Below are 250,396 nucleotides of genomic sequence, written 5' to 3' on the forward strand. Positions count from 1 at the left end.
AGAGTCATTTTGGAGTTTTTGAAAGTGAGCATCCTTTATCAGGCCTGGGGCTTTTTTACAAGGGCCTGTAGTGATAGGAGCAGGGGGGTGGCTTTAAATTGGAAGGGAGAAGATCTTCACTAGACATTAGGAAGAAATTCTTCACAATGAGGGTGGGGAGGCCCTGGCCCAGGTTGCCCAGAGCAGTGGTGGCTGCCCCATCCCTGGAGGGGTTCCAGGCCAGGTTGGATGAGGCTTGGAGCCCCTGATCCAGTGGGAGGTGTCCGTGCCCATCGCAGGGGGTGGAACTGGATGGGCTTTGAGATCCCTTCCAACCCAAATCGTTCTATGATTCTATGATTCTCTGATATCCATCAGTCCTGAGTAGCCAGACAAGAGCTGGTTAGAGAATATATTTCCCCCTTAAATGCATGTGAATAAATTTTCAAAGATATCTTATACATATTCTATTACTTTCCAAGGACTAATTTCAATGTTATTATAGAATCATAGAAATGCTGGGTTTTAAAAAAACTTTGAGATCATTGAACTGAACCCTACCTGTCCACTACTAAATTACTGGGCTGCTGCTGAATCCTGTTTTCATGTTTGGAGTAAAATCTTGCCTCCTACTATAAATACATGGACAAGAAGTGAGTCTTCTGTGACAGGCATGGTGTGGTTGGAGCTCAGCAGTGGGGAACCAGCCAGGCTGTTCCCCTCTCCTGACCTGGGCTGGTGTGAGGTGGTGGCAGCTCCTCGAGCAGGCTGGCTCCATACCTCAGACCTGTGGCCAACTGCTGGGGCAATGCAAGGGTGCCTGCACTGGGCCTCAGCTTCAGAGATTCAGAGAATGGCTTGCTTGGAAAAGACCCTCGAGATCATCCAATGGTATCTGTACACTACTAAACCAGATCACTGAGCATTTCACCAACCCATCTTTTAAAAAACTTCCAGGGATGCGGACTCAACCACCTCACTGGGCAGCCTCTTTCAGTGCCACTTTCAGCACTGGAAGCTGCTCTAAGGTCTCCCTGGAGCCTTCTCTTCAGGCTGAACAACCTCAACTCTCTCAGCCTGTCCTCATTGTAAGACATTAGGATCTGATGTGTTATAACTCCTGAAAAACCCTAGTAGAGTTTTATCCTTTGCTTACAGGTGCAGTTTCACACTTTCCCATTGACTGATTTGTTTACTTCTTAAACATATTAATTTATTTCATTACTTAATTTATTTACTTATAAATCATCTCTATGGCCTCCTCTGGACTTGCTCCAGCAGATCCATGTCCTTGCTGTGCTGGGGACTACAGAACTTTCCTCTCCCCGACTAAACCATTCCCCTTCCCCACAGAGCAGTGGCTGTGGATGAACTGCACCCCTCGGGGCCATGACCACCCTGGGAGCAGTAGTTCCCGCAGTGCCTTCTCCATGTTAGAGAGACAGTGGGGCTGGGCAGCGAGGACCTGGGCTTCCAGGTGGTTTTAGGAGAGATTTAGCGCCTGAACTCGATGCCTGGCTAGGATATTGTCTCTCCTTCTGGCCAGGAGAGAACCATGCAGGAGAGCAGGAGGAAAGTGCTGTGCTGGGCATGTCCTGACATGCACAAAGCAGACTTTCCAAGGGCTTCGCTGGGTGAGATTCCCCCAAAGTGAGAGATTTGTGGGGAGAAGCAAGGGAATTGTGGCTTCAGGTATAAGAAGTTGCTTCAGGTCTCATTTATTGTTTTCCCAGGGGTCCTCATAGATGAGAAGCTCCACATGAGCCAGCAATGTGTGCTCACAGCCCAGAAAACCAACCATGTCCTGGGCTGCATCTGAAGCCGTGGGACCAGCAGGGTGAGGGAGCAGATTCTGCTCTGCTCTGTTGAGACCCCACTTGGAACCCTGTGTCCAGTTCTGGAGTCCTCAGCACAGGGAGGACATGGAACTGTTGGAGCGAGTCCAGAGGAGGCCACAGAGATGATCAAAGGTGTGGAACACCTCCCCTGTGACGAGAGAATTGGTGTTGTTCAGGCTGGAGGAGAGAAGACTCCAAGGACACCCTATTGCAGCCTTTCAGTACTTAAAGAGAGCTGATAAGAAAAATGGAGGAAAACTTTTTAGCAGGGCCTGTGGCAACAGGACAAGGGGTAGTGGTTTTAAACTGTAAGAGGAGAGATTTAGGCTAGATATCAGGAAGACATTTTTTATGCTGAGGGTGGTAAGGCCGTGGCCCAGGCTGCCCAGAGAAGTCGTGAATTCCCATCCCTGGAAACATTCAAGATCAGGTTGGATGGGGCTCTGAGCAACCAGAGAGCGTTGAAGATGTCCCTGCTCACTGCAGTGGGAAAGACTAGATGATCTCATGGTCCCTTCCAACCCAAATCATTCTATGATTCTATGATTATCTCAGGCATTAGAGCTTGAACAGGGCTGAATCCAGCTGAGATCTGGCTGTGTGGATCACATCCAGGGCTGCCTGGGGTGATGGGTGTCTCCGCTGCCTTTTCCAGGTGCCACACCAACAGAACATGAAACCCAGCCAGCCAGAGCTTGTGGAGAAGTGAGGCCTCACCTCTGACACCCTCCAAAACCCTGGGGGAATACAGGTCATGGCTGCAGACTGGAAGGTGCTGAACACCCCAGGCATGACAGGGGACCTTCAGGAGGAATGCAGAGGCTTTCACTGTCGATGCCATTTTTTAAGCCCAGCCTTGCATAACCACCCATACCTTTCTTCAGCCAGCACAAGCATGGCTTATTTGAGCTGATAAAACTGCTCTGTGATAAACTCAGCTCTGCTGGGTTCATCAGCCTATGCCGCACGTTGGCCAAACACGTGCATGGCACTTGGTGTGGACCCCCTGCCTGAGCACCCCCTGAACGGCTGCGGCGTGGATCCTGTGCAACAAGTAGCTCCTGTTAGAGAGGTCTGGCTGCCCCTAGGCTCTTCACTGGAACAGGAATATCAGCAGGTTCTTCTGGTGAGCATCCTTAATGAAGATGCAGCTCATTATGCCAAGAATTCTGTGCTGCCCTATTGCAAGGAAACAGCCTCGGTGGTGCAGTCAACCTGTCAGGAGCACGCTTGTGCAGTGAGCTTGGAACCATTCTCTACCTTTGGCTGTCAAAGCTCTAAACCTGGCTCTGCAGTGCCATGGTGGACCATGCAACAGCCCCAAAATGCCGCTGCCGTGAGCAAGGCCAACCTCTTGGCATGGAGGAGATGTGAATCGTGAAACTATGTCATATTGGCACAGGTGCAAATAAATCAGTCCAGGCGCCCTTCTCCTTTGGCCGCATTCTGCAACATCTCCTGAACATCCCTAGATGATACAGGTCATCAGCATTGACTCTCGGGTGGTGAATGTTTGGACTGAGAAGCACGAACGGTCAGGAGCTCTTTTCTACACAGTGTCTTCGCTGCAGAGCCTGGTCGAAGGACGGCTGGCAGGTCCCTACCTGCTTCTGCTGGCCAGCTTTTGGGGTTCTGTGGTTGCAAACTGACAATCTCAGCACCCCACCTTGCTGGTGGGGCTGCCTGTCCCTGAGCTATCATGCTGGTGGTAGCACAGAGGCCCCGAGCAACACTGACCCTCTGCTGCGAGCCAGAGATAACAGCTACGCCACACAGGTTGCACACACCCAGGCTGCTTGCTGACACTAGAAACATGGTTTCTGTTAATTATACCTGGGATAATTATAGTTATACCAGTATAATGAGAGGGGGAGGGATGGAGTCCTCCTGTGGATGAAGTACTAGTGGTTAAAACCCGTTTATGCCAGTTAGTTAGTTTATTCAGTTTAGAAAGAAAGGCACAGAGAAGCGGCACGTGGGGACAAGCAGCCTGGGGGTTGTGGGACTGAGTCAGAGTCCAGAGACTTCGTAGCCATGGAGGGCAGGCAGAGCAGGATGAAGAGGCAGTGTGGGCAGTGAAATAATTTCCACCTCCATGGGAAAAAACTTCTGGACATGGAAATGTCCTTTTGATCTTTGTCTCACCACCGGCCATCAAGGGCAGCCCCGGCTCCCTGGCCCTGGCTCACCTTGTACCAGCCCTGGCAAGAGCTATCCTGGGCTTTGTGTTCGGCCTACAAAGAGACAAAGGTGCCTTCAGAAGGTGGTTGGTGTCGTCCTAACCTCCAAATGACTCGCTAGAAGTGCCTTTCTTGGTCTGTTGACTATAAAAGGGGCCGCAGTCCAAAGCCAAATGCCCAAATCTAGACCCTCCACCCATGCTCTGCCCAGAGTCTGTTCCTGGTGGCATGATGCCCAACACAACTGTACATTCTCTTTGAAGAAGACTTCTAGTCTAAAATCAAATAAGTTCAGCACTGCTGTGATTCATCCTTCATGGAGCAAAGCTCCCCACAGCTCAATGGGGAAGGCAGGTACATAGGATGGGGGATTCAGCTGGAAAAAAGATAGATGAAGTGACTCCATAAATCGTACGTGAGCGGCTTCTGTAGTGTTCCCAGAGAGACCTGGCCATCCCCAGCCTTGGGGAAGCGTAGGGAGGTCCAGCACTTTTATTTAAATGATAACATGGTCTCTGAAATGAAAAACCAGTTGGGAACAGAGTGTTTTCCCCCTCAGTGCCAAGTTCTTCATGGGGGCAGCAAAATTTTCTTGGCCACCAGAAAAAATCATTCACTGGATTACTTGATTTTTTCTAAACCAAGCCAAACCTACTGAGACTGTCATGCAGGACATTTTCAAAATGTGCTGGCTTGATCAAGAAGCTTTGAGAGCCAGCTGCATCATTCAGCTTCATCACTGGGACAGTGTTGCATCAAACATTGCCTTGAGACAAAAAGGAATGACCATCCAGGCAGCTTTAGCACTTGTTCATGAACATGGGGTGCGTGCCCTCAGTCACTCCATCAGCTGCTTTGCAAAGGTGGTCAGAAACTTCAAATCATGGATCTTCCCCATGGGTCTTTGCCTGTAAGAGCCCACTCCCACATGTACAAGGATTCTGGGCTGGTCTTGTCGTCATCAGCAGACCTAGACAGGAAACATCCTTTCATTTCTGCAGCAGCTTTCAGCGATCAGATAAAACCGTGTTTTTTTGCCGACACTTTTCGCCTACAGGTTTCCACGTTCTTGTTGAGAAACCCAAAGCAAATGTTTTCAGGAGTCAGCAGCCAAGTGTCTAAAAGCGGCTGGTGAAGTATTGTGGTTACAGCAAGCTGAAGGAAGTTCTGGCTGCAGACCCACCTGGCAGCAATGAAGTCTGAAAGTTTCTTTTTGGCTGGAAAGTCACTTTTTCTTGCAAAAAATACACCCCCCTAAAATCAAAGTTTCTAAGCAACCATTGGCAGAGCTGAGGGTTATAATGAGCCTGATGTGGAGTCCCTGATCCTGCGTGCAGGGACAACAAACGAACAGCTCTGGGTGATGTCTTGAGGGTCATCAACAGCAGATCCTGCTATTTCTTGTCTGGGCAAGGGAAGGCAGCTGGCAAAGTCATTCCACACGTCCTATGGACAGAAAGAGCCATGACAATGCCTTCCTCTTCATCGCAGTGATGTCCTCTTCTGTCCTCCCTCTGGTTTGCCTTGACACTGCAGAAGAAGACAGCCAGAGGCACGCAGTGAAAAATGCCCTGGAGCTGTGGAGATAAATCCAAGATGGATTTGTGGGATCCACAGTGGGTTCAATCCAGGATGAGAAGAGACACATGGGATTTCTTCTCACTTTTATGGGGTCAAGAAGGTATTTTCCCCAGGGACCAGGCAGCGAGATGTGTTTTTGGCAGGGTCACACAAGGCTGAGTGTCGTTGGGAAGGGCCCTTGGGTGCCCTGCTCTGCCACCCGAATGTTAACGGAAAGGTAATTAAGAAATCTACAGAAACAGCAGCCACACAAACAACTGACAGTGGCTATAAACCAGGAAAAAGGAAATTCTGGTCTGTTTTTCAAAGTGTGTGGGTTTTCCCCCTGGATTTTGCTGCTGAGACATGTCACGGCAGTGAGGAGCTGGGCTGAGCCCGGTTCTGTGTTCCTACCCTTTCATCAGCTTTTTTAACCAGCTACCAAACCCCGTAGGAGCCCAAACACCAGAGCTGGAGAGGAAACAAAGAGCTCTCATGGATGCTAATGGACAAAATTAATGAGCACTTTGAGGTATGAAGAGCCTTGCCCTCCCAAGAGCCTTGCCCTCCCAAGAGTCTTGCGGACAGGTAGGACTGCACTACAGGGGGACAGCAGTTGGGTTGAGCATAGCCTCGGAAGGATCAGCTCAACAAAAATCCTACAGCTCAACAAAGCAGCTGTGGGCAGGAGAGTTAAGGTGGTGGCAGTGTCCCTGCTGAGCACAGGCTGCTGGACAGGGCTTGGTTGATAGCAAAGAAGCTAGCAGGCTCCAGATCTGCTCTTGGACAATGCTTGCCAAGTTGTGGTGGAGACTTGTCCCTGTTCAGGGTGTCCCATTCACCATGTCCCAGGCCAGCCACAGCCTGGGGAGTCAAGGGATTGTACCTAGATATGTTGTAGATAGATCACGCCAAATTCCAAGCTAGGTCATTACACCTACCCACCTCCCTGCTTCATAACGACTGGGAATGCGTAGACACTCACCAGGAGCAAGGGGGTTGGACACTGGGTCATTCCACTACCACTGCCTCATCATCTGGGAATCTCTGCCTGAGGACATTTAATGTCCACTAGTGACATGTTGTCTGCATGTGCTGTCATTAGAGTGATATAATTTCCTTGGTGAGTGCTCGAGAGGCTCCCCTTCTTGGAGATCATCCCCCACACCATGTCTCATCCTGATTTCTAACTATTCGAGCTCCAAAGCAGGAGGCTGATTAAGCTTTCCAGTTTGTTTGTTATCATTAAATACATCAACACAGGATTTTTCTTGACAAGCAATTACATGACTAAGCCCTTTGGAAGCTTGTTGCCTTCTCAGTCCACATGACTTCTCCTTGCAGTCCTGTAGCCTGATTGTGTTTTGCAGGGAGTGATTTCCCTCTACTAGCTCTGCGTTTGCCATTTGCATTGCGTCAGCTCTTCCTTAGTGCTAGAAAAGGAACAAGAGAGATGCTCTGACATCCTCCTGCCTCCCTAACATCTCCAGAGCTCAGGTGGACTGGAGCATGGCATTGAGACCAGCAGATCCTTCCCCTGGAAGGCTTTTCTGAGATCTCCCCACAGCCTTCTCTTCTCCAGGCTGAACAACCCCAATGCTCTCAGCCTGTCTTCATATGGGTGGTGCTCCTGCCCTTGAATCATCTCTGTGGCCTCCTCTGGAATCAACAGCTCCATATCGTCCCTGTGCTGAGGACTCTCAGAACTGGACACAGGGCTGCAGGTGGGGTCTCACCAGAGCGGAGCAGAGGGGCAGAATCCCCTCGCCCTGCTGGTCCCATTGCTTTGAATGCAGCCCAGGACACGGTTGGTTTCCGGGCTGTGAGCACACACTGGCAGCTCATGTGGAGCTTCTCACCCACCACCACCCCAAGCCCTTTTCTTCAGGCTGCTCTCCATCCTTTCTCCACACAGGCTGCAATTGTGCTCGAGATTGAAGGTTGTCCAATTTGCTCTTATCCTTGTCCCCCTGGACAGGGTGACAACGTGCTGCTGCTACCATCTGGTTGTGGTGGCCTCCCAGGGCCCTCCCCAGGGCACAGCTACCTCCCTGCCGCACCTTCAAGATGTGTTTCCTGTTATGTTACCAGATCAGAAAAAAAACAACAACCCAACAAATTGTCACCTTTAGAAGAATATCATCCCAGCTGCAGACTCATACGCTCAAGTCTAGGAAATACCAGCATTACATTTGCCTGCACAACCTTAATTCAGCCCCCTTAGGCACATGCTTTGTGATCCAGTCATTAATTACAGGATCACAGGCGAGTTTTTTCCTGTGGCACCCATGGCCCACATCGGGCTGACTCTGCCCTGGGGCAGAGCGATGGGGAAGCTGGGGCAGAGCGATGGGGAAGCTGTGGATGTGGGATCCCCATGTCCCCTCCAGCCCAAGCTGGAAGGAGCACGCAGTGCAAAGGTCTGATGCTTGAAATGCTTTCGCATTTCCTCGCTCGTAACCCAAGTGATGTTGCTAAAATCCAGGGTGCTGCAGGAGGATTTGCTGAGCAAGACAGGATGAAGGGTGAAGCTGGAACCTCCCCAGTCCCAGCTCCAACCCCACTTCCACTTGCATCTCCCCAGATCCCCTTGCCACCACCCCCCCAAGCTGCCCAGGGCTCCCTGGCTGCCTCCTCCCTCCCCTCCTCTTGCACAGTCAGACCTTCTGTCAAGCGGAGCTCCACGCCATCCCTCTGCCCACGCACAGCTTTGATTTGGACACTGAGATGTGCCTGAGAGCAGGGTGGAGGCTGCTTTTATTCCATCTTCCTCCTCGCAGAAGGCAGCTTGGCGGCTCTTACACCTCTGCCTACTGCAGTCCAGCCCAGCTTGAGGGACAGCCCAGCAAGCTGGGCGCCTCCTGCCTCTGCTTGCATGTCCCCACGTGCCACGAAGCTCCATGAACTGCTCAGCGCAAAGGCAAGGGTGCTTAGCACGGTGGGGAGCTGGCTGGGAAGCAATTTGTGCCTGAGAGCTTTGCCAATGAAACATCCCAGCGTGGCTCTGGAGGCTCGGGGTTTGCTGAGGGACCAGAAACAATGTTTCCCACGTGTTTCCTAAACCTACCCCACAGATGCTTGCCCGAGCAGCAACTGATTCCCCTGTTCTCCATACATCAGAGCTTGCAGGGCTGACACCGTGCTTCCCAGTCACCCAGCTCCTCCCCAGTGCTCCTGGTTTAATCCTCACTGCACAGGCAGAGGCTCGGATACACCTTGGACACACCTGGCGTAGAAACCTAATTGCTCTCGGCATAATTTGGAAGCAGTGAGCCCATGCTTGGAAGGGCAGAGTCACCCTCTGTACCCACCCCTGGTGCTTCTGTGAGACTGGGGGGAGTCAAGGGCAGCAGAGCAGCACCCAACGGAGGTGCCTTATGCAGGTGACCGGAGGATTCAGAGTAGTGGTGGTCCCTTACTCAAGGTGCCTGTTTGAAAACCAGAATTTGCCTGAGCAAAGCTGTAATGGGTGTTGGCGGGAGCTGAGTTTGCATATGCAGAGGGACGATGTGTTGCAGAGACCTGGTTTAGAGGGTCCTGAAGGCTGGCTGCACATTCAGCCAACACTAGATGGTCATTTGCCCTTTACTCCCTGTTCTTGCACCCATCCTAACTGTAGCTGTGTGGATTTACACCAGATCACACCCAGATGTGGTGCTTGACATGCATCCTTCTGCCAGACCTGGAGCCACCAACCCTGAGACCTTTCCTATGCACTTTCCCTGCATGGGAAGCGGTGCATGGTGGTCATGGCTGGTTGCATCTCCATTGTTTTCATATGCAAAGACTTGCCCTTCTGGTCAAGCAGCTCTGGTCTGAGCCCAGAAGGGTGAGCAGGATCTGCAGGGGAACTTTGGGAGAGCTGCCCCACCACATGCATGGAGAAGGCCCTGGAGACGCAACCAAACCACCTGGAGCAAGAGGCACTGGTGCCAGTAACAACCTAAGAAGTCCCATGGCAACAGGGCAGGGAGACAAATTCAGACAATGGTGTAACACGGCTGGCACCCACCCTGCTTGCAGGAGCAAAACAGAGCTTTCCTTGCCCCGCCAGCTGCCCACGCTGGCTCCCACATTCCCTCTGCACCTGGATGTGTCCCCTGTCCTGCCCACTGTGACACTGCTGGTGGGGCAGGAGTCCTGGCACCAAATCCCTTGCCAACTCCACGCTCATTGGCCCACCCATGCCTTGGCTTTCCCCTCTGTGCTCCAGCACTGGCTCCCAGGCACACTCCAGCCCATCCTCGAGCTATTCCTGATGTTCTGGAGCTCAAAGCCAGCTGCTTTGGAGCTGTCTCTGTTGCAGAACCAGAGCACGATGTTGCAAAGGCATCTTAGCTTCTCTCCTGGGCAGTGATAGGTCCAGTGGTTCCTATATTTTATATATGTGTGTGTGTGTGTGTGTGTGTGTGCAGCATCTTTCAGGAGCAGCCAGTTCCTGGTGCAAGCAGGCAGACAGCAGGGAACCCGTCACGCGCTTTAGTCTGTGCCCAGGATGAGCCATGTGTTGCACATCCTGAGCCAAAAACTGTGCATATGCCTGGAGATGCTCTTCAGCCAGCAGAGAAAGCCCAGGAGCTCCTGCCAAGGCAGCCTTTGTGTCCCTCCGACGTTCCTCTGGGTGAACACCCCTCCACGGGTCACCTTCTAGCTAGGACCAGAGGTGATGAGGGAACCTAAAGGGCATCCCTTTAGGGATGTGAGGCTGGGAATTCAGGGGCCTCCCACCTGTACCACAGCACAGGGCGGCTGGGCGATGCGATGCCAGGAGGAGGGTGTCATTTGGAGATGCCACTGCACCTCCCACTTGACAGGGACCAGTGGAGAACCACCCATGCTCGCTAAGGAATCAAGGGGGGGAAAATAAGGCCCAGAATTTGTTTCTTAATCAATTTACCAGCAAAAGCAAGCAATGAGCTTCCCTCCAAGCATGAAAATATTGTTCCCATTCACCCACAGCATCCTCCTGGCCTCACTCCCCCCCCCATTTCCCTGGAATCAGCTGTATTTAACTCTGCACACCTAGGACCATGGCAGCTGGATCTACAGATCTCCTTGAGCCCCTGAAAAGCATCTCTATGCCTTTGTTTGGGGTTGTGAAAGCGGCTTTTCTGCTCCTTAACATCTGTGACTCGCCAGGGTCCTGCGGCTGCGGGAGGGAGCTGGCGTTTCTGCAAGGGGTAAATTAATCCTTTGTTGCTCCTCAGCCATTTCTTTGCTCGCATTGGGATGGAAGAAAAGCAACTGGCTTTTCTTCCTGCCCTTCCTGTTTACAGTGACACAGGGTTTCCTCACATGATAACGACAAGAGATGCTTGGACTCTGTAATTACAACCCAGCCATGGCCAAGCAGGGGACACTGGCTGAAAAGAGGGAGCAGCTCAGTCCAGGGTGCAAGAGGTTCAAAGCAAAGCCCCCCCAAGCTTCCCCGTGACTGTGAGAAGTGGTGAAATGCCTACACTCATGTGCTTTTTACGTTTGGGGTGCCCTCGTAGGTTTTTGGGCAGTGAGAGCATCTCTGCTGGGGATGCTGGACCCGTATCCCAGCTCCAGACTGGGTGGGAGCAGGAGTGGGGATATCTCCTACCAGGGTGCCATTTCGGAGAGCATTCATATCATTTTTCTTGTGAAAAATGACCCCCACTGCTCTGAAAATCAACTTATGGCTGTAAAACCTTAGGAAGCTGGTGCGAGTGAGGAAATCTTCATCAGCTAGGACCTGGGGAAAGGCACCTGCCCACGTTCTGAGCACCCTTCCTGCTTGGCAAAGGATGCACCGGCTATAAATCAGGAGAAGGAAGGAGTCAGGCATTCCTAGGGAAGGCAGAAAGGCAGGAGATGCTTTAATATCCATTTCCCAAGAGATATAAGTGATTTGGGAATGTAAGATGTCCAAATAATGGAGTAGATGCAGTGACCCAATCTGTGTCAGATAATGGAAAACAAGTTTTATGACCACAAACACTGAAATAAACTGAAGATACCCCACAAAATTAAATATTTTAATTGATAAGCACTCTAAGAACCCTATTTCAGCCTCCAGTTTGGTGCTTACCTCCCCTTTACCAGCCCCCTCCAAGGTATAGGAGGCAGAACACAGGGCATGGTGAGGCTGAAGGCTACAGTGCAGTTATTGTCGGAGGGTTTCCCGGCATGCCCAGGCAGGCTGCCTGAGCTGGGACTGGGCTGGGCAGCAGGAGGTTGTTTTGCAAGAGTAAGATTGATGGGTGTGGGCGGAGAAACAGGTTTCCTTCTTCCTCTCCAGCTGTGAAGGAGGAGTACGGTGGATGCCCAGGCAGTATGGTCACAGGATGCCCAGGTGGCATGGTGTCGGGATGCTTGGGCAGTGCAGCCAGAGGATGCTCTGACACCACGACCACGGATCATCGGGGTGCTCTGGCAGTGTGGCCATGGATGCTCCAGCAACGAAAATATGCGATGCTCCAACAACAGGGTCACAAATGCTCCGACAGCACAGTCATGGGATGCTTAGCCATGGGATGCTCAGGCTGTGGGATGCTCCAGCAAGACCATGAGGATGCTGACCCCCTTCCTCCCTGGCCCACAGCCATGGGCTACAGCTGGCCTCACTGTTGTCATAGAAACAGGCTTCCATCCCTGCTCACTCCCCTCCGAAAAAGCCCTCCCCCCTTTACGGGTACCCACAAGGCACGAGGCAGCTCTTGTTTGATCAGGCTTCATGCAAACACACATCATTACTTACAGAGGTGGTGGCAGTGCTGTCCCCACCCACCCAGTGGCTGCACCCACCCCAGGGGCTCCTTTGGGTCCCTTCAGTGAGGACTCTCTCAAGACTGAGATCTGCTTGTCTCACCCCTGTGTGCAGGGAAACCCTTGTGCCCTCTCAGAGCCACCTTCACCCCAGCACCCACTGCTCTGGGACAAGACCCACCTGTCCCCATGGTGCTGGGATACTCCAGCGTCCCCATGGCCAGGACAAGCCATGGGGCTCCTGCATCCCTGGACACCTCCCTAAAATCATTGATTTCTAGGTATGGAAACCTGCTTTTAGTCTTTTCTATTAAAGACCAGACCCCAGGGATGGATCCCGCAGCAGAGCTGAGCCAGCAGGACCTGTGGGTGATGTAACGACACCGTCTTGGGGCCACCACCATGGCCCAGGGACACCCAGGGATGCTGGGGGTGGCACCGCTGCCCTCCAGCCTGTCGCCACACTGGCTCATGGCTGGGGACAGGAGGACCTCCCTCCCTGGAGGGGAGATTGAGATGAGATCTTAGGGAGAAATGTTTTCCTGTGAGGGTGTAGAGGTCAGGGATGAAGGCTCATTGCCTGCAGGGACAGAGATCTGGGAACGAGTTGGGCAGCGTGTCCCCAACAAGCCAGTGACAAAACACTGTGGCAGGAAGTTGCTGAGCAGAAGCATGATGGGGAGCTCAGCCCAGGAGGGAAGGGGCATCCAGCTGCTCTGGTGCCCAGTGTCACCGCAGACACTGGATTTGCTGCCCCACATTTCAATTTTGATTTGAAAAAATAATGTTTAATTCAATGTCATCAACTCCATCCTTGTACTGAGTTCAGTTCTGGAGTCCTCAGCGCAGGAAGGACATGGAGCTGCTGGAGCAAGCCCAGAGGAGGCCACGGAGATGATACGAGGGCTGAAGAACCCCCTGTACAAGGCCAGGCTGAGAGTTTGGCTTGTTCAGAACAGAAGGCTCTGAGGAGACCTTAGAGCAGCTTCCAGTACTGAAAGGGGCTCCAGGAAAGTTGGGGAGGGGCTCTTGATCAGGGAGTGCAGGGACAGGACGAGGGGGAACGGGTTTGAGCTGAAAGAGGGGAGATTGAGATGAGATATTTTGCTGCGAGGGTGGGGAGGCCCTGGCCCAGGGTGCCCAGAGCAGTGGTGGCTGCCCCATCCCTGGAGGGGTTCAAGGCCAGGTTGGATGAGGCTTGGAGCCCCTGATCCAGTGGGAGGTGTCCCTGCCCATGGCAGGGGTGGGACTGGATGGGCTTTGAGGTCCCTTCCAACCCAAACCAGTCTGTGATTCTACTCCATGGTTCCATGAAAAGCCAAAGGCAGAGGGTGGGAACAGAAGGCAATTGCCTCCCATTTGGAATCAGTGAAAATCGGAGCAAGCGAAATGGCTGTGGACACTTCAAACGCAACCACATGCGAAGCCATCATCCCTCCCAAAGGGATGGCACCGACCTGTATCCAATCTGCTGCTTTGGGGATGGTAATTGTGAAGATTTGAGGAGAAAAGGCGACTTTTCTCATGGGGCTGTGCCTGTGACCCGGCATCTCCCTGCGAGGAATCCCTATCCTTGCTTCTGGCAGGGCTGGAAAACTTTAATTTCAGGAACTCAAAACACCCTGGGGCGAGGTTCTTAATCTTTTCCTTTGGGTTTTATTAATGCTTCTTTGGGGGGTTGTAACTATTTCTGTAGGGGAAGGGAGGCTGCAGACCCACCTCGCCACCACCATGCATAGGAATGGGACCCACTCGCAACCAAGAGGATGCTGCTTTTCTGCATTTTTGCTATTTTTTCTGCTTTTTTAAAATGTTTTTTTTTGCTCCCAGGGAGAAAACCACCCATGGGGGCAGCTAGGGAGGGGGCAGAGCCTTCCTGGGGGATCATTAAAATGAAGCTCTGGGTTATAAGGTAGCGGAAAGCTGGGCAATGCAGAACCCGTGGGAGCGAGTTGGCAGCATTAAAGAGGGGGGAAAGGAAGCAAAATAAAACCCCCACCACTTTTTAATCGATTCAACTGCACAAGGAAGGGAAATGCCCCAAAACCAGACCAACCATCGGGTGAAACTTTCCTTCAACTTTTATAATTACAGAATAGAAAAGAAATCCTCGGTTCACGTTACAAATACAGTCTCATATAAAAACAAGCCAACGGAAAAGAAAAAACAAAGGTCGCAGAGCGCCTGTGCCTGGCTCCTGCCGAGCTCAGGAGGGAGGGAAGCTCTTTCAGCTGAGTTTTAAATGATGGCAAGCTTTTCCTTCTGCTTCCTGCTGGGTTGGAAAAGGGCTTCGAGCAGGCAGGCGCCTGCCCAGCCCATCCCACCACGGGCCAGCGAGAGCGTCCTTCATCCTGGACGGGAAAAGCAACCCTGGAGATGCTGCTGTCCCCGGGCTGGGCAGAGTCTGGGGATGTGTTTTTGGGGACTGGGGAGGAGTCGTTGCTTGAAAAATGCAATTTTCCTTGGAAAAAAAAGGAGGGAGAAAGAGTGGAAAAATTATTGCCTGTAGAGTTCACAGCTTGGCTGGAGGCAGCGGAGGGGCTGGTGGGGGATGCAGCCCATCCTCTGCCCAGGGTTTTGGAGGCTTTGGTTGTTGGCACTTCACGGCTGCTTGTGGGTAGGACAAAAATCACTCCAGAGGGCAAAAAAATTCCCCGAATAACCCCCAGGACTGGAGGAAAAACACCTGGGAGGGAAAATTCCCACCCTGCTCGCAGATGCAAAGGGTGGGCTTGGGGCCAGATCCAGGAGAAACCCCATCCCACCTCTGGGAGAAAAAGGAGACCAAGGAGGTCGGACGCTTCATGAAGCAACTTTTTTCCTTCCAGCTTCTTCCAAGGCTTCTCATTCTCAGCTTGTCTTCATTTTGCTGCCCAACCCTTGCACATCCCCCCCCCACCCCAAAATAACCACTCCCCACTTGCCGACGTCTCCCCTCTTCTGCCACCAAACCCAACGGATGGATTTGCCACCGAGACCCCCAAAGGATGGAGGGGTTGGCTATGCCCCGAGCTGACCCTGGAAGAGGGGCTGGGGCAGCTGGGGTGGGGTGCAGAGCGATGCTAAAGGCACGGTGTCAGCCTTGGGGGAGATCGGGCTCAGCCAGAGTCTAAACAGGCACTTTAAATTAAAAAAAAAGAATCCGATAATTAAAAAGAAACCAACCTAAAACATTCATTAGATTCGTTAAAACAGCCGGAAAGAGGCTGTGTCAAAAGCAGTGTCAGTATTGCCAAATTTGAGCAAGGCCCCCCCACACCCGAAACCTGGGAGACGGGGACTTTGCAGAGGGCTTTTGGGGTGCTGTGTGTCCCCCCGTGTCCCCAGATTTGGGGGGGGTCGAGGCAAGATGCTCACAGCCGGATCCAGTGCCTTGAGGCAAGGGGAGCATCCCAGACTGAGCCCCTTTGATGCCGTTTCATCCAACCAAGGGCACCTGGAAAATTCCCGTGGGGAGCAAAATCCCTATTTTTGGGAGCAATCCCGCTATTTTTTAGGAGCAAACCCTCCATTCTTGTGAGCAAACCCCCTGTTTTTGGGGTCAACCCTACTCCAAACCAGACGCTTTGGGAAGTTGTCCCAAACCCATGGAGGATGAAGCTGCTCTCTGTGCCCCGCTGTCCCCAAAGCGGTGTTTATCCCCTGCCACTGGTCTCAATTTGCTCCAAACCGGCTGATTTTTGCCCCAATCCCTCTCCAGGCCCCCCTCCTGCCTGGGGCCCCACTGCTTCTAGGAAAATACAGGCTGCGAGAAACAGAAGAAAACAGTGTCCAGTGAGCAATGCCACCTCCCCACATGTCCCCATGTCCCCATCCCGGCGAGGGTTTGGGAGCCCGGGGTGGGGGGCAGCACGGCTCAGGGGAGGGCCCTCAGATCCAGCCGCCCCAGTCCTGCTGCAGATGGGTGGTCTGGGATCGCAGGCATCCAGGCTGGGATGGATGTGCAGCTCCTGGCTCCGTTTTGGGGGGTCTTGCAAGGAGGCAGGAGGAGACCAGGTGGCTCAGTGTTGTCCCCCACACCTCGCCAGCGTTGTGACATAGGGTGTGGGACAGTTGGCTCTAGCCAGGTCCTGTCGCCTCGAGCTCCCACGGCAGACCAGGCTGGATCCAGGGCAGGAGGAGGTTACCCGGAGCTGGGGAGAGAAGGGGAGAGGAAGCGTTAGGGGTGAGAAGTCATCCCCACCACATGTCCCACATGGGGACGAGGAGACAGGGACCTGTTGGGGTAACCCAGGGGGGCATTCACTTCACCACTGCCCTCTTTTCACCCCCATCAAAATGTAAGAGGGCAACGGGGCAGGCTGGGAAGCCCCAGTGGGTTGATGTCCCCCTCCGTGGTGCCACAGGGCTGACCCACTCACCCATTCCCACCTCCTTGCGGCCACCGAGGGGACACGGAGGAGTCTCGGATCCCCGACCACAGAGGGGCACACGCTGCCCATGGCCCGAGGTTGCCGCCAGCCCTCTCTGCTGGCTTTCTGGGGAGCCCCAGGCTCTGGTGGGTGCTGCACACACCTGCAGGGCAGCTGCTCCCTGTGCCCGTGTGCAGGCGTGTGCATATCTGTGAGTGCACAAGTGTGTGCAAGCATGTGCAGGCATGTTTGTGTGCATGCAGATGTGAGCATGCGTGCACAGGCATGTGCACCACACATGTGGAAGTGTGTGCAGGCATGTGCAGACATGTGCACGTGTGTGTAGTCACGAGCAAGTGTGTGCACATGAATGTACGTGTGTTTGGTGCAGCCAAGTGCAAGCCTGTGAGTGCATAAGTGTGCGTATGTGCGTGAAAGTGTGTGCGTGTGCAGGCGTGTGTGGTCATGAGCAAGTGTGTGTGCATAAACATGCATGTGCAGCCACGTGAGCTCATAAGTGTGCACGTGTGTGCAGGCATGTGCAAGTGTGTGCACATATGCCTGGGTGTGCAGGCACATGTGAGCGTATGTGGGCAGAAGGGCGTGTGCAGGCAGGTCTGTGCGTGCAGGGCAGGCGTTGCTGTGCAGCCCCTGGGCACATGTGCACGTTTAAAGGAGCAGAGCCCCTTCTGCCCCGGCCACACAGTGCAGGGGGCCACATCCTGACCCCAGGCACACCAACCCACCGCACACCGCACAGAGCTCCTCACTCCAGAAAGAGAAACAACCCCTGTGTTCTCAGGACAAGACTCCTGCGTGTCCCCACCCCTGTCACAACTGCCCAGGTCTCAGCTCCAGGCACCCAGCCCACAGCTCCCACCTCCCCAGTGCGCAGAGAGGGATGGGGGTCAGACCCCCCGTCCCAGGGTGGGGGACAGTGTGGGTGCATGGGTGTGACATGGCAGGGGGACCCGGTGCCACCCAGGCCAGGCAGGAGGGACCACGGGGACAGGGACATTTCTGTGCCCCAGTGGTGCCATCTTCACCTCCTGGTTTGGGGCAACATCCGCCTGTCCCCATGGTGCTGGCACACCCCAATGTCCCCATGGCCAGGGCAAGCCATGGGGCTGCTCCTCCATCCCTGGACACCTCCCTTAAAATCCTTGATTTTTAGGTCTGGAAACCTGCTTTTAGTCTTTTCTATTAAAGACCAGACCCCAGGGATGGATCCCGCAGCAGAGCTGAGCCAGCAGGACCTGTGGGTGATGTAACGACACCGTCTTGGGGCCACCACCACGGCCCAGGGACACCCAGGGATGCTGGGGGTAGCACTGCTGCCCTCCAGCCTGTTGCCACACTGGCTCATGGCTGGGGACAGGAGGACCTTTTGGATTTGGGGACAGGAGGACTCTCATGGGGTTCCACAGAGACAGAGATCTGGGAACAAGTGGGAGCCAGATGAGTTGGGCAGTGTGTCCCTAATAACCCAGTGACAAAATAGAGCCCCTGCGTGTCCCCACCCCTGTCACAACTGCCTGGTCTCAGCTCCAGGCCTCCAGCCTATGTTCCCCATCTCCCCGATGTGCTGCAAGGGGTTGTTGGAGGTCAGAGCCCCCGTCCCAGGGAGGGGACAGCGTGAGTGCCCGTGTGTCACACCACAGTGGGACCTGGTGCCACCCTGGCTGGGCAGGAGGGACCACAGCGGCGAGGAGCAGGTGCTGGCATGGCACATCCTCCTCCTTCCGCTGGGTGGAAACCCTCCCCCGCTCCTGCCATTAATCCAATTACAGCTAATTGAGAACTGCAGAATAAGCTTTAATTTCCCAGGCTAGGATGGCAGCCCTGCGTCCCTCCTGCCCAGATGGGGACACAAATGACCAGATCCACTCCACAGCCCCTTGCATGTCCCCTCACTGGGGTGGCAGTGAGACCCCTGGTGTCCACCCTTTCCCCTCTGGGGGTCCCCCGGTGTCACCTGTTCCCCAGTGTCTCCCACCTTGGGGACAGGGTGCCTCCCCCTCGCCGCTGTGATCCCCATCTGTGACCACTGTCGGGGTGATGGAGATGTCCTGATATTAACTATAGCTGCATTAATTAGGCAGCGGGTTATTAATGAGCTGATGGAGTGTGATGTAGGCAGGGGGGAGCTGGCAGTGCGGTGGCAAGGTCCCAGTTGTGACCCCAGATCCTCTGCCTGCAGAAAGGCCACAAGGCTGCAGGCAGCCTGACCGAGCTTGATTAATTAGGAAGCAATGTAATTACAAGGAGGGCACATGATGCCCACCAAGGGCTCTGGGGCTCGTCCGTGGGGTCTCTGCAGGCAGGGAGCAAGGCAAGAGGCTGGATCCATGCCGGGATGCCAGACAGCACCATCCCCAGCATCACCTTGGGATGGGATGCTCTGGTACCCCGGTGGCTTCACTGTGCCACCTCACCACCCTGTCACCCCAAAATGGGTTTTGAGGAGTACACAGGGCTGGGTTTAACACCTCCCAGAAATGGAAGAGAGGGATTTTCCCAGCACCTCTGCACCCTGCTGAGGTCTCCCCATCCTGGTATCTCAGTGCTGAGCTTCTCTGCCATCAGCTTTTGAGTCCCCTGTGTACCTAAAACTGATATTCCCCCTCCTAAAACAGGCTTTCCGTCTGGCTTTGTCACAGTGGTTTTGCACCGAGGCAGGTCTGAAGGGGTTCCCTGAGGGCCACCATACATGGGACATGTCCCATCCACGGCACAATGCTTTCCTGGCTCCCTCCAGGTTTAGTATGGATTAGTAGCGGACAGATACGGTTTGACTCAATGATCTCAGAAGTCTTTTCCAACCAAATGATTCCATGATTCTATGATTTCAAGGGTGAGCACCCAGCTGGGAGAGAGCAGGACCCCCACGTTGATCCCAGGATGTGGATGCTGGCATCTCTCTCACCCTAGGGTGACACCAGGGGGAAACTCAGTGCCACCACCCATGTCTCCATCCCCATCCCAGGAAGCTCCCATCCCACCACGCCCTGCCCACACCCGCAGGGCTGGGGGGCTCCCAGGGAAGGACCAGCTCGACGCACAGCACCCATGGGTGCTCACCCACACCCATGCACCGGGGCAGACCCATGGCAGACTGCCTGTGCCCAAACACCCAGGGAGGGCTATGCAACATCACAAATACATTTGTTCCGCCCCAGCCCTCTCTTTGCATCTCTAATTGTGTGGCGTGCCCTTGAATTTGCATACAAGGCTTAAAATATAATTAATTTTTGGCACCCGGCAAAGCTTACATGAGGCTAATCTCTTTAGATTTTGCAGCCTTATCTCATTTCAGCGTTTATCTAGTTAAGCTTAACGGGTAAGAGAGAGGGAAAAAAAGTCAGCTGCACTTATCTGAAGAGCTGCTGCTCTCCCCCGGGCAGCCCCGGCGTGCTGGGGGTCAGGAAACAAAAAGCAGCAAACAGCAAAACAAGGGCACAACACCTCTAAAAGTGCCCAGTTCCAGCCCCAACGGAGCTTCTGCACTTTATATTCATAGAATCATAGAATGGTTGGGTTGGAAAAGACCTTTAATACCATTTAGTCCAACTGTACCCATCCACTATTAAACCATCCCTGAACACCTCGTCTCCCCATGTTTTAAATCCCTCCAGGGATGGGGACTCCACCACCTCCCTGGGCAGCTGTTCCAGTGCCTGAGAACCCTTTCAGTGAAGAAATTTTTCCTGGTGTCCAGCCTGAACCTGCCCTGGCGCAACGTGAGGCCACTCCCTCTCGTCCTATCACCTTGGGGAGAAAAGCCCAGCACTCTCCTCACTAGAACCTCCTTTCAGGCAGTTGTAGACAGTGATGAGGCTCCCCTCAGCCTCCTTTTCTCCAGGCTAAACAACCCCAGGTCCCTCAGCTGCCTCTCCTAAGGCTTGTGCTCCAGCCCCTTCCCTTCTCTGGACATGCTCCAGCCCCTCAATGTCCTTCTTGTTTTCAGGGGCCCAAAACTGAATCCAGGATTCAAAGTGCAATATTAAGGCTGAGTGGACTCACAGACCCAAATCTTTTGGGTTACAATGGTGCGATGAGGCACCTTTGAGGGGCTCCTGCATCCCTGAGCATCCCCAAGGCTTTGCCCAGCCTGGCACGGACTCACGTGTAGAGCGGCTGTAGCTGTAGGTGTGACGTCTTCTGCGGCGCCTGGTAGCCGTAGGAGTCAAACCCACCGATGAAGTCGACTGGGGAGAGGGGGGAAGAGCAGCGAGGTGAGCTGGGGAGGGCAGCAGGGCAGTTTCCCTGCCTCCCCCTGCCCTGGCAGCACCCTTGGGTCATGCAGCATCCTGGGATGCAGCAGCATCTTGGGGAGGTGCAGCATCCCCAGTGGGTGCCACATCCCAGGTTGCAGCAGCATCGCAGGGAAGTGCAGCATCAGTTTGTAGCTGCATCCCAGGAAGCACAGCACCCTGGATCACCACAGCATCCCAGGGAACTGCCACATCCCAGTATGCAGCAGCATCCTGAGGATATGCAGCATCCCAGCTGCCCACATCATCGCAGGTCCCAGCACCATCCCAGGAACCTGCAGCATCCTAGGTCACCGCACCATCCCAGGTCACTGCACCATCCCGGGTCATCACAGCACCATCCTGCGCCACCAAGAATGCTGGAAATTGCAACATCCCAGGCTGTAGCAGCATCTCAGTTCATGGCAGCATCCCAGGGAAGCACAGCACCCCAGGGAAGTCTCAGTGAGGAACGGAGGAGAGAAGACTGAATCACAGCGAGCCCTGTGACTCTGTTCTCCCCACAACAGCCCTTGTGTTGCCGGCTGGACAAAGTGGATAAAATTACGCTGTTATTGTCTCCGGAGTGGGCATTTAAGGAGAATTATGGGAGTATTACATCTCGTTTAAAGCGTGTCATTTAGGGAAATTGCAGACACCAATATATCAGTTTTCACGGCTGTGATTTCCAGCCTCGCAGTTCATCCTCCTCCACTGGTGGAGCCCATCGCCCTCCCAACAAGCCCCTCATTGGAAGAACAATGAGGACAGAGCCCAGCTCAGTGCAGCAGGAGTGTCCGGTGGCTGAGGGCACTCCCAACTTCTCCCACGCCCATCCTGCATGCCCCCAGACCCGACCCCTCCACCGGCTGCTTGGCCAGTACAGGAACGGGCACCACGCGCAGCCAAGCCCCGGTTTCCAAACCACTACGGAGCTGTGGCGTGACCCATCTTCCCAAAATGAACACATTAATCCCCACGGAGCCGTGATCCGGGTGGGTTCACACACAGATGTCCAAGAAACAGCACCAAGCCCAAGAGGGGGAGCCCAGTTCTCCCAGCGTATTTATCTTCCCGACTTAATATTCAGCCAGCTCTCAATTTTGACGCCATCCATCCATTTCCAAATCTAATAAGATATTCCATTAAAAAAGATGCATTTGAATCTTGGGCTCCAGCAGCATTAATATTAAAAGTGTATTGAATGCAGGAGTTTGTTTGAATGCAAACACGCTTCAAAGCCAGCGGCGGTAGATAAACCCCTTTGCCAGGTCCCCGGGTACAGAAACAAGTTATTACCGCAGGCAGTGTCCAATTTCACACGGAGATTTTCCTTTTCCGCTACACTGGTTCCCAGCGGTGGGGGAAAACATGAGGATGCTGAACCCCAGCATCTCCTGGCCCGGGCTGGGACCATTTGTGGGTCCCCGGCACCAGCAGAGCTGCCGAGCCCGATACCGCAGGGAAGGAGCCCGATGCCGAGTGCATCTCGGGGGCTTTGGCCAGGCTGGCGGTTATGGCACATCCCAGCCTGCGGTTGGATACCGGGAGCTGCCAGCTGGCACAAATTAATTAATGGCAGATGAGCATTTAATGCGGTTGGATAGCTACAGCCTTAACTGCCTGGTTAATTGGGGCTGGGGTGCTCAGCGCTTCCAGAGGCGCGTTTGCAGGGATCTTTGTCAGATCGGAAAGCGCAATACAGATTGTATAAAAATTAGCCCCTAACCGCTTAAATTGCTGGTTTTCTCCCTGCTCTGGGGTTGAAAAACCACGAGGTGGGGAGGAAGGCTCTGCTGCCGCCCTGTCTGTCGGGATGCTGGCTGAGGGGGATGTAGTAATTGCCATTTCATCGTCCCCAAACCCCAGGATGAAAAGGGGAGGCAGGTGATGGTTGGCTCTGGGAGATGTGAGCATGGAGGACAGCTCTCCTGCAGCCCCCATGGCCTTGGGTTCACACCAGCAGGAGCGTTCACCATGAATTTATCGGGGCGTGGAGGTGGCTTTGTACAGTGAGGGTAATTCTCCTCACCGCCATGCCGGACCAGGGACTGGGGGAGATGCTCTGGCCTGGAGGAGATACTCTGAATTGTGGTCAGCAAGAGCAATGCCAGCCCCAGATGTACCCCTGAGCACCTGTGCACAGAGATGAGCATCCCAGCTTCAATGGGAGCTGGATGTGGTACAGTGTGGGGACCAGGACCATCACAGCCTCTTCGTGGGCTGGTGCAGGGATGCCGCCTGACCCCACGTGTTGGATGAAACTGGTCCCATTCCTGCACCCGAAGGCTGCGATTGCTGCAGTCCCCTTACAGCTCAGGGCCCCCTGTGCCCGTCCCCCTCCTCTCTCAGCCCTGGCCACGGTGCAGCACCATCCCTGAGGTGAGCGATGGGTGGCACATCACACCATCTGCCTCATCGAGGGTGGAAAAATGGGACAAAAACCCAATGAAAGGGATCCTTTCAACTGCCCGTGACCCAGGCATCGCTCCCTGCTCCCCGGCTGGCAGCTGCTGCCCCGGCGAGGCGCTGGGCGGCATTAGCCAAGCCCATTTTGCAGCGCTGCAGCTCTCCCCTATGACTGATAGCAAAAGCACTCACAGCTGTCTTCTTCCTCCAGGAACACTTTGCTGACATAGCAGGCGTAGACGAAGCCAAAGAGCTGCGAAACAAAAGCAGGCAGAGAGAATTTGGTTATGGGCACTGTGGCCGGCACAGTGTTGGTGGGGGATGGAGGTGGGTGCTGTGAGGTGGATGTCTGGGAGCATCCTGGGGGACCCTCAGCAGGATCAGGGCTGCCGTGGTGCTGGAGCCCATCTCCACTGGGTCCAGTGTTGGTTTGGGATGCAGCAAGGTCTGATGGTTTCAGTTGAACTGGGGGAATGAGGGCGGTGGCCCTAGGGGGGACAAGCTGGCACTGCACTGGGACGGCAGTGCAGAGGGTGCTGAGCCCCACGTAGCACGGGAGCCCCCTTTGAGGGGCATGTGGCAGCTGCTCAGCACCTCAGCTCCCCTTAAAGCTTTATTTTCTTGTAGCCACCCAAGGCTTCCCAGGAGCTGTGCATCCCTTCCCACCTCCCCACGGGGTGCAGCAGCCACCAGGGAGGGGTGGACCCTCCTTTTCCAGCTAGCGGGACATCCCACCAGCTCACACTCCAGCAACTTGACACTAAGACCCCCCCCACTCCTGCAGCCCCCGGCCCAAGGCCAGGTTTGGAGCGGGCAGCACCCCTGGGTGCTGGCATGGGCTCTGTCTCTTCCCACCCTTGAGCCAACACCACTCTTGATGCTATGAAATAGATGCACGATGGTGGGACACCTCCAGCGGGGACACGGTGGCTTAGTCCACCCCAGCCCTGCCATCCTTCTCCCTCTCTCGCTTCACAGTTAGGGATAAGGGATGAGGAGGAAAAGTGCCGGCAGCTGCCCTTACCGCCAGGAATATCTGCGTGGCGCTGCTCACTACCTCGATGTACTGGTAGTCAAGCAGGCAGCCGCTGACGGTGATGACGTGATGGTCCTCAGGTGCCAGGTTGGAGTTCATCACCGGTGTCACCAGGCAGCCCGGCCCATTCTCCATCCACCACGAGCGATGCAGTGAGGTATTGAAGGTCATGATGAAGTCTCGGTCCTGCAGGAGGGGAACAGAGGAATCATAGAATCATAGAATATTTAGGGTTGGTTGGAAGGAACATTAAAGATCATCCAGTTCCAAACCCCCTGCAACGGGCAGGGACATCCCACTGGCTCAGGCTGCCCAAGGCCCATCCAACCTGGCCTTGAACACCTCCAGGGATGGGGCAGCCACAGTTGCCCCGGGTAACCTCTGCTAGTGTCTCACCACTCTCATGGTGAAGAAATTCTTCCTAATGTCCAGTCTAAATCTGCCCGTCTACAGTTTATACCCGTTCCTCCTCATCCTATCACCAAAAGCCTCTGTGAATAGCCCATCTCCAAGGAGGAGGCACAGACCTTGGAGATGGGTCTCTTTGTGGAGTGAGTGGGCAGAAAATGGGCTTTTCCAACCCAAGGATGCTCCAGAAGCATTGCATGCAGCCTGACGTCATTAATGCAGTGCGGTCAATGAATGTCCCCATCTCCCTAACCCATAGCTGATGTTCCCAGGGTTTGTGGCTTCCTCCCATGTTGCTGTTATGGATCATTATGGACAGGCTGAGAGGGTTGACGCTGTTCAACCTGGAGAAGAGAAGGCTCTGGGGAGACCTTAGAGCAGCTTCCAGTATGGAAAGGGGCTCCAGGAAAGCTGAGGAAGGGCTTTTTACAAAGGTCCAGGGTCACGGGACAAGAGGGAATGGCTTTAAATTGGAAGGGGGAAGATTTAGATTAGACATTAGGAAGAAACTCTTCGTGATGAGGGTGGGGAGGCCCTGGCCCAGGCTGCCCAGAGCAGTGGTGGCTGCCCCATCCCTGGAGGGGTTCCAGGCCAGGTTGGATGGGGCTTGGAGCCCCTGATCCAGTGGGAGGTGTCCCTGCCCATGGCAGGGGTGGAACTGGATGGGCTTTGAGGGCCCATCCAACCCAAACCATTCTATGATTCTACAATTAGGTTAAGCAGCTCTCCAGGTGCACTGTGATACCCAGGTGACACCATGGATGTTACGGAGTGGTCACCAGCGTGGCAACTTGGCCATGAGGCAGGGAAGCAGCCTTTTGTGATATTGTGAGCTGCATCCAGACATCCCAAAGACGGGACCACGGCATCACCTCACCACCACAATCCAGGGATGCAGGGCAACCCCCTCTGCTTCCCCCGGGGTTTTGGGTGCCAGCCTTCCCATCCCCATCCTGTGGAGTCTTGCAGGACCCTCGCTTATGCACATCTCTTCCTTGTAAGCCCATCATCAGGCTTTGGGGCTCACTGCGTTTGATCTCCACCAGCTTTTAGGTGCAGCAGGCAGCAGCCTCCCCACTGCAAGGCTCGGCTGTGGGCTGTCACTGGGATCGGATAAGACACAGGGCTAATCCCCCAACCTCAGCCTGCACCCTCCCCATGACAAGCTCCGGTGAGGCTAAACTGGAATTTAATCAAAGCAGCAGGACGAGGTCTGGGCTTGATCCCAGGAGGCACCTTGGCACGGTTGATATTGATGCTCCTGCCCACAAATCTGGCTGGGAGATGGGGGCTGCGCACATTGGGATGCAGCCCTGGTGCAGGGCTCTGGCAGCAGCAACGCAGCCGGGTGAGCACCCACTGCGCTGTGGGGTCCTCCTGGCACGGCTGGGTGAGCACCCACCCCATGGAGGGTCCTCCTGGCATGGCTGGGTGAGCACCCACCCCATGGAGGGTCCTCCTGGCATGGCTGGGTGAGCACCCACCCCATGGAGGGTCCTCCTGGCATGGCTGGGTGAGCCTCCACCCCATGGAGGGTCCTCCCAGCCTCACCAGCCCCCCAGTCTGCAGAGGGTGGGAAAGTCGCTGAGCATCCTTTGTAGGAAATCACCCGTCTGGGATTAAAAAATTTTTATTTGTGGAGGTGGGAAAAAAAATAGAAAGAAAGTGGGTTTTGGTTTCTAAACCCAAAGGATGTGGGTTTAGGTGATGAGAAGCACAAAGAGGGGTAGTTCTGGCATTGCAGCATCACTGAGGGATTGGGGATTTCCACCCAAAACACTCAGTGGGAGTGAATCCTCCTCTACTGCATCCTCCGTGCCTGCTGCATGTAGCTGGCATTTCAGCTTCTTAGAACAGTCTCAGATGGCCTGTAGCAACATGGGAAGATGGTTTCATGCATCAAGCCCCCAAGAAGCCCTTTTCCCTGCTTCAGGCAGCCACAGAGCGAGTCAGAGCCTGTTCTCCCAAGCCCTCTGTGATGCCCTGAGCATCCTCAGAGCCAGGAGTGAGATGCCAGAGCAGTCCACACAGGTACCAACCATGGGGCTGAGGATGCTCAAACCACCCAGTGATTTTTTGTTTTCATTTTGTTTTCGTGTCCGAGCTATAATTGAATAGCCCAGGGTGGGATGGAGAGACACGGAGAAGCACAGCCCTGCCCACATCCTCACCCCCATCACCAAGTGACTTTTCTCAGCCATTAATGTCCAGCCACTCTCCTGCTGCTGACGGGTTCTCCAGGGCTGCGCAGCGCTTGCAGAACCCCAGGAGACTCTGGAAAATTGGGCAGCAGCAGCAGCAGTGTGGGGGGGGTCTCCTGCTCCTCATCCTGCTGCCCTGCCTGCCCCTGCCTGTCCCATGAGCCGAGCTGCTGGAGGCCCTGCCCCAAGCCTTCCCATCACCATTTGTCCCCAGTTCCCATGTCCCTTCATTGCTTTATCTCCTCACCGTCACAGCAGGGGCAGCACTGTCCAGATTCTGCACCCCATAAACCCACATGTGCCCCAGTGATTAATGAGGGTCCTGCAATTCTCAGCTCATCAGCCTCTCTCCTTTGGCACCGCTCATTCTAAGCAGCCCCCGCCCCACCACTTTAGAATCATAGAATCATAGAATACTTTGGGTTGGAAGGGACCTTAAAGATCATCCAGCTCCACCCCCGCCATGGGCAGGGACACCTCCCACTGGCTCAGGGGCTCCAAGCCCCATCCAACCTGGCCTGGAACCCCTCCAGGGATGGGGCAGCCACCACTGCTCTGGGCAACCTGGGCCAGGGCCTCCCCACCCTCATGGTGAAGAAATTCTTCCTAATGTCCAGTCTAAATCTGCCCCTCTCCAGTTTGTACCCATTCGCCCTCATCCTATCCCCACAAGACTTTATGAACAGCCCCTCTCCAGCTTTCCTGTAGCCCCTTCAGGTACTGGAAGATCACTATAAGATCTCCTCTGAGCCTTCTCTTCTCCAGGCTGAACAACCCCAACTCTCTCAGCCTGTCTCATAGGGAAGGTTCTCCAGCCCTTGCATCATCCTTGCAGCCTCCTCTGGACCTGTTCCAACAGCTCCATCTCCTTCTTATGTTGAGGATTCCAAAACTGGAGACAGTATTCCAGATGAGGTCTCACAAGAGAGGAACAGAGGGGCAGAATCCCCTCCCTCCCTGCTGCCCACGCTGCTTTGGATGCAGCCCAGGACACGGTTGGCCTTCTGGGCTGCAAGCACACATTGCCGGCTCATGTCGAGCTTCTCATCTTTGGCCTGAACTGTCCATCTGCCCATCCCCAACACACCTGGGCGCTCAGTGCTGCAGCCGGGAGCCCCTGGGAAGGGCCCCCCAGCACCCAGGTGGGGGCAACCGCAGGCTCTGGGTCTGTTTTGGGGGGGCAGAGGTGTGGGACAGGGGAGGGAGGAGGAGGACGGCAAGTGGCAGAAGAGCAGGAGGAGGAAAGGAGGTTGGAGAGAGGGAGGGAAGGAAGATGGAGGGAGGGAGGATGGAGAGAGGAAGGTTAGAAGGAGGGAGGGAGGGAAGGTGGGATAATGAAGAAAAGAAGGGGAGAGAGAGAAAGATGGAGGGAGGGAAGGAAGGTGGATGGAGGGAGGAAGAGAAGAGGTGTAGGGTTGTTACCTGCGACAAGCGTCCGACCTCCAGGTAGAAGCAGATGATGAAGGTGTTCCAGCCGACCCACAGCACCAGCCACACCGCGTACTGCCGAGAAGAGAGCCGGTCAGGGCGCTATAGAGAACAGACATGTTCCGATCCACTCCCCCTCTCCCAGTGAATCCACAGGGATTTGGGTTTGAATACAGGAGGGGATGTGGGGCTGAGCCATCCCCAGGGGTGATGCTGCTGCACTGGGTGCGAGTGCCTCCGCCGCGGTACTTACCATCATGAGGTATTTGGATCTGTACTGGATGGTCCCAAAAATACCCAAAATAACGGCCATGATGTGCAAAAAATTAGCCAGGATGGGTGCCCACTGGTAGCCCAGGAAATCAAAGATCTGCCTCTCCAGCGCCGCTACCTGCAACGGAGCACAGGAGAGGTTGCAGGTATTAAAGCAGGGCAGTGGTCACCCCCACAGCTCCCAGGATGCTAAAGGCAAAGAGCAGATGGTAATCAATGGGAAATCCCATGGATAATTAGTTGCAATAGGCTGAAATGTCTGTGTGATGCATCGGCTGGTGGTGGGTGAATGCATCGTTATTAGGAGCTGAGAAGAGGGAGCAGGGAGGTATCAGCTTGTTGCTCCATCAGCACACTCTGTGCCTCAGTTTCCCTGTTGGTCAGATCTCAGGCACTGCTGAACATCACCCTCCAGGCTAGATTTATCCCTGAACTCCGTTAATCCAGGGAAAACCTGCTGCTCAGGTGGGGTATGGGGTCCCCCAGCATTTTGCAAGTGATGCTTGTGCCTGCCCTGGCCAGCTTGTTGCGCGCTTTCCTGTTTAATGCCATTAGGTTTTGATCATCGTTAGCTTTTGTGGACGTGATGCAGCTGAATAAATTGCATGGCACGCGAAATTAGGGACAGTAGCTGGTGTGATTGCCTGGTATCCCAGCACATAAATCCTATGGCTCTATTTGCCCTTGGCTTGGGGTCTCTTACTCTTAATTACAGGATTAGCTTAAAGGAAGGTGGGAGCAAAGGGAAGGTGGGAGCACTGGAGCATTTACCAATGGTTTTAAGTTAAAAAATGATGATTCGATGGGGACGTAGGCTTTTAGGGAACATCAGGGTGTGTCGGATGCCACAGTCCCCAAGGGTGCAGGGACAGGGCTGCAGCGACATGTGTGTCTCCAGCAACCTTGCAAACCAAAACAAACTCTACATTTATCTTTTTGACAGCTCAGCTCTGTCTCATCACTCTTGGAGATGCCTCAGCTTCACTCAACAAACCCTGTCAGCGCCAGGGCCTCAAGTCCTCCCCACAGCACCGTGCCTCAGTTTCTCCTCCCAGTGCAATGAGTCTCATCCTGACCGAGAAGTAGGAATGTATCCTGCAAAGAGCAGGAGAAAATGGGCTTTATATCCCCTCTCCACTCATCAGCAGCTGGCTCTGGTGATCTGGATTTCGGGGAGCTCCATCCTGGTGCTCTGGGAAGCTCCCAGGGGTGGGTTATGGCTGCAGGGCTGCCCCAGGGCCCTGCAGCATCCCTGCCCACCCAGCCCGACTTCATGTGTCTGAATTACAGGAGGGAAATAAAGGTGGTGGCAAAAGTCCACCCCTAAGTGTTTCCTGAGGATGAGCAACGGGTACCACATCCCGCCCTGCCCAGCCACCAATGTGTGTGCGGCCACCAGCCATGCCTCAGTTTCCCCAACCAGAAAGCATCACGCATTCATTGAACTGGCCTAGCGAGTTCTCTTATTAATACCTTTTTTAGCATAGCTCCATCCTGCCAGCACATGGGAAGCCAAAGGCAGAGCCAAGGACCACGGTATCCCATCTCCTACCCTACCCCTGGGATGGGATCTACCGGATCCATGTCAGCAGGACCCTGGTTTCAATTAACGGTGATGCAAATCATGAAGCCCGAGCAGCCTGGGGATCCGCGGGGCCAGGACCGGGGCTGTTTGCATTGAGGTTTAATTCACTTCCACGCTATTTAAACTCTCCGAGGAAACAGCCTTTGGAAATACTTACAACTGGGCCGTAAATCTTCTAAATTGAGGAATGTAAATAATAAATGATACAAGGAGAGCGGTGCTCGGGGTTTTATAGCCATCCATCGATCTGGGGGCTGTTGACAGAGCTGCTTAGCGGGAGATGGAGGCGAAGGCTGCGAGTTTTGGGCACTGGTGAGTCTCCAAGTTGAGGGACGGAGCTGGGAAGAGCCTCCAAGAGCACCGCATGGAGGGGTTCCACCCATGGGCTGTGACACTGCACAGCCTCTTAATTCCAGCCCATCAAGCTGAGAGGCTGGAGGAGAAGGAGCTGGGAAAAGCCTGGTAAAACCGCATCTCTCCTTATCCCAGGGAGAGGCAAAATTAGAGACAAACACCATGTCCCCATCATGTTTCCCCTCAAGCTCACCTGAGGAACACCAAAGTCCCCCCCAGGTCGCTTTTTAGCTAGGTTAAGAAACAGAAATCTAATTGCACCAAAAAGCTTTGCCAGAGATATCCCAGCAGACAAAACACTGCTCTGCGTGCGCCATTATTCGAGCTTATTCCCTCTATGCAATAACCAAATCTTGCGTTTTTCAGCCTCATCAGATCCTGCATAAGGTTAAGGAAAATACCGAGACACAGCACAAACGCGTCGAGGCTGCAGCAGCAGCTCCCCAACACTCAAAGCTCCAAGGGCATCCCAAGGGCAGGGCAGCAACCTTGGGGAAACTGAGGCACGGCCACGCTCCATGGGATGGGTGGCACAGGTTGGGCAGTCCTCACATGGAGCATGGCGGGGCTGAGCAAGTCTTCAGCTCAGAGTGATGCTCCTGGCTTGCTCCGAGTGCTTCTTGCTGCTCACCAGGCTGGTCCAGCACCCAGAGCATCTTCACCTGATCCTTTGGGCATGATGTTCTCCAGCAGTGAACTTCAAGACACACAGGCTTTTCACAGAATCATAGAATAATAGATTCTATTTGGTGGAAGGGACCTCAAAGCCCATCCAGTTCCACTCCTGCCATGGGCAGGGACACCTCCCACTGGATCAGGGGCTCCAAGCCCCATCCAACCTGGCCTGGAACCCCTCCAGGGATGGGGCAGCCACCACTGCTCTGGGCAGCCTGGGCCAGGGCCTCCCTACCCTCGTCATAAAGAATTTCTTCCTGCAGTCCCTGCCAGCCATTCATCACCAGTGGCTCGGAACAAAGCAAGAGCAGCGAGCACCCACCTTGGCCATGGGGCTTGGCATCTCCTGCCAGCATGGCGAGGAGCTCTGCATCCAAGCAGCATCTAAATCCCCTAGGAGACTTGCGGAGCTCCAAGCATCCTCCCCCAGCTGTCTTCCTTCTGTAAGGGGTGTTTTCCGTGCTAATCACAGCCCTGTTAAAGAGACCCCCCCCCCTCATTAACGCCCTGCTCTCCTTTATCGCTGCTTCACCATCGACGCTGATGCTCCCGGGATGTGAGGCTGGGAATCACACACCGTCCTGCTGCTAACTATGATAAACCTGCAGCCGATCAATGCAGCGAGTTTTAGGGCTCCCTCTTAATTAAACACTCTCTAGTTTATCGATTGGCCCCAAAAGTTCCCTTTGCAGCAAATCATATCAATTAGTCGGGGGCAGATGCGTGCCACAGTCTTGCTAATTGAAACGCGCTGCCTGCAATGATTTTATTTTAATCAAGAAATCGAAGTGGGCGAGACAGGGAGACGGGGGTCCTGTGGTGCGTGGCGGTCCCCAGGGAAGACCACGGCAGGAGGGGACACGTGTGCAGCTCCTTGGGGACAGGGAGCTGCCAGGGCTCAGCCAAGGGGGTCTCAGCAGGCAGAACCGGTGAGGCAGAGGTGGAGGAAAGTGGGATTTTTTTAGGAGCGATGACACCAAATTCCAGTGGGAGGAATCTCACCTGTCCCCAAATAACCCCTTGGTTAGGAGTTCTAACCCCTAACTTAGCCCTAAACCTGTTGGAAGGAGCTCTTTCACCTTCCTTGGACCCATCCTGTTACTCGGTGGGGTCTTCCCAGTCCTCTTCAATTCCCATGATAAGGACGGGAGAGACAAACCCCACTCTGGCTGTGCCAGGAGGATCGCACAGACACAAAGGAGCACCTTCCTCTATGTCCCATTCCCACCAGATTTGATATTTTGTGGTTGGAAATCCCTCCTGCTACCCAGCTGGGCAGTGTGGGGCCCTGGGAAGAGCACCCCCGCCCCAGCACACTCTGACCTACTGCAGCATTAAACCAGGAACGTCCTTGCCCAGCAGCTGCCGTTAATGCTCTCTCGGAATTAGAGAATCACAAGGTGGGTTTGGGTGGAGGTACCTTCAAAGACCATTCAGTCCAACACCCACCATGGGTAGGGACATCTTCCACTAGATAAGAAGGACTCTTAAGGGACACCACTTGTTACCCATCTCTACTCGGATGTCAAGCCGCTGACTGCAACTCTTTGGATGTGGCCATCCAGCAAATTCCTTATCCTTCTAACAATCCAATCAACCCCACATCTTCCCGATTCAGAGACAAGGATGTCAGGGAGGGGACCTCTTATTGAATCCTGCCCTGTACTGCTGAGACAAAGCCAATCCTGCCTCACTCGGTCAGACAGCAGTGGACACCCTGCCTGTGGGGACTAAGACCTTCCATTAGGTCTCCGTGCCACCAGGGCCATCCCTCATCCAGCTGTCCCCGCGGAGGACAGGATGGAGCCACCACAGCTGCCCAGCCCATCACTCTGCATAGGACTTAGGGAAACAGGATTTGGCAGTAAACCCTCCCTGTGTATCAGTCACACCTGATGGCTCTGAGACACTTGCCCAAAACCCACTTAATTCACACCAAAACTGAAGGGACACAAGGACACGGCCACCTGTGGACACAAATGACCCTGGGGCACATGTGTCCAGGCGTCCACTGGTCCTGATAATCGCAACGATGATTTATGCCCCTCCTCCTCCCACAGTTCCCAAGTGAAGTGATGCTTGTGTCACCAGGACCAGGGCGAGGACACTGGCCCAGCTGCAGCCCCTGGTCCCCCTGGGCTCTGTGGAGGAGGTGGCACTGCCCTCCCTCCATCCTCTCACCTCAGCTGCGATGGCGATGACATGTTTGCTGACACAGATGCATAAATATATTATTGCATCCCTAAAGCCTCAATAATTAAAGGGTGGAGAGAAACGGGAGCCCACTCTGGTGCTGGGGGGGTGTGTCACCTCCCAGGGGAGCTGGGGAGGAGGACAATCCCTCCATCCTGCTCACTTGCTCGCATCTGTGTGGGACCAGTCCCTCCCATCTTGCCCTGAGCCCCTCCAAAGCTGCCAAGCCCCACGGTTTGGTGCTGGGCAATGCTCTGGGACTTTGCCGTGGCTCACTACCCCCTCACCCAGCCCAAAGCCCCTCAAGCATCACTCCAGGGTGCAGCAGGAAGGGAGTCACATCTGGGGACACGGGGCAGTGAATCCCCATCCCTCCACCTGCATCTCAAGCGGTGCCACTCCCCTCATACCCACGCAGTGATTTTTTCCAGGTATACAATTATGTATTTCATAGAACCATAGAATGGTTTGGGTTGGAAGGGACCTCCAGGCCCATCCAGTTCCACCCCTGCCATGGGCAGGGACACCTCCCACTGGATCAGGGGCTCCAAGCCCCATCCAACCTGGCCTGGAACCCCTCCAGGGATGGGGCAGCCACCACTGCTCTGGGCAGCCTGGGCCAGGGCCTCCCCACCCTCATCATAAAGAATTTCTTCCTAATGTCTAATCTAAGCCTTTCCCCTTCCAATTAAAAGCCATTCCCACTCATCCGTTACTCCATGTCCTTGTAAAAAGCCCCTCCCCAGCTTTCCTGGAGCCCCTTTCAGCACTGGAAGCTGCTGTGAGGTCTCCCCAGAGCCTTCTCTTCTCCAGGCTGAACAACCCCAACTCTCTCAGCCTGTCCTCGCAGGGAGGTGCTCCAGCCCTCGGATCATCTTTGTAGCCTCCTCTGGACCTGTTCCAACAGCTCCATCTCCTTCTTATGCTGAGGATTCCAGAACTGGACACAGGGCTCCAGGTGGGGTCTGACAAGAGCCGAGCAGAAGGGCAGAATCTCCCCTCCATCACCCTGCTGACCACTTCATTGTTTTTACATAACCCCCCCTGTCCCCGATGTCCCCAAGGAGAGACCCACGGGGCAGTGCTGACACGGGAGGGGATCACGGTGACACTGGGGTCCAGCCCCATGAATTCACACAGGGTGATATTGGTCACCTCTTCCCTCCACCCATGAGGACAGTCCGGCCAGGCCACCACATGCCCTTCCCCATCCCAGGCAAATCCCACTTGCTGCTGCACCAGCTCGGCTCTTTGGGGGCAGAATAAGGGGTTTGCACCCTTTTGAGCAAAAACACTTTTAGGGAGAATGATGCACACATTCCCTTTTTTTTTCTAGGATGGAAACTTCAAATTTAATTTTTTTTTCCCCTTTTCTAGGACAAATCAGGGGTAAATGTCCCTGATGGGATGTATGGGCATAAAATGGCCCTGAATGGGTGGGAGAAGCTGTGTGTGAAACCCTCAAAACCTGGGATCAGACCAGACACGGATGCTGGGGGCATGGTGGGTTTTTTCCCCATCACCAAAAGTGCAGAAAAAGAAAGGAAATGGGAAGAGGTTCCATCCCAGAAAGAAAGAGGATGGGAAGAGGTTCCATCCCAGAAAGAAAGGAGATGGGAAGAGGTTCCATCCCAGAAAGAAAGAGGATGGGAAGAGGTTCCATCCCAGAAAGAAAGAGGATGGGAAGAGGTTCCATCCCAGAAAGAAAGGAGATGGGAAGAGGTTCCATCGAGAAAGAAAGGAGATGGGAAGAGGTTCTATCCCAGAAAAAAGAAATGGGAAGAGGTTCCATCCCAGAGAGAAAGGGGATGTTCCCACCTCCCTGCCCACCCCAATAAATTCTCCCTAAAGACTGAAATAAAAGGCATGTTCCTGCTGGAAAATATTCTCCCTAAAGACTGAAAAGCCCTGACAATCCAGCTGCATCTTTTCCCGGTGTCGGATGCTCCTCCCGGCGGCCTGCTGCCCTTGATCCCAGCAGCAGCATCTGCGCGTTGGGCTGAAATAACCCCCCTGCCCTCCCCTCCGTGCTGCGGCGTGGCAGGAGCTGAGCGGGGCTTTGGTCCCCCCTGATGGGTTATTATCCTTCAGCCGGGTGATTTCCTCCCGCACACCATATGCCTGAGGCTCGCCGGGGATTTAACTTTTCATTTCGCTGCATTTTGAAGAGATTTTGGTTTCGTTGTGGTTTTTTTTTTCTTTTTTTTTATTCTCCCTCCTTTGTGCTGTGTCCGAAGATGCTGCAAGAGCATCGCTCCCCTCTGCTAAGCCCATCCTGGTTGCTTGGGGTGGAAATGCCCCGTTTTTAGGAGATTTGGCCCAAAACATGTTGGGGCTTAGGGAGAAAATACCCTTTGGGCAGAGCTGCAGCCCACAAGTGGGATGCTAATGGCTTTTAATTGGAAGGGGAGAGATTTAGATTAGATCTTACAAAGAAATTCTTCATGATGAGGTTGGGGGGACACCAGCCCACATTGCCCAGAGCAGTGGTGGCTGCCCCATCCCTGGAGGGGTTCCAGGCCAGGTTGGATGGGGCTTGGAGCCCCTGATCCAGTGGGAGGTGTTCCTGCCCATGGCAGGGGGTGGGACTGGATGGGCTTTGAGGTCCCTTCCAACCCAAACCATTCCATGATTCTATGCTCGATGCAGTCGATCCCCATGAGGGATGTTTCCTGCCCAAAGCTGAGAAGCACCCAAAGCATCCTTGGGGCTGACGAAGCACACGGAGCTGGGGGAGACCAGCCGGATCCTGCTCTCACCCCCAGGAGGGCAGGCAAAGCCCACTCCCAGCCCCCTTCAAACCAAAGGATGCCACACCCCATCCTCAGCGCCGCAGAACCCTTGCAAAGCTCACCCAGCCTCCACAACCCCTCTTTCTGAGGCAGTTTAAGGCATTTTAGTGATTTTCACTCTTCGCTCTGCTCCTGGGGAGCCCGAGGTGCTGTCAGAGACATTTTCATCGTGTGGTACCCACGAGCTGCCCGTCCCCACTTAGGGAAATCGGCTGCTATTTAAATGAACGGCAAGCGAGCGAATTGACTATTAAGAAGGTGCAAATACCGCTGTGAACCCAGGGACTTCATTTAATGACTTGGAAACAAGTTCTTGACCTACTTCCAACTTGCAAACTCCTTTGTGGAAGCGCAAAGGAAGAGAAATTAAAGGCGCCGGAGCCTTGAGAGTGCTCTGGTATTGGTTAGTGATGAACAGGATGCGGTCCCCGGCTGACAAGATGCTCTAGGACCAAGTAGCCCCATTGTAGAACATGGCAGGAGCAAAAAGCAGGGTGAAAGAGGCACAAATTGGGTCCTTCCTCAGCTGTTGTATTGATGCCAGTGGCGTTTGGGGGGCTCCTGGCCTCTGCACAGCCCCTTTCTGCCCCCTCCCCCCCCAGTGCTGGCATTGATGGATTTAGGAGCTCCTGGCACATGGCTCAAGCATCCCAGATAACTGAGACACGTCTGAGGATGCTGGGGGCACAGACAGAGACATGGGGTGCATGGAGTCCTTTGCCACAGCTCCCCACCACCAACCTGATGGGCTTTTCTTCCTCTCACCTATTCCACCCCTGCCCCCCCATAGCTGGTTATTTATTTCATTTCGCCGCATCCAGCAGCGTTGCCATGGGAACGCGGCAGCAGCCCCGGCTGGATGCACTTGTCTAGACGCTGCATCCCTGGAGCCAGCTGCCGGCAATCCAACCTGCTCCATGGGCAGGATACGGCCCCGCAGCAGGCTGCACCCCTGGATGCAAGGTCACCCACTGCACCCAATGCCAGGAGACCCCAGCATCCAGAGGGCTGCGTCCCCTCCAAGCCCTGCACCCCAGGCCGATGCTCCTCGCTCCATCCAGCCTTGGGAGGTACCTCTACTGTACAAGAAGCACTGGGAAATGCAGCCTCAGGGCAGCTAATGGCAATAATAATAATAATATTAACAATAGTAGTAGGAGTAATATTAATAATAACAATAATATCCCCCAAAAGTAGCCCAAAGGTTGCAAAGTGCCTTCTACAAAAGGCATATCAGTGCCAGCCCCTTCCTATTTTGACCCTATTGTAGGGAAGGTAAACTGAGGTACAGCATGGGGACACACCCTCAAACCTCTGCTCTGAGATGCTGGGACTACCAAAACCCGGGGCAGTAAGGGTTCCCACGTGGAAAGGGATGCTCCAACCCGCAGGCTCCTCCTGATTTACACCTGCTGAAACAAAGTCCTGAGGCTCCACCGGTCCCGTGGGCTCCCCAAACTGCAGGTTTTGGGTGAATTTGTGTCTCGTCAGTGCCAGTGTTCTCAGCAAGGACCTGTGATGGGTCATTACCCCCAAAGGGATTTCAATACGGTGGGTTTTTTCCCAGCAAATATCACAAATTTCAAATTTCCCCACAAGTGTGTGCATTTAGCTCTAACTCAATATTACATCTATTTAATACAATATTGCATCTATTTAACTTTAATACATGGAGCTGTTGGAGCGAGCTCAGAGGAGGCCATGGAGATGATCTGAGGGCTGGAGCACCTCCTGTACAAGGACAGGCTGAGAGGGTTGGGGTTGTTCAGCCTGGAGAAGAGAAGGTTCCGGGGAGATCTCAGAGCAGATTTCAGTGCTGAAAGGGGATCCAGGAAAGCTGGGGAGGGGCTCTGGATCAGGGAGTGCAGGGACAGGATGAGGGGAACAGTTTTGAGCTGCAAGAGGGGAGATTGAGATGAGATCTTAGGCAGAAATGTTTTGCTGTGAGGGTGGGGAGGCCCTGGCCCAGGTTGCCCAGAGCAGTGGTGGCTGCCCCACCCCTGGAGGGGTTCCAGGCCAGGTTGGATGGGGCTTGGAGCCCCTGATCCAGTGGGAGGTGTCCCTGCCCATGGCAGGGGGTGGGACTGGATGGGCTTTCAGGTCCCTTCCAACCCAAACCATTCCATGACTCTATGATTTTATGAATACAGTCTCACCTCTACTATTTGCACCATCCTACAAATGCTGAGATGAGACTTTCCTTTCCCTCACCTCCCAGCAAGGAAATATTGTGATGCTGAGGGAAAGCTGAGGAGGTCAAAGTGGCTCATCCCGATCTCCCCTGTCAGAGTGAGGTTGGCTCTGGTGTGATGCTGTCCCGCACGACACGCTTTATTGTCATGACGAACTGCTCCATACCTTCAGGAACAGCTCAGAATCCACAAACTGTTAAGTGTCCCCGCAGAAGGGAGCAAGAGGGATCCCTCTAACCCAGAGCTTGTGCTGCTCTGCACCCACCTAGCCTGACCTTGCAAATGACCTTGAAACAAGCCAGGACGCCGGGTCCCCTCGGTGGGGAGCACACGGGGTGGTGGCACCGATGGGATAAGGAAGGGGGTAATGTGCACTAAGGACAGCAGCAGTGACGAGGAGGCACTCGTTGTGGGATGGAAACAGAAGCACAGGGCTGCCACCCCTACAGGACGCAGCCACTCATCCCTGTGATGCTGCGGTGCTTTCACACCCGCACGGCTGAAGCACCAAGGCCACCGGTCGCGGCCAGGGAAGGGCTGATCCTGCACCATGCGGGTGCTGTGCACTGCTTTGCTGTGCCTCAGTCTATCTGGAAAATAGGTTGTCTTACCTGGCCCTGATCAGCACCACCCTGCGTGGGTCAGGGTGACCAGCTCCATCAGAGGAGGTCTAATGGGGAAACTGAGGCACAGAGGGTTGGTGGAGAAAACACCTCAGAATTACAGCCTTTAGCCTAAGTTATGCCATAAAGAGAAATCAAGAGGAGATGAGATGTGGGCAAAGGCCAGCAGGACAGGGCTGCAGGAGGAATGGGCACAGGAGGGCAATGGGACCCAGCAGCAGAGCCTGGCCAAGCTGCCTTGGGCAGCCACAAATAGAGGAGTTAGGCTGTGGGTTGGAGCAAATCTATCTGGAAGCAGAAAGGGAAGTGAAGGGGCCATACAGCCCCAAGCCATGCCCGAATAACCCAGCTGTGTAGCTGGGATGGAACATGAACTGGGGGGCCTGCTGTCCCATCAGTCCTATGCATTTCACCACATCCCATTGAGTATCCATCCATCCATCCATCCATCCATCCATCCATCCATCCATCCCTCCCATGCATCCCACCCACCAATCCCATCCATCCATCTTATGTACCGGACGCATTCCATCCATGCCATGCCATGCTGTCCTATCCATCCCATCCATATTATCCATCCTATCCATCAATCCCATCCCATCCATCCAATGTATCCCAACCATTCCGTCCCACCCCATCCCATTCCATTCCTCCTATGTATGTAATCCATTTTATCCCATCTCATCCCATCCCATCCCACCCCCCATCCACCATTCCCAACCCATCCATCCTATGCATTCCACGCATCCTCTCCATTTTATCTGTCCCATCCATCCTATCCATCAATCCCATCCACCCTATGCATCCCATCCATCTCATCCTACCCCATCCAACTCTCCACTCACTCTATCCCACCCCACAGCAGACAAACCCTGCACTCAGGTCCAACAGAGATCCCTGATCCCCAGCTCAGCTCCAGAGGCGCTCACTGTCTCCAAACCATCCCCATGCAAGCAGCCTTTCGGACAAAGAAAACTAGGATTAATCAAGCACCTCAATTAGCCACAATGAGCTGCAGCTTGTCATCATGCCGGAGACTCCCAGCAGAAAGCACATTAGCAGCACGGCCACCAAGAGGCTGAGAATTGATTAAAATGAAACAAAAGAACCCTAAAAAACAACCCCTGAGCAAGTGGGGAATTGCCCAGAGGTGGGGGATCCCCCCTGTGAGGCTGGAGGTGCCGAGCAGAACCCCATCCCCAGAAGAGCATCTCCTGGCTGGCATCTCCTCTGGTCCTGGCTTGTCCATGGGACACGGGGACAGAGGGAATATCTCCACCACCTGGGAGACCCCATCGCTGTCCCACAGAGCGAGGAAGAGCGACGCTCAGCTGGGAAGGAGGCACCTATGCACCAGGGGGAGGACGGATCCTGCCCCGCTGTGGCTGGGGTATAAATCTGGGGAATGTGGGCTTAAGTCTGCAGATTTGGGGCTTTAATCTAGGGAATTTTGGCTTAAATCTCAGGATCTTTGTCTTAAATCTAGGGAATCAGGTGTTAAATCTGGGGAATTAAGGCTAAAATCTAGGGATCTTGGGCTAAAATCTAGAGAAATTTGGCTTAAATCTGGGGTATTTGGGCTTAAATCTGGGAATTCCTCTCTGACACAGGTTGCCCAGAGCAGTGGTGGCTGCCCCATCCCTGGAGGGGTTCCAGGCCAGGTTGGATGGGGCTTGGAGCCCCTGATCCAGTGGGAGGGGTCCCTGCCCATGGCAGGGGGTGGAACTGGATGGGCTTTGAGGTCCCTTCCAACCCAAACCATCCCATGATTCTATGAATTTGGGGTTAAATCTAGGGCAGATGGGACTTAAGCTTGGGAGATGTTGGGCTCAAATCTGGGGTATCTTGGGCCGAAATTTTGTGGACCTTGGGCTTAGACTTGGGGTATCTTCGATGATCTTTAAGTTCCCTCCCAACCCATTCTATGATTTACGCGGCTTAATTTTAGGAGGCACACAGGAACAGCAAACAAGATGGGGAGCCTGGAGAGATCCAGGGAGCCCAACTCCCTAAAAACAAATCCTAGGGAGGAAACAGAGACAAATCTTGGGGTTGGATCGGGATGGGGAGCGAGCTGGAGCCACTCACTTCAGGAAAAGCACCTTTGGGCCATTGGAAAGAAGAGGAGCAGGACAACTCAGTCTCCAAAATCCCCACCAGACACTGTGCTGGGTGGGATAGGATGGATCTTGGCCGAGATGTCCCTGTGGTGGCTGAGCCCGTTTGGACAAGGATTAAGCCGCAGGCAATTTCGATGCTAATTTTCCTGGTTAAGTTCTTTAGCCCGACATCTGCGAGAAGCAAGAGGTATTTTCCCCTGGATCTGAAACGGCGCCTCAAAGACGCCGTTAATATAATCCGATAGAGGGGAGGAAAAAAATGTATATATAAAAAAAAAATCCAATTTACTGACTTATTTAGTGACACCTTTCGTAATCAATTCTCCCAGGAAAGAAATACTGATTAAAGCCAAGCGCATCGCTATGGAAACCAGCAGTCCCTCCTCCCACGACCCACAGGCTGGGAAGGAGAAAATCGGGTGAGGAAATCTGCCTGGTAACAACCCCATTAATGAGCCAGGGAGCAAAAATAATCCCTTGGAGCGATGCTGCTGCGAAAGGAGCAGCCGGCAGCAGTCGGCGGGGAGATGAAACCACGCGTGACTCCCAAAATATTTATTTTTATGGGAGGGTGAAGCTGCTTCAGAGGAGGAGGGGATGCTCCTGCATCCTGGAGGGATAAGGGGGCAGCTGGAGGTGGTACCCAGGGGTGACTGGGTGCTCCCACCAAGCCTGGCGGCTGTGGGTGTTTCTTCCAGCCCTTATCCAATTTTTTAGCCTTAAAATACAAGATAAAACCACCCTGACTCATAGGTTTAAAAGATTCAGCCGCCCAGCATCCCACAAGGCGGTAGCTGCCAGCACAAAAGGGATTTATATGATAAACCCAGCAGGTTTCCCTCTCCTCGAGGTGATTCCCCAGCCCACGGGTGGCCACGACGCCAGGTGAGGGACATCACCGCCTGCTGCAGGGTGAGCAAAACCCCCGTGGACCAGAGTTTCTTGGAGAATTAGGGTTTATTCCTATTTCTACATTGAATAACAGCCCTGAGCTCCTGGAAGGCTTGGGGAGTCTCCTCCCAGCTGGATGTGTCTCTCATCCCAGCGCTCTGCAGGGAAAAGCTACCCTGGGCACCCATGGGTGCTGTCAAGGCAAGGATAAATCTTCCCATGTGCTGAATACAAAAGCATCCGAGCGGTGGGAAGTAGCAGCAAGCAGCATGGAAGGGACCTGGCTGTTCTCCAAGCACCTGTGATGGTTTTTGAGGTGCTTTAAGGAGCAAAAGTCTTAACGGGACCTCATTAGTGCCACTCGTTATTTCTTGAGGGATTTAATAAAAAAAACACCCAGTATTTTCTTTCAACTCCCCCTTATCACCATCACTGTCACCACAACCAGGGATGGGACTGGAGCCCCACTGCTCGGGGACCGTGGTCCAGCCCCAGACCAGAGCATCCGACCACTGTCACCACCAAACCCATGACTGGGAACCGGAGAGTCGGAGCTGGAAAGGCATCCAAAGGGAAGCACTGTTCTAATAAAATCAGAAACCTGAATATTTTGAACAATTCCTTTATCGATGCCGTTAAACCCGCCGGTACCTTTTTCCCATTCATCGTGGAAAGGATTTAATAAGGCGCCTTAGCAGAGCGTGCCGTGACCACCAGCACATTGTTAAACGCTGCGATTAGCAGCTGCCGCGGATGGGAGCTCATTAGAGACTTCTGAAACATCCATAAAAATTGCTTTTATTAATTGGTTCGTCCTCTTTTTAGACCCACCACGTTCGGGAGGAGGGGTTTGGGGTTGCTTTTTATGAACCCCTTTGTTGTGCGGTGGTGGATGGGGAGCTGCCCGCGCTGGATCCACCACAGCACCCGCCTCGGGGCCACCCCACCCCGCTCAGCGCATCCTTTAACGACAAAGCATGACACTGAGATGTCACCACGGGTGACAACGCCACGGCTGAGGAGGGAAGGATGCTGTCCCAAGCATCCCAAACCCCATCAGTCTCCTGCATCCAACAAGGATGTGAGCCCATCCCCCTGACATCGGGGCCAGCCCCACATCAGGGTATCCAGGATTTTCCCTAAAACCCTGTTTCTCCCCCCATAACCACATGAGATGGATTTGCCAGCTGGGAGATCGGTGCTGCCCCAAGGTCCCCTTTTTAGATGCAGGGATGAGGAATTCCATACCAAAATTTAGAGGTAAAAATGAGCCTGACAGCACCCACGGCCTGGACACAGGACTGGGGGGACTCCTGAGATCCCCCCATGGGGAATGGGGCTCCAGGGCTTCCCCCTGCCTTCCACCTGCATCCCCTCCTCTGCTATGGGGTGGGCACCAACCCCACCACAAACTCTGCTAACGAGGGCGCTGCTAATTGCAGGGCAGGCGCTGAGCTTGTGCCCCATGTATAATTCAAGCCCCGTGGTTAGGGCTGGGTTTGCTTTGTCTGGCAGTGCCGTCTCCCCACGGCCCTCCCGACCCATCGCCTTCCTTCAGGGGGGGCTTGATTAAAAATAATTAGGGCCTGGGGCTGCTGCGAGGCAGGAGGCAGTGTCGTTAGCGGGGTCAGGGTCGTTAGCAGGGTTGGGGTCCCCCTGCACAGGAGGAGGTGGAGCAGGGAGACACAGGAGGAGTCGTGGAGCCCCATTTCCCACGGGGGACCCCAAGAATTCCCCCCCCAGTCTGATAGTCAGGCTATGGATGCTGCTGTGTCCACTTTCCCCCCCCAGTTTTGAGATGGAGATCCTCATCCCTCCTGTGGGTGCACCCGAAGGGGGTGGTTTGGGGCAGCAGCACCCAGGGAGTGCCAAATCTGGGGGCAGCACCCATCTCCTGGTGGGGTGGGAGTACTTGTGGGGCGATGGGGAGCACCTGCACCCACAGAGGTGTAAACCAGCCTCAAAATGGGAGAGTGTCCCTAAATGAAGCCCCTGATGTCCCCGGAGCCTCAGGTACACCCCAAATCAACCGCAGCATCGCTCACCTGCGCTTTCCGGAGCAGCTGACACCAGCGCCAGCCGTGGCATCCCCAGCACCGTGCCCAGCACCAGCCCTGCGCTCAGCCCCGCAGCCTGGGGCTGAATCCAGGATGGGCGCGTGGGGCAGCAGCCCTGCCTTCCAACCCACTGAGACGCAGCTGGAGGAAAACTGGTGGCTCCAGGGATGGGACGAGGATGTGCCAACCCCCAGAGCTGGATGGGACCGTGGGGACCAGCCCAGCCTCCGCTTCTCGTCACCCAAACAGCTATTGAGCTTCAGGGGGTAAAAAAGAAACGACCCCCCCCAAAGCCTTTAATAATCAATTGGTGTTTATCGAGTGGGTTGTAACGAAACCAGCCTGCTGCTGCCAAATTAAATCCTTGTTTGGAGTCACCGAGTCAGAGACGTGATGAGAATTCCCAGGAGGGAATAAAACCAGCTCTTGATGCTGATCCTGCATGTGCTTCCCCACGTTCTCCCCAGGGGAAGGGGCTGAGATCCTGGATGGCCCCAGTGGCAAAGGGAGAAGGGACAGCACCTCATCCAGGGCTGTGGCGAGAGTTGGAGGAGATGCAGGAGTGGTGAGGCTGGGCATTTGGACCCCCCAGCCCCTGGGGAGCAGCCCCACTCCCTGCGAGCTCTGGTCTCAGCCCCACAGCATCATCCCCACCAAAGCCTGGCTGTGGTACCCATGGGGCTCACAGTGCCATGCTGGGGGGATGTCACCACTGAGACACACGTGTCACTCTCCACCAAGTTCCCGGTGCCATCTCCAGCTCTGGAGAGCAACCAGGCACCCCCAGATCCCTCAAACCTCGCTGCACTTTGACCACCCCACCAGCTGCCGCATCAGTGGTCCCCACACTGCTGCGGTGCCAGCTCTGTGCCACCCCAGTGGTGTCACACGGCTCTTGCTGTGTCCCCTCCTCCCAGAGTCAAGGAAAAAAGGCACCAGATGCTACAAAAAGGTCCAGGAAAGGACGTTTTTGCTCAAGAGTCCCAGCAGCTGCCAAAGGGAATTGGCAACCAGCCGATGATGGGCTGGAAGCGGCGGACAGGAGCTGGGGAAGTCCCGGAGGCACAGATGGGGATGCTGTGCCGTCAGAGTAGGGAATGGAGACAAGACTTGTTCTTCAGCCAAAATAAAGGGAAAAAAAGAGAAAATACAAATTGGAGCCTGCAAAGGGTTTGTGCGAAGCTGCTCACCCTCGTGCCTGGCTGCTGCACCAGCACGGTGAGTGCTGGGTCCCTTCTCGGGGCTTGGTGACACAGCTCAAGGCACTGGGGACCCAGACTGAACCCCACAGCCGAGCCTCCCACCACTCCTGGCCATTTGGTGGAGTAGAGTAGGAGGAGAGGGGGGGTGGCAGGAGAGAGGCCCTGGGGATTGCTGAGGACAGGGACAAGGACTCTCAGCTTGACATTTACAGGCAAGAGTTGAGGACCACCATTAATCTGAGCCATTATGGCACAGGAGGAGAGAACAGACAGGTTTTCCTGTGAGATCTTGTTAGCCTCAGCATCCCTCACTGCACTGCCCACATCCTCCACTCCCACTTGAGCATCCTCCATGATGACCCCAAGCATCCTTCACTCCCACTCGAGCATCCTCCACTCCCACCCCAAGCACCCTCTACTCCCACCCCAAACATCCTCCACTCCCACTCCAACCACCCTCCACACCGACTGGAATATCCACCGCTCCCACCTCCAACCACCCTCTACTCCCATCCCAAGCATCCTCCGAACCAACTGGAGCATCCTCCACTCCCACTCCAACCACCCTCCACTCCCGCCCCAAAGCATCCTTCACACCAACTGGAGCATCATCTGCTCCCACTCAAAGCTCCTCCAGTCCCACCCCAGGCTCCCTCCATGCTCAGCCCAAGCTCCCCCCATCTCCCGCAGAGCATCCTCCTCTTCCCGGCCATTCCTCCGCTGGTTCTTTGTACCCAGGTACCGCTGCAGGATGGCACGAGTGCAGCTGGGATGAGGTGACAGGCACAAACACGCCACTCCAGCACCAGCATGAGGTGCCCATAGCCCCCTGCAGCCCCCGAGCCCCAAACTGGGACAGTCTCAAGAGAGAGACAGGCCACCTCCAGCCCTTTGGCTTCCCAGATTCCTTCCACCCAAGGTCTTCACGTTTTCCCTCCCCAGCAAGAGACCAAAGGAAGCAAACACACCCTCCCCGGCTCCTCTCCGGCTCCGCGGAGCCACACTCCCGTTGTCCCCTGGTCACTGGCTCTGCCCTGTGCACCTGCAGTGGGAAAGGGCTGCACTATCGATCAGGTTAGGGGAAGAGACCACAGTGACCCAAAGCTCTAATTAGCCCTAATCAAGGTAATTAGCCTGAGAACCAAGCGGCAAAGCCAGCTCTCAGAGCTCTCTCCCTGCTCTGCCTTGGCTTGTGTCCCCTGCGTGACTGCCACGCTGGACCAGACACGGTGGCAGTGTCACCTGCTGGGGTGACACCCAGTTTGGGCAGTGAGGATGATGAGGGTGGCCAGACACAGCCAGGCCGGGAGCCTGACAGCTCAGCGAGTGCCGGTGGCTTTGCAGTGCCGTTATCGTCACCGCCAGCGCCCGGGGTGCCTGAGGGATGCTCAGCGCAGGGCGCCCCACTCTGCATCCCCCCATGGGGACAGGTGTCTGTTGCCGGCTCGGAGCGACGATGCGGCAGTGCTTGTGCACCGCGAGCACCCTGCGCACACGCGTGTGACAAAGGGCTGCGTGGAGCATCCCCTGTTTGGGCGATTCCCAATCTATCCGTGCTGCAGCCTGCAAACAGCTCCCCACCCATCTCGGGGGTCTCGCCAGCACCAGGGGATGCAGTCGGATTCGCCGCAGCCCCCTAAATACCTGCTTCTGAGCATCTGAGTAGCTCTGAGATGCACCTCTGAAACCCACCCTGGCCCTCCTGCACCCCTCCCTCGAGGTCCTGATGGGGAGAGAAGGAAGGGAGGAAGGAAGGAAGGGAGGGAGGAAGGAAGGAAGGAAGGAAGGAAGGAAGGAAGGAAGGAAGGAAGGAAGGAAGGAAGGAAGGAAGGAAGGAAGGAAGGAAGGAAGAGCGGTGGGGAGGATTATTTGTGGGGCGAATAGCCCCTGGAAAACCCTGTTCCCCATGGGCCAATCTCTGGGGAGTACAAGGATGAGATGTTTGACTGGGGACAGGTCTCGGCTCAATCCTGCACCCCCTTACCCAGCCCCAGCCCCTGGAGGGGTGGCAGCAGGCGGCCTCCACCCGACACAGGACTGAGCCACCATGGGTGCTCCAAGGGGTCTCCATTGGTCCCCGAGGGGCTCGTGGGACACCCCCTTCCCCAGCCCACCCCGCGGTTCCCTCAGGGCTCATAAAACAGCATCGGGTGGGTTTTCTTGATTCGTGGCCTCAAGCCACGAAGCGATGGAGGCCACGTGGGACCCCACGGGGACACGAGTGACAGGGGCAGGAACTGACCCCAGCATCTCTGCACGGGGTTCTCCCTCCAATGAGGTCCCCCCACAGACCCACAAATACTTGTACACACTTCTGGGCATCAGAGCAGCCCAAATGCACCCGCTGAAACCCACACTTGCCCTCCTGCATCCCTCTCCAGAAGCTCCTGCTCCCTACACCCCCATCATTGCCGGGATGTGCTGAGCCCCCCCGACTCCCTGCAGGCTCCCCAAACGTCACCCCAACGTGGCTCCCCGTGGGCCCCAGTGTGGGGGCAAATGGATGTAAAAATCATTATTAAATAATAAGGCAAATTTTGCCGTGTATGACTGCACTGGGGTGGGACTGGGGGGACGAGGGGTGGGACACATCCTTATCTGCCGCTCCCACCTGGTGCAGGTGAAGCAGCACTGGGGTAACTGTTTTTTTCTCAACAACATCTCCTTCTGGCGCAGAGCAAAAACCAAAGATGGGTGAAATTTCCCAGCCACGCACTTGGGAGCCATTATTAATCTTATTAATAAACCACTCGGGGTTTAATGTCCTGTTTAACTACGACAGGGGCTGCTCTCTGCCAGCTTTGTCTTCTCAGTTTTCCAGGCTGTTACGTCCATACTTTGAAAACTGAAATAAAGAGACTGCTTTCAAAACTGAAATAAAGAGACTGCTTTCAAATGGGGGGAAGGAAAAGGGACACCAAGAGGCCCACCCCAAGCCCCTCTGCCCCTCCGAGCATCCCACCGGATGCAGGCAGGATATGTTCTCCCCACTTGACCCCCAAAGTTCCAGCACTTCCAGCCAAAACCTGTCACCAGCTCCACACTGCGATGAGGACAAGGACATTTCGGGCCATCTCGGGAGGATGAGGGATGGGGATACAGCCTGGAAGACTGGTATGAGAGGGCTCTGAATCCGCCCGTGTCTGCAGCTTGGCTTGGCCAGGCGCCACAGCCATCAATATATAACCTGCATCGCACCGGCCGGCGCTGGAGGAGCGGTTAAGACGTACGGCTGGCATGGATGGGGATGTTAGGGTTTGCGTGTCAGCCCTTCAGGGCCATTTTCTCCCCTTTCCATAAGGATAACCCGAAGTCTCCATGCTCAGTGACAGCTGCAGCATCCCAAGGTGTTCCCAGTCCCATGGAGGAAGGTGATGCCAAGCTGTTTCTGGCTCATCCTCTACCTTTCTCTACGACCCAGCCCTCTGAGACATTTATTCTCCTGCCCCCGTGGGGTCCCACGTGGCCTCCATCGCTTCGTGGCTTGAGGCCATGAATCAAGAAAACCCACCCGATGCTGTTTTGTGAGCCCTGAGGGAACCGCAGGGTGGGCTGGGGAAGGAGGTGTCCCACGAGCCCCTCGGGGACCAATGGAGACCCCTTGGAGCACCCATGGTGGCTCAGTCCTGTGTCAGGTGGGGGCCACCCGCTGCCACCCCTCCAGGGGCTGGGGCTAGGTAAGGGGGTGCAGGATCGAGCTGAGACCCCTCCCCAGTCAAACATCTCATCCTTGTACTCCCCAGAGGTCGGATGGGCCACTGGGAGCACTTGTGGAGCTGGGGGGCTCGGCATGGGTGTTGGGGAGGCTCAGCACATCCCAAGGGGGTGTCCCATAAGCTCCTCAGGGACCCATGAGGTCCCTTGGAGCACCCACGGCGGCTCAATCGTGCGTCAGCTGGGGGCCACCCGCTGCCACCCCTCCGGGGCTGGGGCTGCAAAGGGGTGCAGGACTGGCAATGCCTCCCCAGGGCTGTGTGCACCAGCTGCCGCGTTCCAGAGCCCTTTTCCAGCTCTTTTCCACAAGGCTGGGAGGATGCTGGTACCCCAGTGCCCACACCCAGCATTGTCCCAACAGCCGTAACTCACCACTGTATTGACATTTGTAAGTGAAGCAGGATGAGTGCAGGGCTGGCAGCGCCGCGGGCTCCGCACCGGGTCTGAGTCCCAGAAAGGGATGTGGGTTTCCCATCAGGAATTTAATTTCTCTACCGTCTGTTTTGAACCATTTGAGCCCCGAATCCTTCTCCCTGCTGAGTTGTTCAGCCCCTCCAGGTCCTCCCTGTGCTTACGCCTCAGAGAAACCATCGGGAGAGGATCCAACAGCTCCATTGCAGGGGGAAAAAGTGGTGGGAGCCATTGATGCCTGTGGGCTCGGAGACAGCATTCCCCGGGGCTCGGAGTCTGCAAACAAATAAAGCCGTGAGGAGCTCGGCCAGGACGTTCATCAATCCACAAGCAGCGAGCTCCTGCAGCAAAACCAACTGTTTCACTGCCGAGACACAAACCAGAGCGCTCGGCACCTCCAAAATGTGTCCACTTGTCACCCCTGCGACGTCCCCATGGTCCCCAGCACTCACTGCGGTTGCTCAGCGGCACCCGCTGGCATTGATCCCAGGGCAAGCGTTGGCCAAAGGTGGTGGGGAAAAGCCGTTATACCCAGAGGTAATTTCTGGCTGCAGTTAATCACATTCAGGGATAAAAAGATGCTTTTTTTCCCCAAACCCACCCTCTTTGCCCTATTTCTCCTGCATTAAGGACTGTCAGTATCATCTCTTCCACTTCCCGGTCTTCCCTCGGACCAGCCACAGAGACTGAGCTTCTCAAGGAGTTGCTTTGCTGCATCTTCCAACCTTAGAGCTCTCTTTATCATCCCCTCTTGATGTCTTGGTGATGTATTTTGGGATGGGCAACCCGGCTGCCCCACGGACTGGCAGGGATGTGGTCCAGGAGTCTCATCCCCAGCTCACCCCATGCTAGGTGATGCTTTCCACTGTCCCATCAGTCCATGTCTTTCCTTCAGCAGTGATTTTATTCCCTTCTTTCTGTTACTGGAACGAGCATCATTGATTTTTCATAGCGCTAATTTTTTCCCCTAACAGAAAGCCACCCAGAATTAAATCAAATTGCTTATCAGCATCTAAACACTATTATGGCAGCTCAGGCCCTTTCAACCGCCAAACTTGTGAGCTCAATAAGAAACAAGATCAAGTTTGGCTGGACAAGACTCATTTTCCCAGACATCAATTAGGCCATTGGCTTTTAGGCTTTGCCGATCACGTTGTGCATCAACCTTTCCTTCCTCCAGGCTTCAGCGTCGGCCCAAGCTGTTTTCTGGCTCATCCTATCTTCTCTACAACCCAGCCCTCCAAGACATTTATTTTCCAGTCCCCACTGCTCCCAGCTCCATTTCAAACCGGCATGAATGATTTAGAGAGATCTTTAACCAGTCTCATTAATACTCTTGGGTGCACATTAGCTGGTCCTGCAAATTTAGACGTACTGCGCTTTAATCGTGGTTTTAATTGCGAGCTGTAACGCTCTGCCTTCCCAAACGCGTGCCAATAAACCTTTATAGCAGCCTGTCAAGCAAAGCTCTGCCTGTGAATAATGCTGAAGCGCTGGAGGACGCGCGGCCACACGGAGGTCTCACCAGGCTAGGATGCTTCTCCCCAGCCACCCGCGGTCCCTCTTGTGGGTGGTCACCAAGGGAGGTGGCAATGTGGGCTGGGGGTTTTCATGCCTCTAACACACACGTCTCCTACCCTGGGGTCTCTATGGATCCTCAGTGCTGCTCATTTCTGGAGTATCCCCATCCCTCCATGCCAACACCCACAACCCCGCAGCACCCCAAGACACAGAAGCATCATAGAATCACCAGGTTGGAGAAGACTTCTTGAACCATCGAGTCCAAATCACCCATCCCGCAGAGATGGGGTGCGGGGAAACGAGGGGCTCACCATCCACCGGTGCCTCTGTCAGCCCCCCATTTCCATGGCAACCATGCAAATGTGAAAGCTTTCCATAATCATTAGGGAGCGGAGCCGAGCAGTATAAACAGTGACTGCAGTAGATTACATGCCTATTATGAACAGTCGCGCCTTCTGAGCGGTGGTAATTATACCTAATTGTGCATTTAATTGTGTAATTGAAAACCCCCATCCAGAGTTCAGCCCCGGCGCCTTTCCCCCATGCCCACTGGTGGGAAGGTGGCCAGGGGCAGCTCCGGCCCCTCTGTCCTCGTGCTGTCCCTGCGCTGCGGATCAGGCACGATGGGAACCACGCGAGGACAAAAGATGCCGGCAGATGTTGGAGGTGGCTAACTCTCACCGGTGTCAGAACCGGAGGGCTGGTGGCCAAAAGTGGGCAAAGAAGGGCAGGAGGGCTGATGGGGAGAGCAGGGGATGAAGCCCACTGGGGACGGATGTCACCTAGGGCTGGCACGTGGGTAAGAGACACAGGGGATGGAGCCATCCTCTCCCTTCACCCACTCCGTTAGCTCCTTCTCCATGGTCAGTGATGGGGAGTCACATCTTGGAGGCTCTCAGTGCCCCATGAGAACCCCACGGCTTGGTCAAAGAGGATGAGATGGAGCTGTGCTGCACCCGATGCTGGGAGGCTGCGGAAGGAAGGACGCTGGTGCCGGCACAGCGTGGCACAGCATGGCATGGTATGGCACTGCATGCCGCCAGCCCGGCAGGCTCCGGCAAGCTCAGCCAGGCGGGAGGTGCCAACTGAGCTTTGCTTTTCCAGCCAATTAAAGGAGAAAGAGAGAGACAAAGAAGGAAATAAAAACCCAGGTTCAGAGCGACACCGAGCTCTTCCAGGCGGAGGTGGGAGCACTGAGCATCTCCTGTCCCCACCCAGCTCTGGATCTGAAGCTGCATCCCACCCCCTGAGAGCCCCATGCCGCAGGGGGAGGCAACAGAGTCACCACTTTGGGATGGAGAAGGAGCCAGCTTGAGTGAGCCTGCCCTGCGCCAGCGCCTGAGCACGGCCCCAGGGTCCAGAGTGGGACAGCCAGCCACGAGGCGAGGACAGCAGCTGGCCTGATCCAGGCAGAGCTCAGCCTCCAGCAGTCCACATCCTGATATCCTGCATTACTGCCTCCAGGGCTGGATACACCTCCCTGCAGCAGCACAGATGTCCCAGTCTGCACCTGACACCATTAGGCTTCAGAGTTAACAAGAGTCGCAGCTCGCGGCACTGACACCCCTGTGCCCATGCTGGCAGTGGCGACTGGGTGGTATCACCTCGGGGCTGGTTTTCCATCCAAACCACCTCAGCAGCTCCCACCTTCACTCGGAGAAAAGGGAAATCCTCCCAACAACAACAGGCATCCCAGAGAATCATGGAATGGTTTGGGTTGGAAGACACCTCAAAGCCCATCCAGTCCCACCCCCTGCCATGGGCAGGGACACCTCCCACTGGATCAAGGTATTTGGGAGACCAAATACCTGGTGGGGGGTCACAGTGGCTTAGTAAACCTTTCCTCCCTGGTGATCCAAGTTATTTGGTCTCCCAAATAAAGGGGAGGACCAGTAAAAAACGGAGAGTTTTGATTTCATACCTACCTCATCAGCATAAACACCTCTCAGTAGCCCCTCTGGAGGCAGGGCACGGCTGGTGGGGGTCTGGAAAGTGTTTTATTTCGAGAGAGAAAACACAAATGGGAGTAAAATCTGGCGGGTGCTGCTGGTCCCCTGGGAATGGAGTCATCCAGCATTCCCAGCACCTCCTTGCCAAGCAGCAGAGGAGCAGCAGAGGACCATGTAGGATATTTGCATGCTCCAAATTGGCTGCCTGGGCTCCCCACTGTGCCATGGCCTGAAAACCAGTTTCCCAATCTGGGAAGAAGAGGCAGGGGTCTGCCTGCAGCAGGCAGGGCGTGTGGCCTTCCCTGGACCTAGCACGGGGCATCTTCCACACGGAGGCGGTGCCCAGTAGGTGCCAGCAGCACCTCTGCACCCTGCAGCCCTGGAGCATCCTCTGCCACCAGGAGCATCCTCCATGTCCAGGGGACTGAGGGACCAGAGACACATCCCCTGGGGTTGCAAATATTGAGGAAACCAATGGGGACGTGAGAAGGTGCTCGTGGGGTCGTGATGGCACCCGTGCAACCACAGAAACGTGCCACCAAGAAGGTGGCCTGGCAGTGAGGACCAGCTGGAGGTGATGGCGTCACCCCAAGGCAGGCTGTCTCTCACCCACACTGCTTAGTTTAAGGGAAACTGAGGTGTGAGCCAGCCAGCCATGAGGTTTGGCAAACCAGACTGCTCCTGAGGCTCGCTGTTGGCACAGCCGACCCCGCAGCAGTGGGGCACGGCTCCCCAGGCAGCACCAGCACACACCAGTCCAAGTCCAGTCCCAGCAGCTGGGAGCACTGGGAGCACGGCTGCCCCCCACCACTGTACAGAGGGGTAAGGACGGACATCAGGGCTACCTGGACAGGGGGACACAAGCCCTGCGGTGCCGTCCCCATGTTGGGGGTGGCACAGAGCAGCTAAAGCAGAGGAGACGAACAGAGCCAGGGTCAAGCATCACCCCAAATCCTCACCGTGTCTCCCCCAGCCATGCCACCCCCAGGATGAATATTGGCCTTGATCACCCAAAGGGACACCCCGATGGTACCTGCCAACTCCACCACCCTGGGGCTGTGGGTGGGCACCCAGAGCTCCCCACCCTGGGCAGGGCACCCAGCGACACCCTTTCCCCATGGGGAGGGTGGGTGCCACCACTGCGGGATGGGGTCCTGGGAGTGGGGAGCATCTCCCCACGGCTGGGGCAAGCTGCTGCCTACGGAGCCGAGAAGGAGCTTGGGAGAGCATCCCGCAGGCTGAGAGGGGATGAGCTGGCGTACAGGGTGAGCCTGGGCTGGAAAAGCTACTGGCAAAGTACAGTTTGGGAGCCAAGCCTTTGGCGATGCCAGCAGCACCAGGACACACGTGGCAAGGGATGGAGAGGAAAGCCTGACGCCAGTCTGCGGCACAAAGTTTCTCCGGGTGTGAGCAGGAGCTGCTCTCCCAGCCCAGGAGCTCGTGCCGATTCAGTTCTTCTCTTAAAATAAAGAAATTAAAATCTCTCGGATCTTGGATGTCCCCAGGAATAAACACCAATGAACATTTTTAGGAGCCTAGTGGTAAAAAAGAAGTGACTGAAAGGCAGGAAAACTCCTGCGCACCCAGAAATCATCCACCAGATTTATCCTGAATAAGAGGGAAGGTGAGCAAAGCACAAAGCAAGACTTTACAGATCGAACCAGGGGGACAACTTGGGACACGAGAGGCCATTCCTGCTGGGAACGCCGTGACTTCAGCCTGGGGTTAAGCCCACCACGGCCCAGCTCTCCTGCGGTCGAGGACTGGCTTTGAAGCTGGGTCCCCCTCTACCCAAAGGTGAGGACCCCTCCACACTCACCACCATCCAAAGGACGGAGAATGAACAAGAGCAATGCTGGGAAGACAGCGCTCATCAGCAAGATGCCTCCACCACCTCCAGAGCCCGTTTCCATCGCTGTCTCCATCCACCCCATCACCCCTCCAGACCCCGGGGACACCACGGGCTGACAGCCACGCGTTTTGCCATCTCCTCGTCATTCTCCTGGCCACCAAGAGCCCCGATGGCTCCGGGGGCAAGCTGTAGGATGCCGATTCTCTGTTCACCCAGCCGGGATAATTAATCCAACCTCATCAGTGCTGGTTTGAGCCGAAACCCCTCCGAATCCCCCCCAGTCGCTTCGCCTGCTCCTCTGTCAGCAGCCTGATGAAGATGGATCTGCGGGCGGCGGCGAGCGCGGCACCTAACTGTGGCAAAGACCGACAATCCTATTAAAATTAAAGCTTTCCCTTCTCTCTGCCCCAGCCCGGCGGCGGCTGCGGGAGACGGAGCGAGCGGCGGAGTTTACAAAGTGCTGGCGGCAAGTTTCCCTCTTGCTCCGAGCCGGGGGACCGGCACCCCGCGAGCACCACCGCGACGGGAGAGGAGGCAGAGGGAAGAGCTCGCGGCTGGAACAAAGCTCCCACCTGCGGGAGAGGCAGCCCCGGGCAGCGCCGGCAACGCTTGGCATCCACCTGCGAAGCCTCAGCTCCAGCCGGCGCTGCGTGGGGGCGAGGGACGAGGGTGGCGTCTCGCTCCGTTCTGGGTTCGGGTGGCAGGAGGCTCCCCAAGGCAAGGTCACCGCCGAGCAGCGGGGACACCGGCGTTTGCACAAAGCACAACCCGGCATGCTGATGAGCCTTACCAGCTGCAGGCAGCAGAATCCGACCAGCGTGCATCGCCCATTGCATCTCCCCATGGCTTCGGAGCCTCGGGTCGCCCCCACCGTGGCCTCGCGTCGCTCCTCACCAGCAGCGCCCGGCGAGCATCAGGGGGGCACCAGCAACATGTCCCAGCCTCCGGGCAGCCCCAGGACTCGGCTTCACAGCAGCCCTGGCGCCTCCCGCATCCCGCCAGGTTAGCACAGAGGCGGGCTGCGCTCAGAAAGGGGCATCGCCCCCCTTCTCCCTGGCGCCGGTCACAGCCCCGTCCCCCGGCGCAGGCACCCCGGGGCCGCGCGCACCTCGCCATCCATCCCCGGCCCCTCTATTGTCTCTCCCGCACAGCCGGGGGCGGGCGGGGAGGAGGCGGCGGGGTGGGGTCGGGGGCGCGGCGGGCAGGGCGGGACGAGGCTGCCGGAACAACGGCGCGAGGCGCGGGCAGCGGGGCCGGGCGCGCGTGGCCGCCGGGCGGGGCGGAGGGGCGCCGGGCACAGCCGCGCCGCCACGAGCCCTTCGCGGCTTCCGGGGGCGCCGGGCAGCGCCGTCCTTGCGCCGCAGCGGCCGCCGGGCGCGGCTGAGGACCCGCCCGCCTTTCCTTAGCGGCGGCGTTTGTCTCTTTAAAGCACGGATTGGGTTTTTTTTGGGTTTTTTTTGGTTTTTTTTCTATTATCCCCTCCGGAGCCCGGGTTAAATCCCGGCGATTTGCACATGAAAAGGGGCCGGTGAGCTGCTGCCCTTCCTCGGGCGCCGCAGCCCTTGGGTGGTGTCTGGACCCGCGGCACGGGGACCCCGCAGCACCAGGGCTGTGCAGCAGAGGGACCCACAGCACTGGGATCCCGAGCACTGAGACCCCACAGGACAGGGACCCCGCAGCACAGAGACCCCTCAGCACAGGGACCCCACAGCGCAGAGACCCCTCGGCACAGAGACCCCGAGCAAGGAAATCCTGCAGCACAGGGACCCCACAGCACCAGGACTGTGCCGCAGAGGGACCCACAGCACTGGGATCCCAGGCACAGAGACCCCACAGGACAGGGACCCCGCAGCACAGAGACCCCACAGTGCAGACACCCCACAGCACAGAGACCCCACAGTGCAGAGACCCCACAGTGCAGAGACCCCACAGCACAGGGACCCCACTGCGCAGAGACCCCACAGTGCAGACACCCCACAGTGCAGAGACCCCACAGCGCAGATCCCACAGTGCAGAGACCCCACAGCACAGAGACCCCACAGTGCAGAGACCCCACAGCACAGGGACCCTGAGCGCAGAGACCCCGAGCAAGGAGACCCCGCAGCACACGGACCTGCAGCACAGGGACCCCTCAGAACAAGGACCCCCAGCACAGGGACCCCACGGCACCAGGACTGTACAGCAGAGGGACCCTGCCGCATGGACATCCCAAGCACGGGCGCCCCAATTACAGGGACCCGGCAGCACAAGGACTCCGCAGCTCAGGGATCCCGTAGCACAGTGACACAGTAGCAGAGAGACTCCACAGCACAGGGACCGCGAGCAAGGAAACCCCACAGCACAGGGACCCCACAGCACAGGGACCCCACAGCACTGAGAGCCCAAGCACAGAGACCCCACAACACAGGTAACCCAAGCACTGGGACCTAGCAGGACAAGGACCTCACAGCTCAGTGCACAGTGACCCCTGTAGCACAGTGAAGCAGTAGCAGAGGGACCCCCACAGCACAGGGACCCCAAGCACAGGGAGCTGGCAGCAAGTGGACCCCACAGCTCAGAGACCCCACAGCATGGAGACCCCGAGCAAGGAGACCCCATAGCACATGGACCCCACGGCACAGAGACCCCACAGGATGGAGACCCCACAGCACAGGGACATGGCAGCACATGGAACCTCACAGGCACCTCCCCTGGAGGCTCCCTGGGGTGGCTCCTGCAGGAGGACAGTTGGCCCATCCCTGGGAGGAAAAGTCTCATGATCCTCCTCCCAAACCCTGCTCTGCTTGCAGCTCCAAAGCCAGGAACGATCGCTAGCCAGCAGCAAGGCAGCACCCAGCCCCCGGCTTTGGGTCTCTGCTGCAGAGGGCTCGCGGGCTCAAATCCAGCAGGTCCAGGCTGGTGCAGACAGGGTATGGCCCCAAACCACCCTGCATCTGTCTCGCCTTTATTCTTTTTTCACAGCACACCTTGAGGGGGTTTGGATGGTGCACACCTGCCAAGGAATAACCAAGATGCTGCTTTAGAAACCGCCTTCTGAAATGCCACCCAGCAGAAGGACGTGGAAACAGCTCACCGCCTTTCAGTTCCATGATTTCTTCTTAATCCTCAGCTCTGATTTTTATAAGGAAGCATCTCAAGCAGCCCCGCATGCTGTTAGGAGTCAGAGCAGCTCTGCACGGGATCCGAGAGGCTGCAATCTTACAGATGAATTTGTGTGCAAGTGTCGATCTGCCCATCGTCAGTTCTGGACCATCCAAGCTTGCAGGAGTGCAGCCAGCCCATACATCTCTGTGGGACCAGTTTTCAGCACCTGCCACACCTGGAGCTTTATCATCATCTTCCGTGGTGGGAATTTCTCTCCCTCACAGCTGTTCTGTGCTCCCAGGAGTGTTTTGGGAGGCTCACGCATGGCTGGAGGACTGTGCAGAAAACACTTGGCTTCCATGGATGCAAAAATCATGCCACAAAAGCGCAGTGGGTTCACCAAGTGATGCTTCTAACGAGGGGCCCTGGGAGAGGTGGTTGAACCCAGACTGAGCCAGAGGGCAGTTGGGAAACAGGGAGGTCTGAGCTGCAGCCTCCACCAGCCCTGCGCACACCCATGTTGCCTTGCAGGCTGCCAAGGATCCCACCGTGGACATCCACAGTGATACGCCCACTGTGGGCTTGACTCCATCACCCCCAGGTCCTCACCGTGGGCCTGAGAGAGCTCCTGTCACCCTCATCCCATGATGACAGGTGTCCCTGGCTCCTTTCTGGCTCCTCCCTGCCTAAGTGGAAGTGTTGGAAGTGCTCCATCTTCAGCATCAAGCTTGTGGTTTCCTCTTCTATTTAAGCACAGAAGGGCTGGTTTCACCCCATGGGTCAAAAAAAACCCGTGAGGACTCAACAACCCCACAGCATCTCCTTGGCAAGGACTGGGCAAATCCACTCCGCTCAACCCTTCCCATCAGCTCCAAAAAACACCAAAGAAAAGCAAAATCAGGAAACCCAACACAATGGCACCGAGATCCTACCTGACTCTTCTTCCCTAGAAGGCAAGGAGATAACTTCATTTGTGAGCGGGTGGGAAACGAGCCCAAGACTGTGTCTTTTACTGTGCTTGTAACTCGTGACCCTCATACCCCACAACCCTCGGCTGTTGGATTTTAGCAAGAAAAAAATACAGATAACTAAAATTATGGAGGAAATTAAATTAGAGACATGTTATTTGTTGATGGGGATGGGAGCAAACCGTAAAGATACAACCTTTGAGATACACCCAGAGCTGCCACCAAGCCCTGGTGGGTCTCCGTTTCCCCAGCACCCATCAGGTTGGCAATGCCGGAGCCTCCTCCCAAATCTCCAGGAGCCTGGAAATGGCTTCAACCCCATCTGGGCTGTTGGGATGGAGATGGGAGAGGAGCCATCTCCCTTAGGGCTGAGCTTCTGCTTTGCTGACACCACATATCCCTGGGGGATCACAGATGTCCCTGATTGCCAATGGTGGATGATTTCTCTGCTCACCCCGGGGCTCTGGCAGTCCCTCGGGACATTGTGGTTCTGCCCTGGCACTGGGCTTGAGCTTTTCCCTTCTTTTTACTTTCTGGGGTCTTGCAGTTGATTTTGGCAACGTGCGCTCGCAGCCCAGAAAGTCAAGCGGACCCTGGGCTGCATCCAAAGCTGTGGGACCAGCAGGTGAGGGAGAGGATTCTGCCCCTCTGCTCCACTCCGGTGAGACCCCATCTGGAGCCCTGTGTCCAGTTCTGGAGTCCTCAGCGTAAGAAGATGGAGCTGTTGGAACAGGTCCAGAGGAGGCCACAGAGATGATCGGAGGGCTGGAACACCTCCTGTATGAGAGCAGGCTGAGAGAGTTGGGGTTGCTCAGCTTGGAGAAGAGAAGGCTCTGAGGAGACCTTAGAGCAGCTGCCAGTGCTGAAAGGGGCTCCAGGAAAGCTGGGGAGGGGCTTTTTACAAGGACATGGAGTGACAGGACGAGGGGGAATGGCATTAAACTGGAAGAGGAAAGGTTTAGATTAGACTTTAGGAAGAAATTCTTCACAATGAGAGTGGGAAGGCCCTGGCCCAGGTTGCCCAGAGCAGTGGTGGCTGCCCCATCCCTGGAGGGGTTCCAGGCCAGGTTGGATGGGGCTTGGAGCCCCTGATCCAGTGGGAGGTGTCCCTGCCCATGGCAGGTGTGGAACTGGATGGGCTTTAAGAACTGAATGGGCTTTAAGGTCCCTTCCAACTCAAACCATTCTGTGATTTTATCATTTTTTTTTTCTTCTTTTGGGCTGAAACCATTTTCTGGGCTCGGGGATGATTCGCAGTCTGAATTTTGGGCATGTATTTATTTCAAAGCACCAAATCTCAGCTCAGGGATGTCCTGGGAGGAGCTGGCAGGGATGTGCCAGCCTGTGGGAGCTGCCGTGGAGACAAAGCCAAAGGGACTCACTAGCGTCTTTCACCCACTCAGGCAGTAATTAATGACACTCAGTTGTCAGAACAAGACAGAGTGATGATTTTTGGCATGTTTATTGACAAAGAAATCTTCGAAGGGGCCCCATCTATCTGGGTTATGGTGACGAGGAAAAGGTATTTATTCTGATGCATCATCTAAATCAGTGCGGGGTAAACACATGCAAATCATTGGCACAGGTCACGCATAATTAAGCAGGTTGGGTAATTCCCCTTAATGGGGAGCAGGGATGGAGTTTGTGTTTCGCTCGGGTTCAATGCTCCAGAGGCCGCTGGGTGGCTGGAGTTGGGCTGAAGAGCCGTGATCCGCGCTCCCCTGCTGCTTGAGGGATGAAGGTCTCTGGGATTCATGCTAATGAGCCCCTAATTAACCGGTGGCTGGAGTGGCAGAACAGCCCCAGGAGAAGGGGTTGAGGTGCAGCCCAGCACCTTCCAATGGGATAAGCTGGAGCAGGTGGTGGGGATGGACACAGCTCCTCCGGGCTGTGCTGGGACAGAGCAGCCTCGGGACAGGAATGTCCCAGCATCAAGGTCAGAGGTGTTTCGGCTCTAGGGTCAGTGGTATCCCAACCCTGGGGTAAGGGAAACTTGATCCCTGGGTCCAAGGATGCCCCAGTCCCGGGGTCGGAGGTGCCCCAACTTGAGGTCAGGAGTGCTCCATCCCTGGAGTCACGGATATGCAGGTCCTGGGGTCAGGACTGCTCCATCCCTACGGTCACGGATGCTCCAGTCCTGACGTTAAGGTCACCCCACCCCTGAGGTCAGCCCTGGGGTCAGAGACACGCCAGCTCTGGGTCTAGGTTTGCCCTGGTCTTGGGGTCAGGATGGCTGTGTCCCTGGGGTCAAGGTCACCCCAGCCCTGGGGTCAGGAGTGCTCCATACCTGGGGTCATGGATGCGCAGGTCTTGGAGTTCAGGATGCTTCAGACCAGAGGTCAAGGATGCTCCATCCCTGGGGTCAAGGATGCTTCAGACCTGGGGTGAGGAATACTTCATCCCTGGGGTCATGGATGCCCCAGTCCTAGGGTTAAGGCTGCCCCAGCCCTGAGGTCAGCCCTGGGGTCAAGGATGCTCCAGCTCTGGGTCCAGGGATGGCCTGGGGTCAGGATGGCTGCATCCTTGGGGTGAAGGTTGCCCCAGCCCCGGGGTCAGGACTGCTCCATACCTTGGGTCATGGATGCGCAGGTCTTGGAGTTAAGGATGCTCCAGCCTTGGGGTCGGGAGTGCTCCATCCCTGGGGTCAAGGATGCTCCAGCTCTGGGTCCCGGGATACCCTGGTCCTGGGGTCAGGAATGCTTCATCCCTGGGGTCAAGGGTGCCCCATCCCCAGGGTCAAGGTCACCTCAGCCCTGAAGTGAGGGGCACTCCATGCCTGGTTGAGGAACGCTTTCCGTGATGGGGAGACCAAATCTGGGCATCAGGTCTGTGCTGGGGGTACCGGACACCAGCCCAGCCCCAGCACCTCTGCTGCTGGCCTTGACCCTGACCCATCCCTTCTCTCTTCGCCCGGGAACAGCCTCAAACCCCATCGACTTGCAGCCCCGACGGACACCTTGTATCACCCACACAGCTCAGCCAATGCCTGCCCAACCCCGCAGGGACCACAGGAAGGGCCACAGTGGAGCCAACCAAACCAAAGCGACTTCCTCGCCACCTCTGTCGATAAGCACAGGTCTATTTAACCAACCTTTCCCCAGTTTTAACATAATTAGCTGCCAGCCTGCCAATCAACGTCAGCTCCCGCAGATCACCCTTAATGGATCGCTGTTCAGCCGAGTGTTATTGAATCAATATAGAAATTAAAATGCATTCATACCGTTCTTTCTCAGTTGTCATCTTATCTCGGCGTCTAGCGACGAGCACAGCAGATTAGAGAATCCATCATCATTTAGCCTTTGTAGCTCGCAAAATTCATAATTAACAAAAAATTCCTACTCACTTGCTCATGTAATTTAATTAGTTTTCCATTAAATAGAGACTAAATATCCTCTAATCCCCCAACAGAGCAAATAATTGTTTTCCATTCTTTTAGAAATTATCACTTGCTTATTGTAACTATCAAAATTCATTAGAGGCCTTGGAGCAGTGGTGGGAAAAGGTGGAAGAAGTGCCGGAGGAAGGACAGGAGGTAGTTGGAGGGGGTGACAGGGGCAGGGTGGGAGCTGGGACTTCCCGGTCATGCCCAGCGTAGGGATCATAGAATCATGGATTGTTAAAGTTGGAAAAGACCTCCAAGCTCCTCCAGTCCAACCGTCAGCTCAACCTCACTGTGCCTGATAAACCATGTCGCCAAAGCGCCACATCTACGCGGTTTCTGACCCCCTCCAGGGATGGGGGCTGCCCCACCTCCCTGCTCAGCCTCTGCCAGGGCTTCACCACTCTGTCAGTGAAGAAATTTTTTCTAATCTCCAATCTAAACCTCTCCTGACACAACTTGAGGCCATTTCCTCTCATCCCATCACTTGTTACTGGGGAGAAGAGCCCAGCACCCACCTCACCAGAACCTCCTTTCTGGGAGCTGCAGAGAGCGATGATCTCTCCCCTCACCCTTCCCAGGTCTCTCACTGCTCCTCATCAGACCAGTGCTCCAGACCCTTCCCCAGCCTCGTTGCCCTCCTCAGCAGCAATGACCAGCACCCAGCGCAGGATCTGGCCCGCCGCAAGCTGCTGGGGTGCTCTGGGTACCACCTTCACCTTTTGCTGGGATCGCTTGCTGATGCTGGTGTTGCTGAAGGGTCAAGGACTGGGATACAGGGATAAGGATGGGGACGGGGTGGGGACAGCCATGCAGGGCCATGGGAGAGAGGCACTGCTGGTGCCACAGCCCCCCTGGAAAGGCCGGGAAGCAGCTGGCAGCCCCTCACCAGAGCAGCTCTGTTGCGCTGTAGCCGTTTATCTGGATCCCGGGACAGATTTAATTTATAGTGGAAACCTCTCAAGCAAATACCTCCCTTGGAGGAACAAACCTATTTAAGAAAACAATTTTCTCTGCACTTGGATTATGCCTTCAATGGTTTGCTGCTGCGATGCCTTGGAGCTGGCGCGGCTCCGGTGTGGGATGGGAGCCAAGAAGGGTCTGCACTCACTTAGGTTCATGCGGCAGCGGCACTGGCACACGCGCGCGTGGGGGTGGGGTTGTTTGCACCTGTGTGTGTGTGTTTAATAGATGTGTGCATGCATGTACATACATGGGCAGAGGCATGCGTACACATGCTTATGTGTGCATGCATGTGTGTGCATGTATGTATGTGCAGGGCACAGCTCTGCAGCAAACACTTTGCATAGCAAGGATTTGCCATGGTCCCGTGCCAGCCCTGCCATGCGTGCCAGCCCCTCATGGTTGGGGTCCGGCAGCGAGCCCAGAGGAAGGCTGAGCCCAGGGGAAGGCTGAGCCCAGGGGAAGGCTGAGCTCAGAGGAAGGCTGAGCTCAGAGGAAGGCTGAGCCCAGGGGAAGGCTGAGCCCAGGGGAAGGCTGAGCCCAAGGTCTGCTGGTTTCACCTGTGCCCAGGCTGGGCTCTGCAGAGCATCAAACCTTCTGCGCTCCGTGTACCACAAATTACATGGTGGAAAAGGCCCTGGGATGCTGGTCAACAGCGGCTGAACATGAGCCAGCAGTGGCCCAGGTGGCCAAGAAGGCCAAGAGCATCCTGGCTCGGATCAGCCATGGGGTGGCCAGCAGGAGCAGGGAAGGGATCGTCCCACTGGGCTCAGTGCTGGTGAGGCCACACCTCGAATCCTGGGTTCAGATTTGGGCTCCTCACTACAAGAAGGACATTGAGGTCTTACACCGTGTCTAGAGAAGGGAGTGGAGCTGGGAAGGGTCTGGAGCCCAGGGGTTCTGGGAGCAACTAAGGGACCTGGGGTTGTTCAGTCTGGAGAAGAGGAGGCTCTGCAGCTCCTGAAAGGAGGTTGGGGAGAGGTGGGTGCTGGGCTCTTCTGCCAAGTGCCAAGTGATGAGAGGAAATGGCCTCAAGTTGTGCCTGGAGAGGCTCAGGTTGGATATTACGAGAATTGTTTTTTGGAAGGAGTGGTGAAGCCCTGGCGGAGGCTGCCCAGGGCAGTGGGGGAGTCTCCATCCCTGGAGGGCATCAATAACATGCAGATGTCGCTTTGGGACATGGTTTAGCCGGCACGGTGGAGTTGAGCTGATGGTTGGACTGGGTGAGCTTCGAGGTCTTTTCCAACATCAATGATTCCATGATTCTATGATCCTACACTAAATCCATAAATTGTCTTGACGGGACTGTAATTACCATCCAGTGAACACATCCTGTTGGGAGCAGGCTGGTGTTTCTCCCACCCCACCTCTCAGGTCTCCGCAGGGACACATGGTCCGAGCTGTCACGGGCACAGGGGTTGAGCATCGATCCGGCCCTGATTGCGGACGCTAATTGGCAGCCGTAACTCAGAGCTGCCCACCCACGTCTGCCTCCTCACCCTCCATTGCTGTTGGAGGCTTCTTTGATCTGGAAATTCCCTGGCGCTGAGGAACACAGTTCCCTCTCGCAGTGCTGGGACAGTGCGAGGACCTTCCAGGGAAGCTGGGCTGAGCACTCACTGCTGCGACAAGTTTCCCAGTGCTCATGACACAGCGTTGCCCGTGCTGGGGAGATGCCCTCGAAGCAAACTGGCTGCCTGCCCCAGCAGTGGGCTCGCTCTGCCCGGCTGCTCCCTCAGGGCCAGGGGATTTAGTGTTAATCCGGATCATTTCCCCAATCTGGGTCACTGTCTTTGGACACTGGAGCTGACATGATGGAGGGGTGGCCGGGGGCAGAGGGGTGGTACCCGCTCGCCCCTGGGTGGGTGTGGATCCATGCAGCCCCCTGCCCGACGGGAGCTGCTGAGCATCCAGCATGGGACCCCCCGGCTCTGCGGGACCACTGGGTGCAGCAACCGCTGCTCGACAAAAACCACCACGAGTCATGGCAGGAGGAGTGCCATGCTGCTCCCGTGTTCCCCTGCAGGTTCCTGGGCTGGGTGTCAGGAAAAAAAGAAATCAACCCTTCTATTTCTTCTTTTAATTCAGCAACCAGCAGGGTTCCCAGCCTGGCACCGCTGGCTTCGGCCCCAAGAGTCTCTCTTGCCTCTGACACTTGGGCACACGTCCAAATAAAATCATAAAACCTTGAGGATTATAACAGGCTCTAATTAAACCCTAAATCCATGTGCCTGCACCCTCCTTGCCCCGCAGCCCTGGGTGAGTGGCCAGAGGGTCCTCAGGAGAAGGGCTCCTGTCTTGGTGGCTCCGGAGAGGTCCATCCCAAATCCCAGTGCTCCCAGCTGGAGTCCCAGTTCTCATTTATATGCATTTCAGGGCACGTTATTTAATACTCTGCAGAGTTAAAAATAAATCTCCCCCCTGCCTCCAGCTCTCTCCGCCTGCCTCTTCAGCTGGAGGGTGATTTGTTTGCGTTCAAATACATTCATCCACCGTGATCTGGTGATGGGTCTTCCCGCGTCAGCTCCATCGCCTTCCCAACTCCTGGCTCCAGCCATTCACGGTTCCCCCAGTGGGGACAAACAGCTGTGGGGGACAGCAGGAGCTTCGGAAGGACAATCGGGATTGCAGCAGCTAGTCCTGTGGGCTCCTACCTGCCATTCCCATTTGGAATTGGGGGAATGACAGGAGGTGGATGTCGGCAGCGGACCAGGACCAGACTCACGCTGGTGAAGCTGATCTTCCATGGATTTGAACCTGGAGATCTGCTGAGCCTGAGTATTCAGACCTGATGCTCAAATCCATCAACCCATGGATGAAGAGGGTCAGGGAAGGAGGCGGAGTTGGAGTTGATGGTTTCCCAACAGCTAAACCCATTTCTGCTCTCCAGCTGCCCACCCCTGTCTGCACCCAAAATCACTTTGCCTGTGACCATTTAAGATATAAGATGATTCAAGGTCTTCAAAACACTGTGGAGAGCCAGGTCCCACATTCCCAGGTCCCACATTCCCAAGGGATGGGACATGGGACTGGAACAGGAACCACCCCAGGTGATGGGGAGCAGGGGCTGTGCCACACACCCCTCCCGGCAAACACAGCCACATTTCCCTGCCTCCTTCAAAGCCACTGGGTCTGCTTTGGCCCCCAGTGTGTCATCCTCCCGCTTTCCTCTGCTGCCCACAGCAAGGACAAGAAGCACTCCCAAGGGAGCCCTGCTCTTCTTCCCTTTACACCACACAAATTGCACCAGCTTTCCAGCTCTTAAATCCCCAGTGGCTGCAGCAGACTCCTCCTGGTCTAACTCTGGCCCTGACTGTGCAGGACAGCCCTACGGCACTGTCAGGGAGGAAGCATTGCGTGTCCACGCTCCATCGTCCCATCGAACCGCAGCCTTTGGGAAGCCTCCTCTGGGATGGGGCAGAATGGCAGCGAGAGGTGAGAAACGCCTGATATAGCCTGAGCCACGGCAGCAAATGGGGAGAAAATGGGGGAAAAGAAGGATAAAAGCCAAGGTGGACACATGCAGGAGAGAATGCAGCATGAATTCTTCATACTAAGTTAAAATTAACAACAGACAACAACCTGCAGCCTGGGGAACCCCCTTGTGTGTTCTCACAGAGACTCGGTGCCAGGGCAAGCTCAGATTAGCCATCAGGAAAAATTTCTTCACCAAAAGAGCTCTCAGGCTCTGGCAGAGGCTGCGCAGGGAGGTGGTGCAGTCCCCATCCCTGGAGGGGTTTAAAGGATGAGTTGACAAGGTGCTCAGGGATCTGGTTTGGCAGTGGACAGGTGTGGCTGGACTTGGTAATCTCAAAGGTCTTTTCCAAGCAAGCGATTCCGATTCTGCGAAGCTCAGGCCTGATGCAGCCACCCTTGCATCGTCCCAGCGGCTGGCCACAGGTCTGAGGTACAGAGCCAGCCTGCTCGAGAAGCTGCCACCACCTCGGACCAGCCTCCTGCCAGCCCGAGTTGGGAGAGGGGAACAGCCCGGCTGAGCTCCAACTACACTGTACCTGTCACAAAAAACTTGCTTGTCGTCCATGTATTTATAGCGGGAGGCTGGATTTTACTCAAAACATGAAAACAGGACTCAGCAGCAGCCCAATAATTATTTCAAGTGTGGTCATTTTTATTGCCATGAATAAAAAATAAAGCTGCTCTTCTGAAGTTCACGCCTGTGGTTTTCCCTGGTTATATATGAGTGAGGGCCGTGACTTAGCATCGCACAATGGAAAAGGGAACCAGAACAATAAATCCCATCCACACAGCTCTTGTACAAAGCTACCTATTTCAGGTTTGACCATATAAAAAAAAACAACGAGAAATTTGACAGGGAATATACAAAGCAACATAGGGAATTTAAACAGATTTTCCCGATTTCAGATGGTCTGGGTAAAGGTTTAACAGCCAAAATGAAAATTTTTTCAATTCCAAATTGAAAAGGGGATGGAAAAAACGCTGTACAGGGAGATGCCCACAGCCCGTGAGAGGGCAGCTGGGCTCATCGGGCTGCTCCAGTGTTTTCCCACTGCCACGAGTGTGAGGAGGGCTGGCACCGTTGAGAAGAAAGTCCACCCGACTTCTGTAAACCAAGGATTGCGAGGGCAGGAATCCCTTCAGCTCCTTGTCGGCTTCACTGGATCTCCCCCATGTACAGTCTTTTGTCGCTGGATGCAGAGAGTACTGTGGGAGAGTGAGGGGAAAGAGAGGAAAAATGAAAATGAATGTTTCATAAAAATGAAACACAGCAGTTGGAGACCTCACTCACAACGCTCCATTTGGATTGAACTACTCATTTCACTTGCTGGAAGTGATCTAGAAAGCTAAATTTTATTTACTCCGCGAAAACGTCATGGAATTACTGCTCAGACACCCAAGGGCTCGGTACCCGGGCCAGTTCTGTTTAATATCTTTATCAATGACACGGATGAGGGAATCCAGTGCACCCTCACTAAGTCTGCAGATGATACTAAGTTGGGTGGGAGCGTTGAGCTGCCAGAGGGTAGGCAGGCTCTAGTGGGACCTGGACAGGTTGGATCCATGGGCCGAGGCCAACTGCATGAGGTTCAACAAGGCCAAGTGCTGGGTCCTGCACTTGGGTCACAACGAACCCATGCAGTGCCTAGAGAGGAGTGGTGGGAAAGCTGCCTGGAGGAGAAAGCCCTGGGGGTGTTGACTGATTGTTGGCTAAACATAAGCCAGCAGTGGCCCAGGTAGACATGAAGGCCAACAGCACGTTGGCTTGGATGAAGGATAGTGTGGCCAGCAGGAGCAGGGAAGGGATCGTCCCCCTGTGCTCGGCACTGGTGAGGCTGCACCTCAAGCCCTGGGTTTGGTTTTGGGCCCCTCAGTACGTGAAAGACATTGAGGGGCTGGAGCGCGTTCGGAGAAGGTCAACAAATCTGGTTAAGGGCTTAGAGCACAAGCTTTACGAGAAGCTGCTGAGGGAGCTGGGGCTGTTGAGCCTGGAAAAAAGGAGACTGAAGAGAGATCTCATCGCTCTCTACAACTACCTAAAAGGAGGTTGTAGTGAGGTGGGTGCTGCTCTCTTCTCCCTGGTAGTCAGTGACAGGACAAGGGAAATGGCCTTACTATGTGCCAGGGGAGATTTAAGTCGGATATTAGGAGGAAAATCTGTTCTGAAAGGGTTCTCAGGCACTGGCAGAGGCTCCGCAGGGAGGTGGTTGAGTCACCGTCCCTGGAGGGGTTTAAAAGATGAGTAGATGTTGTACTTGAGGACATGGTCTGGTGGCGGACTTAGCAGGGCTGGATCAATGGTTGGACTCAATGATCTTAAAGGTCTTTTCCAACCAAACCCATTATGTGATTCTAAGCCCACGCTGTATGGCGTGGCTGCCACTACCCTGTCCCAAGGCAGGCGCACCGCAGGTAATGTCAAAGAGCATCTGGAAGTGTTGCTTTCATCGCAAGGAGTGTTCAGATCGCAAAGTGGGCAGTGCTGTCAGGACTGCGTGCCACTAGAGGGCACAGGCTGGCCACAAAAGCCTCAGTGGCACCTTATTATTCTATCAGGCAAATCACAGCTGGCACCGAACTACAGCACCCAGCGAACCGCCTGCACCCACAGAAGGCTCCTCAGGTAATTTAACACATGAGCATCAAAAGAATGACCCAGAAGCGCTGCTCTTGACACTGACAACGGTTTCCTTCGAGTCCAGGAGAGATCTAGGGCATTTCTAGAACTCGCAGGCTGATGCCTGTCATCTCACTGCACCTTAGCCCCCCTGCAAGCGAGTATTGTGCAGTGGGTGCAGCGATTTCCAAGATTTACGTTCTCAGTTAGTAGAAATCAGCTGTGTAACTCGCCTGCAACGCCTGGGTAGGTTTCTAATTTTTATTTGAAGCCGAGTGATTGATTCACAAAGAGTTGCTCAGCAGAACGCAATCACAAACAATCCGCTCCAAACCGGAGAGGAGGCTGCTCCACTCTCCCAGCACAGCCTCTGATCTGAAGACAGGGCAATGAATAATCAAGGAACAAAGCCATAACTCACTGCCCTGCTGCAGAGACTGTCATCCTCGGCAAAGCCGAGCTCCTGGCTTCTCTTTGGGGCTGCCTCTTGTCAGTTTTTGGCTGGAGCAATGCCGTGACCTGGCCGGTGGCGCAAGCGTTTCCATAGAAACAAACAGCACCCCGCAGTCCTGCCCAGGCCACATGCTGCGCCAAGAAACCAATCCAAATCTGGGCTCAGCTCATGCACGGTGGCTAAAATGGTTCTGAAAGAGCCATCAGCTCTGATACATGACACCACGCGCAGGACATCTCCAGAACAGAGACAAAGCCCGCTGCACAAAGAGCCCTGTTTGCTTCCCACAGCTTTTGGGTAAGTTAGAGACCCCAGGCTGGGGAAATGATCCCAGGTTACTCTAACTCCTTAGATCACCAACCGCATGGTTATATCCCTCATGTCCAACCCCAGGTACCCCAGTACCAATGTTTTTCCATGGCCCTTGGGAAGTCTGGACGAGCTCCAGGCAGCAGCAGCCAAGCCACGGCTCACGGCCACCCACAGGCATCGCCAACAGCCCCGACCATGCAGGACGGCAGCCACGCTGCTGCTGTTCAGGTGGAGGATGCAGCAGCAGAGCCACCTGCTCAGCTCAGGACCCCAGGACACAGCCAGCCCAACTTCTCTGCAGCAGAAGAGCTGGCAGAGTCTGCTAGCCCTATGTTTGTCTCTGATCCTTGGAGCCGCAGGCAATTTGGGGGTAATTTTCTAGAGGATCAGCAGTTCAGCCCTGAAACTACTTCCCTGGCTGACTTGAGGTGGGGAGGACTTACTGATGGGTTCCTCTGGATGGAAAGCCAGTTCATTCACCGACCCGGCGTGGCCTGGCAGCTTGTACAAAATCCTCCTGGATGTGGTATCCCACACGTAGACAAATCTACAAGAGAATCATTATGAGAGCAGGTATTTGAGAAGGGAAAACAACAGCCTCACACACCACCAACTCCTTCCTGCAGCGGTTCACCACCCAAGCTGAAACAGATGCAACTCTCTGTGTGGATAAAGAAGCAGCATCTCAGGAACAAAGTGCTGCACTGCCAAGCCCCAAAGAGCAGAGGTCCGAGCAGGTAGGAGCTAACACATCAATCAGTGTCAAAAGCCACGCCGCTGTCACAGCACAGCAGCCTCGTTTCACCTTTCACAGCACTAAGATGGATTTGAAAGCGTGAGGCCATACAGATCCTTAATAGCAGCCACACAGCGGGCTAAGGGAGAAAATTAGGGGAATGGGGAAGAGGGTTCTCACCCTCGGAGATCCCTGCCTGCAGGCCTGGCAGTCCTTGGCTTGGGCTGGCCGGCAAGCTGCGAAGAGCAGCCCAGGTGCTCCCCCAGCCCCTGCTACAGCCACAATCCCTCACAGCCAACAGCTTTAATGGCACAGCAGGATGAGATCCATAGACAAAGTCATGATCCACTTCCCAGCACTTATTAGGGAGCCTCCTTTGATTAACCACCTGCAGGCCTCACCGCTGGCCCCCAGTACTGGCCGGGTCCTGCCTCAGCACCGCAGCTTGGCTGAAGGGCAGTGCAGGAACCATCCTTCAGAAGAGAAACTGCAGGCACCAGGCATGGATCAGCTTTCAGATTACTCTTATAAACAGTCCCAGAGTGAGAGAAATAGTGGCTTGCTGTACATCTCACTGTACTGAGATCACTGCTTGTCCCTCGTGGATGTTGACTGTGCCTGCACACAGCTCCATCGGGAAGCAGAGCAGCACTTTGATCCTGATTATGGTGAGAATCCGTAGGAGAGACTGGGATTTTCTAACACATCAACCCAAAAGCCCTGAGCAAAATCCTACAACCCAGGCGCACAGGAACATTGCATCCCTCCCTACCAAACACAATGGCCTCACCACATGAAATGGCATTTGTTACTAGGTCCATAGGTCTGCAAAGCAATCGGTGGCCAGGGAAAGCTGCCAGTTGTGGATTACACTCACTCTGCCTTCTCATTTTGATCTTTAGGCAGGTGACTGGCAGCTAAAACAAAACCTTCCGGAGCAGAAAAAGAGAAGCAGGGGGCAGTAATTGGCTGGGTCTGGCGTGAAGGGCAGCTCTGCTGGCTGTGCACCCCAGAGGCATCGCTATAGCTGTTTATAGGGGACTGCAAAGGGCGAGGGGACAGCCCGTAAAACGTATAAAATCGACCTTCTGCATTATGCTGCTCCACAGGAAGGGGACTGCCAATGCCGCTGTGCATCCCCATGTCTCGCCTGCAGGAATTCAAGGATGCTGGGGATCAAGAGCCTGTTTGTCAGCCACACATGCTGCCCAAGCTCTCAATATCAAAGCTGGACCATTTCAGGCTTACGCAATGCTACCAACACCACCTCCTCAGTTTCACCCTGTCTTTTCCATTTTTCAGGGCTTTACAGACCAGCCGAAGAACACCATTTGCTTTTACAATTAGCCTGTCCTTTAGTTGAAATAAAAGAGAACTGCTTTTCCCTCCAAATCATTACTGAATCATTTATAACACTTGCTGGCTAGACGGACAGGAGACTGGATACCAATGAGGGCAGACCTGCTTTCCTAGGAGCATTCATTTTCAGGCTGGTGCTATTCTTTGATTTATTTTCTTTAAATACATAAAGGGAAAAAATTCAAGTCTGCAACATAAGTCGTGAATGTTACTTAAAGCAGCATGTCTTCAAGCACAACTGCACAAGAATCATATTGACTGTTTCTTCAAAGCACTCCGCAGTTGTGTTTTTAATTTGGTAGTGCAAAACAGGAAAGTGCTTTAAAGTAGTTACATGACAACTATATGAGAGAGCTGTTGTTCAGGCTGGAGAAGAGAAGGCTGCAGGGAGACCTTAGAGCAGCTTCCAGTGCTGAAAGGGGCTCCAGGAAAGCTGGGGAGGGGCTCTGATCAGGGAGTACAAGGGGGAACGGTTTTCAGCTGCAAGAGGGCAGACTGAGATGAGATCTTAGGCAGAAATGTTTTGCTGTGAGGGTGGGGAGGCCCTGGCCCAGGCTGCCCAGAGCAGTGGTGGCTGCCCCATCCCTGGAGGGGTTCAAGGCCAGGTTGGATGGGGCTTGGAGCCCCTGATCCAGTGGGAGGTGTCCCTGCCCATGGCTGGGGAGAGAACCGGATGGGCTTTGAGGTCTCTTCCAACTCAAACCATTCTATGATTTTATCATTTTACTCTAAGTCTTCTGAAGGGCAAAACAGCAAAACCCATACACAGGTAATTGTTCCCCCAGCATACACACTCACTCCACGTAACGCGGGAGGAGGAAGTAATCACCAGGACATTATTTGATACTCAGATAAATGCAGTATTTGTTTACTCTTGCTTTGCTTTCGCAGATCATCCTCCTCAAAAAAAAACCTGTAAAAGCTCAGGGACACCAGGAAGATTTGAGCGGCCTTGTCTGACCTGTCCTGGGACATGGCTGTCTGCTCCCCACAGGTGTCACAGCACATTTCCTGCCAGCTCAGAGCTGCATCAGCACCTGCAGAACCATCCTAAGAGCCTGACTCCTCCTGCCATGCTTCCCTGCGGATCCCCAGCCTCAGCAGGCTAACACGCTCCACCAGGCCGTTACTGCCCACACGAACTTAAAGGCGAGTCACGTCTCAGCCACTTGCTGTGGCGCCCCGTCCTGCTATATCTGGACAGTGAGAGCTACAGTTCTTCCAATCCTCCATCAGAAACTCATTAATTTGCTGATTACTCCTGCTCCATGCCCTGGACTCTGGCCTGCAGAATTCCTGTCTCGATGTCAATCAGAGTGCGTCTGGATTTGCTCCAGTGGAGGCTGGTATCCTTCACGGTGACCTTCAGTGGCTGGCACAGACCCTCTGCTGGCTTCTTCCCTCTACCCACTTTACTCCTCGGTCACCTTGATTTATAGAATATCTAATTTAAAAACCCAGTAAGTGCTAATTTAGTCAGATCTTTATTTTTCACTCTTTAATTAGAGTAAGTATCAAGAATGATCCTTGAAACACCACTGATGCGTCTTGCGAGGCACCATGCAGCAATCTAACCCATATTTGCAGTCCTTATCAGTATAACCCCCAAGTTACACACACTTTCGAGACTTCCTGTTTCTCAGAGACTCTCACAAGCACCTGCCAGTACAACCACAGGTGACCTAGTCCACCAAGAACCATGCTCCGTCTCTGCTGGCCCTTGTGGTTGAACACAGGCAACAATGCAGACCTCTAGTCAGCTTTTGGCATCAGTAAGAAGGTTTTGCATCTATAGGGCACTCCTCCACTGACACAAAGGCAAGATAAAGACATCACTATTGTACTGGGGGCAGACAACGCTCACAGAAGACCACAGAGGGTTGTTTGCGTCTTCAAACCTCCTCGCACAAGTCTGAGCCTTCAGATTATGATCCAGGAGTGCTGCAAAACCATTTGGGATTGATGGTAACAGAGGAACAGGGCGGCAACTCACCTGTCGGCCGATCCCCCTGCTATTTTACTCCCATCTGGGGACCAAGAGCACCTCAGAAGATTCTAAAATAAAAGAATACGCACAGATCTATTTCCAAAGGAAGATTTCATTTCCCTTTTCTATTTGAATTAAAATCACCGCGAGACTTTAAATATCACGAGCACCACTTTAATGATCTCCCTTTGGAAGACGAGATGGTAATTACCGATTTTATTTTACTGCTGGAAACATCCAGTGCCTTGTTATTTTATACAAAGTAGATAGTAAATGTAGAAAATAGTTAATTTACAGCTAATTAGAGCTGAACCAAGCAAAGAAATCTTGTTACTGTGGCTTTAATTGGAATCCCACTTTATGCATTAATCTTTTTTTGAGTTCTTATTAAAGCCTTTCTGGTTTAAACTTGAATTTAAAAAAACAATTTCCAGCAAAGTTAATAGCAGCAGCATTTTACAGTCATGTTTTGGTCTACAGGACACTCACCTTTTCAAAATTATGTACGTTTCCCTGGAAAATCTTTACACATCTTTCTTTAGGGGCAAACGGCCGCACGTCCCAGATGCGAACTGCAACAGAACGCATGGTAATTAGCTGGAGATGGCAGAGGCATGGGGGCAAGGTCAGCTTCTGGAAACGCTCCTTTTCCTAAGACACGCTGCTAACGAGCAAAGACCTGGTCACACTCCTTGTTCTCATCATGCCTAGGTTTCCCCAGAAGCAAAAGGAAACCAGCAGAAAGCTTTTTGAGATGAAAGGTCAAATGCAGAAGTTTATAATTACACTATGACGGCTGCCAACAGAAGGGGAAAAATCCAAACCCATCATGCCACGAACCAGCCACTATCTCCTTACATGAGCATTTGCTTTATTCTAACACACTCTATGACCACGATTCTCATCAGATCAGCACTGCTGAGCATCCTCCACACGGCAGACGGGCAGTTTGGAAACTGTGCTGTCATTCCCTGCTGTGGGAAACAGCCAAACCGCCCTGACAAGAGCCAGACCGGGACTGCGTTCAACTGTCTGCGCAAATTATGTGTGCCACAGCTTGTGTCCTCACTGCCCTTCGGGAGACGTGACAAACTCTTCTGAGGCAGCTGCCCACTCCCTGCAAAGGACGTGACTGTCACCGGTGTAACAAGAATTCCAGCCTTATCTCTGGAGCCAAATTCCCATCACCCCACGTCTGGCTCTTGTTTTATTATATCAAACAATTCAAGCTGTTCCTTCCAAAACCCCATGTGAAGGCTGTGTAAGAGCGCAGCGCCTGACAGCTGCCTGCACAGCTGTGCTGACATCAGGCGGGGCGTACCTGTGTTGTCCATTGCGTTAGAGAGCAGGTAGGAGCCTTCCGAGCTCAGACTGAGGCCCGTCACCGAGTCCGCGTGTCCTCTCATCGTGTACGTGAGCTTGTTCTGGCGAAGGTCCCACACCTTTCAGACACAACATTGTGGTTTAAGAAAACGACAGCCAAGACTGTTGAAACTGCTGTTTCCAAGACATTTCACTCTGGTAGCGATCAGTCATCTCATGACATCAGCCTTCAATTTCAGTTGGTGGGATCCACGTGGACAAAATACGAGGCTAGAATTTTATGTGGGTTGCAGGAAAAATGGAATTTGCCCCTTAGAAGACTTCATAGAATTATAGAATAGTTTGGGTTGGAAGAGACCTTAAAGATCATCTAGTTCCACCACCCTGCCATGGACAGGGACATCCCATTAGACTTCTAACCAAACGTGTCCAGCCCCAAAGAGTTAAACGTCAGCAGCCCCAAGCATGCAGGCATCCTCCCAAACTCCACTGACTGATGGCGCAGAGCAGCACTAGTTCAATGCCCAAAATTCTTTCCTGCCCTTTCTGAGGGGCAGTCGGAACAGATCTCGTGTCAGCGCTACACCTGGCGATGGCCCTCAGACAAGCACATGCTTCCCACGCCAAGGTAACAGCAGAGCCCGAGGCTAAATGGACAGGAAGACAGACAGCCATATAGCCATGAGAAGAATCTCAGTCACCAGCTGAATGAAACACTGTGCTCACTCTTAAATAAGAACTTACCACAGTAGCAGGTGACAAAATAAGCTGCAAACTGGAGCAGAGGGCAGAGTGTGGATGTGTCACCACATTTTCTTTAGTTTACCTCATATACAGCTCCGGGACAGGCACAGGCTGCCAGAAGAGCTGGCGTACCACACTGTTTCCAGAGGGTGATAGCACTGCTGGCTGCCTAGCCAGGAATGCCAGGACTGTCACATGGCAAACAGCCCTGGAGCAACTCCCTCAGAGTTTATTAGCCCTACATCAACATCCAGGTCAGACACAGTGGGTCCGTGCAGTTCTTGTGACTGTAAAATTAATGGACTAGAGGCTTCCACATTTGTCCTTGACCAATGCAAGACGTGATGGGACAGAAAAGGTGCATGCGGTGGGAAAGGCACATGATCACACAGGTGCTCTACCTTAATATCGTTGTCAATGCCTCCAGATATGATCTGATCACTGGTGTCATTGAAAGTTACGGCCAAGACTTGGTACGTGTTCTGAAATGTCTGGACTGCGGCTTTTTTCCTGATATCCCACAGCTGAAAAGACACAGCAGTTGTTAAAGTGGCACATGGATATTCAACGTTGAAACTACAGGCAGTCACACAGACTCCTGGCAGACTCGGACTGCTCTCTTTCAGATCTCAAGATCTCTCTAGAAAAACATAATAAAAGTCTGCTGTGGAGCACAGGAGGGCGGGGAGGGAAGAAGGGGCCTGCATATGAGATTGAAGCAACAGCTTGTCTTTCTCATGCTTTGTTAATGCAGTTCATGGAATGGTTTGGGTTGGAAGGGACCTCAAAGCCCATCCAGCCTCACCCCTGCCATGGGCAGGGACACCTCCCACTGGATCAGGGGCTCCAAACCCCATCCAACCTGGCCTGGAACCCCTGCAGGGATGGGACAGCCACCACTGCTCTGGGCAACCTGGGCCAGGGCCTCCCCACCTTTGCAGTTCAAGGGAAGAAGGACAACTACCGAGCAGCTGAATCTTCTTGATCCTTCTCAAAGAATTACAGAAAACAAGCAGCAGTCGAATTTTATTTCAATTTTTACTTTCTGAAATCAAAGTTATTAGATAATGCAGTTATAAGAGAAATGAAAGGCTGAATTTATTCCACTTAAATGGGAAGACCTCAAAAATTCTTTCAAAGATCCTACCTTGCTTTCATTCCAGATGACCTACTAACCCGATGTACTGACCTTCACTGTCCCATCGTCACTGCCCGTGCAGACCAGCTGGGGTCCTCGCCTTGCTGGGTAACAGGAGTTAACGAAGGAGGTATGGCCCTTCAGTCTCTTCACTCTCTCTCCAGTCTCACTGTCCCACACAGCCACAGTTTTGTCTGTGGATGCTGAGAAGAGCATGCTGTGGAGAAACATTGTGTGAGGTTCTCTATTTAGGAAGCATTTCCCCTCTCCCACCTTTTTTACTGCTGAGTTCTGTGATCGACACTTGAAACATTCAGTGGGGACGTGCCATGAAGAAGATTCGCCCCCACATACCAAGACAAGGCTTACTGACAGCAGAGCAGACACACTGGGGGGTTTACTCCTATAAAACCCCATTTCTAGTTACACATAGACTGATTTTCCACCTCCTCCAATGCTATCTGGGATGAACACCAGAAGGAAAGCTCAGTGGCAATCCTGGCTCAGATGCAATAGCAAAAAAGCCTTTCAAATTAGGAAATATCTCACTTATTTTCTTTCCCTCCTTGGCGTCTCCCACATGACCAAGACAAACTTTCCCATGTTCCTGAAGACACTTGGGCAGTGGTGGATCACAGGTGACTCCAGGGTCTCATGCAAGCACCACCCCTTATCCAGGAAAGCCTCACTACCAGTGTTTACCATACATGCCATGGCCTGAGGAGGGACAATGATGAGATGCTCCAAAGGACTCCAGTCAGCAGGGAGCACCTTCCTTCAGAAAGAGCCAGGCTGAGGCCCAAAGCGATCTGAATGCCCCTTACCTGCCATCTGTGTTATAGTGCAGCTCCATAATGGCCCCGCTGTGTCCCTTCAGGGTGGCGTAGTTATCGCAGTCCCCATAGACGTTCCACAGCACTGGGGGAAAGGAAGGGAGAGGTCAGCACAGGAAACAGGGTAACATCTCCCTGATGAGGATGGAGATGTTCTCTGGGAAATCAGCAAAGCAAACTATGTACTGTCTGTACTGTATCTACTATCGTTTCCAGTCCGGGACAACACATGGCAATAGGACCTGAGGGAACGGCAGGAAGATGCCAGGAGAGGGTTAGGTTGGACGCTAAGAAAAGGTTCTTCCCCCAGAAGGTGATGGAGCCCTGGAATAGCTCCCAGGGAAGCAGTCACAGCACCAAGCCTGACAAGATTCCAGCAGCATTTGGCCAACGCCCTCAGCCCCACGGTGTGAATGTTGGGGCATCCTATGCAGGGACAGGAGCTGGATTCGATGATGCTTGGGAGTCCCTTCCAACTCAGGACAGTCTACACTTCTACAGTCATGTGAGCCCCAGAAGGACAGACAGGGCAGTTTGAGCTGATTTACGGTTTTAGATCAACCTGAATTTATTAAGAACAATAATAATCTTCATTTTGGCAACCCAAAGCATTAAAAGCTGCATTTCCACAGACTGCTGCAGTCAAACACAGACTGACAGCACCCTCTGCGAGGGACCTGGGAATGCAGGGCTGCGACCAGCACTGCGCATGGCCAGCCCCATCAGAGGGCCAGCAGGGCAGTGACCTACTGGAGGAGCTGGAAGAAGCTTCTTCCTCCCCTCCTGGTGATGCTCTCCCTGCTCAGGACCCAGCAAGCTGAGGGCTGAGATAAAATACCACTACAGCTCAACGGCCTGAAACTGGGGGAGCCCCTGCCCTGCGCAGCACGGGCTGGGAGAGCAGAGCCTGGCACTCACGGATGAGCCTGTCGAAGCCAGCAGAGGCGAGGGTGTTGCCGTTGGGGTGGAACTTGCAGCAGTACACCTCTCCTTCATGCCCTGAGAGCAGCATGATGGGGGCTTGCAGTGAGGAGCAGCGTGGCGGACCCTGCCGGAAGAAACAGAGAGCGAGGTGAGGGGATGCCATGGCAGGGAACACAGGGCACCTGTCAGGTATAGCCAGCACACCAGGAACCTCCACCAACCCCTCGCAGGGCTTTTCCCCTCTCCCTTTCCCCATGGGGGCTTTATTTCCCCCCACTAATCCCCTCACAGACTCATCTCCAAATCCCAACATCCTCTCGGACGCCTCCTCTCAGCCCAAAACCCAACATCCCCATACCGCTTTTGACTGCTCCTGAAACCCTGACGTGCTTTCAGGGCTCTTCCCCCTTCTCCAAACTCTGTTGTTCTCTTATGGGCCTCCCACCTGCCTAAACCCTGCTGTCCCCTCACAGCCTCCTCCCCATCCCCAAACCCCAAAATCTCCTTAAAGGTCTCCTCCCACCTAAACCCCACCAACGCCTGAGGGGCCTCCCTCTCCCCAAATCCCACTGTCCCCTCTTAGGCTCCCATTCTCTAAAGCCTGACATCCCCTTAGGGGCTTCTCCCCAAAACTGCCACCCTTTTATGGCCTCCTTCCTGTCGCCAAATCCCGATGTCCTCTCCCTTCCCCCCAACCCCTTCCTTTTCTCCCCAACCTCCACATCCCCTCCCTTGACCCCAAAACTCCTCCAACCCATCCACTGAACCCCAATCCCCATCCCCTTCCTGCCCCCCAATCCTCCCACTTTTCTTTCCTCCCAAATTCTGTCATCCCTTCCTTTCCCCAGAACCACTGCCTCCCTTCCCTTGCCCCCCAAACCTCTCCCTTCCCTCTAAAGCCTCATCATCCCCTCCTTTTCCCCCATCCCCTTCTGCCTCCCTAAGCCCCATACCCTGTCCTTCCCCCCCTTCCTCCAAAGCCCTCCTCCCCTCCTTCCTCCCACGCCCCCCTTAAGCCCCCATCCTCTCCCATCTTCTCCCCCACTTCCTCCTAAGCCCCCCATCCCCTTCTTTCCCCTCCTCTCCTTCCTCCATCACCTTCTTTCCCTTTCCCTTCCCCCAACTCCTCCATCCCCTTCTTTCCTCTCCCTGTCCCCTCCCCCGAGTCCCCATCCTCTTCTTTCCTCTCTCTGTCCTTCTCCAAACCCCTCTTTTCCCTTCCCCTAGGTCTCCGCTCCCCTCCTTTCCCCCTCCTTCCCCTCTCCTCCCCTACTCCCGCTCCCCTCATCCCCCCCAGGCCCCCATCCCCCCGCACCGCCTGCAGCAGGGCCCCTGGGGGGGGCTGTCCCCCTGCCCCCGGTGCCCCGGGTAGCTCATGGCGGGGCCTCTTGGCGGCCGCGGGCACGAGCGGGAGGTCAGCCCCAGGGCCGGGAGCAGGGCCCGGAGCGGGACCCGCCGCCTTCCGCTTCTGCTGCTCGATCATCGCCGCGGCCGCGCCGCACGCGCCGCGCCGCCATTGGCCCGCGACCGCGTGACGTCACTGCGGCGCGCCGCCGCCGATTGGTAGCTGCGGCGACGGGAGGCGGGAACCAGCCGATGATTGGCTGCTGAAGCTAGGGGCGGGACGAGAGAGCCGGATCTGATTGGCTGCTGGAGCCGTGGGCGGAGGGACGAGAAATCCCATCTCTGACTGGCTGCTGGAGCAACGGGAGGCGGGAACCCAGCGCTGATTGGCTGCTGGAGCCACGTGAGGCGGGTGAGCCTGGGACCTTGCTCGCTGACTGGCTGCTGGAGCCAGGGGGCAGGGGCAGAGCGTCCGGCGCTGATTCGCTGATGGAACTGCGTGGATTGGCTGGCGCCGCCGCATGGGCGGGGCTTCACCTGGCGCGGGGGGCGCTGATTGGCTGGGAGCGGCCGCCTTGCCCTCACGGCGCCCGGCGGCTCATGGTGACGTGAGAAGGGGAGGGCTGGCAACATGGCGGCAGCCGGCGGCGGCGAGTGATGGCGGGGGCTGAGGGGACGGGCCGGGGTTGCTCTTAGCGAGCTCCGAAGGGCTGCAGCAGCTGAGGGGAACGAGACGCTGCAGCAGCTGAGAGGGGAGTCCCAGCAGCAAGAAGGGAGTGCTCAGAGCTTCAGGGTTCGCAGCAGCTCAGGGGCTGCAGCAGCAAGAGGGGAACACTCAGAGGTCTGGGGATCCCGGCAGCTCGAGGGGGTCTCAGCAGCAAGAGGGGATCGCTCAGAGGTTTGGGGGTCCCAGCAGCAAGAGGGGAGTCCTCAGAGGGTTGGGAGTCCCAGCACCTCGAGGAGGCGCCAGCAGCAAGAAGGGAGAGCTCAGGGGTTTGGGGCCCCAGCAGCCCAGGGGATTGCAGCTCAGCGGCTGCCGCAGCCCAGCGCCCCTCGCCCAGAGTACATCGCCTGCCAGGATGGAGGCGCTGCCCGAGCTCTACGCCATCTTCCAGGGCGAGGTGTGTGGTGCTGGGGCAGGCATCCTCATTGGACGTGAAAACAAGTTACTATTGCCAAAGCTGGTTTTAGAGCTAAAGTAGAATCAGTTTTCTCACTTCAGCCCCGTCTGATGTTTTATGATGAGGGTGGGGAGGCCCTGGCCCAGGTTGCCCAGAGCAGTGGTGGCTGCCCCATCCCTGGAGGGGTTCCAGGCCAGGTTGGATGGGGCTTAGAGCTCCTGATCCAGTGGGAGGTGTCCCTGCCCATGGCAGGGGGTGGAACTGGATGGGCTTTTAAGATACTTTCCAACCCAAACTGTCCCATGATTCATTCTATGATTCATTTAAGTGAGTGTATTTTGCAAAAGTGTAGTACTGCTTCTCAGTCATCGTTCTCTTTGAGAAGCGATAACGCCTTGTGTCAGGTGTGATGTGTGCTGAGCAGATGCTGTGTCTTCTGTAATCGTTTCTGTTTATAGTCTCCTTATCTGAGGAATGTATGATCGGACAGACGAGGAAACTGGTACAAAGTAGTGGAGATTTGGCTGTTGTGAAGTCTGCAATGAGATTTAAATTAGTTCTTGGAAGTAAAAGAACATGCATGAGATTGCTTGGAAAAGTTAGGCATGTGCATATAGATGGGAAATGTATTCTGTACCCAGCTCTCATCTCATGACGTGATTGGTGGATTTATTCTTTCATGCATCCGGAGCTTTAATAAAGGATATTGTTGTCTTGCTGTCTATAAATCCTAAACAAGACTTGGAGAGTTTATTTGCTGGCATTTTTGGTATCATGTTCCTTTGTTTTGCTGGTTTAGGTCCCACTTAGTTTGGTGGCAACAGGTAGTTGTGTGGCCTGTGTGTTTCTGTACAGTGGGCAGCAGCATCCTGGCTTGGATCAGGCATGGGGTGGCCAACAGGAGAAGGGAAGGGATTGTCCCCCTGAACTTGGTGCTGGTGAGGCCACACCTCGAATCCTGGGTTCAGTTTTGGGCCTCTTACTACAAGAAAGACTTTGAGGGGCTGGAGAAGGGAACAGAGCTGGGAAGGGGCTGGAGAACAGGGGTTCTGGGAGCGGCTGAGGGACCTGGGGGTGTTTAGCCTGGAGAAGAGGAGCCTGAGGGGAAGCCTCATTGCTCTCTGTAGCTCCTGGAAAGGAGGTTGTGCTGAGATGGATGCTGGGCTCGTCTGCCAAGTGCCAAGTGATGAGAGGAAATGGCCTCAAGTTGTACCACAGGAGTTTAGATTTGTATATTAGGAAACATTTCTTCACCAAAAGGGTTCTCGGGCACTGGCAGAGGCTGCCTAGGGCAGTGGTGGGGTCCCCATCCCTGTAGGTGTTTAAAAGATGAGTAGATGAGGTGCTCAGGGATATGATTTCGCAGTGGACAGGTAGAGTTGGACTTGATCTCAAAGTTATTTTCTAACCAAACAATTCTCTGATTTGGTGTCTGCTCCAGAATTGTCCTGTGTTGCAGTGTCTGACCTGTCCTGGAATCTAAAAGTGAAGGAGAGCAGGAGAACTGTTTAGACTTCCTGTGCATATTCTGTGGGTTGGAGCCGGATGTTTTGTGAAGGGTTTTCTGTTGGTTTTTCTTTGCAGGTCGCTGCAGTGACAGAATACGGGGCATTTATAAAAATCCCAGGCTGCAGGAAACAAGGTTTGTTTCCCTGTTTTTGTTCAGATGTGGTTTCACATTGGTGTGTTTGAGCCAAGCAGTCATCCTCAGTATTAAAGGCTCGATAGCATTTAGAAAAAGTTCAGAAAAGGTTTCATAATTGGGAAGAAAATGAGGTTCTCAGAAAGTGTTTAGAATATGCGTGCCCGAATACCAAGGAGACTTGAAGGGCTTTCCTTAACTTTGGTATATTTTAGAGAATCATTTTAAGGTGTTGAACAAATATATAAACTGTCTAGAATTAGATAGCTCGACTAATTAATTTCTTTTATGGTCAATATAAATGAATGAATTAAAAAATACTGAAATGAAGGTCAAATTAAAAATAAACTTGAAAACCTGATTTAAAGCTCTGTCTACGTTTGTGGGGAACCTGCAGTCAAACAACCTTATTCTACAAAAGAAGCAGCTTATGGAGGATGTGCCCCACAAAGCCCCCTTCTCCGCTCCCCTGTTGGAGTGCCCGGGTGCTGGAGTGCTGGCTATAATAACAATTTTTGGACAGAAGTGTGGCTGCTGGAGGGAAATCACTTTGATTCTCCAATGGAGTGCTTAGAGGCACTGCTGAATGTGTGCCTTGTCTCCCCTCCAAACTTGTTTGTACACAATCAAACAAGTTAAAATAAACAAGTTATTTAACACAAGTTCACTCTATCAGTTAGAGTGAACTTTTTTGAGCCCCCTCAATATATATAGATGTATGTAGAAATTGTATACATGACCTACTGTGCTAATCTTATGTACATTATAAATCATACTAAGAAAAAAGAAAAGTAGAACGAAAGCCCATAGAAAGCATGGGCTAAGAATTTAGTAAACACTATTAATTTTTTAAAAATATTTATTTATTAATGATACAATAATATTTTCTTCCCTTACCCAAAGCACTCTCTTGCATCTGCTGTGCTTTGGGGATCACTCTCCATGAGGACAAAGCTGTAATTCAATAGAGACTTTTCTTTATCTTTTCCCTTTCTTCTCTTCCAAACTGCAATCAGGCCTCGTGCACAGGACTCATATGTCCTCCTGCCGCGTGGATAAACCCTCGGAGATCGTCGATGTTGGAGACAAAGTCTGGGTGAAGCTTATTGGGAAAGAGGTAGTGTTAATTCTTGTTTCTTTAGTGCTGTGTGGATAAAATAAACCATAAAACCAGGGAACAGAGAGCCTCTGCATGCAGAGACTGGGTGTTTGTGAAGGGCTCTGTGTACAGACAGGTGAATTCTCGTCTCCTCCAGAGGTGGTTCTGGCACTGACCCTCTGTGGTTCCCATTTGGGAAAGGGAACTTTATAAAAGCTTTTGGCTTAAAAGTAACAAAACACTTCCCTTTCTCTCCCTGTTCCACCCCTTTGCACTTCTATCACCTTAACTGGGTGATGTGGTGTCGAAATGAGCAATTTGAGAGCATCTAAGATAAAAGCCAATATAAACACAGCTCATGAGCTGTTTTGGGAGACAGGCGGGTTCTTAGAAGAAGCCTAGATGTTTGTTTGTTTTCAGGAGAGTATCAATGGCAGCAAATTATGCCCGAAGGAAAATCCTGAGGCTTTTTGTTTGTTTGTTTTGAAATAAGACCGTTATACATGGCATTTTCTTTGCAATCTACATTGCTTTTTCGTCTGTAGAAGTGACAATAGGCAAATTCTCTGTTTAAAGAGTACTTGGAAGGAAAACTGAAGACTCTTGCTTTTGGAAACAAAGCAAGTTACCTGAGTTTTGTTGGCATCAAGGTGGAAGCATTCAGTTCAGACTTGGCAGGATTTGGCCTTAAATGCTTTAAATGAAAGAAGGACTTAATTTTGTGTGAGATAAGGGAAATCATGGAATCATTGAGGTTGGAAAAGACCTCTAAGCTCATCCAGTCTAACCATGTCCCAAAGTACAATGGTTTTTTTTAACATAATTTTTGAACCTTTCCAGGGATAGAGACTCCCCCACTGCCCCAGGCGGCCTCTGCCAGGGCTTCACCACTCTATCAGTAAAGACGTTTTTCCCAATATCTAATCTAAGCCTCCCCTGCATGGTTGACAGACTTGCTCTTGTTTACACGGTATGGAAAATCTATGTGAAAGGCTCTACAGATTCATTTTAGCCATCTCTGGTGTGCTCTTTTTTTACAAATCATATTTATGTACATTTTTATTGAGCCACTGTTTTCTTTATCTGGGGCACAGTTGTTTGGCTCTGGCTTTTTTACTGTAGAGGCAGGGGGCAGGAGCCTGTTGGAGAGGTGGAGAGCAGAAGAGTTCCTGGTTAGATTGAGTGCAAAGATGTCACAAACAGACGAACCAGGAATACCTTCAATAGCAACGTCAGTGAAAATGCAGAAAGCTGCAAGAAAGGCTAAAATCCTCACCAAACATACAACTTTTTTTTGCTTCTAAAGTGATAATGTGGTGATTAAGGACTTACTAGGATTCAGAAAAGAGTAAGCCCCTAATAGGAGACTAAAATGTTTTAAGTGTCTCTAAGAGGATCACAATGGGAGAAAGGATATCAAGTTTTCTTTTTCAGGATGTGTGTTGGGCAGAGAACTGATCTGGGGGAACTGCCTTGGGATGGATGATTTGAGAATTACAGCAAAGCTTCCAGACAAGCACTTGGGTTTGGTCAAATTGAAACAGAATTTTAACGTGAACAGCCCTATAGCTTGACCTTGTTTTATCACTGCGAGAGTCGGGCAATAGAAGCTAGGATACTCTGAAATGCAGCTGCAGAATAATACAGCAAAAGGACTTGCAGATCTCAGCAGGTTGCGAGAATTTGGCTTGTTTAGCCTAGAGAAGGGAAGGCTCTGGGGAGGCCTTAGAGCAGCTTCCAGCACTGAAAGGGGCTGCAGGAAAGCTGGGGAGGGGCTCTTGATCAGGGAGTGCAGGGACAGGATGAGGAAGAACGGCTTTAAGCTGAAAGAGGGGGCATTTAGAAGAAATGTTTTGCTGTGAGGGTGGGGAGGCCCTGGCCCAGGTTGCCCAGAGCAGTGGTGGCTGCCCCATCCCTGTAGGGGTTCAAGGCCAGGTTGGATGGGGCTTGGAGCAACCTGATCCCATGGGAGGTGTTCCTGCCTATGGCAAGGGGTGGAACTGGATGGGTTTTGCGGTCCCTTCCAACCCAAACCATTCTGTGATTCTATGTAGTGCCTTTTGCAGTTCTACTCTTTGCTGTCTGACAGTTTCCTTCTGTCTCTGTAGTTCTCCAGGCACCGTGTCTTGGTTAACATAATTGTAATTTATTCTTCTCGTTCTCTCTTTCTCTTTCAGATGAAAGATGATAAACTGAAACTCTCCCTCTCCATGAAGGTGGTTAACCAAGGCACAGGAAAAGACCTCGATCCAAACAATGTTTCCCTTGAGTAGGTAAATCTCCTGAGCAGAATATAACGGACTGGACAGGCACTTCTACTGCCTACCTTTCCCTGCCTTGCATTCCTGGCTTTCCTGCCATACTTATTCTCTATTTGGAGGGCAAGGGGACTCTTCCCGAGCCCGCAGTGATGTGCTGGCTGACTGAAGGCACTTCCTTGGTTCTGCTGCCCAGAGGAGACGAGCTGGTGAAGGGCTGTAGGGAGTTCCAGCCCTTCACACTGCAGCAGCATTTCCATTCCTATGTGTGGTGGCTGTGTACTTGTTCTGGAAGGATTGTTGTTTCTAGCTGGTGATTGTTTCACTTTGACTTACTATGAAATCAGATCTTAACTGCTTAGATATTCCAGAGCTTCCTTGTCACTTTTTTTTGGTGACGTCTCTTACAGATTAAATAAAATGGCTTTATTTTCATACTGGACGAGTGTATGTGTGTGTGTGTTCACATACAAAATGCAAATGGTGTAAAGGATGAAAGTGCAGCTCCCTACATCTGTCTGTTTTGTGCAGAGAGTGTTTAATTAATCTCAGAAGTAGAAGGCAACAGGTTATGTGCTGTTAATGTGATTTATTCTAATGAGCAGTTGCTCAGCTGTTCTTTGATTTAACTAAGCAGTGTTTAAGAGCAACAGCAGGGAAAAAACTTGTGTTTAGGTTGTACCTGTGTAAATGTTAAGGAATGGACGTGGATTGAACATGGAACTGTCGTTCTCTTTCCAGTCAGGATGAGAGGAAGAAGCGCACGTTCAGAGACTACACGAGTCAGAAGATCACGCTTGAAGCCGTCTTGAACACTGTGTGCAAGAAATGTGGTTGCAAAGGTGCGTAGAAGTAATGACCTGTAGATACAATTGTGGTGACGTCTGTCTCATTGTTGTGCCTGGCTGGCTTTATAAGGACTGAGTTTTGCTTCGAGATTTCTGCCTTGGAGGAGAGCTATGTTTTCCATCACTTGTTATGAAACGGGAAGGCTTAGCTGCACTCCTGTTATGGAGGTTTGTTTCTTAAAGTCACATCACTTTGAGCTTCCTGGAGAACCTTTTTGCTGAGAATGGACTCAGTACATTTTCCCTTCTTGAAGCATTTGTGTTAATGTTTCTTCTAGCTGGGGTCTCATTTGAGTCTTGTGTTTTAATAGATGAATGCCTTCACCAGGTCATTTCATTCTCACAGCCCAGAAACCAACTGTGTCCTGGGCATCATCAAAAGCAGTGTGGCCAGCAGGATGAGGAAGGGTATTCTCCCTTTCTGCTCTGCTTTCATGAGATCACATCAGGAGTCCTGTGTCCAGTTTTGAACTCCCCAGCATAAGAAGGATGTGGAATTGTTGGAACAGGTCCAGAGGAGGCCACAATGATGATCAGAGGAGTGGAGCACTCTCACCTCTGGTATGAGGACAGAAGATTTAGACGAGACATTAGGAAGAAATTCTTCACAATGAGGGTGGGGAGGCCCTGGCCCAGGTTGCCCAGAGCAGTGGTGGCTGACCCATCTCTGGAGGGGTTCCAGGCCAGGTTGGATGGGGCTTGGAGCCCCTGATCCAGTGGGAGGTGTCCCTGCCCATGGCAGGGGGTGGAACTGGATGGGTTTTGCGGTCCCTTCCAACCCAAACCATTCTATTTTTCCTGAAGAACGATCAGTAGAAATAGCTGTAGGGATCCGTTTGGAACAGTGTTAGCTTGTGAGCAGTGAATCGGAGCTGAAAACAAGTGTTTTACTTTGTTTAGACTTGTGAAGTTTTAGTTTTCCCCTTAGAGCACAGTGAATTTGGCTTGTTTGATGCCTTTTGAGTAGCTTTTGCAAGGTGCTGAAGCGTAAGGTACTTTGTGCTGCACCTTGCTTGTTGTCTTACGTTGTTTGGACATAGAGTAAATAGTGAAGCTGGAATCAAAGCTGTTCTGGGGAAGGTTGATCATGACAAATGTAAAGGCAGCTGTTAAACATGAATATAGTTCACTGTGGTGGTAGATAACTCTTTGAAATACCATTTTAACCCCTAAACCTTCAAACTGTATTCTGCATATTTCCAGGCTACTTTTTAGTGATGCTGTCCAGTCATAGAGAGATGCTGTCTGTCTGATCTGCAGGGTCTACTGGGACTGTTAGGTCAACTTTGATGTCTGCAGAGCAGTCAGGATAGAACCCAAATGAGCTGATTTTGTCTGTATTTGTGGCTTTGGTCTCATTTATCAGGTGTTGATCACACCTATTGATTCCCTTTCACATGCACTTTCCCATGCTGTTTCAGTCTTTGCGCGCACATATTTCTGAGTTCCCATATTCAACCAAGAGTGTCTTATTTTTGACCGGACCAGTCTTTCCAGAATGCCCTCAGTTGTGTTTGCTCCCGTGGTTTGTTTAATCAGGGCATGGAATGCTAGGACAAAAAAAATGTAGAGTGTAGATTCTTATTGTGACTAATAATAAAAAGATGGTTGTGGCTCTTCTGGTGTCAAAAAAAAAAAGAGACAAAGGGAGGGTTGAGTTGCTCCTTCAAACACTGTTTTACAGGTCATTTTGCCAAGGAGTGTTTTGTGCAGCCTGGAGGTACCAAATATAGCCTCATTCCAGAGGAGGAGGAAGAGGAGGTGGCAGCAGCAAGATGTGAAAGAGAGAAAAAGGGCAGCCTGGCTGAGGAGTCTTCAAAAAAAAGGAAAAAGGTACGAGATGCCCAACTGCTGGCCTGGAAAAGTGAGCCAGGAAGTTTGTTCTTTATGGTTACAGCTGTGATTTACTGCAACAACCTGGTTCTGGGCTAAGAAAGTGGCTCAGTTTGGTGCAGGTTCTACAGTGAAACAGGAATCTCCTCTGCAGACTCCAGTCCATCTTATATTTCTGCCTTTTTTCTTTTAAACTGTCTTTAAAATGGTTTTCTGCTATAATGCAGAGTCTTCGAAAGACATTTCATACAGCGAGAAAAGGATGATTATTATTTTACTTGCTCTTTGTGAGGCTCTATAGAAATTACTCCTGTTTCCTGAATATCTGTCATTCTTGCCAATAATCCTGTTTCCCCTCCCTTCTCACCTGTCTTGCCCCAACAGGTTTCTTTCAGCTGAACTCCCTGCCCTGCTGCCTGGCTGCAGCGGGTGTCCTGACCCAGCCAGTGCAATGTGAACCAGCCTTATCTGCACAGGGGGAAATCGGCAGTTGTGTTTGCACAGGGAGCGTACTCCATTTCCAGGCTCTGGAGGCAATTTTCGTTGATGTGAAAATGTCAAGAGATAAGAGACCTTTTATGTCCAGTGTTTGCATCCTGGTTTCAGCGCGTGCTGGTATAAAACGTAGGGGAGACCTGAAATCCAAACCAGGAGCCTTTGATGGTCAGTCTGTTTATACAGCAGTGAGTATTCCAGTTTGAGACTTCACTAAACAAACTGTTTCATCAGCCCCTTCACAACTCGAGTCTAACTTTTAATTATACTTCCAAAGGTCTTATTCCTCCATCCCCCTGTTTTTAATTTCTCTTTCCGGCCCTGTGGCCTATCTGTACCCCTGGAGAGAGGGACAAGGGGCAGGAAAGCAGTGGATTTCCTTTTTACCGGAGAGGGACAAGGACGATGTTAGTGATTGCATGGTGAGAACTAACTTCTGAGGGCTTAAATTTCCCAGGCTCTCTGGAATTAAACCATTTCTAGTGCAAGGCAGAGAGGCTGCAGGTGCTGGAAACAGGGAATTGAGGAGTCTGTTTTGATTGACGAGTCCAAAGTGACAGAGGCTGGTGGCTGAAGTCCTGCTTCCAGTCATGTTTTTCACCAGTTTCTGGCACTTGGTTGTGCTCTTATTGGAGTGAGGAGTAGTTAACGGGCTCTTGGTGGGGTTATAGGTGCAGCTTGGCAGAAGTAAAGTGTATTGTGACTTTCCTTGTTTCAACAGTGCACTTTTGCATGCCTGTTTCTGCCTTACAGGGGGTACAGAGCAAAGTTAGCATTAATTTGAAGCCTAATTTGCCGTTCCTGTTGGCTCAATAGTGCTCTGGATAGCTGAGCTGATCCAGTAGTAGATCCTGTTGCCTGATTCCGTCCTGAGATGTGCTTTGCTTCCTCACTATGTAGGCTCTTATTCAAGAATGTCTTGGACTTGTCTGCAGCGTGTCACTGTGCTATGATAGAAAATACACATACTCCTCTATTCTGACTTTGGAAGCACGTGATTGAATGGAGTCATCTCTCAAATTCCATGCTCGCAGTGATTCTGACCTTTCTGGATGCCAGAGAATGGGCTTCTCTCCTGCTACAGAGCAGTGTGAGAGCAGGGCATCAGTAACGCCTCAGCAGGGCTGGTTTCTCCTGCTTTGGCTTCTCTTCCCTTCAGCAGGGATGAGGGTTTGTCTGGTAAAAGCTCATGTAACTTAAGTGCTTTAGGGAAAATTAAACAGTGAGGTGCACAAATAGCTTGCTATCGTATCAGTGCCCCTCTACCAAGCTGGGGATTCCCTGTGGAGTCTTGCCCTGGTGAGCCCACAGGATATGTGGGTCGCTGCCCTGAATTTGTTACTAATATAGGGGGGTCTGTAGATTAACAACCTTCCTTTAAATCTTGCTTGAGGCTTTGATCCTCCTCCCTTTTCAAGGAGGAGATCAAAAGTTTTCAGATGTCTTCCGGTGCTGGAAAATAGAACTTTGAGCTTTTTGGCGGCAGGATGTGGGATCCTCGATATGAATAGCTCCCTTGTTGTCTTGAGCGCCTGCTGTGATCGTGTCTGGGAGCCACCATGTGCTTCCCTGCTCGCCCGGAGCCCCAGGGGGATTGACACAAATAGCTCCATCTCCCCCCTAACTTGCCTTGCTGACCCCATCCCATGCTTGGAGCATAAATGTAGAACTTGTATTTTCAAATGAGTAAGCAGGGAGCTGCTGCCTTCCAAGCATCCATTTAGTGTCATTGCAGTAGTATTACTATTTTTGGTTGTTTATGGTCAACATTTTCTGTTTCCTTAATCAGATGCTTCCTTGCAGTTTCTGGGTACTCTTTCCTCTCTGCAGAGATTCCTCTCCTCACAGAGATATCTGGGGTCCTCCCCCTTTTTTTTTTTTTCTCAGCTTTCTTTCCCAATGAATCCTTTGTTCTTCACTTTTCTCCTGCCTAAGCTTTTACAAGAGTAAGAGATTACTGAAGGCTTCAGGTCTCTGCACTGGCCCAGGCTTCTGGTGGGACCGAGGGCACAAGGCTTCCTAGTGACAGCTCACCCTTTTCTGCATGAGAGCTCTGTCCTGACTCCTGTAATCCCTGAGAAAATAAATGATGTAAGGGAGAAGCTGAGATGCCGCTGTTGCAGAGCTGTGCGGAAGTAGTGGAGCTCATCCGAGGAGGCGCTGGCAGCTGCGCAGGCACCTGACTGAGTCCCTTTCACTTTTGTTCTTCGGGTCGAGAGGTGACAGAGCTCCTATGGGAACGTGCTGGCGTACCCGTGCTGAGCCTGTGGGGGAGGGAGGCGTGCTGGGAAAAGACGAACCCTTCTGATTCTTCTTTCCGCAGCGTCTTTCAAGGAAAGATCTGCAGTTTTGGCAGCAGGAGGAACCCCTTTAATTTAAACTTGATAGAAGCGTCCCATCTTCTGCTCAGATATGTGGATTAACTTGTCCCCGAGGTAGCTTTGCAATGGTCACTGGAATTGCATGGTAAATGTGACCCATGATGGGTTTTTGGCAGATTTTGCTGCTTTTTCTCCCACCGTGTAAAAGATTTCCAGGCCATCTGCTTGCAGATGTTGTCTCTTCATGTATAAACCACACCTTAATTGTTCAGTGACTTGTACATCTTTGAGTCTTAGTGCTCCCTCGCTTGTAGCTGGTACTTGTTTTACTGGTTCTTAAATGGCATCAGCTTAGGGCACAGCTCTTCGCACTGGGCTGTTCTCTTCTTGTCCTTAGCTGTACTTTTCTGAACTTTGCTGTATTTGTTTAATGATCATTGACTGCATCCCTCTCATCAGGTTAATGCTGACTGAGATGCAATAATACCTTTAGATTTACATAATGAATCTTGTTTGGAATTAAATTGGGTGGTGAAATTTCAGGTGTAAGTTTCTTAAGGATTAAAAAAAGGTAGAAGGAACTGGCACCTCTAATCCTGGGTTCAGTTTTGGGCACCTCTCTACAAGAAAGACATTGAGGGGCTGGAGCGCGTCCGGAGAAGGGGAACAGAGCTGGGGAAGGGACTGGAGAATTAGTCTTATGAGAGGCAGCTGAGGGAACTTGGGTTGTTTAGCCTGGAGAAAAGGAGGCTGAGGGTAGATCTCATCGCTGTCTACAGCTCCCTGAAAGGAGGTTGTAGCGAAGTGGTTGCTGGTCTCTTCTCCCAAGTGACAGGCGATAGGATGAGAGGAGATGGCCTCAAGTTGCGGCCAGGGAAGGTTCAGAGTGGATATCAGGAAAAATTCCTTCACCGAAGGCATTCTCAGCACTGGCAGATGCTGCCCAGGGAAGTGGTGGAGTCGCCATCCCCAGGGGGATTTAGAAGATGGGCAGACAAGGTGCTCAGGGGTATGGTTTAGTAGCGGACAGGTATGGTTAGAGTTGGAAGATGTCAAAAGTCTTTTCCAACCGAGCTGTTCTGTGGAGATGCAGGAAGATGTATATCTGGAAATCCATTCTAACTTTTCCCAAGGACAGACAAAAAGTCTCTGAACAAAACCATAACTCCACAAAACAGTCTGGTGAAAAGTATTTAAACTTCTTGGAGAGTTCTGGACACTCCCCTCTTATCTCAAAACCAAATACCTTCAGAGGAATGCACAGCCCTGAGCAACTTTCCTTCCAAACAAAGCACAGGTGGGAGCCTGGTGTGTTAATGTGGTCTCCTCTTAGTGCCAGCTTGTTAAAAGTAACTGGAGCGGCAGGAGAATCAGCACTGCAGGCTCCAGCCCAGCCTGTTGCTCTTCTGCATGCTGGCTCCCAAGATGGGTTTAGATTTTTGTCTGTTTTCACTGAATCGCAGGATGGTTTCGCTTGGAAAAGACCTTTAAGATCATCGAGTCCAATCGTTTATCCAGCCCTGCTAAGTCCACCACCAAATCATGTCCCCAAGTATGACATCTACTCATCTTTTAAACCCCTCCAGGGATGGTGACTCAAACAGCCTCTTCTGATGCTTGAAAACCCTTTCAGTAAAGAAATTCCTTCTAATATACAATCTAAATCTCTCCTGGCACATCTTGAGGCCATTTCCCCTTGTCCAGTCGCTGGCCACCAGGGAGAAGAGACCAGCATCCACCTCGCTACAACTTCCTTTTAGGTATGTAGTGTTTTTAGGTAGATGTTTTGGTGGAATTGTAATCATTATGTAAATTGGACAGGATGTGCAAGGAACCGTAACGTGCAGTCCTTGCACTTACTGGCCCTCTGCATCTTCACCATGCTTGGGCAAAATCCACTCGGAACGCTTACACAAGTGCAGCGTTAGCAGTTGTAGGGGAGCACCTGGCTGTGCCTGGGAGCTGAGTTGGGCTTCATCCACAGCTGTTGGTTCTGGAGGCCAGTTCGAAGCTCTGGATGTAGCAGGGCTTTGCTGGAGGCAGAAATCCAGCCTCTGCTTTGGCGCTGCCCTCTCCCATGTGTAAACTAGAGAAACGTTCCTGCTTGTGCAACTCTGAGCCAACTGGAAACCAGTGGAGCGCTTCTCTCCCAGTACCAGGATGCTGCAGTTTAAAGGAATCGTTGGTTTCGTAGGAGATTGCTGCTCGTGGGATGATTTACTGACAATGCTAAACTCATCGCTGGCCCGCTTTGCAGTCCAGCCTGTGCTGTGCTGTCAGCACTGCTCTGAAAGTACTTTTTATGTGTTGGCGTGGGCAGCTTGGCTGTTAAAGCCCCCAAAAATTGGAGGCTGAGGTTTGTGGGTTGTTTTCCAGCCAGCAGGTGTCCACGCGTGTACTCTCATTTCCCCTGTAACACTGAAGGGACTGGTGTGACATCCTGTCCTGTCTGCAGCCTTCACGTGCTTAGAAAGTTTCCCAAGCTCTGGAATGAACCTCTTTTAGTTGTTAGGGTCTTGCCAAACTTTCTCACTATGTGCAAAGGCTGGAAAAGCTTGAGAAAGTTCCCCTTGCTGCATCCTTTTCTTGAGGAGATTTAACTCTTTACCATCCTCTTTCTAAAGACTATTCCAATTTGCTCCTGCCATTCATCAGTGGGTCAGGGACTTTGGAGCGAGTCTGGTGTTGCTCAGATTTTGGGTGCAATCAGTGCTGTTGTGGAGCTACAAGAGCCACTTACCTGCCAAGTCTCTGCCAGGTGTAAACTCAATCATCTGCTCTTCCCTGGAGTCCCCAAAGACTCTGTTTCGTGTTCAGCTCCCAGCCACGCATTGTCTTTGCTCTTCTGCTCCCTGAAAGAGTTGTTCTGTTTCACATTAAATAAGCTACCAGCTCCCTTCCTTTGTTGTCCCTAATTGATAGCTGGTATCTGGTGCTACCACACGCAATCCCTGCTAAACTGATGTCTTCAGCTGGGTCTTTTGTGTCCCCATTCTCATGGGAGAGTGTGATCTTTTCAAATTAAATGTGGACAGTCTCAGCTTGTCTTCTCATAAGCCAGTATGTTCATCTTCCCATGGCAACTGCACTTGTCTGGAAGTGGCTGGAGCCGATGGAAGAAATGTCTGGTGGGAGGACGGGAGAAACCAGCCTCCTCTGTGCTGTCCGTGTTGGGGCACTTCTTTTTCCCCAAGCAATTTGAGGACGCTTTGTCCTTCAGAGGAGGATTGTGGGTGGCCCTGGTGGGTACCGGCAGCCCCGTACCCTTGTGTTAACGCATCCCTGAATCCAGCGCGGGCTTGGCTGTAGCATGGTGAGCTGCCTGCAGCAGATGAGGCAGAGTCGGGATGAAAGGTCAGTTACTGCAGGGGATTATTTTTTTTTCCTCCCTCTGCCTCATTTTTCATGCTGTGCTTCTGACTCTTTGTTTCAAATGGATGTGTTTTAGCTTGGAGTCCTCTGGGTGAATCTACACATGCTCCTGTGTCTCAGCCTTCCATGAAGTGCGTTTTCTTTGTGCAGATGCTTTCCAATCCATTTCCAGCCAGGGTTGTTTTTCTCTCTGTGGAGTGGGTGTGTGACAGACCTGAGGCAGCACCTGCAGATGCCCGAGGGAGGAGGGAATATCTCACACCGGACCCTCAAAACCGGTGTTAGTGCTGGGTTCAGACCTTTAGCACCCATGACTGGCTCTGTGCTGCACTTGGTTGTGTTGGAGCAAGTGGAAATACTTGGCCTACACCGATCATCCTGATTTGGAAAGGTGTCTCATGTACCTGTGACTGATTTCTGCTGTTCCCTTCCCCTAATCATGCGTTCCTTTTCTCTCCCTTGGCTTAGCTTCTGGGATGGCTGTGGATGTTGGCAGCAGCCAGCGGAGGAAGGTGGATTCCCCAGGGCCTTGTGCTGCTTGTGACTGGCATAACTATGCCCTTGGGCTCGCTGCTGCTCTCTGCTTCCTCCTGGGATGAGTGCATGGCACCAAGCCCTGCCGAGGCAGGGGTGACCTACAACAAGCCTCGCCCAGTAAAACTCTCTTCAAGGGTGGCCTTGAGGTTATTCGGGACAATCTTGGCAAAGAAAATAAGTGGAGCTGTTAGCTTTGGAGCTCCAGGCTTCTCCCATTACGCTCCCTTCCGTAGTGGAATGTAAAACACATTTGTGTTATGTTTGGGACTGTCACTTGACTGCTGTTCCTCTCCCATTGTGCTGCTGCCCAAACCCTGTGCACAGTGGTGCTCCGAGCAAGCCGTTGTTCAACCACTTCCAATTAGAGGTGATGATGGGATGAATATTTTTGTGTCTGCCTTACCAAGACACCTTTTCCTGGTATAGTGGTGCCTTAAAGTGTGCCCTCTGCTTCTCCCACCTGTAGGCACAGGCTCAGCGGCCTTGTTACCACTGCTGACAGGGAGTTCAGCCCTCTGCAGGTGGCAGTCAGGGTGGGAGGCGGTGTCGTGGCTGTGGCTCATTGCTTGTGCTCTGCTTTGAGAGCTCGCTTTGCCCTCAGCTGCGATGCTGCTGTGCCATCCCAACTGCCAGTTGTGTTTTTATCAACCCAGAATGACTCCAATCTAAAGGAACGCATCCTGTAACAATAAAGCTTGTGTAGGGAAAGGAACCGAGCTACGGCTTGGGGCTAAAAATGCCTTCTCTGGAGCAGTAGCCGTTGTACCTGTGTCACGGGCATCTGGCTGTGTGGTTAAGTTATGGGGGAGAAGTTCAATTATCGGGAGGAATAGGGTGCTGGTTTGCAGCAACTTGGGAAAGGTTCTGCCCAGTCTTACAAGTGCACTGGTTCCAGAGCAGTGAGCACACGTGGATCGCCTGGGAAGGTGTAGCTTGCTTAAAGCACGAGTGCTTAACAGATGGCTGAGTCACAGAAGCAGGCTTTGTTTGCTGGCCCATCTCTGCTTCATGAAACCCTCTTGTGCTTCTTTCCTTACGTCCTCTATATGTCCTTGCGTAGAATGGAAGTTCCCAAGAGCTGTTTACGCAGGATGGTCTCTTTGGTACTGATGTGACCATGGGTGGGATCATTGGATCCTCCTTGGAGGCTGCTGTTGCTGGGATGGATGGAGAGCCAGAACCCTTCTTGATCTGAGTAGCCTTGAAGTGCTTTATATTAAGCATGTGAATAGTAAAACTACTGTTCTTATGGCCCCTTAACCTGCCTGCTGCTTCCCTTTACTTCCCAGAACCAAGGGGCATTAGCGAAAACACCTCAGTTTTGAATGACTGTAATTTCTTTTTCAAAGCATCTTCCTAAAATACACCTAAAAAAACCTTCCATCTTGTTCTGAGGCTTGATCCATGGGGTGATTTTTTAGCTCTTCATGGAATTAGAAATGCAAGATGTGCTGGGATGAGATTTTGATGTTTGTGTGTGCACAGAAGATGACTGTGCTGGCTGGTGCCTTCTGAGCTGCTTGTGTTTCTGTCACTGGGACCCCATGGCTGGTGCTGGCTGCCCAGCCTGCCTCCCACTCTGGCTGCAGGGTGATGGTCCACGGGCCGGTGGGCTCCCTGGCACATGGAGGGCTCAGCTGGCTCCCAGAACTGTGGTCAGCCTTTCTCCTCCTGCTCCTCCCTGGAGGGGGGTGAAGCAGCGGGCAGAGCGGGGCTGGCAGCTGGGCTGTGTGTGCTGCCAGCACAGGCAGCTCAGATCCTCTTCCCCAGTACCACTTTCTAATTAAACTTATACAAATGGCTACTCTGTTATTAATTAGTCTTTATCTGCTTTGGGATGCTCTGCCCGATGCAGTTCTGGGGAAAGTGTATCATGGGACTGATCTCGGGGAGATCCCTGCTTGGTACTTCCCTCAGATGCCTCTAAATTGAGGGTTTAGATCCCTGACAAAGTTCCTTACGAGCCTTTCTCCAACACCAGATGTTTTTATCCTGCATCTCATTAGCTTGTGAGCTCTTTGTAGCTGTTGCTTCAGAGTGTTATAGAAACCCAGCCCGAGGGGCCCGGCGCCACCCCTGGACTCTGTGTGGGGGCAGAGGGTGGGAGGCTGTGTGAGCAGGGAGTGTGCAGTCTGCTCAGAGGTTGTGCTAAGAGTTGCTGCTTGCAAAATGAGACTTTCCTCATCCCAGCTCCCCTCCAGGGAGGCTGCAAGAACCTCTGACCTGCGTTTCTTGGGCTTTCCTGCATGGAGGGCCCGTGTTCATTAGCGCTGCAGCACGTCCGCACATGGTGCCCGGCAGTCTGTGGGCTGATGGGGACGTGAGGATGCAGGGCTGGTGCTCACACCCAGCCGGGCTGCTTTAGAAACCCACTTTTTTGGCCAAAAGGCTTCATCCTTCCAACCTCACTAATAAAGAATCACCTTAAATAACGGAGTAATCTTTGACCATGGAGGGATGGCAAGGAATTCTTGTGAATTGACTTGGTGGGTACCAGGCTTGGCTTTCCATTTTGCTACCCCCGGCTCTGAGAGCTGCCCGGTGTGCACTGCCCGGTGCAGCCATGGACCAACAGCGGTGGTTCAATCCTCCTTGCTTGAGCAGAAGCTGAACGCACTATCTGTGTTGGAACAGGCTTGTCCCTGTTACTACTTGTGAGGTGCTCATTGCAGAAAGCTTTTCATTTATTCTCTTTGATTTGCTAGGAGAAAAAGAAGAAAAAGAAGCACAAGAATAAGCAGTCCTCAGAGTCAGACTCAGACAGCTCGGACTCAGACAGTGATGGGACCCAGCCGGCAAGCAAGAAGACCAAGCATTCGGAGAAGCCCAGCAAGGCTCAGAAGAAGAAGAAGAAGAAGAAGCATAAGAAGAAGGCCCGGGACTGAGCAGGCAGGCCCGCGGGGGTACTGGCATTGTGAGTTCTTGGTGCACACCATGAGGAGCAAGCAGAACTGTATTGGTGCATCCCATGCTCCGGGAAGTTTCCTTCTCTAAAGAGTAACACTTGGCATGTGCTGTTACAGGTGTTGACTTTGATGCCAGCTGTCCTCTCTTCCATTTGCTCCCACCAAGCCTGTGTGATGCCTGCCTGTAAAAAGCAGAGCCACGCTCTGCCTGCCTTGTCCTTGCACCGCGCTCGTGGACAAGGGTGGGTGTTGCTGGGCCTTGTGATGGGTCTGCATCCCCCCCAGCTGGTACCAGTTTGGAGCCGCTTGGCTTTGGTGCAAACCCTCCCCCAGCCTCATTCGTTTTGTCTGCAAACATTAAGAGTGGAAGAGTAAGAAGTGAATGGGGGAGTGGAGATATTTTAAGTAAACTGTAGTGTGTTTGCCGCCTTGGTAAGTGATGGAAAATAAATCTCTCCAATCTCCGGTTGAACTTTGTACTGGGTCTTGCCTTTTCTATGCTCCACGCTTCATCTTAGGCAGTGAAAGAGTAGGGCCCACTGTGTGGGAGGGGATGGGACCTGCATCGAAGGGTGTTTTGGAAAGCCCTGGCTGCGTTCCCCGGCGTGGGAGAGGGGGTGTGTGATGAGGTGACCCCTGTGAGAAGCCCTGATGCCTTCTGGTAAGGAGCAACTGGAATATAAATCTTGTAATTGGAGCTGAAGGTCAGGAGGAAGGGATGGCAGAGGGCCGGGCTGGCCCAGGCCAGGGCCGTGGTTGCTCCAGACCTTGGTGCCCACAGAGGAAGTCTGCTGGGAGTAGCTCGTCCTGCTGGGGCAGATGTGTGGAACAGGGAGCTGAGTCACTCCGGGTGCCTCTCGCTCTCTGGGGAAGTGAGAGCAGGGCTGGTGAGTGCCCCTGGCATAGCGGGAGGGTCGAGGTTGCAGGAGGCAGCCTGTCTCTTCTCTCTGCTCTGCCCTCCGGTGCTTTGTGACCCGGCTTCCCACGCCCAAGTCCTCCCTTTTGGGCTAACCCCCTTCCCAAACCCAGGCACGATCTGCCTGTGACCTTGGTTCTCACCATCAGCCGATGCTTTGACAGAGAGCGCCTACCCCCATGGGTGGTGGGAAGATCTCTCGCTGGGAGGAAGCGTGTGGGGGTCCTGGGTGATGGATGGCAGAGCTGCAGTGTGAGCAAACTAGAATTCCCCTCCAGAAAAGCACATTTCAAACCATAATGATCACTCTTATTTCCACAGCTAGGAGAACCAGCTGAAAGGGGCCACTGGAATCACTGGTCAACTAACCCTATTGCTGCCAGGATCATAGAATCATAGAATGGTTTGGGTTGGAAGTGACCTTAAAGCCCATCCAGACCCACCCTCCTGCCATGGACCGGGACACCTCCCACTGGATCAGGGACTCCAAGCCCCATCCAACCTGGCCTGGAACCCCTCCAGGGATGGGGCAGCCACCACTGCTCTGGGCAACCTGGGCCAGGGCCTCCCCACCCTCATCATGAAGAATTTCTTCCTAATGTCTGGTTTAATTCTTCCTCCTTCCAATTTAAAGCCATTCCCCCTCGTCCTGTCACTCCATGCCCTTGGAGTAAGCCCCTCCCCAGCTTTCCTGGAGCCCCTTTCAGTACTGGAAGCTGCTCTAAGATTTCCCTGGAGCCTTCTCTTCTCTGGGCTGAACAACCCCAACTCTCTCAGCCTGTCCTTATAGCAGAGGTGCTCCTTTCCTCTCATCAGCTTTGTGGCCTCCTCTGGACCTATTTCAACAGTTCCACATCCATCTTTTGTTGAGGATTCCAGAACTGGACACGGCTCCAGGTGGGGTCTCACTAGAGTGGAGTAGAGGGCCAGAATCCCCTCTCTCACCCTGCTGGTCCCGCTGCTTTTGATGCAGCCCAGGACACGGTTTAGCTTTCTGGGCCGTGAGCGTGCATTGCAGCTCATATCAAGCTTCTCATCAACCAGCACCCCCACGTCCTTCTCCACAGGGCTGCTGTCAATCACGTTGTCCCCCATCCTGTATTGCAACCATGGATTGCCCTGACCCAGGTGTAGGGGGCTGGAGTCCAGACTGGATGTTCCCCCCATGCTGTTCCCCACAACCTCGCTGAGACTGACATGGCTCAAGGCTACCGATGGACATGTGCTAAAACCACCTTTTCCCAAGTAAACTGATCACAGAGCTGTAACAACATGGCCTTTATTATTTTTCCATGTGGGTTTTCCCATTATTAATAAAAAAAAAAAAACATCCCCAAACCACAACCCCAGCGCCCACTCCCCAGGCAGCCCCACAAGGCAATGGGGGCAGTGGGCGGCCCTGGGGGGCAGCGGGCTCTGAGTCCCCAGCGAGTGCTGCCCAGTGCGGGGCGAGCACAGAGGCAACGAGGGGGCGAACTTGGCACCGAGTGATGAGCGGGGAAGCTGGGGACGGCATCTATGTCGCCTTCTCGTAGGTGCGGGTGGAGGTGACGTTGCCCATGGTGAGAGTCTGTTGGCAGGAGGGACGGTGGAGAGGTTATTTATGCTGAGCTGGTGCAGCCCCAGCCTGGCCCGAGCCCCCTAGTCTGAAATCTTAGATGGGTTTCCTTACCAGAACTAATTTCCCATCCTTCAGCTCCCGGACCAGTGACGTCTCCTTCCCCTCCCACTTCTGCACGTGGATGAGTTTGCCTCCATCCAGTGTGACCACAGACTGTGGGGAGAGAACAAGATGTGCTGTGATCCTCCTCCAGACACTGAGGGGCTGGAGCGCGTCCAGAGAAGAGCAACAGAGCTGGGAAGGGGCTGAGAACCATGGTTATGAGGAGCGGCTGAGGGCCCAGGGGCTGTTTAGGCTGGAGAAAAGGAGGCTGAGGGGAGACCTCATCACTGTCTACAACTGCCTGGAAGGAGGTTCTGGTGAGGTGGGTTCTGGGCACTTCTCCCCAGTGACAGATAGGACGAGAGGGAATGGACTCAAGTTGCTCCAGGGCAGGTTCAGATTGGACATCAAGAAAGATTTCTTCACTGAAAGGTCTCTCAGGCAGTGGCAGAGGCTGCGCAGGGAGGTGGTGGAGTCCCCGTCCATGGAGGGGTTTAAAAGACAGGTGGATGAGGTGCTCAGGGATCTGGTTCAGTAGTGGACAGAGGTACAGTTGGGCTTGATCATCTCAAAGGTCTTTTCCAACCCAGTGATTCTGTGATTCTATGATTCCCTGGGGTTTCTCGGGGGTGGCCAGAGGTAACGCCCCCGGTGCCCCTCAGGGGATGATGCTCCTTCTCACCCTGGAGCCCTGCGGGTCTCTGAGACAGGCTGCGGGTCCCTGCCTTGGGATGCCCGGCCGGCAGCATCATATATGGCTTCATCAGACCAGTTCAGCATGGGCCACATTCTGCTCTGGCCTCCAGCTGGCTCACAGCTTCAGCTGCCCCCAGTAACCCTGCCATGGGCACTGTCTTGGTGACCCTGCCCCTCCTGACCAGCACAGGGAGCCCTGCCCAGGGCCGCATCCTGATCTGGGGCTGCCGGGACCTGATCCTGGCCACTTCCAAGCTTGGCTCGCTGCCTCTGGTGCTGGAGGGGAACAAAGAAGCAGGGCAGGTCTTGGTGCTTTGAACAGGAGGGCCCAGCTAGGGGTTTTGGAGGCGCTGATCTGGCAAACACGCCTCTGCTCGCTGGGGCCGCTGTTTGCACAGCCACCACTGTTGACTCAGCCCCGAAAGCCTGGCTGGTGCCACGGTTAGTGTGAGAGTCACTGGGCGCGGCCGTGGGGCAGCACGGAGTGGGGTTGGGACGGGACAGGTGCTGCCCAGCTATGCCCTACCCTGTGCCCTCAACCCAGCTCCTTGAGAGCCGGGTGCTGCCCCATGAGTGCCACCACAGCTCAGCTTTCCCCACAGCACAGGGGTCCCATGGGCTGGGACCCTGGAGCCCATGGCTTGGGTGCCCCCATGGATTGGGACCCTGGAGCCCATGGATTGGGCGTCCACATGGATTGGGACCCTGGAGCCCATGGCTTGGGTGCCCCCATGGATTGGGACCCTGGAGCCTGTGGCTTGGGTGCCCCCATGGATTGGGACTCTGGAGCTCATGGCTTGGGTGCCCCCATGGACTGGGACCCTGGAGCCCAATGGCTTGGGTGTCCCCATGGATTGGGATCCTGGAGCCCATGGCTTGGGTGTCCCCATGGTCTGGGATGCTGGGGCCCATGGCTTGGGTGCCCCCATGGTCTGGGATGCTGGGGCCCATGGCTTGGGTGCCCCCATGCAGCCCTGGAGCCTGTGCCTTGAGTGCCCCAAAGCCAGAGTCTCTGCACATCTTGAGTCTCCCCATGACTTGACTCCCTTGCTCAAATCGTGCACGCCGCAGCCCTGAGCCCACAGGTCCTGGGTGCCCTGTGGCTTGGCAGACCCCACCTGCCCCATCCCGCGCAGCCCCATTGCTTGGGCAGCCGTCCTGTCTGCCCTTGTCCCCTTGGGTGCCCTCTGGCCACCATCCGAGGGGCGCCTGAAGGGCACGTCCTCAGGCTGAGGCAGGAGCGCGCTGCAGGTCACACGTCCTGCTGCTTGGAACAGTTTCCGCCAGCTCCAGCGGGGCTGGGCAGCGGCAGCCCTGTGTCTGCCCGGCACTGCCACCTTGCTCGCATTCACCCCATGCTCAACTTTTGCCCAACCCTTGTGCTTCAGGGCTGGGAAGAGGGTTTGTGTCCAACAAGCCCCAAGTTTCCCAAGGTGGCTGCTCCATGTACATCGTATTTGATGGTGCACGGGACAAGCAGCTGGAAAACTAGGAAAAAACAGGGGCTGGATCAATCCTGCAGGGGGAAGTGACTCTGCAGGGTGGGAGAGGCCACAAAAGAAGCTCTGACCCCTTTCGAGGTGTTTTTTACCTTTCTTTTATGGGGAGGAACAACCCAATATGGGAGATACTCCGCTGGTATCCCCATGGAGACATCAGCCCCTGAGAAGGCATCAGCCAGGCAGGGTTGCCCAGCAGCTCCACCCCTGCCTGCAGAGCTGCAAAGAGGGGGCTCAACAGAGAGGTCCTGTGCCCCTCTCACCCCCGGAGCAGGGGCAACACTTGCTGCCACCCCACCACATCCCCTCACCTCCTCTTGAGCAAGCCCAGAGGAGGCAGATGGCGTTTGCAAGCCCAGTTCTTGCACAACCTTCTGGGCAGCTCCATCCTGTGCTACTCCCCGGCGGGCAAACACGGGTGTAAAATGGGGTGAGGAGGGTGAGTTGACAGGGGGAGGCTGGGCATGAGCTCCAGCCCCAGCAGACAAAGAAATTCTACCCTTCTGAAGGCAAAGAGGATGGAGCCTCAGAGCCAAGAGCGGGTGTCTGGATCCAGCAGAACCCACAGAGCCCTTCTGGGGGATCCGACGCGGGGGACAGGGCTGGGGGCTCACCTTGACGTGCCTGTCGTCCGCCGTGGTCTCGTCAAACTCCTCGCCCAGCTTGAAACTGATTTCCGTGTTCTTGAAGGTGCTTTGGGTCTTCACGGTGATCTTGTCGCCCTGCACCTCGATGATGGTGGTGGGTTTGGTGAGCCCGGCCACTTGCCGGGTGGCGAAGCCCACGCCTGCAGGGTGCAAGGTTTGGGGGGGGATGAGGATGTGGTCTCAGCCTCCGGTCTGTGCTGGCATCACCCGGGAGCTCTTCGTTTCCATGGTGTTGGCCAGGTGAACCTCAAAACCGCTCCCCATGGAGCCCCGAGTCCACCCTGAGGGGCTCCAAGGCATGAGCAGGCGGCTTGGGAACGCTGCCATTGCTTGAGGCCAGATCCTGCACCAGCACCCACCATCTCTGGGGCTGGGCAGGGTGGGGGCACATCGGTGTCACCCGCTGTCCCTGATGGTTCTTGGGAGGGGGATCCACCAGCGGGGACGGGGGTGAATGCTGGAGGGGTCCCAGTGGCTCCCAGCACCCACGGGCTGTCCAGGAAGGGGGGACACAGAAAGACAAGACCCCCTTCCCCACCCAGTCCCCAATGCATGAAGCCCCAGAGCCCCCCTTAACCCCCCACCCAGGCAGTGGGACCCCCATGTGCTCCTCCAGGAATATGGAGGAGGGGGAGAAAAAAAAGGGGGTGACGTCCTGCCCTCCCCTCACTCACCCAACGCCTTCATGTACTCATCGAAATTGGCCGAATCCACCAGCTTCCAGGTGCCCGCGAAGGCGTCAGCCATGGTGAGGGCTGCGTGGGGACACGCGTGTGCGGGGTCCGTCCGGCTGTGAGCGTGGCACCGCGCCGCCCGGCTCGCAGCTGCCTCCCGGCCGCGGCCGCCTTAAATAATGTCCTCATCACATGATTGGAAAGAGCACAACCGCGCTCCAGAAATACTCCTCGGCAGCGCTGCCAGCGGCCACCTCGGCCTGTCCGCTTGTCAGCCGCCACCGGGCTCTGCCTGGACCCCTTGGTCACCGAGGGTGGGGTTGGGTCGGATTGGCGGTGGGGAGAGTGGTCAGTTGTGTCATGAATTGTGTATGGGCTCTGCAGAGCAGTGGCCAAAGGGATGTGGGGAAACTGAGGCAGGGGATGGCAAGAGTGTGCCCACCCCAAGGTAGCCACAAGGAGCATGGGGTGCTGCCCACGGTCTGCGAGTGGTGGGGCGCAGTCAGGAGATGGGGACACCAGCGATGATGGTGTCATTGTAATGGCAGTGTCCCTGCCTGGGGAGAGGGAGTTTGAGCCAGGGAAACTGAGGCAGAGCTGGGGGTGGCATTTGCCCACCCTGAGGTAGCCCCAGGGGCAGAGGGTGGGGCACAGTCAGGAGATGGAGGTGATGGCAACAGGCAGTGTCCTTCTCTGGGGACTGGGAGGTTGAGCTGGGGAAACTGAGGCAGAACAGAGCTGGGGACACAGCTCTGTGCCCACCGTGTCAGCCCCGGGGGGTGGACAGATGCTGCCCATGGTTTGAGAGTGGTGGGGCACAGTTAGGAGATGAGGACACTGGCAATGGCAGTGTCCCGCCCCGGGGACAGGGAGGTTGAGCTGGGGAAACTGAGGCAGGAGGAGCATTAAGCACGAGAGTGAGGGGTCAGGGATCCAGGGGAGTGTGGGGACACATGTGACCGTGTCCCTGCCCCGTGTGTGTGTCCATGTGCCCAGCAATGCTGCCAGGGGGACGGCAAGGACGGCCGTGGGGCCGTGTGACCCACAGCGTGTCCCCCGATGCCTCCCTCCGCCCACGCTCTGGTGGCAGCAGGATCAGGGCCAGCGCGTCCCTCCAGTCCTGTCCCAGGGTGTTGGGGTCACCTGTGGCTGCGGGCTTCGGCGTCCTCTGACCCCCCATGGGGACGTGCTCCTTCCCACCCCACCCAGAGGGTCCCACCTGGGGGGTCGCCGTCCCCTGGCCCCGTGACCACCACACGTGCCCCCATCCTGGGGACATCGGGGTCGAAGCCACCAGGGACGCTGGGACACTTTCTCCCTCTCCCTGGCCCCAAGGTCTCATCGTAGGTGCCCAAAAATAACTCGGAGCTCGTGTTCAGCCTCCAGCCTCCGGCACTGCCCCCTCACGCGACCCCCTCACCCCGGCCCTGGGGGGCTCAAGCACCGGACCCTGGGGGTGGAATGTCCCCCTGCCCCCGGGACACCCGTGTGGTCACCAGCACCCCCATGGCCCTGAAGGGGAAGAAGAGGGCAGGGGCTGTCCCCCGACCCATGAAGGGGTTGGTGTCCCACATCTGCATGGCTCTGGTCACCCCATGTGCTCCCGGCCACCCCCGAGACACGGAACCATGAGATGTGGACGTTCACATGTGCAGCTGCTTGTGCACATGGACAACCACACACATGAACACCCCCTACATGAGCCCCCACCCGCTGGAGCACCCATACACATGGACACCAACACACACGGACCCTCACTCACAACAACCCCCCTTGCACAAACGTCCTTCTCCCCAGACACCCCCCACACATGGACACCCCCACACAGGAGAAACCATGCACATGGACACCCACCTACAGGAGCAGCCATACACATGGATGCCACCATGCATGGACACCTACCTACAAGAGCACCCATACACATGGACACCACCACACATGGACACCCACACACAGGAGAACCCATGCACGTGGACATCCACGCACAGGAGCAGCCATACACATGGATGCCACCACGCATAGACATCTGCCTACAAGAGCACCCATACACATGGACATCACCACGCATAGACACCCACACACAGGAGCAGCCATACACATGGATGCCACCACGCATGGACATCCACACAAAGGAGCAGCCATACACATGGATGCCACCACGCATGGACACCCACCCACAGGAGCACCCATACACATGGACACCCACCTTCAGGAGCACCCATACGCATGGACACTACCACGCATGGACACCCACCTACAGGAACAGCCATATGCATGGACACCACTACGCACGGACATTCACACACAGGAGCATAGGACACCCAGTCCCAGGAGCACCCATGCCCACAGTCACCCTGGCACAGGGGTGCCCGGGCACACAAGCGGAAGCGCACATAAGCATCCACACACATGAACATGCGTGCCCGTGGCTGCTCCTGCCTATGGACACCCACCACCCACATGAACACCGACCTACAGAAGGTCCCATGCATGTAGACACCTGTGCTCTCAGAGGCCCAACACGCACATGTGTGTCGATTGACGTGAGCACCCATGCGTGGAGAAACCCATGAATGTGAACACACGTGAACATGGACACACATGAACACAGACACATGTGCACGTGGACACCCACCCACAGCAGCACCTGCACACATGGACACCCTCGCTCCCAGCCACCCACCATGCATGTACACATGAGTGTGCACATGAGCGCCCATGCACATGAGCGCTGGTGCGCACAGACACCCACACACGTGAACATGCATGTGCATGGCTGCTCATGCACACGGACACCCACGAACACGCTTGAACACCCCACACCTCATCCCACCTACAGAAGCTCCCGTGCATGGACACCCATGCTCACAGAGGCCCAACACGCCCATGGGTGCCCGCTCACACGAGCAGTCGTGCACACAGCCAGCCATGAACATGAACACACATGAAGATGGACACACATGCATGTGGACACCCACCCGCAGGAGCATCCCTGCGCACGGACACCCACCCATGTGCACACGCACGCTGTCCCCGCAGGTGCACAGGGGGTTCAGAGGCACCCACGCACACGGGTCCTCACGCACACATGATGCTGTGTCCTGTCTGGAGATGGTCTCCACACCAAGGGATGGGCAGCCAGCGTCCTTGCTCGGGCTTGAGGATGACCCTGGGGTTGTGGCCATGGGTGTTGCTGGACATTGTGGCCCTGCGTGTGGCCCCACAAAGCTCTCCCAGAGAGATCAGGTCACCACCTCGGAGGTGTCCAGAGTGGACCCGGGCTTTGGGATTTGTTTGCTGGTCCCACAGCGACAGCTATGGGTGACCATCTGTGGTGGAGGTGGGTCTAGCACAACGTGCAACCACTCTGCGCGGCTCCAGCCTCCAGCCAGCAAACCCCAGCCTGGGAAAAGAGCTCCTGGCCTGGGCAGGACCCGGGCAGCCCAAGCCCTTCCCGGCCTTTCACCACCTGCCAGCCCCTCGGTGCCCAGACAGGGTTTCCACCCCACCCACCAGCAGGAGAAGAGGTTTTGAGGAGCACGGACGAAGCCTGACTCCATTTCACGTGCATCCCCAAAGCTCTGCAGGACCCGGCTGGCCCCGTTTGCTGCTATTTTTCCTCTCTCTGAGCCTTCCCCAGGGACACTGGGGGGATGCCAAGGGCTGCGGGAGGAGATCAGGCATGGGGACCCATGGGTGGCCCTGGCACCATGGCATGGGATGTCCAAAACAACATCTTCCTGCTCACCCCTTCCAGAATGAGCAGCATCCTTCTGTCCCCAGGAGCTGGGACCCCTCACCCCTGGGGCAAGGACCACCCTGGGGTGCTCCTGTCCCTGCTGGGTCCCCTCAGCAAGGTGCTGGCTGCCAGGGGTTGACTTTGCTAAGGGCTTGGGGTGCTGTTGGGATTTGGGGTGCTTCCGCTCCCACCTTATTCTTCTTCTTCTGCAACACCCAGGAAAAAAAGGCCAGGAGACGGAGGTGGTACCCAAAACATCACAGTGAACACCACACTCAGCCAGAAACACCTGTGGGCTGCTCCTGCCACCAGGATAAAGCCCCCCCCGGCGAAGCCCCTGCACTCGGTGCTGCCAAATGCCCCCGAAGAATAATATTCCTCCCACTGGGAGGCAAAAAATCCCCCCTCCCCGGGTGCTCCGCCAGGGTGTGGGTGGGAATCACCCCTTGGTCACGGCAGGTCCCCACCACGCGATGCTCCCCCACGACGGGGACGATGACGCCCGATGGTCTCGCTGCGATAGCACCGAGGAAAACCCAGCGGACTCCAGCCGTGCCAGGAAAGCTGGGTTGATGCTCCACAGCCTCTTCTTTCCTCCGCTGGTCAGCAAGGTCCCCCCAGGGAGTGGGGTTAGGATGTGTCCTTCAGCTCGGGGCTGGGGGGCTGCGGAGGGGGCACCTCCGCCGAGGGCGACTGCATCTCCTGCGCGCTGCCTGCGAGGAGAGACCGAGGGTGAGCAACCACGGTTATTAATTCTATGATTCTAAGTGAGTTTCAGAAATGAATCTTCAAAGAATCTGATTACAGGAATAGGGGAGTTGAGTGGTGAGCTTAGCAGAGCTGGGTCAATGGTTGGACTCGATGATCTCAAACATCTTTTCCAGCCAAATGATTCTATGATTCTATGATTCCCCATGACATACCTGCATTCAGGGACATCTCAGCCAGCTTGAGGGGCAGGTCAGAGGGGCTGACGCCAGCTGGAGAGCCCAGGATGTCAGGCAGGGCATTACGCCGACCTGTTCTCCCCGAGGATGCAAAGTCCAGCACGGGTTCCACCTCGGTCATGCTAACCCTGGAGAGACATAATCCCATCCCCATCAGCCCCTCTGAGCATGGAGAGCAAAGAGGCCCCATCTGTGGTCCAGGCAGGATGCTCTGGTCCAGGGCAGGGAGCATCCTCTGCCTTCAGGCTCTCCAGGAGCAAAGGCAGGGGCCACCCTGCCCACAAGACTCCCCATCCCCAGGCTTGGCACCTTTGGGTGCTGTGATCTGCCCTGGTCACAGCCTCACGGAGGAAGGGGGGGGGGTCCTCAGGGGTCCCACCCGGCACCCCCGTAAGCCTTACCTGGCACCCTCCAGCCTGGCCTGGCACTGCGTCTCCCCTGTGCCCAGGGTCCTGCTTCGCTTCCCAGACTGGTGGTTCCCCCTCCTGATGTCTCCCAGTCAGTGAGGGACCTCACGGGAGATGGGGCTTCGGGCTGAGTCCCCTCCAGCTCTGACCTGGGTGGGAGGAAGAGTAGGGGGTCAGCAACGGGGCTGGGGCTAAGAAGGGGTAACAGAGGGAGTGAGGGGCAAGCCAAGAGGCTGTGACCCCATGCAGGGCACCCACAGCACCCAGCACCCTCCTCCCTGGGTGGCTGCGCTGAGCTGGGCTGGTGTGCAGAGACCCCTCACCCTTGGTGAGCAAGGCAGGAGGAAAACGGCAGCGAGATATGGATGGAGAGCAGCAATGGGGCAGTGGAAGTGACAGGCAGGGGGCAGGTTGGGCAGCAAGGGAGGCTCAGAGGGCTGCTGGGGACCAGGGTGTGGTGTCCTCAATCTGGGGACCCCACTGTGCCGCTCAGAGGGTCGCTCTTGCTGAGCCCGGGCAGGTGATGGTGATGCTGGGGTCGCCTGAGCAGATGGTGGTGATGCTGGGGTCCCCTGGGCAGGTGATGGTGACACTGGGGTCCCCTGGGCAGGTGACAGCGATGCTGGGGTCCCCTCAGCAAGTGGTGGCAATGCTGGGGTCCCCTGGGCAGGTGGAGGCTCTCCTGGGTGCCCCCTGGCACCGTGCAGATCCCACAAGCGTGGAGCTGGCCCTGTGCACGCCACTGCCGGGACCTCACCAGGATGTTTGCTCAGCTTTTGCAGACGGGTTTCGAAGCTGCAAGTAGGGGTGGCACAGGAGCTTGTAGGGACATGGGTGACCTCCACCCTCCCCAGGCCCCTCATGGGGTGCAGGGACCCCCAAGCCATCACTAAGCAGCCTTGGCCCCTCCAGGCCAGACACTGGCAGTGATGCTGGGACTGGTGTCCCCAAGGTGGTGTCAGTGGGAGCTTGTTCTGCTGCGTGGGGCGGTTGAACTCACCAGCGTCCTCCTGGGAACTGGTATCCAGCAGAGGACAAGCCAAGGTCCCCGAGTCCTTGGGCGCAGACTCCGTGCCAAGTGGGACAAGTGATCCTGGCTGTGTGCGAGGAGGAGAAATCAATGATTAACCAGGAGGTGAGTAGTCATGGGCCGATTGGCCCACACAGGGCAGGATCAGGGACTTTTCCAGCTGGGGAAACTGAGGCACAGGGTGACGTTCAGGTGTGTGATGAGGGCAGGGTCCGTGGAGTGGTGAGCTGTGGCTGTGTGACGCAGAGACACAGCTGATTCGTGATGCGCCCTGTGTGGGTGTGTGTGCACCTGTGCACCATCCACGGCACTCAAGGGCTGCGCATGCGCGTGTGCATCAGCACACGTGTGTGCATGTTTCCTACAATCACGGAGTGGGTTGAGTTGAAAGGGACCTCAAATCCCATCCATTTCCACCCCCTGCCATGGGCAGGGACACCTCCCACTGGATCAGGGGCTCCAAGCTCCATCCAACCTGGCCTGGAACCCCTCCAGGGATGGGGCAGCCACCACTGCTCTGGGCAACCTGGGCCAGGGCCTCCCCACCCTCGCAGCAAAACATTTCTACCCAAGATCTCATCTCAATCTCCCCTCTTTCAGCTGAAAACCATTCCCCTCGTCCTATCCCTGCACCCCCTGATCAAGAGCCCCTCCCCAGCTTTCCTGGAGCCCCTTTCAGGACTGGAAGCAGCTCTAAGGTCTCCCTGGAGCCTTCTGTTTTCCAGGCTGAACACCCCCAGCCTATCTGCGTGCATCACCTCAGGACGGGCAGTTGTGTGTGAGTGCACGTGCAGCTGGAGCTGAGCCCCCGCCTGTGCCTGCATGGTGCCCCCGGGTACACGCATGCAAGCATCGTGTCCCATGGCACATACATGTTCATGTTAGGCATCCCTTGGCACGTGTGTCCTGCATTGTAGCACACATGTGTGATTGTCCGGCGTCCCCTGGCACCCGTATGCATGTGTGCACACGTGTATGTGCACGCGTGGCAGCCTCTGGCACATGTGTGTGCGTGTCACAAGCCCTGCATGCACGCAAACACACGTGTGCTGCAGCGGTGTCACCTCCTGGGCACCGAGTTTCTCATCACACAGAACCCGTTGGAGGTCACAGCCCTTCTCTTGCGCCAGGGGCTCTGCAGCAGCCCAGGCTCACCGGGGCAGTGTGGAGGATCCGTGGTGGCACCGCAGCACCCGTCGTGTCACCCTGGCAACCGTTAGGGGCTTGGACGAGCCGAGACTCTCACGCCTGGCGTGCATCGTGGTGTGAGCATGCACGAGCACACACTCATGTCCACACACATGCAACCACATGTGCACACAGATGAACACATGCATGTGCATGTGCGTGCACACATGAACGTACACGTGCGCTCACATGCTGTGCACGCACGCACACACACACAGGGCCTCTCTTTGCACATCCCAGCGAGACAGAGCCCTGCAGGGCTGGATCAAAACCTTCCTGGCAGCCCCGGCATCTCCTGCTGGCTCAAGCTCTGAAGCACCAGGCAAGAAAAAGCCTTCATGACCAGGCTGGATCCTGTGCATCTTCTTCCTGCGGTTCAACATCTCCAGAGATGCTGGAGATGGGGTGTCCGGGCATGGGCAGGGGTTACACCCTGTACTTTCACCCAGCGCACCAAAAAGCCACACAGAGATATCAGGACTTCATTGGTGGCACGAATGGAAAAGCTACTGTGACCCTGGTGGGGCTGAAATCTCTGAGGGGTTGCAATGGGGTGGGGGGAATCCTGAGCACTTCTGGGATGCAGAATTGCTGTCATGGGGAGACCATAAGGCTGCCTTCACTCCTGCATCCCTGGGCTCCCCTGGAAGCAAGGTCCAAGGCGCCAATGCCTGCCCTGTGCTGAGCGCTGCCACATCCTCCCAGTCCAACAGGCAGCAAATCCAACCCAGCGCTGGGCAACCAACGTTGCATAAACCTTGTACCTCCGCCCAGTGAGCAGCAATGTCCCTCTCTTATCAGGGACTGTCTCCAGGAGGTTTGACGTGCTCACAACTTAAAAAAGCTCCTGGAGTCACATGGAAGGTCCTTGGGGCTGCTGGCTCCTGCTTTAATGCTCCTAATGGGATACAGGAGGATAGGGCAGAAATAAACCTTAATCCCTCCTGTGGAGGGGCTGCGGTGGAAGAGACTGGGAAGAGGTGGAGGGAGGACACGGCACTGGGATATGTCATGTCCCCTTTATCAAATCCCTTGGGAATTGAGGTAGAGCCACTGCAGCAAACCTGTCTCCTGCACAGAGGCCACTGGGAGACCCCAAAACATCCTGCAAGGCCATATCCATTGTGGGACGTCCTCAAACCTCAGCTATCTCCACACAACACTGCATCCTTCCAACAGGAGAGCTCCCAGGTCCCTGTGGTGCTGCTGACCCTGAATGCTTTTGTGCCACTCGCTGAGCTGCTTGGTTTGGGCTGGATGCTCAGTTTAATTTGACTGTGGCGATGACCTATTAAACCACAAGAGGGGAAGGAGATGGTCTGGCTGAAGGCCAGTGAACGAGACGCAAAGTGATCATCAGATAAAAGAGGAAAGAAGTGAGGCTTTGCCCTCCCATTGCGGTCAGCGTGTGTGCCTCTCCCCACCACACGCTGCTGCAGATCCCCACCCCGTGCCCAGAGTCCAGGCTGCCAGACCAGCTTGTGCAGGATTAGATCTTGTCTTCAGCATCCAAGCTCCTTGCAGGATGATCTGCTGCAGGAAACACCTCCTAAGCCCTGTTCTGGGCACTATCCCACTGTTTGCCTTTGATTTGGGTACAAATCCCAGGACTGGAGCAGACCAGAGAGCTCCTGCACGTGCAGGCTGTGGGAGGAAGGGCTCCTGCCCCAGCCGCTGTTCCTTACTCACCTCTTCTGTGCTCTAAACCTCCTCATTCAAGCCTCAAAAAGCCCAAATCCATGGCTTGAGAAGGAGATGCTACAGCTGGACTCCTCTGCTGCGACCCCGAGCATCAGCCCTGGGAGGGAGAGTGGTTTAGGTGAGGAGCAGACCACATCCTCTTCCTTATCACCCTTCTCTCCCAGCCTTGTGCCAGGGGAGCTTGCAGGATGGATCCAGCCAGGAGACTGAGATGCCTTGGAAAGAGCCGTCCCTTTCCCTACCCCCTCCAGGCGGACACCGGGGACAGGTGGGTGACAGGCAGGGACAGGCTCTGACCGCACCGAGCGAGGCGTAGACCTCACCATCATTGGGAGGAAATCAACCAAGGGTGTTAGGAGGAGCTCGGTCCCGTCCCACCAGGGTTTGGGCAGAATGGGCAGCAGGCTTTGGTGGTGGAGGTCTCCCCTTCAATGTGGCATCATTAGGTTTGTCCTAACGACATTTGCCTGGACATAAAAGCCTGTGAGGAAGGAAGGAAAGAAGGAAGGAAGGAAGGAAGGAAGGAAGGAAGGAAGGAAGGAAGGAAGGAAGGAAGGAAGGAAGGAAGGAAGGAAGGAAGGAAGGAAGGAAGGAAGATGCTGAGCAGACAGCAAAAGGTGTGAAACCATGCCAGGGACAGAGCAGCTGAAGAGACCGAGGGTCAGAGACCTCCATGGGCAGCACATCCTTGAATCCTCCACTGCGATCGAGGCAGGGATGTCACGGAACTGTTAAGGTTGGAAAAGACCTCTAACCTCATCCAGTCCAACCATCAGCCTAACCCACTGTGCCTGATAAACCACGTCCCTAAGTGCTACGTCTGCACGCTTTTGAACCCCTCCAGGGATGGAGACTCCCCCACTGCCCTGGGCAGCCTCTGCCAGGGCTTCACCCCTCTTTCCATAAAGAAATTCTCCCTGATATCCAATGCAAAGTTTGATTAAGGGTTCATTTAGCTGTAAGGTTTTGCTTTTTCACCTTCAGAGTAGCTGATAGGTCACTGGCTCATCTGGAAGTGTGGGTCTAGGCCACTTAACGTTCTTGGCATCCCTTATAAGGGGGTTTGTTCACACTCTTTTAATTCTATCTGTTATGGGGACTGACAACGACAGGCTGGAAATGCTGCACCCCAGCATGAGCCCTTGGAAAATCCACTGGCAACCTCACAATGTCAGTGTTATTAAGAGATGATGAACAGGGTGGAAAATGGGAAGGATTTACCCAGGCATAACCATAACATTGAATTAAATGAGCGTTGCATGCCAGGAAGGAAAGAGCTGCTCTGGATCAGAAAGGGATGAGAGCATCACCCAGGAAAATCAATGATGAGTCCACATGGGAGGAAAATCCAACAGGGCTGAGCTAACCAGGGACCGACAGCCACCAGACAGACTGAGCAGCCCCTGGAGCCTGGAACAGCAGATGGCAATAATTAAACAGAGGATAAGATCTGGAGAGCTGAGAGATTTCCCATGGAGGCAGCAGGTTTGGTCCCGATGGTTTCATCTCGAGGGATGAGTGCAGGCAGCAGTGTTCGTGCCTGAGGTAACGGCAGCTCTGTCAGAGCCCAGGAGATGCTGAGCAGACACCCGCTGCCATGTGGAAAAGGGCTTCATCAGCTGTCAGCAGCCCCAAACAGCACCCAGGAGAGAGGCGAGAGGGAAGCATGACGATAAATATTGTCCCAAACTCATTGCCTCCAGGGCAGAGGGATAAAACGAGAAGGGAAAAGGCCCTAGGGATGTCAGCTGGTGCGGGAATATTTAACGTGGAGATGCAGGACAACTCAGAGAACTGGCCTTACTTCAAGCTCAGAGTTCAAGGAAGTCTCAACCCAAGTGCCTTGAGACAATGATCCCTCCTGGAAGCGGGTGGGGTGGGATGCGGCTGCCAGTGCCTGCCTGCAGGGAGAAGCTGGCACCTTGCTGCCTGCCCTTGGCAGCAAAACCTCTCCCATTGGCATTTTGTCCCTAAATGGGAAGGTGCCTGGGCCAGCTCGGATCCTGCCTGGCACCTTTGGAGTGATGCTGTCTCAGTCTAAAGCATAGTGGTGCAGGGATCCAAGGAAACTTGGATGTTCAGAGCATCCCCGAAGCCTCACACTATTTTTTGTCCCTGTTTTTTCCCTGGCTCTTCCTTCCTGCGTGGCCTCAGTTCCTTCCCAAAGCTTTGAGGAATTGTTGCAGCAGGTTTTTAGGGAGCAGGTGACACTGGCAGCTCCCCAAGTCTCTGGCTGAGCCCGAGGTGGTCCAGCACAACCCATTACCCATGGGGTTGACTCCTCCACGCGATGCACTTTCCAGCAAATACCATTGCCCAAAAGGCATCCCACACGTGGGCTTCCACCACCTCCCACACCGCGTCTTCCTCATTAGGCTAATGCACTTACAGCGGTAATTCTGGTTACTCCATAAGCCCTTTCCCGTTGTGTCCTGCTTTGCGCTTTGACCTTCCTCCCTGCTCTTGCTCTCGCACGCCCATCCTCGCATCCTGACCTGCTTTCCCTTTCCTCCATGGTTCCAGCTTGAGCTTGGATTGCCTCTTCCACCGGTCTGGAGCACGTTGAAATGTCTCTTCCTTCTCTCCACCATCCTGACATCCCTCTCATCCTTGCATCTCTCTTCCCCCTTTCCCTTGCTCACTCCCTGCTCCCCATCACTGCCCCACAGGCGGGTAGGACCAGGTCAAGGCTTAATCCCATCCCTGCTCACACCCCAATCCTCAATTATTCCACCCAAACCACTCCCTGCCTTACAAGGATGCTTTTAAGGATCATCCTTCACCTTCCTTTATCCCTTCCTGCTTCCTTTTTGCCTGCTTTAGGGCTGACATATTTTTTTAGGATGCTTCCTCCAGCTGTTGGACTTAGAAATTCCTTTTCATGCTCAAACCTGAGTCGTGTCCTAGCTCAAACCAGCTCAAACTGAACACAAAGCCTTCCTTTTGCCGGCTCTGCAGAGAGGCTCGTCCAGGCTTGTTGGGCATTGGTACCTAAATTTCTGTTCAAAGCAGAGTGAGAATGAAGGACTCCAAAATGGGAGACTGATAATCTTCGTTCACCAAAATTCCTGGGTGCCAACAGGGAGATGAGCACAAGAGGCGTTGCTGGCATCCCTAGGGTGGAGTTGCTGGGAGAAAGGATGGATGCATTATTGCTCTATCAATCCTGGTCTCACTGCACGCAGGGATGTCGGCAGAGTTCTGTTCTGTTTAATACCCTCAGAAAAGCCAGGCAAAAAACCTAAAATCCAACCTGAGTGTCTCCAGACAGGATTTCAGGCTATTTGTATAAACTGTCACTTTGGTTTATAGTCCTGCAAACACAAATCAGAGCAAGTCTTGCTCGAGGGTAAGCGTGAAACCAGCTCATGCGCTCACTGGCATCCCAACCCAAAGCTTGCCTGAGCGTCTGCAGGGCAAACCCAAGCGCTGCCAGCCCAGACCTGGGTGCCTCCAGACCTGCAGGTGATCACCACCATGCCCCACATCACGGCTTGGCTCCCCCAAAGGGTAGCAACCCCAGAGAAAATTCCCTTTTGATTCCACAGACCTGGGTTGGGGCAGGAAAAAGCACTCTGGATCTGCAGTTTGATCCCAACACAGCCCCACTGAACACAGCATCTCCTGCAAGTTCGTACATCAAGAAAATTGAGAAACAGCGCATGGGGCATCACAGGCAGATGATGAAAGCATCAGGGAGATCTGAATTCGTGACGGCCTCTGGACCATCCTAATTTCCATTTCCATCCCACTAGCTGAGCAGCCTGATCCAGTGGGAGGTGTCCCTGCCCATGGCAGAGGGTTGGAACTGGATGGGCTTTGAGATCTTTTCCAACACAGACCATTCTATGATTCTAATTTCTTCATTCCTGGACAAGCCTGAGTTGTTCTTCTTAAAGAGCAAAGCACTTATAGCTCAGGGGCCTGAGGATGTGGGCTAACTGTGCAGCATTCCTGGACTTACTCTGCACCCAAAAGCTCCCCAACTCCCCCAGCAAGGGAGACGGGGCTGGATAATAACCTCAGCTGCATCAGCCACAGGGCATGCATTGGATCTCGCTCACCTGGAGAGGGAATAACCACATCCCGGGCCATCTTCTCCATCCTTCCGCAGCCTGAGGCTCCCAGCCCAGTGCACATCCCTGCCTCCCATCCTGCCTGATCTCCCCTGGGTTCCCAATTCTCCCCTGGAAATTCAGAGAGGAGAATTTTTGCTTTGCTTCACACAAGCACCTCTGTTTGTTACCGTCATACAGAGCAGGGCGCCTGTTCTGCAGCAGCCGGGAGGTGCGAGGTCCCTGTGCAAGGGTGCAGGGGGGACTTGGGGAAAGCTCCTGCGGGCAGGGATAGAGCCCCTTTGCAATCCGGCAACCCCGAAGAAGGAGCCAGCAGCTCCCTCGACGGGGTCTGATGCACTGGGCAAAGCACTGGAGCGGGAGCGATGCCATCCCTGTGCTTCAGCCCCACCAGCCCCACCAGCCCCACTGGCAACGGGAAACTGAAAAGAACCCCCAAAATCTCCAGTAATACTCTGCTCATGGCTATTTACTGTGGGAACACAGCAAATCCTTAGGGCTATCCACAATAGAAGCTCCTGGCTTCCCAGTGACAGTGGGGAGGTGACAGCTATATGACCCAGCTCGGATGCATCCAGAACGAGCACAGTAGCGAGTGAGACCTTCACCTCGACATCAGTTTGGGTGCAGATTGGGGTCTCCCATTAAACAGCACCTCCCTGGGCTGGATGGGAGATGCTGTCCTGCATCCCAGGGAGCAATGGAGGTATCCCAGGGAGGGACCCCAATGCATCCCAAGGAGGGATGTAAGGAGAGATCCCATCACATCCCAGGGAGAGATGCAAGGAGGGATCCCACTGTATCCCAGGAGGGACAGAGGTTGCTCCAGCTGCTCCCAGGCCAGCCAGGTATTCACCAGTCTGTGGGCTGTGACCTCTTCCAAAGCTTTCGAGAATCCCTGCCTACATTCTTATCAGTTAATTACCTTTAATTGCCAGTATGGTGGGAGGAGAAAAAGAATTTCCCCTGGAGAGTTTGAGTGCCCGCTGGGACACCACAAGGATGGTGGGCAGGAAGGCTGAGCCCATTTCCCCACCACTCCTCACTCTGTGGGTCTCCTCTCAGTCCCATTGGCTGCATTCAGGTCCTGTTCGAGCCCAAGAGGGGAAATGGAACAGCCCCTCTCACACAGGAATGGTGGAAACACCCACAGGGATAATAGGAACCCACCACTCAGCCATGGTGAGGGACCTGGTACTGTGAGTAAACCAGAGCTTGTTCCCGCAGCCAAAGGAGGGAAAGAGGAGCTTCCCCTACCACACATCTCTGTTGCGGAGCTGCTGTTCTAATGGGAGGTAATTACCATGATTGAGCCCTGGGTAATAGATCTCCCACCGTAACCTTTAGTTGCTGCTCCGACAATGGCACGAACTATAATTTTGCATAATAAATGTGTCACCCACATCTAAATTGGTTTCATTCGTTAGCAGTTTGAGGCTCTTTCCTCCCCAAATGGCTTTTTGTCAGCTGCTCCAGCCTGAGCATCCTGGGTGTGAGCTGGCAGACCTCATCAGAGGTGACGGGAAGGGAATGTCCTTGTTTCTCCTGGCTGTGCATGCGGAACGTGTGGGTGAGCACTGTGGCCAGGGATTTGTGCCAGGGGAAACCAAGGAGCCACAGGGATCATAGAATCATAGAATAATAAAATCATAGAATAGTTTGGGTTGGAAGGGACCTCAAAGATCATCTAGTTCCAACCCCCTGCCTTGGGCAGGGACACCTCCCACTGGCTCAGGCTGCCCAAGGCCCATCCAACCTGGCTGGGAACATCTCCAGGGATGCTGCAACATGGCCTGTGGGCTGCTTGGGACAAGGGCTGGGACATCTGTGGGGACACAGGGTGCCAGCCAGGTGCCACCAAGCTCGTGTTGGGCTGTGCAATACCATGAGCGCATGGTCTGCGCTACAAGAGGCACCAGGCATTTATTAAATGCAAGCGGATGGACCCGGGTGTGGCCGTGCACCACAGGAGCCTCTTCTCTCAGAATCATAGAATTGTTTGGTTGGAAAAAGACCTTTGAGATCATCAAGCCCAACCGTACCTGTCCACTACTAAACCATATCCCTGAGCACCTTGTCTGCCTGTCTTTTACACCCCTCTAGGGATGGGGACTCCACCACCTCCCCACGCAGCCTCTGCCAGTGCCTGAGAGCCCTTTCCATGAAGAAATTTTTCCTGAATGTCCAATCTGAACCTGCCCTGGTGCAACTTGAGGCCATTCCCTCTTGTCCTACCACCTCTCACTGGGGAGAAGAGCCCAGCACCCACCTCGCTACAACCTCCTTTTAGGGCGTTGTAGACAGTGATGAGGTCTCCCCTCAGCCTCCTTTTCTCCACTCTAAACAAGGTCCTAAACGCGGGTCCACACCGGGAGAGGACCATGGTGCAGCTGGGTTTGGTGAAGAAGGCAGCAGGGTGCTCCGAGGAAGCAGCACTGGATTCAGAGGAGGCTTCCCGGATTTGCCAAAGCAGCAGGACCCGTGCAGGCACCCAGATGATGAATTCCGGGCGGTGGAGCTGATGGCTTCCCGGGCCCCGCACCGCAGCTGGTGCCTCCGGCTCCCCAGGGAGCCCCCCGGCATGGGCTTCCCCCAGAGGCCTGGCTGCCGGCAGATTTTCTCCTTCCTGCTGCAACTCATCCAAGAATGAGGTGGAAACATTCCAGAGTGTCCTGCTCCCCCGGCAGCACCCCATTGGGAGGCACCAATGGGTGTCTCTAGTGGTGATGCCTTGCGTGGAGGCGATCCAGATGTTTTCCCCCACCCCTGCGTGGATGCCTGGAGCATCGCTGAGATTCCCCCGGGCAGCGGCTGTCTCAGAGCCTTCCACACCACCCACCGAAACCCTCCTGGCGCCTGAGGAGCTGGTGGGGAAGGGAACGGAATCCAAGAAATCTATGGAGGCACCCTGGGAGCTTGGAATCCGCAGCCCTGAGGGAGCAGAGCTGGATCCATCACCCCTGGGCTGAGCTGGGCACTAGAACAGAGCACCCCAGGACCCAAGGCCAGAGCAGTGCTGGGGCCCTCGTCCCCATCCTTCGTGTGCCACGTCCTCACAGAGGACAGGTCAGGAACGGGTGCCAGCACTTTGCCAGCTGAACCCAGAGCTGAACCCTGAAGCTTCGCCCGAGTGTAGCTACACCCAGAGCCATGGGCAGTGTCTGACTGACTCCCCTGGCTCCCAGCCACCTCCTCCCTCTCCCCCTTGGCCCTCCAGCTCGTCATCTGCCTTTGGGGACACCGGGCAAAGTCCCCAGGCTGGGGTAGGCACAGCCCTCGAGGAGCCACCAAAGACCCCAGCAGCCCCCAGTGTGGCTGGCAGGGGCAGGGCAGGGCACAGCAGCGCTTTTAGAGAGGCAAAACCACCGACATGCATTTTAGACCCCTCTGACCTCTCCTGCTCCAGCCCAGCACGGTCCCCTGGGGCAGGGGGACAGCTTGGGGACAGCCTCCTGACAGTCTGGCAATGCTGTGGCTCCCCCGATTTAGAAGAGTGAGGAGATCCTGGCTCTGACATCACCTTTCCTCCTTGAAAAACTCCTGCTTTTTTGGGCAAGAGATGCTGATGAACAGATAAAGGGTGGAGATAGTGGCAGGGCTGTGTCCATCCATCCTCCTCTCCCTCTCTCCTTTCTATCTCCCCTCTCTCCTGCCTGGCAAGGAGGAGGAGGAACTCCCAGGAGGAGTCCAGGCAGGACTTGAGATTGAGGTGTCCCTTGGTGGACAGCCTCAAGGTCACAGGCAGCGAGTATTTTGGGTGAACACAGGGCATCCAGCCCTGTGACACCCAGCCAGGGGACAGGAGCCAGCTCTGGGACCAAAGGGACCCGATCCAAGCATCTGCAGGGGCAACCTGCCAAAACAAAGCCCTGAAGGCAGCAAGGAGGGGTTGTCCCTGGGGAAACCCTTTCTCCCAAGAGGATGCCACCTGGGAGGAGGCACGAGAAGAGCGTGATTCCTGCATGGACCAGTGCTCAGCCCTGCGCTGGCTCTTGCTGCCTGGGACACCCTCCACCCCCCAGCTCCCTGGGGCCCAAAATCATCTGGGGAATCTCCCATCTAGGAAGCTGAGGGCTGGAACTGGGGCAATTGGGGTCGTTCAGGGCATCTGAGATCACGGTGGGACAGGGTGGAAGGTGGAGATGTCAGTGATGACCCCAGGACTTGCCAGGGAAGAGGGAGGCAGGGAATGAGGGGCAGGAGTGGGTGCCAGGGTGGGATAGAGGTGCCACCACAGGGGCTGACCTGAAGTGCCCACCCCGAGATGGACAAGCCTTGCTTGGTGCCTGACCACCGCTCACCGTGACCCTCCCCGGAGCCACCAGCTCCTGGTGGGATGGGCACGGATACCCCCAAGCCCTTGAGAGTCACTCCGCTGCCTTGCTCAACACCACAGCCTGCTGTGAAGTTTCATCCCCCCAAACCCCACCTGCCTCCCAAGGACACCGCTGTCTCCTGAGTCTCTCGCCTCTCTGCCCTCCCTTTGCTCCGACGCGCTTCCCCCAGTGGTGCCCAGGGTAGGGACCTGCTTCCCAGGGTGGGCACTCGGTCCCCACGGCAGGCACGCAGTCCCCAGCACCCAGAGGCACAGGGCATCAACCACCATGGCCCAGGGCCTCCGTGCAACCACATCACCCGCACCCTCCACCCGTCAGCTGCTCACCTGGGCTCTGCTGGAGCCACTGCCAACGTTGATGCCTACACTGACACCGGTGCCCGCGTTAGTGCTGCTGCCGGGGTTGATGTTGGTACTGGTGTTGATGATGTCGGTGCTGATGCTGCTCCGGTGTTGGTGCTGATGTTGTTGCTGGCAGTGATGCCGGTGTAACGGTTGGTGCTGGTGTTGGTGCCGATGCCAGTGTCGATGGTGCTCCTGGTGCTGATGCTGATGTTGATGTTGGTACCAATGCTGCTCCCGGTGCTGATGCTGATGCTGCTCCCGGTACCGGTGTCGGTGCTGATGCTGTTCCCAGTGTCAATGCTGATGCTAATGGTGTTCCCGGTACCGATGTCGGTGCTGATGCTGCTCCCGGTGCCGGTGCTGATGCTGATGCTGCTCCCGGTACCAGTGTCGGTGCTGATGCCAATGGTGTTCCCGGTACTGGTGCCGGTGCTGCTGGTGCTCCCGGTGCCGCGATGTCGGTACCGACGCCGCTCCCGGTGCCTCTGGCGGTGCGGCCGCAGCCGGGCGGAGGAGGGATGCTCGGCAGCCCCCGGGGTGGCCGCTCCGCCGCTCCCCCCGCCCCGCTCCGCACGGGGGGACCCGCCCGCCTGCCACCCCCCGCCCTCCCCCGGCACCGATCCGCCCCCCCGCCACCCCCCGCGCAGACAGGGACCCCACCGGGACGCGGATACTCCATCCCCATAGCGTCCCCCCATCCCCTCGGGACTCTCGACCCCCACCTCCTCCTGGACCCAGGATCCCCACCCCTGTCAGAGACCAGACACCCCATCACTTCCCTCTGCCACCAGACACCCCAACCCCGACAGGGATCAGACCCTCATCGCCATCTCCTCCCCCACCACTGGCCCCCCGCATCCCCACTGCCTCCCCCTGCCCCTGGACCCAGAATCCCCATCTCCATCGCCCCTCCCGCCACCGGGACTGCCAGGGATTGATCCTCTATCCCCGTTGCTTTCCCAGACACGGAGAACCGGATCCCCATCCCCTCTGCCTCCCCGCGTCGCTCAGGACAGGACCCCCCATCCCCATCACCTCCCTCACCACTGGACCCCAGGTCCCCCATCCCCATCGCCTCCATCCGCCACCGGGACTGGACCCTCACCCCCATGACCCCCCATCCCCGCTGACTCCCGCCACCGCTGGACCCCCACCCCCATCCCGTCCCTGCACCACTGGATCCCAGACCCCCATCCCCACAGTCTCCCCTCGCTACGAGGGTCCTGCCCCCTCCGCAAGCCCCCGCGCTGCCCCCACGCAGAATGTCAGCGTGCCTGGGGCTGCGTCCCCTCCGTGTCCCCCTCCTGCTTTGAGAGATTCGGGGGGCTGTGACTCCCCTGCCCCAGGGACCCTTCTCCCTCCCATGAGGCTGCTTGGAAAATGTGCCAAACCCCCAGATTTCTTCTGAATTAGGGTCCCTGGTTGCAGCCTTTGAGAAGGAGCCCCATGGCCCCGAGGAGGGCTCTGCTCTCCTGCTGGGACAGCTTGGCCACAGCCCACACACCTCCCCATGTATTTATTTCGGCCAAAATTAATTGTGAGGCTGAAAAGCTTTGGAAAAAAAATAATTAAAAATAAACGTGGCTGCACCTCTGTGGGTTGTGGTGCCTGGAGGGGTGGAGAGACCTGCTGGGCTGGGAGACCCTGGGTCCGGCTGGGAAATGCACACCTGGTCACGTCACAGCCCCACGTTCTCCCCAGCACAAGGACAGTCCTGGTGGCAGAAGGACATCAGGGACCACACGCCAACAGTGAGTGCCTGTGGTGGGGTTCCATACCTGCACCCCGCGTGGAGGCAGGGGAGGGGCAATGGTGATCAGACCTGCACCAAGCACCAAGTAAAAGCAGCTCAAATTTGGATGCAGGACCCTTGTGCCACCTTCCCGGGCTGCTGCCCGTGTGTGTCACAGGGAAACAGAAGGGTTTGGGGGAGAGGCTCCAAAATATTGCCTCCTAGCTCTCGAGGTGCATGGATGATCTCCCCAGAGCTGGGAAGCAGGGTGCACTCGGACGATGGGGTGTCTGCTCCTCTTGGCCCTACGCTGGAATAATGTTCCCACCAGGAGGGGAGCTGGGGGCACATTCCCAAATCCCCATCTCTGGCTGTCCTCATCTCCCTGTGGGCAGCCAGGGGTGATGCTCAGCATCCAGAGCAAGGTGCCCACACTGTCCCTGCCCCAGGGTAGCTCAGCACCTCCGGGGGCTCACAGGCCACGGGGAGAAGCTGGCAGCTCGGCTGAGCCCAGCAGAGGTTGCTGACCTGGGAAGGACAACGCTTTCCTGACCTCTACAGTGACCAGCAAGGTAAAATCAGACATGCATCCCTATGCTGGGCTTGTAGAGGGACAAGAGCCACCAGAGCTTGGCTGGTCTCAGCCCCATGCTTGTCTCTGGCCCCCCTGTACCCCCAAATGCTCGGGGGGCTGCAGCCAGCCGGCCAGCGGGAGGGATGTGTATCCTGCCCACTCGCTCACGCGTGTTGACGGGCGACTGGCAGCTCCCGCGCGGCCAGCGGGGAGGGGAGCCTTCGCCAGCTGCTATTTTTAGCTCCTCACGCTCCGTTTTCTCCTTGACTGTCTCCCCTCTTCAGAGCAGTCTCGAGCCGAGCATCGGCGATGTTTATCCTGCCTGGCACCTGATCGGATATGACACTGGCTGTCGCAGGCGAAGGGGACGACTGCCATCCCTCTGCTCTGGGAGATGTGTGGGGGCAAGAGAGGAGATGCAGGAGTGGGAGAGGAGGGAAACCCAGGCTGGTTGGGGAGGGTTCTGCTTGTGCGCATCTCCCTTCCGCCAGCTTCTGGGTGCCCCTAGGGGATTCTCTGCCCTGGGAGAGCTGGAGGAGAAGCTACGGCACCCTCCCCTTTTCCACCTAGGCTGAACACTTCCCTCTGCCAGCGTGATCCTTTGGGGATGGCTGGGCTGGGGACTTGGGTAAACTGAGGCACACAAGAGGTCTGTCAGTCTCTCTGTGTTCAGCCAGTGCATTGGTGGCACTGAATGATCTCCCAGCATCCAGGACGTGGTGAGCAAAGAGAGCAGCAATGCCCAGCTGAAGCTCACAAAACACTTGGGTCCAAGCCTCAGAGATGCAAAAGGGCGTTGGCATGGCAGCTGCGAAAGGAAAATTTACTCTTTTATCAGGCAGCATCTGTTTGGTGTTGGTCTCAGGCTGTGCCACTGAGCTGTACTGATGCAGGAGCAAAGGTTGCTTTGCTCTTCCTCTCCTCTGTAAGCGCCTGCTGTCAGGCTTTGCAGATCCTAGAATCCTTTTCCCGTAGTGTTCCCAGCAGGGTGAGCATCCCTGGAGATGGGGGACCGAAAATACCCTGTCTGTGCCCTCCGAGCAGAAACCCCCTGCTTTATCCATCAGGGAGGTGAAGCCAGTGAGGTCAGACAGCTGCCTGCTCTGGCACCTGCTTTAAATTCCCTTTTCTCCTAAAAAAAAAAAGGGTCTGGAATAGGGATGAAAAGGGCTCAGAAGAGTCTATTCTCTTCCCACTGCTGCTGCCAGTCACCTCCGAGGGAGAGCAGCACTTTGCTCTTCCTAATTTCCAGCCCTGTTAAGACCCTGGTTTCTTGCTGGGTGCAGAGAAGACATGGAGGAAAGTTTATTCCTGACCTGGGCTCAGCCCTGGGCTGCGTCAATCCCTCTATTAAGGTGCTATTTTGGGACGTGGGTCACAGGGTTTGGGGACCTGCAGGTTGTTCCCTGGCCGGGAACAGGGACTTTCCATGAGCCTGGGCAGGACACGGCGCTGGGGCCAACCCTGCATGGGGGGTACCAGCCGTGGAGCAGTGGAGGTGGCCCCTGTGGGATGGATCTGCAGAAAACATGTTCAGCCCTTGGGAAAAACCATCCTACCCATGAGATCTCAGAGACCAAAGGCAGCAAGAACATCTCATTGCCTGGAGGATATAAAACAGGAGGGAAAATGCCAGCAAACACCTCCCAGGGAGGCAATTCATCACCAGGCAGGGTGGAGCATCACGCCAAGATGAAAGTCTGGACATGTCTGCCTTGACAGGAGGCGTTGAGGTCATGGCGAACAGCAATGCCCTTCCCAGGAGTCCTCTTTGCTCTGGGTACTCAGCCATCTGGATCTGAGCTTGCTGCACCATCCTTCACAGGACACATCAGTTATGCAGCACCATCTTCCCCCCGGGCACAACGTGATGGAGGTGGTGGAGATCTCCTCCCCCCCTGCTGTGCCATCAAGAAGCCCCCGGGTGTACGCACAGCCCAGTGCATCCCTACCACCGTATGGAACAGCACATGAGCTGCTTTTTGTATTCCTGTAAGTCAAGGCATCTCGAATCCCTGCAATGAGCTGCACAGGTCTTTGCAACTCAGCTGCAAATTGGCCATTTCCAGCAGAATGGGAAAATTCAACGAAAATAATGATGTCTGTTTTGCAGCAGCAGCAGCAGCAGCAGAAGCTCTTTCTGGACCCAAAGGCGTGGTGGATCGTGCAGCCAGATGCAGCCACAGCTTAGGGCTTGTCCTGCTGTTGATTCATCATGGGAGCTGTGGTTCTATAGGGAAAATGAGGTCCCCATTGACTCTAAACACTGCTCTTGGGGTCCAGTCATCAAAATATTCGTCCCCTGCCCCAATGGACAAGCAGAACATGCAGATTATTTCTTGGACAAAATAGCTACAGTTCAGAAAACCACCTTTCCTGTGTATTGACCCCCAAATTGGCTTAAATCCATCTCTTTCTGGGCAGAAGCCTGGTTTACACAGGCAGGAGGTGAACCCAGGCAAGGTCAGGGCTGCACAGAAGAGCTCAGAGCAACACAGGAGGGTTTGGGAGAAGCTGGAGGATTTGCCCAATTTTTGGTTTAAAAGACCAGATTGGGGCAGTGAAGTGAGCCTTGGGAAGAAAGTTGTTTGAGTTAACTGAGCATAAAGAAAGCATCCCCAAAAGACATCTTTGTGGGAAAAAAGAACTCAGATCTGTTGTTCATGCTCCAGTAACTTCTGGATGGGGATGCAGGGAGCCTCACAAACACCTCTTGTTTTGGGGGAGCAGAGTGTACCTCCTGCCTGCTGCTGTCCCCTGCCCACAGAGAGGCTGCCTGCCCCCAAAGCCCTGGGATTTAACTGAAAACATCAGATTCCAGGCTTTGTTCTCCCCCAGGCAGACCCTCACAGCCCAGCTGAATGCCAGGATACTACAAAAAAGCCAAATCAGCCCAAATTCACCAAAAGCAAGTTGCCAACTGGGGGGACAGTGAGTAGCCACCACCCAGTGCTCCCACCCGAGGGAGATGCGGGCGCTGCCTGCCTCCTCCTCCATCCGTGAGGGGGATTTGTGCAAAGCTTCCAGTGCCCGGGTTGGGCTTTTTTTATCTCTGGCTGCTCTTACGTTGACATTCTTAGCTGTGCCACTGGCTCCAGCGCTGCTCGCTAACCCCTTTTACAGGCAGCTAAATATAGCCCAGGCAGCTAAGCAAAAAATCTGCTCGGCAGGGCCACGTGGGGCTCAGCAAGTGCTGCTGCAGCCACAGCCGGGGTCTGCCAGCATCGGGGGGGACAACAAGGTGTCCTTGCTGGTGGCATCTTTCACCCTGTGGTGTCTCAGCCCCATCCAGGTGAGCATCACTGCTCTTTGATGCTCGCAATGACATCTCATTTCTTTTCTCTGCCTTGGTGGCTCCATTCCTCTCTCACCCTGGGGTTTCCTACTGTCCTTCTACTCAGTCGAGATATTTCATGCTGGAGAGCATCTGGACTTCATTAGCATTCCTCATCCTACAGAAACATGGTGTAAAACCCCAGCTTGCCTCTATCATTAATAAAAACCAGCCGGGTGGCTCCGAGGATGCACATGGATGTTGTGCAAAGCACTCTGTGCAGGGAGCAAACCTGAACCCTGAGGAGGCACCGCGTCAGCTCAACCGCATCCCACAAAGGGTCTACAAAGTGGGGAACAAGGCTTCCACCCTACTGCACGCTTGCCCATGGGTGCAGCTGGGTTTCCGCCTCTCCTGTCAGAGGCAGATATTTCTGCTGGAGCCGTGAGCATATTAAGGAGACACTGATCTAATTGTCTCCATGCCAGCCCTTGTGGGGTTTATTTGGGTTTGTCTCCTTTCTTTTTTTTTTTTGGTTTTAAACACAAGGAATGAGGTGAAAAGCTGGCTGGAGAAATCTAATTTGATCCCCATGGCTCATTAGCCATTTCTTTGAAAAGAAGAATCGTTAAGGCTGAAAAATGCATAGCTCAAAACCGACCTGTGCTGTATACAGCTTTCCAGGGGCATCTGGAATTCGCCATCCCCTCAGCATCCCCCTGGCCAGGCTGTGCTAGGATGCCCAGGTGGCACCAGGTGTGCCCTGTCACCTGTGGGAAACACAAGTGAGAGGCTGGTGCTGGAGTCTGGAGGAAGGCTGGAGCCTTTGGGTGCTGGGAAAGCAAACTGAGGGGCTCAAACCCTGACTCGGGGTGAGCGGCAGAGCAGAAGCACCCAGTGGTGAAGAGTCTGCAGGCTAGGAATGGCAAAAGAACTGTGTCCTCCAGCCAGGTTGTGCAAAGGACAGGAGATGCTGAAGACACAGGATGTCTTCAGGTCAAGGTCTTACCCTGCTTCTTCCTCCTGCAACCTCCCTACCACACCAGCTCTGATGACTCAGATCCTGGTACCTCCAGGAGGACATTTAGCTCACAGCAGAGTCACCTCCTCCCCAGATTTTCCACCCCCTGAGAGACCCAGCAGTTGTGACAGTGCAGAAACTCCTGCGTGACACTTCCATTCATCACCAGCCAGGCATCTAGCCACCACCGTGAGAAAGACAAACAGCATCTGTTCAAACTCAGCAGGGAGACGCCAAAGATTTTCCAGCCAGTCACTATGTCTGTGAGCCCCGGTTAAATGAAGCTTCAAGGACGGAGGATGGCCAGTGTTTCTTGGCCTCCAAGCTCTTCACTCTTCTACCTGGCAGAGGCTCTGAGGAGAAGATCCCAGACTATTGGATGACAACGGATAGGTTTGATGATGGCTCATTATGGAAACCACCAGCCGTGTCAGCTCTGCATCGCCCCACTGGCCTTTGAAGCATCCCAAACTGGCAAGAGGTCCTTGAAGAGGGTCCCAAATGAAGATCCTGATGCTCAGTGAGTTTTCTAGAAGCAACACCAGCTGATGGGATGCCCATCACTAGATTTAGAGGATTTTCCTGGTCTCCTTAAGGTTCCTCTGTCTGTCTGATGCATCTGAGATGTATTTGAGTGCTCAGCCTGTGATATTGCAGTATGGGAGGGTCCAGATAAACAAAAGGGATAGAATAGGAGCTGAAGGGCAGAAAGTACTGCAGGTGCCTGCAGTCACCCTCCCCAGAATCATCCCTTTTATTTCCACTGAGTTTCAATCCCTGTTCCCATCACCCTGAACACCTTGCTTCTGTCTGGAATTAAAGGCCACGCAATCTCTCCTTGTGAGTCCTCCCGTGCCTCTGGTCATTACAGAAGAGCTTAGCGGAAAACTACTTCCCCAACTCAAAGGCATCTTTAGACATGGGGGAAGGGAGATGCTTCAATCTCATGGACTTCTGCATTTCTCCTTCCCATCCCAGCCTGAGTTTGTGCCTCTCTGGGAGCTGAAAAGCCAGACAGTTGGGAAAATATATGACCCCCATCATATCCCAGTGTGGATGAGGAACACCCTGAGATCCTGGAGCAGTTCCCAAAAGCACCCAAACCCCAAAGCTGTGATGTGCTTGCTGCCAGCTGCTGGCCAAGGAGAAGGGTCCTGGGTGCTCTAAAAGCCCCACCCAGGAGCAGGGCCAGCGCCCAGGACACCGGAGACAGGACAGCCCCACGGACCAGGGGCTTCTCAGGCCCAAACTCATCACCCCAAACCTGCACCTTATGTTGTGGCTGTATCCCCTGCACTAAACGATGCTCTGGAGGAAAGGTGCTTCAGGGGTTTAGCTGGTTTTCCAAATATAGACTTGATTATTAATTATCATTAATGACTGCAATGTAGGTTTATCCATGAATAGCATGACTCGGGCTCAGCAGGAACCCTTCTGGCTGCGCCCACAGCTCCACAGCTAAGCCGGCATTGTCCCAGATACAGTCACATGAGAACATTTGTCTCCCCCCAGGTCCCTGGGTGGGAGGGTATCCCTGCCAAGCTGCGCTTTGCTCTGCTCGCCGCCAGTCAGTGCCATCCCCAGCCAGGATGGCCCTAAAATCCCCCCACAGTGAGTGGAAAGTGATACCCTGATCCCTAATGCACCATGCAGGAGGAAGAAGATGTCCCCTTGCCTCTGGAATGCTGAGTGACAGAGGAGAAAGAGCAGAGAGGGCGGCAGAGCAGAAAAAAAGTTGTTTTATCAGGGGTACAAGGGCAATGATTCTCCCAGCCCTGCTGAGCAACAGGAAATAGAATCATAGACTGGTTTGGGTTGGAAGGGACCTTAAAGATAATCCAGTTCAACCCCTCCTCCATGGGCAGGGACACCTCCCACTGGATCAGGGGCTCCAAGCCCCATCCAACCTGGCCTGGAACACCCCCAGGGATGGGGCAGCCACCACTGCTCTGCGCAACCTGGGCCAGGGCCTCCCCACCCTCACAGCAAAACATTTCTTCCTAAGATCTCATCTCAATCTCCCCTCTTTCAGCTGAAAAGCCATTCCCACTTATCCTCTCCCTGCACTCCCTGATCACGAGCACCTCCTCAGCTTTCCTGGATCCTCTTTCAGTACTGGAAGTTGCTGTACGGTCTCCTTGGAGCCTTCTCTTCTCCAGCCTCAACAACCCCAGCCTGTCCTTGTCGAGTCTTGGAGGCTTCTGCTGCAGGGCAAGCTGGAGCAGGCGCGTGTCCCTGGGCTCTGGCAGCATCCCTCATCTCCCACTCCTCAACTTCCCCGTGAGCTGGGTGATGTAAAACCAGTGTGTCGGTTGGTGCAAGGGGGCTGTCCCAGCTCTGTTCCAGCTCTGTCCCAGTCAGATTTCTGCCTGCCTTGCCTGCTCCTGCTCCTGCTCTGACTCAGCTCCTGTGGCACACAAGCAGTGTCCAGAGAAGGGGATAGTGAGTGGCTGATGCTGTGGATGGTGGTGGTCCCGTGGCCTCTTCACAAGCAAAAACCAGGCGCGAGGGCACCCCTGTGCGATGAGTGAGGATCGCTCTCCCTCCTGGCAGCCAGGGCCCTGCTTGGCCACTCAAGAGCAGGCAGGGATGGAGCTCAGCCACTGTATCTCCTGTCCGGCAGTTGTGTGCACTGGTCTCATTCCGGCACTGCCATCTGGCGGCATTATCAAAGGGGACGTGGGGACAGTGTGGGCGGGTCTGGTCCCTCTAGTGTCCATGGAGCCGGTGAGATTTCTGCTCCTGGCATGCCAGCGGGCTCACATCCTTGCAGGGCACAAGATGACAGCAAGACCAAGGGGACAAATACCCCTCCAGAGGTCAGGGATTGAAGGTCACTCGTGTTGTGAGTGTCCGATATCCAGCTGGGAAGACATCGGAGCTGCCAGATCCCCCACCTTCCCACAAGGGGCTGTGTCTGGAGCCAGCCCATCACCTCAGACGCCAGACCCGTGCCCGCACCCTGCCAGGCTGGGCAGGTCCCCAGCGCACATGCCAACTGTCTTCAGAAAGGAAAAGAAACCCGAGCTCTGCTGAGATCAGGGAGCAGTTTATGGGCACTGACCTCTCCTGTCGCGGGACTGCAGCCACCCGGCAGCTTTCGGGAGCCCAGCGAGTCTTCAAAAATCTCTTTTAAATTTCTGCGTACTGATGATCAGAAGCCAAACCCTGGAGGTCTGCCTCTGGAACAAGAAGGGTGACACCGTCCCCTTCCTCAAGGACACAGGGGGCACATCGGCTCCCCGTCTGTCCCAGCCTTGTGCCCCCAAGCCTCCCGCTGCCGCATGCTCGTGTACTTTCCCACTGCCTAAATTTAGGGTCTGGAGTGGGTTAGCACCTCCCAGTTTATCCCAGTCCCTGAATTCTGCATGCCAAGAGCACTCGTGTTCCAAGAGGACATGCCAGGCTCAGGCCAGGCAGGCAGAGAAGGGAAACCCCATGCCTGCCCGTCCCCAGCTCCCACCCTCGGCTCCAGGGGGGCAGGTGCCCCCAGCCCCCTCACTCGGGGTTTGGACCTGCCAAGGGTTCAGGCTGGTGGGTCTGCTGGAGCTGGAAGGCATGTTGTCAAAGCCCGCAAGAAGGGCTGCTATTGGCGACAAAAGGAAGGTTAGAGAAAACACTGAGTTCATTGCTCCGTGGAATGGGAGACCTGGTGCCACAGGACATGAAGAAGGCTGAGGAACTTAATGCTTTCATTGCCTCTTCCCTTGTAGGACCGGTCTTCAGGAATTCCAGGTCCCAGAGACCGTGGGGAAAGGCTGGAGCAAGGAAGATATAGCCTTGGTGGTAGAGGACCAGATCAGGTGATGCTTAAACAAACTGGACGCACGTTAAGTCCATGGGCCAACAGAGGAGGAGCATCTTATGTACGATGAAAGGCTGAGAGCGCTCGGACTGCTCAGCGCAGAGCAGAGAAGGCTCAGGAGGACCTCGTCAATGTATATAAGTACTTGAAGGGAGGGTTCAAAGAGGGTGGTGCCTGGTGACCAGATCAGTAGCTATTGGCACACTTTGAAACACAGAAGGGTCCCTCTGGACATCAGGAAACATTTTTGGACTGCAGGAATGACCAAGCACTGACACTGGTTGCCCAGGGATGTTGTGGAGTCTCCATTCTTAATGATAATCAAATATCATATGGATGTGGTCCTGAGCGACTGGCTCTAGGAGAACCAGCTTGAGCAGGGGGTTGGATCAAATCATCTCCAGAGATCCTCACCAGCCTCAGCTGTTCTGTGATTCTGAGATGGTCAGCGTGCTTGGAGCTGGGTGCTGTGCTGGAGCCGTGCGTGTGTTGGAGCTGGTGGGTGTGCTGGACTTGATGGCCAGGAGCAGCCCAGCACTTTGCTCTTCGTGGGCCTCAAGCAGAGTTACCAATCCCACCTCTTCCGTCGGCAACTCTTGGCAAGGCCACATCTGGCTGCACAAGCAGCATGCAACCGTGAAAAAACACAGGGCTACATTCATTCCTCTCCTGGAGGCGGTGATGGGTGACCCCAGCTCCCCCCACAGCAGCATCCTCAGCTGCTCTGAGGACAGGCGCCAGCAGGGACTCTATCTGGCCCTTCCCAGGGGATCCAGTTCACAGTGAAAACACCCAAAATACCCCCTTGGGACCTAGGGGGTGCAACCTTGTGTATGTGGGGGCTACAGGGGACCGTGGGGGGAACGCAACCCCTCGTGCTTGGGGGGATGCAGGGGATTCGAGGGCTGGAGCACCTCTGCCATGAGGACAGGCGGAGAGAGTTGGGGCTGTTCAGCCTGGGGAAGAGAAGGCTCAGGGGAGACCTTAGAACAGCTTCCAAGAGTGAAAGGGGCTCCAGGAAAGTTGGGGAGGAACTTTTCACAAAGGATTGGAGCGATAGGATGAGGGGCAATGGATATAAACTGGAGAGGGGCATGTTTAGACTAGACATAAGGAAGAATTTCTTCTCAGTGAGGGTGGTGAGGCACAGGAAAAGTTTGCCCAGAGCAGTGGTGGCTGCCCCATCCCTGGAGGGGTTCCAGGCCAGGTTGGATGGGGCTTGGAGCCCCTGATCCAGTGGGAGGTGTCCCTGCCCATGGCAGGGAGTGGGACTGGATGGGCTTTGAGGTCCCTTCCAACCCAAACTATTCCGTGATTCCAAGATTCTATGATTCTGTGATGCTCCCAGCCCCAAGACAACCCAGACCCCGCTTCGGGTCCCGGTGTCGGTGCAGTCCTCTTGGCAGCGATCGGCCAAGGGGGCTCCAGGGCTGCCCCCACCGGTTGGAGGTGCCGGGGGATGGAGGGGTTCCCGTCCCTCCAGGTGATGCGGGGCTCTGGGTGCCCGGGGACAAGGGACACGGTCCCTCCGGGAGATGCGGGGCCCCGGGTGCCCGGGAACAAGGGACACGGTCCCTCCGGGGGATGAGGGGCTCTGGGTGCCCGGGGACAAGGGACACGGTCCCTCCGGGAGATGCGGGGCCCCAGGTGCCCGGGAACAAGGGACACGGTCCCTCCGGGAGATGCGGGGCCCCGGGTGCCCGGGAACAAGGGACACGGTCCCTCCGGGGGATGCGGCGCTCTGGGTGCCCGGGGACAAGGGACACGGTCCCTCCGGGGGATGCGGGGCTCTGGGTGCCCGGGGACAAGGGACACGGTCCCTCCCCTCCCGCAGGAGCCGCCCCGGGCAGGCGCGGCCGTAGCGCCCGGGCGGAGCCAGCGAGGGGGCGGTGGGGAGAGGGAACCGGGAGAGGGAGCCGGGGGCCGGGAGAGGGAGCCGGGGGCCGGGAGAGGGAGCCGGGCGCCGGGCGCCGGTGGCAGCCGCTGCCGCACCATGGGGGCCTGTCTCGGTGTCTGCTCCCTGCTCAGCTGCGTGAGTGGGGCGTGAGAGCGGCGTGGGAACGGGGCTGCGAGAGCCCCGGGGAGGGGGGGCTGTGATGGCGGGAAGGGGGGGGACTGGGGGATTTAGGGGGCACCCCGGGAAGGGGCCCTGAAATACCTGGGGGGGGGGTGGGAAGACAGGGGAGACCCGGGGATGCTGCAGCCCGAAGGGGGGGGGGGGGGGAGGGGGCGAGGAATGAAGCCCTCTGTGCCTGGGGAGATGCGGGGGACCCCCAAGGCAGATGCATCCCTGGGGATGCAGAGGACCCCCGGGGGGGTGCATCGTTGTGTACGTGGAGGAGTCCGAGGGATGCAGCCCTCTGTACCTGGGGGGGATGCAGGGCCCCCCGAGGGGATGCACCCCTGTGTACGGGAGGATGTAGGGGACCCTCAAGGCACGTGGACCCCTGTGTATGCAGGGGACCCTCAGGGGGATGTGCTTTCCTGTGACTGCGGGGGTGCGGGGTCCTGGGGGGATGTACCGCCAAGGCAAACGCATCCCTCTATATGTTGAGGGTCCAAGGGATGCACCCCTCTGTGCCTGGGGGGTGCAGGGGACCCCTGGGGGATGCACCCCTCTGTGCCTGGGGGCATGCGGCGGGTCCCGGGGGATGGAGCCCTGTACATGGAGGGATGTAGGGTACCCCCAAGGCAGATACACCCCTGGAGGTTCCAAAGGATGCAGCCCTCTGTGCCTGGGGGGATGCAGGGGACCCCTGTGTATGGAGGGGATGTAGGGTACCCCCAAGACAGATGCATCTCTGTGGATGCAGGGGACCCCCAGGGGAAGGCGCTCCTCTGTGCTTGAGGGGATGTGAGGGACCCCAGAGGGATGCACCCCCGTGTATGGGGGGATGTAGGGTATCCCCAAGGTGGTTTCACCCCTGTGTACATGAGAGGATCCAAGGGATGCAGCCCTCTACGCCTGAGGGATGCAGGGTATCCCAGGGGGATGCAGGCCCATGTACGTGGGGGTTCCAAGGGATACACCCCTCTGCCTGGGGGGATGCAAGGCACCCCCGGGTTGATGCACCCCTCTGTTGTTGGGGGGTGTTGTGTACCCCCATGGCGAATGCACCCCTGTGTGTGTGTGTGACCCCCGGGGGATGTGCCTTGCTGTGCCTCGGGGAATGTGGGGGACCCCTGGAGGGATGCACCCCTGTGTATATGGGGGATGCAGGTAGTTGTTTGGGGTGAGGTGGGTGTCCAGTCCCACTGTGCCTGGGGGAAGCAGGGACTGACGCCCCACAGCGCCCCAGCGATGCTGAGGGGCCGGGGGTCCTGCCTGGTTCTCGCTGCTGAGCCCAGAAGCGGGGGGCTGGGGATGGAGGAAGAGAAGGAGCTGGGATGGGGGTGCAGGACTGCGTGTAAGGGGGCTCCGTATGGGGTGTCATGGTCCAGGGTGGGCACAGGGTGCGTGATTCGAGGTGCTGTGCCCGGTGGGTGATGTGGGGTGCCATGGTCCACGGGAGGCATGGGGTGTGTGTTTCGGGGTGCCTGGTATCAGAGGGTGGGTGATGTGGGGTGCCGTGGTTCAGGGCAGGCATGGAGTGTGTGTTTCGAGGTGCCGTGCCCAGTAATGCAGGGTGTGTGTTTCGGGGTGCCGTGCCCGGTGACGCAGGGGATGTTTCGGGGTGCCGTGCCCCGTGGCCGGCGCTGCCTTTCCTGGTGTTGCCTCACCTGCGGGCACAGGGCCAGGACAGGGCTGGGAAGCCAATCCTGGAGTGGTGGCCTGGAAACCTGTAAACACGCCTGGTTTTGCAAACTGACCTCTAAGTTTTGGAGGTTTAACGAACCGGAGCTTTTGAAATGGAAGACCGGAGGGAGGGGGGGGTGTCTGCAAAGCCTCTGTGTCTGACACATGTCCAATATTTCTACTTATGGGCAGGTATCAGAAAAGCCAGGAATTATTCAGGATCAGGGCTGGGCACAGTTTGTGGCCTGATTCTGGATTTTTTTCCCGAAAACCTATTCTGGCGCATGCTGTGCTAACGGGGTAGAGTTGCTATATAGGTTTTGTTCTTCTGTTCCTTACAATGGAGCTGATTGAGCTGCTTTAGCTCAATTCTGAACTGGAAAAACAACAGAGGGGAAAAAAAACCCACTCCTGAACCCAAACAACCCCCTGAGTCTTTGTATTTTATTTTTTTTTTTAAATTTTAATAAGAAAATCAGAACTAACTCTTTCTGGTCAGCCTGCGTCGGGAAAGCTGGGGAGGGGCTCTTGATCTGAGAGTGCAGGGAGAGGATAAGGGGGAATGGTTTGAGCTGAAAGAGGGGAGATGGAGATGAGATCTTAGGAAGAAATGTTTTCCTTGTGACGATGGGGAGGCCCTGGCCCAGGTTGCCCAGAGCAGTGGGGGCTGCCCCATCCCTGGAGGGGTTCCAGGCCAGGTTGGATGGGGCTTGGAGCCCCTGATCCAGTGGGAGGCGTCCCTGCCCATGACAGGGGGTGGGACTGGGTGGGCTTTGATGTCCCTTCAACCCAAATCATTCCATGATTCTGTGGTTTAATTCAAAGCAGCATCAGGTTACCAAGTCATCTCTTCATCCCTGTCTCACTAAAACTCTACAAGCCACTCCAAAGAGAAACTTTGGACAACACAAGAGAAGTTTTCCTTTCTATGCCTCCCATGATTTGCCAAACTCTTCCCATGGCTGCCATGAGCAGTGCAATTGTCTCAACGCTGCCTTCGTGGAGGACAGGGTTGGTGTTTGACAGCCGAAGCCTGCCCAAGCCAAAGCAAATCCTGGGTGTGCGTGCAGCCCTCCGACGTGGTTTGGGCACCTTGTGGGAACTATCAGCCTCCTTGTACCAATGCAAAGCCACCAGCCAGACGTGAGAGCCACCAGCCTGTGCCTGACCTTGTGGGTTTGGTACTGATTAACCTGCTGGGTTACTAATGTAACAGGAGATAAAGACCGGTAGCTCAGCATTGCTTTTGGTTGACTCAATCATTGCAGCCCTGGGTTTTGCTGGAGTGAAGGTGGCTTGCAGGAGAAGTGTTGGGCTGGTGGTGTTGGGGTGTAGTTTGGTTGGTGTAGTTGGACCCATGTTGTTGAGACGTTGTTATTGGGGTGTTGTTGTTGGGGTCGTGTTGTTGTGGGAGTGGTGTCGGGTTGGGTTGGTGTTGGGGTGTTGTGTTGGTGTTGTTGCGTTTTTCTGTGTTGGATTGGGTGGACAGTGATCGTCCAGCACCAGCCACGCTCTCCCATCCACGACGCATGGCAGCCCTGTTGTGCGTGTCGCGCTGGAGTTGAGCTGATTTAATGAGGAAGTTGATAGTGAAACTGGAGAGGTTTATCTTTCATCTACAGTGGCTGAAAGCTGAAGCTTCCTCATTAACCTGCCACTCCCATGCTACAGCCACTTCCCATGGTTGGCTTTTTCCATCCTGCTGTTTGACATTCATCCTTACGAGTGTCTTTGAAAGAAGGCGTATCAGAGCGTGTCCAGCAGTGCCTTAGCATGGGGGGATTTTCTTTGAATCATAGGATCATAGAATCATAGAATCATAGCCTGTCCTGTGTTGGAAAGGACCAAAAGGACCATTAAGTCCATCTCCTGTCCCTGCACAGGACACGCCAACATTCACACCGTGGGGCTGAGGGCGTTGGCCAAATGCTGCTGGAATCTTGTCAGGCTTTGTGCTGTGACTGCTTCCCTGGGAGCTGTTCCAGGGCTCCACCACCCTCTGGGGGAAGAACCTTTCCTAGTGTTCTAACCTAGTGAACCTAACCCTCTCCTGGCATCTTCCTGCCATTCCCTCGGGTCCTGTCATTGGTTGTCGGAGAGAAGAGCTCAGCACCTGCTCCTCCTCCTCTTGTGAGGAAGCTGCAGACCATGATGAGGTCTCTCCTCAGTCTCTTCTTCTCCAGGCTGAGCACACCAAGCGACTTCAGTCGCTCCTCACACGGCTTCACTCTTAAACCCTTCGCCAACTTTGTGGCTGCTTTTTAAAGAGAAAGGCTGAAATCCAGAGGTGCTCAGGCAGTGGGTCAGGGTTTAATGTGAAGGAGAAATACAGTAGCGTTGGTGCGTTTAAAATGCATTTCTGTGCAAGTGGTGCGTTTAATGAGCCTGAAAGGAAGCAAACTCTAATTGAAGGCTGTTTTTTTTCCTGCTTGAAGTTGAAAGCATGACATGATGTCCCTTAAGCAGCTCCTGGAGAGATGGGATGAGGGTTCCTGTGGGGTGCAGGGGCTCCCTCACCCGCCCTGGCTCCCATGGGTGCTGTCAGCAGGACATAGAATCATGGAATGGTTCGGGTTGGAAGGGACCTCAAAACCCATCCAGTCCCACCCCTGCCATGGGCAGGGACACCTCCCACTGGATCAGGGGCTCCAAGCCCCATCCAACCTGGCCTGGAACCCCTCCAGGGATGGGGCAGCCACATTGGTCTGGGATCTGAGTAAACAGGAATAAATCAGGAAGGAGGTGATATTTCTCAAATAATGATGTGCTTATGTTCAAAGCAGAAATTCCAGCCAACTCTGGTGGTTTGAGGGTGCCAAAGTCATCGCTCATGAGCATCCCTGATGAGGGAGCTGGGAGTTTGATGTCCTGCTCACACAGCAGCTCAACATCTGGTTTTCTTTTCTGCCACATGCATTTCTTACACTGATTTTAGCAATGAGAAATGTGTATTTGAGCTGACACTGAGTGATATTTGATTAATATTCCATAATTAGGAAGTACATAGCCACATTAAACACAAAACACATGCACATCCCTTAATACTGGAAGAGAGCTGAACCCTCTACAAGAGATGCTTCTGGCTGGCTGATGTGTCTCAAGTGCTGGAGAGGAAGAGCTCTTCAAAGGGAAGAAATGAAATACTAAAAGCAAATTAAATCAATGAAGTTCGCATGTAAGTAGAGGGGAAGTAGTTTGCTGAGGACCAGAGATGGTCACAGGATTTCCTAGGAAGAGGCTGGCTCTGATATAGGAGTTAGAAATGCCTGAGCTGTAGATTTTGAAATAAATGGACTTGGGAAGGCATTTTAGCTAGAGAAGGATGTTTGGAAAGTGAAGCAGATGGGGAGAGCTCTGTGCCTGGCAAGATCATGGAGCTGAACCTCCTGGAGACTCTGCTAAGGCACGTGGATGATAAGGAGGAGGTGTGTGATGGCCAACATCGCTCCACTAAGGGCAAACCATGCCTGAACAGATTTGATGGCCTTTTACAATGGGGCTACAGCGCTGGTGGATAATAGAAGAGTAACCAACATCATTGACGTGGAGCTGTGCAAAGCCTTTGACACTGTCCCACACCACGTTCTGGTCTTTAAATTGAAGGGAGATGGATTTGATGGATGAACCCCTTGGTGGATAAGGAGTTGGCTGGATCTGAGGAATGTCGCTCATCACCCGTCTCCACTCGGACATTGAGCCAGATCGGTACTGGAACCGGTGTGTTTTAACATCTTCATCACAGACATGGACAGTGGGATTGAAGGCACCCTCAGCAAGTTTGCTGACATCAAGCTGTGTGGCATGGTCGACATGCTGGAGGGACGGGATGGATCCAGAGGGACCTGGACAGGCTGGAGAGGTGGTGCTGTGCGAACCTCATGAAGTTCAACAAGGCCAAGTGCAAGGACCTGCGCTTGGTTTGGGTCAACCCCAAGCATAAACCCAGGCTGAGCAGAGAATGGATTGAGAGCAGCCCTGAGGAGAAGAGCTTGAGGTGCTCGGGGATGAGGAGCTCAGCATGAGCCAACAATGTGTGCTCGCAGCCCAGAAACCAACCCTGTCCTGGGCTGCGTCAGAAGAAGTGTAACCAGCAGGGTGAAGGAGGGGATTCTGCCCCTCTGCTCCGCTCTGGTGAGACCCCACCTGGAGCCCTGTGTCCAGTTCTGGAATCCTCAGCACAGGGAGAACATGGAGCTGTTGGAGAGAGTGCAGAAGAGGCCACGGAGGTGATCTGGGGGCTGGAGCACCTCCTGTATGAGGACAGACTGAGAGAGTTGGGGCTCTTCAGGCTGTGGAAGAGAAGGCTCTGGGGAGAACTTAGAGCAGCTTCCAGTGCTGAAAGGGGCTCCAGGAAAGCTGGGGAGGGGCTCTTGATCAGGGAGTGCAGGGAGAGGATGAGGGGGAATGGCTTTAAGCTGAAAGAGGGGGCATTTAGAAGAAATGTTTTGCTGTGAGGGTGGGGAGGCCCTGGCCCAGGTTGCCCAGAGCAGTGGTGGCTGCCCCATCCCTGGAGGGGTTCCAGGCCAGGTTGGATGGGGCTTGGAGCCCCTGATCCAGTGGGAGGTGTCCCTGCCCATGGCAGGGGGTTGGAGATGGATGGGCTTTGAGGTCCCTTCCAATGCAAACCGTTCCATGATTCCATGATCCTTACATGACCAACCCTGGTAATTCCTGAGAGTGCAGCATCTTCAATGCAAATCGCAGAGACACCTTATTCCCCTTTTTCGTCCATAGATATTTAACATGAGTCCTTCTGCTCACATGCTGTAGTGGATTAGGGACGCAGAAGTGACAGGCCATCCAAAAGGCTTCTTCCATTCTCTTGCCTAAAATGCTGTATTTATTCTGCAACTTCACCCCATGTTTGGAAAATAGGGCAGTTGGGATGTGGCAGTGAGCTGGGAGTTCCTGGGGCTGGTGTGGGCGATTAGGAGGCTGAAAATCTTCCCCATCCAGATCCGGGATGGCACTTTCAGGGCTGGCTACAGTGATGACCTGCTTTCCTGTCCCATCATGGTCTTTAAAACCTGAAATGCAAAACCCCCCTGCAGCTGTTCTTCCTCTAAGGCAATGCCTAGGGTGCTCCCACACCTCATAGGTACTAAATAGGTGGGTAAATTATCCAAGTTGTTGGACAGGCTGGTGGGAACAGAGTGCACTGGAGCAGCAAAACTCAGCTCAGCCCAGCCCAGCTCGGGGAGGCAAACAGCATCTCCCTAATGCTCCTCTTTTTATTAAACCCTTACGCAATCATTGAATGGTTTGGGTTGGAAGGGACCTTAAAGTCCATCCAGTCCCACACCCCCTGCCATGGGCAGGGACACCTCCCACTGGATCAGGGGCTCCAAGCCTCATCAAACCTGGCCTGGAACCCCTCCAGGGATGGGGCAGCCACCACTGCTCTGGGCAATCCGGACCAGGGCCTCCCCACACATTGTGAAGAATTTCCTCCTTATGTCTAGTTTAAATCTGCATCTCCCCAATTTAAAGCTGTTCCCCCTCCTCCTATCACTCCATGCCCTTGTAAAAAGTCCTTACCCAGCTTTCTTGTAGCCCCTTCAGGTACCGGAAGGTCGTTATAAGGTGACCTTGGAGCCTTCTTTTCTCCAAGCTGAACAACCCCAACTCTCTCAGACCCTTCTCATAGCAGAGGCACTTCATTCCTTGGATCACCTTTGTAGCCTCCTCTGGACCCATTTCAACAGTTCCACATCCTTCAGATGTTGAGGATTCCAGAACTGGAAGTTCTAGTTTAAGAAAAGATTCCCCTTTTTCCCTGCAAGCCTTTTTCCATGCAATCCTTGTGCAGGAAACCCTTGCCGATGTTTTGTCAGGCAGTAAGCCTGGGATTTGTTCAGCTCGGGATTCCCTGGTTCCCAGCTTTGCACCCAGTTCTGGTGCAGCGGAGGAGCCTCTGGAGCGAGGGTGCACCCAGCAGGATTTGGGGAGCCAGAACCCAGTATGGATTCTGAAGGACGCTGTGCCTCAGTTTCCCCACCTTGAAAGTAGGCTTTGGGGCAGGGGAAGGATCGCAGAACAAGCCAGTTTCCCCATAATGCTGCTATCAGTGTTTTCCCCATCCCATAGTAGTTTGAAAAGGCAACCCTAAATTAAGGCTCAGTGTCTGGTCTTGCACTTGGGCCACAAAAACCTCAGACAGCGCTCCAGGCTTGGGGAAGAGTGGCTGGAAAGCTGCTCAGTGGAAAAGGACCTGGTGTTCTGGTCAACAGCAGCTGAACATGAGCCAGTGGTGGCCCAGGTTGCCAAGAAGGCCAAGAGCATCCTGGCTTGGATCAGCCATGGGATGGCCAGCAGGAACAGGGAAGGGATCGTCTCCTTGGGCTCAGTGCTGGTGAGGCTGCACCTCGAATCCTGGGTTCAGATTGGGCCCCTCACAGCAAGAAAGACCTTCAGGGGCTGAAGCACATACGGAGAAGGGAACAGAGCTGGGGAGGGTCTGGAGAACAGGGGTTCTGGGAGCGGCTGAGGGACCTGGGGGTGTTTACCCTGGAGAAGAGGAGACTGAAGGGAGACCTCATCGCTCTCTGCAGCTCCTGGAAAAGAGGTTGTGGTGGGGTGGGTGCTGGGCTCTTCTCTCAAGTGACAAGGGGTAGGACAAGAAGAAATGGCCTCCAATTGCTCTGGGGAGGTTTAGATTGGATATTAGGAAAAATTACTTCTTGGAAAGGGTTGTCAAGCATTGGAAGAGGCTGCCCCGGGCAGTGGTGGAGTCACCACCCGAGGAGGGATTTAAAAGGTGTAGAGATGTGGTGTTAGGGACATGGTTTAGTGGTAGACTTTGCAGTGTTAAGTTTATGGTTGGACTTGATGGTCTTGGAGGTCTTTTCCAACCTAAACAATTCTGTGACTCTGTGATTATTTGCAATCTCTTTTGTTTGGTTGTCGAAGAGGCTCCTGCAGGGCCAGGCGTTGTTTTGACCAGAGCCTTTGTTCACATGCAATTGCTGGGGAGCAAAAATATGATGAGGGTATCTCCAGGACTCTCAGCGTGGTTTTCCATAGTGGTTGGTCATTGCAGTGAACCTGTTCCTGTGGCTCTTTTGATTTTCAGATTATTTTTGAGGGCATTCAGGGCCATTTCCATGAGGTCTCACAGGGTGCAGGTTGTGATGCTGGCTGGTGAGAAGCTCTAAGCAAAGCCCTCGGCACAGCAATGTGGATTCCTGGTCAGATCTCCTTACGGTTCATGGATGCTCTTGTTGCAGGTGTCCTGTCTCTGTGGCCCTGCACCATGCCTACTCTGCTGCTGCTGCCCCTCAGCCAAGAACTCCACTATCTCCCGCCTCCTCTTCACCCTCTTCCTCTTCCTCGGCACCCTTGTGTCCATCATAATGATAATCCCTGGTGTAGAGAAGGAGCTGTACAAGGTATGTAACTCCCAGAGGTCGCTGGGCTTGGTGGCCACAGGGAAGAGGTTAAGTTTGTGGTGGATACGTAAGGCTGAATCAGAAGGTGATTTTTTGGGGCGTTTTGCTACTTCTGTTCCATTTTTTTCTGAGCATCTCACTGCTGGAGGGTGTTATTAACGCGAGGTTTCCACCAAGGGGACAATGCAGCGTGATAATTTCATGTGTTGTCTAGTATTCTCAGATGTCTCCCGGGAAAGTTTCCTACATCCCATTTTTGGGGGTTCTGTTGGCCAAGTGACTTGTGAGTCATGGAGGTGGAGCTTCAGGCGCAGGGAGCTGAGGTTTGCCAGCAGAGCTAACGCGAAGGCTGGACCAGGCTTTCTGGACAAATGCTGGTTTTATCCCAGCTTTCTGCTGCCCAACAGGATGGCTTTAGCTGTGTCACCCCACTGCTGTCCCCGAGCAGCCCAACCACTTGCTTTGTGGGTGGCACTGGAGCAATCATGGGCTGGCCCATCTTTGGTGTCACCAGGGCTCCAAGTGGGTGCAGGATGCTGGGGTGATGATCACCCTCCCATCACATTTGCAGCTCCCTGGCTTCTGTGAAGGCAGCGGATCGGTCTTGGGGCTTCAGACCCACGTCAACTGCAGCAGTTTCCTGGGCCACAAGGCTGTGTACCGCATGAGCTTCGCCATGGCTTCCTTCTTCTTCCTCTTCGCCGTGCTCATGGTGTGCGTGCGCAGCAGCAAGGACCCGCGAGCTGCCGTGCAGAACGGGTGAGCGCTGCGCCCTGCGAGGAGGATGCTGGTGTGAGGAAGGGACAGATCCCCCTTCCCTGCTGGGTTCCCGCTTGCAGACCGTGCCTCCTCTCTCCTGCCACAGCTTCTGGTTCTTCAAGTTCCTGGTGCTAGTGGGAATCACGGTGGGGGCCTTCTACATCCCCGACGGTGCCTTCACTTTAGGTGAGGAGCTGCCCACATTGTCCTCTGCATCTCTGGGCTAAACCTCAGCACAGGGTTAAACCAAGAGCTGGAGACAGCATCCCCGCTGCAGTGTGCCCGTCACTGCCCAATTCCCATTATCCCTGCTTTTAACTGCTTCTTCTCTTCCCCTCAAGTCTGGTATTACTTTGGTATGGTTGGCTCCTTCCTCTTCACCCTTGTCCAGCTCATCCTCCTCATTGACTTCGCCCACTCCTGGAGCCAGCTGTGGCTGCGCAACGCGGACGAGAGCAATGCCAAGGGCTGGTATGCAGGTCAGTACTGCTGGCACTGCAGAGGCTTTAGGGACGGACATGCTCATCTCAGGGGTGGGTGACACTGAGCTGGTGGGACTCCGGGCTCTCCTCCAGCCTCTTTCCTTTTTGCTTTCTCCTCCAGCTCTTTGCATTGTCACATTCATCTTCTACACCATCTCCATTGCGGGCATAGTCCTGCTCTACATCTACTACACCAAGCCCGAGGGTTGCACAGAGGGCAAGGTCCTCATCAGCATCAACCTCATCCTCTGCCTTATTGTCTCTGTCGTGTCCATCCTGCCCAAGATCCAGGTGAGATGGCGGGGGGCACCTGGGAGGCTGGTGGCTGTGTCACCGCGGGGTACAGGACCAGCCCTGAGCGCCCACCGTTGTGTTTGCAGGATGCTCAGCCGCACTCGGGGCTGCTGCAGGCATCCTTCATCACCCTCTACACCATCTACATCACCTGGTCTGCCCTGGCCAATGTCCCAAGTAAGCAGGATGCGGCCTTGGGTTTGGGAGGGGGTTGCACAGGAGAGGACCAAATGCTGGGGTGGGTGCTTTGCTCCCCGAGGTCTCTGCAGACCATCAGGACTGGGAAAAGGTTCTGAACCTCCTGTGTGTGTGTCCCCAGCCCAGGCCTGTAACCCCACACTGCTGGTGAGGAACAGCACCAGCTCGGCAGCGACCACCCAGGTGACAACCTGGTGGGACGCCCCAAGCATAGTGGGGCTGGTGATCTTCATCCTCTGCACCCTCTTCATCAGGTGAGGACTTGGCTCTTGTCTCTGGGGTCTGCACCGTCCCTCTGCCTCCCCGAGCAGAGAGGCACAGGGAGGGTTTTAGGGAAAGGTGATGCTGGAGGGGAGGCGACAGCTCGGCCCAGGGCTTTGGTCAACTCAGTGCCTCTGGCAAAGCCACCCTGGTCCCCAGGGACACCGCCTGCCCTGTGGGGTTGTGGTCACAGCTTTTAGGGTTTCCACACAAGCTGCATCCCCCAAACTCCCTGCCTGTCCTGGGGATGGCTCTGCAGGGCTTCCCAAGGCAGGTGGGCTTGGAGGGACTGAGCTTGGTCTGGTAGGCAGCAAGGTGGCCCCAAGCAGGCAGGGCTCAGCCTGCCATCCCTCTGCCCGCAGCGTCCGCTCCTCGGACCACCCGCAGGTCAACAAGTTGATGCTGACGGAGGAAAGCACAGCCAGGGCAGGCGGCGAGGCAGCGGCCGTAGAGAGCGGGCTGTACCGCGCCTACGACAACGAGCAGGATGGTGTGTCCTACAACTACACCTTCTTCCACCTCTGCCTCCTGCTTGCTGCTCTCTACATCATGATGACCCTCACCAACTGGTACAGGTAGGCAGAGCTCCTGCGGGGACCGGGGACTGTGCCCCTTCCTCTGCATCCCCTTCTCCAGGCGTCCTCCCTCTTGTGCTGGGCCAACTGTGTCCTGGGCTGCGTCCAAAGCAGCGGGACTAGCAGGCGAGGGAGGGGGTTCTGCCCTCCTGCTCTGCTCTCGTGAGACCCCACCGGGAGCCCTGTGGCCAGTTCTGAAATCCCCAACATAAGAAAGATATGGAGCTGTTGGAACAGGTCCAGAGGAGGCCAATAAGATGATCCAAGGGCTGGAGAACCTCCTGTAAGAGGACAGGCTGAGAGAGTTGAGATTGTTCAGCCTGGAGAAGAGAAGCCTCCAGGGAAACCTTAGAGCAGCTTCCAGTGCTGAAAGGGGCTCCAGGAAAGCTGGGGAGGGGCTTTTTACAAGGACATGGAGTGATAGGAGGAGGGGGAATGGCTTTAAATTGGAACGGGGAAGATTTAGACTAGACATTAGGAAGAAATTCTTCATGCTGAGGGTGGGGAGGCCCTGGCCCAGGTTGCCCAAAGCAGTGGTGGCTGCCCCATCCCTGGAGGGGTTCCAGGCCAGGTTGGATGGAGCTTGGAGCCCCTGATCCAGTGGGAGGTGTCCCTGCCCATGGCAGGGGTGGAACTGGATGGGCTTTGAGGTCCCTTCCAACCTAAACCATTCTGTGATTCTATGATTTTATTGTCTGTGTGCAAGCCCACATGCACTCTAATCAGCGCTAATTATTTCTAGGTAGCACAGGGCAGGTTGTCCCTGGGCTCTCCAGCTCCCTGTGGCAGCATCGTCGGCTGCCACCTGGGATCCCTTGGGATGTGGGGGGAGGAGGGCCTCAGCCCCTGGCGGGCCGTAGGGTGCAGCGTTGGCGTTGCATCCCCTGGACAAGCCGTTGGAGCTGCGTGGGTGCAGGCACAGGGCTTCCCTGCTCTCTCCTCCGCGCTCTTTGCTCTGTTGCTCGATGTTCGCAGCCTCCATCCTCCCAGAGTGGATGCTGCTGGCTCTGCTCGGGCGGGCAGGGGGATGCCGCCCTGCCAGCGCAGCATGGTGATGGTGCCACCCACTTGTTTGTTATTTCAGGCCGGATGAGAACTTGCAGTTGCTGACGAGCCCCTGGGCGGCCGTGTGGGTGAAGATCTCCTCCAGTTGGTCTGGGCTCCTGCTCTACTTCTGGACCTTGGTGGCTCCACTGGTGCTGCCAGACCGGGAATTCAGCTGAGGCAGCGCTGGGCATCCCTCTGCTGGGTCAGAGCCGCTGTGGCTGTGTCTCTCAAGGTGGGGACAGCCCCAGCTCTGCCTCAGCACTGGGCTACGCGTGCCGGAGCAGCTGCTGGTTGTGCCTTCTTGCAGCTCTGCTGTTTGAACTTGAAAGGGATGAAGTGCCAAGCAGGGAAAATCAGCGAGGGCTGAGAAAGACTTGATGTTGTTGAAGCTCTTATAAACTCCGTGTTCGTTTAGTGCCTTTGGCCGTGCCTCTGTCCCCTCTAATTCCAGTGGAGACCACTGCTCTGTCATGGGTGAGTTTGGGTTTCACGAGCTACTGTGGACTCACTTGGTGCCCCAGGACTGTGGTGCCTTTTGGAGCAGCTCTAGAGACCGTCTGTGCACCAGGATGCACGATCTGGACAGTGTTGCCTTCTCAAACAGCCTGAAGGAAAACGTATCCTTGGGATCCTTCTGCATAGCCCCAGCCTCAGCGGTGGCCCCAGCTCCTCGAGGACTATCCTGCTTTGGTGGCCCCACTTCCTCGAGGGCTCTCCTGCTTTGGTGGCCTCAGCTCCTCTAGGGCTCTCCTGCTTTGGTGGCCTCAGCTCCTCGAGGGCTCTCCTGCTCTGGTGGCCTCAGTTCCTCGAGGGCTCTCCTGCTCTGGTGGCCCCACCTCCTCGAGGGCTCTCCTGCTCTGGTGGCCCAGTTCCTCGAGGGCTTTCTTGCTCCACCATCCCTACAGGAGGACATGTCTCTGGTCCTCAGAGGAGCACAGGCTGGGTTTCCCACAGGCTGTGGTGGCCTGGTCCTCAGTGCCTTGCCTCGTTAATAAAGTCTGGTTTGGAATAAACCTGGCAGATTTGTCCTTCTGGGGTCTCTGTTGGTGTGTGCACTGGTTGGGTGGGAGGTGGAGCAAGGAGGAGATGTTAAACAGCCCCATGGCCCCGTGAGGGCACGAGGCAGGGGTGGCAGCGGGCTGGAGCGCGGCGGGCTGGAGGCCTGGAGCCCACTGCCAGGCTGGGGCACCCTGGGGGGCGCTGCTGGAGGAGGGGTGCTGCTCCTGGGGCAGGCGGTGGTGGAGAGAAAAGTGGGGAGCAGGGCATGGGGTGCACAGCACAGGGTTGTGTGGGATGCGCACAGTATAGGGGTGCACAGAGCATTGGGGTTCACAGCTTTGGGGTGCACAGAGTGCAGGGGTGCGTGGGGAGCGCAGGGCTGCACACAGTATTGGGGTGCACAGCTTGGAGGTGCACAGAGCACAGTGGTGTGTGGGGTGCACATAGTATAGGTGTGCAGAGAGCATTGGGGTGCACAGCATTGGGGTGCACAGAGCACAGGGGTGTGTGGGATGCACACAGTGTAGGGGTGCTCAGAGCATTGGGGTGCACAGAGCACAGGGGTGCATACAGTGTAGAGGTGCACACAGACATGGGGTGCATACAGCATTGGGGTGCACACAGTATAGGGGCGCACAGAGCACTGTGGTGCACACAGCAATGGGGTGCACAGCATAAGGATGCACACAGTATAGGGGTGTACACAGCAATGGGGTGCATATAGCATAGGAGTGCACACAGTATAGGGGTGTACACAGAACTGAGGTGCGTATAGCATAGGGGTGCACAGAGCACTGGGATACACATGACACAGAGGTGCACATCCTGCCCAGGGGCACAGTGATGGACTGAGCCCCACGGTGGGGTTCGGGCGGTGCTGGGATGCTCAGCACACTTTACCGAGTGCATCGCGTGCCCGCAGGTGGGTGCCCGCTCTGGCAGAGGGTCCCTGGGAAGGGGGGTGAGGGGTGCCCAGCCAGGGTCCAGGGAAAGCTGCTCCCGGCTCAGCCCTGCGCAGGAGCGGGGATGCTGCCGGAGGGGGCTGGGAAGGGGCTCTGGGGCGGGGGTACCGCCCGCAGCGGCGGGGAGGGAGCGGGAGCAAACGGGGCCGGGCGGTGCTGAGCGGCTCAGCCGCGAGGTGGTGCTGGCAGCCCGCACTGCGGCGTGGACCATGCACCCCGCATCCTGCACCCCGCCCCCTGCATCCTGCACTCCCCAGCCTGCATCCTGCACCTCACACCTTGCACCCTGCATCCTGCACCCCACACCCTGCATCCTGCACCCCTCAGCCTGCATCCTGCACCTCACACCGTGCACCCTGCATCCCTCACTCTTCACCTCTCAGCTGCTCCCTGAATCCTGCACCCCACATTCTTCACTCTGCAACCCTCATCCTGCACCCTGCAATGCCCACTATGCACCCCACAGCTGCTTCCTGAATTCTGCACCACGCATCCTGCAATGCATACCCTGCACCCCGAGCCTGCTCCCTGCACCCTGTATCCCTCATCCTGCTCCCTGGATCCCACACCCTGCACCCCCCAGCCTGCATCTCCTACCCTGCGTCCCATATCTTGCATCCTGCACCGTGCACTATGCACCCCTCAGCTTGCTCCCTGCATCCCTGAATCCTGCATCCCTCACCCTCACCCGTCACCCTGCATCCCTTATCCTCCACCCTGTACCCTACGCTATGCACCCATCAGCCTGCACCCTGCATCCTTCATCCTGCACCCTACATCCCTCACCCTGCATCGTGCACCCCGCGTCCTGCACCCTTCACCGCACATCCTGCACTCCTCAGACTGCACCCCGCATCCTGCATACTTCATCCTGCACTGTCCCCTGCATTCTGAATCCTGCAGTCTGTACGTTGTGCCCTGCATCCTGTGCCCGTCACCCTGCACCCCGTGCTCTGCACCCTGCACCCCCACAGCCTTGAATTACACCTGGGACTCCCCAGCCGTGGCTTTGCTTCATGGCTCTGATGGAAAAGGGATGCCTCAAGGAAAGCTGGCACATACAGGGCATGCAAGAGTGGCATGCAGTGATGGGCTAAACCCTTCCTTTTTATGGCAATTGTCACATCCAAAGGAGATGTCCCCGTGCTGTGCACGTGCCCTGCAGCAGCAGCTGTAGTTTGGGGAAAATAGTTGGATATTTAAGAAAAAGAAGGCAGGCTCTGCTTACTCCATCTCTGCTCGTGATACTGAGCCACAGGCTGTCTCCAAAGGGTGCCCAGTTTAGTTTAGCATCTTTGGCCCCCAGATCCTGGTGGCTCCAGGAAATGGTCCATCCGTGGGCACGGGCCAGCCCATGGCACTCGAATCTCGCTTGGTTTGGAAGTGGAGTGGCCCTTTGCATTCTGATTTTCTGGGTGAATAATTCATCAGCGAACATCTGCCACTTTCTGCTCTGCAGGAAGCACAGCCCTGGGCTGGTCCTCTCCCTGCCTGTCCCTCCCCACCTGCACCCGAGGGGCATCCCCAGCCTGGAGAGCAGGATCCAACCACGCACCTACTGGGAAAGCCACACGCTGGCACTGGCACTGCTGACTGATGGGGCTTCAATTACTCTGATTTGGGGTGGGACATCTCAGAATGATGGAATAAGGGAATGGGGGAACTCGGGCAAATCACGGCAATTTGCTTTATGAAAGACAATTTTGATCACTGCATTGGCAAATTGAACGGAATTTAAATCCCAGAGAAGGGGACGGTGCCTTCCTGGGGCTGCTCGGGCCATCGAGATCAGGAGCTCACAGAGAGGGGAGTCCAGCAATGTCCAGGTCCAGGGTGATGGGGTGGCTGTGGTCCCAAACCACTTGAGCGGCTGCCCATCTGTGCCGGTACCCAGGCCGTGCCAGGGCTTCACAGGGTCTTTTTATTCTCTTTAATGTGTGGCATCCCTTGTTTTTTATTTTATTCATGGGTTTAACACATCGGGCAGGAGCTGGACTGGCTTTTGCTCAAAAGAGGAGGGGAAAGTGTTTACATAATTCATTTAGATGAGGCACCCGGGGAAATCCAAATTGGACTTCCAGCATGTTTACAGTGCCATGCAGAGCCCCATGATCCGCATCTGGAGCCATTAATGCCTCCCAGACAGACCACAGAGCATGTATAATTAATCGTGGAGCAGAGCCATTGCCCAGCCTCTGAAGATAATGCTCAGAGGCAGAGGTAGCGTTGCCCAGCACCATCCCCCCCAGGGCAGGAATTTATTTCAGTGGGTCTTTTCTCTTTCCCAAAATGTTCAACCAACCTTCCTCGGGGTGGAGAGATGCTGGGGAGCCTGTGGGGTTAAAGCAAAGGGAGGAATAAGCTGAGCTGGGCTGTGAAATCACAGCTGCTTGGCTGGGCTTGTGGGCAAGCATCATCTCAGTGGGTGTTGGAGTTGAGCAGAACCCTGTGGTGATGGGCAGGTGCCAGGGCTGAGCTTTGCCCTGGGGAGGGGGAAAACCCTGGACAGCAAAGAGCAAATGACCAGCACCAATTAACCCCAGATATTCCCATATTCCTTTGCAGAGACGTGGAACAATCATCCCCCATGCAATGGGAGACCCGACAACCACTGATCTGAAGCATGGACCAAGCATCCCCTGGTCTGATGAATGGACCCAGCATCCCTTTGTTTGATGCATGGACCAAGCATCCCCTGGTCCGATACATGGACCAAGCATCTCCTGGTACGAGGTTTGCTACTGGAGGTCCTCCAGGGGACCTGGTCCCATGCTCAGCCCCCACCCTGCCCTTGGAGAATCCTCCTTGTGGTTTCCACCCAGTGAAATAGGGCTGATATCCCTCCTTGGGTGCTCTCCAGCTGCAGCGCCTGGAAGCAGAGCCTGCTCTGACCCAGGCTAGCTGCCAGCTGTGGTTCAGGGTGGTGGTTTGTGGGTTCCTGAGGTGGTGCCACTGGCCTTGCACAGGGACACAGGGGCACCTCAACCCACTCAAACACTTCATTTCTAGAACCCGAGGGTGGGGAGCAATTCCTCTGCTTCTCCAGTGGTTTCTGGAGCTGCTTTCTCTACCTTTGTTGCTTTGAAGAGAGAGAGGAGGGCTGTGAAGGAAGACAGGGACTAAAAAATAATGAATAAAAAGCCCAAGCTTGAACCCTGCTGCTGGAGAAACATCTGTATCTATAAATATCCACCGATGTGAGTGGGAACAGACTGATCTCCAGCAGTTCCCTAAGGCAGCGGAGCAGCCTCGCCCCAGCTAACCTCATTCCAACACGTGCTCCTGTAGCACACACAAAGCTGCAGCTTTGCAGGCATTTTGGGGGGATAAAACCCCCTCAAACTGGTCTTTAATAAAAAAGAAAATGAATGAGTGCTGTCTTCTTGTTTGCAGCTCGGTGGCAGGGAGGGTGAGCAGCCCAGGGGGATGCAGTGGCTCTCTGGGCTGCAGGGGGCTCTCCCACTGCCCCTCGCTGGGACACAATGTCCTGCTGCTGGCCCCCAACCCTGCTGTCACCCCTTCCCCTGACCTTCTCCATCCCACCAGCTCAGCTCACGTGCTCAGAGAAACCCATGCCAAGAGCAGGCTTGAGTCTTCACCACACACAAACCCTCCTGTGGCCACAGCAGCCCTGGGGCAGGGAGGTCACAGAATCATAGAATCGTGGAATGGTTTGGTTGGAAGGGATCTCACAGCCCATCCAGTCCCACCCCTGCCATGGGCAGGGACACCTCCCACTGGATCAGGGGCTCCAAGCCCCATCCAACCTGGCCTGGAACCCCTCCAGGGATGGGGCAGCCACCACTGCTCTGGGCAACCTGGGCCAGGGCGTCCTCACCCTCAGAGGGAAGAATTACTTCCTAATGTCTACTCTAAATCTTCCCCTCTCCGGTTTATAGCCAGGTGGGAAACTGTTGTGCTCATGGATGCATCCATCCCTGCCCTGACTCTTCACAGGAGCCCAGTATCAGCCCCAGGGCAGGCAGGATGGGATGGTGGCTGTGGAGATGCAGCTGGAGTTGGTCCATGGATGTGCTAGCGCTGAAGAACTTAGTGGGTTTTGATCTGCAAGTGCTGACCATCACCGCTCCAGGCTGCACCCACTGGGGAGGTGTTCCCCACTGTCCAGCCAGGGACAGCAGGGGGTTGTCACAGACCACCACCACTGCCACCTGTGTTGGTCAGCATTTCCCATCAAAAGTGCTGGTATTACAGGCATTTCCCACACCCTATATAAAGTCCAGCATCTCCTGGGAGTCTGAGTTCTTTCCAGACATGTGCGTGACCTCCTGGTGCCCAAGAGCTGTGGCTGCTGGTGCAAGAAAAGGAAGGGGACGGGAACCCTTCCCTGGCATAGGAGTTGCTGAAGCCTCAGCTGCAAAGAGGTCCCTGCAAGCTCTGGTGGATGCTGCACAGGTGGTGGGTTTGCACTGGTGAGGAACATATCATGTTGAGGTTTTCCACATCCCAAACTAGAATTAACGTTGGGCCCAGAGCCCAGCTTTGAGCATCCCCAAATCCTTGTTCAGAACACTCAGAGTCAATAAGGAGGGAAGGTGAGGTTGCTTGGACTCTCCAGCTCTGCTCATGCCCATGCATGGCACACATGGGGCACCCCAGGAACCCTCCAGAAAACAGTCACCGGGTGATCCCACACCATGCAGTCCCCTGTAAAGTAAACCCCATCCTTCATCTGTCCCCTGTAAAGTAAACCCCAACCTTCATCCGTCCTTGGGAGTAGGACCCTGCATGCACATCCACTCCAAGTGGTTCTAGGTTGTCCCCATTCCCATCTCCAGCAAAACTACCCTCTTCCAGATAAATCCTGTGGTCCCACTGGGTGTCTTGGGGCTGCCCAGCTCCCTGGGACACCCCATGGGGTGGCCCTACCTGGTTACTCCTGGGAAGCTGTTGCTCCAAGCCTCACAGCACCACTACTGGGCTTTTTTCCTGGCATCATCTCTGTTATCTGTGCTTGGATGGGAGGCAAAAGCCCCCCGGCACCCCCTCAGGCTTTGGGATGAACACAGCACCACTTGGCTCAAGGAGGGGGATGGCTCAGCTCCCCAGCTCAGGAGATCCCAAGGGGCTGAGGAAGGAGCAGAAACATTAGCTCTGAGAGATGCTCACACCTTTGGCTCTTTCAGCTGGATCACATATCCACTTTTTTTCTCCTTCCCTCCACCTGAAACGCAGGCGAGGCGGCACGCGATGTCCCAGCTTTGCAAGGACTCAGCTCGCTCCAGGTCCTGGAGAAACCCCATCCCAGAGAGCATCCCTGGGCCCGTTCGCTGCCGCCCGTCACGTAGGGCTGTGCAGATGTCCAGGGAGTCACTGGGGACCCTCGCTGCTGGCAGGGCTGTCAGTGATGAAGGCAGCGGTGTGGGAAGCACAAGCCGCCCTTACGTCACCCTCCTCCGTGGGATCTTCTCAGGAGCACCAGGCCAGTTCTCTTTTGTTTTTTCCTCTTTTTTTTCCCCCCTTTCTTTCTTTTTTCCCCCATCCCTCTGTAACAACCAAGACTTTTCATAAACCTCCTCCCTCCCCCTCTTTTCCTCTCTGACTCATTCCCTTCTGCCCTTGCAGCCGGGGATGTGCTGCTCCCCACGTCCCGCAGCCGTGCTCTCCCTCCAGCCCGACGTTCTGCAGTGGCGACACCAACAACACAGCCCAGGAGGGGCAATCCTAGGGCGGGCGACAGCGAGGGGCTTGGTGCAACAAAGGGAACATTTTCTTCCCTTTCACATTAATTATAGCAGCGGGTTATAATGTAAGAAACAAATCACTCATCTTGAAAACGTTTATAAGCTGAAATCCCCCCTCTCTGCCTGCAGAGGGGTCTTTCATGGAGCATTGATGCAGGTTGGGAGATGTGACAGCATAGAAACACAGAGCGGTTTGGGGTGGAAGGGACCTACCCAGTGCCACCCCCTGCCATGGTCAGGGACACCTCCCACTGGATCAGGGGCTCCAAGCCCCATCCAACTTGGCCTGGAACCCCTCCAGGGATGGAGCAGCCACCGCTGCTCTGGGCAACCTGGGCCAGGGCCTCCCCACCCTCACAGCAAAACATTTCTCCCTAAGATTTCATCTCAGTCTCCACTCTCTCAGCTCAGAACCATTCCTCCTCATCCTCTCCCTGCACTCCCTGATCCAGAGCCCCTTCCCAGCTTTCCTGGAGCCCCTTTCAGCACTGGAAGCTGCTCTAAGTTCTCCCTGGAGCCTTCTCTTCTCCAGGCTGAACAGCCCCAATTCTCTCAGCCTGCCCTTGTGTGGGAGGTGCTGCGGCTCTTGGATCATCTTTGTGGCCTCCTCTGGTTTTGTTGTAACAGACCCATGCCCTTCCTGTGGAACCCGAGGACAGGCTGGCCCGAGTCCAACCACAGAGCCAGGCTGCTGCCCCAGCCTGGGATGTCCCTGTGCCGCTCCCATTAGAGTCCCAGTGATGGGTGGGGAGCGGTGCAGTGGGTTACTCGGGGTCCCAGAGTCCCCACTGGGGGCTGCTGATACCCTGAGTGATGGAGGGGGCTCCATCAGTTGGTGCAGCAGCTTAACCCCACTGCAGGTACTGCCACACAGCCACGGGCTTCATCCTTTCCCCACATTGTTGTTAGTGACCTGCAACGCCTGCAAAGGAAAAGCACCTGGCAGCTGCTGGTCCTTTTTCCATCCCCAGAGCACTCCAGCCATTGCTGCAACGGTTTTACTTGGGCAAAACAACAGGGAATAACTCTCCTCTTCCTCCTGTCCCCTTCCACCCACCTGTGCTTTGCTAGAAGGGACGCAGTGATTTCCAAACCCGGTTCCTGACTCCTCTTTGAGCATCACACCCCAACCCCATGGCTAATCCCAGCACCCCACACCAGCCCAGACCCACCAGCACCAGTCAGGGAGTTGATACCCCATTAAAAGGAATTGCAGGGACTAGAGAAGCGACCAGTGCTGCAGAGAATGCCAGGGCAGCGCTGGGGTTGTAAACTGGTAGTTGTGACACCTAAAACTGCACAGGACACCCCTTGCTCACCATAGGACCACATGAAACTCTGCGTTAGACACATGTGGCCAATTGCTCCACTGCTTCAGCCCTATTCAGCCTCCAGACAGAGGGGTGAGGTTAAAAATCAGCACAATTTGGGGCAGTAATAAATGAAGTAATGTCACTTCTGGTGACACTGTCACAGGAACACTCGTGGCCAGCAAACAACCTCCATCACGCCCAGGGGAACATCTGCAGCTCCATTTTTTCATGCTGCTGCAAACAGCTTTTGTGCTGAAAAATCAGATTGAAAGGGAATTGTTGCCGTTTCACTAAGTTGGAGGAAATTTGAATAAATGGGAAAATAAAATGGCTTTTCAGTTGCGAAGAATTGCTCCATACACAGAGCTCCTGCTTGCCAGATCCCCCACGCAAGGGAGGGAAGGGATTGAACATGGGGTGGTGGCATTTCCCAATCCTGCCTCTCTCCATCACCACGTGGACCTCCAGGAGCAGGAATCCCCCGGGGTGCCCAGTGCTGCTCACATTTGCAATCAGACAAAACCTGAGCTTGTGCTTAATTAGCACAATTTGCTGCTTGGGCTGAGTAAGGCAGTGCTACTAATCCAGGTGAAGGAGCAGCTGAGCGCACACAGCCTCTCCTCCACCTTCTCCCAAAGGCTGGTTACATCCCTGCAGAGTAAAACCCACTGTAGATGGCAGAGATGTTCAAATAGAGGGAGACCAGAACCTGGTGGAGAACTACTGTGTCCTGGGGATGGATGCACAGGGGAGCTATGGTGACTGCTGTGTGAGAGGTGTCTTTAGTGCTGGAGATTTGCTGGAGGCAGGGAAGGGAGCACATATGTGCCCAGAGGCAGGGACTGATTTCTGCTCAGCTCTGCGCCTTTTCTGTGGTTTCTTTGGTTTCAGGAGGTCAGGCAGGGGAAGGGCAGGGGATGCAGAGGCAGGAGGGGCAACAGGTCAGACTGGAGCTTCTAGTAAAAGCACGGCTGCATCCTCGCGCAGTGCAGCAACACTAAATGTGCAAAAGCTTTTGGGTGCAAACGTGGCAGAGTGTCCCAAGAACATAGTTTGGACCCCACGCATTTGTGCCAGTAAATGCCTTTTTCTGTGCTAAAATCTTCTCTGGTGCTCTGGAGAGGGCAAAGTTCCATGCTGCGCTCTCCGGTGTGCGGGGGGGATGAACCTTTGTGCCGCTGCAGTTACTGCTCCTACAAGACTGCAGCCTGGATTTGCAGAAGGATTTAAGGGCTTAGCTTCCACTGCTTAGGCACTCAAGTGCCTTTGAGGGTCTGGGCTGGAGGATTTACATGCAATTTGCCACTGTCATTTGTTGCTTTTAGTGGAAACAGCTGGGAATTGAGGAGGGATGAGGGCTCCTTGCACAGCGATGCCCTGAGCTCCTGCTTTCTGGACGTTGCAGCGATGCCCACGGCCCCTTACAGTGCTGCGAACGGAGCCCAGACCTGGCTGCGGGTGGCTTTGCATTGCTTTTCCCCAGTGCCTGATTGCTTTGTCCCCTGGATTTTGGGGGAGGAGGAATTTTTGCCAAATTGCTTATTAGCCTGCAAATACACATTTGTGTACTAGAGACCAGGAAAGCCCCAGAATCTCCTCTGCCAGCGCCCAGCCGAATGGGTGCGTGAGCAAGCTGTTACCCAAGGAAATCGGTTGCTGTAGGAGCTGAGGTGACACTTGCAGAGCCCCTGGGGCAGCAGCAGCACCTCATCCTCCACCCCCCGTCCTCTCCACTGCTGCCAGTCCCGGGCCTGCTGCGGGCAGAGCAGGTGAGCTGGTGGGTGCTGGGGTGGTGGGGGCTTCATCCCCACCCACGAGAAACCATCTGGGGCTGCAATGAGTGAGGCTCAGCTGATAACAAGCAACGCTTCCAGCGACTGTGGGCGCAGGGACCGGGGTGAGGACAGCTCTTCTCTGCAGCCCCCGCTCCCAGCCATGCTGCCGGGGGTGATGGGGTAGGAAATGAGCAGATGTGTTCTTCTTCCAGGAGATAAGGGCTAAGGAGGAGGTAGGGAAAGGTGCTGTCGTTGCTCTGGAGAGGGATTTTGAACAGGGAAAGCAATCTGCTGGAAGCGCCTCTCTCCCTGCGCAGGGTGCCCGGGTGCCTGTCCCCACATCTCCCTGGGGACAGCAGATGCTCAGGCAGCCGCTCCCTTTCTCACAGTCTTGCACTGTGGTTGTCATGAGGATATCAAAAATAAATGAGCAGCTCAGGCTCTCGCCTGGGGAGTTTGCAGTCTCCAAGGCTGGATGTGGCCGTGACCGTGCTCTGTCTCTCCAACTCCCCACGAGCCTGGTCCAGCCCAGGCAGTGTGGGAGCATCCGGATGGTGGTGATGGAGAACCCTGAGCACACTCACGCCCCTCAGGCAGACAATTCTGCACCTGGATCATGCCTTCTGTCATATCAGGGCTGTCTGTAGCTGCAGCAGGCACAGGAGCACGCGGGGGCCTCATCCTGCTCATGCTCAGCTGTCCTGGGCCATTACCTCGTGTTTGCTCTAGCAGCTCAAGGCTCTATCTGGAAGCCCGCATGAACCCATGATCAGCCCTAAATCCATCATTCTTGACAGATGTTTCTCTTCCTGGACTTTAAATTCCCTGGAGAAAAGTTAATCCCTCTAGCCCTGGGGACGCTGCATCCTCAGCAGCCAAACCCCTCCTGCTCTGGCCATGGTTGACCTGCAGGTCCCTGGCTGTGGCAGTGGGTCCCACTCTCCCCGTGCGCCTCTGCAGGCGGGTGGCACCGAGTGCCCATGCACCCTTACACCCAGCATCGAGCAGCCTGATGCCTTCATGTGTCTTGCAGTTCTTTGGACCCCTCAGTACAAGAAAGACATGGAGGGGCTGGAGTGATATCAGAGAAGAGCAACAAAGCTGGTGAAGGGTCTGCTGAAAAAGTCTTATGAGGAGTGGCTGAGGTATCTGGGGCTGTTTAGTCTGGAGGAAAGCAGGTTGAGGGGAGACCTCACCACTGCCCACAACTGCTTGAAAGGAGGTTCTAGTGAGGTGGGTGTTGGCCTCTTCTCCCAAGTCACGGGTGATAGAACAAGAGAGAATGTCCTCAAGTTGTACCAGGGCAGGTTCAGATTGGACATCAGGAAAAATTTCTTCAGCAAAACGGTTCCAAGGCACTGGTAGAGGCTGCGCAGGGAGGTGGTGGAGTCCCCATCCCTGGAGGGGTTTAAAAGATGGGTAGATGAGGTGCTCGGAGATCTTGTTTAGCAGTGAACAGGTACGGTTGGATTTGATGATCTCAAAGGCCTTTTCCAACCCAGTGGTTCTATGAATCTGTTTTCCTGTTTACCCATCCCAAAGCATTGTTTATCAGCTGTGACAGCTTGACATGGCTGAGTCATGCTCATCCTGTGATCAGCTCTAACCCCCAGCTCTTCTTGCTGAGCTCCCACCAGCCCCTCGTGCTGTCCTCTGTCCCACCACGCAGCTCAGCCCAGGCACAGGGCCCTGCACTCACTCCTCGTGTGGGGCTGGGTTTTCACATCAACCTCTCTGGATCTGCAAGGACTCTGTGAACACCAGCCCTGTCCTCCAGCATGTTGGTGGGACTGCTGCGGTGCAACCTGGAAGGTGAATATGTTCCTTCTCTGTCCAGAGCCCATAGTCATGAACTACAGGCATGAGCAGCACTATTTCTTGAAGAGAACCAGCGAGCATTATTTAATGAAGATATTGGACCTGTATTGTCTTTCTTTTGTCATTAGAGCAGATTCAGAGGAGGCCACATGGATGATCAGCCTGTGCTGAATTGCAGCTTTCCCTTCTCCTAAGTGGATGCCATCATCTCAGTGAAGTAAATCACAGAGATTCGTCCCCAGAAGCAAACTCTTGGGGCTGAGAGCATCAACCATGAACCATCAGTTCCCAGCATGCAGTATTCCTGGTGTGAGTTATTTTCAAGAGGGGGTGAGATGAGTCTTAATATGGTTATGAAAAATGATACAAGCTGAAAGGCAGGATTGCTGGTTCTTATTTGCTGTGAAAGGGGCACAAATGTGCTGGTAGCAAAGCTGTTCTCCTTTCCAGGGACACGGTGCATCCCTTGGTAGAAGTCCCTTGGCTGGGTGGTCCAGCCTGAGGGGAGAAAGACAAGCAAGGTCTTGAAAGCAAAGGAATCTGAGTGGAACATGAGATGCAGGGGGGCTAGGAGGATGTGTAAGAAATCCCTAAGGATTCACATAGTGCAGAGGAGGGCTTCTCAAAGAGAGGGTTTTGTTGGAAAAGACAGTGGAAAGACCACAGACATAACTTACAAAAGCTTCATAAAGTCCAGGTGTTGTTAAATGAGTTGAAGCAATAAAGAAATCATCCCTTCTTACAATAGTAAAGAGATTTTCTGTGTACAGGGATCATAGAAAGAACCAGCAGGCTGGATCCAGCGTGATCATAGAATCACAGAATGGTTTGGGTTGGAAGGGACCTCAAAGCCATCCAGTCCCACCCCTTCCATGGGCAGGGACACCTCCCACTGGATCAGGGTGATCAAAGCTCCATCCAACCTGGCCTTGCACCCCTCCAGGGATGGGGCAGCCACCACTGCTCTGGGCACCCTGGGCCAGGGCCTCCCCACTCCCGTGATGGATCAACCCAGCAATGTTCTCCTCTAACACTAGCGCCTTGTAGTGGGGTGGCTTTATGAAAGTGGGGTGCAATTGAGAGCTGCCAGGGCTCTCTTATGGGTACCTCCTAGATCTGTGACCAGTTGTAATCCAAATAATTTCAGTTTATGGCTTTAAGATCTCCTTTGTTCACCACAAATTTTCATGCTCTTTTCATACACTTTGAATGTAAAGTTTGAGTGTGAATCATGTTTTTGCTTTAAATAAAACTCCTTCCATACTTAAGAATGTGTTTGTCATCACTTGTGTGACTTCTGTGATTGAGCAGTGGTTTGAAGAAATAAAGCAGCCAATAATTATCCTTAAACTCCACGAAGGACTGCTTTATTGAGGAAGATATGATGAAAGAGGCAATGTTTGTGGGAAGAAATAAGTTATTTTATTAAATCAAATGATATATCTGGAAAATTAAAGACTAGCTTTTAACCACAAATCTGAATGTGTCCACAGACAGCAGCATAGATGTCCACTGGTTCAACAAGACTCAGTGTTGGGACACAACAAGCCTGTGCAGCTCCAGGCTTGGAGAAGAGCATCTGGAAAGCTGCTCAGTGGAAAAGGACCTGGGGATGCTGGTTGACAGCAGCTGGTCATGAGCCAGCAGTGGTCCAGGTGGCCAAGAAGGCCACCAGCATCCAGGCATGGATCAGCCATGGGGTGGCCAGCAGGAGCAGGGAAGGGATTATCTCCCTGCACTCGGTGCTGGTGAGGCTGCACGTCGAATTCTGGGTTCAGTTTTGGGCCCCTCACTACAAGAAAGACCTTCAGGGGCTGGAACATGTAAGGAGAAGGAAACAGAGCTGGGGAAGCGTCTGGAAAACAGGGGTTCTGGGAGCGGCTGAGGGACCTGGGCGTGTTTAGCCAGGAGAAGAGGAGGCTAAGGGGAGACCTCATCACTCTCTGCAGCTCCTGGAAAGGAGGTTGTGGTGAGGTGGGTGTTGGCCTCTTCTCCCAAGTAACAAGAGATGGGACGAGAAGAAATGGCCTCAAGTTGTGCCAGGGGAGGTGTAGATTGGTATCAGGAAAAATTACTTCTTGGAAAGGGTTCTCAGGCACTGTCAGAGGCTGTCAGTGGTGGCATCACCATCCCAGGAGGGGTTTAAAAGATGGGCAGACGACATGCTCAGAGATATGGCTTAATAGTGGACAGGTACAGTTGGACTCTATGATCTCAAAGATCTTTTCCAACCAACCAATTACATGATTCTATGATTTTTTTCTCTCTATGCTATTTAAGTTCCTGATGGGCTGTGACTCACCCTGCAGGCTTGCCTCCCTCCCATCCTCAGGCAGGCAGAGCTGTCACAGCACCGTTGCACCGGGACAATAACTGTCATGTTCTCATCTGCCAGGTGGATGAATCTGTTAAATGATATTTGGAACAGGTCTAGACACAGAAGGGAATAAAATCTTACATTTCCTTGCTGCACATTCCACTTTCCTCTGCTCATTTTTCTGCTGGCTCTTCAAGATGCTCTTCTAGGAAACCAGGAAAGCATAGGGTGGTCCCTGCAGCCGGCAGCTGGGGCTCTGCTGTGTCTCACATGACTTGTGCTTTGGTGGCTTTTTCTCCACTGAATGTCACAATCCTTTTTAGGCAATGAGAAGCCGTTTGGAGAACTGGCCTTATAAGTCAGAAAACTTTCTGCAGGGCTTGCCTGTCAGATGCAAGGCTCCGCATCGTTAAGCCCAGACTGCGAGAGATCCCCTGGGAGCTGGGGATTGTGTCTACAGGAGACCCTTCTGCACGATGCTCTGTTGGGTTTTCATTCATCTTCCCATCTTTTACTGCATCCTCCCTTTTTTGACCCAGCTGAGCTGTGCCCTGGGACCATGCCTGGCCCTTCTCTTCTCATGGACCTGTGGAGGAGGAGGAAGTCAGGCAGGGAAGGAGGATTTTGGTGACACAGCTCACACAACATTTCACAACCCCCTCCTGGATCATAGGAAGGGGTCACAGCCCGAGCCAGGAAGAGAAGAAAACACTCTGTGTCTTCCCCTAAGCGCTTGGAGTCATGGGCATGGGGTCACTACTTCTTCAGGCTCTGTGCAGGGATGGAGAAAAGCAGAAAAGAAAGAAGGTGAGGAGAACTGGCTAAAGATGCCTTGTCAACCCTGCAAGGATGCTCTGACCTAAAACCAGATCGCTCTCCCTGACCTATTTCTCCCATGAGTCATTGGCAGCGTGGGCATCCATGGCTGCTGCAGCGAGCTGGGGATGTGCCGGTTCTCCACATCGCGCCTGGCTCTCTTCCTAGCCCTGGTTGCCGGCTGATGGGAGCCGGCCGAGGAAAGCGACCACATCCTGCCTCCCACATTGGGCGCTGCGAACGATGTGCAGATGTGCTTCGTGGTTGTGAAGTGACCTGCGCTGCAGAAGTAGCCCAGGGGGTGCCTTTGTTCACGCGGAGCTGAATCACTTCCACGGTGCTTCACTTTGGGAAACTGAGGCAGGCTCATGGTCAACCCACAGGGATCCAAACTGCACTCTTCAGGCTCGGTGTCATCCAGGTGGCTGATGGGGCAATATTGTGTCCTACCACAGCTTGTGGGACTCTAGGACACGCTGTAATTTAATAACTACGTAGTATCCCTCCCCTCAGGCCCCCAAATACATCTGTAATTTCCCCCTGCTGTTTAGATACTCATGTCAAGCCTAGAGGACACACAGCCTTGAATGTTTAGCAGAGCCAAGAAAATGACTGAAGTGTCTTTGAAAACTGGCTGGAATATGAGCTGAAATCCCAGCAATGTATGAGGTGTAAGCCTGGTGGCCGCCAGGCTCAACAGAGCAGGGATTTCCCGTGGACACCTGTTGGGGAGCAGGGATAGAGCAGCCTGGGGATCTCCTGACGTCTCGTACAGACAGACGGGAGATGCCCTGCTGGCACGCTGGGGCCAGCTGTGTGGGCCAGACCCCACTTGCGTGACCATCACTTGGGATAAGTTTAAGAACAAACCCAAAGAAATCTGTGTTTGCAAATTGAGGGAACACAACGATTGTATCAGAAACATCTGGAGGCGAACAATGTCAGTGTTCCCCAGGGACAAGGAGTGGCAGACAGAACTATGCAATCATGCGTTCTGTTACTTGGAAGAAGAGGTCATGGGAACCCTCTGGAGAGAGAAGGGATTCCTCCTGAGGAAAGAGAGTGACAGCAAACATGTGGGAGCCTATGGAGCTCTTGACAGCTTCAACTGCTCAGGAAGGGCTCTGGAATTTATTTAGTCAAAAGAAGAGCAGGCCAAGAAGGGTCCTAACAGCAGCCTAGAAGTCTTTGAAGGCTGGATGGAAATGATGGATAACGGTGCCAGGTTCTTCTTGGTACTGGTGGGTGGTAAAACATGGAACAGTAGATACAGTTGTGACTTGGGAAGTTCCTCACTGGGAGGGTGCTGCAACATCTCTGCCCTTGGAGGTTTTCAAGGCTTGGCCGGACAAAGCCATGGCCAATCTACTCTAAGGACAGTGACAGTCCTACTCCAAGTGGGAGGAGGGATTGGAGATCTTCAACATCCCTCTCAAACAAGGCTTCTGCGATTCTACCAGCAGCAAACCCAGGACCCTGAGCCTCACCCATCAGCAATACTGAAGGGACAACACCCTGGTGTAGCGGGGTGTGAGGTGAGGACATAAGCCACAGCAGAAGCTGCTTGAGTTCTCCAGCCTGAGCTCTGCCCATTTGAAAAGCAGGGCTCACCTGGACCCCTTGAGTAGGGGAGAAGGCTGGAGCCACCTGTGGGGCGGTAGGGGCTCAGAAGGGATGTGTGGAGCTGTTCCAAGGACAGGACAAATAAGCTCCGTACTTGTCTGTAAGCCAGCAAAAATGAATCCATTATTTCTCAAACAATTTTCGGAAGCAGTTGTGGAGTATCCACTGCTGTTCTGTGCTGGGAAAAGGCTTTAGAGTCTCAAAGAAGGTGGGAGGCTCCTGCTTGGAGGTTGTCTGCAACCAAGTGGAGGGGTTTTCTCCTTCCTGCCTGGTGTCACTCTATTCATGCCTTGGGAAGCAGGTTGGATTTGGGACTATTTGGGTGTTCCCTTAATTCTGCTCAGCCCAGCATGTCCAAGCCAAGTCTTTGCTCCTGCTGCCACACAAAGGGCAGCCAACCTCATGGAAGTGGTGACGTGTGGAGAGATGGATGGAGGAAGGAGGTGGCCTGAGAGGAAGCATCCTCGCATCCTCTCTCAGTGCCTGTTCTCCTGTGGGCAGCAGCTCAGCCCTGCCTCGTCCTAAGCCCTTACCCCTGCCCCAGCTCCACCCAAGGCACACAAACTGCTTCACTTTGAAGGGTTAAAATCCACCTCCTTGTCCCTCCTTGTCCTTCCTCCTCCTTGGTCCTGCTGCCCATGACCTCCATCACAGTGTGATGCAGATGTCCCCGTATTCCCCCAGGAGGCTGCCATGCCCCATGCAATGCCTAATTAGTCCTTACAAAGGGCATCCTAATTTCCCTCCATTTCACTCTGTGATTTGTCAATGACGTGTTTTTAAGCTATTAATGGCTCCCATTTGGAGTTATTCCTGGTTCTTCTGGAAGGAGCTGGGCTCTCAGTGAGGCAGTCAAGCCCACACCACACCAGAGAGGAAATCAAGCAAAACCCACTGTTTCTAGCAAGTTATTTAAAAAGCAGTTGCTTTGCCCCATAATTCTCCTCTTCTTGCTTTTTTTTTGCCCCTTGAAAGACTCTTCTGCCCTGTTTACAGACTCAGGAAAGGCAACTGCAGACCTGAGCATAGCCCAAGTCCTTAAATATCCTGGCCAGACCTGGAAAAGACATCTCTCCCAACATTAGACTTTCCAATCATATCTAAATTAAGTCATTCTGGGATAAAAAACATCTTTTTTTCTGAGTATTTCTCTGCCCTTCTGCAAAACCACTCGACATGACCTTCAGAGGATCTTCTCACCATTCACAGTGCAAGGAAATTGAGGAGTCCCTGGTGCCCTGCCTTGAACCGAGCTGTCAGAACGCAGCAAGTTGGAAGTCACAGGGCTACCTGGCACATTTGCAAACACTTTGTTTTCACACCTAAAAGCAGGGCAAATCTTTCTAAATAAGCATCGTTCTCCCAAGGTCAGTAGGAACCAGTGGGTGGGTGGGAACAATTCCTTCCTGCCATGGCTGAGAGCTAAGAGCTCTACAGAAGATGCTGTTCCTGCCCTGTAAATGAGGAGAAGTGTCCCTAATTTAATTTTAAACTAAAAGAGAAGAGGTTTAGGCTAGATATTAAGAATAAGTTTTTTATGCCGAGGGTGGTGAAACACTCCCAGGTTGCCCAGAGGGGTGGTGGATGCTCCATCCCTGGAAAAAAATCCAGGTCAGGTTGGATGGGGCTTTGAGCAACCTGATCAAGTTGAAGAAGTCTCTTCTCCTGCAAGAGTTTGGATTGGATGACCTTCACGGTCCTTTCCAACCCAAACTATTCTATGACTCTATGATTGATTCTATGACTTGCCTGACCTTCCCATTCCATGTTAGCAGCCCTAGAATAGCAGGCTTCCATGTGGTAGAAAACAACCTGGGAAATGCATGGAGCAGGAGGAGACTTTTCATAGAATCATGGAAACATAGGGTTGGAGAGGAGCCACAAGGATCAACACCCGTCCCTGTACAGGACAACCTGGATGTTCATACTGCAGGCCTGAGGGTGTTGGCCAAATGTCCCAATGAACATGACCCTGCTCCAGCATGTGCCACAGGCACCCTTGGTTTAGTCGGTCTGGGCCATGTTTTCCCTGTGGAAGGGACACGGAAGGAAGTACACAGCTATTTTGCCCAACGATGAACTGAAAGCTTGACGTCTCTACACTGTACGTCTCCATATAGATTTTTCTCTCCCCATACTGATCTACCCACATGCAATCTGCCACTCTGCAAGCTATCTAGGTTCCCATGAAGCCCCTGGGGCGACGGTGAGGGAGCTGTTCCAGTTTATGAGCGTGCCAAGAGCCTCTTTTATAGCTGGGTTAAAAATCTTTTTTGCTCCTTTACCCTTCCCAACTCTGCGTTCTCTGGGGAGTCCAGGGGAACTTTTCCAGCCAGTGAGGAATTTTCCACCTAAACACTTTTCTGACCTAAAATCACGTCTTATCTTTCCAGCAGAAAACACTATTTCCATAGAAAATGACTGCTCGCTGAACAAATAAAACCCTTGAGTTCTCAGCTTCCAGAGGAGAGGGGTTGTATCCTGCTCGGTGAGCACCAATGAACAGTTTTAATCAAAAGCCTCTTTTTTTTTTCACAAATAAACTTCCCCATTATCTGTCCTGAGGGGCCCATCGTGAGTTTCCAACCCCCTCAGATGAAGGCTTGGGAGCCAGCAGCACATCAGCTTCCTGCAGAGCTGCTCAACTTCTTAAAACCACCAACACTAAGAAGGAAAGCCAAAGAACCCAACAGACCCAGCCAGCAAGACTTGGCTGCTAGAGAAGACTGAATGCTGAACACATTTCTGATGATGCTGTTGGCAGCTCTGCTTCCCTGGGCTTTGTGGACCCATCCTTGGAAATGCTGTTGCTGCTTAATAGCAAACATGTGGGCATCTCGGCCCCTTCTCCTTCCAGCTCTGAGGTGCAGAGTGAAGGTAGAGGGCAGTGATGCTTCACGTCTCTCCTCTGCTAGAGCAGCTCATCCAAGCAGGCAGGACCAACTGTCCTTGCAAAGGGCTTGGCAACAAGTCCTAACCTGGCTTCAGTGCTAAGTTGGCAGCAAAGGAGCCTCTTCCAGGCCACATGAAGGGAGGGTCAGTGTCTCATTGCGGTGCTGATGGCTATCATCAGTGTAGACCTGAGGAGAACACCTCGAGAGCCTTCCCTTTGAGTCATAGAATCATAGACTGTCCTAAATTGGAAGGGACCCACGAGGATCATTGAGCCCAGCTCCTGTCCCTGCACAGGACACCCCAACATTCACACCGTGGGGCTGAGGGTGTTGGCCAAATGCTGCTGGAATCTTGTCAGGCTTGGTGCTGTGACTGCTTCCCTGGGGGTTGTTCTAGGGCTCCACCACCCTCTGGGGGAAGAACCTTTTCCTACTGTCCAACCTAACCCTCCCCTGGCATCTTCCTGCCATTCCCTCCTGCCACAGGTCACAAGAGAGAAGAGCTGAGCGCCTGCTCTTCCTCCCTGTGTGAAGAAGCTGCAGATGGTGATGAGGTCTCCCCTCAGTCTCCTTTTCTCCAGGCTGAACAGTCCAAGTGACTTCAGTCGCTCCTCATATGGCTTCTGCTGTAAATTCTTCACCAACAATGTGCCCTCCTCTGGACACTCTCCAGTAGCTTTAGATCCTTTTTATCCAGGCTCAGAGACAAGGAGCTACACTGGGAGGGACTGGGGATTTTCCAGTTAGGTTTTTTACTCTGCAGGTGGATTAAGCAAAAAGCAGATGGCAGTGACCTCAGCTGGGAGCTGAGCGTGCAGATAGCAGTACCACCAGGCAGCCTCTGAGCTGGCATTAAAGAGCTGCTTCTTGCATGCAAGTGCTGCTCCATGCTGGATGAGGACTTGCCAGAGGATTTTCCAAGACAGGCACCCATGTCTAAGAGTATTTGGAGAAATGATTTCTCTTACCTGTCTCGTTTCTGCAGGAATTGTGCTTAGTTTCCATGGTATCACAGCATCAAATTCCTGAGTTATCCCTTTCCCTGGGGAGGGCAGAAAGCCAAGGCTGTGAGTGATAGAGAGTGCAGGACCACCTGGGCTTGGTGAAACACAGGGAGCTCATGGCTTTTCTCCTGAATGATTTAAGGAGGATTGGGAATCACTGGGCTGTGGTGGGCAGGTCAGGCAGCTCCATTTTGTCAAGCCCAGAAGTCCTGTAGGAGGGAAACGTGTCTGTGGGAGGCGAGAGGGATGCCCAGCCTTGGTGGAAGAGAGGAAGCTCGAGGTCTCAGGGATTTGAATGATACTTGCAGGGAAGCAGGAGGCTTCCCCAAAGCATGAAGCTTTGGTGGTTCCCCTTTGCATGCACCAACCACAGAAGTGATAAGACTTTGAAGCATAAGTAAGAACAGGTTCTTCCAAAGAATTTCTCTCTCCTGAGATATAAGGGCTCCTGCGATGGGTCTCATCTGCTCTGTCCTCTCTGAGCACTTGCAGACACCAGGAACAGCAATGACCCACTCACACCCATCGGAGCCTGCTCCCTTGGACCCTTGTTCAGTGGTCCAGCAGGGTCTTGGACTCATTAAACCCCTCCTGAAACCATGTCAGGTGCCTAAGGTCTCTTGCATTTTATCCTTAAGAGTATCCACTGCCTCAGCTCCCCACCTGGAACTCACACCACTCCTGCATCTTGTTCAAATAGGCTGCTGGGTCCACCTTCTGCTGCCGTCCTGGCACCCTAAGCTTGAATTACACCTCTGGACACGGAATTATAGTAACCATATGATCACAGCAGTCCATACGTTAGCAGAGAAGACAGCTCTGCTCATGCTCAGAAACATCTGCAGCACATGCTGACCATGTCTTTATAGGGATATAATGTGATTGGAAGCATGGAGATGATATTTTTAAAGGGTAGTAAAATCTGACCCGGATTGCTTTTTGATTATTATCGCAAATGGATTTAAGCTTGGAGTTGCTGATACAAAAACATAAGTAACATAATTAGTAACAAACATTGCTGTGGTGAGGTTTCTTTTTATTACTTCATAATTTGAAACAGAAACTCTTTGTGGGATCTACTGGGATTAAGAAAAAGGCACCAAACTTCTGCTCCAGACGATTTGAGATGAATATGCTGGATGTGATGAGCACAAAGGAACAGACTCCAAGGCCTGAAGTCTGTTGATTTCTCTGCTGCTGTTATTTCCAGTTAAAGTGTCGTCTCGCTTGAATTTGCTATCAAAACTTTTTCAGACTGATTTGGAAACACATGAACCTCAGTCCCACCAGGATCTGCCTTGCACAGCATGTTCCATGTAAGGTAGCAAACCCCAGCAGCTTGAGAGCAGGTCTCACAGCTTTTCCTGAGGCAGCTGCTGGAAATAGAGGATTTTCAAAGACTCAGCGTGCCAATATGTACTCCTCCAGACAACCCCTGAACTCCCTGACCACGATCGGGTGCTGTGAGGGCATTGAAATGATCCTACATCTTCAAAGGAAGAAAAGGATTCCCATGTCCCAGGACATCTGCAGGGAGATTCATTTGCCTTAATTTAGATTTAGTGCCCAAAAATTAGACTGCCAAATGTTAACCCATCCCCCGGCTTCTTCTGAAGGCAGTGGAGCTCCTCTAAAGAGCAATTCATCTCCTCCCGGTGGCCTCCGAAGGCAGGGCAGATGACTCCCCATCTGGAGGTGCCCGCTGGAATCTGTGGGCTGTCTGGGGAGTTTAAGGTGAATTAAACAGAGGACAGGCTGAGAGAGTTGGGGCTGTTCAGCCTGGAGAAGAAAAGGATCTGGGGAGACCTTAGAGCAGCTTCCAGTGCTGAAAGGGGCTCCAGGAAAGCTGGAGAGGCGCTCTTGATCAAAGAGTGCAGGGAGAGGATGAGGAGAAATGGTTTTCAGCTGAAAGAGGGGAGATTGAGATGAGACCTTAGAGAGAAATGTTTTGCTGTGAGGGTGGGGAGGCCCTGGCCCAGGGTGCCCAGAGCAGTGGTGGCTGCCCCATCCCTGGAGGGGTTCCAGGCCAGGTTGGATTGGGCTTGGAGCCCCTGATCCAGTGGGAGGTGTCCCTGCCCGTGGCAGGGGGTGGGACTGGATGGGCTTTGAAGTCCCTTCTGACCCAAAGCGTTCTACAATTCTCTGAACTGGAAGAGATCACTTGAAGGAAGACAATCTCTTGTGCTCCCAGCAGTTTTGGGAACCAGCAGAAGGATTCCGTGTCTGCAAGTCACATCAGGACAGCAGCAAGGATTAGTGATGCAGCTTTTTTTGCAGGTCTAGCAGGGCACTTTCTCTCTAGTGATGTTGATTTCTCTGCTCCTCACCAGCACCCAGAGGATATCATGTGTCAGACTGGAGGTGTTTGTAGATGGGAGATAATAACTGTTGAGGAATTAATTTAAGTGTCCTTAGAAAGTGTTGGCCAAGGTGCAGAAACAAAACAGCTGTAACTGCAACACCTGGGATGCAGAGTGTGAACTTGGGGAATGCAGCAGAGTGATAATATCTTGCTGTTTCAACCAGCAACACATCCTAAAGGTAAACTGTCACCTGGCCAGGGAGAAGGAAGCAGCCCTTGGAGCCAGAAGAAGGCACGTGGGCAGGTTTCAAGAGGCACATGCGATCTTGCCAGTCCTTTTATCTGTGTTTCCAATGCATGTGCTAACAGTCACATTCCCAGGGCCAGGTATGCCTTCATTTAACCCTTTTGTTTTGACCCAGGTGCTTGGATCATGTCCGTCAGCTCAGGCAGAGGGAATGGCATCGGGGAAGCCTCGATGTTTGGACCAGCACTGCTGGCTTCCCCCATCCTTGTCAAGCCAGGAGGGTGCAGGAAGAAACTTTCCTCCACACACATGGCAAAAAATGCACACATTTTCTCTGGAGTGGCTGGAGAACCATCGGGAAGTTCTGCTTCTCTGTTCAAACTCCAGATGATGGAGATAAAATTTGGGAATAGATGGCATGCGATGCTCTGGTTGGCATGTACTGCAGTCTGGGTCAATCTGGAGTCCAAACATGCTCTACACGTCCAAGACCACACCTGCGTGAGGTTGCAGGGCTTGTGAGGATGCCCCAGGCTGTGTGACCTAGAGAAGGGCTGTGACAGTGACTGCAGGGACAATGGAGAGCCTGAGAGGTTGGAGGTCCTTCAGGAGCCGGGAATTTGGAGTGCTCTTTGCAGTGACAGTGCAGGTCTGCCCACATGGCTAAAGACATCTCCAGATACCTCTGTGATGCTGAATTCCTCCCTGTCCAGAGGGAACTGGTGCAACAGACCCAGACAGGGTAATTTGCCTCTTTTTCTCAAATGGAAACAGAAAGACAAACTTGTTCCTTCACTTTTCCAGGCATCCCAAAACAAGCTGTTATAGCAATTTCAAGACAACCATCCTCCCAAGTGGTTCTCAGCCTCACAGTCTTGGCCAGGGACCATACAGCAGCCTATACAAACAGTGGTTAAGGATGCTGGCAAGGAAGCTTCCACGTGCACAAATTGTTGGTAGACAGCAGAGCTAAGTCTTTAACTTCTGTGCTAAACCTTCAACTCAACAAAGAAGCTTTACTTGTGTAGACAGCCCAGAACAAATTCGACATCTATAAATGTGGCACATCAGCTCTGTGTTGCACCAACATAAAGAGTCCCTGGCTTTGTGTAGACGAGTGAGCAGCAAGTGATCCTGCCTGTAACCAGAATCTCACAAGCAACGTGATGCCGGTCTTTGCTGGAATTGCAGGGTCTGCTATAGCTGAAGAAGTGGAGGCCCATGATGTCCCAGCTTGGGGTGTCTGCTCCCAGCTTGCTCAAGTGTTGTGAGATTGATGTAATAAACATGAGTGTTGTTTGCAGAGTGCAGATTTGGAAAGGAAATCTTGGAAAAGCTAAACCCAAAACTGTCTAGAGAGAAGTGGTTTCCTTTCCCTTTGTCTATCCATCACACCTGCCAAATGCTAAAGGCAACCCCAGGAGAACATCCCGTGTTCACTTACGGAAAAGAGTTTTGTGTTTGTAAGGGTTCTCCACTTGCTGCCAGAGGAAACAAAGCAATGAGAGGACTTTCGGCTTCCAGACACGTGAAATGAGTGGCATGCTGCACCTTAAGTCTGGCCGTGTTGGAGCCGTGATTGAAGGCATGTTCAGGCACTGTGCTGGTGGATGGATGCTTTGAGATGGATGGTTTGTAATGAACCCTGCCTGTCCTGTCTCGTGTGGTCCACGGAAAGGCCAGATAACCCATGCCAGTGCTCCTGTAAACTCTTAAGAAAGCCATGGAGTGGGTTGTGTTCATATCATGGTAGAATGCTCCCTCACGACTGATGACAGAGCAGAGAAATCACCATCCTGCCACGGCTCCTCAGCCCTCCCCAACCAGAAGTTGGACTCAGGACCAGGCATTCTGTGGGCATACAGCTTCTGGCACTGAGACTGATCAGCGCTGGAGAAGGGACCATGTGGAGCCAAATCCTTGTTCCTCACAATCTTCAGGTCAAGTCTGGATGTTTTTCTGGTTGAGATGCTTTAGTGAAACAGAGGTAATTGGGAAAAATTTTATATCCTGTTTTCTGCCTGAGGACAGGTGAGATGAGCTAACGGTCCTCGCTGGCCCTGAAGTTCACACCTCCAGAGTGGTATCATGCACAGCCTCCAACCTTGAACACCACAGCAGATGGAGATCCAGACGCCAGCTGTGCTGTGTTTGGTCCAGAGAGAGCCTCTTTGGACACGAACGTCCCTTTTCATGCATCCAGAGAAAAAGCTGCCTTTGCCTCAGTGTATAACCAGAGACAGCAACACTAGCCATTGTCTTGGCCAGACTTCTTAGTCAGTGGTGTTTGTCCCTGTTTTCCACTGACAATGAACAATGACAATGAATGCTGGACCTAAGCTGTGTGGACAATTATTTCCTGATACTTTAAATTTACTGGCTATTAACTGCCACTGCCAGAGGTGAGGATAAGGGGAATTCGGAAATGATCTTCAGAAAAGAATCACGGAATCATAGTATCATAAATGTTGGAAAAGACCTCTAAGCTCATCCAGTCTAACCATCAGCCCAACACCACCGTGTCTACTAATCCATGCCCTGAAGAGCCACATCTACAAGTTTTTTGAACCACTTCAGGAATGAAGACTATTTTTTGGCTCTCAGGATGGCCACACAGAGCCCCTCTGCTCCCTAGACACTGCCAACATAATCTATTTCTATAAACCTAAATCAATCCTACAGAAAGAGTTGTTTTTGTGGGGTCACATTGCTTTGAGGTAGGTACAGGTCAGGTCCTGCATCAGCAGAAATCAGTTCTTTACCTCTGCAACTCTCTCCTTCTCCGTACTTGCCTCAGGGTAAACCCAGCAGTATCCTTTTCCCCTAGACGCCTCTTACTGAGGAGCAGGAATTGCTCAAAAACTCACAAGTAGTCCCGTCACCAGGTCCATGCCTCTGCCATAGGATGGACCACGCCATGGGCACTTCATGAGCAAGAGAAAGAAATGAGCCCTTCGATTCTGCAAATATGAATTTAGCAGAAATTCAACATCCTTCAAATGTTTATTTTCATGACCTGATAGGTCAAACAGCCTGAAAGTACAGAGATGTTTTCTCAGTAGGCTTTGATTTGAAGCAATCCAAGAATGCCGGGAATCTTCCGCAGTCGGGTTCTTCGTCTCGATCTCGGGCTAACAATGCAGGACGCGGCCGAAGGACTGCGTGAAACATCCACCCTCTACATCTGTTTGGTTTTAACCGGAGATTTATTATGAACAAAGGCAGCTCTTGGAAGAGTTACTCTTCTCTGACATGCCTGCCCGGTCTGTTGGACCAGATGGACAGAAATAGTTTCACATATTAGTCAAATTCTGGATGGCTACTCACCATAAACATGAGCAGAATGGACATTATACTGTCATTGATTTATAGAGAACCACAGACAATAAATTCTAGCCTCGTATGGGGACGTTAGCCACTTAAGTTGCAGTATTGATCTCCAAGCCAAGAGACTGAAACTCCAGGTTTTCATAACCCCAAAGCCAGTAGCAGTAAAGGTTTATATTCTCCCTGGTGAATTTGTGCTGCAAGTTGGATGGGGAAAGTGATCTGAGGAGCAGAAGAGCAGATTAAATTGTTACACTGGAAACCATGGGATAGATTTCCTAGGCTGCACTTCCAGGGCTTTGCTTCTTCCTACCTGGTTTTGAGCAATAAATATTAAATGAGGCAAATTCGTCCTCCTGCACTTATAATTAAAGGGAGATAAACTGCATTCCTAATTATTCCTTACAAGAGGAAAAGCAATTTCTGCCAGGATCAGTGAGAATTCCCATATGTCCTCGAGTGAAATAAGAGCGTGTAATGAACCGGGTGAGGAACTGATCTAACCCAAAAGAGGACATTTAGCATCGGCCGCAAAATTAAAGGCAGTGTTCATCTTTCGTGGGTACTCCTACCCAGAAACACGGAGTTACCAGAAGGGGTTTGTGGGCTCCATCATTAACTCACAGACTATGGGAATCTCCCCATCTCTGGGCCTCGGTTTCCCATTTATAATGTGAGGATAACACTGGCTCAAGCTCACAAGGACTTTGTTGCTGGAACACTTTTCTTGATGCCAAGATATGAATTGCAACATCTTGTGGAAAAATACTTTTAGAGCATATTTGTTGTTGGAAAACATTAATATTTGCATTTGGAATTGTCAAATACTGCTTCACATTTTGTGATATTTTTCCCATAGTTATTTTTATTACTTTTAAGAGTTTTTTTCTATTACCCCCCTAACATCCCCTTGAGGGCACAGGGAAGTCATGGCTTTGACGTTACACACAAACCAACACCAGCATGGGGTGCTCATGGCCCATGTCCCCCCTCCAAATGCTGGCAGCATGCATAGGTACCATCCTGACATTGCTCTGGTCATTTACCACCATGCAGTAGGTCACTGATGCGGTGGAGCATCAACCCCAGCTCTACAGTGGCTGAGCCCAGTGTGGTGAGGATGAGCCCAGCATGGTGTGGATGAGCCCAGCGTGGTGAGGATGAGCCCAACGTGGTGAGGATGAGCCCAACGTGGTGAGGATGAGCCCAGCGTGTTAAGGATGAGCCCAGCGTGTTAAGGATGAGCCCAGCGTGGTGAGGATGAGCCCAGCATGGTGAGGATGAGCCCAGCATGGTGTGGATGAGCCCAGCGTGGTGAGGATGAGCCCAGCGTGGTGAGGATGAGCCCAGCGTGGTGAGGATGAGCCCAGCGTGGTGAGGATGAGCCCAGCATGGTGTGGATGAACCCAGCGTGGTCAGGGTGAGCCCAGCATGGTGTGGATAGAAGCTGGGGGCACAGGGAGCCCAGGGAGGTGGGGAATATAGGGCCAGGATGTGATACAGAGTAAAGGTCTCCCTCTGCCAGCAGCATCCTACCAATTCAGTTGATCAAACAAAACCACACCACGCTTCTTTGCTACACCAAGCCTTTACAGCAATTTTTTTCCATTCTGTCACAATGTGTTTTTTCTAGGTGACAATAAATGGCAGAGTGTCACCCAGAAATCACCCTAGAGTCATAGATTCTATGATTCTACCAGGGACCCTGCAGACCCTCATTGCAAAGAATGGGGAGGTCACAACTTTTCCAAGAAGAATTGGCCAGAATTAGCAGGCCAAAAGGATGTTGTTTTCCTCTAACTTTGTTCTTAGAAACTGTTGTTGTAGCTGAATTTCACTCCCTCCCCTCCTCTTGTCCCTAAATGAAAATCAGCCTGAGGTGGATGCTCCATTAGAAAAAATATCAGCACAAATGATTTAAATTCAAATGGTAACTCCAAGTAGAGTCTCACAAAGGGAGTTTCATACAGCCTTAATAGGCAGCGGTGCTAGAGATGGGGCAAGTGAATCACTCCTTTCTACTGGATAATATTAATAGAACTCCTTGCACAATTATATCCAGAAACAGCAATTAAAGTAAAAATCAGAAAGGGTGTAAACTCTGTGCCGGATCCTCAGCCAGCGCTAATTGGTGCAGCACACAGAAAGCAGCAGATCTAAGCAGATTTACACCCATTTGGGCTGCTCTGAGGAATCACAGATTTCCTGCCACACTCCTCTTGCATTTATCTTCTTTCCTCTTGAAGAGCTAAGGGCACAACTAGTTTAACCCTAACCACTGAGACAAAGGAACCTCTTCTCCACCAAAAATGAAAAATAAGGCAGCCCTGGGATGATTGCTGATGTCTTTCAGTTTGGTAGGCTTCTTTTTAATGCCTCATCACTTTTCAGTTACAGTTGTAAGAGTTTAGATCTTCAGGACCTCTTCTCTCTCTTGTATCCTTGGTTGAAGAAAAAGGTAAGGGTAAGAATAAAATAAAATAAAATAAAATAAAATAAAATAAAATAAAATAAAATACTGACTTACTCTCAAGCTGAGGGTGATGAGGCCCTGGCCCAGGTTGCCGTGAGAAGCAGTGGTGGCTGCCCCACCCCAGAGCTGTTCCAGGCCAGGTTGGATGGGGCTTGGAGCCCCTGATCCAGCGGGAGGTGTCCCTGCCCATGGCAGGGGGTGGAACTGGATGGGCTTTGAGGTCCCTTCCAACCCAAACCATTCTGTGATTCTAAGATAAAAGATAATACAAAAACAAGACTTTCTTCCAGTTAAGAGATAGGTGTAAAGTCCTGGCTGGCTCTGGGAAACAAGAACTTCAATTGCTTCACGTGTAGGGAGATGGGATTAAGGCAGAGGAGAAATATCACATTTCATTATATTTAATTTTATACCCCATCATGAATATTTTAGTGTGAATTAGGAATGACACACGCTTCTCTCTAAACCCTTCCCTGAGCACACAGGAGAACCATAGAATCACAGAGTGGTTTGGGTTGGAAGAGACCTCAAAGCCCATCCAGTTCCACCCCTGCCATGGGCAGGGACACCTCCCACTGGATCAGGGGCTCCAAGCCCCATCCAACCTGGCCTGGAACCCCTCCAGGGATGGGGCAGCCACCACTGCTCTGGGCAACCTGGGCCAGGGCCTCCCCACCCTCACAAGAAATCATTTCTGCCTAAGATCTCATCTCAATCTCCCTTCTTTCAGCTGAAAAATGTTCCCTCCTGTAAGAAGAAAGAAAAGCAGGTATGGCTGTTTTTCCTCTTCTTTTGCTTTCCTCGGGTCTGAAACCTCCATCTGGATTTAATCCCTTACCAGAAGACAAACGATTGGGGAATTTCTTATGAAGGTGTTTTTCTTACTTTGTGCCACTTTCTTAGCAGGTGTTAGATAACAAAGTCATGTCATCGGCAAATTTATATGGCAATCTTGGCAACTGGGAAATTAAATGGTCCCTGAGTGCCTTAAGAAAACAATTTTTTTCCATCAAAATTGGATTACGTAAAAATAAGCCTTTTTTTTGCATCTTCTAAAGGAGATGACAAACAAGCACTGGGGAAATGAAGGGAAGGAAGAAAGATTTAAAATGCACGTCATGAAGTCGACATCTGGATTTGGAGATGTCTGCATCCATTTACCTACAAACACCCAAGGAGGGCCGTGAACTGTCTTGGCCAACACATGAAGACTTGGCCCATGAACTGCCTTACTTCGCCTCGGAGCCCAGGAAATTGCGCAGAGGGGAACCATATGATGCTGAAATGCTTTGTGGAGTTTGCATGCACTGCCTTGGAGCTCGAAGCCACCGAATCGCTGCAGCAAAACGCACTGCATCCCCGTCTTGCAAACACCTCCAGAGGACTGACCTCGGGGTGACATCTCTCTGAGCCCATTCTAGCATTGTCAAATAATAATCTCTGACCTCCATAAACACATTCATTAATTTTTATTGTCCGATGAGTTAGTAAAGAGTTGTGGAGTGCCTGGTAGACCCATCTGTGTGGGGAGAGGAACACTGTGAAGCTTATGCGCTTTGTTAAGTGGCAAAGCTTGCAGGGAGATATCACCGTTGAGGGCCTGCAGTTCTGTTTCCTCATGGGATGGCTCTGGCTTGATGCCCCAGCCCAAATTAACCCTTTGCTTCTCCTTGACAGGTTGGCAGGGTGAGAAGACATGGGTTGCAGTGGTGCTCACAGGGAAAGCAGAGGCATAGAGCAGTGAGAAAGCTGTGCTCTGGTGTCAACTTCACCTGAGGTATTTGCTGGTGCCACTCAGCAAGAGGGACTTTGGGTCTGATCCTTAAAAAGCTGCATCTTACCCAAGGTTCTGCTTCCTCTCTGTTTTCATGAGGACTAAAATAGCCCTCTCTAGCCTGCCCCCTAAGGACAAAAGGCTTTCGCCCTCTGTTTTCTGCTCACCCTTCTGCAGCGTGGGACCCCAGGGAGTCAAACTGGGTGGTGAAGGCCAAAGATTTTAAGCTTCTGAAAACCTCTTAACAGTGGAGGGAAGAAATCCTTGTGATCATCCCCATGAAGAGAATGGCAGCAAGAGACACCCATCCCTCCAAACTCAGCCTTTCCTATCCCTAACTCCCACAATGACGGTGCCACGGTGGCCCCACGAAACCACAGCATTGGAGCACCCATGTCCAGTGCTTGTGCCCTCCTCATGCCTGGTCAGCTTGGCCAGTCCTCACTGCAGACTGGTGCTGGGGCTGGTGAAAAGGGCACAAGGCTGGGAGCAGAGCCTTGTGGTCGATGGATCCAGCTTGACAAGCTGGGACCAAATTATGGATGACCTGCAGGTATCTACAGTGGCATGCAGACACCTACCAGCACCTCCAGCCAGCACAATTCACGCCTGGTTTCCTGGATCCTCATGAGATCCACAGATGGAAGACAAGGCCAAAGAGAGGGGCAGGCTCCTCGGTTTTTACTTCCTTGTTGTATAAATGATTAAATATAAACCTATGTGACACAACCCCCCGGCACAGAGACTGGCTGTGGAGCTTGTCTACAGAAGGATTCATGGGAAGGAGCAAGAATGACAACAGCCCTTGCTGGTTTCTGCATGGAGCAAGAGGTAGAAACAGTCAGAGCCTCAAATCAGAAAGTGAAAAGATTCAATCTCACATTTGCCAGTCCTGCTGGGTGTGATTCTCCAGAGGGGAACGGAAACAGTTCCACTCACGCAAACATCTTTTTGGATGAGCAATGACCTGGTCTGGACAGGAGCCACATCTTCAGGAACCACCTGGGGAGGGAGGGCGACTTGGCTGTGCCCCGTCGCAGGATTTGTGCCTGTGTTTAGCATGAATAACCCTGCTGCAGGGCTGCGAGACAGCGCTGCCAGGCCCTGATGACGTCCACTGCGTTGCTGGTGGTTATGAACAAGCCATCATCCCCTGCTTTTTCTCACAGCACATAATATTCTGATGAAATACAATGCTTGGCTCTCTCGCTGATTTTCTTAGCGCCCTCTACAAAGCATCAAAGTGTTTAACCCTGCAGTAAATTCGCACCAGGAGGGAATTTATGAAGAATATCCTTCTCTTGCCTTTTTTTTTGAGGCAGAAGGAAGCAAAAATTCACTTTTTTAATGCCAGGAATTCAGAAGTGAGAAGTGAGGCGCCCCCTTCCCCTTCCTAAATATAACAGGAGCAACTTAAAAGTCAAGATCTTTGTTGCTGTTATAAATAGCTAATGAAGTGACAGTGCTTGCTCAGAGGCTGGCTCTCCAGCGTGAGACTGCTGCCAGCCACCACCAAGGCTCACATCATCAAGAAGCTTAGGAGCAACCTGTACAACGGCAGCAACCAAGTTTTGTAAGCGCAATCTGGGAAAAAACAATGATTGTGCAAGAAAATATGGCAAAAACAACCATCTGTTTTATTTTCTCATTTTTGTTTGTCCATTGGGTTTCGAGTCTGTAAGGGCTTAAGTTTTCCACATTCGCTCCAAAACAAATAATTGGTTTATTTTTCGATGAAGCTTGAGATTATCACATCATCACCTGCTTCCTAGCGGTGAGCTTAGGAGCGAATGGCACAAGCCCCAGCGCAGCCAGAAAACCCAGTGGTGCTCTGAAATGAGGTGTCTCTGGACATGAAGAGGAGGAAAACTCCAACCTCCCCATTTCTAGACATGTGTGAGAACCAGTGAACCTTTCTCCTCTCTCCTGAGACCTACAATTGAGGAGACTTCTATATAGCCTCATCGTTAACGTAGCGGATCCAAAGAAATAAAAAAAAAAGCCTCTGGATTGAAAAAAAACTCCATGTTTTCCCTTTGAATGCCAAAACATATGCCTTTGGTTACACCTCTGGCTTGTGCCGCTCCCATGCGCTGCAGAAGGGGAAACAAACTGCAGGGATTTCACTGCTGTGCCTTAGCCAGGCTCCTGTTCCCAGCGGAGAAGCCATCTCCACACAGATAATGTTGGCTCAGAAAGCCCGAGAGCCACATGGAGAGAGAGACAGGGGAAAAACACAGCCTTGCTATTCACTGGTAGTAAATTGTCCTTCCTGGGAGACGCCAGCATTCCTAAAGGAAAGCTGTGGAGGGGCTCTGGATCAGGGAGGGCAGGGAGAGGATGAGGGGGAACGGTTTTCAGCTGAAAGAGGGGAGATTGAGATGAGATCTTAGGCAGAAATGTTTTGCTGTGAGGGTGGGGAGGCCCTGGCCCAGGTTGCCCAGAGCAGTGGTGGCTGCCCCATCCCTGGAGGGGTTCCAGGCCAGGTTGGATGGGGCTTGGAGCCCCTGATCCAGTGGGAGGTGTCCCTGCCCATGGCAGGGGGTGGGACTGGATGAGCTTTGAGGTCCCTTCCAACCCAAACCACTCTGTGATTTCTGGGTGCTATCTGCCTTCAAGGCAGTGTTTTCTCCTTTCGTCTCAGAGGCGCCGGGAGCAGCAGGAGGCATTGGCCGCGCCGGGTGAGGGACTCCCTCTTACCAGGCCCAGCTGCTGGAGATTCCTCTGCTCTATTTACCTGTAAACCATATTTAAAGACCAACGGATCATCCTGCTCACACATACACATGTGGAGGGTGCATACACGACAAATCGAGAGTGCAAAAATGGGGTTGCATTAAGAAAAATACAGCCCAGGGCAGCTTTTTAGAGGATTCTCCATTAAACTGAGATTCAGGCATTGTCCTAGGGAGGGTCTTCCAAATGAAGAGGAAAGGGAGCTTGGCAGCAAATGAGCCAGGTGGGAGCTCTAAGCTGTGATGGGAGGACAGACACAGCTGCCCTGCGTGTAGAATGCTGAGGCCAAACTCTCCAAGTCCTGGAGGAGCAGACTGGATTCTTTAGTCTCTTTTTTTTTTTTTTAGCATCTCCGTTACCATCTCGGTTCCTATCTCACAGCCTGTTGCCCTGGCTGTGGGGGAGAGGGGAGCTGTTAATGCCATCTCTTGGTCTCTGCAGGTCCCATCCTGTTTAACAATAGGTGAGATGCTCACTGCATGCATCCCTCAAGCTCCCTGCTGAAAGATGATTTTAACCCATCCTTGCACCTATAACCACTCTGCAGAAAGGCAGGGAGTCGATGCATGCCCAGAGATGTGTTTTTTCTTATATTCACACATCAGATTATTCAGTGTTCAGTATGACTGGGCCTAATCTTTCATCCAGCTCTTGCTATTTTGTGTCTTGTAAACTGTATTTAACAGAGTGATCATCCCCAGGCTCTAAACCTGCTCGGAGGGGAAGGGGTAGCATAGCTCATCAGACCCTTTCCCTTTTGCATCGGTCAATCAGATGAGCAGAGCCTCACAAGTAATGAAGATCCCAAGAGGTCCTTAGGAATCCGCAGGGAGGCAGAGGACAGAGACTCAAGGTGATGCCACTACCGTCGCTGCAGGTGGATTGGGGCTGGGATGTGTCTTGTTTGGCTGCAGATCGTTCCAATGAAGAAAGAGAGGGTGAATGATTTACTCTGCAGTTCTTGGTCATGAGCAGCCAACGTCTTCTTTGCTCTTCCAGGCCTTTCCCAGGCCAAGGCAGCCTAAGGCTGTAGTACAACCCACCACGCCCAAATGAGCCCTGGGCTTTGGGGATGGAGATGCCCGGAGATACAGGCTGGTGCAAAGCTGAGCTATTGGGCTGTGGCCAAGTCTACCTCAAGGCCACATTGAACTGGTGAGCTTCATCCCACCTGTGGCTGAGGGTGCAAAGAGGGAAGGCGTCATAGGAGACACAGATAATAATCACAGAAGGTTAAGTTCTGGAATCTTCAACATAAGAAGGATATGGAACTGTTGGAACATGTCCAGAGGATTGCTGCAAAGATGATCAGAGGGCTGGAGCACCTCCCATATGAGGACAGGCTGAGAGAGTTGGGATTGTTCAGCCTGGAGAAGAGAAAGGTCTGGGGAGACCTCAGAGCAACCCATCCCACTCTTGTCCACTGCAGAGCTCCAAGCCTTTCAGCAGCCTCTGAAAAGCAGAAGCAAGAGGAAGAAAGAAAAGGTGTCAAGGAAATGGCTAAGTACAGACGAAGCCTCACATCTGCCACTCATGTAAATCAGCACAAGTCCCTCAGCAGCAGAGGTGGGCTGACAAGTACTGAGCATCCAGCCCTCCTGGTCCTCCTTACCAGCCAAACCACCACAAAAACATACTAAAATGTTTGTGGGTGCTGCCCTGGCCCTAGTTGGCAGCAGAAAGTTAGAGGATGAGATCCTCCCAAGACGTCTCTTCTGGAGACAAACTGAGGATAATTAACAAACGTTTCCTTGAGGACTCCTTTGCTGAGCCGGCTCAGAGGCACGAGGGCTCCCAGAACCGAGCTGTTTGCTGGGGGCGTTTTGCAGACACAGGGGATGGAGTTCAATACTAATGAACAGTCCCATGTGCTAATGAGAGAAGTGGCTCAGTGCCACAGATGGGCTCTTCTGTGCCTCCTGGGTTGTGCATCTCTACTTGTAAAGTCAACGCTTTGCGTTTCTGCAGGAGAAATGACTGCTGTGTGGTTTTGAGTACCAGCAGCCACGGCTGCATTGATCTAATTAGCCTGCTAGAGCATGGTTTGGCAGCCTGTGCCAGTGTCCCCCGCCACGATACAGTCACCGGTGACAGGCATCTGTGGCTGTGAACGGCAGGAGAAGACACGGTCATGGTGTATGATCTGCACGCTGTTGTCTTCCTCCAAGTGGGGATGCCAGGGCAGGACAGACTGCGTCGAGCTCAGTTCCATTTCTGGTGGCTGCTCTTTATTTTTTTCCAGTTAGTAAACCAGGGCAGCAAAAGAGACAAGGAGAGGAAGGGAAAGAAAGGCCTCAAAGGGAAAAATCCCTGCTGATGGAGCTGAGATGACAGCACGGCCGGGCAGGCCCCTGTGTGTTGTCCCTGCAGGTCTGGAACGCTTTGCAGGTCTGGTGCTCTCCTGGGGCCAGGGATGTCCTAGCAGGATGTGTCTGTCCGTGCCTCTAGTGGGATGTCCCTGCCCATCGCAGGGTGGTTGGAACTGGATGATCTTTAAGGTCCCTTCAAACCCAAACTATTTTATGATTCTATGATACTGTCTTGGGCAGAGCGCAGCAAGTGCCAAAACTCTGTTGAGGCAGTTTGACTCTATCCAGAGCTGATCTCAAATGTGTCTTCAAAGGTCTAGGAAGGGATAAAAGCTGGAGCAGAGCCCACAACAGCCAAAGCTGTGACCTTCGCTCATACCCTCCCAGTGTCCTTTCCAGAGCTAAGAGCTGTGAGAGCCTGAAGGCATCTGTTGGAGCATAGCGATCCACACCAGCCTGAGCTCCTCGAAATGTTTCCCAACAGCCCACTCAGGGGCAAGAGAGCCAGGGGTTTGGTGCATTTGCAGCCCTGTGGGTGCCCAGAGGGGCTGAGGAGGTGGAGGCAGCAGAGCTCAGGTCTGGTGCTTTGCAGTGGTCTCTCCAACGAAGCAGGAGTGACCACTGTCAGGACCTGGTGGGGCCAGTATTGGTCTTTGCTGCCCACCTCCTGTGGGCTGTGCAGCACTCAGAGGTGGGGGAAAACATGGGGGGACAGCAAGGACAACATTTACAACAGGATGCCACATTTTATTGGGCAATAACAAGGGACGAAAAGGACTTACGAAGGCTACCCTAGTTATTCCCCCAATAATTATAAAGCAGAATTTATTCCTGCTTCCAGTGAGCCTCATGCAGAGAATTAAACACAAGATTAATGAGGTGCCTAATGGTTTGTGTAGCCCCACTCAGAAATAAAGCAACTGTTTGCTCCTTGTGTGACTGGATGTCTGAGAGCAGCCAGTTTCTCTCTAGATGATGTGCACTGCTCCAAGTGACAACTGCAGATGGGTCTTTATGCTGCTTGCCAAGCTGTTGGGAAAAGCACTGACGCAGATCTGAAAGAAATGCACTCAAACTTGCTACTCCGAGTCACGGGGTTGAAAACAAAAACTCAGGGAAGGAGCAATACGCAGGGCTCGGCTGGACATTGCTCTTGCAGCAAAGTTACTCTGATCTCTCTGGGACTACAGCTCTTAAACTGAGATGCCACAAAGCTGCTGGTGACTCAAGGCACTTTGTCATCCAAAGCCATAGGTGCAAGAGTGGCCCTGACAAGCAGCATAGCGCTCGTGCAGGTTTGTCTGCGTCCCTGACAAGCAATAAAACCTTCAGCTGTAGAACCCCAGCGTCTGCTCCAACTGCATGTGTTATCTTTCACTCTCCTTCATTAATTTTTTAAGGACCACCCAGTTATAGTATTCGCTTCCAAAACACTTTGTCTGTGCATCAAAACCACATGCTCTCCTCACGCCTCCAAACATGAGCTCTCCGGGCAGGCTCCAGACACTGATGCCTTCTCCCAGCGAGGGCTGTGAGCAAGCAGTGGCCCCTGGAGATGCTCTGCAGTGGCTGGGACTGAGAGAGATGAAGCAGGAATCAGAAATGATGGCGTTTCTGCTGGGCACACTCTGCATCTCCCCTTTAGAGGGATTTTTGAAGTCTTTTCTAGCTGGTATTGTGCCATGAACCACAGTCTGCAGAAGCAGTCATGGCTTCAGATGTGCCTGCTGGGACGAACATCATGACATACTCTTCCTCTGCAGCTCCTGCAGCCCTCCCCCTGACAGGACATGTGGTGGGACTGTGGCTCAGCAGGTGCCCCGTCCCTGCTCCTCCTCTGGGTCACTGTAAATCTGTCCATAGGAGGAGCTTGGAGGTCTGTGATGGTGGCCTGGAGATTGTGAGCATCACATTGGTACCTAAGGGGATTCGCCTACAAACATTTTTGGAGAACTGTGAGCTGAAAGATTTCCTTCTAAGAGCAAAGGGCAGGAGAGACCCCAGGAGATGGCATTAGCCATGCCCTGCCAGATTGATTCTCTTGTTCCTTGTGGGCACCAGCCTAGCCAGGTCTCCCAACCTCAGGTGAGACCCAAACCTCCTCCATGGCCAAACCTGGGACTTCCCTACTCTCCCACCAGGATGTTCTTGCTAAACCACTCTAAATCACCCTTTTGTGGGACCTAGATACAAGGCGAGGAGTTCATTCCCTTCCCTTTGCAGGAACCTCTCGCATAGCCGAGGGCTGTTATCACGTCTCCCATCCCCTGTCGGTTCTAGACTAAACAAGCCCAGTTCTCGCAGGCTTTCCCCACAGGTCACATTTTCTGGATCTCTGATCGCATTTGCTGATCACCTCTGGACCTTCTCTGGCTGATCATCATCTCTCTTCAATGGTGGTGCCTGCTGGATGCAGTTCTCCGGCTGCGCATGTGAAGCAGAAAGATTATTTCACATTTCCTATGGACAGCATTTGGATTTATAGCTCCCAGGGGAGGGGAGAAAGCCAATGTCTTCTTAGCAGCTCCACTAATCGCCCATTTATGATACTGTCTCAAAAGTCAGGCCTCCAGCATCCAAGAATCACAAGCCATGGCGTATCAGGCATTTTCTTCCTAATTTTGGTGTCCCAGAAACTGCCAGGTTGACCCATCCTGGTGTTCCTCATGCCCGAGAAGGCTGGAACCCCATGCTCTACCCTAACATCCAGTGATGAGAGATTACAGATGGTCAGATAATAAAACAAGGCAATAAGAATACATTTCCCATTCCCTGGGAAAGGATTAGGAGAAACTTAGTATTTTTTTCTCACACAAAATAAAAATTCTGAGAATTCTGGGCTGAAAACCTATAGTGTTTTTTTTTTCTTCCTGTGTTTTTTTAAATTTCATTTATTTATTTTTTATTCCAGCAGTGTCTTCTGCATCTTCCTGGACTTTCCTCTCCATTGTCTGGCCAAATCCCGTCCCTCAGGATGCTTCACCTCCTGCCTTCAGCTGGCCACGGTGTTCCACCATGGAGGAATCTCCACGTACCCTGAGCCATCAGAGATGTCATTCTTTGGCAAAAAGTCATCCTTCTTTAAACAAAAAAAAAGCAATCTGTGATCCAAAAAAGCTTCATAGTGTCCCAAAGTTGTCAGTAAACACAACACAGAAGACTTTACGCTCAGCACCAGACGGACATGTGCACTGAATACTCTTTTGCAGGAGGTCTCATCACTTTCATTTGAGGGAGGAGTCTGTCCAGGGAGGTCTGGGCTTGACGAAGGGGCAGTTGCAAAGGTGGGAGTAAAGCATCCTTATCCGGATCTGTGTCCAGCAGCAAAGCCCTGGTTTGGGAGCTTAAAATGACACAAACCCTGGAGGTGTCATCTTTGCCAGCTGGCCAAGGAGCTTTGGGGAAGACTAGTGGGACAGGGCCATGAGTGAGCTCAGAGGGAACCCCCTCCTGTCTTTGTCCCACCTCCCAAAATTCAGCCGAATGGGAAATGGTCTGTCCAAGTGCTCATGCTGCAAATTCACTCGAAGCTGTATTTCCTAACCAAGAGGCTTTTACAGTCCTTACAGTAAGTAATAAACCTTCAGGAGGATTTTCTTGTGGTTAAACACTGAGGCCTCTTTTGGCCAAGCAAAGTGGGCTCTGCTCTGTCCTCCGGATGGAGTGGAACTGGATTTATTGATATTTATGTTTCGGTTTAAACATTACTCAGAAGGTACCATTAGTCATAAAGCTGGCTCCCTGCGTGGCTGCCCTTGTTTCCCTCGTGTTCCTTCCCCTGCCGTTAGCTGAATTCTCTTTGACATCAGCCATCAGACATTAAACTGCACATAGATCACATCTTGTCAGGGGCTGCCAGGGTTTCCGATTTGGCCTCTCTCTGCTCTACAGCTGTTTGGAGAGCTTGCTTGGGTGGAAGGAGGGTGGTCTGTGTCTCCTGCCCTTTGAAGTCCAAGAAGTTCCTAGGCACATGCTCAGACTCCGATGTGCTCTCAGCTCATCCACTTTCATATGTCAGCTGCACTGGGGCTGCAAAACTGTCTCGTTGGAAGCTTTGAACTGGGAGGGAAAGAGCAGAAGTGCAACACCCCCCTTAGGTGCTTCATCCTCAGACTCTATCTGTAGCTAAGGGAGAGAAACAAGGATGTCTCACCCTACTGCACCAGGTCTGTATGGAGATGTTCTGCTCGCACCTTTGCAACTGCCCTTTCATGAAGCCTGGACCTCCCTGGGCGGACTCCTCCTTCGACCAAAAGTTATGAGACCTCCTGCAAAAGAGCACTCAGTGCATCTGGCTGCCTGCTGACGATTTTCTGTGACAGGAGAATCACCCAGTGGACCATTCTGGCCTTTACCTTGTTGTGGAGGGAGCTGGGAGGGGCTGGTTCCAATGTAGTCATCCAGCTTTGAGACTTCTAAAACCAATAGCGCAATCCTACCCTGCACTCCATGCGGTGCGCCTTCTTCCATCTCCTACATAATTTCATCTTCCTAACCACAGTTTCTGCTCTACAGCCAACTCCACCCATAATCCATGCAGTTTCAGGTTGTTCCTCTTCCCATTTACGACTCTCACCAGCCTGTGCTTAAATTTGCTCTTTCATTTCTCCCTCACTCAGCTGTTCCAGTTCATGTATGCCCATGTGGGTCCTCTCTTTTAACACTCTCCATCTCTTCTGGTGGGTGCAGTCACATCTCTTCATCAGCCACAGGTTTCCTGCTGTGAGTGCAAAGGGTGTGGCAGCATCGGTGGATGGGACCAAGGGGAGCTATGTGCCCACCTGAAATTTGCTCCGCAGACTGAAAATGCTTCAGTCCATGACGGATTGTGTCTGTCACTCTTCCCATTAGACAAAGGGCCCTCAACAAGTCACCGGGGGTTACAAACCAAGCTGCATTGCTGGACGCTCCCTTGGCCGTGCCCCCAGGTCTCCTCATCCAGCAGCTCTCCCAGCCTTGGACCTCCTTGAAGCTGTGTCCATCTTGGCAAAGGCACTCAGCTTTCCTCCTGCAGCCTCTGCGCTAGACAGTGTCTCTAAATACATTTTCCAAAACAGATTATTATTTACTTACCCAAGGCAAAGAAAAATATTCCAACACGAGACGGCCTCCTGTATTGCTCTTACACAACCCCCGGCGTGTTCCTCTCCGGGTGCTGTAATTTGGGATGGGGAAGGCAGACAGCATTGATGTGGTTTTTCTTTCTCCCGGAGCTTCTCCAGTACACTCATCTCCTCCTACCCATGCCAAGTAGTTCTCTTTCCCCTCTCAGCCAACATATAATTGTCCTCTGATATTAGGAAGATAATGAAGAAACAGTTTGTTCAACTGCTTGGAGCTGGAAAATGGACTTTTTCTAATTCCGGGTCCCTAACCTGTGCCCTGCTGGGTGCTTTCACCATTGTGACTGCTGAGATGTTTTTGAGGGATCAATCCTGCAGTGTATAAGTAACATTTCACTCAGTGTCCACAGCACTGCTGGTGTCCTCGGAAGTTCCTGAACTGCAGGGATTAGGAGGTGAGTCCATTTTACAATCTCATCTCTCTGCTGGCTGAAAGGCCTGATCCAAACCACCAGATAAACCCCAGTGTATGTCATTATTAGTTTTCAATTACAAATTAATAAATTAAAAAGCCATACTGGTTAATTACAACAGGCTAAAGCAGTAACCTGGCTTTGTAGCAATGTTAATATATGATCCGAGAAATAACATAAATGGGATGGAGGCAGGTAAAAACAGAGAGAGAGGGAATCACATGGGAGGGTTGCAAGGAAGGAGGTTGTCATCGTGTTTTCTGCTGTGGCTTCATCATCATGGACATGTGGTGATTCAGAGCCAAAAGCCGGAGCTTCCATCCCACATCGATCCCCAGAGGAGCTGCACGCAAACCTCCTCAGCCTGAGAAAGCAGCAGGACCTTGTGGAGCTGAGGCAGAGGGACATCGCTGCCAATACCCACTTGCAAAAGCCACTCTGTATTCTGCATCTTTCACAATTGCTGGTACCAAGATCTAAACAAGCACGCTCCAAATTAACAGTGCTCTCCTCCAACCTTAAATTATTTTCATGGATTCTCCTATTGAAATCACAGCAGAATTTTGCTTCCAAGCTTCATGGGAAATAAATCATGCAAGGAGGAGATGGGACAGACCAAAGTCTGCACTCCTGCAGCTGAGTCTATAAAGCCCTGCTGTGCCAATTGCACACATAGTAGTATCCAAGCGTGTTTTCTCTCGGTGATGTCTGCACAAGGTGCCTCACCCCCTGCAGAAGAAGCTGGATCTGGCCCATGGCTTCTCTAACACTTGCCCAGGAAAGCAAGCAAGCCCCAGCAAATCGAGCAGCGGCAGACGAGTGGTTAATAACCCCTGTGATGCCTCCTGGACTACTGTTGTGTTTCACCATGCTGAGCAGAGGTGACTGGTGGGTGCACAGGCATGTGGATCCGTGTCCCAGCAGCTCCAAGATTTTTGGTGTATGGGCTTAAACTGTCCCTGAAGGCTGGGCTGCATCTGGGTGAGCAAAGCACTGGGAGATGCTTTCTTTACTGACAGAGTGGTGAAGCCCTGGCGGAGGCTGCCCAGGGGGGCGGAGGAGTCTCCATGCCCAGAGGGTTATAATAACATGTAGACATGGCACTTTGGGACGTGGTTTAGCGGGCACGGTGGGGTTGAGCTGACGGCTGGGCTGGATAAGCTTAGAGGACTTTCCCAACCTTAACGATTCTGTGATTCTATGATTTTACAAGTGAAGGCAAACCAGCGCTGGGGGATACACAGAGAGGAATTTCCCTTCCGTGTCCTGTGGAAAGCTGCTGCCCTGCGTTAGGATTGTAACTTCCCAGTTAATGGTCTCCCTTTGGCCTCACCAGAGATGGGAATTGCCTGGAAGAAAGAGGCAGAGCTGGCTTTTTAGTGCTGCTCTGTGAGCTCCAGGAGAAGAATCCTGCCTGACCCTCGCATCGCATGAGTCCTGGCACCGGGGGCCTGGCTGCGTTTTTACAGGGCAAAGCCTGTTAAAGAGGAGAGACGAAATTTTATGGCCTTGCTTGAATGCCAGTTCCCTCCAGAAGAAAAACAAACCACTTAAAATGATAAAAAGGCCTGTTTTTTATTTACTGGAGTGGCAACAGCACTTCCAGCTGCATCTTTCCTGTATTCTTGCCCATCAGACACTACCAGGCACACAGTCTTTCTTGGTGTAAAAGAACGGTCTGTCTGCAGGAGAGATTTGAAGGCTGTTGCAGAAATGCCTGCCTGCCTGCTGGCCCCCTGCCTCCGTGGGTGAAGTAGATCCATCCTTGAGCTCTTCCCTCCAGCCCCGCTGTGGCCGCATCCCTGCTCGGTGCAGGAGAGAGGCAGGAGGAGGGAAGGAGGATGAAATCGGTGGTGGGTGTCCCAGAGGAGTAGCCGTCCAGGGAAGAGGAGGCGATGGAAAGGATGGGAAGAGAGACAAGGTGAGCTGCGAAGGCTCAGGCTGATAGCTGAATGGGGTGGAGAGGTCTGAGACAGGGAGAGCCTCTGAAACACTGAGGAAGAGGAAGGCAAAGAAGGGGAGGAAGGAATGGTGGGGACCTGACCTTGAGAAGAGAGAAGAGGGAATGACATAGAATGGACACCAAAGCCACGGTAGAGGAGGAACAGACCCCCTTCAGGCCATTGGTGGGGTGGGATGAATGAGAGGGTCACACTCCAAGGGTGGGAGAAGCAATTCCTCCTGCAGCCCCAGTCCAGGCTCCACAACTCAGTCAGAGAAAGGAAGGACAGGGGCGGCAGGGTCCTGAGGGAACGCCTGCAAAGAGGGCAAACGCAGTTAGCAGGGTTGAGCCAAACCACTATCTGAGTGTTTAACCAGCACACTCTACATGAGACACTGCTTCAGCTTTCATGAGCTGCAAAAAACCCCCTTTTTTAACATTTTCCAGGCTCCCCAGTCCTACTGATTTCAATGTGTTACAGCCTGTGAGATTCGCAGTGCCCCAGGGACGGGGGCTGCAGAAGCGGGCGAGGTGAAGGTGTCTGAGCAATAAGCACTTTACAAGACAGTTCACCCCCCACTATCCCTGCACGTGTTCCGCGTGATGCAGATGTCTCTGTCGGTACATGTGCTCTCTCCAGCATTACCTCATTGCAGTGAAACAGCAGCAGGTAGCAATGCAGCACGCTGCAATCAAGGGCCGAGGCAGGCTTCTCGCTTCTCCCTTCAAAATAAATCACAGCAGCACTTGGGGGGGAAGGGGAGGCTTTCAAGTTGGGGTTTTGGTTGGTGCCATCAACAAAAGATTTGTACCATGGTGCCTCAAGGAGCGTATGTCTATCAGGTTTAAGAACCCGAGTGGATGCACGATTGCAGTAATGGGACCCCACAGGGGAGTCCACTACTGTGATTTAGAGGCTTCTATAAGAGAAATAAGAGTCTGTTCAATGTGCCATCCTTGGATGGAGAACAAGCTGTCATGGCAACCATATCCGTGTCATCCCAGCGTCAGGACAAAAACAGATATGGCTTGAGGTGTCACCTCATGGAGCCAGAGAAGGCTGTTGGGAGCTCGTATCCATATCCAGGGGATGCACTGTCCCCATTGCCCATGGCAGGGAGTGGTTCCTCACCTCTGGGGCCAGCAAGCGAAGGCAGCCACGTATGAGACTATTTACACCCCATCCTTGTCCATGTAGAAAGCATATGATAACCCCATCAGTCCAGGAGGCTGAACCTTTGACCAGGAGGAGTTGTGTTGGCATCTGAATGGCAAGAGAGGATCTCAGTATCTGAGCTGGAATCTTTGAGTTGTGTCACAGATCACGCTGGTTGCAGAGCAGGTTGTGTATCTGTTTATAGACACTTCCTTATCAAAGTGATACTGAGAAATTGGAGCAAAATCCTCCAGGGATTTTTGAGACACAGCTTTGCAAAGGAGGCTGAAATGTGCTTAGGATGAAGAAAAGGACTCCGTTGAATGCCAGCATAGTATCTGTCAGGCAGAAATGCCAACTACCCCGAGGGGGGAACATCAGATTGAGTGGTTTGCAGTGGTAAAACTGCCTGGGATGAATTTAGGCAAAGGAAAATTTAGTCTGGGTCTCAGGAAGGCTGAAAGGATGCATCAGAAAAACATGAATTGGAACTTAATGGAGGACCAAAAAATGACTTTAAAAGGTTGTGAAAGTACTGACTTATTTTCAGATGATTTGTTTGACTATAGCCATATATTTTCTTTCTATGGTCTTTAATGCATATATAATGAGTGCATTCTCTTGAATGAAGGGCTTGGCCGCTCTTCCAGACCATCATTGCTCCACACGCATTTTCACTCCTAAGCATTTTAGTCAGGCAAATCCTTTGCTACGTGCAGCTTATTACAAAACCGAAACCCTTCTTTTCCTGTATCCAGACTGTAAACACAGAGCACTTCTTGTGACTTTATTCACTCTTTGTTTACCTGGCAAATGCAAACACAATTTGGTTCTTGTGTCACCCACAACATTTTTCCGCAGCTATTTGCAAAGTGTGTGTCAGGTAAGATGTGGAACCAGTTTGTTGAAATCAGTGACGCTAGGTCTGGTTTTTGGCCAGCATCCCAAAATTAACTCTACAGGCATTTCTGCCATGGACTTTTAGCATCCTTATGCAAGTATTTGCTTTTTCCAAAGGAAAATTGTATTCCTACACATAAAACAACCCCTGCTTCCACTGATGTACCTGGGACATGGCAACCCTGGCTGTCCATACAGACTGGGGAGTGAGAGGATGGAAGGCAGCCCTGCAGAAAGGGATTTGGGAGCTCCGGTCAACGGCAAGCTGAACATGAGCCCTGGTTGCCCAGGAGGGCAACCGTGTCCTGGAGTGCATCCAGCACAGCATCTCCAGCAGGGTGAGAGAGGGGATTGTCCCACTCTGCTCCACACTGGGGTGACCCCACCTCAAGCACTGGGTGCAGTTTTGGGCACCACAGGATAAAAAGGATCTAAAACTCCTGGAGTGTCCAGAGGAGGGCATGTAGTTGGTGAAGGGTTTAGGGGTGAAGCCCTTTGAGGAGCCTCTGAAGTCACTGGGTCTGTTCAACCTGGAGAAGAGACTGAGAGGGCACCTCATCACCATCTGCAACTTCCTCACAACGGGAGGAGGAGGAGCAGGCACTGAGCTCTTCTCTCTGGACCCAAGGGGAAGCTGTGCCAATGGGAACCAGCAGGAAGCTGTGCCAGGAGAGGGTTTAGGTTGGACATTAGGAAAAGGTTCTTCCCCCAGAGGGTGGTGGAGCCCTGGAACAGCTCCCAGGGAAGCAGTCACAGCACCAAGCCTGACAAGATTCCAGCAGCATTTGGCCAATGCCCTCAGACCCACAGTGTGAATGTTGGGGTGTCCTGTGCAGGGACAGGAGATGGACTCGATGGTCCTCGTGGGTCCCTTTCAATTCAGGACGTTCTATGATTCTATGATGCAGATGCACAATGAATCAGTGGCTCAAGGAGAATTGCCTTCAGAAATCACTGAAAGATTTATGGCTCTGTACTGTTTGTTTGAGCATGTGCTTACAATCCAGGAACAGGAGCACTGCCGTACTGTGCTCAAAGCACGGCCCTTTTCAAGTGCAAGGTTATATTACAGCTATGGGCCATGCTTGCATGAACAGGTCAGCACGACTGGCACGACAGAGGAGTCTGTTCACTGAATCTGGGGACGACACCCACTGGGAGAAACCGCAAACAAGTTGGAGCACACGATTTGAATTCAAAATTGTTTGGACAAGTTGGAGAAATAGTAGGAAAAAACAGACCTCAATTCAGCAGGGACAAGTGCCAGGCACGGCAGAGGTGCAGTTGCACCCAGCAGGAACAGAAAGAATGGTTTGGGCAGTAAATGTAGATGGAAGGGAAGAAAGAAAAGTAGGAGCTGGTGAACTGTAAGCTGGACGCAAGTGGCAATATGATTCAAGAGAAAAATAAGACAGAGAGAGGATGTGAACCATGAGAGAAAAGCAGAAGGGTCGAGAACATCACCTGCAGGGAGGGAGTGGGGACTGGAGCTCCTGGTGCCCCAGTGCAGAGGGATGCCCGGAACCTTCAAACAGGTCAAGTGTCTGCTGAAGGGAGGGAGGAGCAGCCCGTGGTGGAGAGCACACAGATCAGCTCAGACTGCAGCCAGAAGAAGGTTTAGACCTTTTTTAGGACAAACATGAATAACAAGCAAGGTGGAAAAATCAAGCTCAAGGAGCAACCCACACCAGGAAACTCCTCCAGTTCTTTTCATGACTGATAATTTTACTGTATTTGTCCAAGCTGGTTTAAGCATCAAAGCTGCTGGTACGTGGTGCAGTTAGAAAAGGCAGTTCTGCTGTTCTACCCCAACAGCAAATTCCTCCCTGGATAAATCAGGCAGTAGGCTCAGAGTTTCCACTGCTGCCTAATCCGTGCCCAGCCTGCTCCGGGTACAGCTGCCTCTCTGAGATTAGCTCCAGTATCATGCCCTGACCTTTACCTCCCCTCTCTCAGCCATTTCAGTTTACTTCCAAAAATGATTTAAAATTTCTACATCTTCGAGCACCTGAACACATTTCGAGTCCTGCAGCACCTGGTGAGCAACACCAGGACCCACCGATGCAGCTGTAAGGACTGCAGAAACTGCTGCTGGTGGCTCAACAACCTCAGTAGAAAGGGAAAACAAGCGTCCCCTGTGAAATCTGCATTGCACGGAGCTGCCCATGCTTCCAAAACTTTTCCAGACCATTTGCATGGTGTGAGCAATTTGTTTTGTTGGGTCAGTAAATACTATGTCTTGGTTTTATTTTTTAAGTTGTATTTCTCCAGGAATGCAATAACTTGGATGAACCTGCAGCTCACCAAGGGATTTTTAGATGAGTGAAAAAGACAAAAAGAAGGGAGCGCACAGGGTTAAAGCTCTGGGAAAGCACAGGCTGCAGCCTGGGAAAGCAGCTCACCGGCCTGAAAATGGACCCCTTTGGTTTTTACATCCTGCTTGTATTCTCAAGGGGAGAGGTGGTGTGCAGTTCCCTCCAGAAAAGGATCAGGTCCATCTTAACACTCATTTATTCTTTATTTTCTCCTACTTGCGTTAAATTGAGGCTATTTCTACTCTTTGTATTGAGAATGGCTTCTATTTGAAGCTTAATTTTTAAAGGGAAATCCTATAGTATCTATAAACATCTTCCATCAGCACTGGGAAAATTTTTCTTCCCTTATCTCACAGTGTTCCCAGCTGGTTTTCCCACTCCCTTGCCCCACAGATGTTTAGGGGGATGGCATACCCTGGATGCTCAGATTTTGTGGGCTCAGTGAGCAACAATTCAGCACATGACACAGGGACAACACAGTGCCAGCGGCTGCTCTGTCCTCCCTGCGCAGAGGGCAGGCTGGAGGGTGGCAGGGACGGGGATGCTGAGCTCGTGGAGGCTCTTGGCTCTCGCAGGTTGTTCTGGTACTGAGCTTCTGGGCTCTTTCCAGCTTCCTCGAAACACTGCTTTATCCATTAACCTCTACATCTCATCTTCTCGATCATGGGACTGGGGACGGCCCCTGCTGTTAGCACGCACAGAAATAGCAAAACTTTCTGTCCTGTCTCCTTATCAGACACTGTGAGTGTTACCCAGGCAGTGTAAGTGAAATACATCAATCAAAAACTAATTGTGAATGGACACAGCAAAACATTTGACCTATAAACCCTTCCAGTACTGAAAGAGGCTCCAGGAAATCTTGGGAGGGGCTCTTGATCAGAGTGCAGGGACAGAATGAGGAGGAATGGTTTTCAGCTGAAAGAGGGAAGATGGAGATGAGATCTTAGGAAGAAATGTTCTCCTGGGAAGGTGGGGAGGCCTCGGCCCAGGTTGCCCAGAGCAGTGGTGGCTGCCCCATCCCTGGAGGGGTTCAAGGCCAGGTTGGATGGGGCTTGGAGCCCCTGATCCAGTGGGAGGTGTCCCTGCCCATGGCAGGGGTTGGAGCTGGATGGACTTTGATGTCCCTTCCAACCCAACCCATTCTATTATTCTATATAAGCAATAATCATCACGCATGAGCTGTAGGGCAGCAGAGCAGATGCAGTGCCTGAGCTGCTACAGCATCAGAAGAGTTGGAAGGTATCACCCAACACACATCACAAGCTGGGAGGTTTCACCCAACAAGTTTTCTCTGAAAATCCCCACTAGCATTTCATTCTGCCAGTGCTGGTCCCTGATGTTGCCCATCAGTAGTCAGACCATATGCCTCTTGACCAGGGCAGAGTGGAAGAGGAGTAGGTAGAGAATTGCTAGATCTTCTTCCCTAGGCATTGAGCTGAGACTTCTCTGCACAGAAGCGTCTCCTGAGGGACCAGGGGTTTGGGAGACCATAGTGCTGGTCTTCGTCTGGCATGAACTTACTGCTACAAAGACATTTCACCTCCATCCTGTGTGTCAGCTTTGTCCAACACGGCAGAGCTTTACCAAGAAAGTTTGCTCCATTTCCATGCAATATTTGGGACACTAGAGTTCCCAGAGACCTGGTAGATCCCAAGGATCCTGGAAATCAATAACACTTTCTTAGAGGGTCCTGCAAGGTTTGGTCTTCCCTTGCGCCTCCTCAGTGGAGAACAAGGTAGGCTGACAGCTTCTTACCCCAACCTAGGGCTGAATCTTAACAGTAAGACTAAGGCTCAGAACAAGAGGAAGCAGCAAACCATGGATTTTCAAGTCTGTCTTACCTGAGCGCTCACTATCCTCATGAAGCTCTAATTTCTTCAGGCACACAAGTGGGTTTCTGTGTGTGCCAACTGGAACAGCTTCACAGCAGCAGTTGCCCTGAAGTCACTGCTTTTTCTTTCCCTCACATTCCCCTTTGAGGGAGAAACATCCACTTCTCACCCAGCAGGAGTGCTTTGATCTCCCAGCCCTGAGCTTTTTGGCTCTGCAGCCCACCTGGATCCAAGTGAGATGCCTGCAGACCAGAGGATTTCCCGTTGTCTTGTGGCAACCACCAAGCTTTGCTGCAGGGGACCTTACTGTTTTTTTTCCCTCTTTCTTTGCTTCCCAACTTGGATGTACAATTAACACCCCAGGGACCAGGTCAGCACGCTGTGCTCACAACGCAGCACCGGAGCTCTGGGGTCTTTGCGTTGCAGGAGGGTGACAGAGCAGAGCCATGTGTTGTACCCCTGTTATCAAAGTATGATACTGGTACCATATCTATACCATCTCTGTGTACGTGCCACCAAAATGATGACCCAAGTGCTCCATTTGGCCCTGCCTGGCCCTGTTGTGTTTTCCTCCGTGCCTGGTGCCCAGCCTGGCACTGTTAGATGGGATGGAAGCAGTGACAGCAGCGCTGCAAGGATGAGGGGGGAAAGACACGTTGAGAAGGACAGGTCTGAAGCATCACCCTTACCTCCTTGTGCATGGTGAAGCACGAGGAGGACCCCTGATGCCAAAACAAAACCCCACTTCCACTAGCACGGCAGCACTACCTCGCACAAAGGTTTTCTCCAGGATCTGGCCCACGAGGTGGCCCACGAGCAGCAGTGAGATGCCGAGCTGAACCACTCTGCCTACCGAACCATGGTTACCTCCCTGAGTGGCACATCTTCCCACAGAGGTGACACACAGGGACAGCCCACCCAGTGGCCCACGGTATGACGTTCCTCTCCTCTTTTGTAGGACATATTTTCCAAGCAATCTGCAAGCACCAGCCAGGGTGTTTCTCATACATTGGCAGGCAGGAGTGCGGCAGAGCTGAATTTAGTCACATAGCTCTCCCGATGTGTCACTGCCAAAAGGTCACTGCATCTCTCCTTACCCTGCTGGCGCTGCGCCCGAGGGAGCGAGTGGCATCATATAACCTAGCCTTGTCAAGATCTTTTTGTACTTGGCCAGGCAGCCATACCTCTCTTTATTATTCCCTGCAAACAAACAGCTTCGGTGCTTTGTGGCACCCTCAGAAATTCTCCATGGGGTGAGGCTGATGTGGAGCTGAGCCCACTGAGGAAACAATGCTTTTGCTTGATTGCTCTCTGTCATCTCCACAACATCTCCACACTCCCGCATGGCCAATCTTTGCTTCTGTATTTTCCTTTTCAGGCAGCTGTTGACATCAAACCTTGCACCTGGAGAGCTGCAAAGAGAAGAGCCAGGCATGCCAGGAGAGGCGGCACGAGGGCAGAGTACAGAGCGGGCAAATAAATGGTAGGCAACTTAGCACAGTCTGGTTGTGACACTGCAAATTCTTCAGCAAGCAGCACTGCCAGGGGAATAGCTCAGGATGGGGACCGATGTGCTGGGCTCGATGCCCAAAGTCCCTCAGGGTGATGGGCACAGAGGTGGCACTGCAAGACACAGCCCTACATCACACACTGCCATCGCACCATTGTGATCATCGCAGTGTCACACCTTCGTTTGGTCTGTTCTTGACCTCCTGAGCTTCCCAGCCTGATCTTCTCCCTGCCCACTTTCTGGCAGAGCCTTTCTCCTCCAGGCTCCTGGAATAAACACTTTTATCCATCCCTTGAACTGAAGGATGGGAACTACACTTATTCCTCAAGTAATTTTGTTGATTTGTGCAGCTGAGAATTTTGCCCTAAAGTCAAGGATCTGCTGTCTTTCCTCCCAGAGCAGCCTGTGAAAGCAGCAATGCTCTTTGTGGCTGTAGAAATCAGGTCAGCCGGATGGGTTGGAGGCCATAAATGTGCCTGGAGGAACCAGGTGCAAGCGGTAAAGAAATGCCCCTGCACGGCAGGACAGGCTGCAGAGCAACGGAAACCGCTTTGTGTGTTTGCAGCTGGTCCTCAGCACTGCTCTTCTTCCTCTGTCTCCAACGGGATCTTGGCCATTGATGCTGGACGAGGTGTGGCCCCAAGGCTGTGAGTCCTTCTTCAGGAATGACGGCCTTAAGATTGCTTCTTGGTTGCCAGATGGAGCATCTTCAGGCTACTTGGACCTCTCTTTCCCGACACCCGTCTGGAGCTGCTCAGGCTGCTCCGGGGAGGGGAGTGCTGGCTCTGCTCGAGCAGTGCCCGATTGCCCATGCAGCTCTGAGCTCACGTAGCCACAAGTGTCAGCTGCTTCTATAGAGTTCCTCCCTGATTCACATCACCTCACGGGGGGACAGCATCATCCCAGGGATGTGACCGTGACGGTGGGAGCGAAGCTGCTGCAGACACTCGCATTCCCAAACCCCTGGGAGTTGTGCCTTTTGGGAGGAAAACGCCAGCACAACACAAGCCCTTGGATTGCTTTGTTCAGAGCAAGAAAAAACAAACATTTTACTTCTTAATTAACATCCTTCAACCCTCAAGCATGCCAAGCAATTATTCCTTCTATATGTCACTCAGTCTAATGACTGGTTAGTAATAAAAGCCATGCTGGTCTGCAGCCTTCAAAGCCAGGAAGCAGGTTTTAGAGTTAATCTCCTTTCACAACAAGCTTCAAAACATGTCTGTGTTTATTCTGGGACAAACCCATTGGGAACGAATAGGCCTGAACAGGGCAAGCAATTTTTTTCTTTCTGTATGGGATTTTTTTTTTAATATATTGTTATTAAGAAAAGTGAATAATAGAGGAAAATGCTTTGAAATGATGGCTGGAAGGTGGCAGCAGGTAGGGCTTTGAGCCAGTGAGCCTGGACTACCTCTAAATCATAGAATCATAGAACATCCTGAGCTGGAAGGGACCCACAAGGATCATGAAGTCCAGCTCCTGTCCCTGCACAGGACACGCCAGCATTCACACCGTGGGTCTGAGGGCGTTGGCCAAACGCTGCTGGAATCTTGTCAGGCTTGGTGCTGTGACTGCTTCCCTGGGAGCTATTCCAGGGCTCCATCACCCTCTGAGGGAAGAACCTTTTCCTAATGTCCAACCTAACCCTCTCCTGGCATCTTCCTGCCACTCCTGAAAGCAAAAGCCCTTCAGCTGCAAAGCACTGGTTGAAGGCTGTGCCACCCTTACCCTTCAGTGAGGTTCTCCTCCCTCCTCAGCCTTTTGCCTTTCACTTAGTTTGATTTGGAGCTTAACTTCAACCCATCAGGCTTTCCCCCAAAGCCACCCTCATGTCCACAGCCTCCCTCAGCAGCTGCTCGTGGTGCTGGCGTAGCTTGGCATAAGCTGTGCTGAACTTCTGCCAGGCTTTTAGCTGTCCTCCTGCTGCTGTGGCCGCAGGGCTGTGAGTCCTTCTTCAGGAATGATGGCCCTAAGCCTTCTTCTTGGTTGCAGAAGAAGCATCTCCAGGCTACCTGGACCATCTTTTCCCAGGTCCGGATAACCCAGGCTGCCCAAGGCTCACTGGAGGTCAAGGTGAGCTGCAGCTCCTCCTGGGCCACAGAGATGCAGGTGTGCAGCAAGGATGACGTGCCTCGGTCCCGTCCCAGCATGCAGTCAGGATGTGGACAGCCAAGCATCCGAAGCCAGAAGCTGGGAACCTGCCTGTTGTGGACAGGAACGAGTATCAAAGTGCTCTGATTCACCCTGGGGAGAGGCCTTTTGCTGGTAATTGCATTTTTCTGCAAGGACTCCAATGTTGCTTTCCCAGATCTCCATCTCCCCATGCCTTGAACAAGACAATCCTTTCCCAGTGCAACAGGCAATGGGGGAATGCAGGAGAGGCCTGAACTTAGCCCAAGGTGCTGGAGATATCAAAGGGAGGGAGCTCGGTCATTCATGATCTCTCTGCAAGGCAAGCTTGGGGAGAACAAGAAAAATCCCTTCTCCAGAAGGATGTGGCAACATGAGCAACATGAGAGGAAGAACACTTTGGGGAGATGTGGAGCAGTTATTAAACATCTGCCTTCCTGAATGAGGACTCAAGAGGTTCACAGACCACAGACAATTTGAAAAAGAGAAGGAAGTGACTAAAAATAAAAGAAAAATGCTGTTGTATTGAGGAAAAAGATCGGGTCTGGACATGTTGTTGTAGAAAGCAAGGTGGGAAAGGCAAAGTTAGGGGAGATGGTTTCCCACAGTCTGGGGAATGACTCAAGGCTCCAGCCCGGTTGAGGCTGCCTGTGGAGGTGGCCCTCCTTCTGGCTCTGGGCAACTCAAGGTCAAAAAGTGAATTACTGGGCAACTCCAGTGCTTTCAGATGGGAATGAGGCATCCAAATACCTTCTTGGTTTGATGTTTAGTCTCACAGAGTCTTGGCTCCTTTCCTAAGAAAGTGCTGCCTCCATCCCCCTCTGGGGGACTGGTGGGGATGGAGACTTTCCACTTGAGGTGCTTGTGCACTGCGTAATGGGTATCTGCATTGGCTTCCTCAACAGCCTTACTGGGAGGGCTGGAAGAGGGTTAACATCACCCCCAGCTAACAGAGCTCCCATTTCTGTGATGTCTGAGCTAGGGACAGCTTCCACTCGCTACACGTGGATAGTCTGGGAGGAGGACAATAACAACCCTGAAAATACCACCCTGAAAATACCAATGCAGTGCCTCTTGTGAGAAATGTGTTTCACGTCTTAGATTTTTCAGGAATTGATTGAAAACACACTTGTGGAGTTTGTTGTCATGGGGGTTGCCATGACAACTGCTACAGCTACTCAAAATAGGAAGGGCTCACATTGTCCCTGGGGCCATCTGTCCCCTCCATGGAGGGGCCTTACAAAGCCACATACCGACCTTCCCGAGCCAAATCTTCTTTTAAGCCTACAGTGACAAAAGGGATGGGTGCCATTTATCAAAAAGCTCCTCTCCTGAATCACTGTTTCTTTTCTCTGCACTGACATGATAATTTCCTCTGTATCGGTGCAAATTAAATTCTAATGAGGAAGCTTCGCATTTCAATGTGATGGAGAACTTTTCTTCTCTGAGATGCACAGAAGCATCCTGCCCGTTGTGGATGGAGGAGAAGGGATTAAATATGAATCAAGGTGCACGAGACAAGACCACACTTTCCTTGCTGGTGTCTCTGATGCTGCCTCCCAGCACTAGAAATGCAGGAGCCCTTGGGCAGCCTTGGGAAAAGCAATTTTGCTAAGGTGTCTTATGATCATTTACCTTAAGACTATGATTTTGTGTAGTCTGGGTGCCTGTAAGTTCCACATGAGACCACAAAACCATCTGTGGATGGAGGTGGTGAGCAGTCCCGGGTAAAGCAGTGCTGGGCAGCGCTGAATCGCCCTGGGCTGGAGATTCAAAGCAAGCACAGGATCTTCCCTGCTATGATACTATGGGCTGTTCGCAGAGCATTTTCAGTGGTACTTAACACCAGGGTCCTTGCTACGCTGATGCCTCCAGTTCCTCCAAGTCCAACAGGGCATGAAGAGGCTGTCATCACTGCTGCAATTTGATCCAGAGGATATTTTCATTTGTTCTGTCTCTGTGACACTGCTAAGGAGAGGGCATCCCCATGTCTCAGCAATGTGAGCTGTTCTTTCAGCTCCATCATCCCCATCACACAGCCCACCTGACAGCTGAAGGCCTGGAGACCCCTTGGCAGAGAGTTGAGGCTGTGTCCATGGTTCTCTGCATGCAGGGGAGATCCTTGGCAGGGCATCAGCTGGGGGAGATGCAGAGACGGTGGGGGCTGAGGGCTTCCCTACCCCATGGGTCCATACCCATGTGGCTAAGGGAGACAAGAAGAACTCAAGCATGGAGATCTGTTCTTCACACAGCAGGAACAAATCCCAGTCCCACAGGAGAAAAACACAGGGGGAAACCTCAAAGGATACTCCCAGCTGAAGCTCAGCAGTGAGGGCTTTTCATTTGGATCCTCTCTGGAGGGGGAGGGTCTTGCTTGAGCCACGGGGAGGCTGAGTGGCTCCAGGTTCAGCTCCAAACAGCTTATTCCCAGGGTCACTGCAAGCTGCTGAATCTTCTTCTGCCACAGATTCCCCACCAGAAGGGGGGATCACAAAGCCCAGAGCTTCGCTTGTGAGCGGGAGGAGGCTACACCTCTAAATTACTGGAGAATCCATTGCGAGGGGCTGCTGGGACCCTACCAGCAGACCGACAAAGTCTATTTGGATTTGACATTCAGTGCAAAATCAGGAGCAGGGAGAGAGTCGACTCCAATCCACACTGCACTGGTATTAGCTTGACCCCTGTAATGTGAATCTGCTGTGCCCGCGTGATGCTGTGCATCAGAATAATCTGCGACATGTGCTGCGACTCAGGGCCAAAGCCACCCTTGGTGGAAGCAGCAGGGGTTTATTTGACTCAGTGCCCTTTACTCCAGGGTTGCTTTTGGCCCTGGGTGTGCGAGTTGCTGCCTCCACAGTGTTATTTACTGGATGCCTGTCTGCAGTTGTAGCTGTGATTTTTGGATGGCAACTTGTATCCTGTGCTTTGGAAGCTGCTTATATTGAAGCTTCACAGTGACACTCAAGCCAAAAGATACCCAGCAGAAAGTGAAAGATTTAGAGGCCCTGGAAGAAGGTGGTCAATCTGAGCCATTGTTTTTCTAAGTCCGAGTAATCGCTATTGTAAACAAAGTTTGCAGCTATCATAGGGAAAAAGGAAAGTATGTGTTTGAACTCTATCCCTCCTTAGGATACGTGGCTGCTGGGCTTGTCCTGGAAATCTTTTCCTGGAAGGAAATCATGAGTTGTTCTGGAAAAGTTGCTTGGAAGACCTGGATGTGAGAGTGCTGCAGAGTCCTCAGTCCTGTTGTGATGCTGGAGAGATTGAGCTGCCTTTGGTCACATCAGGAGCACCAAGGTCTTCCGAGCTGCCCAAGGCATGTTAAGCCCATGCCCTCTTGTCTGTATACACAGCGATTGTCTCCTCGTACTCTAGGAACCATCTGGCTTCTACGAGACTGTAAATCTGCCTGATTTACAGAGCACTGTGGCGGATAAATTCCTTGGAGCTAGGCAAAATAAAGCTCTGCAGCACCAGAACACATCATGACCATGTGGGCTGGACATGACATAAGCACGGGACAACCCTGGGGTGACCATGAGACCCACAAACAACCCAAACACCATCACACTTGCATGGGATACGTTTAGAGTGGGCCAGGCAGGACAGAACAATGTAAGCAGTAGTAAGCTTCTGCCTAACAGCCCCACACATCCAAGTTGTAGAAAAGCCAAACCAACCAATCCAAAAGAAGAGGAACAGAGAGGAACAAGGGCAGGGGAACAAGAGTGAAAAGACATCCAATGAAAACACCTTGGGCCCAGGCACTGCTGAGTGCAGAGGAAGGAGCCTGAAGGAGTTAGTGAGGGACACTTCCAGAACTCAGTGTCCTCCTGTTTTATCTTTTGGGAACTGTTTTATCTCTTGGCAAGTGTTTTATCTTTTGGGAATGCCATCTCTAAGATTGCAAACCCAAAATTTCCTTGACTTCAAAAGACCCTTGTCGGGACCTCAAAACTCAAGTTTCTCTTCCATTGGCTGTAGAGGATTGGTAGGACTTCTCATTCACTCTTCTTCGGTCGTTGGGATTTCCAGAAGAGAAAGCAGACCCAGGAGTGGGTCTCCTGTGGACCTCTGTGCATGGTGGGCCTCCTCTGCAGCCTCATGCATACCATGGTGCAACTTCCCAGCACAAGAATTAATGAAGAGTAATTAGCTTGCCTTGCTGTTCTCAGTCCCAGGAGGTCAATCCCCTGGCTGGGGTGATGCCGACACATTTTTCCAAGACAGATTGCTGCACGCTCAGCCTCTAACTTGGGAAAGGAAAATGTGCTTTGGCACAACTCTTGGAAAGGCTTTGGACACATGCTTCAGGAACAGAGCTCTGCACAGGCGTGTTCCCTCTGCTCCTGGAGGCCAGCTCCACGTACCTGTGTGCAGGGCTGTAGTAGAAGCAGAAAAATACACTGTTTTTTCACATGAGGACTAAGTGAAGGTGCCAGGCTCTTTCCTGGAGACCTGGACTCAAAACAACACACTGGCAGGAGAAGAAGGGCTTTCCTTATGTGAAGCCGGAGCCTGTGCTGATGGAAAGCAGACCAGCTCTGGTGAAGGACTAGCACTTACTCACTCGTGAGAGTAACGGGGGCTGCAGCAAGGGAAAGTCTGATTTTTTTATATCCTTGGATTTGCAGCAGAGCTTCATCCAGCAGGATGACTGATTTATCTGCTAAAAGAGAGAATGATGTAATTTTTTCTGTTTACCTTCCCCAAGCAAAGAGCTGAGCTGGTGGCTGCTTGAGGTCTATTCCTCCTCTGTATTTGCTAGGAGCTGTTTTGACTGAATTTTGCTGAGCTGCTAAATAAACCTCTTATGTAAAATGACAAATTAAGGAATTTTTTTTAATTACGCTGCATACATCACATCTCTTTGTTCTGGGACACCAAAACTTTACAGTCTGGCCTGGTCAGCACATCAAAAACCGGTTCTCCTGCCCCTTCAGTGGCCTAGGGACATGGGGACAAAATTAAAACAGTAATTGTCCATGTTTATGTGAATTATTGTTTTGTGTTTATTTATTTCTGGTATTCCTTGCAACAGTGTAATCTCACAGAGTGTGAATGACATGAAAGAGGAAGAACAATACATCCATAAACACCGCACAACTCCTCGGAGAGGCAGCATGACACAGGTAGATTTGTTTTTCCTGACTTTGCCAACTCTGTGCCTTTCACTTCCTACTTGAGCCAATGTTTGGGGCCATGGAGGTTTCCCAAAAGGCACAGTTCCCCAGTCAAACACCAAGTCTTCTTGGACTACCCTCAGCTGTGTGTCCCATCAGTGCAACCAACACAGCCCCGCCTTTCTTTGGGATTTTGGAGGATGGATTTGGATTTTTTTTTTAATCTAGACGTAAAGCAGAATTTCTTCCCTGTGAGGGTGAGGAGGCCCTGGCCCAGGCTGCCCAGAGCAGTGGTGGCTGCCCCATCCCTGGAGGGGTTCCAGGCCAGGTTGGATGGGGCTTGGAGCCCCTGATCCAGTGGGAGGTGTCCCCGCCCATGGCACGGGGTGGAACTGGATGGGTTTTAATATCTCTTCCAACCCAAACTATTTTATGATTCTGTGATCTTCCTCAGATCCAGGCCAATGGTATCAGTGGGAAAAAAGAAAGCAGGTCACCTGAGTTTGGTGGTCACTTGGGAGCACCAACTATTGAACCTGGACTGTAACCCACAGATTGCATGTGTTAGTGGTGTGTCCATTTCTTTCCTTTTCATCAAAAATGCCCACCTTGCTGGGCTTGTCACTGCAAAGAACATAGAATCATGAAATAGTTTGGGTCTGAAGGGACCTCAAAGCCCACCCAGTGCCACCCCCTGCCATGGGCAGGGACACCTCCCACTGGATCAGGGGCTCCAAGCCCCATCCAACCTGGCCTGGAACCCCTCCAGGGATGGGGCAGCCACCACTGCTCTGAGCAACCTGGCCAACTTACAGGAGAACATTTCTTCCTAAGATGTAATCTAAATAGCATCCTGTTGCCTTTCCTCTTCCTCATGTCTGTGTAGCTCCCGTATCTTTGTTCTCCTGTTGATTCTGTTTTGAGATCCATCTCACACACAACCTTTTCTTCATGGGTCAGCTTCTTGATGTTTTTCCACACAACTCTCAACTTCGCATTTCTAATTCTTCTAACAATTTCTCTCTCACTGCACCTCCTAATTTATCTGCTGACATTGTTATCTTCTATTTAGCTCTGAAACCCATCCAGTGTGGCAGTTATGGGAAGGATGACTCAGGAATGAGCCAGACACAAGGCGGTCTTGCCACTTGGGAGCAAGTATCTCTAAGACAGCTTGGCCCACTGATTCCTCTGCAGCTTTCCTGCAGTTCCTTAGAGGTATTTTTAAACCATGAGTGAAGATGACTGAATTTAATGTGGCAATGCTGAGAAGGCAAGAAAGTTTCAATATTTAGCTGTTCTCATCTTAGGAAAATGAGACTCCAGAAAGCTGATCTCTGAGTTACTTTTTCAAAGGCAATAGGGTTTGATCCTCTTCCAGTTACAAGGAAGAAGCTGAGGACACACAGATGCTTGGCTGATAACTCTCTGCCCTTAGGGTGAAGAAGGCACTACTTGAGGCGTCCCAGCCAGGCACAGATGCTGTGAAGGAAGGGCAGGATTCCCAAGGTAAATGAATTCCAGTATTTTCAGGCACTCTAAAGACTACGAGTTCTTAAACATGAGATTTGTGTCTCAAGCAAAGCAGGTAGCTGGGTGGGGATTGATCCACTGGGTGAAGATGCTCCCAAGCCTCCTCTCAGCCCTCAAAGCTAAATATACCTGCATTGTCCTGCTTGCATCCAGGAAAGGAAAAGAACTCGGCAACTACTAGAGCACCATCTTAGCTCCATCCATGATCGGCCAACAAGGGACATTTCCCAATGACTTGTCAACTCAATTGTTTGAGATGAATGAGGTGATTAACGATAATGGGGATGTATGGAAACTTCAAGGATGTCCTCACTGCTCTCAGTCTGTAAATAATTGGCAATGGATGTAAATCCAGTTCTGAACAACAGTTCCACATGTCCACAGGCAAGAGGCTGCCCTGCAAGAAGAAACCGCAGCAGCCAACCCCATGCTGTTGGTTTGATGTGGATGGTGATTTAGCTTTACCAGTACTTGTGGTGAAGCTTCCATCGTGCAAGAGGAGCGCTCAAAATGAGTGAACAAAACCATCGTTTTTCATTATATTAAACCACAACATTCACGTTTAATGGGAAAAAAAAGAAACCGAATGTTTTCAGGCAGCATTTTGACATTGAATCTCTGGAAATGGAAACCAAGGATCACCACCTCCATTCCCACACCAAACTTTCTGCCACTACAAGTCCTTTGAAGGGTCAAGGAAAAGGTGAAGAAATATCCTACTTTCAAGGTCTTTTATGTTTATTGTATGTAAAGTTTTGGCAGAAATTCTTTGCCAACATTCCCAAAACTCCTCAGAGTTTCCTCTATGAGGCTTGGTGACTCAAACAGACATCATCTTCTTGCTGGTCTTAAATGGCCACCACAAGTGTCTGGGAAATATTCTACTTGCCTGAATACTTGTGTAAGTAGATTCCATGAGATATAAAAAACACTAGACAGTATGAAAGCTGAATGAAAGCAAAACAAGTCCATCCTACGTAGTCAGATGGATTTTATTAACTTGTGAGGAATTCTTGGGCTGCTTTACCAGTATAGGCACACATTCCGGTTAAGGGCACACAAGGAATTGGAGGACTTCACAATTTCTCACTGATAAGAACGCGTTTTTGGAACACTCACATTTCCAAATAAGGAAAATGCTAATAACATAAATCTGTGAATTAGCTGCTGTTCCTCTGAAGAAGTTTTTTTGTCCTTTTTTTTTTTCTTTTTTCAGTCTCTTTGTTGCACAAGGGAAGCATAGCAATTAGCGCTGATTGTGTGACTGGTAAATTAGCAACTACTGACTTCCAATCGACAACGCATTTGAAAGGCAGCTTTGATTGTAGAGACTGAGATCACAGCTCAGGCTGTCTGGGGTCCAAGGGCTTGTACAAGAGTACTCAGAACACACGGGAATCTCCAACTTTCTGTGAGATTCACTCATTTTCTTGGTAATGAACAGCGGACAGTATCGCTGAAATTAAGTTTGAAGATATTAACCTCGTGGTTGTGTAACTACTGGTCTGAGAAGGAAGGACAGTCCTGGGATGAGCGGTGACTCACAACTGACACAAGTTTGTTTAGATCATACCAGAATGATCTAATTTCCTATTTGACAGAGAAAGACAGACTAAAGAGATAAGGAGGAGCAGTAAAAAGTAATTTATCTTGAACTTAGAAAGGCTTTTGTGTTGCCTCATGGCATTTTCCTAAGTCAGCTCTAAAAATAAAGTCTAAGGATAAATACTGAAAGGCAAAAAATGAGTTGGAAAATGATATTAGAGGGAAGGGAAGGGAAGGGAAGGGAAGGGAAGGGAAGGGAAGGGAAGGGAAGGGAAGGGAAGGGAAGGGAAGGGAAGGGAAGGGAAGGGAAGGGAAGGGAAGGGAAGGGAAGGGAAGGGAAGGGAAGGGAAGGGAAGGGAAGGGAAGGGAAGGGAAGGGAAGGGAAGGGAAGGGAAGGGAAGAGGGATGAAACATTGCATGTGCAATGGCACCCGTAAGAAACTGCAAACATGTTGAGCTGAGGGTTAAGACTCAGCATGACCTCGATCAGTTGGAAAAATGTCCCAAAGAAATGTAATGTCCTCTGATAAAGATTAATGCAAAGTTTGGCACATAGGGTAGGAATAATCATACAGGTATGGGAAGAAGAACATTTAAGTGGTTCTACAAAACACAGGAGATGATAATGATTTGCAAAGTCAATGCCTGGCAGTAATGCTATATTGCTGGGGGAAAAAGAGCAGTTCTGCAGTTTAGGAAAGATACGGGCTGATGGGAAAGAGCGCAAAAGAGGCTGTGAAGGACCGCAGGCTGAGATGTCTAAAAATGAGAAGGGAAGACAGTTTCCAATGCACAAAGGACCACCAGAAAGAGAAAGGATAGACCGCATGCCCCATGTGCAGGGCAGACAGAACAAGGTGTAATAGGTGTAAATTGCAGAGAGGAGGCTGGAAGTCAAAGTTTTGGAAAAGTATCTAATGGTGAGGATTTCTGGGCATGGGGAATTGCCTGGAGTGGCTATGGAAGACCCCAACTGAGGTTTTTGGAGGACAGCATAGACAAGCATCTCTCAGACATAGGCGATTACAGATAACTCCCCCTCTGCCAGATGAATGAAATGACATTTCAAGGTCTTCATCAAGCTTATTTTCTTGAGTCGTCTTCTTAATCCCTGTGTTTGGCAAACCTCAAAGGACATAGTTAATAACAGCACTGGAGAGAATTGTTTGTTATTTTACCTTATTTGGTGGAGAACAGCAGAACCTTCTTTGTGACAAGGAGGAAACCTTTTCTAGGAGCATGAGGGTCTCAGAATGTCTGCATTTGCAGATTCAGGCAAAAGCCCAGACCAGGGATCCTGGATTCCTCCCTGGTTCTCCATGTCCTCCCGTACGAGAGCTGCAGCGAAAGCCAGCAGTGTCATTCCCTCATTCTTGGCCTTCACAGGGCTTTGCTGCTGTGTGACATCAGCCACAAGTTTCACCTCAGCGAGGTGGGAACTTCTTGCTGCATAGAAAGGGAAACCCACCAGCTTGGATTTCACATTAGAAATTAGTGGGTTTAAAATTCCTCAAGACCCTCAAGGAGCAGATGCACAAATACAAAGAAATGAGTGGGTTTGCAGACAGAGAGAACCCTGCGTGCCAAGAAACCCTCGTGCTCACTGCAGAGCAGCAGAAAGGCACCTGCGATGTGGAAGAGAAAGAACCACACGAGGCATCCAAGCTCACCTCTCAGAAACAAGGATGAGACATCCCTTTTCGCCCCCCAAAAGCCCCCACGCCTCAGCATAACACATAAAACTCAGGACCCTTGGGTCAAAAAAGCCTCAGATCACAGCTTACACAAAGAAGCAATCAAGACAGCCAAAAGATGCCGTCAACACCTAGATGTCTCATCCATCCTCATGGGTAGAACGGACACAGTCTATAGGAGTGCTCCACAGCTTCAGGAAGGGCTGTACATACCGTTAAATTTCCCAGATCTGATCACAGTGTCAGTGATATCGATATAAATCAGGGCTATGGAGCTATGAAGGCATGAAATGAGATCAGAACGAGCCCTGGAGCTTTCTCCCATACTCAAGACCTATCTCTGATTCCCTGTCAAGCTTCAAGCAAGATCTCGTTTGTGGAGCCTGCTGTCATCGGCATAACGCCACCATCGGAGTTTCTGCTGAAATCAGCCAGCCAGTAACTCATTATTTCCAAAACATTAAATTATTTCTCTCTAATCCAATTAGTCACGTAAGCACAGAACGGCCCATTCTACTCACTGCTATCGGATAGTTCAGCAGGCCGCTCTGTATTCCTGTACTGACACTCCCATCACTGGCTGAGGCGTAACCAGCAGGCGGGATGCTCAGGTGAACATAGACAGACAGCAGGTTGTTGATGACGTACTACGCTTGTAGGGTCAGATGCAATGTGCATCTTAAAGACTCGTTATTTTGTAGTCATAGAATCACAGAATAGCAGAATGGTTTGGGTTGGAACGGACCTCAAAGTCCATCCAGTCCCACCCCCTGCCATGGGCAGGGACACCTCCCACTGGATCAGGGGCTCCAAGCCCCATCCAACCTGGCCTGGAACCCCTCCAGGGGTGGGGCAGCCACAACGTCCCTGGGCACCCTGGGCCAGGGCCTCCCCACCCTCACAGCAAAATATTTCTTCCTAAGATCTCGTCTCAATCTCCCCTCTTTCACCTCAAAACCATTCCCCTCATCCTATCCTTGCACCCCCTGATCAAGAGCCCCTCCCCAGCTTTCCTGGAGCCCCTTTCACTACTGGAAGATGCTCTAAGGTCTCCCCTCAGCTTTCTCTTCTCCAGGCTGAACAACCCCAATTCTCTCAGTCTGTCCTCGTATGGGAGGTGCTCCAGCCCTCGGATCATCTCCGTGGTCTCCTGTGGACTCACTTGAACAGATCCACATCTTTCCTGTGCTGAGAACCCTAGAGCCGAACAGAGGACTCTTTAGATCTAAATATCCTCTCTTTCAGCTAAAAATCATTAGCCCTCTAGAACCCACTTTTAACTCAGCAAATGCCAGAGGCATAAATCACGCAGAAAGTAATCCTAGGAGCCACCTCTCTCTTCTCCCTTTTCACCCTCCAAACACCCACGCTCAACTCCTGTTGCCTCGATCCGACCCCATATTGCTTTTCTTGCCCTCTTAAGCAAAACTATACCAATCAGAGAGCTTTGAAGGAGCCAGAGCTGTTCTCAATAGCCGCAAGGCCGGTGTATAATGAGCTTTCAGCTTATTGTTTCTAAATGGAAAGGCACAATTAAAGCCCATTAGCTACCATGACATCACCAGTTTGGAGGAACCGCTCAGTGCCGGGCAGGAAGGGAGCAGGACGGCCATGCAGTCTGCAACGATGCCCGGGGAAACGCCAGGCCCTAGGAGGCCATTTCTCTTTGTTCAAGGATGTCAGCAACAGCCCAGTTCCAAACCAAAACTCATTCTTTCTCACAAAGGCGCTGTGCGCTGGAGACATGCACAGATTCAGCAATTCTGATGGCTCGGAAAGCCTGTGATGCTTTCCATCCACACTTCAAAATGTTCACCCCATAACTCATGACTTGAAGGGAGCTACAGGAAAGCTGGGAGGGACATTTTACAAAGGCATGGAGTGATAGGGCAAGGGGGAATGGCTTTAAATTGGAAGGGGGAAGATTTAGATTAGACATTAGGAAGAAATTCTTCACAATGAGAGTAAGGAGGCCCTGGCCCAGGTTGCCCAGAGCAGTGGTGGCTGCCCCATCCCTGGAGGGGTTCCAGGCCAGGTTGGATGGGGCTTGGAGCCCCTGATCCAGTGGGAGGTGTCCCTGCCCATGGCAGGGGTGGGACTGGATGGGCTTTGAGGTCCCTTCCAACCCAAACCATTCTGCGATTCTGTGATTCTATGATTCTAAGACAGAGAAACACAATGTGTCTCCCCGAATGGAGTGAGACAGAGCCTGCTGGGTTTCCTTCCTGGGGCGGGCGCGGGCAGCTGGCGGCAGGACAGCACCCGTCTGCTTCATGTCAGCACCAGCCCAGCCTTGCTGCTGGCACCCCAGCCGCCGCGGCCGAGTGTGTGCCGGAACCAGGCAGCCGCACCAAGACCCACGGGGATTGCTTGAACTTTGGCTGTCCTCACCCCTTCCTCTTCAAGAGAGGGATATTTTTTTTCTTGGGGTCATGTTTCTCCAAGGCAGGGGGGGACAAGCACTGCTGGGGGATGCCGTTTGGGTTGCTGTGATCCGTCCACAAGCTGTTTGCAGTTTTGGAGCTGCCAGGATTTCTAAACAGCAGTTTGGGATGGGGCTGTATTAAGACCCGCTGCCTGCTGCCCTTGCTGTGTGCAGGCACTGAGCGGGCGTGCAGCAGGGCTGGCATCGCAGGGCACAGCCACAGCCCTCCCAAGTGCGGCAGCACACACACAGCTCTCCTTTATGGGAGCCGGGAATTGCCTTAAAAAGCCATGCCAGCAGGGGATAGGGTTTGGACGGCTGTTTTTCATGGATACATACTGAATTCTTCAGTTTGTTTGCATTGACGAGCTGCTTTCCAGGGTCATGAGGGCGCACTTCATAGTTTCAAGCTGGTTTTTGCAACTGTGAAAGTTCCTTCCTTCCTTCCTTCCTTCCTTCCTTCCTTCCTTCCTTCCTTCCTTCCTTCCTTCCTTCCTTCCTTCCTCCCTCCCTCCCTCCCTTCCTTCCTCCCTCCCTCCCTCCCTTCCTCCCTCCCTTCCTCCCTTTCTCTCTCCCTTCCTCTCTCCCTTTCTCTCTCCCTTTCTTTCTCCCTTCCTCTCTCCCTTTCTCTCTCCCTTTCTTTCTCCCTTCCTCCCTCCCCTCCTTCCCCCTTTCTTTCCATCCTCCCTTTCTCAAGTGATGTGGAACCCCATCCCGAGCAGCTTGGGCTACTGCCTCGGGGGAAATGGCAGAAAGGCAGGAGATTTTCCTAACAGCTGGGAAGATTTACTTCCCCACCGTGGAAAGCTGATATAAATTTTGCAATCCAGCAAAGCTCGGGGTTGAGGGCAGCCAGCCAAGCCCCATGTAAATCAAAGGGAGTTTCCTCTTGTTTCCACGGGGGCCAAGATTTCACCCCAAGAAATGTTGCAGTTGCTTTCCGGTTGTGTGTGCAAAGGTTCAGGGTCCTAATGTTGTTTCTTCACTCTCGTGGGAGATTTGCTGAAATCCCAGGCTGAAAACAGGCTCTGGGTTCAGGAAGGTGGGAAGCAGTCTCTGCCCTGCCAGGGCTCTGCTGGTCCTTGTGCTCCCAGAGGCAGAAATACAGCACTTTTCTTGCAACAAGAGAATAGCCGGTCTCCTAGAGCCTCTCCTGGCATGTGTAAAATCGATGCACTCAATGCAGGGATGGAGATCTGAGCCTGCCAACTCTCAGTCCTGAATGTAGTCAACCATGTCGCCCTGCTTAAGTAATTAATTACATTCTCAGTTGCTAGAGAGGGGGCTCAGAAATGTTGTGCAGGGATCTTAGTCTCATTTTTTAGATGAGAGAGTAGAAACCATCAGAAAAGACTTAGATGGGAGTAAGATTGCACTGGTCTCAAGAAAAAAGAGTAGAAGATACCTGCTAAATGCTTTTCAGCCTCTCCCACCAGTGGAGTTTGCTGTACCGGAGTCTGCTGTACCCCCTGCTGCAGTTTGTGTGACACATGGGAGATGCCACAAGCCGGGCAGGGCAGAGGAATCCGACATCCAACCCTTCCGACGCCATCGGCTCCTCACTGTGAAATGTCTGTTGCTGATGAAGAATTCCTAAGCTTCCATTGCTCATGGAGAGATCTTGCACCATTCCCCTTTCACAAAGCTGTGTGGATTTTGAGTAGGAGAATAACTTGTCTGTGTCTGACCCTCTGACTGTGGAGGCACTGAGCTCTGCCCAACAAACACGGAAACGGAGGATGCGTTCAAACCAAAATCGGTCCCATTGCAAAGGGGGATCCAAGATGTCACTTGTGTTTACGGGAAGGCATTCACTGGCTCTGGCACGAATGAGTCTCTGTTGGACAGTGAAGACCATTCAATGTCAACAATTAAAAAAAACCAACAAGATTCCTTAAAATTGTACCCTTGTCACATGCACAGAGCACAAAATTCAAAAAACACACTCCTTGGAAAACTGAAAGGAAGGTCAGCTTTCCCCGGGGAAGGAGCCTGGTACGTGTGAGTGGAATCAGAAGGAAGTGGAGTTATCTGATAGGAAAGCAAGCTTCAGAAAAACGGTTTCTTAATCAATGTGTAGGAATGGCAGGACGGATGCATCCCTAGCCCTGCTACGGGTAACTCGGAATAGCTGCTCTGCTTCTCTTCTGCCTTTGAGCATCATCATCTCTCTCAGAAGTGGCTGCTTTGCAGACAGTGCTGGCTGGAACTGATGCTTGCAAAGGACAGGAGGTTCCTGGAATCCAAGACGCGTGAGGTGTGTGAATGCCAACAGACAAACCCATTGCCTCCAAAGGGGCACCTAAAAGGAAAGGAGTGGAGGACAGGCAGGAGAAGGTTCACCTCTCATTTACTGTTTAGGGAGAGAGCCTTGGATCACTCCAGAGTTGTGATGGTTTCTCATTTTCTGGGATGGGACACACAGACTTACAGAACCGTTAAGGTTGGAAAAGACCTCTGAGCTCATCCAGCCCAACCACCAGCCAAATGCCACCGTGCCCACTAAAAGCCCATCCAGCTCCACCCCCTGCCATGGGCAGGGCCACCTCCCAGCTGCCACAGTTACACAGTTTTTGAACCCATCCAGGGATGAGGACTCCACCACTGCCCTAGGCAGCCTCTGCCAGGGCTTCACCAGTCTTTGAGCAAAGAAATTTATCCTAATAACCAATCTAAACCTCCCCTGGCATAACTTGAGACCATCTCCTCTCATCCTAAGAGGACCATCTACATCACAATAGATGTCCTGCAACATTCCCGTGTGTCACCTCTCTAGGCATTCGTCCACCTTTGAGCAAAGGGCAGTAGTTCCCAGATTCCTCATTTCTACCTTTTTAAAAAATGGATGCAATAATTCCCTTTTCCCAATCACTGGGGACAGCCACGACTTTTCAAATATCATGGAGAGTAGTTTGGTGACTACATCAGCCAATTCCCTCAGGACTCTGGGATGCATCTCGTTGCATCCCTTAGACTTTCATATATTCAGGTTCCTCAAGTCGTCACTGCTTTAAAATGGATTATAAAGAGTTAATGATTAAAGATGTTCTGACCATATTACAGACATGTTTTATGTGTTTTATCTAAGAGCAGCATGGGAGATCGTTTATAGAGAGTTTTGCCCTGTTGGATTCTATCAAAAACACTAACAAATAATTATCCATGTTTATTAACACTTTGTAAATTTATTAACACTTTGTAAAATATCTATAAACGGAACCTCACTACACATTATGGCCTAGAGCAGCCACCTAAATAAAAAGGCATTCAGAGCCCCAGTTGCTTTTGCAGACGTTGGCAGCGGTGTTTGAGGCCATGGCGCGGGGCCAGGTGTTGTCAGGGCTTTCTCTGATACGCAGCACAAGGCTGGATGAATGCTGCTTTCTTCCCGAATTTGCGATTATTTGGTTTTGCCAGAGAGGGTTTGGGACCCCAGGTTTTATTCTTCCATGCGGAAAGGAGAATATAATAAAATAGCAAAAGCCTTTGCCCAGTGCTGTCATTGTTGTTTGGGTTTGAACGCACTGTCGTTCAACTCCAGAACTCAGAGCGTTGCCCCCACACAGGACAAGACACAGGACAAAAAGAGCACAGGAAGGAAATGGACCTGTTGGAGCGGGTCCAGAGGAGGCCAAACATGATCCAAGGCCTGGAACACCTTTCCTGTGAGGACAGGCTGAGAGAGCTGGGGTTGTACAGCCTGGAGAAAACTCCAAGGACTTCTTATTGCAGCCTTTCAGCACTTAAAGAGAGCTGAGAAGAAAGATGGAGAAAAGCTTTTTAGTAGGGCCTGTGGCAACAGGACAAGGGGTGATGGTTTTAAACTAAAAGAGGAGAGGTTTAGCCTAGATATTAGGAAGATATTTTTTATGCTGAGGGTGGGGAGGCACTGGCCTAGGTTGCCCAGAGAGGTGGTGGAGGTCCCATCCCTCGAAACACTCAAGGTCAGGTTGGATGGGGCTCCGAGCAGCTTGACTGAGTTGAAGATGTTCCTGCTCACTGTAGGGATGTTGTACTGGATGACCTTCAAGGTCCCTTTCAACCCAAACTCTACAAGCTCTCCCCAAAGCTAGGGTGGGAGCCCTGAGCTGGGGCTGCAGGATTTAGCTCAAAGCTGATTCCCAAAATACAAGAGAGCTGTAACAGCTTTGTAAGTGGAGCCCAAGTTATGCAATCACCGAATGGCACGTCAGGCTTCAGCTCTTGCAGTTGGCATTTCCTTCACTCAAGCTCGAGCCTTCAAAGGTCTGAGCTCTCTGACCTGGGAGGTTTTTGGGAGCTGTGGGAATGCTCAGCTCCGTAGGAGCTGGATACTGCAGCTCCCCTCACTTCCCTTGATATCCCAGCCACGAGCCCTCTCGTGAGTGCAAGCACGTAGGCAGCACAGAGCTGTGTTCAGTGGGGCTCTGCAAAGAGGCGAATTTTCTTCTCCCGAAGAGGTTATTCCTCTGGAATTCAGGCTGCTCCACAGGAGAAGCATCATCTCATTGGCAAACAATGTGCAAGATGCCTATCTGTGCTCCAACTCAAAGGTTTACCCTCTTGTTATTCATTTGTCATTCTTAATTCACTTCTGTCCCTCTCCTGATAGCTCAGACTCAGTAATTCCTTGTATTCGGTGGTGAGTTTCCTCAAGAAACATCTAGGGGAATGATATTATCAGGCTGTGGACAGAAAAGCATCCAGCGATTATCCAAAGACACAGCATTTTCGTTTTTCAGTCTGAAGCAGAGAGTTACTTCTATTTATAGAGAAAATAGCGCAAGATTCCTAAACAGTGCTTTGCAAATTTACATTCCCATGGTGTCTCCTTTCGTCTCACATGTATACATCGCTATAATTTAGAAACCCACTGACCCTACACATTTTATTTTGCTTTGCCATCATTTTACCCCTGTATTCCAAGCACAGGGATTTCCTGCCAGTGCCTGCAGAGTCGAGCCAGCAACGAGCACTTTGGAGTTTTTGCACTGAAAATGCCTTTCCAGACCCACCCTCTGCCCTAACCTCCGCCGTTTCCAGCACCCCTTCCTCGCACAGCAGCCGGGTGTGCTCCGCTACATTAACAATTAATAACAGGGCAGCAGTAAGGAAACAACTTGACAATAAATTTGGTTTAATTGGACAAGAATGTTGCCAGGTAACCTCCTTCACATTTTCCATCCAGGCTCTCCATTGCCCAGTGAGGCTCCCCCCTCTTTGAGGGCAGCCCTTTCTCCATTAACCACTCCAGGATGCTGATCCTGGAGGCTCACTCCATCAAGGCTTTTGGTATCATCTCCACATTGGATCAAGGCTAAGTCAACACCTTACATAGCTTGAGAGCACAGAGGTGACACAGAGAAGGACATTATTACCTTGATAATGCAAAAAAGCATCTGGAAATCTTGAAATAAGCCCAGACTGGGCTACGGTTACTGCAGCAGGAAAGGTCACCAGTTGGGAATCAGCAGATGGTCCATCATCCTGACAGCAGCAGCTCTGCGGGCAGCAGCCAGAAAACCTTCGCCTGCAATATAAGCCCTGTAAGATGCTGAAAGCTTCTTGAGCAACGAAAAGCACCCAGGCTCCACACTGGCTTCAAGAGAGAAGGTGACACTTGGCACCAGGCAGCATTTGGTCTGTCCCTGAAAAACCTCAGTGTGGTTTTAAGTGTACGAATTGGACCTTCAGCATGACAGTCAGCACACCAACAGAGGGTGTGCAGGCTTGTTCCAGGCATGACTGGAGCCCAAAAGCGTGGGTACAATTAATCCCAGCACCATACAGAAGCAGAAAGAAAATCTCATTTCATCAGTGAACATCGTGATATACACCCCACCTCCCCCAAAAAAACCCTTAGCGGGGGATACTGAAACCAGAACCTTCACCGCCAAAAATCATGGAATTATAGAATGATGGAATGATTTGGGTTGGAAGGGACCTCAAAGCTCATCCAGTCCCACCCCTGCCATGGGCAGGGACACCTCCCACTGGATCAGGGGCTCCAAGCCCCATCCAACCTGGTCTTGAACCCCTCCAGGGTTGGGGCAGCCACCACTGCTCTGGGCAACCTGGGCCAGGGCCTCCCCAGCATCACAGCAAAACATTTCTGCCTAAGATCTCATCTCAATCTCCCCTCTTTCAGACAAAAACCATTTCCCCTCATCCTCTCTCTGATCAAGAGCCCCTCCCCAGCTTTCCTGGACCCCTTTCAGTACTGGAAGCTGCTCTAAGGTCTCTCTGGAGCCTTCTCTTCTCCAGGCTGAACAACTCCAACTCTCTCAGCCTGGCCTCACGGCAGAGGTGCTCCAGCTGTTGGATCATCTTTGTGGCCTCTTCTGGACTCGTTTCAACAGATTCACGTGTGTCGTGTTCTGAGGACTCCAGAACTGAACACAGGGCTCCAGATGAGGAATCTAGGTCTCAGCTACTTGGGTTACAGAAAAATTCTAACTGTGGAAGTGATTCTGACCACCCAGCACAATGTGATGCAAGCACAAGTTGTGGACCAATCAACCACACCAACGGCAGAACTGCAGGACTCTGTTGCTCAGCACATGGATCTGCAATCTCAGAACGAGATATCCTAAAATATCATCACTGCTTGTGCAGGGAGGAATTAAACAGAGCAAGTTTACTTCTCTGAGAAAAGTGGTCCAGGCTCTTCAGATCTGATCTTTCTTTCTTTACTCACTTTGAAGATTCCATCCCTGAAGTGGGAGCAATTAGGAGTAATTAGTGCGAGACAATGTTGTGGTCACCAGGACCATCATTAGCACTTATTTTGGACAGGAATACAGCCTGAGCGGCTTCTAGAAAATAACTTCATCCATCTTCTGCCTGAATATTTTCCCCTTATTTCAAATGTCAGGTTATTGGCATCAAAGAACCAGGGTAATTATGCCCTGGATATCACCGAAAGGAGGAACTTGGCCACGAGCAACTCCATCAGACAACGGGCCAGAGCAAGGTATGGAATGGCAAGTGGGATGTTTGAACAAGGTTTCATCAACTTTCATTTTACGGCCTGTTGTCAAAAAATGAACTTTTCCTTCAACAGAACAGACATAGGGAGAGTAAAGAAATACAACTCCAGCAATGTAATCCTCTGCAGTGGGTAATGAGAAGGAAAACAAAAGTCGTTTCTTGGAAGTCTCTTATTTTACTGATACCCATAATTGCCCATTGCAGAATCGCTTGGTTTTTCTTTCTAGTTAGGCATTTTCCTTGGGTTATAAATACATCATAAAAGTGCCACATCATAAAGTTTACAAGTTATGTGAGGGCTGGCTTAGTGTATAATTACCTTGTTTTTGCTCTCAGGCATTGCTGTCTTCAACTGTTATTCTGCAAGATCTCACGGGGAGCAGGACCAGCCAGAAAAATACAAATAAAAGCAAGAAAGAGGAGATATCCTGGTATTTGGTGGCTCAGTTCTGACATAAACACTGCCAGGATCAGGCAGACATGATGGAACGTTGTGGGACTCAAGGTTGGAGTGAAAATCCCCTGGTTTTCACATTCATACACCCGAAACCACAAAAGTGCAAGTTTCCCATCTCCAGCTTGAAACCTCAGAGCTCTTGTAGCCAAAAATGGGACAATTGACAAATAGGAACTCCAACCAAGAGCTGCTGTGGAAAGACTGGCCAGGAAAGAAAAAGAGAAACATTTCCAAATAGAGAACTGTGCAAAAGCTTCATTGCTGAAGACAAGGATAATATTTGCTATGTTCTCCTAACCAAATATGCCACTCAGCACTCGCTGCTTTATCGCAGTTATTTTAGTGATGTTGAGTCAGGGTCAAAATGAAGTCAAAGATTCACAATTTTGCTTTCCAGACAAGGCTGTTTTCCCAATGAAATAGAGACTTCACTAAATATACCTTTCCATGGCTCACCCTCACTGCAGAGGCATCATTAGATACAGCATTTGCTGTTCACTTGCATCCTCACTGTCTTGTTAATAATTTCTATCTGTAATCAGCTATTTTACAAAATAAATGGACTCCTACCTTATAACAGAAAACCCATTTTAAATTTTGAGGCAGAACAGCTACATTTTCATAGAATCATGGAATGTCCTGAGTTGGAAGGGACCCACAAGGATCACCGAGTCCAATTCCTGCCCCTGCAGACGACAACCCCAACATTCACACCGTGGGGCTGAGAGTGTTGGCCAAATGCTGCTGGAATCTTGTCAGGCTTGGTGCTGTGACTGCTTCCCTGGGAGCTGTTCCAAGGCTCCACCACCCTCTGCGGGAAGACCCTTCTCCTAGTGTCCAACCTAACCCTTCCATGGTATCTTCCTGCCATTCCTTCAGGTCCAGAGAGAAGAGCTCAATGCCTCCTCCTCCTCTCCTTGTGAGGAAGCTGTACCCTGCAATGAGGTCTCTCCTCAGTGCCCACTTCTCCAGGATGAACAGACCCAGTGACTTCAGCCATTCCTCACACAGCTTCCCTTCTAAACCCTTCACCAACTCTGGACACTCTCCAGTCACTTTAGATCCTTTTTATCCTGTGGTGTCCAAAACTGCACCCAGTGCTCGAGGTGGGACTGCATCAGTGCAGAACAGAGCGGGACAATGCCCTCCCTCAAGAAGCTGGTGATGCCGTCCTGGATGTTGGCAAAGCTATACGAGGCAGAACTTCATGATCAGGAGCTCTGAGCAGTTTTAGCTGTGAAGATGCCACCAGCTCTGTTGATAATAAATTATCCGAGGATGGGCGTAAGGACAGCGTTTTTATGCGGTGTAATGGGTTGCATCTACAGGAAGAGCAGCATTGCAGAGAGGGGTAAGAGATCTCCACAGTGCTATTAAATGACAAAATGACCATGAAATCAAAATCAGGCACAGCACGCCACAGTCTGATGCAGCACTTATTAAAACCAAGCAAAACTTAATTAAGGACAGTGGATGATGCTGCAATACAGCTCAACTCACTGAGGAACCGCTTAATTTTCTGAACAGGTTTAAGTGCTGTCGACATCAGTGGGACATTAGCACACAGTTAAGTCTCTGCAGCAGATAAATGGATGTAAGCAGGGCTTCAGTCCTTTGCTAAACTGGGGCCTTGGTGTTTCTGAGAGAGAGAGGAGTGTTGGGCTTGCAAACCAGCAGGATCCTTTTGATGTCTTCGAGTCCTCCAAAGGCACCCCATGGCGGTGAGGTTCTATTAGGTTTGACGTGTTAGAGCTGTTATGGGGCTGAAGAAGCTTGTTTTTGTTCTTAATGAGACCTTTTAAATGAAAAGCAAATGCTTAGTTTCACGTTTTATGTCACAGAATGGCTTCAAGGTTGGAAAGAGATCCATGAATCATAATTTTAGAGTTGCAGAATAGGATTTCATACTTCCCAACTAAAGTTTTAGAGCTCTCCAGTGTAAGAAAATACTGCTATTTTTATTTACACTTTAAAATAATAGCGAGGCTTTAGGGAATGAAGACATTTTTCAATAACATTTTTAGAACCCTCTTTGCAAATGCGTGGCTTCCACAAATCATTTTCACAGCCCCCGTCTTGCAGCGTGGATCCTAACGGGAGGCACGAAAAGAGTCCCTTTTGATCCACATTGGAACAAATAGCTGCTAAGACAGCCCACATCCTCAATGCTCTCCCTTTGCTCCATTAACACGTTTTGGGTCTGTAAAGATTTCAAGGTCGTGGAAGCTTATTCATTTTTCATTTTGGCTTTTATCCTCATTTTTCCCAATTTGGGCTGGTGCACAAGCAAGGAATGGCACACAGAGCCCATCCAAGGGCCTGGGGTAAATAAAGCCACAGGGCAACCCCAAACGTAACCAAGAGCAGCAGTGAGCGATTCACATCAAACGGGCATTTTTAATGGACTAAACTGCCCTTGCCTCCTTTGTTAGAAGCTTTATCCATTTATATTTTTTCTGTTGGTGGGATGTTGAACCGACCTGGAGCCCTGTGTTCAGTTCTGGAGTCCCCAGCACAGGGAGGACATGCAGCTGTTGGAGTGGGTCTGGAGGAGGTCAGAAAGCTGATCTGAGGGCTGGAGCACGTCTCATATGAGGACAGGCTGAGAGAGTTGGGGTCATTCAGCGGGGAGAAGAGAAGACTTCAAGGAGACCTTAGAGCAGCTTCCAGCACTGAAAGGGGCTCCAAGAAAGCTGGGGAGGGGCTCTTGATCAGAAAGTGTAGGGAGAGGATGGAGAGGAATGGCTTTCAGCTGAAAGAGGGGAGATTGAGATGAGATTTTAGGCAGAAATGTTTTGCTGTGAGGGTGGGGAGGCCCTGGCCCAGGTTGCCCAGAGCAGTGGTGGCTGCCCCATCCCTGGAGGGGTTCCAGGCCAGGTTGGATGGGGCTTGGAGCCCCTGATCCAGTGGAGGTGTCCAGGGCAGGGGGTGGAACTGGATGGGCTTTGATGTCCCTTCCAATACAACCCTTCTATGATTTTATGATTCTATACTATTTTTTATTTTTCAGGCAGCAAAGCACTAAGAGGGTGATGATCCAGGAGCTGATGGGGGAAATGAACATCTTGTGGGCCTTGCCTCCTTTGCTCACTGAGCAGGTGGCACATTTTCTGAGCAGATCTAAGTCCATGGAAGCGAAGGGCTGAGATCTAAGAACAACCTTGACAATGAGGAGCAGGAAGGCAGAGTCCAGGTTAGGGCACTGTCCCCCTTCTATCCTTGCAGCAATGCCCCAAGTTCTCTAGTGCCTTAAAAGCCAGCTTTGGAGATATTGAGGTGGATTCCTCAGGGGGAAAATGTAGGAAATGTTCAAATATTTAAGTGAACTCAAACCAGAAAAAGCCCAGTTAGGATTTCACAGATGGAAAAAATAGGGCAGGTTTCAAAATAAAAGAGAGAGCAATTAAATATCATGTAATCTATTAATATCTAAGTTATGGCCCTGCTGCTTCCTCACTTAACAAGAAACACCTCGTTCTCTTCACCATATGGAATCGCAGAAACAAATAAATTGATTTTTATTGTTCAAAACTGGGCTTGCAACTCGTACTTCTGCTGGAGACTGGGGAATGGTCCCTTTACTGTAGATGCATTTTCATCTAGAGGGAAACATAGCCTGGTCTCTGGTAAATGCCCAAGTGAATGGGAATTCTGCTAGAAGATTTAAGATGTTATAGGGCTATTTTTTTTAACTTGTAAATAGAGACATCTTAAAGTGCTCTTAAAGCTGCTTTACAACAATTAAGAAAGAGATTTTAAGAGACCACACTTGCAGGATGTCAGCCTTAGCACTTTAAAGAAAATTAATAAGTCTCACAATTACAGACGTCTTCCTGCTTGAAAAGCAAGAGCGAGGCACTCATCATCCTGAAACCCATTAGCAGAGACGATTGAGGGTCTTCTCATCCCGGGCAGCAGGGCTGTAACTCCCTAATTCAGACAGTAAGCAAAGTAAAACTTTGCTTTACACCCTCAGTGGCACTGCAGGAGGATTTGAAGCTGCCCTCCTAATTAACTGTAAATGATCTGGATCAATGACCACACCGATTTTCTAGTCTGCGTGTGTCCTTACAGATTAAGGTTCTACCTCAGTCTGAAGTTTCCTTTCCATCATTCCAACATTTCAGAGCAGGGAAGGGTCGTTGGGGCTCACGGGGCTCAAAAGTTGGCTGTGTGAAATTAGAGAAAACCTGTTTTTCAGTAGACCTTTTACATAGAGGAAAGCAAAGCTCCCATCAGATCGGAAAGGGATTCTTTTTTAGTGCTGTCTGTGACTTATTGTTACTATCCCGGAATAGAAGCAAACAGATTAATGCCTCAGATGACATCATTTCCCATCATATAGGATCTGCTGTCGGTTAAAGTACTCATTAAGTAGATAATTCAGGCACCATGGATTTGACAGTGCTGTTTTAGGAACAAAGATGTTTTGGCCCCTGTGTTTTTCATAAATGTGCAAGTGAGGGGAAACAGTTTTCAGCTGAAAGAGGGGAGATTGAGATGAGAGAAGAAATGTTCTGCTGTGAGGGTGAGGAGGCCCTGGCCCAGGTTGCCCAGAGCAGTGGGGGCTGCCCCATCCCTGGAGGGGTTCAAGGCCAGGTTGGATGGGGCTTGGAGCCCCTGATCCAGTGGGAGGTGTCCCTGCCTATGGCAGGGGGTAAAACTGAACGGACTTTGAGGTCCCTATTTGCTTCTGAATAGATGTTATCCTTGACAAAAGTTCAATAAACCTTGGTAACATTACATGAATCCCATAAACACAGCAAAGTGCTATTTCCAAAGCTCTTGGCACAGTCCCTTGGAGGAGCACACCAAACTTGTGTTTCGCAAAAAAAACATACTCAGACTAATGAAATCCTGTTGCAGTGCACAACAAACCCATATTTCAGCTGTGGTGTCAGGCAGAAGCATGAGGCAACTCTGCCCCGGTGACTCCCACCCCTGCTGGTTTCAGAAGTGTCTTCCCTCCCTATCCAGAGTATTCCCAATGTCTTTGTAGAAAATAGCAGTTATTCCTTTATTTTCATTATTATTATACACATTGGTGGCCAAGAAGGCCAACAGCATCCTGGCTTGGACCAGGCATGGTGTGGCCAGCGGGAGCAGGGAAGGGAGCTGGAGTGTATCCAGAGAAAGACAACAGAGCTGGGAAAGGTCTGGAGCCCAGGGGTTCTGGGAGCGGCTGAGGGACCTGGGGCTCTTTAGCCTGGAGAAGAGGAGGCTGAGGGGAGACCTCATCACTGTCTACAACTGCCTGAAAGGAGGTTGTGGTGAGATGAGGGTTTGTCTCTTCTCTCAAGTGACAGGTGATAGGATGAGAGGAAACGGCCTCAAGTTGTGCCACAGCGTGCTAGATTGGATATTAGGAAAACTTTCTTTACTGAAAGAGTGGTGAAGCCCTGGCAGAGGCTGCCCAGGGCAGAGGTGGAGTCTCCATACCTGAAGGGCTTCAAAGAAAATGAAGATGTGGCACTTCATGACATAGTTTAGTGGGCACAGTGGGGTTGGGCTGATGGTTGGACTGGATGACCTTAGAGGGTTCTTCACACCTTAATGATTCCGTGATTCTATGATTAATAGTAATTTTTTGCAGCAGCAGTTTCTGTCCTAAACGAGATGCCCAAACCGTGTACCTAACAACATTGACTGTTAAAGACTCTCAGCTTATTTTACCCTTTAACAGTAGTTTGAAGGAGGCTGAGCTGTTACTGCTTCCACTTCTCCAAAACAGGTAAGGAACTTTTTGCTGTTCTGTTCACACTCAGTCTCGAGGAGTTAGGCTGATGGTTGGACTGGAAGATCTTACAAGTCTTTTCCAACCTTAATGATTCTATGATTCTATGAGTCTATAAGTTACTGGAGCACTTGTATGCCATCATGGATTTATAGGGCAAACTAACATCATAAAATAATTCAGCATGAGTTCGTCTTGGAGTGGGTTTCAGACCACAAGAATTTTGAAGCCTCACTGCTCAAGCGGCTCAGGCGGTTATCAGGGTTGTTTTTTTTCTTAAAAGCGTGTTCAAAATTAAAGGCGTTTTTATGCCAATTTAAACAGGGAGTTGAAGATAAAATTCCAGCCAAAATATGCTACATCTCTGTATTCCCCAAAATAGGTTGGTTATTCGAACTGAAAAGGCTACGTGTTGAACAAGATCGACTTGCGCAGAGAATACTTTTTTCCCCATACCAGACTAAACATTTAAATGCAGTGAGGTTGTTTTTATATAAATTCCTGTTAGAGATTAATGTTAAGTGAAAAGATAATCTCACAGGGCACCAGAGGGTGAAACACACTCTGCTGCAAGGAAGAATGTAGTGGAATTGTTATATTTTTGGGTATATATTAAGTAATTTGTCACTTTGCTTTTGTGATTGTTTTGTGGATATATTGCAAATTTTTACTAGGAGCTGCAGGAAAAGTGTGTTAAAACTGTTTAAAGCTGTGCTTATGGGGTTTGTTTTCCTGCTTTGTATTCAAACAGCAGCAAACCTGGAGAATAGTTGCAACGACCCTTGGAGCCACGTAGCGCTGGGCTGAGATGAGTTAGGAAGCACTTCCAAGGGGACTTTGCTGGGACACGTTTCATGGTTGCAGATATGGATGACAGCATACGTAACTCAGTGTGAAAAATAAAATCACATTAAAAAGTAAAAGGAAACCTTATAATTCTGGTTCTCTACCTGGTCCTCTGCGGCTTCTGGGCATGGCCCCATTCCTGAGGCCAAAACCATCGCTGTCCCTGCACAGAGCAGGACCGACAGCGCCGGCTGGGGCTGCGGCAGCTCCAATGCCTCCTTCCCCAGGGCAGCCAAGGGGCCATTTCTGGCTTAGTCAGAGGGAGCTGTAAAACACAAGCGTGGGTGGCCAGGGGCTGTAGGCAAATGCCCAGGTGCTTCTGGCTCCTGGAGGCCCTTCCTGGAAATGGCTGGCGCGTCGTATTGCACCCTCACTTGCAGTGGGTGTTCACACTAAGACATCTACGCCCTTAAGAACCTTTCTGCCCAAGCCTAGGTCCCGGTGAAGAAAATCAGCTCCATTTTCTGGCTGCTTCATGGCGAGTGGGCTGCTAAAAGGAAGGTGCTGCCTGTCCTGGAGGGCTTCTCGACCACTGCTGGATGGGTGAGGAGGATTTTGCTGCTTTGCTCCTGCCCCAGCCCCTTCTCTGTCACCTAGCCCTGAGATTTAAAGGTTGAATGATGCCAAGAAGCTTATGCAAATATGGATGCGACTCCAGCATTGAAGCTGGAAAGTCTTCTGGGGGCAGTTGTCTGCCCTCGTGGGACTCGTTGAAGTCGTGGTGGGTTGCAGCTGATATCCTGGGAGACTCTGGGTTGCATCGGAACTGGGGTGGTGAGAGAGGTTTCGGGGTCTCAAGGCAAAGCTTTAGCTGCTTTCCCATTGTGGAACAGATTTGTTCTCATCCTGCATGACTTCAGGTGTCTCCATAAGCCAAACGTTCCAAATGTTCACATTTTCTTACAGAAGGAAGGGGTAGGAGGGCATTTCACAACACTTCCAAGAAAACAAAGCTTTCACTGTTCGCTCTGCCCTCAATGACTCTTGGAGCCATGTATCACTGGGCTGAGACGAGTTAGGAAGCGCTTCCAAGGAGACTTTGCTGGGACACGTCTCATGCAGTGGGACGAGGAGCAGAGGCTCCACTCAGATGCCCGGCGAGGGTGGGTGCTCTTGGTTTGATCTCACAGGGTTAGTGCCGGAGAAGACTGCTGAAGCATTGCTTCTGCTGGTTTCCCTGCTGTGGTGGTGTTCGTGAAGGCTCATCATTATAACTTCTGTTGTTCTGGAGTTTTAGGGCTGTGGGAAATGTTTTCTGCCAGCCAAACTTTTTTTTTTCTTTTTCTTCTCTTCCTTTAATAACCAGCATTTCTCCCCAAGAACTGCATTAATAAACAAGGCAGCTGCTGGCAGGAGGAGGTGCAGCAGAGATAGCTTTCAATTGATGTTTGTTTTGTCAAATGAAACCCTTTTCTTCCTCCAAATCAGGAAAAACATAAACCCACACATTTAGATTGTGGTGCAGATACTTCTAGGGCCAACAGGGACAAAACATTGACTTGACTCTTATCAACAAGCTGATTCAAATTTTAACCCTTATAATGTATGCTTCTCTGTATGAACAAAAAAACCCCAAAAAATAAAAAAGAGGGAGGTTTCAAAACAGTAAAACCAAAAATGAACCCTATTTGGCCCCTGTTGCCAATGTTAAAGACTACTTGACAGTAGATGGACTATGATATAAGCTGGATTGTTCTATTAATCATGGAATCATAGAATGGCTTGGGTTGAAAGAGACCTTAAAGCCCATCCAGATACACCTTCAGCGATGGGCAGGGACACCTCCCACTGGATCAGGGGCTCCAAGCCCCATCCAACCTGGCCTTGAACCCCTCCAGGGATGGGGAGCTACCACTGCTCTGGGCAACCTGGGCCAGGGCCTCCCCATTTTCTTAATTATTTTTGTCTTTAATTTTTAATTCTCATTGTGTTCTGCCCAGATCAGACACTGGATATCACTTCAAATGCAGACATTGCATGCAAAAAAATGTTATTTGTGTTTGAAACACCTAAGGTTAATCAAGCTTTTACTTTCACACTTTTACACTTGTGACTCTCCTAGGAATGTGACCTACGTGTTTCATTAACACTTTTTTGCATTTATTGCCTCTTGTTTTTTAAAGCTGTTATTAAAGTAGAGATGTAAGGGAAGTGTTAAAACTGGAATCTTGGGAACTCGGTGTGCTCATTCCAGTAATCCTGTGATCAGAATGTATTTTGACTATGTATGAGCACATGATTTCTCCCCCTGTTTAGAGCTAGGGTTCTCACACGTTTTAAATCAGATGGACCTTCTTGGGGTTCCAGTCCTTCCCTCTGTGTATGTCTGTGCTCCCAGCCCTGCCCCATGTGAGCTGCAGCATTTGCCTTCATCCGTTGTCATCTCGTTTGGCTCCAATTTCTGTATTTACACTGGAAAGGGGTTGCTGGGAAGGGGCTGTATAAGGGGAAGGGAAAGGCTGGAAAGGAGTTTTCTTTTCCTGGGATTCATGCCATAGCATCTGCTCCCCCTGCAAGTTTGAGAAATGAAGTCCAGGTGATGGACTCTTATCTAAATCTGTCCTGGGACAGACTGGACACTGGAATTTGGTGACTCTAAATAAGGACTTTAGCTCAACAGACATCACCAGGCAGGAACAGCCACCTTTTATTGGTTAGGAAGGATGTAATGTCTAAAAAATAAACATAAATGGCTTTGAGTGTCCTAACATCACCTTTAAGTGCAGGTTTGGTCCTGCTGCAAGGGCTCTCAGTCTTGTGAATCATCAGTGTGGTTTCTGCAGTACCTTTGCTTCGCTCAGTTTCTCTCTGTGTCTCACCTGGCATGAGATATGAAATGTAAGAAGTTTAATTCAACTTTCCAAGTTAATTACTGTATTCTGCAGTCTCCTCTTTGGTGAAAACCTTGCATCACTGGCTCATCCCTGCAGCCTAGGATGATCTCGTCTCTCACAGCAGCTGATCTTGGGTGAGATCCCGTTCAGCAGGTATCACGTTTGGTTTTCGTTTTAGCAAGGGATTACGATGTATTTTGACCCAATTTGCTTTCTAGGTCCTGAGTTTCGCTTCCCCACATAGTCCAAGACTGTCTGTGCTAAGGAAGAGGTGTAAACTTTGGATGTGCATCGTTCACCTTCTCTAAATCTAGATATGAAGAACTTCAAGCAATTGTTAAAATATCTCAGTCAAAGGAGGATCCTTGAAGAAACAACCTTCACCCTGTCCCATGGATACTTAAAGGGGGTTCCAGGAAAGCAGGGAGGGCAGGGATAGGATGAGGGGAAACAATTTTCAGCTGAAAGAGGGGAGATTGAGATGAGATCTCGGGAAGAAATGTTTTGCTGTGAGAGTGAGGAGGCCCTGGCCCAGGCTGCCCAGAGCAGTGGTGGCTGCCCCATCCCTGGGGGTGTTCAAGGCCAGGTTGGATGGGGTTAGGAGCCCCTGATCCAGTGGGAGGTGTCCCTGCCCATGGCAGCAGGGTGGAACTGTATTGGTTTTAAAGTCCCTTCCAACTCATACCATTCTATGATTCTGTGATACAACAGTTAATTCATAGGATGAATTTAGGGTTACAGCACATGGTTTCATGCCAGAAGAGTTGGGGAGTGCAGTTGATGGGTGCCATGGGCAGTCCCAGAGGTGTGGACATGGGCTGCTCAGGGACAGCTGGTCGGTGGAGCAGGGGTCACCCTGCAGAGCTGCCTGGGCTAATTTAGTGCTGGGCTTGCCTAAGGGCTGGTCTTGCCCAAGGAAGGCTGCTGTGCAGCTTCTGCTACTTTCATACTCTTTGGTGAGAACTAGTTTGGAAAGGGAAATTCCAGGATGGGGAGGTTACTGGGGTGCACGTGCTTTCATGTGAGTTGGCAGTGGGAATGGATTCGCACCCTTGGCTCTTGGTTTCAGCCGGGTTTCTTCCCTTCCTGGCCCCACAGTGCTCCCATGCAGGAAAGGCAGCACCCTGCAGGGCTGAGATATGGTGCCCATGCTGCTGCAGGGCCAGGACTCTGCACACCCAACGGGTTCTCATCTGTTGTGCAGTGATTTGCTCTTTTGCTCAAAGTTTTTTTCAATCTCCTATGGCCTCACTTCAATATGGGTCAAGGGAAGAGATGAAAACTACTCTCTCTGGGCACATCACGTGACTAAAAATCCTTATGGAAAACAAATGTCCTTTCCCCCACTGAGCGTCTGTCCCAAGATTTCCTCTCTTCGTGGCTCTTTTTTTCCAACCAGAGTAACTTTTTAATGCCATTGGTCATGCTTTTTGTTTCCTGCTCATGTCTGTTTAAATACAACTCCAGCTTGTCTCAAAAGTCAAACACATTGACAGTTGTTTATTCCTCCTCTTTCTCCTCTCCAACTCATCCTCCTCTCTGCGAATGCAGTGCTTGGCTGGCAGCCTCAGGCACGTCCCAGGGTGCTGGGAAGATTTATCTTTGCAAAGTTTTCTCCCTCTATTTCTTGGAGGCTGGGTTCTGCTACTTCAAATACAAATACATTTCCCTTTAGGTCACTAGCCACTATTTGAGGAATAAAAGTTTTGCCTCTTTCCCCCCTTGTTGCAATACAACCAATTTTTCTCTCATGAAATCATCTGTTGATTTTACAGGCAATTTTGTTCTTTTATCAAAATGGCAGTTTCAGGGGAATCAGACCTGATCAGCTAATTCATTTGTTTTTGATCTGAATGGGGGATGAATAGTCATAGAATCATTAAGGTTGGAAAAGACCTCCAAGTTCATCAAGTCCAGCCGTCAGCCCAACACCACTGTGCATGCTAACCCATGTCCCAAAGACCCATGTCTACATGACCGTTCATAAACCTATTCCTGAGCAGTCATTTAGAGGAAGTAGCCAGGAAACAATGATGTTCTGGGATGAAGTTCTCTGAAGATTGCTCAGAAGCACAAGCCAATAGTCCTGCATATTGAAGTAATGCACTACCATGGGTAGTGATAATTTTGAGGAGCACCCCAGTCTTTACAAGGAAATACCCATAACAGCAAGGAAAATGGCATTTTTTTTCATGACTTGTCCACTTTTCTCCAGTGTAATTGCTGTAAGTTGTGGCACTTGGAGTGTAAAACAACCAACCGTCACCCTGGAGGGAGTGTAAGGGCATCAGCCCTGCTCGCACTGCCCAGTGATCGCTCTTTGCTGTGATGATGTTTAGTCACGGGGTCTGATGTGTCTTGGTAACCTAGAAAAGAAGGGCTCTGTAGCTAGTTTCCTAGGAGGTAGATCTTGCTTTTGCTGCATATTGACTCTGTTTTCCATCTGGGAAGCTGAAAAAGCCTCTGGGTTTGGTTTTTTTTTGCAGTCACAGCTTTGCAGAGAGCATCCTGCTGCTGAGGTTACCACCAATTCCCACCCCAGAGAAGGGCTTGTTTTTATCCAGCACCACCTGGCACTCCTGAGAGAAGGCACAGCAGCAGCAGTTCAACGAGTTCGTTAGACCGTTTGGCAAATCAGTTCTGCTGCTTGTAAGAAACCTAAGTGCCTGCTCCTGCTCTTTGCAGAGCGACTTTTGCATTTCTCTCATCTGTGAATGTTATAAAACATGTGATTCCTAATGTCAGCAGAGCTCAGGTGGTTTCCTCTAAATCCATTTTGAGGCAAACCAGACAAACAGAAACCAATAATTTCTCTCAAGGAAATTGAAAGCACCAACTTCAGGACTTTGCAAGCCTAAACGGCCTTCTGCTGAGCTAGGGAGGCCACCCAAGGGATGCCAGGTGTACCCAGGGGACTGTGAGTTGTAATCTACTGCTGCTCTCCCATTAATCATGTTCTGCAAGGGCTGTTCCAAATAAAAATGCTTCCTTTTGGTTAAAGCTGGGGTATTGTTGGAGTCCCAGACTGGGTAGAATCATAGAACCATAGAATCATGGAGTGGTTTGGGTTGAAAGGGACCGCAAAGCCCATCCAGTCCCACTCCCTGCCATGGGCAAGGACACCTCCCACTGGATCAGGGGCTCCAAGCCCCATCCAACCTGGCCTGGAACCCCTCCAGGGATGGGGCAGCCACCGCTGCACTGCTTTCCCCACCCTCACAGCAAACCATTTCTGCCTAATATCACATCTCAGTCTCCCCTCTTTCAGCTTAAAAATTACAAATAACTTAAAAATCGATAATATAAGGGTTATTGCTGTGAGCAGGCTGAATTTTTGCAGCTGTTTGTGAACTGCTCTAGCTAAGACCACGTAGCTCAGGATCGAAGGAGAGTGTCTAGGTGTAAATGCAAATATAAGCAACCAGATCAGCTTAACTTCTCCTCAGCCAGGCTGGGGCAATTGTATCTTCTCATAAGAAGTCCTTCCCTGAGCACAAAGAATGTGCATCTCCAGGGAGAAGATGGAATGTGCACGCTGGGATACACTTTGCAAACAGGTGTTGCAGAGGAATAAAAGAATACGGCTTTGGTGTGAGATTTGACCTCCTTAAACAAAAGAAATTGCAAGTATTAGAGGAGTGAGCATTCTTTTTAATATACTCCTAGAAACCAGTGAGGTGACAACACAGCATATGCCCCAAGCATCAGAACATGCTATAGTTCAGTTTTCACCCTTTTCTTTCCAGAGACGCAGAAGTTAAACATATCTCTTACCTTGAATGACCTTTGCAGGAGGCTGAATCATTTGCATTTTGATGCACTGGCATTTTCTAAACCAGAGAGACATCAGAATTTTTATCACCCTCAACAACCGTGTTGCCAGGGGCAACGCCAATAAATCTGCTTACCAGCATCAATCGCAGCGTGCAGCAGAGGGCGGTGTTTGTGTGTGAAAAATGCATATTTATAGCGAAATTATGAAAGCCTGCTTGAACCTTGGGCAAGATTTGGGGTACAAGTCTATCACACTGCTAATAGGCATGGTAACAGCATCAGTCAAATGCACATGTTAATCTGTTTACAAATTCCCTTGCATCTGAAAGTGTGTTGGTGTGGAAAATGCTAGTAGTGTATTCTAACTTCTACTGGATAATCTTTGTCCCAAAGGATTTGTGATTTAAAAATACACCTCCTGATGCATTGCCGCTGTCCCCTTGATAACACAGCCTTCCCGGGCTCCGATTCCTAGGATACAGCCCGTTCTGTTCTAAAAGGAAAACTATGCAAGGAAAAAGAGCCCGTTAAATATTTGCTGTGGTCATTTAGATGAGAAAACCCAAACACAGTAAAACTCTTAACAGAAATGTTTTGCTGTGAGGGTGGGGAGGCCCTGGCCCAGGTTGCCCAGAGCAGTGGTGGCTGCCCCATCCCTGGAGGGGTTCCAGGCCAGGTTGGATGGGGCTTGGAGCAATCAGATCCAGTGGAAGGTGTCCCTGCCCATGGCAGGGGTTGGAACTGGATGGGCTTTGAGGTCCCTTCCAACTCCAACCATTCTGCAATTCCATGATTCTATGATTCTTGTGTAGGAAAGCAGAGTGATGCTCACTGAGGACTGGTGGGTAAGTGGCAGCTTGCTGTCGGTGGACATTTCTCTGCCAGAGGCCGCTAGGAGCCTAGGAAGGAAGGCAGAAACCAGACTGTTAAATTTTATGTTTCTGCACTGAATAGGAAACTCTCTGACAAATCAGACAAGAAAATGACATGTTGCAAGAAATAGTAAAGCTGCTGGTAGGCTGATGGTGTCCCTGTTTAACTTCTTAGCATTTTTTTTTTGATTTTTATTATTTTTTCGACTAGGCTTTGTTAGAGGAAATAAAACTTTTCTTGCCTCTTACAGAGGAGAACAGCAGGAGTGAGCTGCCCTGCAGCCAGATCATAAGAACTATAGAACAGAGTGGTTTGCGTTGGAAGGGACCTTATAGCCCATCCAGTTCCAACGTCCAAAACATTTCTTCCTAGGATCTCATCTCAATCTCCCCTCTTTCAGCGGAAAACCATTCCCTGCCCCCATCCTATCCCTTCACTACCTGGTAAAGAGCCCTCCCCAGCTTTCCTGGAGCCCCTTTCAGTAGTGGAAGCTGCTCTAAGGTCTTCTTGGAGCCTTTTCTTCTCCAGGCTGAACAACCCCAACTCTCTCAGCCTGTCCTGGTATGGGAGGTGCTCCAGCCCATGGATCATCTCCGTGGCCTCCTCTGGACTGTCTCCAACAGCTCCATGTCCTTCCTGTGCTGAGGACTCCAGAACTGAACGCAGGGCTCCAGGTGGGGTCAATACCCCACCAACAGAAAAAAAATTTAAATTGATAAAGCTGTTTTTCCTGTAGCCCCTTTAAGTACTGCAAACGCTCAGTGCAAATCTCCCTTTGTCACACGGTTACTTCAGTCTATTTTTTATGGAGACTTAATTACACGAAATCTCTTATTAAGACGAAAGGCTCAGCCTGCCTGATAGCTTGCTTTTAGAATTTGCTTCAGCTGAGGAACTTATAATGAGTGATCTACAGGAACTTCCTTGGTCTTTGTAGCATCATTTCTACTTGATGGGTGACTGATGTGTCCCAGTGTGACAGGTCTAGAGGACAAAGAGAGTTTGCCTTGTGGCTACGTGCAGTAAACTGGGTAGTTAGCAGTGTCTTACAACAGTAATGTGACCTCACTATCTATTTTTTGTTGAGTAAACATCTTGAAGAACTTCATTATGTTAAGTAGGAACCATTACAGTTCTGTGGTGTTTTGGTTTTAAATAAACTGACTTGAATGAAAGACTAGAAGGTGGTGGGAATGATAAAACGGGTGCCAGAAAAACCAAAACCTTCTGAGAATACGGAGTGGATAAACTGTAAGGGAGGAAAGAGAATAAAAGCAGTAGCTAAAGCACTGAATGGTCTATAAATAGCAATCAAATCAGATTGGGGAGTCAAGGACCAAATGGACTTGACTGCCACTGACAATTAACCTCCTGAAGCATTCCTGGCTATGGAGAGAACTTCATGATGCACCATATAAGCCTCTTCCCTCTATAAATACACACTGACTCACAGGCTGCAGTGTCCAAACCAGTGTGGTTTGGCTGTGTGGACACCAGGTATCAATGCAGCCTCTGAGTCTGGGCTTTTTATTCTGGTACCGTCTGGTTGTCAGAGGGCAGAGACATCAGCATTGCTGGCATCAGAGGCAAAGGATGGAAAAGAGGGTCCAGTTTCAGTAAAAGCTGCTGAAAGCAAAGGTGGACAACTGCTCTTTTCCCTTTTTTTTTCTGCAGAAAGGTCTGCAGATGCCGGTGTAGATCGAGAGGGTGAAGCTTTCTTGCTGGCCTGTATTTTGTGCTGTTTTGGGGGAGATGAGAACACAGCCCAGCTGCTGCTCTGAGCGAACAGAATATTCCAATTTAGGTTAAGCCTCTTGCATGGGAAAGTCAAGGTGCGTGGGACACGGAGACAGTGAGACCCAAATTATTCATGGATACCAGAAAGTGCCCCTATAAAAACAGCAAGTAGCATCTACTGCTACAACCACTTGCTGGTTTAATGGGGAGGTTTCCCAGGGCCAGGTTATGAGGTCATTCAGCATCATACGGACACCTCCACTGGATCAGGGACTCCAAGCCCCATCCAACCTGGCCTGGAACCCCTCCAGGGACGGGGCAGCCACCACTGCTCTGGGCAACCTGGGCCAGGGCCTCCTCACCCTCACAGCAAAACATTTCTGCCTAAGATCTCATCTCAATCTCCCCTCTTTCAGCTCAAAACCATTTCTCCTCGTCCTGTCCCTGCACTCCCTGACCCAGAGCAGAGCCCCTCCCCAGCTTTCCTGGAGCCCCTTTCAGCACTGGAAGCTGCTCTAAGGTCTCTCCAGAGCCTTCCCTGTAGCTGGTTCCAAATGTTGCTCAAACGCTCACCAGCACTGGGATATCATCCTCATTTATTGACTGCTTCTTTCTAAACTGCTTTTGAACAATTGAGGAAGTGATACCTGATGCTTGGATTTCCCTTCCTAGAGTTCTGCAGGCTTTCAGTGAAGTCCTCAAGGACTTGTATTTTTTTTCTTTTTATTAAAAGGAAGTGTAAAGTCGTTTTATTTAAGTACAGAAACTTAGGGCTAAATCATATGAGAGCATAGTATGCATACTGAAAAAGGATATGAAGTGCTATTGAAAACTCCAGGGGAAAAACCCGAGTTAATTTTATAAGCCACTGGTGGCACATTTTATTAATGGATGTCATAATCTCTGAATAACTCACAGAAAAACTTAAAAAAGTTGCTACACTTCACAGCCGCTTAAAACAGCATTTGTAATGTCTTTCTCCCTGCCAACTTGTAATTAGGAAGGGGTATTTTAGAAACTGCCACACACTACTTGTGCGAACTGGCAGAGGTTTTTGGTGAGAAGCTTTACCCAAAGGGTCTTTAGCTTATGTGAACTAAACAAAAAAAAAAAAAACTAAACTGAAACATTTTGGACGAATCATTTGGGCTTCTCCTTTTTGCTGAATGGCCACAACATGTGAAAGGCATAATCATGGAATGGTTTGCGTTGGAATGGACCTCAAAGCCCACCCAGTCCCACCCCCTACCATGGGCAGGGACACCTCCCACTGGATCAGGGGCTCCAAGCCCCATCCAACCTGGCCTGGAACACCTCCAGGGATGGAGCAGCCACCGCTGTTCTGGGCAACCTGGGTCAGGGCCTCCCCACCCTCATCATGAAGAATTTCTTCCTAATGTCTAATCTAAATCTTCCCCCTTCCAATTTAAAGCCATTCCCCTTCATCCTTTCACTCCAGGCCCTTGTGAAAAGTCTCTCCCAGCTTCCCTGAAGCACCTCGCAGGAGCGCAGGCAGCTGTAAGGTAAGGCCTCTTCAGAGCCTTCTTTTCTCTTGGCTACTGGTTTTATTCTCTTTTCTCCCTTCCAGATTTTCCACTCCTTGTTCTGAGAAGGTTTTGGTTTTCCTGGCACCCATTTTTTCACCCCCCTCCCCCTCGTAGCACCTCCAGTAGGAGGAGAGGTGCAAAGTCTGTCTCCTTCAGTGGTGTTTGTTGCCTGAGGGGCTCTGCAGTGGCTCCTGGGGAACAATGAGAGGGGAGGTGTAGGAACAGGCACCTCCTCCTCCTCCCCTTGTCCCATCCCTTGAGGATGGGCTCTGGGGCTGCACCACCGCCAGTGACCCTGGAGCTCTCAGCACCAACGAGAACCTTCTGTGCGTGCCCCATGGAGACCTTTCACCGCTCCCATGGACTGGGATGGTGCTTGAGCAGAGGGCCTGGAGCTCTGCCATGGAACCGCCCTGAGAGGTGCTGCTGGAGATCTGCCAGGCCGTGTGTTCCCCAAGGATCGCTGCTGGAGGGGTTCCTGCCAGATGGACCACGTTTTCCTGAGGAACCTGATGCCGTGAAAAGCCTAACTCAATAATCAATGCTAATTTGATTATTAAGCAGGTATTCCTTTAATAAGCAGCGCCGGGGTATGCATGGGGCAATCACCTAGTGTGTCCAACTATTGGGACTGGTTACATGACTTTTATACCGGTTAAACATAGATATTCATGTAGATTCCGGGAAATACTGATTAAACAGTTACATATTACTTGTCCTTTGTTTTTCCATACCCACTGTTGTATGCACATCACAGTTTGTGTCTTCAGAGGCCTCTGATGGCCTTTATCTTATCTCCATATTGTGTCCTTTTGGTGAGCTCAGGTCTCTCCTTTGTTCCTGCTGCTGGACTGGCCTTTCAGTGCTTGATTTGGTCCTTGTTTCAACTCGTAAACACGCTAAACTCCTGTTCCAATCACATTCTTACTGCAAGCTGGCCAAGGTTTGATTTTTAATGTTCTTATTATTGCTTAAACTAAATCATTCCCTTAACATAACGATTTATTCCTTCCTTCAAACCCCTGTGCCCCACTGGGGCGGTGATGATTTTTCCTTTTTCCCTGCTGATACCAGAAGTAGTTCCTATTACAAAAAGTGAAATATTTTGACTTAAGCAGAAGCAGAGTTAAGTTTCCTCTAAGTGATTGTGTTTTTTCTAAGTTAGACACAATGTCCCTCTGATAGCATGATTTCTTTAAAAAGGTGTTTTTCCAGACACTGTTTATTCTTTGAAAATGATAACGTCTTGTGTTAAGCATGATCTGTGCTGAACAGATGTGTCTTCTCCTATAATCACTTCGGTTTGCAGCCTTTATTTTCAAATGCAAGGTCAAGCAGAGCTGGAGCCAGCTCCAAATTAGCAAGAGATTTGACTGTTGTGAAGTTTCATAATAACATTAAAATTAGACCTTGGAAAGTAATAGAATATGCATAAGATTTCTCAGAAAATTTATATGCATTCATGTAAGTGGGAAATATCTTCTGTGAGCAGCTCTTGTGTTGCTGTATATGATTGATCATCACTCCCTCTCGCTGCCCAGTGCTTCACCACTCTTTCAGTATAGAAATGTTTCTTAATATCCAATCTAACCCTTCCCTGGCAGAACTCAAGGCCATTTACTCCCATCCCATCACTTGTTACTTGGGAGAAGATCCCAGCACCCACCTCTTCCCCAGCCTCCTTTCAGGGGCTGCAGAGAGCGATGAGGTCTCCTCTCCGCCTCCTGTTCTCCAGGCTAAACAGCCCCAGGTCTCTCAGCTGCTCCTCATTAGACTGGTGCTTCATCATCAGAGAGGTTTTAGGGGGATCCTTTAACAGAGGCAGGGGAAAGGAGAAACCTATGGCTGAACTTTTAGTCACCTGGGATAGCGAAGTACTAGACCTTATGGCCCAGAAAAGCGCCATCCAACCTGGCCTTGAACACCTCCAGGGATGGGGCAGCCACCACTGCTCTGGGCAACCTGGGCCAGTGTCTCACCCTCCTCCACTCTCGTAGTTAGAAGGTAACCATACTTCTTAAAGGGAGTCCTTTCTTGGCAGCTTTCTACAAGCAGTGAATGTATTGAGCAAATCCTGAGTGATTTATTTCTCTCATATTGCTCACTGTTTGAATGAAGAGAACAGTCTTCCTGCTGCTTGAGCTGCAATCCAGCATCATTAATAAATAGCACTGGTAAGGAAGTGAAGTGGCCAAATTGTCAGCTCCCCTTTGGAAGCTGCCCTGATTAGAATATCCATTAGTATAAATTGTATTTTTATGGTTAACCCACTGTGCTAAATATGAAACTGCATTAAACTACTATAGTCTCCATAACCACTAAATTGAATTACCTGGTGCATCTGTTTAGTAAACTGCAAAACCTGAAGAGTTTGGCAATCATTGTTATTTATTTTGTGCATTTTAAGTCTTTCCTTTGACTAATATGTAGGCACTGCTGGGGTTTGGTTCACAGCAATATATCCCTCTGCATTTAAACGTAGTTGCAGAGTGCTGAGAATTGGACGTTAAGAAAATTGCCTGTTTAACTTTGCAGTGCGCAGTGCCATAATTCTTTTTTACTCCGTATGCTCTCGCGCCAGCAGATTTGGAACACTTTTTTGTTTATATGAAAGATGATACATTTAAAATGGGCAAAACCTGCATTTTGAATGTTCATGCCTGCTCGGATCAATGCTGACAGCTCAGCTCCCATTGAATGATTTAATGCATTCCTCCACCTGCTAAGCAAGAGAATGACTTGACCCTAAAAAATCTGTGCACGTTGGAAAAAAAAAAAACCCTCTTTAAATCTCTTTTTGACTCAGGAGGAAAGTGTGTTTCTCATTACTGCAGTCAGGCCGTGCCTATGTTAAGGAATATAGCTCAGAAAGACCTGAGCTGGGTTTGCTTGTGTGAAGCCATGGCAAGGAGTGGAGGGAAAGTATGGTGAGGGACTGGCTGCTCCAGACCTGGAAGGTGTGTAATCCCTCTGGTTTTACTCCTGTACTGGTGTGTTAAGTCTATGCAATGCTTTGAACGTGTTTATGGACTGAGATCTCCAGGCTGTGTCTGTGCTGTAGTCACAGTGTAGACCTGCCAATGTCCCAGCCTCTTTGCACCCTAATCTCCCCTGTGCCTTGTGCCTCTCCTGCGCCCAGCATTGTCCCTCCTGGTGTTCACTCCTCTTCTTAAGAATAGAAGGGACTGGTTTTTGTGACTTTTCTGTGCCTTTGTATGACTTATTCTGAAGTTCTTGGCTCCTGCAAGTGCGTGGCTGTGGGGAATATCTGCTTTCAGGAAAGCAGTGCTTGGTTTTTCTGTACCCTTGAGGGCAAGATCTTACTGATCTGGCTGAGGTCACTCCCAGGGCTCTCGAGCTGCAAGAAAAAGAATCACATGCTTTTTGAACTTCTCTGTTTCCGGACTGCTTCGGTTTGGTGGTCCCAGAGCATCATTCCCACCACCATCTCCTCTCCTTGTTTCCTATGCTGTTCTTAGCGCTTTTCTAGATCTATAGAGCTTTTCCAGATCAACAGAGCCTGGTGGAAGGGGGCATCCTTTTGTTTCCCAGTTTGTGTACGGTTGTGTTTTGCCGTATGGAGTTCCAGTGACCTTTGTGGAGCTTATGGGAGTGGGTGGGTGCTGTGCCAGTGAAACCCTGAGTCTCAGGGGTTTTCCCTGAATGGCCAGTCCTGTCTGGGCCTTTGCTTTGTTAGGGGCTGAGGAGCTGGAGCAGTGATGGTCTCTGCTGGAAGCTGTGTGAGCTCAGGGCTTGCAGCCACGCTTCTGCTGATACTCTGGCAGGAAGCAAAAACAGCCGCGTCGGCTCCATCTTAGCCTGAAATTCCCAGATGCCAGCAACTTCTTGAGAGATTCACAACTACTAAATTTGCGCGAAAAACAAACAAAAATGCTGACAACTACAGCCCAATGATTTCACTGCTTAAAACACATTTTTACTTTCTTTCCTCCCCTCTCCTAAAGAGCTAATGCTTAATGCCAAGAGCTGGATTTGTCTCGACTCCTGAATCATCACTAGTATTGTTACCCGCACCAGCTGTACAACTTTGTGCTGGTGATGATCCTTACCCAGTTTATATTTGCTTCTCTTTAAGCTTGCAAGGCTGGAGCAGGGAAAAACTGAACCTTTTCCTTGCAGTCTGGGAGATCATCCTGCCCAGTGTGTCAAGACTTCAAAAAAAAAAAAAGAAAAAAATCATATTTCTGCTTTTAATCAAGTGTCTTGTCAAAGCACAACTGCATTTCAGCTTTCGGTTTGGCCTTTCTTGCTAATGCCAGAGATGACAGCACAGGTTTGGCTCTCCAGTACAGGTAAACACAATGGGAAATGGGCTAGGAGGTGTGTCTGAGCTGGCTCGCTTGTTGTGAAGGTGAACACTGTGTTTAATTCTGTTACTGTGTCCCTTAGACAGCTTAGGCATGGCACAAGTGTAGCAGCTGTATAGCATGTGAGTTAAAGCTTAAAGATTCCAAACTGCAACAGCTGAAGTCACCTTAAGCCATAAGTGCAGACCTTGCTGAAGAGGAGAATAAAATGGGGTCAGTGCAGACACACTGGTACATGGAAACCTTGCTTTCCACACCTCCTCTTGGATTCAGTTTTGGGCTTCTCACTACAATGACATTGAGAGGCTGGAGCATGTCCGGAGAAGGGGAACAGAGCTGGGAAGGGTCTGGAGCCCTGAGATTCTGGGAGAGGCTGAGGGACTTGGGGCTATTTAGCCTGGAAAAGAGGAGGTGAGGGGAGATCTCATCACTGTCTACAATTGCCTGGAAGGAGGTTGTAGAGAGGTGAGTGTTGATCTCTTGTAACAAGTGATGAGATGAAAAGGCCTTAAGTTGCACCAGGAGAGGTTTAGATTAGCTATTAGGAAAAATGTCTTCACTGAGAGGGCTCTTTGGCACTGGGAGAGGCTGCCCAGGACAGTGGTGGAGTCACTATCCCTGGGGCGAATTGAAAGATGGGCAGATGAGGTTGTCATGGATCTGGTTTAGTAGAGGGTGGGTACAGTTGGACTCAGTGACTTCTAAGGTCTTTTCCAACCGAAGAATTCTGTGATTTTCACAGAAGTATTTTCTAGAGCAGAGTGCTTTATTCTCCTGCGTTTTTTTTTTTTTTTTTTAAGAAAAGCTTTTTTTTTGTAGTCAACAGTATTGGTATCCCTTGCCAGAATGGCCTTTATTCAGGCTTCTTTGGATGGCCATTATTCCTCTCACTAGTTATGTGCTGATCTGCTTCAGATGACTAATGGGAAGCTACTTCAGAGATTCTGAAGGAGGAGCTTGGAGCCTGGACTTAGGAACTAAGTAACAAACAGTTAGTTAGTTATGTGTATTTAATAGAGAAATCAAAAAAAAAGCGTTATTCAGCAGTAAACATCTAATTTTTTTAACTGTGTCTGCCACTATTGAAAGGATCAGCTGCAGTCCAGGGCCTGTCGTTATTAATAAACAGCGTCTGCAGGAGAGGCTTTCTGCCCTGCATAGAAAAAGAATGGTCTAGAATACATTAGGTAAATGTGGGGTTTTTTTTCAGTTACCTTGTCCTGATGGACTTCTTGGTGTACTTGAATATGAATAAAAAAGCAGCCTAAGCAATGTCCCTGATGGTGGTTATTTCATAGCATCCTGGAATGGTTTGGGTTGGAAAGGACCTTGAAGCCCATACATTGGGCTTCAAGGGACGCCATGAGCAAGGACACCTCCCACTGGAGCAGACTTTTCAAAGCCCCATCCAACCTGGCCTTGAACACCTGCAGGGATGGGGCAGCCACCACTGCTCTGGGCAACCTGGGCCAGGACCTCCACACCCTCAGAGCAAAACATTTCTGCTTCGCATCTTAGTCTCCTCTCTTTCAGCTTAAAACTGTTTCCTTCTCGTCCTATCCCTGTACTCCCTGATCAACTGTCCCTGACCAGCTTTCCTATAGGCCCTCTTTAATTTCTGAGATGTCATGGAGAACAGTTGCTGAGTGGCAAGTTTTGTGTCTTTAATTATGCTTAATTTAGCTGCAGGTACCATTAGAATGTTACAGTTTTCCTAACTTAGTGTCTTCTGCATCTTGATGAAGCAGTTCCAGAATGGGCACAAAGTTGGTGAGACAGCCATATCTGCAGACTAATTACAATGTCCTGTCAAACTGGGAGAGCACGTGGAGCAGGGCTCTATGGGGGCCTGTCCTGGCTCTAGTGACATCAGTTGTTTGAATTAATGAGAATACACTTATTAAATATCCAGATGACACAAAGCTGAGATGGGCTGCAAGGATGTTAAAGGACAGGATCAGAATTCAAATTGATGATGACAAAGTCGACAAATTAGAATGTAATTCAATAAGGGCACAAATAAACTTCTAAATATAGATGGGAACCTTTCGCCAGTTGTCGTGCAAGGTTGTAGTACGGTGCTCTGGAGCTGGGCTGGGCTCTAACCTGCTTGTGGGGCATCAGCATCGTGCTGTTGGGATGTGCACAGTGCAGCGTAGGGCTATGTGATGCATGATTAACTTGGTCTGCTAATCATCAAGGGCAGTTTTTGGTACCCCACACTTGAAAGAAATGTGGACCAGATAGATTGAGTGCTTTGGAGAAAAGGAACAGGAATGACAGGAGCTGGGAAACCGGGCTTGTAAATAAAGGTGGAGAACCTTAATCTACAATAAAGACTTTATGTGCGCACTATCAGTCTTGAATTGGAAGATGTTATTGCAAAGGATAAGGATGTGCTGAGTATGACGTCGCCTTCGTGGCAGGGCTTAAAGTGATAGGAAAGAGTGGCTTGGCATTAGGAATATAATGTTTCTACAACTCCTGTTGCAGAGGTAGGAAGGCACCTGATGCAAGAAGTGGATGCCAAAGAAGCGTCCTCCTTATTTTTGTGTTGCTTTTATTTTGCACACCTAAGTTGTTTTTGATGAGGCACAGGTTGCCCATGGAGGCGATGGGAGCCCCATCCCTAGAAATATTGAAAGCCAGGTCGGACGGGGCTCTAAGCAACCTGATCAAGTTAAAGATGTCTCTGCTCTTGCTGGGGGATTGGACTGGGTGACCTGTAAAGGTTCCTTCCAACCCAAAGCATTCTATGATTAAAGCCAGAGTTTCATTGTGATTCTGAAAGCATCGCTTAATGCCTCTGTTTTTAATGTTTAATGTCTTCTGCTTCTCCCTGGTTAGCGAGGGCTGTACCCAGTAGCTCTGCACATCACCCTTGGCCCGAGCTTGTTCTACAAACAAGCTGTAGTTGCTTTGCATTTGTGTAGATCTGCTGCTTCCTCCCCAGTTGGTGAACAATTTCATGATTCAATATGCGGGCCAGAATTTCCCGTCTATAAAATAGAGATGCTAACAGAAGGGAAAGAACTGAAATCCATTAATATTTTATAAAGCATTGAAACACTATAGCGATGAGTGCCATAGAAAAGCCTCTGAGGAAATAAACAAATTCCTGTCTTCAGAGCAGATGTTGAAATAATTATAGTAAATAAGGCACCAAGGCCACACACTGAACAGCGAGAACAGAATGGGCTGTTGAATCTCTGCTTGCTGCCTGCACAGCGTCTCCTCAGTGTGACGAGGGAACCTGTGAAAGAAAGGATCGTCTCAGAACAGTTGCAGTAAAATTCATAGGTATGATAGGGTTTAAGTTTGGGCAGAAGGAGCTGATTTTCATTTTTCCAAGCTTCAGAGACCTTTATTTTGCAATCCTAAAGTGCACCATAAGGTACACTCAGGGAAAGATAGGGAAAAACAGTGAGACCGTAAAGTCAAAATGAAATATTCTCTTGGGTTTACAAAGGAACTACTACCTGCAGAAAGCAAGATGTGACACATTTTGAGCAACCTGATCCAGTGGGGGGATGTCCGTGCCCATGACAGGGGAGTTGGAACTGGATGGGCTTTCAAGTCCCTTCTAACCCAAACCATTCTATGATTCTAAGTTCAGAATAGGCAGCTGATTGTTGGATAATTTTTATGCCCTGCAAAGTCCGGCTATAACATTTACACCAATATTACAGTACCCATAGAAAAAGTCTTGGGCATCCACATTGCATAAACTAATTATCGTCCAAGTGTCAGAAGACAATCTTTTTCATATTTGTATCTCTGGGAACAGTTTGAGGTTTCATTGCCCATCCTTCCCTTGTACTAAAATCTGTCCTGCAGTGAAGACTAAATAAGCCCCTGTGCTGCTGAACTGGTCAAGTTGAGCCCTGGTCCCTGCTGTGGTTCAGTGCTACAGATGGGAACTCTGCAGTCTTACCCACCCTGTGATCCAAAAGCTTCCACAAGCTCTGTCCTGTGTGTGACAGCTGTGGTACGTTGCTAATGTGATTGGGGATTGCAACAAGGGTGGGATTGAATACTTGTAGAGAAGCTGATTTCAAATCATAGAGTGGTTTGGGTTGGAAGGGACCTTAAAGATCATCTAATTCAACCCCCTGCCATGGGCAGGGACATCCCACTGGACCAGGCTGCCCAAGGCCCATCCAACCTGGCCTTGAACACCTCCAGGGATGAGGGACATCCATACTTCCCTGGGCAACCTGTGCCAGTGCCTCACCACCCTCATCATGAAGAATTTCCTCCTTACGTCTAGTCTAAATGTGCCTCTCTCCAATTTATACCCATTCCTCCTCATCCTATTCCTCCACGCCTTTGCAAAAAGTCCCTCCCCAGCTTTCCTGTAGCCCTTGCAGGTTGGTGCCTTCTCTTCTCCAGGCTGAACAACCCCAACTCTCTCAGCCTGTCCTCGTATGGGAGGTGCTGCAGCCCCAGCTGTGTTAATATTTTGTTTTAACAACTTGGGTTTTTTTTAAGAAGCAAGCCACCTACTTGTATACCTAAAGTTGTTTAAGTTCCCCCTTGCTTTATTTCCTTAAAATTTTCTCCACCCTCAGCTTGTGATTGATCTCATTGAGGTGGGTAGTGGTTCCAGCATGTTCCTGGCAGAAGCCGAGGCTATGATTTTTTGACTTGGAGCAGTACTGCTGATTTCACCCTTTTTTTGTTGCATTTGTGACGTGAGAGCTGTTCTGCTTTGGCAATGCTGCTTTTCTAGAGAGAGAAAATAACTGCATTGGACAGCCTGAGTGAGGCACGCTTTCCTCGGGGTTGGAGTTCTTTGGGGTCTAAGCCATTCATGGTGCTCCCATTGCAGTAACCCTCCTGTAGGTTCCCTTGTGTCCCTTACATGGTGCTGTGTGCCGGGGATGAACTGCAGCCTTATGGTGGGCCCGTTGATGACAGCCAGCTAGAGCTGTCTTGGCCACACTCGTGCTGCTTTTTCCATGTTTTGGGGCAGGATGTGAACACCTACAAATACCCGAATGCTGCTTTTCACCATTTTTTTGTGCATCCCCTTTGTAGAAACATAAATCCCTGAGATTTATACTTGTATTTTGAATTTAGCTGCAATTTGGATGTGCAAATAAGTATGATCAAATAAACCTTGTTTTCATAGGAAACCTTGCTAATAGCTAGCACTGCAAGGTATTGCAGTTCAAAAAGTCAACAGGTTTTAATTCTGCCTTTCACCACTGTTGGAGGGATTTATTCAGATGGTGCAATGCACACCGCATGTTGGGGCACGACAGTGCCTTGGGCTCCTGGCTTCTATGATGCCAAGTAATAAGGGATAGAAGAAACACAGGCACTTTGAGCTTTGCCTCCTGGGTATCCACACACCATAAACATAAATATGAAGAGTCCAAAAAAAAAAAAATCAAAAAGCCAGAAGTTCTATAATTAAAACAGTGCTAATCTAGTGCTCGCTCACTGGTTGGACTTGGACCTCGCTCTTTGTGTTGCTGTCATTATGCGTGTATGTATGCCTATATACATGTGCACACACATATACTGGAAGCAAGTTTCCTTTTCCAGCACCTGCCTCCCTCCTGCCTCTGCCACCCCAGTCCAAGTGCCGCTGACTGGCTCAGCTGATGCTCAGCTGCCTGCACGGGAGGAACGAGGCTTGTGGCTCAGATCCCAGCTGTCCTCGCATTAACCTCAGCAACTCCTCATTGTTTTGGCATGCTGAACTCCAGCATTACATGTTTTTCCTTGTGTGGACTTATGTTTTCCTTGTTAATCTGGAAAAGAGAGGAGGAGGCGAGAGCTGTGTCCCAGCTGTGTCCCACTTCTCCCTGTTTTAGATGAGGTTGACACCTTTGCTGCAGGGAAACCTGCTGTTCCGCAGTGCAAACTCTTCCTCTGATCTCTCAAAACTGCTTTCGTATATGTCTTTCCAGTTTTTGTGCTTTAGCTACATCCTTCTTGGTTTCCAACCGAGATGTCCCCGAGTCACAGTTGGTTAAACCTCCCTGCAGCTTTCACTGTTGAAGGACTTTTGAGCCAGGTAACAGACTTACAGCCCAGAACACACAATATCTTTCTGATAGTTACTCTTAATTCGGATTTCACTGTGCTGAGGGACATCACTTACAAATGTCTATGCAGGTTTTGAATATTTGTCCTCTTTTAACCCAGAAAAAAATGATCCTGATAAGCTCTGCTGGCATTACTGAACTCTTCTACAGTATCATGTAGGGCTTTGTGCATTGTCTTTGTTAGGCATAATTAGCACTTTGAATGTGCACACATCAGATGGTGCTTGAAAGGGAGGATTCCTTTAACTCTTCAGCCTCCACATTGCATCTCTCTGTGTGTCCTGGAATGACACCACTAGGGAACAGCAGGCGGGTTTCTGGTTTCAGTGGCGTGCTTTGGAGCCTGGCGTTGCACTGAACCTGAAGAATGGACTCTATGCTCTGTTCTCCAGGTGTGGAAGCAAGCAATGCTGACACTGATGCTTGTTAACAGTTTTATATTAATTCCAGTGTTAAATCTCCTCTTTCTTTGATTCATTTGTGCCACATCTGGCAGTGTTATGGCAGGCTTAAATGTCCCTGGCAATACATGGGCAGAGGAGGGCATCAGCTGGATCTTTTGAAGTGGCTCAGGTGGGGTGTGCATGGGTTGGTTTTAGTGTGGAGAGAAGCTGGCACTTTTCTGCTGAATTCAAGTTTTTTTCTACATAGAAAGAAAAATATCTTGATATTCCATTTAATCTTTGAAGAGTAGGATTTTGAGGTTGACAATCAGAATCTATAAACACGAGCTTTGGGCTGAGCAAAGTGTAGCCTGACTAAGCAGGACAGGGCAGATGGGCAGAGAGGAGCCCTTGGTTGCCGGGGGTGGTTGGGCATGCTGCTGCTCACCTGCTTCCTGCAGGAACTCCTCCACGACTTCCACCCTGCTGCACTGAGGGCAGGTTTCAGCAATAAGCACATCCTCTGGCACTCCTTGCTTACCCAGAAGGTTTTCCTAGAGGAAAATGTGGTGGAGTGGCAGAGGGTTGGGGATCCCGATAAAGGCACTCAGCCCTGATCAACTCTGTGCCATGTATTGGGTTATTCTTGCATCAGACTGTGGGAAAAGCTTCTTTATCGTTTATGGAGCGATAGCGACAGCGATGCCAGAAGCTGGAAGCTTGTTTCTTGGCCCTGACTTGGTTCAGCCTCTGCATAGGATGGCTTGAACTTGCCCTGCTCAGGAGGAAGGCCTGCTGGGGTGGTGAAGAGCGGGGTGTGAACTGGGCAGCTCTCCTGCATGGATTCCTGATGTGCCTTGTGATCTGAGCCAAGTCTTGTGCTGGTCTTTCCCCCAGGGTTAGGAGCAAATTGAAGTGACCTCCTGTTTGAGTCAGAGAACAGAAAAAAATCT

General features: G+C 52.4%; 6 protein-coding genes across 10 annotated transcripts; 2 read left to right on the forward strand and 4 right to left on the reverse strand.

Annotated features, from left to right (window-relative positions):
• Positions 1–14,332: 14,332 nt before the first annotated feature.
• Positions 14,333–55,941, reverse strand: NKAIN1 (sodium/potassium transporting ATPase interacting 1). 2 transcript variants are annotated; one of them, XM_054086697.1, is made up of 7 exons: positions 44,120–44,247; positions 28,630–28,767; positions 28,371–28,451; positions 24,328–24,525; positions 23,496–23,556; positions 20,768–20,849; positions 14,333–16,422 (listed from the first exon to the last, which is right to left on the reverse strand). In XM_054086697.1, the coding sequence occupies exons 2-7, from the start codon at positions 28,687–28,689 to the stop codon at positions 16,413–16,415; spliced, it is 492 nt and encodes a 163-aa protein (XP_053942672.1). In that variant the 5' UTR covers positions 28,690–28,767; positions 44,120–44,247; the 3' UTR covers positions 14,333–16,412. The 2 variants fall into 2 exon arrangements, with proteins under 2 accessions (XP_053942672.1, XP_053942671.1); XM_054086696.1 differs by lacking the exon at positions 44,120–44,247 and adding an exon at positions 55,571–55,941 and having other exon boundaries at positions 14,335–16,422.
• An 11,341-nt stretch (positions 55,942–67,282) lies between these two features.
• On the reverse strand, positions 67,283–80,603 carry SNRNP40 (small nuclear ribonucleoprotein U5 subunit 40). Its single transcript, XM_054086597.1, has 10 exons — positions 80,394–80,603; positions 79,073–79,202; positions 78,146–78,239; positions 77,373–77,538; positions 76,585–76,707; positions 75,438–75,558; positions 74,606–74,688; positions 74,123–74,184; positions 70,478–70,581; positions 67,283–67,857 (listed from the first exon to the last, which is right to left on the reverse strand). Exons 1-10 carry the CDS (start codon positions 80,559–80,561, stop codon positions 67,808–67,810), a joined length of 1,101 nt encoding a protein of 366 aa, XP_053942572.1. The 5' UTR covers positions 80,562–80,603; the 3' UTR covers positions 67,283–67,807.
• A 445-nt stretch (positions 80,604–81,048) lies between these two features.
• Positions 81,049–101,339, forward strand: ZCCHC17 (zinc finger CCHC-type containing 17). 4 transcript variants are annotated; one of them, XR_008453303.1, is made up of 8 exons: positions 81,049–81,543; positions 83,128–83,185; positions 84,202–84,302; positions 86,462–86,553; positions 87,284–87,384; positions 89,075–89,223; positions 98,654–99,741; positions 100,092–101,339. XR_008453303.1 is itself a non-coding variant. In XM_054086367.1 (7 exons), exons 1-7 carry the CDS (start codon positions 81,502–81,504, stop codon positions 98,831–98,833), a joined length of 723 nt encoding a protein of 240 aa, XP_053942342.1. In that variant the 5' UTR covers positions 81,049–81,501; the 3' UTR covers positions 98,834–101,339. The 4 variants fall into 4 exon arrangements, 2 of the variants coding, with proteins under 2 accessions (XP_053942342.1, XP_053942344.1); XR_008453304.1 differs by lacking the exon at positions 100,092–101,339 and adding an exon at positions 89,608–89,906 and having other exon boundaries at positions 98,654–98,735; XM_054086367.1 differs by having other exon boundaries at positions 98,654–101,339.
• Positions 101,036–105,116, reverse strand: FABP3 (fatty acid binding protein 3). The gene is made up of 4 exons (XM_009564545.2): positions 104,950–105,116; positions 104,243–104,415; positions 101,443–101,544; positions 101,036–101,340 (listed from the first exon to the last, which is right to left on the reverse strand). Exons 1-4 carry the CDS (start codon positions 105,020–105,022, stop codon positions 101,287–101,289), a joined length of 402 nt encoding a protein of 133 aa, XP_009562840.1. The 5' UTR covers positions 105,023–105,116; the 3' UTR covers positions 101,036–101,286.
• A 3,642-nt stretch (positions 105,117–108,758) lies between these two features.
• Positions 108,759–122,936, reverse strand: LOC104062483 (cAMP-dependent protein kinase inhibitor alpha-like). The gene is made up of 5 exons (XM_054086648.1): positions 122,701–122,936; positions 111,043–111,139; positions 110,037–110,191; positions 109,612–109,763; positions 108,759–109,401 (listed from the first exon to the last, which is right to left on the reverse strand). Exons 4-5 carry the CDS (start codon positions 109,754–109,756, stop codon positions 109,319–109,321), a joined length of 228 nt encoding a protein of 75 aa, XP_053942623.1. The 5' UTR covers positions 109,757–109,763; positions 110,037–110,191; positions 111,043–111,139; positions 122,701–122,936; the 3' UTR covers positions 108,759–109,318.
• Positions 122,937–135,026: 12,090 nt separating this feature from the next.
• On the forward strand, positions 135,027–148,860 carry SERINC2 (serine incorporator 2). Its single transcript, XM_054086568.1, has 10 exons — positions 135,027–135,156; positions 144,087–144,248; positions 144,820–145,007; positions 145,114–145,193; positions 145,349–145,486; positions 145,611–145,780; positions 145,870–145,960; positions 146,103–146,235; positions 146,605–146,817; positions 147,902–148,860. The coding sequence occupies exons 1-10, from the start codon at positions 135,118–135,120 to the stop codon at positions 148,038–148,040; spliced, it is 1,353 nt and encodes a 450-aa protein (XP_053942543.1). The 5' UTR covers positions 135,027–135,117; the 3' UTR covers positions 148,041–148,860.
• Positions 148,861–250,396: the final 101,536 nt, after the last annotated feature.

This window comes from Cuculus canorus, chromosome 22, assembly GCF_017976375.1.
Source record: "Cuculus canorus isolate bCucCan1 chromosome 22, bCucCan1.pri, whole genome shotgun sequence".
NCBI lineage: Eukaryota > Metazoa > Chordata > Aves > Cuculiformes > Cuculidae > Cuculus > Cuculus canorus.

Excerpts from the sequence above, each read along its gene's own strand:
- NKAIN1 (XM_054086696.1), bottom strand. The coding sequence starts at position 55,624 with ATGGGGAGATGCAATGGGCGATGCACGCTGGTCGGATTCTGCTGCCTG. Across the intron at positions 24,526-28,370 it reads AGGTCGGACGCTTGTCGCAG|GACCGAGACTTCATCATGAC; the intron begins GTAACAACCCTA and ends CCCCTCCTGCAG. Across the intron at positions 20,850-23,495 it reads CCTGGAGGAAGAAGACAGCT|TCGACTTCATCGGTGGGTTT; the intron begins GTGAGTGCTTTT and ends CCCTCTCCCCAG.
- SNRNP40 (XM_054086597.1), bottom strand. The coding sequence starts at position 80,561 with ATGATCGAGCAGCAGAAGCGGAAGGCGGCGGGTCCCGCTCCGGGCCCT. Across the intron at positions 79,203-80,393 it reads CAGGGGCCCTGCTGCAGGCG|GGTCCGCCACGCTGCTCCTC; the intron begins GTGCGGGGGGAT and ends TTCTTCCGGCAG. Across the intron at positions 75,559-76,584 it reads GCATTGACAACGATATTAAG|GTGTGGGACCTTCGCCAGAA; the intron begins GTAGAGCACCTG and ends TGTGTCTGAAAG.
- ZCCHC17 (XM_054086367.1), top strand. The coding sequence starts at position 81,502 with ATGGAGGCGCTGCCCGAGCTCTACGCCATCTTCCAGGGCGAG. Across the intron at positions 83,186-84,201 it reads CCCAGGCTGCAGGAAACAAG|GCCTCGTGCACAGGACTCAT; the intron begins GTTTGTTTCCCT and ends AACTGCAATCAG. Across the intron at positions 86,554-87,283 it reads CCAAACAATGTTTCCCTTGA|TCAGGATGAGAGGAAGAAGC; the intron begins GTAGGTAAATCT and ends TTCTCTTTCCAG.
- FABP3 (XM_009564545.2), bottom strand. The coding sequence starts at position 105,022 with ATGGCTGACGCCTTCGCGGGCACCTGGAAGCTGGTGGATTCGGCCAAT. Across the intron at positions 104,416-104,949 it reads TGAGTACATGAAGGCGTTGG|GCGTGGGCTTCGCCACCCGG; the intron begins GTGAGTGAGGGG and ends TGCACCCTGCAG. Across the intron at positions 101,341-101,442 it reads AGGATGGGAAATTAGTTCTG|ACTCTCACCATGGGCAACGT; the intron begins GTAAGGAAACCC and ends TCCTGCCAACAG.
- LOC104062483 (XM_054086648.1), bottom strand. The coding sequence starts at position 109,756 with ATGACCGAGGTGGAACCCGTGCTGGACTTTGCATCCTCGGGGAGAACA. Across the intron at positions 109,402-109,611 it reads TGAGATGTCCCTGAATGCAG|GCAGCGCGCAGGAGATGCAG; the intron begins GTATGTCATGGG and ends CTCTCCTCGCAG.
- SERINC2 (XM_054086568.1), top strand. The coding sequence starts at position 135,118 with ATGGGGGCCTGTCTCGGTGTCTGCTCCCTGCTCAGCTGC. Across the intron at positions 145,781-145,869 it reads CCATCCTGCCCAAGATCCAG|GATGCTCAGCCGCACTCGGG; the intron begins GTGAGATGGCGG and ends TTGTGTTTGCAG. Across the intron at positions 146,236-146,604 it reads CTCTGCACCCTCTTCATCAG|CGTCCGCTCCTCGGACCACC; the intron begins GTGAGGACTTGG and ends CTCTGCCCGCAG.